At 39.7% G+C, this 230431-nt stretch overlaps 1 protein-coding gene across 4 annotated transcripts; it reads left to right on the plus strand.

Annotated features, from left to right (window-relative positions):
• Positions 1–9294: 9294 nt before the first annotated feature.
• Positions 9295–202067, plus strand: GRM1 (glutamate metabotropic receptor 1). Of its 4 annotated transcripts, none has more exons than XM_048297640.1 (10): positions 9295–9717; positions 11236–12133; positions 47281–47530; positions 130759–130994; positions 156523–156769; positions 162642–162810; positions 164695–164821; positions 169813–170743; positions 187793–187873; positions 198466–198554. In XM_048297640.1, exons 2-9 carry the CDS (start codon positions 11371–11373, stop codon positions 187851–187853), a joined length of 2784 nt encoding a protein of 927 aa, XP_048153597.1. In that variant the 5' UTR covers positions 9295–9717; positions 11236–11370; the 3' UTR covers positions 187854–187873; positions 198466–198554. The 4 variants fall into 4 exon arrangements, with proteins under 4 accessions (XP_048153597.1, XP_048153596.1, XP_048153595.1 ...); XM_048297639.1 differs by having other exon boundaries at positions 9296–9717; positions 198431–198519; XM_048297638.1 differs by lacking the exon at positions 187793–187873 and having other exon boundaries at positions 9297–9717; positions 198466–198668.
• The last annotated feature ends 28364 nt before the right edge of the window (positions 202068–230431 follow it).

Consider the following 230431-nt stretch of genomic DNA (forward strand, 5'->3'; position numbering starts at 1 on the left):
AAAAATTATAATAGTGGTTAAGGAACATATGCAGGAGAGCAAACATCCAAGTATGATGTTTGGAGCTCTGTGATCTAATCCATGAACCAAACATGAGCAATTAATCATAAATGGACTGGAGATATAAATGAAATATTGCCTACTTAGAGAAAGGATGACAAAAGGCAACTAGCTGATCAAAATTCAAGATAAAAAGCATTTGAATATACTTACTGAGGACAGGCATTTACAGTCAATGAATTCAAGCTGCTGGATCAGCTGGACCTCAGCCATTTTATCACCCCTGGTCGTGTTACACTTGACGTTTGTTTTCCTGCCTTATAAAGGCAATTTTTGTGATAAATCCAATATTAAGTCAAATAGAGTTGCATTGGTGGACAAGACCGAGAATGTGTGATTCTGGAGGAAGTGGGATGCTGGGATTTGAAACACCCCAAGGATCAAGCAGTTAGAGCAACTAGCTGAGGAGTCAGGCAACCCAGTGAGGATCAAGGTCTTGACATCTCTGCAATGGCAGGTGGCCAGTGAGACAGTGCAGCCACTTCACCAGAAGGAAATCACAGAGAAAAAGCAATTAATGTGTCATCAAAGCCACAACACCATACTTTCAGGGAAATGAGAGGAAAGAGATCTACAACAATGATTCTAATAGATCCTGAAGTAATGAAATGCTTCCAGAAGTGCATTGCTTGGATAGAAAGTCAAAATGATAAAGTTTGTGCCATTTCTGTTATCAAGACAACTCCTTATGATGACTATAAATAAGTATTTAAAGAAACATATGTCATCTGATACTGTTCTTTTTGTTGTTATAGCACAGAAGATGTCAGAAGATGTGTAAGCACTTAGTGAGATCTATTTTTTGTAATGCTGTGGACTATCCTTCTCATTTTGTAAGATTGGTGCTTTTCTGCATCATCTTTTTGAACAAATACATCAAGTAATTTGCAAATAGCTGGAGGAGCATAGTTTGTACTACCATATCTGTTGGGGTTCCACCCCCCTGGCATGCGGTTCAAGGGGAGGGGATCCTGGAGTAGAGGCACGGGGTTTCCCTACTCCCTGGTCAACCTCGTTCCCCATTGGTTGTTTTGTGTTCCCCTGCGCGGGAAAGGACCCTGCTGGTCCTGTGATTGCTCAGTTCTTTGGCAGATCCCGGCCATGCGGCTGGAGAATAAAGATCTCTAAAACATCTATCAAGAATCAGTCCCTAATTTTTTCCACAGGCCTTGCTGTCCTTTACATGCTGCAGAAATCCCTGCTGCAACAAATGGTGTTGAATGCAGGCATAATGATTCCCTGGAGTCAGTGACTGTGAAACAATCAAGATTTTGAAGATCCCCAAAAATTCGTGAGTAAAGAAACTTTCTGGATCTCTCTTCTTGCTTTTGTTTTGCTGCTCCATAAACTACGGAGGAACCGTGGACAAACTTGTGGCTTTCCGAGTCACATTGGGACATTTATCTTAAACTTGAAAATATTCTTGAACAACGATATGTAAATTTTAGCTTAATTCAAGCTCAAAAAGAACTGCGACACTTCCTGGCATGGTTGTTTAAAAACTTTTTCTATGTTTCTTGGGACTTGATTCTTACTAAAGACTTTTGGAATACCGTTTGAACACAGTTAATTTCTGAGTCAAAATACATGCCGATGGAAGAATATTTCCGTGAATATTATTTAATTACCGAGACTGTTGAGCAATGTCAGCTGTGTCCTGGCGAAGGGAAGCCTGGCGCAGGGACCGTGCGGCCCAGGCCACGTGCACCGAGCGCTCTGCGAGCAGCAGCGAGGCAGTTCCCGCGCGCGGGCGGAGCCACGCGAGCCGCAGTGTCGGTGGTGGAGCGAGGCGCGGCGGGAGCGGCGGGACCCGGCGGTGCCCACCCGGCCCCGTGCAGCGCGTGGTGGAGCGAGCCCCGGGAACGCCTGACGAGAGGGGCGGCACGCGGGCAGCGGCTGGCGGCGGTGGCGGTGGAGCGGAGCCACACGAAGCCCAGGCACGTGCCAGGACAGAGCCGTTTGCAGGGCGCGGGGGGGCCGCCGCGTGGGGCCCCGGCCGAGATGTGGGCGCGATGCCAGGCAGCGGCAGCGCAGCTGAGAGCAGAGGCGGCAGCAGCGGCAGCGTGCAAGGAGCTGAGCAGCGCGGCCCGGCCCAGCCATGGAGCCCCGAATGCGACCCCGGGAAGCTGAAACCCCACGGCAAGAGCACACAGGCACGAGCAGCCCCGACGGCCCCGGCAGCACTGGCAGCACCCGCAGTTCCAACACAGGAGCAAGGAAAACAGAAGTGAAACCAGGAACACAGCAAGACAGAAAACAGCAGCGACATGGTAAAAAGAAAAAACCATCGTAGCTAAAGTTTTAGGAATAGTAAAATGGTATAATGTCAAACAAAATTATGGTTTTATAACGAGATGTGACAACAAGGAAGACATATTCGTTCACTGTACTGCCATTATGAAGAATAACCCCAAAAAATACATCCCAAGCTTAGGAGATGGAGAAGTGGTAGAGTTTAAGATTGTCCAAGGAAGGAAAGGCCTGCAACCAGCGAATGTTACCAGGCCTGGTGGTGTTTCTGTAAAAGGTAGTATATATGCTACAAATCATAGTCATGTCAGACAATATCCCCATTATAAGCAGCCCATACAGTCTCCCTTTCCTAATCCCACTTTTCCCTTTTACCCTCTGTCCTATTACCCCCAGTGTATTCCCAATCCATTTTTCCACCCATGGTTTCCCTCACAAAACCATGCCTTTACCAATTGTTTCCCCAAAAATCCCTTTCCAAGGTCGAGTGGGGGATGACAAAGGGGGGAAAAAATTAACTATTGTTGTTTAGAGTTCCAACAGGTACAAATGGAAGAAACCCTCTCCTGCCTCAGTTTCCCCACAAAGCATGCTCAGAGTGTCCAGTCTCCCTTCTGCTAGCCCTAAGATGTTCCAGAGAAAAAATCTGTTTGGACATTTAGAGACTCAGGAGGGTGCCTTGTTTTCTTTTGAAATTGTTCCTGTTATCTTATGTTTATCCAGTTGTTTCCAATGTTAAGTTTTAAATCTCTTTCAGTTAAAACAAAAGGGTGAAATGTTGGGGTTCCTCCCCCCTGGCGTGGGGTCCGGGGGCAGGGGCCCCAGGGTAGAGGCACAGCCTATGGGATTTCCCTACTCCCTGGTCAACCTCGTTCCCCATTGGTTGTTTTGTGTTCCCCTGCACAGGGAAGGACCCTGGTTGTCCTGTGATTGCTCAGTTCTTCAGCAGGACACCGGCCATGTGGCTGGAGAATAAAGATCTCTAAAACTTCTGTCAAGAATCAGTCCCTAATTTTTTCCACAGGCCTCTCTGTCCTATACACGTTGCAGAAATCCCTGCTGCAACACATATCCTCATTCTATTTCTGGGTATCAGATTCTTGTTGTGTATGTCTTGCTTTAAGTAATAACTATATATTACAAATAAATATGGTATTATTGGTATTTTATGAGAAAATTCATGGGTTAAGATGAAGATAATTTATTAGGGAAGGTAAAAGCCATGCACGGAAGCAAAGCAAAATAAGGAATTCATTCCCTGCTTCCCATGGGCAGATGGGTGTCCAGCCACCCCTGGGAAAGCAGGGCTCCATCACGTATAATGGTCACTTGGGAAGAAAAACAACATTGCTCCAAATGTCCCCTCCTTTCTCCTTCTTGCCCCAGCTCTATATGCTGAGCATGATGCTGTATGGTTTGGAATATCCCTGTGGTCAGTTGGTGTCAGCTGTCCCAGCTGTGTCCCCTCCAAAATCCTTGTGCACCCCCAGTCTCCTCACTGGTGGGCAGGGATGAGAGGCAGAAAAGGCTTTGGCTCTGTGTAAGCCCTGATCAGCAGTAACGAAGACATCTCTTGTGTTATCAGCATTTTTTCCAGCACAAATCCAAACCACAGCTCTGCACCAGCTACTGTGAAGGAAATTAACTCTATTCCAGCCCAAACCAGCACAAATTTACATTATTTTATTGAGTAACTACACAATGATGTGCTGTTCTGTCCCATTACCTACATTTAGAAAAAATAATGAAAATAATGGTTGCAAAACTAGAACAATAGGCTTGAAGTTCCCCTTATTGACAGCACTTCAGTTCATTTACAGCCAGGTGTAGCAAGAAAAAAGTGAATAAAAGCTGACCAGTCTGCTGGCAGTGATTTTAAGGCATCCTTTCCATCCATCCTGAACAATTGCATAAAGAAGGTGCAGCGTAGAAAATGAGATCATTTCAGCTAAAGGTCACCACAAAATCCTACTAGTGTTTAAGGTATTCCATTCCTCCTTTTTTTTATTTGCTATTGAAGACTTCAAAAATAGGTATTTAGGGAAGCTGATAAAGTATCCTGTATACAGTGTTACATAAAAAATACTAGACTTCAAATGGGAAAATTAACATTCAGAGGTATCCAGCATGTTCATTTGGGATTTTTTCTATTTCTTTTTTTTTTTTTCTTTTTTTTGAGCACTGGAAGGGTTCTTTAAAGTATGTCAGATGTTTGTCACACATTGTTTGATTGCTAAGCTCGTATTTGTAAGACTTCCTTTGATTCTTTAGTCATGTGTAAAAGCTTCTCATTTTGAAAAGACTGCTAGCCTTTTCCATCTCTGATATTTGTGATTTTTAATAATTTTTTTTCTGCTTTTTGTTTTACAAAATGTCTGTAAGGGCTCTATGTGGAGAAATGAAGGACACAAATAACAGCCAGTAAACTCAGAGCTGTTTTCTTCAGCGCTGACTGTAGTCATGGGGAAAATTTCAGAAATTACTAGCTGCGTGCAGGTTCTCTCAGAGCAGTGCAGAGATGTGTTGTTACATTGTACAGTTTGAGTAAACTTTTGATCTTCACAAGTTCCTTTCGTAACTGCAATCTGCAGCATGAGGTCTTTCTCACCCACGGCTGCAGCCTGAAAGCTGAGATGGCAGGAGAGAGCAGGAACACCTTTCCCTCATCTACACAGCAAGGACTTCCTTTCCATATGTAGGTGTTTCCAGTTTTCTGTGGTACCAGACTGGATTCCTGCAGATGGCTTTACACAGAGCCATCCTTGAAAATCACTAGAAAATTTGGCTAGCAGATGCTTCAGCTGCCATATTTCCCACAGAGTACCAAATCTGTCTCCATAAGGTATGGTGACTTCTTGTTAAATTCCTTGTCCTGTTAGTTACAATCTAATTAAGTAGACCTGTCTCATTAATCTGTATTAAATCCCATATATTCCAGGTACTATCTCTCCTTTCACACTTATATAAGTCCCTGTCTGGTGAGTTCAGCCAGAATGATTCAGACTGACATTTCCAAATTAAATTAGAAGTCTGTGGATTTTAAATGGAGGGTCTGAAGCTGGGGAACTGCGGACCTTTGACTTTGCAATGCACTTTTCTTTTTGGCCTGATGTAGTATAAGCTTGTTGGTATGCAAGTCCCAGCACAGATTTATCTATTTAGTCATGTTGTTTCTCAGGGGATAATTTCAGGGAAACCAGGGGATTTCAGGGCAAGGGAGTTTTACCAAAATTAATTGAACTGGATAGAATTGGTGTAAGCAGATGTTGTAAACATTGTGTAGTATCTTGGCCTAGGGGGCACCCTAAGTACATTTTTGAGGTTAAGAAATAAATACAGGAATGATTTTAAACATTATCCAGGACTGAACAGTCATCTTGTTTAGCAAAGAAGACATTCAGCTGACATCTCATTCACTCTTTGGGAGCATCCCCATTGCCATCAGACCACCAAAATTTGTCACTGGGTTTCACAAGAGCAGGTGCCCAGGAAACCTTCAAGATTTGAGACATGTGCCCTCTCTGTAGGGAATGGAAACCAGTTGCCTTTGACTATTGCATGCCATTACTTGGAGGGCACAGGCTTGTGGCAAGGAAACCATTTGTGAGATGAGTTTCCCCTGAGGAGAGACCAGGATCATTGTTTTCTGGACCATGTTCTTCCAGTCTCTCTCCTTAGCAGTTGGCACAAAGCACTTCTGCTGAAAGTTTTTTTAATACTGAATTATAAAATCAATCAGTTACTTGTTTTTAAATGTAGAAAGAATTACTCTTAGCTTATTAACAGTTTTGCTAGCCAGAGATGAAAACTGCTGAATGTCTGAATAAATCTGCTCTATTCATCAATTCATGGAGTCTATAATCCTCAGAGAGTGTAAAACATTTACAAGACATCCCTCAATACTGAATTTTGCATTGACTTGGATCTCACATTTGTTTGAAAGACATCCGAAATCATAACCAGGCAGACACTTTCCTCCTGAGAAAGCCTCGGAGGAGGAACTTTTTTTAAAAGGATGTAAAATCACCTAAATCTGTAAAATATGCTGATGATACTGTGACTGGAGACAGTGGACAAGAGGGTGTTGGATGACTACCAATGCTAGCTTTCAAATTTCTGGGAATCCTTGGGTTTGAGGAGTGTCTATTCCTGTCCAAAAAAAAAAAAAAAAAAAAAAGCAGAGAGGAAGTAACCCCATATAGTCATTGGTTTGTGTAGAAGCTATTGCAAGTTTCTAAGTATCTCAGAAGTGAGTCCTAAATTTCATGAGTTAATCCTATTTAATTTTAATGGCTCTACTAGTACAAGGAAGAGCTGAGCAATCAGACCTTTACAAAGCTCCATATATACAGACATCGATCCATTTATGTTCATTTCTTAGCAGTTGCAGCAAATAAGTGTAAGCAATCAAAACTTAAAAATGCTGTTGCTTTGTTTCTTACAGATAGGGCAACTTGAAAGCTTAAATACAAGAAAGGAGGTTAAAACAACGCTGTAGCTGGCACGTTTTAAACAAAAACCTATGAGAAATGTTTACTTTGCTAAAAGCACAGGAGAAAATATGTTGAATATATTAGTAAGATTAAATCCCTGTTTTATCTGAACAAGCCTGATAGATGATGATGATGATTCTAAATCTTTGTTCACAAGCAAACTGTTCACTGTCTATAACTGTGGGCTACCTATGCATGTTTTGCATGCACACTGTTTATAGCAGGTGGCTTTTGTAAATCATGAAAGGAAAGCAGCTGAGTGAGCAGAATAAAAAGGACTGGAGACAATTTATCAAATAGCTGCTATGTGTTTCAACTTACTTCAGACAGGAACACATGAGCTTTCTATTTGTTTCCAAGGCAGAATAAAATTGTATAATTTTGGCAGCATTGATCCTTGCAGAATAGCTTTATATCTCCCCAGTAATTTAGCTGGAGAGTCTGCACAACTAGACAGTCAATCTGACCTGTCTCTCTTGGCAGGAAGCAGATGAGGGAGTAGCCGTGTTAGGGAAACCAAAAGTGGAATTTCAACAAACCAGGTTTACAGGCTTCAACCATTGCTAATCCAAAAAAAACCCATTTCAAACCATTTTCTACAATATACTGGCCTTTTTTATAAGAACTGAACAGAACTTTTCCAGTAGAAAATCTTCTACTGGAAAGAGGTAATTCTGATGAAATAGGAGTAGAAAAAAAGAATTTTATTTTTAGAAATACTGGAACATCCATTTTATCTTAATGATTGATTTTATCTGAAGTAAATACTGTTTGGCATTGTATAAAATGTTTAAAAAGAAAACAGAACACAACACTTTGGATGCCATCAAAACAGAATATTTCAATCAACCTCCAAGTGATTTTTAAACTGTGTAACATGGGAATATGAAAATTATTCACTTGTCCTTCATTTCAGAAAGAAAAATTATTCAACAGCAGGCAATTTCCCTTAGAAAGCAACCACTGCTTACAAGACAGCTCCAGCCCTGCTCTGCTTTTGCCCTGATTCCCTGCTTGATGGCAGCTCATATCTCTGCAAAAAATGCAGTCCCATGGAGTGCCTCAAGGATGGTTACCAGATGATAAAGGTACCATATGGTAAGAAATTTGTGAAGGTGGTAGGACTGGGGAGGTGGGCTGTTTCTGAGAGAATAAATATTAGATCTGTGAGCCACAGCAGGATCAGGATGTGTAGGAGTCAGGGACAAAAGGCAGTGGGATGACTCTGGCCTCTTTGGTGAGACAAAGACAGCAGTGCTAGCGGTGCTATTTCCCAGTGGGGAAACCCTTTTCTTCCCCCATGATGGTCAGGGAAGATACAAGCCACTGCAGCCCCAGTGCTGTCTTTCCCTAGCCTTTCCTAAAGCCTCTTGATCTCCCAGGTGTCTTCATATGAGCCCCAGATTTTGTCCATTTCCACCTGCTCCCACCTGCTGCTGCAGGGGTTGGAGAGGCAGCATTTGCAGCCATGGCTGGGCATCAGGACCCAGTGACCTGCTTTCCCATCTCAGCAAAACTCAGACCATCACAGAGGGAGAACAGCTCTGTGTGACAGCTCTGCATGAGCCTCAGCATAAAGACCAGCTGTCTTTGTGTGTGCCAGGTTAGAGGGGATGAAGGCTATGGGGTGCTATATGTTGGGAAGAACCAATTTGCAAATGCTTTCCCTGCCAAAGCCAGAGAAGCAACCCCAAACTTAACCATTGGAGTAATTTGCTGTCGTGCTGCAGGTTCATTGTGTCAAGGGCAGAAACTGAAGTTTAATCATTAAAACGTGGGTGAAGAGGAATTTGTTCCCCCTTTTTGTGCACATCTGAATGTCTCTCCACATCTGGCCCTGGCAGAACTGCCCTAGGCTGGCCTTGGGGAAGCTTCATGACCACAGGCAGAGGACAGGCAGCCCATCTGACCCTGGTTCCCTCCTTGGGAAACATTACCTGCAGGGAAAGGGGGCACCAGCAACCCCCTGGGCTGGGTCCTCCATAATAAACCCAGTTCATGGATAAACACAGTGCAGACAAATAACTAGGTGTGTGACAGTGAAAACAGCTCAGATATTGGCACAAGGAGAAGACACCCCTGAGGCAGCACTCACTGCAAACCCATCTCTGAATGAGCAATAGTTAAATGTTTGTCCTTGCCTCTTTCTTTCAAAAGTAGGGCAAATATCTATAGAGTTCCCAGCGGGGAGGTAATCTAACTTTAACTTTCATACAGTCAAGTAAAACACCCGAGACCTGTGTTAGGGATGCAAGCAGGTCGTCTGAATTATGATTATTCAATCTGGTATTATTTTAATCTGGCATGCCTCTCATGTGCTTCATTTAGGTTCATCTTGACCTGAAAACTGCAATCTCAATGCCTTTTATGCCTTTATCCTTAGAGGTGTTTTATCTTATTGCAGTGTATTTTTTTCTTTTTTGTTTTTTTTTTTTCTCCAAATATAAATATTTATTTCGGTAGTGAAGCCCTGCCCATGAGGCAGACCGGCACATTTCATTGTCTCGGGTCTTCCGAGGTTGGTCTGGGTCCCCTTCTATCAGCAGCCTCTTGCTTTAACTCTCCCTCTTGCTAATTGAGGCAGGAAGAATATGAAGTAAGAGCCACGGGATGTGAGAGCAAACACCTCCCCTGCAGTCGCACCGTGCTCCGGGTGATGTTTCCTTACTAGTTTACAAGACAATAGCCGAAAAAATTAAGGAGGGGGAGAAAATGACTGATCCTTCTGTATGAGATAATGGATGAGCCCGGGATGACCTGTTTTTTTCCTTGCGGTGGAGCGGTGCTGAAGACAGAGGGCACCCGCGCCCAGCCCACAGCCGTCGCCCCGCCGCCAGCGCGCCAGCTCGGGGCGGCCGGAGAGCCGCCAATGCCCGCTCCCAGCAGGCAGGGAGCCACTGCCTCACCCGGCCAGGTACGTCTCCGGGGTGACCCTCCGAGCGGACCGCGGGGTTCAGTCGTGGGACTGCCGGCGGGGCGGGCAGGGCAGGCAGATGGCACTGGGGAGACGGGTTGCGGGGCTGCCCGCGGCAGCCTGCTTCGGGCGGCTCTGCCTGCCTGCGGGTGCGGACGCGCAGCCAGGACAGCGGCTCCCCTCGGAGCGTCGCCTTCCTCGGGACCGTCTCCAGCGCCCCGCGCCGCTCGGCGGACACGCAGCCCCGCCGGCCCCGGCACCTCTGCCCGCCGGCAGGGAGGGACGGAAGCGGCGGCCAGCCCGGGGCGGTGCGTGCCGCGGCGGTCTGCGAGCCCCGGGAGGGGCGTGCGTGTGTGTGAGTGTGTGTGTGCGAGCAGTATGTGTGTGTGAGAGAGAGAGCCACGGTGCTTGTGCGTGCGGGGACACCGCGGCAGCAGCGCCTGGAGGGGGGCAGAAGTTTTGGGGAAGCGCCCCGCAGTGCTGGCGGGCGGCCGAACCGGCGGTGGCGGGGCCGGGACAGCAGGACACTGGAGCACCGAGGCAGCGGGGTGCCGGGACAGCGCGACAGGAGGCTGCAGGCAGGGGCAACGGGACAGGGAGATAGCGGCCGGGGGGGCAGCGGGGCTGGGGCCCGCGGTCCGTCACTGCCTCGGCTGCCGGGCGCTGTCTCGGGTGCTGACGGCTCCTCGTGCAACAGGGACGCAGCCCGACCGCGCTCCCGGGCGGCGGCGGCCGCATCTCCCCTCCCAGCGCGGCGTTTCAAGCCGACAAGCCCTGTCGCCGGGCTCGCCGCCGCTCCCCGCCCGAAGCCTGTCTGCACGGCAGGCGTGCCGGTAAGGCACATCGGGGCTTTTGCCCGCGGTTGCCTTAGTAACTAATATGTATTTTCCCCTGATTTCATGTGTGTGTACCTGACTGTACAGTTTTGCCCCCTACACACGGAAAAGTTAATCTAAACTGTAGAGTGCTTCCTTTCTTCGTCCGTTCGCTGACCTTTAAATGACATTTTCCGTGGCTGGCAGGGCAGACTGCTCGCTTTCTCTTTTTACTCACATTATGGATGGAGAAAGGAAATGTCTAAACGGAGAAAGATGCCTTCAGGTAATCAGAACGCAAAGGAAGAAGCTCTTGTCACCTGCTTTCAGGGCTGGGGCCGCTGGGGCCGGGCTAGGGCTCTTCTCCAACGAGCTACCTACCTCCTGAAACTTTTAAAACTTCCCGGGGGCAGAGGGGGTGTGTGTGCTGGCTGGAGGTGCGGGAAGTAGCCGCCTTGGCTTGAAAAGCAGACGCAAAAAGGATTGTAGAAACTCAGCATATGTGAGTATGCCTGATCGTATATCAAGGCAAATAAATACATGTTTTAATCCCTCTTGAAACTTCTTGTTGAGAGGTTTATCGAAGCAAATTGCCCTGGGCATTTGCGAAGCAGCCATCTCTGTGCGGGATTGCTTTATCGAGCTCAGGTTTGACATCTATTTCCCGGTTAGCCCGTTTTATCCCCTATTTCTATGCCACCAGGTTAAAAGTCACTAGGATGATGGCTGTCTTGGCATCTTCAAGAGTGATGCTGTGAGGCTTCGCTGTGATGGTACTTGAAGCAACTTGGCCGTCGTCAGGGAGAAGCAGATGCCATTTCCTACATGTCCTTAAACCATGTGCAGGCAAGGGGAGCCCATGAAATTCGTAACCTGGGTCTGGATGACATCGTGCAACAAAATGATTGGTGTGCTGCTGGTCTTTTTCCCTGCTCTGCTCCTGGAGATGGACGTGCTGCCCAGGAGTGGTGGTTGGAGGGTTCTTCTCTCTGCAGCCTCCTCACAGCGGTCGGTGGCTCGGATGGACGGGGATGTCATCATCGGGGCCCTCTTCTCTGTCCATCACCAGCCGCCGGCTGAGAAAGTGCCCGAGAGGAAGTGCGGGGAAATCCGGGAGCAATACGGCATCCAGAGAGTAGAAGCCATGTTTCACACTTTGGATAAAATTAACGCAGACCCGGTCCTGCTACCTAACATCACTCTGGGCAGCGAGATCCGAGACTCCTGCTGGCACTCCTCCGTGGCACTGGAGCAGAGCATCGAGTTCATACGGGACTCTCTCATCTCCATCAGGGACGACAGGGACGGAGGCACCCGCTGCATTTCCGACTCACAGACCCAGCCCCAGACCAGAGTGAAAAAGCCCATCGCGGGGGTCATCGGCCCCGGCTCCAGCTCAGTTGCTATCCAAGTCCAAAATCTACTCCAGCTCTTCGACATCCCCCAGATCGCTTACTCCGCCACCAGCATCGACCTGAGCGACAAAACGCTGTACAAGTACTTCCTCAGGGTGGTCCCCTCCGACACGCTGCAAGCCAGGGCCATGCTTGACATCGTCAAGCGTTACAACTGGACCTACGTCTCCGCCGTCCACACGGAAGGTGGGTATGGGGCAGCCCTCGCCTCCCCGGCCCGGCCGCGGGGCGCTGCGCCCTCCGCGGCGGCTCCGCAAGGACGCGCTTGTGCCGGGTCATCCGCCGGGACCCGGGGCCGGGGCTGCGGCTCCGCCCCGGGAAAGCGCCGGCCGCTGCCACCCGCGGAGACCGTGAAGCGAACGTGGAAAAGCGGGGGGTGAGGGGGGGGCCGTTCCGGCGGCGCGGAGGGGCCCCCGGCTGCGGGCAGCGGGAGCGGGGCTCGGCGGCGCAGCAATGCCCGCAAGAGATCGGGCGTCTCCCCGGCGGTTCCGGCCCTGTCCGCATTTGCACACAGAGTGGTTCTCGTGTTTCTAAATAAAAGTTAACAGATGTGAGCAGCTGGATCTGGGGCGGGCAGCCGCTCCCCTCCGGCTGGGCCCCGGCGGCTCCGTGGGGCCGGTCAGTCCGTGGGGCTTCATCTCGCGGGGGAGTTTGGCAAAACGGAATCAGGGGTCGGCAGGGACTCCGGGATAAGCTGCTGGCTTTGCTGCATGTGAACTGATTTTCTGGGTCTGCGAACAGAGAGGAAAGAAACCTGAAAATCCCTCCCCTGTCCAGGTAGCCCCTGCAAAACCAGGTGCTGTGGGAAAGGGCAGGCAGAGGCTCACCTGCCAGGAAGTCTGGGCAAGTGTGCTTGCATGCAGCTTGAGCAATAGTCAAAGCTATCGCTCTGCACAATCTGTTCATAGTCAACAGGTCTTCTTCATTTTAAATATCAAAAGAAAAATAGCAAGAGTAAGGTTATTTTAAAGAGGAGACATTGGTTTATGGCCAGGCTAGGTGGACCAACATAAATTGCAGCAGTAATTGCATTTGATAGAAAACAAACTCTTGTGATATATTATTGTGATATTCCTGTAGTCCAGTTGTGGTCCTCAAAATGGGATTTTTAAGTATAAAAATGCAAATCTGACCACATTATTGCTATAGCTTTGCAACTATTCTGTTTATCTGAGTGTATCTCTTGTATAGATTTGATTTATGTTTCCCTCTGCTTACTGAGCTGACTCCACACCTTGCATTCTCACAGAGATGACTAAGTAAAATGAGGTAAAAATATATATTGTGACGAAAAAATAAAAGAATCTCCAGGAAGAGTTCCATATTTACATCATTCAGAAGGGAACTGGATTGATTTGGACACTAAAACCAGAAAGTACTGCAATTTGAGGGAGCTGGGGGACAAGTGAGAGCATGAAGCAATGACCTGACATTTGCAGTTAATTTATGCCCTGTTCAGATAAGAAAATGAGCTGCTAGTAAGACTCCAACATAAGCTATTAAGATTCTCTATTGTTGAGAGATATGATTAGATCCTGTGGAAGGCCAGGATGACGAATAAACATGGAAGGGGTAAATTCTTTGTTGATTTAAATAGCCATCACTCCCTTCAAGGCACTCTGGGGAGCTCTGCTAACTCACTGTGCCTGAGGAGTTGCCTCGAGGGACTGGCTGCCTCTCTGTCCCACTCCTGTGAACATTAGTGGGCCTTACCTCTTTTGGAAAAGAGAACATCTTCTGAAGGTTCATTTTTTAAAAAAGATCAGTAAAAGTAGAAACCTCAGTCATTTCTTGTGAGCAATTTTAATTAGATACCTATTTTTATGAATGTTACTGACTGATGAAAAATAATTGTTGCAAGATTTTGAAGTGATACTTCTGAAAATAGGGATAGCCCACAAGGCAGCACTCTTCTCTTAGGAAAGGTCACAAGGATTTTGCAGATCATGCAGCTTGAGATTCAGATTTACTTTTTTTTTAAATTAATCTCTGTCTGTCATTCCCTTATTGTTAAATTCAAGCCAAAAATGTCACTGAAAATATGTAACAAGCTTAAACTTTTGCATTTCTTTCCAGAAAGACAAGTCATTGACCCCCACCCAATTGCTGTTCAGTAGATTCCAAAGATTATTTTTTCTCTTCTATTTAAAGTGAAATTAGTATTAATGAAAATCAGTGTAAATGGTTGCATTTCTGTTGTTTCAAACCCCGTGCATTCACTGTACTGTTAAAGGTGAAATCATTCTTTGCAGACAACACAAAGCCACTCCGAATAATAATCTGTGTGAGCAGAGCTGCTCCATCCACGCTATGTTTGGAAATACAGGGATAAAATGTAGTCAGAAACATTCCTCCTCCACAATTACTCATAGGCCTCTACACTGTCTTTACGGTGGGCTGCAAAATGTGCTGGGAGGAATTCTAGGGCATCACTGGTTGGAGAATCTCTTCAACAAGGACTTGTCAGGAAGGGGTATGTTTCTAGGAAATGCATAGGTTGTCACTGTGAAGAAGTTAATTCCTTCCCCTTCCTGGTGCTCCAGATCCAGTTTGGCCCCCTCTGCAGAGAGAAAAGCTGCTTAGTTCTGCCCTGACCTCTGGTTCTCATGGGGATGGACAATGCTCAGCTCTTGCAGGCGCCCAGCCACAAGGGGTTGCAGTGAGACCACTGAGCTGACTGACCGCCTGTGTCAGCGAGCCACGCTCCTCAGTCCTCACTGACCCGGCGTAGGGCTACTGAAACTGCCCAGAGAGATGAACCCTTTCCCAGCCTGAACCATCTAACTCCTCTGCTTACCATTCCTCTACTCCTGCAACCTAACTCAAGTTGGCTGAATGCCCAAATCAATACCTGGGTACACAATTACAGCTTTAATGAAAATCACAAATGAATACCACACAATTTGTTGCCCAAGTTTCTAAACATGAAGCCTACACGTGCCATAAGAATGAACACAAAGAAGTCATCCATATAGGAGGATGTCTTTGAGTAGTTTTCATTTGACATGTAAGTTTATTCTTCCTGTGTCAATATGGTAATTAATTAGTGATGACACTCAGTCTCTACACTCTGGTACATGAAGCTGCACGGAGATGTGCCAGACCTGTTGGGGTTTTTACACAGTGGTTTAAGATGTATAAACATTGCACCTGGGTAAAAACTTCTCAGCGAGTGAATAAAACCTGTTTTCAAAGGTCCTCATAGCATGGTGCTCCTTGTACATAAAAATTGACACATAAAACTCCACATTAAAGAAGAAAGAAAGGAGTTACTGTGTTTGGTTATTTTATTATGTATCTCAGGTGAGCATAGTTGCCCATTATGAGAGTCAGTGTTTTCCAGAGTGGGCAACAGTCATTAAATGCTGTAACAAATCTGTGCATCTGTCAGTGGAAGGCTGTATGACCATATAGTAGTTGCAAAGCATTTTCAAGGCTATTATTTTTTTAAGTTTTCTTCAAAGATATTTCAATGTTGGAGTTCTTGGTGTGTCTACATCTCAGGTTTTAGGCTTGAAAATCATTCTTATCTTGAAATGCACGTAAGTGGATGCTTAACTTTGAGCCAAAGCTTCCTAAGGAAATCAAAGGCATCAGAAAGCACATATCTTAAGCTGGGCACAATCCTTAGTGTGATAAGGGCAGAAGGATCTATGCTTGCTAAGGGTAACTTTCCAAGTGAGATATTCTGGCCTTTTGCAAGGTAACTTCAGAGTCAGGTATTATTCTCAAACCAGGCAGCCACTGGTGATTTGGTGAAGAATTACAGGGGACACTTTCTTCCTGGAGAAGAGCCCCCGGGCTGCCTGCGGAACAAGGCAAGAGATAGCAAGCACCACTGCTGTGCTGCTTTCATGCTGAAGGCACAGAAGTTAATGGGGTTGCCCCCAGAAAATGCAGAATGGTTATGAGATTGATGTAGGTTATGCTGACTTCCAAAACCCACAAGACACCTGCACCCTGGCTAGTGATCAGCATGAAGTCTCCACCAAATCCCTCACTTTTACCTGTTCCTCTTGTACATGGAGCAGGAGAGATGACAGTGTAAGTAGTCCTTTTATCACCTCTTCTTCTAAAGTACACCACTTCTGGATAAGCAAATAGAAATACTAGGCACCTGTACCTGGCTTTTCATTTAAATCATTACCTACCTGTTAGCCACATAAAAAGTATGTGAGATTTTTGATTCTGTGAAAACAAAATCTAAATGTACAGCACAGATTCCTTTGAATGCTGTTTGCAATGTATGGACCATGCTCACTCTTTATTGTACAAATACCCCTTTATAAACAAAATTTCCATTCCAACAGATTGACATGCAGACTTCGCAGAGGCAGCTTTGGAAATGGAATGATTAAGTTGCACCAAATTTGGACTGGTTAGAAATTAATTTTGGAGAAAAGTGAGATGTTTCTGGACTTGATTAAATTTTATCAGATTCGTATTGCCAGGCTGTTCCTTCTTCTTGAGTATAAGGCTTAAAATGAACTATGATGAAGCAGATGGCACAACTGTAAAGACTTTCACATCAAAGTAGATGCTAAGTATATTATATTCACAATGATTTTTGATAATCTGACTGCTGCATACTGTCCATTGTACAGGAAACTCATAAACATGGTTATATATGTTGGAAAGAGGGTGGAAAGGAGCGAGTCCTGCACTTTATTGCAAATCTCACGAGAAATAAATTCATTCAGTAGAACCCACTAAAGTAGCTTTAGATATGCTGGAAGATAATACTTCTTTTTAAAGGTAAGTGGGGCTATATTGATCAAATTGCTCAAAGGAATGATTTTCATAAAATTGTGTTTAATTTCTCAGAAGGTGTTTCTAACGATGTTCTATTATTAATTCTATGGTGTCACTCAGTGATTAATACTTTTTGGTAAAAATATTGTCAGGCAAGAGAGATAAGGAATTCCAGTTCAAATGCTTGAAATTTTAGAGTGTGCCAATATTTCTATAGACACCAACAATTACAAAAATGCTCTTAAAGGTTAAGTTCATGTAGTGGTATGAATTGTGCTGAGATGTGTGTTCATAGATGTATATTTCAATCTATTTTTTTCTGTGTTTAAGTTGGTTCACTAACCATCTTCAAAGGCTTTGTGACAAGAAAAAAGGGAGAGGCGTATGTCCCAAGAAAAGCAGAAATTAGTTTCAAAACAAGTCTCTATACATTGGATGCATTAATTGTATTAATTAGAAGGTGCTGGGAGAATCATTTACATAGATTAAAGTTGAAAAAATTATGGTTGGTGACAAACACTGTAGAGACCAAGAGAAATGCCTTCTTGAAGATATATTGCTTTGCATTACTCCTAAATTCACAAATAGCATAACTTTTCAACTACACAACTGGCAGCTGCATGAGTTAAATAATCTCAAAAGGTTCATCGAACTCCTGTGCCTGCCTTCTCAGCAATACTGCTAGAGTTCATATTTATCAGTCAGCACAATGGGTTCATTTGTGCTTTACTTTCATTTTTTTCTACATTATGTCATTGCTATCAGATTTCTATGTCCTATAATCCTTGTTAACTCTGGCAAGTTTCTTGTCTCACTGAAGACTTTTAAAAATCTTAAATGAACTTAGCTTTCTCAAAAAGCTATGAGAAAATGCCTCTAAAATATACTTTCAAACCTGTGGTTCATAACATGGAGGTGCTTGCACTAAGGTTTCTCAAACAGAAAACAGAAAGCTGGAGTAAAAATATAACTAGAAGCAGTGTCATCCATTGAGAAACATTCTTTAGGGGTCTGATATATCAGTGAGCTGGGAACTGTAGTGAGAGCCCAGAAGTATTGCACCTGCCACATGCAGCCCAGAAAAATGCTGATCAAAGTTGTTACTAACTGATGCTCACACAAAGCAATACAGGGATTTCAGTTTATCTTCTGGGTGGCAGGTGTGCTTGCTGCATTAGCCACTGTCACAGATGGCAGTAATTAACACCTGTGCCTGGAGTCTGAACTGGAGGGCCAGGAACTGACTGGACCTGATTGCACCTAAAGAATTGTCCTGTCACCTGTGGGTATCCAAGGGATGCTAAGGGTTATCGCCAGAGATGGTTGGAGAGAGGTGTGCAAGGGACAAATGCCATCCAGCGGGTAACCAGCTCAGGTTTGCAGTCTAGTTTTTCAATAGTGTTTCCTCAAACACTGTTATTATTATTAATGTACATCTTAACAATTTCTAAATCTGGTTTGCCATCAGAAAGTTGGCTGTTGAGAGAGAGGCTGAATATGAAAAGAAACAAGAGCAGGACAGAGCATACCTCCACAGTTCCAGTCTGTAGCAAGTTCCCAAGTCCTAGGTCTACCAGCCACCAGCAAAGATTACCTTTAGAAGTTTGTCCAATCCCATTTTGTATCATTTATAATTTGGTCTCTAGAGCATCACAGAATTACAGAATAATTAAGATTGGAAAAGACCACCGGAAGTCATCTCATCCAGCCTCCCTGCTCAAACAGGGTCCACTAAAGCGTGTTGCTCAGGATTTTGTCCATATGGTTTTTGAATATCTCCTGGAGAGGAGATTCCACAATCTCTCAGCCTGTTCCCATGCTCAGTAACACTCACAGTAAAGTTCTCCCTCAATCTTATAAATTAATAAGTATCTTGTGTGAACAGATGTTTCCTGCTATTCACTTAAAACTATTCTTTGATAACTGCATTACCTTCAGAAGTTCATACAAAACTGTTCATCATTTGTTAATCCTGATCATTATTCTGTACTTCTAATTCCAGTATGAAATGTGGGCAAGCAGAGCTATTCAGTATTCAGGATGGGGGTACACCACAGTTAAACTCCCTTGTGAGGTAACAATTTCAGTATTGCTCTCAGACCTTTCCTGATAAACTTCCAGTAGTCCACTGCTTTTTTAATTACCACCATGCACTGAATGGACGTTGTCAGAAAATATCTTAAAATTACCACAAAACCTTGTTCTTAAATGGTAAGACTTACTTCAGAGGCCATCACACAGAGGGTTATCCTCACGTGTGTTACCCTTAATTTATTAACACAAATTTTATTTCCTACACTTTGATTCCTATCTGTTAGTCAATTATTAATCCAGGACCTTCTGTTGTATCTCATATTACCTCTATTTCTGTCAGAGACTTTAATAAGAGACCTCACCAAAAGCTTTCTTAAATCCTAAGTACTCTATAGTGATTGTATTATTCACAGGGTTACCTGCTCCAAAACAGAAGTCTAATTAGCTTCTGAGGTATGTGTTTTTTTCTGAAAAGTTATGTTAATTTTTCCCTGATATGGCATATTTATTTATTTGTACCTTAATACTGTTTTGTTGTTGTTCCTGCCAATTAGCTTTGTGAAGAAATATCTAAAGTCTGCAGAAATACCATGTCTGTTGTTCACTGGATTACATGCTATGCCTCTCTACTCTCCATAAATTCAGTTAAAAATGAAAACTGATACGTGAATATATAAAATTGCTTTTTCTACTTTACTGCTTGTTTTTGTGCTAAGGCCCCTTTTACTGGTGTTAACATGCCACAGTAGAAAATTAGCTGGCATTGGAAATTTGTTGAAGTCCACCTTATGAATTTGGATTTGTTCTAAAATACATTCTATTGACACTCTGAGACAATGGTTCATTTCTATCCTACATATGGAATGACCTTTGTGTGAGGACTGTCCTATCCGCCTTTTCAGGCAGTGCAGACTGAGAGAATTAATTTAACTTTTCTGTTGTGGTTTTATCTTCCCTGAGTGCTCTCTCTATATAATTAGTTATCACTGAATATCAGGCAAGTTTCCCATTTCTTGAATATTTGAAGAATGGTGGGTTACTAAATTCTATTCCTTTATGTCTCAGTATTGTTTCATCTTGGTTTTTTGTGGTTTTATATTTCAATAGTCAAGGTATACTGTATTCTCTTTCCCTCATTAGGACACAACTTAGACTTTTCAAAGTATTTGTTTTATTTATTTTGTTTTATTTATTTTAATAGCATGATGAAATTTACTTTTCTGCTTTATCATGCCAGTTTTTTTGATCTTTTTGGAACTTTGGCTCTCAGCCTCTCATACACTCCTGACTAGTCTTCATGGGATTTGTTCATATTTCACTCTTTTGCCTACTTCTTTTAATGTCCTTGAAATTAGCTTTCTCATTCTGATATAATTTATTTTACTTTGAATTAAACATTACTTTTACTGGGGTTTTTTTATGTCACATGCAGCTTTTTTCTGTCCAGATATCACTAAAGTATAGTCAAAATCGCAGACTACTTTTTGGATAGTTAGGTCTTAACAATTTTTGTATGGCTTAAGACTAAATCAAGAGTTGCTTCTTCCTTTGTGAGTTCAATGAGCAAATGAGTAACACATGAAACACATGAAAAAGAAATCAATACACAGTATGTAAGATTTGCCTTCATTTTCCATTGTCTAACCTACAGTCTGGCAGTGCTACCTACAGAGCCAGAGTGTCTTAGTAACATTTTGTGGCATGGGTATTGTGCATCACAAGCCATCTTTTCCTCTTCTGCTGAGCCATTGCCTAGTGTCTTGTGTCTATCAAAAACCAAGGTGACAGATATTTCATTTTACTGAAAAGTCGTATTGTTATCTGTGGTGTTGCGGTCCTTTGTTCGAACAATTTTTATTCATAATCTCTCTTGAATATTTTTATAAACAAATGTATTTCTTAAAGGATATTTGAATTATGTTAACAGCCATCAATGATTTATAAGTCCCTTGGGAATTTGGCAGTAATGTTGTAAGCATGGGCATTTGGCAGTTCTTGTAGACAAAGCAGAGAAGATCATGTCCCGTGCTGGTGCAGAGAGCAAGTGTAGCTGTAAGGCTCCTGATCCAATACCCATTGAAATTAATTGGTGGCCCTCTGTTGAGTCCAATGGATCCTGAATGGGGCTCAGCACGGACATCAGATGTTGTCTTTTCAGGTTATTGAGCTGAAATTTCTCAGAAAGCCATAAAGATCCACAGGGGCTGTGAATCCCACATCTAGGTGTGCGCCATAATTAATTGAAAGTAGTGTAAAATTGTGCGAAAATAAACTGTGTTTATTGGATTTGCATAGATATTAGAGGATATTCAGATACATAATTTTTTCCTTCCAGCTAGAAGAAGGTTGAATCTAGTTCTTCCCATACAAGTTCCCCAGAAAATTTAACACTTGCTTCCCTTTGCAAAATGTTTGAGGAATAAACCTTCATTTTCTTAAATGCAGTTGTTTCACCAGCAACTTTCATCCTTATTCATCTGTGGATACAGATGGGTTTGTACAAGCTGGTAATTTCTCAAAAATTTATTCAAACAAAACTCATCCTGGAAAACAGCAATAAGAACCAGACATGAATATTGCTGAAATGACAACTATTGGAAATGTGAATAAGTGTCCATAAATACTCTCTTAAAATGTTTGGCCAGGCTCCATTGAACATTGAATATCTTTTCAGGTAGAAAAAGGTGGAGTAGAATATAAAAGATAAATTTGCAATTAATTGCCAGGAAGTGAGAAAACCTTTCAAGCTTGTTTATAAGCCTTTCTTACCCACCTGGTGTTGTGGAGTGGCTTCAGCAAATGGAAATTTGGCATGTAGAAGTTCGTGCTGGGTATTGAAATTGGTGATCCTCCTAATGAGAACATATTTCTCTGACTGCAAGCTGCGCATGAGTACATCTCAGTCTCTTGCCAGAACAGCAAATATGTGAAAATGAATATTGGTAGTACTGTTAAGAAATGCTGTATTATGAGCACTGGAAAACTGTAGGATTATTTGAGAGACTGGAAAGTAAAAATCCACTCCTATTGAACTATTCAGAAAGGGTTACAGTAGCAGGCTGACAGCATTCTTTTGGAGGATGCTCTTAGTTGTCAGGCCATATTTCCTAGGAGGATAATTCAGGATCGAATTAAAAACTCTACAGCTATCAGCTGTATGAAGCAAAGTGCTGAGCTGGGACAGTTGCTCCACTGGAACAAAAGTGTTGAAGATTTTGAGAACGAGGAATGAGCCAGACATCAGCCCTGACAGCAGCCCTGACAGACTGGGTATCACTTAGTCCTTTCTTGTTCCTTTCCACCCTCAAGGCACTACACTTGTGGCTCTTAAGTGTCACTGCATTCCCTGTTAAATAGGCTTAGCCTTCCTCTTTTGGGTGGATACCTGCACAACTCAAACCATTCTTTGTCCGCTGTCAAGTTTGCGCACCAACATCTGACAGCTCAGTCTTGGCATACTAAGTGACACGGTGCCAGTGTGTGTCACCTAGAGCCAGAATTCCTTCCCTTCCCACACAATGCCAACCTGCAAATGAGATTACAATAACAGGAAAGTTCTCCAGGAGTTCCTTATGGATTTGTCACCAAACTCAGAAAGAGGTAAACAATACTCTATTAAACATATGCCCATAACCATGGCCCAATCATGTCCTTCAATGTTGGCATCCTGAAAAAGGGTAGGAGAAGAATGTAGTAAAAATGGTGTTGAGACAGTAATGTGCAAAACTGATGCTGTGAAGTTGAGTGAGTCAACGAATATTGATTTCAATATATTACAGAACAGCCAAAAATGGACAGTGTTGAGTTATGCCAAAAATCCAAACACGAAAGATAAATGAGCTATGCCAGACAGCTCTGGCTACCAGGACAGAAATCCCCAGAAAAATAACAAGATGGTGATGCAGACTTCAGCTGACAAAAACTTGTAATTAAATTAAAACCAATCAGTGTGACACTGTGAAGAATAGCTCTTCTCAAACAAACCTGATTTTATTCCCTGATGAAAATGCAAACTTGGTAGCTACAGATTGAAAGTGCAGATGAAATATCTTAGATTTCTTTTCAGGCACTGAATCAGTATTACAGAATATTTTTATTAAAAAAGCACTGTGCAATGTCAGAAAAACAGATGTCCCATAAATTTAAACTCCACACACTGATCTCAGGAAGTAAAGGGTGATCATCAAATAAGATTATGCAGAGAGCTTGACAAAGAGTCTAATACCTCACCGTCTTCATCAATGATATACTGAGCATAATTGCTGACAAGACATACAGATTTGTGAAATGGCAATTAATGGTGAGAAAAGGGAAGATTCAAATCTCTTGGCAAGGTAGGCCCAGTCTGGGAAAATGCATTCCAATGCAGTCAAATGTCAACCATAAATACAGAATAAAGCACATGTGCAGCTTACATAGGAGAATTGTGTCCTTGAAAGAAGTCCTAAGTACACTTTATGATTATAGAGGAACTACATAAAAATTTCCCTAATTTCCCATAAAAGCTAATGCCATCCTTGAGAAAGTGGGAACCTCAATCTAAGGATAATTACTTTTAATTTTGGTATTTGTTCAGTTCTGTTGTCAACTTTTAAAAACCAATATTAAAATATTGAAAAGAGATAGGGATAAAATGGAATGATTTGAGGGCTGAAAAAAGTGCTTAGTAGTAGGAAGCTAAATCAGCTTCATCTGTCTGGTTTTTCGAAAGGAGATACAACTTGATTTATCAAAAATGCCTCATTTCCTCCAAGCAAACAAAGCCACTGGGAACTACAGGGCTCTTCATCCTAATGGCTACATGCAAAGCAAGCACCTATTGCTGGTAAGCCAACAAATTCCAATTAGAAAAAAGACCTGTGTTTTCACTCGTGCTGGTGATTAACCACTGAGATAAATGATTGAGGAAAGTTCAAACTTTTGATGTTGTCTAATCAAATTTAGCTGCAGATATTCCAGAACAGTTTTATTTGAAATGCATCTCGCTGGACACAGTGCAGTTGCATCTGGAGCGAATGTATGGGCTGGGATTTGATTGGTGGTCAGATAATAAGAGCTGACAATTCTTTTGTCATTAAATCTTGGTCATTTGTGGATAGTTTTAATTATGTAAGGAGGTGAGAAAAAATGTTTTATTTAAAGAGTAGCTTAATATTGGGCTTATTCAGCTGCCTAGGAACATCCAAAGTATCATGTGCTGTGGATACTGATTGTAGAGGAAGAGACACTCAGGACAAAATAATCCCGTAATTCAAATTCAGACCACTATTTCAGTTTACATGCAGTATTTGAAGTTAGTATTTGTCCTCTCATCAGCAGTTGGTGCCTGTAATGCATTTTGCCCTTAGACTACAGAGCCCCAGCTCCTATTGGTTTTGTTTGCTTGGGGGAAATTTCCATTTCCATGTGGAATTTATACTTCATTTATTCTCTTACTTGTGACATAGATGTTGGCCCCTGTGACTGAAGAAAACAGTAAGTTTTCTAAAAGGATGCAATGACATTTTCCAGTGGTCTCACTAATTAGAATACTGCTTTGTACCTAAAATGATTTAATTCATGTGACAGCCCATGCAAAGTAAATGAAAAAAGAAAAAAACCACTGTGAAAGAAAACAGGAAATTGATAGCTAGGTTAATTAACATTTTTACCCAGCAGTTTTTCTAGAAATTAATTCAGTGTTGAATTTCTGAATATCTGTTTTAATTTTAACAGATATAATATGAACATAAATATTTTCTGGTTGTTTCAGATCCCAACCAACATGTTATAACACAATCCCTTCATGCAATGAACATCTTAATGTCCTTTTACAAGGCAACTTAGAGTCTAGCCATGTTTGTAAAATCCTTTGTCCTTGTCACATCTACTTCTGACTTTTCTACTGAGTCCAAATATATGTGAAATAATGCATTCTACATTTATCATAGATGTGTTGTTGTCTGTGAAGTGAGAACAGAAATGTACTGGTACCACGAATATCCAAAGTCACATCACTGCTTTTTATAGTTCATATCCTGAGGACATCTGAATACTAGGAGTGTCTTCAAAGTTCTGGTAAAACATCTGTATTCAGAACTATGGTTTAGCTTTAACGAAGTCAATAGGAGCTATTGACTGAAATTTAGCTGTGATGATGCTGTGTGATGATCCTGTAAGGTGCAGAATGCTCTTGCTTGATCCCAAATGGCATGTGAATGTTATCTTAACTTTAAGCACTTGAATTATGGAGGGCAAGAATTAACCACACACACTTAGACAATACAGTTTCTGGGGGTAGCTGGCATTACAATAGTGCCCAGTGCTTTACAAGATGAGGCCTGGTGTGCTTATCTCACATTAAAGACAGGCTTTCTGCTGATAAAGCAGACATTTATAAGCCTTGTAAGGGACTCTGCAGTGGGTTAGTCTAGGGGGAAACCAAAGAGCCTTAGTACTGTGCATATCAAGGGATTATGAAAACTGATGAGTGGGCTAAATAAAGACAGGCTGCAACCCACTAGAGAAAAAGGGCAGGATTTTGGATGTGCTGTTTTGAAGTGACAGTTAGTTGCTGCTGTCTTTCTTAATTTAAAGTGGAGCGCCGAAATAACTGATTAGCTTGGCTTTCTAATTTCTAATTATTTTCTAATTTTATGAATAGAAGATCAAGGTAAGTAGGCAGCCAACTGAGTGTTGAAACTTAATTGTATTTAACCATGCAAAAAAACTACGATTTATTTTAAAGTATTTTGTTTGTTTTGCTCTAATTACTCATTTGCTATACTGGATTACACTATGGTAAATGCCACCTGGATTTTTTTCCTCTCTCTTTTATAATGAATAATTTTAGAGTGCTAATTTGTATGTGCTTAAATTTTTGACTTTAGACAGCTCTTTTATCATAATACATGCAGGAAAATAGCACACAAAGCAGAAGAAGAAAGAAACTACTTCTGTGTCTCCATCACACAAAGACTTCTGACATAAAAGGCTATTGGCTTTTTGGTGTTGCCAGGCTTCTTTTATTTGTACGAACATTGACTTCCAAGGATACTATCTTAAATTGTCTAGCCTCTAACATATATGAATTTAAAACTCAGAACACACAATGTTTTGCGAAACAGAAATTTTAAAAAATATATATAGATCATATTTAGAATAAGCACTGTGTGTGCTTCATTTCTTAGTAGGCAGGTTTCATTTTCTAGCCAGCAGTATGCAGAAGGTGACTGGGAGCTACCGTGAAAAGGCACTGGGCTGCCTTGTTTTGGGGAGAAATTTGTGGATATGATAGGATTTTTGTTGAATCATTTGGTGTTGCTGAATCAGCACCTTAGAAAAAGGAAAATATCCTATAGGCATCTTCTAACTGGCTCTAGCTCTGACTCCTGGTCTCATCATCCCATCCCATAATACTCATAGCCTGTACCTTTCTGTATATTGCCTCCTAGTCTTTCCTACAACTTCCTCTCCCAGGCCTGTGTCTCAGAATCTATACTGAAACTTAGGACAGTCTCTCAAAATCTCAGTTGACTTTTCATTGTTTTCAGAAGGTAGTGCTTCTAGAAAAGCACACAAGTACTGCAAAATCACTCATCTTCAGTGCTGTTCTTTTCATGTTTTTAACATAATCCACCAGTTTGAAAAACTAGGCATAAGCATCTCTGAACCACACAGAACCAATCCCTAAGCCAATGGCAAGTGCATTTTCTTTAGACTGAAAAAAACTAAATGCCTGAGCTGACCTGCAAGATTAGTTTCCAGACAGGCAAAGAATTTGAAAAAAGCTTTGTAGTCATTACAATTAGATCATAATTAGCTTTTTATTTCTCTGTGTTATTTTAATATAAGAATAAAGTTACCTTTCAATCTGATTTCATTGATGTCCATTGAAGATTTGCCACTGATTTCTGTAGGAAGAAGTTATGTTTTAATTATTATACAATTTCAAGGCAAATATACATGCATATAAGTGAAATGTACATGTATATGAGGAGAGAGGGTTATAAAACACAAAACCTGAGGGAAGGTCTGTGCATCTTACTAATAGAAACAGTATTACTTCAATTTGCCTTATTCTTGTGGAGAAAGTCTTCAGGGATACATCCTAAAAATGTAAATCTTTATAAAGAATTGCTCTATCGTAATGTATATTTGAATTTGAATGTCAGGGAAACTTTATGCTGCTACTAATGATCTTTGTGGTGACAAAGGCCATTGTTACTTAGAATAAAGGGAAAAGGGTGCTCTCTATACTGTACTCAGGAGCGCCAATAGGCAAAAGCATACATTTTAATAAAAAGAGGAAAGGGGTGGAGCACATGTGCAAGCACAGATGCCTTACCCTTAATTTCTGCAACTTTGATTTTATTCAGAGCATTTAAGTTCTGTCCGTAGCAAGAAGTTCTGCTTCACTGCTAATTAGGAGGAGACCCAGTAGAAAAGAGGGATCTAAATATGTGTCACAGTTACATGAAGAGAACAAAACAAAACAAGAAGTGTTTTACCTTAAGCCTAACACACCTTGAAATGGTGACTGTCTGCACCTTAGCTGTGGAGATAAATGATTCATTCATGTATTTATTGTGGAAAAGTGCTTCGGACAACTGAAATTATTTCAACATTAAGAAAATGTTTTATGCTGGGGCACTCTCAAGAGGCAAGGAAGGACACATAATAGGGGTTCTTATTATAAATGTTAACTCACATCACATTAACTGAAGAGGTTCTGGATCAACTTTACCCTGAGAAGATGAGAATACCATTTTTTGAAGCATTACTGTCAAATGTGACACTGCTGTATTTTGCAGGAACTAATTCTGTGTTTGTTATTCCAAGTGGAGGATTGACCCTGAGCAGTGGCCAACCATCCACACAGTCACTTACTCCCTCCTCCCCCTCTGTACCAAGGGGACAAGGGGAGATAATAGGTAGAACTAGAGTGAATCCAAACAGCTGCAAATCCAAAACACAGCCCATACAGGCTGCTATGAGGAAAGCAGCCAGATCCAGTAGAGTCCAGCTCAAGAAACACCTTATTCAGTGATGTATTTTTTTTACCCTCTCATGTTGAAATTGAAGCTATATTGCCCACTTCTCTGATGAGTGCTCTAAATGCTGAACTGCTTGATTTGAACTTTTATGTCTGCAGAGGCCTCATTGAGTTTGTAACATCGAACTGAAACTTTCACAACTGATACCCTAGAGATAATGGCATTAGCATTTCAAACTCTAGCCACTCAAGGACTTAGAAGTGTAAAATTATTTAATCTTGATTTACAGCCTAGAGCACTCATATGGACAATTCCTACATTGCATGCTTTGTGCTTAAGGAGCCTGGATACCTGTGTGACCAACTGTGCTGATGAGATATAGGAATATATTACTGATAAATGACATTTCATACACTTCAGTTGCAAAGTTTCTCCATTTTTTAAGATGTTCCCAAGCATTGTAGAAGTTGTGGTGTTATGAGAACTTCAACTGCTTTGAAATAGGAGACGTATTTTAGGAATGCAGAGTAGAGACAGAGGTATAGCCTTAGTGCCACTTGAGCAGAAGTTTCCCAAGACACAGTCCAACTCAAAAATCACACAGTTCTCCAAGCATCTTCTTCAAGGTTTCCTTACATTGTACAGTTGTATGTGTGCAACTTAATCCACTTTGAAATAATGCCTGGTAAGTTCCTTAATACCAATAGTTCTCTTGAAATGCAGTTCTAGAATTTAATTCCTTTTACAATTAAAAGCTGCTTAATACTTTACTTTTGAATGTTGCTATGGAGTTTGTTTGGTTTTGATCTGAGAAGGAGACTCTGCCCTTGTATAGCTCACTTAAAGTCACATCTTCCTGTCTCTCATGATCTTGATAGCTACTCTTTGAGATTTCACTATTGTTCCATTATCTTGTAATGCTGGATATCAGTGCAGAGGCAGTTGTAATACTGTGAAATAGAGTTAAGGTAGTATAGTCTCTCTGTTACTACAGTACTATATTCATTTACATAACTAAACCCCAATTCTATTGGTTTTTTAGCCACAGCATCACCTTTAGTGCTTATCTATTATAATTACCAAGCCAGTTATTGCATCCCATGATGGACTTCAAGATCCCATATGTGCAGCATTTGTAGTTCCTGAAAGTTTAAATTTATGTGTGTATTTAACTGTGCATTTCTTTGTCTACGTCCAGTTTACTGATTAACCTAGATCAGGCTGCATTGATAACTTGTCTCCCAATCTTTCTGTCATTTGAAAATGTTATTGGTAATGCTTTTGTATTTTTGTTTTTCCAGGTCACTGATTAATGTTAACCTGTAAAATCTAAGAACAGATCCTTATGGGACACAATAAAGAGACACCCACTCAATTAGTGTTCCTTTACTGCAAGTATATGTTGAAACCTACCAGCCAGACTTTAATCTGTTTTATATCTGCAGTACTGATTCTTGTCATTCCAGGTTCATAGCCAAGATGTCATGCAAAATGAAGGTAGATGTACTGTGGAAACTGAACTGTATTGCATTGCCAATATTACTTTTGATAACCAAGACTATAAATCCAGTGAGGAAAGATGATTTGAATAACTGTATTGGAAACACCTAATTTCCACATACACATAGTGATTGGCAACTCTTACATTGACCCATTGCCTTAATTTTTTTTTGTAGACAAATTCCATGTCAGCTGACAAAATAACCTGGTTTTTTGTCCAAGATGGATGTCAGGCTGACAGACCTGTAATTACTCAGGTTAGCTCACTTATCCTTTTAAATATTGCACAACACTTTTTGTTGCAGTGCTCTGGCACTTCACAACTTCCAACAGCTATTGAAAATAGTTTCTAGTAGTTCAGAGGCTCGTCAGCAACTTCTGTCAGAAGTTACCTGAACACATCCATTTAAAAATGCCTGCCTTTTGGAGCTGCCACTTGATTTCCTTCTGAGTTGGGAAGGGAAATTGCCATTCATCATCCCCATCAACACCGTCATCATCTTCTGGTATGTATACATTATCTGTCTCTTTCCCAAAGTACAGAAAAAAAAACTTATTAAATGATTCTTTCTGTTCTGCAGAATCCCTTCTAGCACTGATCCATCATCATGATCCTTTCTTTTTCTTTCTTTCTTTTCTGAAATTCCCAGCTTCTAAAGTTTCTCTGTTACCTTTTGGACTGCAATATCACCAACAAAATGGCATAATTTCATTTTTTCCATAAGAGGAAGGCCAGTTCAGATCTAAGCAAAGAAGGTGGCTGGGAGGGATTACTGGGAGACGCAGAGGAAGGCCCAGCTCTGTTGCCCAGTTTGACTATGCTTATTCTGGCAGGCAAAGCTGATTGATGTCATTAAGGGCAGGAGATGACACAAGAGGCAGTAGCTGCTGCGGTGGGAATGACAGCTCCTGAGAGTAGTGGTCAGGGCTGCTGGCATCCACATTTTAGGATCTGCCAGGGGCAATCAACCTGCTGCCCCAAAGCTTTCACCCTGCCCTGAATCCCAGGGCCCTTCCTCCCATCCACTAATGTTTTTGACTAACTTTGAGCCGGCTCCAGTTACAGAGCTCCCTGTGTAGCAGATGGCTGGTGGTGCTGTGTGTTCAGAAGATGGAAAATCTCTAATAGGGTTGCTCAGAAAGATTACCCAGTCAACATTTGGCCATTTGAGTCATTGTTGTGCCTTTAGTTGTGCCTACAGTTGGGTTTTGCATTGGAGAAGCAATGGCATTTGTTTCCCAAGGATGGTAAGCACAGCAGTTTTCTCAGGGGAAGTGTCTATTCCAAGTGTAGTGTTCTGACATAACTCTATGAGAAAAGAAAGAAAAAATGGTCTTTTGTGGTTAAAAAAACCAACTTCATAGCATCCCATCCGTAAGAGACAAAATCAGTTCATCTGTCTCTTGCTCTTTATACATACACGAACATACAGAAGTGCTCCAGATGTTTTTCATTGACATTGTGTTTTATGTTCATCAACATCTGTTAATATGAATATCCACTCAGAATAAAACATTGCTTAGGTGAGAAAGAACCCTTACTAATCCACTCAAATTAAGTTGTCAAGAAAAAAATGGTTTGCAGAGATCTTGAGAAACATTAAGGAAACCAGAAAGCTTTCTGCCCTTGCATTTTCTTCAGATTTGTTAAATCAGAGTGCAAGCATCATGTCGGATGAGCAGCAGTGCTTGTGAGAGTGCATTTATCAAGTCCTAACAAGAGGATGAAGGAAAATTGAAATGCTATTACAACCTTACGCCTGGTTAAAAGTGAACTACTAAATTTTGCACTAATTCATTTTGACAGATGATATTCTGACAGAACTGACATCTATAACAAAATGTGACTAAAGTGGATGCAATTCAGGAAGTGATGTTTCATTTTTTTTTCCTAGCACTGTGATGTCAAAGTAGTAGATAATTCAGAGTTGGATTTCTTTCGTCTTAAATCCATTTATCTTCAATCATCAATACTTTTTGTTATAGGCAGACATCTCCTTACAAAAATAGCAAAATCATTAGTTTCTTAGATTGTAAGAAAAATGAAGTAATTAGTCTGATTAATATTGCTAAGGAAAACTGTCACATCTAACCTCTATTCCTAGGCAATGTGTGTGATAACATTTTAAATTATGATATTGTTAACAGCCTTTCCTGTCTCAGGTTGGATTTTTTCATTGGAAATGCAAACATTATTTTATTATACATGCTGATGAGACTTAAGAGAAGATCGAGTGCTGTGGGGGTAACTCTTGCAAGTCACTTTTCTATAAAACTTCAGTTACAGCTCTCTTTAGGGTGTAGGGTTGAAAGCAAGGCTGGCAGTGAGTGTTCCAACAAGATACTGCAGAGGTATTTCAGATATAATTATTACTCATGATTGTTTGCTGGTCATTGAGATAAACTCTAATCTTCAGCTGAGAGATGCCAAGTGAAACTCATCACACCAGGGTTTTAGTCCAGACAAAAGCTCTGCTGTTCCTGAGCTTTTCTTTAGATGCTATGATGAGGCTTCTCTAATGCTCACTGAGTGGAAGTGGTTGCAAGGAAAGCATCACACACAACTACTTTCAGCAAGCAGTACAGGACACAAAGCTGCCAGGCCAGTGCACTAGTTCAGAGGTCGATTATTGCTTACATGAAGAGAGGTAATTCTCCCTGGGCAGGTGTACTTGGAGTGTTCCACCAAACTTGGTCCCAGTGCCGCTGAGAAAGTAGCTACTCAGTTGTCTTTCTGAGGGTGTTTGCTTTTCCTCCACAACTAAACAATGAAAAAGTCTTAGTGAACAGAGAGGACAAAAAGGATAATCAGATACAGTTCCTTTGGCTGCAAACTGCTATGCAATAGATTATTTCAGAAGGTTCCTGTATGTGAATTCAGTAAGTAAAGTTTGCCTGTTTTTCCTTTTTTAAATAACTGCAGTAAAGTGTCAGATGATGCATTGAAAGTACTATCTTTAAATATCGTCATTAAATAAGAAGTTATCTTACCCCTAGCAGAGTCTGGTGATTTAAATTTTTTATCATATCCTATTTTGTTCCCTCCCTAATCTCTTAATTTTGTTTTTAGCTTGTCTTATTAGTCTGATATGCCCTCTTTGTTAGCTGAGGAAGATGCAATAAGACAGTTTGGAAATACTGTCATTCTATATTGTAAGAATTCTCAGAGGCATTGTATAAGCCTGCAACCCTCATTTTTTTCAGCAATCATTTGCTTGAGACTCCGTTTTTGAAAAATAAAATCAATAGATATTCAGTCCAGACAATTTTAGACTTTTTTAAAAGGTGCACAATGGAAAAGTTTGTTTTCAGTTTAATAAGAGCTTGAAATTTCTCAGAAAGCACTAACCTAAGATTAGGGCAGACAAACTATTTAAGTAAAAATGGAAATCCTTATGCAAAAATGCCATGCCTGTAATCATCAGCCTTTATTATTGTTACAGAGTAAAGCTTTTTCACAGAATCACAGAATATTCTGAGTTGGAAGGCACCCACAAGGATTGCCCAACTCTTGAGTGAAAGGCCCATACACGGGTCAGAAATATTAATACATTGCTATATCTTTCACTTCAACTGACCTTTAGCAACTTCAAAAGCTTTTTGCAGGATCATTTGACTTTTCTGATTCTTTGGTAATCTTGCCTTGGCTCTTTCACTCATAAATAAGATGCATTTGATTGTTTTCCAGAGTTCAGTAACAATTTCTGGGGTTTTCTTATATTCCTCTTAGATTTTTCCACTCAGTACACTGAGGGTTCTTTTAATTAATCTCAGAAGATAATTGGTTTATCTCTTAGGTTCCCAAAAGCCTTTAAGTGGGCCTTGTCAAGTATGCCTTTGTGCTTAACGTGGCCCTGCTGTACTCTTCTATCTATCCTGGAAATACAGTCCCCTCGCATCTGTACAGACAACAGGCACCCAAGGAATATATAGAGGAATGTTGGAACCAAGAAAGGCAAAAGTGAGAAGACAAGTGTTGCTGATATTTATTAAAATCTCCAAACTTACACAACCTTCACCCTTTAGCCTTCCTTTGCATCAAATTGCAACAGCATTTGTAAAATTGTCAGAAATATAAGCCCCAACTCCCTGTTCTGTTTTTGCACTTGTATATGCATGTAACCCCAGATTCAATCAGTGAAATCTGCATCCTCAAAACAGTAGTTTTTTTGTCTTCACTCTGTCATTTAATATGCTTTCCAACATTTTATAAATAGTCATGTTATCAAAGCTGAAAATTGAGGTCTGCCTAGCGCATCTCCTTCTCATAATATCTTAATATGCATAACCATATGCTTTTCTGATTATATTAAAACCTGGACAGATGTATATGATAAGATTGTAGTTCATTTGGAAATACCATAGCAATGTAAAATATATTTTTGAGGATAAAGCTAATCTTAGACACAAAATCTCATACACATAAAATACAAAACCTAATTGTTGTTATGTAGGAGGGAGGATTATAGAAAAGTCTAACAAATGTATTTTAAGTTAATACAAATTCTGTCCATAATTTTTAGGTTCATTGTTGCCAGTGATTTTGCAGGAAAGGGCTTGCTCATGGTTGTGGCAGTAATTTCTGTCATCAGGCTGACATTTCAAGAGCAGCCTTCTGCATTTGTACCCACCCTCCCAGACGAACCAAAAACACATTCACACCCTCCCCTAAGCCCTGCCCCCGGTAAGGGGCTGCAGTGATAGTGGGAGAGAGGCCATTGCATTACCCAAATAGGCAGTCCAGACAGTCTTTGGTGGGCATCTTTCGCACTCCATATGGGAGAGCAACAGCTTGGAATGAGCTGCTTTGCACTGCTCATGGAATTAGTGCATATTGCATACAAGAGGGAGTTTCTTATCTCCTTATTCCTCTGGGTAAGCATCCTAGAGGGGTTTAAGATGAATCCATGAAGAAAATAGGCTGAAATCTGTGACAACAATTTGTGTATGGTTTTATATAAAAGACTGACAGTCTTTTCTCCCTCCCTTCCCCATTGATGTTTTATCTGTGCAATCAGGAAGTCTTGAGCTGGATCCTGATGGCACCAAAGGAAATGAACAGTGGCTGATTTCCATATTACCTTCTGAGGCTCAAACAGTCTCAAAGGAGATAGAGAAAAATTTGCATTCAGACCACATTTTAAACAAAAACACTATTCAAAACCACTATTTTTTGAACACAGGGATGGTGAAAAATATACCAGCATTTCAGAAACAGAGAAATACTGCTGATAAGGACACAGCTTAATGTGTTCTGCATCATCTAGGGGAATCCCTGTCATGTAAGTGGGATATGCCCAGTCCTTGAACATCACTGCTCTCACGTAGTGCAGACTCACAGATGCCCCGAAATTCCCTATTCCAAGCAGCTGTGAGTTTGTTTCCTTATACAACTACATACAGAAATATCACCCTTTTAATCCAATTTAATCATAGAGTCTAACAGGAGAGTGCTCTTCAAAATAGGGTAAGGGAAACGTCATTTAAAGGTGTCCTGTAAGATCACTGTATCATGATAAGCTTCTCAAAAGATAAGTGCATGCAAACCATAGAAACAAACTATTCAATTGCATGAAAAAGAAAACATTTACAATTAATAAAAAGGGCATATCAGTGCCACCCAAAGTAGTATATGACTTGTATATCTCTTAGTTACATCTTAAGAATCATTATTTTCTTTCTACAACAGCAGGTGAAGCATTGGTATTTTCTATGCTATTTTGATGAAATCTTGGTTCTGTACTAACAATCATCAAATCTAACAAATATTATGGAGGAGAGGAGATTATGTAAGACTTCTATAAAAGACTAACAGATCTTATTTTAAGTGCCAGAAATGCTTTGTTGGAGAGAGAAAGACTTTGTGTGAAACCTCAGTGGTATACAGAATTTGCAGTGGCCTTTGCACTGCTGATTTTTTCTCTAAGAAGACCCATTTTTCCTCTGCATCTATTTAACATTTTAATGAACCTTTTATGAGCTTGCTGTCATAAAGACTCTCTCTGTTTTTTTGGTTTTCTTTTCTTTTAACACTTGGCCAACTTAACACCTCTGCTTAAATTTGTGTTTCTGAAGGTTAATGGTAATTACATTAAATAAAAGAGAAAGTGAATTTTTTTTCTGGAATAAAAAAAAAGGAAAGAAAGGAACAAGAAAAGAAATTATAAAGTGTCCAATATAATAGAAACTGGAAAATTGTTTATTTTTTGATCTCACATGTGTTTTGCTATCAGCACCAATTCACTCATTTATATTTGGATTAGATACAAGAAGACGATGATATATGGCCTGAAAACATTCTATGCATCTGAAACATTCAGTATCTTCTCACTCATTGTTGCTTACATCTTGTCACAGAACATTATGTTATTTCATACCAAAGGCATGTTAGTGATGTCAGGTTATACAATGCCAAAATGGAATTGTAGTGTCTTGTGCTTTTGGATCAGAGAGAGAAAGAAACAGGAAGAAGAGAAGGAAGGTGGGGGAGAGAAAGAAAAAAGTGACAGAGAGACAGATTAAGTAGAAAGATATTCACCACCCTTGTGGATCCAGCAGTGTCCTGTTTGTCCTCTTCTTCTGGTTTTGGTGGTGGGGGTACCAAAAAAACATACAGTTCAGTGGAATAAAGTACATTCAGCTATCTGTGGGAACGTGCCAAGCACCTCCCCTGTGCTGGGGAGTTTTACACTGTCTTTTTCAACACACTCTGGATCTGTTGCAATACTTGTGGATCAGGTGGAAGGCCTTAGGAATGAGTCTGGAGGACGTTTCAGGGGTCTTTGATGGTTTATGACCCTTTTTAAAACAAGACACCTGCCTCTTATGTGAATATCCTGTGTGAATGTGACATTCCCAGGGGTTGGAGGAGTTTTACAACTGAGCCAGTTTGTGTGACGGAGGACTCTTTGTAGGGTCTGCTTCTTATCTGGCTTGTAGCCTCTGGTGATGGGTGTTCAACCCCTCTGTACCAGAAGTTTTGCCATCATACACATAAAAACTCTTCTCCTCCTCCTTGGTTGGTGGGGAGAGTGTGCAAACCTGACTTCAGCAAATGAGTCTGGCTGGGCTTGGGGCAGGCCTCCCTGCCCCAAACCCAGCCAGAGATGATTTTCAGCACAGCTGCTGGGTTTGGCTTTCCTTGTGGATACATTCTTCTCCTTCAGCCTTGTTTAGTTCTCCTTAGACCTGAGATAATTGAACAATAGTGCCACCTTTATTTTATCTCAAGATCCCATCAGGTGACTTAATTCACAGTCCAAATTCCCAAAATCCAGGAGGCATATTTGGAGTGGGATGGTGGTGACAGTGATGGTGAGAAGGTGGACTTTGATGGTAGCAGCCTCTTATTACAGTTTGCCCAAAGTCCTTTGGTCATCTTAATAGTGTTTAAGGCAATTACGGTTTTTAAGTCTTTTATATAACCATCCCATGGTGCCCAGTCAGCTTTAGGGATGAATTTTCTGACACTCCCAGTGGCAGAAGTACATCTGTTGAACTGCTCCATTCCTTCTTGTCAAAAATAGGTTTGTTGCTTATATGGAATACTATATGGAATACTTTAGCGTGCAGATCAGACCTACCACACGTTGTCATAAGATCAAGAGGCATCTATGTCAATCATTTATTGGCAGAAACATTGAACACACTGAAAATTGCTCCTAGATGAATATGTTCATCAAAACTCCTTGCACATGGCGGGCTGTGCTGTTTCCCAGTGCTGGAGCAACCACACAGACTGGCTGAGGAGTCCCCCATAATGTTTTTGCCAAGAAGATCACATCTGCACAGCTGCAGATGGATTTCTTCCTCGCTCTGAGCTGTGAGATCAGAGCCAGCCATGACAATGCTGCCCTTTTGGCCTCTGTCAAGGCCGAAAGCTTTGCTTCTTCACTGTCAGTGAAGTGCCAAAGCTGAGTCCAGCAGGCCACCGAAATCTACCTCACGCTCTGCCACCTCACAGCCCGCTTTGGCGGTAGTTAGTACAGGGCTCCTGGAGAGCTCATACGCAGCCAACTGTGCAAGCATGGCTGCCTTGCCCTCCATGGCTGCTGCTTTTGGATGTGCTCAGGGTATGCACAGCCTTGGCCTCTCTCCCTCCATGTTACACTTGCCACTCCGACATCTGTGGTCACCTGCCTCCCTTTGCTCTCCTTCTCCTTCTCATCCTGGGTTTCCCTCTCAATAATTGGGACACGGTGTGGCAGAGGAGCCTGCCCCACCATCAGCCTTCCCTGAGAGCCAGGGCCGCACAGCTGCCAGGCTGCCAGCAACCCCACCCTGGGCCAGCATGGCTGCTCTTCCAGCTCTGCCCTGTGCCCCGGGCATGGCACTGATGCCCTCTCCCCTTGGCCACTTTGCTGGTGCCCAGTTTCTCTGAGAGCTTTGGCCCTCAGAGGCGGGATTTGGAAAAAGACAATATGGTGGGAGCTGTGCCCAGCTTCCCTGGGACATGCAGGGGCCTGTGGTTATTTTGTGGGCCTTTGACAGAGAGCCACTCCTTGCCCTCAGTGCATCTTTCCAGGAACATTTATTTGAGGACAGAGCAGCTGAAGCCACAATGGAATGGCATGCTTGGGTTCAGATTGTTTTGAGCTGGGAAGAGAAGGCTGCTGGGACCTTCTGGATGAGATTACAATTTGTGAGTACCCAGAAGCCATTCCTCAGGAGGTGTCTGTAAGACCTGGCTGTAGAGGAGGCAAAACTTCAATGTCTGCACTATTTGGGAAAAAAACCCCGATATTTTTGTCTTTCTCCATGAATTGTCTTTTTTTCTATTTCTTAACCCAGCAAAGGGCCCTTCTGTTTTCCCTCCAATGAGCAATTTTACAGGCCTGCCTAGCAGCACTGCCCACATCTCCTCAAGGATGCACAATGCTTTAAGAACTGCATCAGGAGTGCTGCAAGGGCCTCCTGCCAAGTCCTAAGGCCTCCCCCATTAGGTCCAGGAGCACAGGAGGTGACCTGGGAGCATTCCTGAATGTGGACATGGGTGAGGGTTTGGGAGGGCTCAGCCTGTCTGAGGTGTCATCCCTGGGGTGAAGCCTCACAAAGCTGCACAGATTCAGACCTGTGTGCAATATCTCACTATCTCACATGTTCAGGCTTATCACTTTCTCCTACTTGAATTTGGCCATTTTTTTCTAGCTCTCAAGCCTGTCCTTCAAGAGTTTATTCTTCTGTATTACCTCTGTGGGATCCATTTAAAGTAAACTACGAATTTGTTCGTTACTTGTAGTAATTCAGCTTTTACATTAATTTCCTGTACTAGCTCTGCCTGGATTCTCAACATTAAGTCACCTTTTCATATGCAGATACTACAGTAGCCTTTGGGAAAAGGTATTTCAACTGTTTCACCATTCAGCAGCAGACATGACATTTAACATTGTGTAACTCAAACAATTATATTGTGTTAATCTTTGCAGTTATGAACTCAATTGGAAATGCTGGAATGAGCATCTCTCCTCAACTTTATTCCTGAGACAACCTTTCAAACTTAAGATTTGAATTTGGTTTTTGTTTTGAATTTATTTCAGATAATATTGTGAAATTATATTCATTTTCATCAAAACCTTTAATGGACAGGTAAGGAAGGCACCCACTGTTTTTCTTAAACATATTTAAATTAAACTACAATTATTTCTAAAATATTATAATATTATTTTGAATAATAACTCTACAGTATTCAGATTTGATAAAGCATACATCAAAAAGTTTATCTTCTGATTTGCGAAAAACTGTAGAATTTATTCCAATTAGATGGACAGTTTCTGTTGTGATGGATAAGACAGGATTAGGTGTAATTTTTTAGTAAAAGGACTAAGATTTATTACTTAGATGTTATTCAAGATGCAGTATAATTCACATCTAGAGCTGTGACTCTCACAAATGGAATGTATCAGTGTGTAACAATCGTATATAAGCTAAAACTCCCTTAAAGGTCATGAACATTTAAGTCTGGGGTTGTACTTCAGTTCAGTAGCTTTTTAGATTTTTTTTTCGATGGTGTGTGATAACAGCCAGTAAAGAATAAAATTTAATAGTTATTTTGTCTCTCTTGAAACTTAATAAACATCTGAGTGTTTAGCCTCTGAAATTGCACTTCAGTAGGAGTAGGTCCAAGCCCTAGCTCCTCTTTCATAAGAAAATGAGTACAAAATACTCCTCAGAAAGTAATCTCATTTCTAACATACTTTCCAGATACCTCCTGAAGCCATTGAGAGCGCAGGTTATTGGGAAGTGGTCATAGTATGGCTGACTCTTTATAGAGCATTTCATGATGTTTGGCTTTCTAAGTGCCAGCCCATGAAAACATACAATTTGTGATTATCTTGAGTCACTAAAATAAAATAGCCATCTTTAACTCTCAAAATTATAAGGAAAGGTCAGAAACTGATTATTGTATGTCCTCAGGTTCAGAAAGCAGATAACCAGTAGAAATATGTTTTTAAATTTTCATTAATTCCATTATGTTTAAATCCTCATGGTAGGGTACTTGTATGCATGATTTTTGATTCCTCAAGGTTTTAAATCGTGTGCTTGAATGTGAGCTAACCTAATTGGAAGACTGCCAAAGCATGAGCAGAACCAAGGATATACTTCTTTCCTTCTTGAAATGTCTGCTCATATTAAAAAAAAAAAAGCGGAATATTGTTCTCCTACTTTGATGTCACTTCTGGGTATCCTTGCTGTAACTACCTTTGCAAATGATTTTACTAACTGCAATATTCACAGAAAGCTTAAACCAAAAAGAGATTATTATGAAACTTTATTCTTACGTTTACTTTCCCCAGACTCATCACGAAGCATAAAAAAATGTGCAAGAATTTTTTCTACCTATGCCAACCAAGAGAAGCAACCAACAGTTAATGTTAGGCATTACTAGATTAATTTTAATACTTTCTGAAGAAAACTGGAAGTTCCTTGCTGATAAGTCATGATCAGAAAGATGAAGTTCAGCAAGCAAATTTGTTACAAGTACTGTGTGTCAGCTAGATTTGGAGATGAAATAGTTTCATTAGAATATAAACCTCTCAAACTCCTCATTAGATACATAATAAATAATCACTGGGTGTATGCTTTGAATATATTTAGGGAAAAAAATGGCATGATACCACATTTTGGCATTTTTCTTATTAGGGAAGTGTCGTTTAGCACTAGTAGTCTCATTACTTCAGACTGACTTCACCTGTGGCTGTATTTCTGACAAGAATATCAATGAGTTGTTCAAGATATTGCACCTGCTGCTTTCAGGATGAAGGCTTAAATACAACCACTTTACTAAGTGGCAGAATTTTACCTTTTACTGTGTCCTCTTTACCAAGGTAACACATCACTATGGTGAGCTGTTAGTAAGATGTACTTACTTTGTAGTTAATGACAAGAAGTAACCTAGCATTTAATAAAACTATGTGAGTTTTCTTGTTTGAAATATAATCTCATTTCTCTAATTGCGTTAGGCACAGTGTATTGTTTAATGGATGTAATAATCATCTAATTCAGCATTTCAGCTTTTTAAAAAATATTTTTCCTTGTACTCAATTTTGCTTAACACTAGAAAATGAACAAAAGATTAGTCTGGCCTTAACAGCTCACTTTCTGCCTTTCTAGAAGGACCTGAACAAAACAGGCTGTAAGCACAGATGGCTGAGATCTGTAGTGTACCAAAGATGATTCCTGTCATTCATCTAATATATCCTTCTGGCCTTTGTAAGGCTAGTGTGCAGTTGCTTGGAAATCACGGATGAATCCAGAAACCTTTGCTAAGCTTGAATGAAGACAGAGTGCTTACAGTGTAGATTCAATTTCTAGTAATGAGCTTCCTTCTCCACAGCTAAAGGATGGTGAGGCCTCCATCCAATACAAGATCTTTTTGACAATGTCAAAGAAAAACAGCTAGGGAAATGTAAGGGAAATGCTGACTTCATGCTGAGAGCCATGGGTTGGTCTGGAAGACAAGGGATGGTGGTAAGGAGGACTTTGATACCTGTGTGTGGTAGCAGGCTAAAAGCAGCTTTAGAACTGAGGAGCTGGGTAGCTGGACCCAGTCTAAGCAGCAAGAAGCAGTGACTAATCCAGTTGATCTTCAGGAGAGGAAGGCCTCTAGTGAGTAGTAGTAATGTTCAACCTCTATTAAAATGTCCTTAGGGGCCAATGTTTGCAGGACTCATTTCTCTCTTCAAAGCCACTGTACTTTGAGAAATTGAAATAGCCACTTGAGCATTCTTTTTAAAGCAGTTTTTGGTTTGTTTCTTCCTCTGTAAACCACTTAGAATGAAATAAGAGGTTTTCCTTTAACTTTGCAGTTTTATTGGAGTTTTAGGTCTAGTGAAGTTTGTAATTTGGATGTTTTCTCTGCTGTTTTGTCCTGACTGGTAACAGATTCGGAGCCCATGACCATGCAGAATTCTACTTATTGTAAAGTAGCTAGTACTTTAGCGTTTGTGAAGTGCTCTCATAGTCTAACTCGCCTAATTTAAAGTTGTCCCTTAAAAACACCTGAGGTGAGATTTACTAAGTGAAGGAAACTTTCTCAATGTAATTTTCTATCTGAACTCTGAAAAGAAATTTTGTGGTAAAGACCAGCAAAGTAGGTAGCAAAGTCAGCATTAAGTGTAGAGAGTTCACTGAAAAAGAAAAAACAAATCCTATTTGGTGTAACTGATAACTGGTAAAACGTAGCTTCTCCTGACATCAGTGCGACAGCCTTGAAAAAGATATTCTGGGGAAACATGGAAGTGTTGGATCCTTGCCCTTTTCCCAGCAACAAAGAAGTCTGACAGGGGCTGCATGGTGTCAGTTCAACGGCCCTGGAAGCTGTGTGCCAGCAGGGCTGCTTTCTATGAACATTTATGTTTGGGATAGACCAAAATAACATGCGTTGGCAGAACCATTTCTGCAACTATTTTTTTTTTTTTTTTTTTAGTCTTCTACCTTCAGGGAATAAATATGGACTTTGACTTTTATTTGTCAAAGGTGAGGACAAATTTTTCTCAATCAAAGGTGTGGACAAATAGGTGTAAGTGGTTGAATTATTACAGCTTAGAAAGTGACTGCTTGTCATTTCGGATACATTAGCTGATTCTGTATGTACTCCCAATTGTTGCTAACGTACTAGTTTAAATCTGATGGATGAACTTCTCTAGTTTGTAATTAACTAAGAGTATACACATGATTATTTTATATGGTTATTAAATTCATAAGAAATACACTAAAATTAGAGAACTTAATTTTTTCCCCTTGTTTACTGACTCTATTCAAAGATACTCCTGTGGTGTAGGGAAGCATACCATATTATAGGAGAGAAAACTGATGCTCTTTTTGCCTTTTTTTTCTGTTCAAGTGGTCCAAAATTTTCCCGTCTTCTCAGACTTGTATTTGACAACTGGAAAGTTACTGTCTTATTTAATATTATTACTAGTTTTTACAAATTATTTATTGCAATGTGTCAGGAACTAACTTGATAATCAGATCATGTCCTTGCTCTCCTCTTCCCAAATAATTTGCTTTTGCAGTAGCGAAGATTTTAAAGAATTATTCCTTGCTGTTATGTCATGCAGTCCTCCTGTTCTCATCTTATTTTCTCTGCCAGAAAGCAGTTAATTAGCTGAATAAAAGAGATGTCTTGCTGTGAATCAATACTGAACACTGAAACAGACTTCATACCTCCAGCAATGTGTTTAGAAGCTTTGGAGAGGTGAGCAAACAGATCATAATGTTGAGAGAGGAAAGAAGAGGACAAAAAAAATAGTTTCTCACTTGTTAATTTGAAAAGGGGAACTTTCTTGCAATATGACTTGCCTCTATAGTACCCTGAGGTGAAACTGGATTTTGTGGTTGTCTTTTTTGGTGCATTACCTTTGTTGTGACCTTGCAAGGTATATGGGATTTTTTGTGTGTTCGCTTTTGATCCAGGTTGTGGTTGCCGTGGTTTAGAGGAATAAATGCAGCAAATAAGGCCCTAGTGGTGAACAATAGGTGACCTCACCTGAAGAGATTACTAATGGCCCAGGTAGGTGTAGTAACTCTTGCTCCCTAACTTTTGTCATTTTAAGTGCATTGGAGCATTCTTCCAGGCAGAGTTCTCTGCTGTGGGTTTTGTTGGTTTTGTAGGTGTTTCTCCAAATGTGTCTTAAAAGAGTAGTTGGTATTTCCTATTGACATTGAAAGCAGAGTGAGAAAGAACAGTCTCAGTCTTTCTCTTCAGCATTATGGTCTTTAAGATGTTTTTTTTTAGACAGTTGTTAGCCTATATTTCAAGGAAATGTTCTGCCCAGCTCAAATATGAATGATTCATATTTCCTTAAGTTATTGCACAAATAAATCAATGACTGATTTAATTCAAAGATAGAAATTATGTGGGACACACACTTTTGTTTTTAAGCCCCCTGAAAACACACTGTTATGTGCCTTGGGAAGACCCACACAGACATTCTATGCATCCCTTAAGAAAACAATCTCCAGGATTCTCATAAGCACCTCATTGCTGAGCCGCTTCTGCTCCATTTCATAAATGAAAAACTCTTGATAAAGAGAATGGGGAAAAATTTGCAAAACAGCTGTAATAATAAAAAAAAAATAAATAAACCTTTTAGATGGAGCTCATGGGTTCTGCTCCCCACACTACTAGTGTGTTAATACAAGCAAGTAGTGCTAATTTCAATATAGCTGTGGCACAAATATAATACTGACTGGCTCACAGGGGCAATTTATGAGGCTGAATTTTTGTTAGTTTCTTCTTTTGTATGTCTTCTGTTGATCAAGATAACATCCTTGATTTTTACTACAGCATCTTCATGTTTTTGTTAAGATATTTAACGTATGGAATGCAGAGTGAGAATAATTGCCACTATATATAACCCTCAGCAGCATATTTAGATATGCAGATCCCTGTCAGAAATGGCCTTATCCGGAATTTTTGCAGTGGTGTAACAAAGCTTCCTTTGGAACTGAGAGAAAAGTATTATGAAAATCCTCTTGGTAAAATTGCAGTCATGATAGGTTTAGAATTTACTTTTATACTGCTGTACAGACTACGCAGATAAAAGGAAAATATCTGTTTTTTTGAATAGATAGTTGAAGAGACCTTAAAAAAAGTTAAAAAACTGCAAGGTATTGCGGGGCTCAAAGTATGTTACTGGCTCACCTACTTTTGGGTAGAGGTCAGAAAGAAAATCACAATAATAATTATTTTGCCTTTCACAGCTGATCCTGGTGGCAAAAGGCAGTTTCAGATAAGATTAGATCTTTTATTTAATGGCTCTTTCAAAGGAAGAAAAGGTCCTAGCCTGGGGCCCTGGCGTAACTCTTCACTGACTACAATCATGCAGAGATTTCTTTCATTACATGTTTCCCCTCTCAGTTGTTGTCTGTGTGTGGATTGAAATGGATGTACCCACCAAGCTGGTACAGATGGCTATGTTCTTGGCTGTTGCACAGACTTAACTGGTGTTTTCTATTCCATATATGCCCTTACATTTTACATACCCCAGTATCTGAGTGCACTGAACGATCTATGTAACATATCTCACATGTTCTTTTTCTCCCTGATCCTTTTCCCTGGAGGGGAAGGATGTGCAGCATGTAGTTGTGCTCTGGGAGCATGGCAAACAGGTATTAAGAGAACCTCCTGGGTCACCAAGTCTCATCTCTGGCTGTTGCAGAAACCTACTTTATATAATGCTCTTGTGAGCTGAGAAAGCTCCAGTCAAACTTCAGACTTCTTTGTGCTGCTACTGGAGAGCTGTTATGCTACTTTCGTATAAGGATTGGAAATCTTTCATTTTGAGCTGCAGATTTTCTGCCTTGTTTTTTGCCTATTCCATCTTGTGTCCTTGTTGATCTTGATCTTAATTAGCTTTTTTCCTTCTAGACTCTCTATCACACTTACTGAATTTATAGACACCAATCTTTCTCTTAGCATATGTTTTGGAAGGCTGTTGTACTGTTAGTACGGGTTTGACTGTGTTTGAGATAATTGTTATTTCATCAAAATTAAAGCTGAGAAAAATCATTCCAAATGGATTTAATTTTTCATTTCTTGCAACCATTTACTTGAAGTACAGCAGAATTAGTGCTGTACTGATGTATGACAAAATCCTTCCTTAAAATTTGGGTAAGAAACCCAATATGTTTTTTAATATCCATTGCCTAAATATCTAATAGGATTCAGTTTAGTCTCCTGTCCCTCCTTAGGTAAGACCTTAAGAATAATCCTACTGGTTTAAAAGAAGTCTGTGTTGAACAAAGTTCCACATGAAATTGGGAAATATATCCTTCCAAAGCATTAAGTGCTTCTAATGGCAAGTCGGTAATGAGGTTGCCCTGCCTCAGTCTGGGACCTGAGGCAAGCAATCAAAGCAGTATGGCTCAAACTGTACTGCTTTGGAATAAGGCTCTTGGTGACTGCAGGTCCTGGCCTATAAATACCTGGAAATGCCTCCATCTGTGTCATTCTCTGCATATGACAAGGCCACAGTGTTTACCCAAGTACAGGGTTGTGGGATGGGGCTGCAGTGCTGAGCCTACAGGGTGGGCTTCTTGGTGGCAAGTTCCCACCAGGCACAGATCTTCCTCTCTTCTCTCCTCCCCACAGCCATGCAGGACTGCTGCTCCAGAGTATGTCTGGCTCTCAGAAAAAAAAGCAGAATTGACCTAATTGCTGAATATGATGTTGAGTCACAGGCTAGAAAAGAGGCCATTCTGCTGCGCTTCAAATCTATGAGAAACTAGGGCAGTCCAGTGCAAAGGGCTGGGGAATTTCAGTTTTGTGTTTGACACCAGACTTGTCAGGTTTGTCTGCAACTTAGTATGACAGTGACTGTCATAGTGTGTCTGCATAGTGTTGATCTGTGGCAAATGATCCATGTTTCTGGAAAAATGCACTTCATTCTACTGGATTTGCACAGAGTGCCTAAACTGTCTCTTGCTGCATTTTCTTTCTGATGGCTAACTTTTGAGGAGTTTAAATTTTTTTTTCTGTGAAGAAATTTAGGCTGATTCAGAAGTCTTCCTCTTTGCAATTTGCTGTTTCAAACTGTTGCAGGAAACAGGGAACAGGACCTCTTCAGTCACCCCTTGCTTGAAAAGGTCTGGGTCTAGAAGTGATCAGCATATCTGATTTTAGTCCCTCATTAAATTGGGGAAACATCATTGATATGGATAGCATCAAATTAATGATTCTTGTTTTGAACCATTTCTTGCTACTGTTAATAGATACAGGTATTTTTTAATCCATCTGTTCCTCTTGTGTGATGGGTGTTCATAAGTTCTGTGCTCATGTCAGGCATAAAATATTCAAAGAAAACTTGGGGTTTCACCTGTCTCCATAGCAGAAGGCAGTTTGAGTTTTGTAAAACTGTTGTTTTGGCTTGCATAATGTATAAACAGAAGCAAATTTGAGAATCAGTTTCTATATGTAGTTTGTATATAGTTTGGACCATACAGTTCAAATATTTCTGTCTTGGAAAGGGTTACTTCTGAAGTTCTTTCAGAAAGGAAGTCTCCTATTCTAAGAGAGACATCATCAATCCTAAATTTTAGCTGTCATGAACACCGCTTGGTCAAATTAGTATAAGTGATTTTGAAAATGTTACCAGATCAGTGTGTTTTAAATTTACATCCATCTTTCATTCACTTTTGTGGACATGGGCTGCATGTGATACAGACAGCATGGAATTAAATCCCCTTTTCTCTTTCCAATGGCTGTTTTCCTAAAGTAGCTCAACTGCGGTTTTTGCCATAGAAATGTTGGTAAAACTTCATTCTTGCTGTCTGATCTGTCCCCTTTTCTTCCTATCCAACCCTTGTACAATATGCCCTTTACTATCCATTGTTAAGTCAATGTAAGAAAAGAAACTTGCAGTCTCCAGTTCTGTTAAGACCTACTGATACTTGGATATCCTTTTGCTCCACTGAACTCTGAGCATGTTCACTTTGATGGATCTCCTTTGCTCTTCCTTCTGCTAATGTGCTGATGCTACTTGACTTTGTGGGGAGAAATCTATCACTTTGCCATCACCATCCAACTGGTTAAATGCATGATACAATCTTTTTTTTTTTTTTTTTAAACAGGAAATTATGGGGAAAGTGGAATGGAAGCCTTCAAAGAGCTGGCTGCCCAAGAAGGTCTCTGCATTGCTCACTCTGACAAGATCTACAGCAATGCTGGGGAAAAGAGCTTTGATCGCCTGCTCCGCAAGCTGCGAGAAAGGTTACCCAAGGCTAGAGTGGTGGTTTGCTTCTGCGAGGGAATGACAGTGAGGGGAATCCTCATTGCCATGAGGCGCCTGGGAGTGCTTGGGGAGTTCCTGTTAATTGGAAGGTAAGGCTCTGAGTGTGATTTCTCTGCCTTTCCTCTCCCTCTCACCCTGTAGGTAGGCCTTTGATTTCAGAGCTGTGCAGTTCAGGCTACCGGTAATTTCCACAGTTACTCATCTAAGGACCGAAAAGAAGTGGCAAGATGGTAGAGCAGACTCTCAGGAAGGAGATATGAAGATGTATGCCAACTCAATCAATGGTGATAGCTTTTGCTGAAGTAAATGTTAATTACTATTTTATGAGAGTATATAACATTATTGCTGAATATGAAATATGAATATGAAATATGAATATGAAAAACAAAGTTTTTGTGCTTTTGCCCACTTTAGAGGGATGTTTCATGGGCAGATTTTTAGACTTGAGTAGGGAGTGAAGAATTCTAGTTTCAGCATGTGATCTGTGACATGTGACAAGAGTTTCATGTGTTTAACTAAAGATGGCCCCTCATAATTTGAAACCCCAAATAACCAAGTGTTTTTGATTACTGGAACTTTTTTCCAGTGTTATGATTACAACCTGGCATTCTCAGTTGTACACTGTATTTTACTGTGATCTTTGCTGTTGAAAGCTGGGGCACTGATATAATGCAAGTTGGTTTGTTTTTAAAGCATCAAACTTGCTGATGGCTAAATGAGTATGTATGTATGTTTTTGTATCACCAGAGTAACAGTGCAGATGTGTGTTGGATAGAAAAAGGCTGTTTTTATCAAAATGAGAATGGTTGTTTTGTTCTACTAGAGTTCATCTTCGTAGGTATTCACTGATATATGTTCATTTTAGTTCTACCACATGCTTTATCCACCTTTCCCTTTTTGTGATAATTCTTATTTTGAGGCTTCTTTGACTTTCACCTTGATTTCTGCAATGTCTTTGTCCATTTTTCTGTCTTTATGGACCTTGCTCAGATGATGAGGATGGATATTTTCTGTCTTCTCTGTTAGACTGATGTCTGCTTTAATCCTTCTATTTACTCCCTTTCTTATTTGTAATCTTAACATTCCCTGAAGGAATGTTTAAATTAATTCCTTCAAGGCCTTTGACAGTTGTTTCCATGCCTACTTAGCTTCTGTTGTCACCTGATCTTATCAGACTTCTTTTTGTCCCATTCTTTCCCTAAAGTCTTTGTGCCTGACATTGTTGCGACTGGGATCCTCTCCTTTTGGTCTGTGCGATGGTATTGTCTTCCCCTGACTATATTGCTCCTCAAAACCCACAGTTAGGATTTCTACAAGTCAGACAGCTAATCTGGCCTAAGGAATAGACTGAAAGCAATCAGTCACTCTCATTATTTTTTTGTTGCAGTCTTTGTTTGTAATCTATTTGAAGCTGAGGTTGTATCTCTAGAAGGTTGTGAAGATAAGACATAGCACATTTGGAGAACCATCAGCACTAAAATGAAATAAAGAGTAAGGCTGTATTGAAAATGGTATGTTCTAGATCATGCACCTTGCGGTTCACACGCATCATTTAGTTTGCATCAATTGAAATGAATAGTGGAAGGCTTCAGGAATGACATGTTTTAAGTATGGGTTTTCAGTGAGTAGAAGGAACTGAATATAATAAAATTAGTCTCAGTGACATCATCCCATGTGTTTTAGTAAAGCTTTAGGCAAAGCTATGCTTTCTTCATGTATTGTCACTGTAGCAGTGTTCCATTGTACACTGATTTTGGTGCTCCCTCTTGATGCTGTCCATACAGAGAACCAAAGAAATTAACCCTGCTACATTAAGCCACAAACCTCAGTTTCCTATTAGAACACATACTCCATCCCCTACTCCTTGGATGTGTGGAACATTTCAGCTTAAAATTGATTTCAAGCCCTTACCAAACATTACACTAGTCCATGAAGTTCACTTGTTTGTCTTAGAATTTGTCCAACAGTGTAGTTCTGAGCTTTTTGGCAGAAATGCTCACCTATTAAATGCTAATAATGGAATTTCTTTGGAAATCACTATATATTTTTCAGGCAGATTTTTACATACCCTTCCTTCATGCTGGTAATTGAGTATGGGATACTCCTTTTTAGGGCTGAGTGGGTTCTGTCAATTGTAAAACAGGCTGCTTATTGCTTTGCATAGTCTGGATTGTGCACAACAGCTGGTTGAAATAAAAAGTATTATAGGGCTTGCATATATTCTTTTATGCTTGCAGAACTAAAAGAAAAGACATTTTCTTTGAATTGTCCTAATTAAGTGATTTTAAAAAATGGCAAATTTAGCAAACTTGTGAATAAGTAAGTTGCAGTGGAACTGCAGAGCTATGAATTTGGTCATCTATCTACAAACAGGAACCAAGGCACACATTAACGTTACTTTGATGTGCTATTTAGTCTTTTTTATTCAAGTACCCAGCTAAGCAAAAAGCTAAGCCTTTTAAGAACATTCTTTTAATTGAGGGAAGTGGGAGTGAATGTGAAATCAAGATTTTTTTTTTTTTGCAATAATGAGCTAAACAAAGCCTTTAGTTTTCCCACCGATTTATTATCAGCCACATGTTATCAACCTCATTCTCTGCTCTGACTCACTGTAAAGCGGAAGCCTTTGCAAAGGAACACCTGGCTAAATAGTTCTCTTTTTGCTACATCCCCAGTATTGCTTTTATCAAATCAGACAGGAACAGCTTAGCTTAACTAAATTCATGCTATCAGAAAGAGAGCTGGAAACTAAATTTGACTTCTGTTTAATCCGAAATTCAGTCTCCTTTACTACTGGGAGACTGTTATCTTAGTGAGAAGGGAATTCCTCTTTCTGAATCTGGAGAGAAGCTGGAATTAAGACAGTACAATAGATGAGGTTACAATCCTGCCCGAGGCAGAATGGCAGATACTCTGAAATCTATAGTGTTGAAACGTAGTGGAGAATCAGTGAGAAAATTTCTTAAACTATGAAATTATGATGATAAATCTTAAAAGGGACTGATAATGAAAGGGAAAAAAGGCAAAACTTGATCACGGCTTTTTGTATAAAAAGAAATACTAGAATAGAATTGGAGTAAGCAAAGGCAAAAATTATGCTAAAACTTTAACTGTACTCTTAAGGGAGTTCAGGTGATAGCTCTTTTAGCAGATATTAGTTTCAATGTGAAAAGATTATGTAGGAAGATGCTCAACCTCATGTGTCTAATCATGTTTATGCAGGCCACTGGGTTTTATATTACTTAATAAGCATCAATTAGATTTTGTGAGAATCTTGCAAGATGGATGAATCTCTTATATATCCCCTGAGAGAATGCATCAAGAAAAGGCATGTAATTTGACTTTTCAGCATCTGTATGGGTAATGCAACACAGATTAAAAACAAATGAAATAACTGATTTTAAGAGATACTCTGAGGTCATTGGAGAAGAGAAATTTTTAGATAAATAGTTGGAAATCAAAATGCTCTTTCCCAATTTGTTCTCTTAAACTCCTACACTCAATGGTTTGTGTGAAAGTATGAGGAACTTTATGAAGCAAGGGATATACTAGGGGATGGAGCACATGCTGTTTTTCAGCACAGCCCTTTGTAACAGACTAGGTAATGCTTCACTTCTGTAGGTTTTCTGATGCTTTATAGCCTCCATTAATGCTGCTATATGGGCTGTTGTAGAACTGTAAATTTTAAGTGTCAGTACAGTGATCTCTCCTGAAAGTTTGAATGCTTGGCAGTGAAGGTATGGTCGGATTCTCTGCTGTCAACCCAGGACATTACAGAGCACAAGTCCGTTCTTTCTATGTATATAATAAAACTCCTTTAGCATAGGATGACAGAGCTTTCAGGATGTATACTGTGGTGAAATTTTTTCTGACTGCCCTCCCTCCAGAAGCCAATATTAGTAATGGTTTTTGGCATTTAAATTCACACTTTCTAAAATATTGACAAGGAGTTATCACTGTAAGCTGTTTGGTCCTGTTCTGACGTGGCTGGATAGGTGGAACGTGATTGCATCCAAGTGCAAGAGTGAACAACTTGTTGGCAAGTTGACAGAGAAATGCAACCTGGTTTGGTCAATCCCTGGGCAGCACAGTTTGTGGGAGGATTTTGGCAGGTGACTAGGGCAGTTATCACCTTCCAAAGCCTGGGATTTTATGGCGGAACAGACATGTAATCCCCTTGAATTGGTACAGCACTTGGCAGAAGAGTGCTTTGCCTACCCCAATCAGACCCATCAGTTCCTTAGCACTGAGACTACTGATCCTTTTTCAGCTCCATCACAGCAGAGGAAGGAGGGCCTCTGCACTTCAGACCGCCATGCCTAAGGCAGGGACCCAAACTATCGCTATGTCAGGCACTGCGCCTTCTGTGCCATAGTGTTGAGGTGCTGCGATCTTCCAAAAGTGTCTCCTTAGCGAAGCCACTCGGCAGGACCACCTCACGCTCACACACATGTGCACGCACAAACGCACTGATAGCTTCAGCAATATGGGTCGACAGCAAAGAAGGAGGAAGGGTCTCCATGTAGAGTTCCACGGATGAAGGTTTCTTGCAGCCGCACCATGAAGGAGTCCAGTGACAAAGACCAAAGACAATGGAGGGTCCAGGTTTAAGTACAGGAGCGGGGCAAGCATCAGAGACCAATGATCTGAGGGCATGGGGCGGTACGCAGGTGGAACTAGGGAATGGGAGCCAATGGGGAAGCTCTGGGGGAGTGGCAAGGGACAAGGGCCAATAGGGGGAACCTGGAGTGAGGAACTTTCTAGGGCATGGAACTTATAAGGTAGCAAGGGGGGAGCCCTACACTAAGGTGTAGTGGAGGGGCCACAGGCCAACCAGGAAAGCGAAACTGGGGTACATTAACATAGCAGAACAATGCATGCCAGGGAAAGCCTTTTCTGTTCACCCTAACCTGGGGAGGATCCCTGATACCAGGACCTGTCTCACCACTGGACTTTCTTTGTCCCTTGTACCACTGGCTCACCGGCCACCACACCAAATCGTACAATAAAAATTATAATTATATCCCAGTTGGCAGAAAGTAGTAGCAGAAATTGACAGGTCCATAACATCATTCAGTGAGGGAGGAAGAAGAATCTGGTCAAGGAAGCTGGTCTTTCAGCAAGGAAGCAGGAGAAGGAAGTGACAGAAGTTTCTCACTATTTGAATCTATCTTAATTGGCAATAAATTGTTTTAGTTTGCCCCAAGTTGAGTCTGTTGCCCGTAATGGTATCTGTTAAGCAACCTCCTCGTATGTTAACTCGTGAGATTTTTTTCTCCCTATTTTCTACCTTTGTCCTATTCAGAGTTGTAGCTGGCAGGTGGCTGGGTGAGCATTTGGCTGCTGACCAAGGCTACAGATGACATAGTTTACACTGCCAAAAGCATGATGTTATGTATTTCTCTTTTATTCAGCTCTGACATCACAAATGGCATAAATAAGAGTATCACAAATACCACCTCACATATGTGGCTAACAAGACTGCCTGCCTCTTGCTCCCTGATGAGTCCCTGGTGCCAGTGGCTCATGCATTTCTTACAAAATGACAGAATATTGTACTGTTGATGGGAAGTTCTTCATAAAGGAGATGACCATTAGAGGATATGGCAGTTCTTTTAAGTTTGACTAGCTGAAAGAAAGATGCTGTACTCTGCTCTCCTATGCACAATGTCTTCATTTGTCTGCCCCATATTTATATGGCTGCCCCATATTTACAAAAAAATCAATGACAAATATCCACATTCTTCCAAAAGAGCTGAAATGTATTGCAGGGCCAATGTGTTTAATTCCATTGAGAAAAAAATAGCTATTTTTAGCTACTTAAGAGATTACAAAGAAATCAGTAAGAACCAACAATATGTTGTCAATGGGGAAAAAGCACTGCCTTGTGCTAGCACAGATTATCTAGGATAGGTTTGGGCCTTATAAAACTGACAAAAACAGTAGATATGGCACAGTGTTGCTCATGATACTGTTTTATCCCAGCTTTCTATGAATGGGAATGTGTTAAGAAAACTGGTAGTAATCCAGCACTGCTAAATGTATATGATTGAACCCAAATTCATATTCCATGTGCTGTTTTTTGAGAGGGCAGTCTGAGTGGTAAAACTCAGTGGTTCAAAGGTATAAAGTAAAGATGACAACATTATTGGCATGCTGAAAATAAAAAGAAAAATAGTAATTTAAGATCCAAAAGTTTACTTTCCATGCATTTTACTGCAGAAAGAGAACCATTTTTTCTTTCTGGTACCTCCATGACCAAAGATGTTTAGAATGACTACTTTTAGTATTTCTGTTGTTTTTGACACTCCAAGTTAGTGGAAGACTGTGTTTAAATAAATGTTTAGATGTAATCAGAGGTTTAGCTGGGTTTGGATTCAAATTCCTGGATTAAAATTGAGGTAGATTCTGTGAAATGCTGAAATAATTCATTATAATTTTTCAAATGCTTTTAGAGTCTAACTGAAGCAAAGTATTGTCAATTAAGATAGTCCCACCTGCCAACATCAGACCATTTCTTGAACATTATCAAGGTGTGTAATAGGATCCACTGCTAACTTTAAAGTCTGAAACCTCAGAACCTCAGGAAATTTTATACCTTATTCATGGTTCAGTTTTTAGTTGTAGTCTATCACCTGTTTACTGTGACAGGAATTTATAATCTGTGTGGATGAAAACAGAATTATATGATGCAAGAACACTGAGCAAGCATATTTTGTTCACCTGCTAACCTACAATAACATCAATCCACGTAAAAATGTGATTGCATATTAAGTGCCAATTAAACAGCAATATATTTGAGCAGAACTGCATTTTGAGCAATGTTCACTTTTGCAGAGACGAGAAAATACAAGAAGGGTACGTATTTTTTATGTTAAATGGGGTTTATGTATTACAGTGGGCAATTTTTTAAATATGGGGGTGTTCTTTTGTCTTTTCACTTGCTGCTATGTGATACGAGTTAAACTAAGTTTTGTATGTAATCAAACCTCTTTCATATGAGCATCCAGAATTAGTTTTAAAAACATGTATTAACCCTTAGCTTTCTGTGTATGCACTCAGTGCTTTAAATGAGGATGAAATTTACAGAGGTTGTAGGTGAGATACTGGTGCTTTTGTAAATATTACTCAGTTTTTTAAAAAGCTGCCTTTTTTGGGAGGTTTGGGGGGTTTTTGGGTTTTTTGTAGCTCGAAATGAGAATTTCTGCTTAATGCAATAAAGACAGGTACAGAATAGTAAATTTCAGCCCAGGTATCTCTGTGCTATTCCTAGTTCTTCACAGAAGACTAACACGCAATTTTCAGTAGGATGCTTACTAAAGTGAATCCACTTCAGAGGGAAGAGATCACATCACCAACAAGTGTGAGACTGTTCTATCAAGTCCATGTACATTCCTGCCCACACTTCCAAGAGAGGTCCCATACTGACAGACATAAAATACTAGGTCTCCAATAGCTTGAAGACATAGGAAAAAGCCCAAACTATTCATCACCATCTTTCTGTGTTGGCTTTTCCTTATGATCTTTACAATTCTCTGTCTTCAGGTTCCAATGTATCCAAAGACTTCTTGAAAGAATGTTTGTAGGGATTTAAGGTTGTAGGCAGATGTGAAATGGTGTGTTTAAACTGTACTTGAATGCTTGCAGGCTACCTGTGGTAAGAAATAGAATATAATGTTTAGATTAAAAGCGGCTTTTGTTCTTGGACAAGGGTCGTACATCACTCTGGGGTCTATACAGAAGCTTGGAAGAAAAAGCAATATCCAGGCTATTGTTCAGAAGACTAGATGTCACGTATTACAAAAAATAAATACGACATTTTACCAAAACCGGAATACATATATGAGACTAAAGTGGAAGCAGCATTGATTATTAAAATACAGATTTATAAATTAGGATGTTTTAATAAAGTAAATGCTTACTCAATTTTTTAAAGTGATATGAAAGCTCAGTGGTTTAACAAACAGGATGTGAAAACGTTTTAAAGCAATATACACTTTTTAATGGTAGCCATTAGTGTACCTTTTTCATAAGCGAGAGGAGGTAATGGACTAGTGTTTCTGAACGTGTAGTGCAATTGATTATCAATTATCACTTGCTTAAGTCACTGGAATAGGAGAGGGAACAAATGCATACAACTAGTGTCTTAAAAGCATTACAAAATGTGATGCTTGAACTTTATGGTGGTAAAACTTGTGGGGAAAAAACCCTCACGTTTCTAGATTTCTTAAAATCTTCTGGATTCTAAGGCAGTTTATGCTCCTTACATAGCAAGGAAAGCTGAGTTCAGTTGAAATTTGAAAACACTTGGTTCAGTGTTTTCAAATTGTCTTGGCATGGGCTCTGCAGGAAGAATTATCTAAGCTAGTAATGTCCATGTGAATTCAAGGAAGGACCAACCTGGACAGAAATAATTTACCTTTAAGTTTTTTGCAAAGTTTTCCAACACTGTAAATGTGCAAAAGTTCGAGATCTGCTTGTTGTCTATGAACATTATAACATGGGTGTTAGATAATTGAGTTATTAAGTAGTGCTGTGTGTTGTTAATGGATTATTTATTAGGCAGGATATGTTTTATCATGCCCCTGTAGAAACAAGGTGCTGGATGGCTGCTGCTCGCCTGGAAGATGATGCTGTACTTTTATGTGAATGAATCATATTGAATGATGTTATTTCAAGGGTCTTTGCATAATTTATGTAGTGCCAGGTTTTTTTCAGGCGTGTCTCTGTGAGGCTGGAATTCTTTATAAAGGGTTAAGAACCAAAGCAATGTTTATGTTTGTCTCACAGCAGTTAAAATAAGACCCTAATACTCTGACCTTTCAAATTTCTGCAGTTTACTTCCGGTTCCTTTTAGTGCTCAAATAGAAATGAAACTTAAAGAAGTTCTGGTTAAAACATGAACAAAACCCTGCCTCAAAATATAAAACTCTATCATTTTTTGTCAGGTTTATTTTCTTAATTCTAAGCAGCAAATTAATAACTTTTTTTTAAAGAGAAAAAACCAGAAATTGAAGAATAATCTTTCCTGGAATAATAATAATTATTATTATTCATTATTATTTAAGAGTAATTATTTTCATGTTTCCTGCCACATCTTGATATAAAAATAGATTTTCCTCTTGCAGTATTGGAATACATATCATCAACTAACAGTTCCAGTCTTTGGATCACTAGAAAAACATTGATAATAGGGTTAAGTTATTGACTGAAGTTAATGTAATTGTCTGAGCTGTGCCCATACAAACAACACTTATTTTGACAGGGATAAGCACATCAAGGAGAAAATAATTTAAGTTGCAATTAAAGCACCTTTCTACTGCATCCTGGAAATGAGGGAATGAAAAGCTTTAGAGCTCCTGTGAATAATCAGTTGGCTGCACTTTCAGTGCAGAAACTTAGTGCTTGTTTAAACCTTTGGCTCATTGAGCAAAGAAGGTAGGATGCTGTGGAGAAAGGCCATGTATTTTCATATACTGCCTGATTTTCATTAATTTTTTTCTTTCTTTTTGCAAATGCCTTCAATCTAATGGCCTTTGCTGGAGAACCCTGGTACATTTCCAGGGCTAGAAAATGTGAAAAACTTTTAGCAGTCTGAGGAGCTGAATTCATCTGAAGGGAGGCTAGCCCTGAAGCATCTGTATGAACATGTACATGCTGTAATCTGGCAGCCAAATACATAATGTCTCAAAAGCAGAAATTAAACTGGACTAAACGCATTTGGCCCATGTTGGTAGATTATCAGTCTGTTGGTTTTCTGCTGAATTTTTCAGCCAAGAGAAATCCTTTCAATTTCTGAGGCATAGTAGTGCTTTAGGACCCAATGGTGTCAGGAACTTGTTTCACAAAGTCAAAGCTGGCTCTTTCTGTTTCACTATTGCCTCTTCAGCACCACTAGTCTGTTCTGGTGTAGGACTAAAAGACTGTGGAACTGGCAAGCTCTTGACCACATTTCACGCCAGTCATTACTTACCTGCATCTTAGTTCAGTTAGTTGTACCTCAGAGAGGGATAATCAAAAGAAGAATTTTGTTTCAAAGCCTTGCAAATTCACTGCTGCCTGATAAGTGACCTGGCACTTATTTTAACTGACTTTAAACCATATGCATTATTCACTATGAGCTATTTGTGGGTAAGCTTTGATACCTAGGGCTCACACAGTTATTTTCCATGCTGGTGATTTGGCTGTATTCATTCATTCTGTGGGGAGTCAGTTTTAAGGTTTTTTTCCTCCTGGCCCTCTTTGAGGTTATACTGGAAGGATGCAATGCAAGTCAGAGCTAGAAAGAAAAATATACTACTGGTGTTTAGCTTAATAGAAATGGAGTGAGTTATTTTTTTCTGTTTTGCAGAATAAAACTAAATTCTTTGGTTTCATTTCTAAGAAGAGGCTTAAAATCATCTCTTGCATGTCAACATGAGGATCAGGAAAACTGCATAATATGTCAGATTTAAGCAATTCTGTATGCAGAAATAAGAATGAGAATGTGACTCCAGTTGTGGTTTCTGCTTATTTCTCACAGCAGGTTGAAACATTGTGAGTTGCCATTTATAATCTATACCTTTTCTCTACTCTTCCTTTAGTGTATCTCTGAATATATACTTTTAGCTGCTTCCTTTTTGTTATATATTACTTGCATTCTTCAGTTCCTTACATACTACATTTTGTTCCTTGTATCTTCACCCATCCTATCTCGGTCTTTCTGCCCCATTTACCTGAGTCTGGGCTTTCTTGAACTCTTCAGCACTTGCTATTTTTTTGTAGTAAAAAGTCTGCAGTGCAGGTGTAATTTCCTTTCTGTTAAGTCATGAAGAGTTTTAGCATTTCCTTAATCAGAAATGGAGATAAGCAAAACTTGCTGTTGAAAGTCTTACTCATGTGAAGGAGATGCTTGAGGAACAGGTTATTTCATGACTCTTCTGCATCATCCTTTTGCTTCTTTTGTGTTAGGCAGATGAACACCTTACACCTAAAGCCATAATTAAGTAAACCTACCAATTTAGGCATGATGTATCCTCTTTTTGTTTGTGGATGTGCAACAAGCAGTCAAAGAAAAAAGGCCCTCCCCATCAAAAGTAGCTATGCAGCTGTATAATACTGGTCCTTTTGTTGTTTTCAACTGTTCTTGACTGGACTTTGCATTATTGTTGCCCTTGAAAAAATACAGGATGGAGTATTTTTTATCATATTAACCACTGTTGCCTTACAGACCTGAAATACTGTAAAGGTAATCTGGTCTCACATGCTATCCCCAGTATTTTAAAACTAAGTTCTGAGAAGAGGCAATGGTATAAGGGAGAAAAACTAGGCCAGTGTTCTGACTTGGGAGGTTGGCAGTTGAGCACTTTCAGATTTGCAAACTGAGTACCTGTGAGGACTCACTAAGAGGTAGCGTAATGTAGCAAACAAACTAAATGCCATAGTCTATTGAAAGTACCGCTGCTAAGGCCAGCGCCCAGACTGATTTCCAGTGGAACACCTAGAGTACAAAACTAGGTGTTGATCTGCATGCATCTCAAAGGAATTTGTCTCAGCAGGGTGATTACACTGTATGTTGAAAGAACCTTGAATGGCAGTCGGGAGTTTTGAAGCATTTACAACACACTCTCCACTGTCTCTAAGTTTAGTAAAAATGGAGGATGATAGAGAACAGTGTTTCTCGAGAGGTCTATGTCCAAGTATGACTGATTTCTTTTATCTGTTTGCCATTATGTTTATGGGAAAACCTCTTAGATGGGAAGACTTAAGTAATTGCACAACCAGCTATTCCAGCAGGGTAAAAATTGCAGTTGTAGAGAGATGTAGGCAGAATTAAGAAGGAGAAAAGATAAAAGGCTAAGAAAGGAGAAGAGGTAGTGCTAAAATGCAAAAAAGAAAAACATCCATTATAGGAAAGCAAATAGAATGTGGAAGTGGGAGAGGATGAGTTGTAAGAGTCTGTATGTAAGATAGAGGTGGAGAGTGCTAGAGTTTTGGTTACAGGTAATGATTATGTTTTTCAGGTCTAGACTAAGGTATGTTTTGATACATGAAAAAGCAGAACTGTGACTCCAAACTGAAAAAGTGGTGGACTGCTAGCCCATCACGCTTCCATACAAGAATGCTTTTTTTGAACTAAACCTTTCCAGTAAAATATCAAGGTCTGAATTCTGTTTTCATGCTGCTGTGAATCATGAGTGACATTCTGGACAACAGTGCTCTTAAAACAAGTGTGAAATAAGAATGTCTTTCTGATATGAAGTGCTTACCCGTAAAAAAGAGAAATAGTATGTTCTAGGATCATGTTGGTCAGTGGTGAACATCCAGTGCCTGTGATTCAAATAAAGATCTTTTACTTCCACTTCCCCCCCCCCCCCCTGTGAAACAATGTATCTCCTAGAATGCTGTCTGGCTATTTTGTTTTCAAGCAAGATGATTGACATTTCCTGTAATTTTCATGCTTGGTATAGAAATTCCATATGTTGTGCTTGTTTAGAGCTTCCTAAGCTTTTTACTTTGAGAAAAACTAAGTGGTGTCTGTGAGTTCCCAACACTAGTCTGAATATAAGAGAATGTCTTTGTACTTTACATTTGCTGGCTTTTAATTGAATCAAGTCTTTCTAATGGAACGGGGAATATGAGTCTACCTGGATTCATTTTCATCATTTATGTTAAACATAGCATCATGTTTGTCCTCATGTCATTTTCTAACTAAGTGCACTGTTTTTAAGGTTCTGCATGCTATAAATGCTTTGGGGAAGGGACAGTATTTTAGGTCCGTGAAGTGCCATATGAAGAAGGGTAACCTTGGTTCATAACTGAGTTTTCTGATCACTACTGAAACTCATGCAAAAAGTAACAATATTTAAAACTGAATAAAAATGTTTTAGGAAAGAATGTATAGGAAAGGCCAAACACCAAGCGGAAGAGAGAGATATTTGTATGTACTTATGAAATGTTATTTTGATGTTGCATGAGTGTCATGGCCCCACTGCTTAAGTGGAAGTGTTCAGCATCAGCATGAGCAGCTGTGCCATGTGTCCTGATAACCATGGAAAGAGGTTGATAGGGAGCCTGGAGAAGAAAGTGTTTTTTAACTGTATAGGCACACTGATAAAAGCTTCAGTTTCTCTGACAAAGATCCAGAAACAGAGTCTGCAAGGCGATGGAGACCTACCTAAAGTCATACTCCTCCTTTTCCTGGCTTGAGGCAATGAAAGTTGTAGTACCAAATCTAGTTCTTCATCTTTTAAAGGTCGAAGCTTTCCTTAAGCCAAAGTCCTTGGATTAGAGAAAACTGGATTTGTGAACCCCTTGTAATATTCAGAGTTCCTTGATTGAGATTGTAGTTTCCACTGAAGAACGTGGCTGTTTCACTGACAGGTGTTTTACCAGATTAAAGTTTTCTTTTCCAGTTAACCTCAAATCACTTTGAATCCCCAAACAAACAGACCTTCATATAGCTACTCCTTACCTACCCAAATTCTCCAGCTCTCTGCTCCTGGCAGCCTCTAAAATGAACTTCATACATTGTTAATGCCTAAATCTGCAACACAGTGAAAGCTGAAATAGTGGAGACACTGAAAGAATAAATTGAATTTAACATGAAAATAAGACATCAACTGTTGTATTGGTTGTGTTGTTACATGTTGTATGTAACTTAATATGAAGCTCTGGGATCCATTTAAATGAAACTGCCAGAAATTTTCAGACTGAGAAGCAGAAGGAGCCTTGCTGTGTACTTAAGTATCCCCTTGAGGTAGGGAGTGATTTGCATACCTCTTGAAGGAGTCAGGTCTACTGATCCTTATGGAGTATATGGAGAGCTAAATGATAGGGGCAGATGTACAGGCAGAGAAACAGATGTACAGTGCTCCAAATGATATGTATCTGTTTTCTTGGGTTTATAACATAGGAAGTCAATTTATGCTGCAGTGGCAGGTAGCCAAGGAAAAACAAACCTCTGGTCCTTGGTCTTTGAAAGGTATGAATCTCCAGTTGCTTTTCACCCTGCTGTTTTTTCAAAGATCTGTACAAATGATCCATTTTATCATCTTTTTGAAAGTTAAGTGGCTGAACTAAACATTTGGGAGGCAATGCTTATAACAACCTGAAACAACTTTTAATGACTTTAATAGTTTGTTTTCTTTTCTCAGCAGGAAAGCATTGTCTTTGCCAACACAAACATTTTTGTTAAATGTAGAGCAATTTTGTGTCAATTTCAAAACAAATATGCTATTTCAAAATAGAAAGTCAGAATGCTCCTATTTTGAAAATGTTGAAACTATTTCTTCTAGAAAATGTCAAAATAAATTATCATAACATTTAACCCTCCATCATTTCCAAATTGGTGAATAATTTTGATCTCCCCACAAATGTAATTTCTAGCAGCTGTATTATTCATCCATTTTTTAAAGTTTTACTAATGCTTTTGAAATCCCAGCTGATAGCTACTCCACAAATCAAAATCTACTGCTCTTTTCACTAGTCTGAGACTTCATTCTGCTCTTATGGATAATGATAATAATACGAGCCTCCTTTTTTTTTTTTCTCTGTGAACTGCACAAACGCAATGTAAGCTATGTAGACTCAAGTCCTTAGGAGCATGGGCCAGTGCTACATGCCTTCTCAGAATCATGCAATACCCTGTTCCTGATAACCATCATTGTTTTTTTGGCTCCCCATAGAATGGCTTGGCTTCAAAATCCTTGTGTAATGCCAGCTTTCCTTTCATCCTTAAGGAAAGTGTGGATATTTGAAAAAGCTATTTAGAAGATGTCTTTGGCCAAAATGCCAAAAGGGAGTGTTCTGTAATAGCATGAAGCAGTGCTGTGAAAATACAAAACTTCTGTCTGAGACTGACCTTAGGAGATAGAGTGTAAGGTATGCAGCTTAGCTGCTGGTTTCTCTTATCAATACTCATAAAAATATATGCATGAGAACGCAGAAAGAACACTCTCTAAACTGCTCCCTAGAAAATAGCTGCAAACATGCACTGCAACAGAGAAGCTCCATGATGCATGCAATGCTCTATCAGCAAAAGGAGGAGAGACCCAAAGAGGAGTCCAGCTTCACAGTCCTCTTTTTAAAGGTTAGGATCTTCCTGCAGTATCAGAGCAAGGAGAGCAGTCATTCTGAGCTGTCTACACATGGCCAAGTTGACTTCTAAAGGCACCTCTCTGTCTGTCCATCCCCCTGTCTCCCTCCTCCCCTATTTCATTGGCTACAGGGATAAGATAAATGCAAAGTCATGCAAGGGAAATCCAGGAATTCCAGCATCAGGTAAGGAGGTGAGGAAGCATGTATACAGAAAGAAACAAAGGGTTTTTTTGTGAAACACTTCTGCCTTTCAGGACAGAAAATGATCCTGTGCTGGCACCATCCCTTCTGTTGTGGAGAAAGGAGGGAATTTTGTCAGTAAAGAGACAATAATCTCATTTCTGTTACCCCTGGTTAATATAGAGGTCCCTGTGAAAGTCAATGAGAGCTGTAGGTCACCTTTTGGTCTAGGGTTTTTTATATCTTAGATTACTTTGGTCCTCTGGGATATGAGGTTGTTCTTCCCATGTAGGCTTCCCACTTTAGTCCTCATGTTTCTTAGTGAGGTTGTATGGGCAAGGGCAGGGACAATGTTTTGTTCTGCATAGATTTGCTTAAAAAAGGCAGTAAACATGAATTAGGCTCTGGCTTTAAATTATTATTCCAACAGTATGTGCTTATAATTTAACATTTTATTCTGGACTACTAAATAGCTATTTACTAGTATAAAATGTAAGCAGTAAGATTCTATTGCAGCTTAAGAAGTGACACAGAATAACATTTAATAGCAAAGAACGAGCATAGTTATTGTCAATATATCTTTAGCTTGACTCTAATCATGCTAATTAAAATGGCTACAACACAGAAGAGGATTCAGAAACAAGATGAGATTTGCAGTCATGTAAGTCAGAAAAGCAACTTGACTAAAAAGCCAATAGATGTATTTATAAGCATTGTATAGAATAAAATGATGTTAGATGCAGTCATGGAGGAGAGTGACATAATTTTATAGCAGTGATAAAGTGTTAAAGACACTGAAAACCAGCATTCTTTGTGCTTTTGTTACCTGCATTTGTGCCTTGTTCCTTGTCTGGGAGTGCAGTAAGATTTTATTTGTAATTTTGTTTCTGAATTCAGTGTAATTGAGATAACAGTTCTTTCTAATAAATAGGCCATCTATTTGTGATTTTCAAGACAGAATATGTTCTTGCTCTAATCTTTATCTTATATTGTCTGTATAACCACTGACATACGTGATTTCCTTGTTGTAAGAGTCTGTTGTATCTTACTGTTATTTATTTACTCACTCTATGCTATATTTGATGTTTTCTTTAATTTTTTTTTTTTTGTCTCATGCTCTAAGAACTAATCTTTAATTGAACCATCACAGTCTCTCTGGAGCATATCTGGTAGCCAAAAAAAGCTCTTGATGTTTTGAGAGGACAAAGGCATGTATAGACACCAAAATATTTCTTAACCAGCAGATAAATTTGTGTCAATAGAATACCCAGCCAAACATTCAGAAGTGAGAAAGGGCCATTTAGTAGGTGCTTCCTTGCCACTTCTCGAGTCATATACTTCCTATTGTCTAGATTTTCATGCCCTTTCACAAAATAAGTTAAAGGTTGGAGAATACATGCTTATACAATTTACATGCATTTCTTTGTTAGAAGTAGCATCCATACTCTTTGCTCATACATAAAAAGAAGGTACATTTGTGGTGTTGAGGCATTTTTGTTCTGGGTAACTTTCCATTTAGTTGTGAGATGGGACTAGAGTCTCATGGACGTGGACCTGTACTTGACAATTCCTGAAAAACTAGTTGAAGATGGGGCTCTTCAACTAAGAACTTGAAGAGTCTTCGTGGTTTCCCTTTTTAGGGAGAGAAAGGCCTGAAGTTGTCTCCAGTCTTTTTGGTACTGTTGGGGTGGGGACTACTTGACCTCAGGGTGGTGATTCAGAAAGCTATGGTTCATAGCTAGGGCCAGCAGTGCTGGAGGCTCTTTTGTTCTCACAGAACCTCAAGAAGGGGAATCTCTTGGGAGCGTGGTCTGTCTCTGGGTCCTTGGTCAACTGCTTTGATACATCTGGACTCCTTTTTGGTTTGTGGTTTCTGTTAAGTGGCACAAAACATCAGATTTCTCTTATGTTGAAAACTAGATTTCTCTTGAAGCTTTACAGCCTGTAGAGATAGAACCTGTCACTTATGTAGTGCATTGAACTTTTCCTCAATTAAAAATGTTATACTTTTAAGTGTTAGGCACTTTATACTGGCTTCTAAAAATTAGTATTTAGAGTTTCTCAAAGGGAATGAATGTCAGAGGGTATTTTTTGGTTATTTTAGAGAGAAAACAGGACCTAGATTTATGATTGGGTTTTTATCTATATTGAAGTTCCGGACTGTATCATATTTGTGATAATAGAATAGCAATTTGGCTTTACATCCACAATCAGTTTGGTATAAATACAAACTGCAAATTAAGCAGAACAGAGTCCTAACTTTTCAGCTTAAAATAAGACTAATTTCCCAAATCTATTGTTTGTATTGCAAAGTTAGATTATGTACTTTTCATTTACACCAGCCCTCAGACTAGGCATACATAATGCAATTGATACAGCTGGATGAAAGGGGGATAAATTTTAAAACAGAGATGTGAATTGGTGATTCTCTTTCACAGAAATATGTAATTAAGTAATCTGCTCTGACCTACGAGAGAAATGGAGCCTTGGCTGCAACATGTAAATAGCAGCCCTGTGTTTTGTGGAACAAAGGGTGATATGTACAAAAAAGGCAGCATGCTATCAGTGTCATCATCTCTCTGTAGTTAACAACACCTGCTTCTGAAGGGTCCCTCAATGTTACAAATTTTACCATTTAAGATCTGTAGAACACTGAACATTTGCTTTTGTTTTCCTTTTTTTAATAGAAAAATTCTCTCAATGGTCAGTTGTGTATTCTAGGCTGCCATCTGCATTAAATCTGCTGATGCCATTTTAAGTATCAGAGGTTGAGGTGTCAGGTAGAGCCTTTCCAGGTCCCACATCTCACAAGCGAGGTCTCCTGTCTCTGTTTTGGGTTTCTCTGCAGGACTAATGCACAGTCCTTTTTTCACTGCTAGAGCCAAAAGATATATTTGGGGGGTACCTATGGCTGGCTCACAAATACTTCTGAATAATCCTCTTCTACCCTGAGAAGGGAAGCCAGCACTATTTCTTCTTTTTCCATTTAATCAGTGTCACACTAGGTTGTACTAGTCTGGATTTTAGTGGTGCAGGAGAGCTTTCTGAACTGCTCAACATTCCTAGAGACAGGATTTTTTCTCCGTGTTCTCAGCTCAAGACTTCTCTATCTACTAAATTTCTTTTCTTCCATCTTCTTCCTTCTTGATCTCTCATCAGACAGCTCCTGTCTTTGTTGGAATTCAGTGCAAGTAAGAAAATCTTGCTGAGCACTTTCTTACCAGCTGCCATGCTCCACAGCTGTATCAAGATGAATAACCCTGTTCATCAACATATTACAATTGATATTTGATACAAGATTCTTATTGGTTGGTTATTTAGTATAGCTACAAGGCTAGGATTAGGTTTATGTACTATGAGGTTACTCAACCCAAAAATATTCAAACAATGCCTCCCCCGTTGGGTACATGTTAATTTATAAGGTGAATTAACACTTATTTTCGTGTTCTTTTCCCTATGTGCCGAGAAAAGGAGCAGAGAGAACATACGCTAATTAACATGTTCTAATAACAGAGTGAGCCTGTCGGAGTCTCAGGCACCGAGGTTTACATAACTATTGGTTTCTTTTGCAGTTGCAATTATTCTGCATCAGTTGTTCCCTACCTTTCCCTTTTCACCAGACCATTAGGTAGAAGCAGGACCTGATGCAAGGCTTGCTGAGCCCAGAGAATCTGTTTGGTGTCTCAGTGTATGTGGTGAGGGAGGGGTTGCAATGCTGTGCTGGAGATACAGACACAGACTTGTCACAGTAGGTTATGGTGAAGTTGATGCCTTTTCCTGGTCTTAAAATCAAGAGGCATACACAGTTAGAAGGGGAAAAGGGATTTTACCTTGGTATTTATTCTTAAGGATCCTTAGGTGTACATGTCCAGGTCATATGCATCAAGATGTACCCCACCGAGTCTTTCCCTGTGTCTCTGTGTCTCTCTTCTTCCGTGTGTGCCCCCCAACATTGGGTATAACATTATAGGCTTTACTAATTAGCATATCTATCAAAGATTCCCCAATGAGAGGTTTAAGTGAGCCCCCCCTCCCCAAGGAGCCTTCCCCTGGATGGTTCTCTCTTAGTTTACAGAATGTGTTCTGGAGAGGACCTTGGGGTCTGGGACACACTGATCCCTAGCTACGAAGCTTCTAAAATGTTTAGTCTCTTAGCTTAACAAACAAGTCCAAGAATGTAGGCAAAAAGCACTAGGAATACAGAAGCTGTAAAAAGGTATAACAGGTATAACAGGGGTAAAAAAGAAAAAGCAAAAATCTTCATGGCATCAAAGTAATGGCTACTTACCATGCTTTGCTGACCAAATTTCAGGAACAACTACTGCAATGATCAGGCCTTGCTAAATGCATGTTAGATTCATAAAGAAAGTATATTTATGCCTTGCAGTCCGGGAAGTGTTTTGTTTATGGCAGGGTGGAGCACTTAGGTAGTGGACAACACATGCAATCAAATGACTTTTTTTGGCCTTCTAATGTGTCAGGATGCACATTCTTTAGAGACTGTTTTTTGGGTTATGTTCACACACTGTGCCTTGTACTTGCTTAAAAGGTTAAGTCTTTGGCAACTGTGATTTCTGTTACTTCAGATCAGACTGAGAACTGAGACAAACTATATGAATCCTGAATTTTGTGGTTTTGGTCAGCTGCTGCTGAATTAGTACTGAATGTTTTTGAATCACTGCTTGACCTTTCTAATACAGCTGATTTTTGGAAGATTTAGAGTAAATTAAGATTGGTCACCAAAAATCATGAAGTAGGAGTTACTAAGAGAACAGAAACAAGTGTTGTATTTCATCCTTATTCCCATCAACACAAACATCTGTTCTTTGTTTTTTCCAGCATGCTTTGAAATAATAAGGTTCAATGACTCTTGTTATATCAAGCCATGGGCTACATTATTGGCCTGTTTTTAACTCAGAGTTGTAAGGATTGTACTGCTGCTTCTCGTTGACTAATTTTTCTGAGAGTAAACAGAGGAGTATTTGTTGTTTTCAGCTTAAAGAAGGGAAATTGTAATCTTTATCTAAAGCTTGATAGCAAGAAAATGCTGATTTATCACTATTATTTATGCTTTGTTACCCTGAACAGATGACCCCTGCAAACATCTGGTCTTTTTGTACTCTGTGAAATGAACATTGTAATGCTTTCTTGTCTTTGTTTCTCTGCAGGAGGGTTTTGAAAATTAACGTGTTGATGCTTTGCTGTTGTTTTATAGTTTAGAAGATCTGTGTATCCAGGTGTTATCTAGGAATACTGATTTTGAATGTATATTTCCCTCAGTTGTCCCGAGGTAAAAACATGCTAGAAGTCAAATGGTACTGTGGTTATATAAGGAAGATAACAAGGAACAAATGTGTACCATCTAACTGGAATATATTATTAATTTTTAAAATTATTTTGGGGCAAAAAGGGGAAGTTAGTTTTTGTATAGCATATTAGAGGGAAAATGGCAGAAATATACCTCCTTTACAGGCTGAACAGATCTAGTGCAACACCCAAAAATATAATGCTCCAAATGAAAGAGGACAACTGTCTTTGTCTCCTGAATAGTGATACCAAGCGATATGTCAGCTACATTTGTGTTCTGATGTGACTGCTTTTTCTCATGAGAAACTGGATTCTCATCAGTAAATGGTCAATAACAGATGCTCACTGGTATGGTGATCTCAGTAATTCTTTATTTTCAGTTTTATGGCTGGACCTAAATACTGATAGAAGTCTTCACGTCTCATTACCTGTTCTATAAACTATCCAGTTCTTATAGATATTGATTTTTAAAAAAATAAATTATTTGAAAGCACTGAGATGACTGTCTTTAACATAAACATGTAAGTGTTTGTCAGCTGTTATGTGGGTTTTTTGTTTGTTTGTTTTAATTTAAAAATCCCTCTCATCAAAGGAAAAAAGTGTGGAACTGAAGAAAAAAGTATAGATATACAAGTTGGTTCTGAATTTGAAGTATCTGCTATTGGCAAGAAATGTACCATCAGTCAGTAATAAGAAATATAATGTAAAAAAATTCTAATAAAGGCTACAGTTCTGGATAATGGTGAGAGATGCAGAAAGAAAAGAGGTCTATCATCCAGTTGTCTTTAAAATATTACTACTAATAATAATATTAATAGGAGTTGGCTGTGTCCTGGGGAAGCTTAAGAATCTGGGACATTTCATTTGCAAGAATGATTACATTTCTAAGCTTGCTGAAGTTCTTATTTCACAGTCTTGCTGGAATGCTTTTAAACTTAACATACAGTTTGCTTTCACAAGGGAAAAAAAATAAGGGGGAAAAATAGGAAAAAACTTCTGAGCGCACTCTTTAATAATGTAGTATAACTTTCTACTGGCAAGGCTAAATCTGGAAGAGCTGAACATCTGAATTCTTAGTTATTAAAATTTTAGTGTTGAAAATGAATATGAAAGGGAATGAATCTGGTCAAAATTCACTTTCCCTTGCCCTAGCCTCTACAGAAAAAAAAAAGTGTAAAAAAGATTAAGTATTAAGACTCTTGGCCAATTTCAAATAGATTTGGCAGACAAGTAAAGTTCTTCAGAATTAAAGTTTCTATCAGTCTTACCACAACTGACATGTGTGCAGAGGGGAAACCCCAAAGCAGTGTTCTTTAGATCCACAAGAGCTAAAGTGACCTCTTCTGCTTCCTGCAGTCAGCATGGACGGGGCCAGAGGGACTCCTGCTGAGTCTGAGGTCAAAGAAAGGAAGTGCCAAGTTGAGGGTCTGTGGTTATTCACTGGGGGTCTGTGTAGAAATGCAGAAACCAACTAGGTAGTGAATCAGTGCTTTCTTAGTTGTGGTACTTCTGGAATTCATTTGTTACTGAAACAAATTGGTATAAATGACTTAGTGCTGAATATCCATTAGAAAAGAATTCATTACAGCGAAATGAAAAATGCTGAGTTCTGGTGTAAGGAGGACGTAAGAAAACATATAAGTGATACTGTTCTTTAATATAAGACAATTAGCATTGCACATGGAGTTTACTATTCCTTCAGCTTTCCAGCATTGTATTTGCACTCAAACAAGTAAACACTGTTGAAAACACTTTTAACTCTTACAAAAAGTTAGATATTTCTTTCTTTTTACAGTTAGTATTTAAAGTCCTTAGTAAGACCTCTGAAATCTGAACAAGATTGGTTTCTGGACATAAGGACTGATACAAAGTGAAGTCAAATACAGTAACAGCCTTGGCCAAAGTAAAATAAAATTATTACTTTTGCCAAAACAAATGAGATTTGTTGGCTGCTCAGAAATTGTATCCACATGCTGTGGCATAATAAAATTAAAACATGATTTAATAAAGAAGGAGGTCTTGTATCAGAGAATTTTAGTTAAGCTTTTGCCTGAATTTCAGAGTGTAGTGCCAAGTGAATATACCAGAAAGCTGGTGGAACATACACTTGCATGCACACATTTGGCATATACTAAGGCTGTACAGGAATTGAAATTAAATTCCTTTGAGCTAATGAATTCTGAAAGTGATGAAAAGGCTGTTGTTTTGTTTGTTTTCTCTGAAGATGCATTGCCTTCACACACTGTGTTATCTTGCCAAGTACCACAAATTACATCTTTTGCCAGTTTTCTTGGTGTGTTTCCATTAGTAGAGTAACCTACCAAGCAAATTCACATTGACTGTTTGATTTAATATGCTTTAGTAACTTATCTGTGAAGACATCTTCACATTGCACAAATACAAGCTGGAGAGGGCATAGTGTGATTAGCATGAGGTTACCTTTTATGGCACTAATAATACAGATGTAAAAAGTAAAAGTAGCTTCCAGTAAAAAAACAATGCATGGGTGTTTAGTTGCTTCAACAAAGAGTGTAGTTGACAATTTTGGGATTCTTTTTACCAGCATACAAGGACATGATAGATGCATCTAACAGATTTAAATGTCTGGCCATTTTATCAGCAGAGCTCAGATGTTGTATTTGGTATTTTGTCTCCAGCTGCTCTCATGTATCAACAAGAAAAGATAGTGACCCGTGTAGCACCAGCCTTTTGGAAAATTTTTAAAAATGGGACAGTATAGTTCCAGCCAAGCAGGGTGATGGATGTCCTCTGCTCAGGACTGATGGGTGCTGTGGGCTAAGATCAACATGTGGAGTGCATCACAGATATGCCTTTTAATTTTGTAGGGTCAAAATGAGCCAAACTTCCTAGCATCTGTCAGTATGTGCTCTTGGTACAGCTACAAGCAACAAAATACTCAATGTTCTTCAATGTCAGAGGCCCAAATGATGCCTTGATGACATTTTTGACAAATTGTTGTTCAGTATGTTTAAGGCAGAATGAGTAAGATAGATAGATGAATGGAGCCTGGAGATGACTGCCCTATGTATCATTTATCTCAGAACATCTAGATGAGCCTCTTGCTTTATTATATAAAAAGGATTTTGCATGCCAGGCTATAACAGATACTATTTTGAGGTAAGGGGTGGTTTTCACTAATACAATTCTTATTTGATACTTGAAATTATATATTTGCATATATTTAATTTCAATAATAATATATATTACAAGGTATCAGTGTTTTTGTTGTACCTGATACATTGTTACTTTAATGTCAGAATCCCCCACAGTGAAATTTCAGAAACTGTGTCAGACAGAGAAGCAAAACAGTATATAAATTCTGTTCACAAACATGAGTAACTTAAATGATGTGGGACTGATCAGAAAACTACCTCTTTTCTTACTGCTTTTGAGGGAGTGGTAATTATTTATAATAATTTTTGTAAGAATTTTATCAGATCTGTTTGACTTGGAAAACATATACCAAAGAGCATCCGCCTTTAAAACTAATCAAATAACAGAGCTTCAAAATGTATTTTTGAATGTGAATACACAATATATCTCACACTATCAATTCTGTCTTTGAACTATGAATGTCTTTTGTTGCCATACCAACAGTTTGGCTGGAAGCTGAAATCTGCTAGACATGTCTGTCTTGGGTGTGAAGGACTTTTCCTTTCAATAATTTTGGCTTCCTTTTCACTTTTTATAGGATAAAACTCTTGTGAAATTCTGTATTATGAAGGGCAATATAATAATGTGAAAATAAACTGATTCTTTCATGTGGTATGAATAAAGGAAGGAACAAATTTGAATAAAGTAAGGAACAATTTGATATAATAATGAGTTGGGGGGGTTGCAATGAACAATTTTATTTTTTTTTACCCAGACCTCCCCTGCATTCAAACTGAAAGCTTTCGTGAAACTTACTTTACGTTATTCTTACCTGATGACCTGTGGGTTTCCTTTCTATAAGGATTGCATTTTCCCTAAATCTCCTGCAGTCATCCAGTCTGTAAAGGAAAAGATGCTTCTTTGCTTAGCAACCTGGTGGATATACTAATCACAGCTTCCTTTTTTGGTTTCCATGATACCTATGCAACATCCATAAATATTTTAATCCCAGTCCTAGCACAGTGTGGGCTTGTTTTAAAATTTTATAAGTAAACAATGAAAATAGATATGGATGTAGATGGATGGTAGTTAAAACAGCAGGAAAGAAGTACTCATATGGAAGAAATCACATGATGGTGTCAATGTGTAGCAATCAAGATAAGAAAAGCTTTGCATGAAAAATTGTAGATTTTGCCTGTCACACTGCAGAATCACAAAATCACAGTCAGCTGAGTTGGGAGGGACCCACAAGGATGACTGAGTCCAACTTCTGGCCCTGCACAGCACCATCCCAATGAAAAGTCATGTGTCATTCAAGTGGCATCTTGCTGTGAAATGAACTGGTCTGTAAGGGACCAAATAGAAGATTAAAAGAGTTTGAGACTTCTGAAGCCAGGGTTCAAAATTCTTTTTTAGGTTTTTCTTTTGGGATTTGGTCTGTTGGATTTTTAATCTGAGCAGATGGATCAAAAGGGTTAGGGAAAGACTGGCATGTGCTTGAAAATATTATACATGTGCATCTTGTTACTCTGAAGTATAATATAGTCAACTGGACATACAAATACATCCTTGTGTATATCAGTTTGTAGGTGACTTACCTAATTTCCCGGATCTTGCATGGATGCGTAATTCAACCACAATAGACTTAACTTCAAGCATGTTACCCTCAGCTTTATCTCACATATGGTGTTCAGAGGTAGATTGCAGATGCACTTTTGCTGTAGAAATCTGTCACTGATTTTTTTTCTGTCCTAGAAACCACCAGCTAAGTTTATTTTTGTCTCTTCAAACGACATATGTAACCTTGTAGTCCAGTGAATTTGGGGACAGTTTTGCTTGTAATAGGCCACAGATCTTCCCCTAGGCTCCATCTTGGCCTTCCTGGAGATTTAAGTTGCAGCACTACTTACCTAATGGCCAGGTGACTATCACCTACTTTTTTTGGTGTTTGTTTGACTCTCTATGATTGTGTGGTTGTGATGATTATTGCTTTTTCTGCAACTAGTACACAATAAATAGTGTTAATTGTGTGTGGAATTAATTCCCTGTAAGGCTACAATGAGCTGCAGCACAGAGAAGTAAAGGCATGGGGTGACAGACACAGGTCTTAAAAACACAGGCATAGATTTATTCTGGAGACTCTGGGCTGTTAAGTGGCTCTCCAGTCACCAGCAAAGGAATGAAACCTTGGCAAGTTTGTTATATCATGGCAAGTTTGTTATATCAGAAACAGATTTACCAAAAGCAGTTAAAAAAAAGAAAACAAAACAACCCAGAGAATTGACTTGCTCTGTGGTTGTCGCGATAGAGGGAAAACCCGGACGCTCAATATGAGTGATCAACAGGAATCCGATTTATTGATTGTACCAAAGCTCCTTATATACTAACAATAATAGGCTTCATGCATTTTCCTAAAGGCGCATTCTAAGTGGTTCACGTCTACTAAGCTGATCCTAAACCCCTCCTTAGTTCCCCTTTTGTGGTCAGCAGTTCTGCTTTTTTCCCTGGCCTTCTAACCACAGATGTCTATTGTTTATAATGCCAAAACCTAACCTTGCTGGCTCTGCAAATAAACCCATAGCTCAGCAGTAAGACTCAATGGTGGTTCAGTTATTGAGCAAGATACATGTAATATTCTGTAACTTCAGTTGTTACACAGGACGTGTGGTGTATTGTCTTATGAGACCTTGCTCAGCTAGCTGCAAGGGTCTATGTGCCGTTCTCACGTAGCCAGCTTCTCAGATCAGTAAGCTGCAAAGAATCTATATGTCCCTTTTCACGTAACCAATCCCTCACATGTGGTCTTGCTGAACAATGAAGAAAAACAAGGTGTGTAGAACATGTTATCAAACCTTAAAATTACTCTAAGTGAGGACGATAGCAGTCCACACTGCTATCCTCCTGGAAAAATTCTCTTCATACAGCAGACTCCCCTTCTTTCCTCCTCTCCTCTGTGTCCCTTCATTTCCCCCCCTCTGCACCCCACCAAGTGTTTGACCTTAAGAAGGTCAATAAAACATCAAAAACATGAAGGTTTGGATATATATAATTTGAATTGTGTATAATATACGTATGTAATACATCGTACTACATTTTATACCATATTATGTATGTAATAAAATTTTATTTGCAAGTAGGTTAAAAATAATGGATCAGATTGCTAAGACTAACTAAGCTGCCAATAAATTCTTGGGTTTGCATATGAGGTGTGTTCCTTTTGCCCTTAACAAAATTCTTTGTGTAACTGATGAGAATTAACAAATACTTACCTTCCAAACCACAAATGGGCACACACATCTAGAGAACATGCTATAACTGGTGGCATCCTCTCTGCACTGGAACCTTCTTTTAACCCTTTATAAAAGGGAAAATCTAAGTGCTGTGACTAAGGCCATGGCTCGAAGGCTGATTGCATTTCGTTGGGATCTGAATCACTTCGGTTGAGTTCTCTATGGGCACAGGTGATCTCATGCACAATTCACTGCTAGTTCAGTTAAATAACTTCTGTTATAAATAAATTACCTGCACAATCCCATATAAATAAAAGATTTCAGCATTAAATAAATAATGTGAGCAAATAAAAAGGAATGACTGAGATTTAGATGGTTTTAATTAAACTGGAGAGGAAATATGTTTTGCAAAAGGTTTTTAGAGGAGAATGAATTATTTTTCACTGTGTCCTGCTAAGTCATTCAGTGCCATTAATTTTGAGAGATAGCATTGCTTAAATGCCATAGTAAATACATGGTTGCACAGAGATGGTACCACTGCAATTACGTGTGAGTTGGAATTTTCTCTAAATCCTTCTTCGGTAGTCATTTAGGATTTCCAAAAATATTTTCATTTGACAAAATTTATCACTTTTGGTGTCTAACCAAAACTGCTTATATTGTTAATTTTCATCATAGGAGAGTATACTAGACTATTAGCCAACAGATTTTACTTGTATTGATGTAAAAAAGAAAGGAAAATTAAATTACACAGTCTGTCTCTTACTCATCTAGCTGAACACTTCATTGCTGAAGTTGGCAGGATGATTTCAGTGGAAACATTCATGTAACTGTTCACCAGTGCAAAAACACATCACCAATAAAATATAGGATATTATTATTTGCATTTATTTGAATAAAAGCTCACATATACTCCTTAACAAGGGAAATAATTACCTGATTCACTTTGCAGAATGGCTTAAGTCTTAATAATTTATTACAGACTAGTATACATGCATGCAAATCATACAATAATATATTTTTTGTTTAAAAATACTGATAAGTCTCTTTCTAGTAACTCAGTGGTTAAAAAAATGTAATGCTGCTTGCTCACTCTCAAAGTGGAGTAGTTCAACCTGGTACTACAATAGGAAATGTAGCCTTTCAACACTGCTGAGATAAAAAAAGATAGTGCAGATGTGCTAGGTTTGTTGTTGTGTGCAATTAATGAATGTTTCCTGTGGGTTTTGGATACATTTCTGATAAAAAGAGATAAAAACAGAGATAAAAAGCAGTGTCTGCTTTGGAGCTGTGTTTCTTCCTTAAAAAAGAAAAATGCACTTGGAAAAATCTGTTTAATTTTTGTTCTAGGAAAAAGTACATTTGAATATTGTTATGGTAAAGTTTAAAATGCATTGTGCTTTTTTTTCCCCACTGTTGCTCCTTTTTAAACTGAATTAAGCTATGGACATACATGAAATTTAACAAGGGCAAGGGCCTGATTCTGTACCTGGGATGGAGCAACACTGGTTGTGTGTACAGACTGGGGAATGAGATGCTGGGGAGCAGCACTGTGGAAAGGGACGTGGGGGTCCTGGTTATGGCAAGTTGAACCTGAGTCAGCTCTGCCCTGGCAGCCTGAAGGGCCAACTTGTCCCAGGGGGCATCAGGCACAGCATCACCAGCCGGGCAAGGGAGGGGATTGTCCCGCTCTGCTCTGCACTGGGGCAGCCTCACCTCGAGTGCTGGGGGCAGTTGTGGGTGCCACAACACATAAAAGATATTAAGCTATTGGGGAGCATCCAGAAAGGGCCATGAGGATGGTGAAGGGTTGGAGGTGAAGCTATATGAGGAGTGGCTGAGGTCTCTTGGTCTGTTCAGCCTGGAGGAGACTGATGGGAGACTTCATTCAGCCTGCAACTTCCTCATGAGGGGAAGTGGAGGGGCAGGCACTGATCTGTTCGCTCTGGTGATCAATGACAGCATGCAAGAAAATGGGATGAAGCTGTCAGGGGAAGTTTAGGCTGGATATCAGGAAAAGGCTTTTAACTGAGAGGGCTGTTGTGCACTGGAACAGGTTCCTCAGGGAAGTGGTCACAGCACCAAGCCTGAGAGAGTTCAAGGAGCATTTGGACAGCATTCTCGGGCACATGGTGTGATTCTCAGGGTGTTCTGTATGGGCCAGGAGTTGGACTTGATGATCCTGATGGATCCCTTCTAACTGACCATGTTCTATGTTCCTGTGTTTCTATGAATATGCCTGAGGTTGAGCTAAGCTGGTCTGTGCTATTAGAGAAGGGTGTAAGGACAGGAAGTCTCTCCAATAGATGATTTATTGCATGACAAATATTTCTTTAATAGCAGAGTTGATTTGGATATTTTGCCAAGTAAATCCACCCCTGAGATAAGGTTCATTCCTTTGTAGGAGACCACACCAAGACCCTTTTACCTACTTTTCTGTATGAGCCTGGAGTTTCATATACTCAAAGCCAAGTTTTGGACTTCCAGATGAAAACATGCTGCCTTACTATGGAAGAGAAGAATAGTACCCAAACACAGCACTTGTCTTTGCTCCTACTGCCCTTACAACTGCCCCCTTTATTATGTTATTCTAATGTGTAATTATTATACTCTACTTTTCAGATACATGGTTGAGATTTATCTACAAATTAAGACATCTTAAGTGAAGTGTCTCAGTTTAGGTGTCTTAAGTGTGTTATATGACTGAGATCTCACTACAGTTACAGAGCAAGTCAAGACAATCTCTAAACCAGTCCAGTCCCCTGAAACAGACTCATGCTGCCTCAAACACCATCTAGTCTCTGTTGCCTACATTTGATTATGTTTTCTTTGTAATTGCAACTTTGGCTCCTAACTCATAGGCATGTAAGTAAACATGCCTCCATGTATGCAAAGAAATTAAGGTTTCATGCTCTGAGTCTGAATCGTAACTGGTTTATCAGTTTTAAGATCATGTAGCATCTTGTGCAATGTGTGGCATTTATTTTGCATTGATTTTAATAGAAGTATTTTTGAAAGATTTTTTTGACACTGACAGTGGTGAAGTGACACTTTTCAGACCTTCTATGAAAGCATGGAGTCTTAGTTTCTCTTTCCAAAATAATCTTTAAATAACTGTTTCATACGAAATACCAAACCAAAAACCACACAAATGATTTTTACAGGATTGTTTTCATTGAAAGAGAACTTTTGTGTTTCTAAATTGCAAATCTACATAAGTCAAAACCAAATTCTGAAATCTGTGTGATTGTCTTCTTTCACAACTGTGATGAAAATTTCTGCACCAAAACATGCAAACATAAAGTGTGATTTCATTTATGAACATACTTTAGAAGGGGTAAACCCTGGTCTTGTAGTATCTTTATTGTGTCTTCCCTCCTGAACTGCAAATACCAAACATTGCACACTCAGAATATGTGGCGTGCTTAAGGAGTATAACCCCAGAGAATATGCAATGTGAGTTTTACAGAAATGCAGGGTCTAGTGCAGACTCAAATCCACAAAGATCTCTTAAGTATTTTCACTTTCATGTGAGATTTAAACAGGAGTCTATCTGCCTTGAATGCTTGCTTGGGGTTTTATAAGGAATTGGAAAGTATGCATGCAGCTGACAGCATCTAAATGTAAATGTGATGGAGAGGTATAAATACCACAACCCGGACTTGCTACTACAAGCCAGTGTGAGGATACTCAGATGTACTCAGTTCACTTCATAGTAAGTCCTTCCCTAGCTGGCATCATGATCTGTTTAATATGGGTTGAACTGCAGAAAAAACTATCATTTAGTAATGACCTTATTAAATCTACTCTTTTTAGGATATAGATGAACTTTGATACTTCTGTTCTCCATCAGGTACAAGATTATAAGGTCTTACCCTTTGGCTGACAAGTCATGTATCAAAACCAGAAACAAGCAAATATCTGCAGCTTTTCTGTTGCCTGGCCTGTAAAAAGCCCAGTTGTGTTTCTATAGCAACTGCAATGGGACAGTAATGATGTCATCACCCAACAACCAGCTAAAATGCATATCATCTTACTGCAAACACTGGATAAACATTGAGTCATCTAATTGCTAGTATGGATAATTTTGCTACCTTCTTTAACAATTTGCTAACAAAGAAGAAAATAACTCATACCTGACTGGTCAAAATAGGAACCACACAGAATAATTTGAAAGAGGGGGAAGGAATAAAGAAAAGAGTCTTTGTTGCCAAACTCTGTTCTTTTCAAGCATGTACAATGCAGAAAATTACTGATAATATTTCTTTGTGTTTGTAGTAAACTTGAAAAACAGTTATAAATTTTGGGAGATACTTATACATCTTTGTCAAACTGAGTCATTGGCATACCTGTACCTGGCTGACACTGTAGAGTGGAGCTCTCTGCATGATGTACAAGCCAAAACCAGGATACAATAGTTGCTGCTTGATATTCTTCTCTGCTGGCTAGGCTTGAAAGAAAGGACTTGGTGCACCTCCAAATTTTGGAAGGAACTATCATTTTCCTTTAATTATTCTCCAAAAGTCAATGGACAAGTAAAAAAATCAGTCAAAATTCAAGCAGTGTTTATCATGCTTTATTAATTTATCATCAAGTTGATTGAATATTTTTCTGTTGAATTTGTATAGAAGAGGTGAATAACACTTTTGGTAGAAATTCTACCTTCTCTCCCCAAGTCATAGGTTTCACTGTTAGTTATATCTTGCTGCCTGATAAGGCTTCCACTGGACTGGATATCTGCAGGCCTCCATTTTCAAGCAACCAGGGCAGAAAAGAAATGTTGAAATACTAAATATCTTATGTTCTCACAATCTAAATTATAGCATTGCTTCAGTTCTCAAAGTCCCAAGAACTGCTGCTTACAGCATGTCCCTGACCAAATCACAGAATAAAATGTAATCGTAGAATCATAGCATGGTTTGGGCTGAAAGGGAACCGTAAATATTATCTCATCCAATCTCTCCTGCTACCTCCTCCCAACAACTTCTAGATCAGCCTGCTCAAATGCCATTAGTATTTCACCCCTTACAGTACATCTCACATCTTCTATTTTCTTCCATATAGTTTTTATTCGAAAATGGGTGTTTTCCCTAGACATAATCCAATGCAGTTGCTCTTACCTTAAGAAGAAAATAGGTAAGAGGCATATTATTCCTAGTACTGATATTTTAATTTGGTCCTCATAATTGCTTCAGCAAGCTAAACAAACGTTCCTCTGCCTACGTGTCAGAGCCAGCTTTAGGAGAACTGTGAATTTGAGGATAAAGCTGAACATGTCTTCAGTATTAGATAGCCAAAGCTTGAATTGACTGTATAATTTTTACTGTTTCAGCTAAAAATATTGTCAGATGCTTTGTGCATTTATCTCTATGAGATACAAAGGGAGACACTGACATATATTTTCCCTCGCTGTGGATATCTATGCTTGAGATCCTGAACCTTTATCTTCCTTCAAGTGGCATGTTATACTAGAAATCCCAGTTCAAAGGTTTTATGGATCAGAGCACAAATTCAAATTATATAAGTTTTGTGTACTTGGAAATTTTCACATGAATATCTCACAAGTCCACCCTGCTGTGAAGAAAAATAGATCATCTAGAGATTGGGCTTGCTGACCTGTGCCAGAATTTTCTCTGTGTAGTCAGATACATCAGTGTTGTTCTAACTTGGAGCAGAGTTAACCCAGTTGGTAAATTGAGAATGATTCTACCAATGTTAATTGCTTTAGCTAATGAATGTTTCAGTATTTTGAGTCAAAACACTTACAGGAATACTGATATGATATTTTATTGTTATGGTCTGTATTGCATGAAGATTTTGTTTTTTCAGGTAAACTTTCTTATTCTGCTCCCGTAAGAATCTAAAGAAATGAAAAGCCATGCACATCAAATGTCCATAATATATGACATTTCCCATAAGTTCTTAAATGAAAAAAAGCTGAAAATTATGTGCCCGGTAACTCATAACCAGCAGCAAGATCCTGTAATTCCTTCTTTTTCCAGAAATTCTCTTGACTTAAGATATTTAACGATACAAAGTGAAAGCTTGCTGCTTACAACATCCAGAGCAATTTATAGTGGAAACACAATTTTGATCAAAAATTATAGAGAAAGGATGAAGAAGTAATATGCATCTACATTGTTTGCAACTGGACAAAAGAAGTAAGGATGAAGGATATTTCGAAAAACCCAAACCCAGTTGTGGATTTTCCTCCACCCCTCCAATTCTCCCCATTGTTCTCCAGTTCTGCAGTCTTTCAAGGGGTTTTCAAGACAACTCTTAACGGTGTGTCCATCCATTTCTTAGTACTAAAGTGTAATTTCATCACACCTGGTAAAAGGGATACCCATAGTTTATCTTACAAGTCCAAAAGTTTCTCTCCTTTTCTTTTTTCCTTTTGTTAGAAAATTGTGGTCAGCACTGATTTATCCTTTACTGAAGGCAGAGGCCAGAAAAGTATTAGATGCCACATCATTTATTTGTTCTCTTTTGCTGTTTAAATAATGGTCTTAATCTTCCTTCAAATGGGCCTGTATAACCTTTATGTTTCTTTATCCTTTTTTTTTTAAATTTTCATTTTTATCCCTTCATATCTGTACTCCTCATTATATTTCCATATTTGATACCTGCCATTTATCTGGTTTTTCCCAGTTTCCACAGCACCAGAAGGTTTTGCCATTTTGTGTTTGATGCTGTCTCTCTCAGCAAATGGCACTTTTCCCACACATCTGTGCATTACATCCCCTTGCTGATACACCTCCCTGTTCCCTGAATTGACTGGGGGTCATTCGATGAGAGAGGCAGCTCTCGTTCCTTCTTTGTGTTGTTAGAGTGCTCTGTATCAGTTCATGAATGCTTGGTCCCAAGTTTATATCCCTGCATTCTCAAAAAATTCTTCATTTTTAGATGGAAACAACTTTAAAATGTCATTTGCTGAGTGACTTCATCCACTTTCCCAGGGAAAGAATACTACTGATACCTTTGCCTTCACCCTCAAAGAGTGTCTCAGCCACTATATTTTGTTCAAATGGTTTGTGGTTGTTAGGCTGTATCTGTATTGTTCCAGATCCTTTTATATCTATGCAAAATATTGGACAGTTCTTTCTCTCAGTGCATTTTGAATTTTACATACCGTTCTCAGCCTGGCCAGAAATAGGAATTGTTTGTTGCAGTGAGATTTGCAGATCATTCCTGTAGCAGGTTTTGAGTTTCAGCCATGCTACATCTTGACTATAAGTAGTTAAAAAAAAAAAAGGGATTTTTATTAGCTCTTGAGCCGTTATTTTTTACTCACATTATAATGTCCATATGCATGAGTGTATTTGTTTACACAATGAAATAACACAGAATGGGAAATAACTCCCTCATTACTGGAATACATTTTTCAGCTTAATCTCAAACCTGTCTCCATTAGAAATGTGAGATGTGGCAAAACTGATCAGGTATCACCTGTTTCAGTAGTTTAAATAAATTGTAGTTTCCCTTTCCCTACACAAAAAGCTCCAACCAAACTCCCTAATTTTGAACAGACTATCTTTAATTAGTTTTCAGTAAATATTCAAACTTAATAATGCAGAAGTTTTAGTAAGCATGCTATGTTCCTGTATGCCAGTGACATTTATTCTAACCTAACATAATTTGATAGTTTTATAAGCTTCAATACAGTGTCAGTCAGTGCCTGTTCTGTATTCTCATGTAAATGTTCCTGTCAACAGGAGAAATCCTTGAAAAGAGAAACAGAAGTAAGATGTTTTCTAATGGCTCATCTTGCAAAGGCAAAAAATACAGTAAAGAAAAACCTGTATGGTCCTTTTGCTGTATCATCTAACAGTGTTTCAAGCAATTAACTTTACAGGGGGGGCTGAAACAGGAGAAATTCTGTTTCTCGAAGCACTTCAGCAACCTTTTCCAGGCAAGGATAGAAAAATGGCATTAACTGTTTTCTGTGAAAGATGCATCAGGCTGGTCAAAGGCTAGTACTTTGCCAAGTTTTTAATTTTGCTTTAAATGTCTTTAAAGAAACTTTCCAAATCTAGGTGCTATTAATCAATCATGCTGTTGTCCACTTTACTATAGGAAGGCTGGAGAGGGTTCACACAGCTTATTTCATGTTAGAAAACTGGTACAAGTTTCTGATGTAGAAAGGAGGACTACAGAAAAGAAAAAACGTCCATGAAAGAGATAGCAAGAAGGAAGATTTCCTCTAGGGGTGTTTCCCAGTCTGGTCCAGCACTTAGAAGTCCTATCTGTTGTGGAGGCAGTGTTGCTATGCCAGTATCCTGCTGTTGTCTGATGAAATACTAACCTTGGAGGCTGGAAACAGCTTTTTTTTGGCTTATATTTTATAGACAAACACAAGAGAGCTGGCCCATTTCAATGGGTCAGATCAGCTCAGGCCTCTCCCTCCCCACTGCTTTACTCATTCATCATGTTGACTCAAGCATCTTTTTTCAGCACATGTAATTTTCATTATCAACAGATAATGCTAATTCCAACCTTTTAGTTTATACTGAACTATAAATCTGTGTTCAGTAGAGGCTGTTACTGGAATGATAAATTTAACTGCCAGCTTACAGTCAAGGATGGCACTTCACTAAAAAATCTCTAATAAAAAGTCGGAATGTTATCCAAATATCAAAAGAGTATCAAAACACAAGTTCTTTATTTAAAACTCAGATGGAATTGCTGAGGTAGTGCAGAATGTGTTTGCTAATAGATGGGCCTCAGATTGTAAGAAGACTAAGTTAACTAATAGTAATTAATAATTTTATATGAACGTTAATGTTTTGACATGTAGTACATATTGAGGTCTTATAATGTCAAAAATGGTCTTTTGTAATTTTACTGCTACAATTTAGCTGCAATCTTTAGAACTAGGGAAGCCCCAAATGTTGATTGGTGATGCAGTTTGAGGGGTAATTGCAGATTTTTAAGCAGACAAAAAACGCTCCCTCAGTGAGAATGCAAAAAACCCCAAACCAGAGTTCACACCTGTTATGGAAAACCAAGTGACTACCATTCTGTAATTTTTCTCTGTTAAAGTTCTGACAAAAAAAGAATCTTACATCCAGATATATTTTCTACCTCCTAAAAAGGTGTCCCATGGTATGGAGAGTTCCATAATTTTTCTGATTTTCTTGTTCCACTTTAGTGAATATGCAATTGGAATGTACCATGCTGAATGGTTCTAATTAAGAATTTCCTGGCTTGTTTAATTTTTTGTTTGGAAAAAAAACCAGAAAACGAAAGAAAAAAGATTCTTGCAAAATGTGTAAACAATCCAGGAAACAGTGAGTGAAAGCTACAAATTTTGCCCCTGACCTTGTAGCCTACTTCCAGGCTACGGAAATGAACTCCTCTGCATGCTTTGCTTTTCAGCTTCTTTTCCACACTTTAGCCTGTCTGGGGCTACAAAAATTGAGACTGCCCTTTAAATTCACCAATGCCTTGAGACACCTGAGAAGGAATATGGGCCTTTCAAATTGCTTAAACAAAGAATGTAAACCCAAGTTTCTGGCTGTGGGAACAGCTTTACCAGTAAGTTAATGTGCAAAGTGAGCAATGCCCCTGCTTAATCAGGTGCTGCCATCCAAGTGCCTGCTGCCTGCCTTGAGAGGCCCAAAGTAGGTGCCCTCTGAGAAGACCAGATTGTCCGTTCCTGATCTAATGGCTAAGCACCTTCAACCGCCCAATAGGGATGGTTACACCACAGCTGATAATGTTCAGATACTAACTTTAGAAGTCAAAATCAGTCTGTTGATGGTTTTCACACCTTTTATCTTCTCTTCTGCAGTACAGAATTTGAATGACCACTATCATTGCTCTGAATCTGGCACTTACTATGTTGCACATGTGCTATAAAGGGCTGAGCAGTCTGAAGAGATGCATATTTACTCTAATTCCAGCTCTGGGAAAAATCTTTAAATTGTTCAAGCTGATTCTGGCAATAATTGCAGTCTGAAATAAGTCAATAGATTGCTTTCTGAAAAAGTAACCACTGCACATATTACATGCTTCCTAATGGTATTGACAGTTTTAGGGGGAAAATGCATGTCTGGGGACTAAGGTGCCTGATACACAATTGGCTGACTCTAGGACCACATTGTGGGCTTTATTGGACTCAATTATGACTTCTACGGAAGCAATACCAGCTCATTACTTCTCACCATATTCCCTTGTATATTGTTTTAGATTAAAAGAAAATTGAATTGAGACATGGTTGCAACTTTTCCATTGCTGTGTTGAGAGGTCTGGCAGTGCCCAGCTCCTCAGTTGCCCGTCTAATGTGTATCTGCCACCCCATTTTCTTAATGTCTCCTACAATCATTAAGGTCTTGCAAAACACCCCAACAAATTAAAAGTTGGCTGAGATGATTACACATTCTGTGCTGTTAACAGTGTCCATGAAAAGTTTTTTCTAGTGCCACTACCACTGGTTCCACTGCTGGGGTTATGACAAAACTGTATAGGATCACAGCTGTAGAACGCCATGCATTTAGCTTTGTTGCTCTCTCTTGTAGTCACGAGACACTTGTCTGTACAGTGAGTTACAGAAAGTGATTTCTGAATGACAAGCAAAGGAAAAAATAATTTCCGCCCTTTTGGAATAAAATTGCATGTTTTACATGTGCTTCTTTTTGCTAGTGCTGTTAGGCATTCCTTTTATTTTTTCAAACAAAATGTAGAGACAGACCCCTAGGGCCATTCATTTAAGAACTGTTTTTAATGTATATAAGAAAAGATGTTTCTTCTTTTAGAGTTGGAACCACACCAGGAAAGGCATTTCACATAATCCATTTTCTGAGGTGAATATATCTTAGTTCCCCTCTTCAGAAGCAAATTTTATCCTAAAATGTCATCTCAAAATGAGAATATAAGATACTGAAATCAGGCTCTGTTTTGGCGGCCATCAAAGAAACTGCAAAATGCTTAAGCAATTATAGCTAGAACTGCTATTTTTTTTACTGAACTTTTCCACAGGAAAATTACTTAAAAAAAAGATAAGAAAAATTCAATCCACATGCAGTCGAAGTGTCTTGTGCTGCTGTAGCTCGGGCTTGGACTTGAAAGAGATATAGATCCATCACTTGAACACAAATTTTTTCTGGTGCAACACAATTGGTATACTTAAGGATGCAAACTATTCAGACCTAACTGATGAGGTTTGGCCTCTTTGTTGACTTATACATATGTCTTCATTTTTTTTTCTTTTTGTTTTTGCCAGCTAGCAGATATTAAAATTCACTGTGTACAAAGCTTTCCAGGACGATTAAATGAAACCTGCTAACTCTAGCCATACAGTGGTTTCAAGAGACTTAATCGTTCAGAAGATTAGTTGTTTTGTTTTGGCTTGGGAATCTTCACCATCTGCAAGGTATTCTTGACAGAAACCAGATTATTATTAACTTCTGTTCATCTGTCAGTATCAGAAGAATATTAAACCACTGCATTGTCCATCTTCTTGCTAGTATATTTGATCCGTGGCCTGCAGTTTTAAAGTTCGCTACTGTATTTACTCAGATTAATTTTTATTACCAAGTTTTCTCCTTTCTATTTGTTCTGCAGAGACATTCATGTAGTTGACTCTTACCTCTGAGATAGTTGACTTACTTGCTTAGAGTAGACAAAATGTATATACATATGTATCTTTGAGCTGAAGGCCAGTTGAGGACATACATGTACCTTAAGTGCTTTCTTTTGAAATGTTTAGCCTCTGTAGTCTGAATTGGATCGCTGCCCTGCATAAATTTTCCTCCAAGAGAAGTAAGTATGCTTGTTTTATAAACCACACATTCTGTCATGCCAAGTTGCAACCCAAACTGCACATACCAAATAAATTTTAATCACTTTATGGATTTTTCAGTGTGCCTGGATTTTGTAATCTATCTGTCTTTTTGCAGCTAAGTAATAGCTGATATTAATGATGCAACATAATACTCATTGTCTTCACAAAACCAAAACATGCAAAATTCAGCAAAAGCAGTTTTAAGATTTTGAATACTTGATAAGGAAGAAAAGGGAGGCAGGTGCAAGTGGTGGAATCTATGGACCCACTGTATTTTTGTCTTGAGCAGTCATTGCTAGCTTGTTTTTCTGGACTTCAATTCTTGAAAAGGTGTGAAAGCTTTCCAGATGGGGGATGTCCTCCTTGGGGAGCCCAGTGGTCCTGTCTCTTACAGCTCGGTCTCCCAAATTCTGCTCTGTGAGCTCTGTGGGCTTGGTGTTGCTGAGACTCTGCCCCTTCACAGCCTCTTCTAAACAGAGGATTAAGCAGCTGGGTTGGGGGGATATGCAGACAGGTTGTTACAGTTTTTCCCCAAGAGGCTGCTAGCAAACACTTCTAAAAAAGAAAATTTTGAGCTGTTTTGACCTTGGTCTCTAACAGCTTTTTTCCCCTGTGAGATGCATTGTCTTGCATGTAATTTATTTTTCTGAGTTGGTATGAGATGTCAGTTCCATTTGGCTGTACTTCTTGTAGAAAACCACTTCTTTGCTACAGGTTCTCTGTTGGAAATCATATGGTGGGGACGAGGAGACCTTGCATATCACCACTGTATGCATATAAAGGAGCCATTTACATTAATAGATGGTGTAGTAATTACCTTTTTTCTTTCTCTTTTTTTTTTGTTCCATTTTTTCTTCTTTTATGTTTTTGCTTTAAAAGGCAAGAAATAACAGCTTGTCTCTTTGAGAGCAAATAGGACTCTTTAAAAGCAGTTGCCAAGCAACCTACATTTAGTTTTACACTAAACTCTGAACAGCAAAGAACCCTCCCTATCCAGCCCCCAAAATAAAATAAAATTGAAATGACAGGCATACAGAAGACCTCCTATTCTAGTGCTCAACAGGTTTTTGGTACCACAAAGTGTCTTTTTTGTAGTGATATTCAGAGTGGAGTAACCTGCTAGTGTTTTGGAACAACACATTCAGGTCAATGAAGGAGGATTATTTTTTATTCCCAAATGCAATTGTTTACCACAAGTTTGAGAGGGAATGCAGAAAAACTGTTGATAATTTTCCAATCAAACACTCAGAAGGAAATTTCACACCAATCCCCAAGGAATGCTGTGGATCACGACTGTTTCAGTAAGGTATAGGTGCACACATTTTTCCCCGAGAGCCAATCTAAGCACCTTGCATGTTCTAGGGTGCTACAAGGGAGATGGCTGGAAGTCACCTGTGGTAGGGAACTGCTTCTCCCACTGTTTCACTTGGTTTTTTGGCATGTGAAATTTTTTAGTGAAGTTTTAGATGGAAATACAAACAGATATGTGAATAATGTGAGAGAAGTGTCAGGCTGAGGAAGTGCCAATGAACCCATGTACCCTAACACAAAAATTGTCAAGATGGAGGTGCATGTACACACAAAATTCCTGTATCCAGTCTTTTAATTCTAGTGATTCAAATCTGTACATCACTGAGACATCACAATATGAGCAACAGATGTTAGTGTGTGGGATTTTGCTTTTCCAAGAGCCAGATCAGAAGGACTAAGAAGAGTTGTTAAGGTCAATTCTAGGCATTATCCCCACTGCAGAGTCAGCCACAAGGAGAACATTTACCTGAGCCCTGGAATTTGAAGACATTTCAGGACCTTGGAGTTCAGGTAGGGCTTTAAGTCTCATAGATTTATGACCTGATCTACCATTTCTCTGTTATTCCACGCAGAGTGGAATAAGCCTGTACAGAGCACAGAGCTCAAACTCTTCTTTGAACCTCTGTGTGAATCACAACATTTTGTGTAACTATAATACGCCTTTGGAATTTTGTCATTAATTGTAATTTTCCTTCTTAGTTTTCTCTTTTAAACTGCTGTATAATGCTTCTGTGTACAAAACTGTCTGTTGCATTCTAGAGGTACATTTCAGTTGGGAGGGAGTTTATTACAGCTCCTGACAAGTTCTTAGCTATTCTGGGCTGAGTGAGAAGTGAGCTCTCCAAAGATAATGGTTTTGAATGCCTTGAGTCTTCATACTGCCAGGAAAAAGACAATTAAATAAAAATATTGTAGGGGACTTTGACGGCTGAGTGCCAATTTCTTAATTTCATTTTACTATTAATTCTCTTTGCTTCCTCTTTACTTCCTTTCCCACAAGAGAAAGGCACACAGAACTGCACAGATTTTAGTGCTCTGTTGGATCACTTTTGCCTTGTGGCTCAGCATTGAAGCTAAGGCTCATGGCCTCCATTTGGCATATTTTAAGATTAATAATACCTTGGGCCAGAGGGACCAGATGGACATAGTTCACGGAACTCTTCTTTTTTGAGACAGTTTTTTGTCTTTAAAATACAAGAAGCAAAAGCACATTTCTGTATTGGTGTCTCCTTTTGTTTCTGTCAGGGACCAGGAAGATTTTTGTTTTCTCAGTCACTTCAAGTTGAACTGCATTTTGCACAAAGCTTTCAAGCCTGTCACTGATGCCTTCTCCAAATGACTTCTCCTATGCATGGCAAATAACAACGGGATGGATCAAGACATGGGCCTGATAAAATATTTGAGCTTACCTGGCAATCTGTCAGTGAGCTCCCTTCAAGCACACAGAAGAGCTGTGCTCGCTTGCCTCTTGGTGTCAGCACCACAAAAGCCATTTAAGAGTTTGAGTGTCCCACATTCTTCATAGTATCTGTAGACTTAGGTAGCCTCTTGCTCAGGGGAAGAAGGAGGACATAAAATAGTAACCAAAGAGTGAATTTGTATTGTATGGCTAGGATTTTGTCCAAGAACTTTACAGGAAAGTTTAGTGGAATATTCAAAGTTAAAGAAGATAAGAAGAAAAACAATAAATTCAGAGTTAGCACAGAATCACAGAATGCCTGAGGTTGGAAGTGACCTCTGGAGGTCATTTGGTCCAGATCCCTTACTCAAGCAGGGCCACTTAAGGTTGGTTGCCCAGGAACATCCAGATGGCTTTTGAGTATCTGCAATGATGGAGACTCCAGAGCATCCCCAGGCAACCTGTGTAAGTGCTGGTTGAATCTTTTGTAGCACAACTCAGTGGTGAAGAGGACAACTCAGTGATTAAAAACTGTTGAATGGCACCTTTAACAACTATACAGCCTTGCTAATGCAAAGGCTTGGATTAAGGACAGCCTCTCAGAATTTCCTCTATCAAATGTTTAGTTTCTTCCTATATGTTCTAATAATACTTATTAAAAAAAAAAAAAAAGGATCTTCTGAGAAGTTATGTGACATAGTTAAGACAAATAAATTAGTATTAATTTTATAAAAACATTTCTTATGTGCCTATAACATTAATTTTTCTATAATGATACATTTACAGAAAGTTCAGAATAAATTTAAACAGTGTTTTAGTTTGGTGGTTTTTTAAAGGCTTCCAGTGTTGCCAGTTCTATGTTAAAAATAATTTGAGGATATGGAGCTTTGACTGTCTTTTTCAGAATTAAACCAAATGTTATTATCAAATTTTCAACAGCTGAACTGTGTTTTATTTTGGCTAGGTTTTCTACAATTCTGGTAAGGCTGCCATAAGCACTGGTGTATTCCTCTTACCCTCGGTGGAGCTCATAATCACCTGGCTACTGCTTTGGAGAACAGAGCCTGAACCTCAAACTGCTTTTGCTATTAATGTTGGTTAAAGTAAACCAAGGTTTTCCCCTCTGCTGTGAGTATAATATTGGCTAGAATATCAGATTTCTTCATGACTTTTCAACTCTACCTGCAGACTGCAAAGCCGATTATTAGCTCCACTGAAGCTTGCAGGGGTAAGAGGCTAATCACAGGGATTGTATCCTTCGCAGTCTGCATAATGCTTCTTGTTCTGAAAACACAGTGCAAAGTGTGCTGCCCTTATGTATAAATACAATCTACTAACCTAAAAGAAAAATGGAAAAGGTTTTTGCTAACATCACAATATTCTGTAAATATTTCACCCAAAGTTACCCTTCTGTTCTGTGGAAGGTGAAACAGCAGTTGCTGATACCCTCAGAGCAACATACGAGTTGCTGGTGGGGTTTCCTTCTGTCTTCTGGTAAGTGCCTTCAGTGTGGACCCTGTGTGTCTCACTCAGATGTGACTGTCACACCAGTTTGTTACACCACTAGCAGTAGACACAAGAATATGACAACCTTCAACCTGCTTTAACTAGTTATGGGCCTTAGTTATTTCAAAATGTTTTTCTTTTCCTAGCTATTTCAGCTGTCCCAGGTATTTATACGGTGTCATAAGAGTATCAGACAACTTGTAGTTCTGTGTGTAATTTGCTACTGCAAATACTACTGCAGCTGACATACTACCAAAACACAATCTGAACACTAACAATTCTAAATGTACAGAGTTAAAAAGAGGCATTGAAATGCCTAATTGGATTTTAGGAATGACAACCCTTTCACTGGAAAGGATTTAGAGCAAAGAGAGATAAAACTGGCCTTTGGTTTGGGCTATGACTGACACAACTAATTTTTCTAGAGGCTTCAGCTATCAGATTGCATACAAGATGATAACTATTTTTGACATTTATTATGCACAAAGGATGGTTATTTTACTTTGTTCTACAGTTGGTTTTGATTTATAACAGAATTATATTATCTTTCATTTTTTGTGATTTGTGGATTATTTGTCTTGAAAATTTTGCAGTATGTTATGTATCTTCCAGTTCCCTTACAAAGAGAAATAATGCTCTCTTCTTTCAACATCTAGATTTGGAGGCACAAATCTTATTTGAAAGACAATTTGTGGGTAAAGTTTTACCTAGCAGTCTGTTCAAAAGGAGTCATGTGAAAAATTAAAATGAAATATTTCACCTTTTTTTAATTCAGTAACTATCAAGACATAGGAAACACTTTCAGGCTAACAATCCTAACTGTACTCTATTTACAGGTCCAGGTATTCTGCAGTTCTCAGAACAATTACTCTAGTTTAAAGCTAGTGTAAGTCACTATTAAATCAGCTTAAAACATCCTGATTTTTATTAATTTTTAATTATTTCCATGTAGTGCTAGGTTACAATGTAAGATGTAATCAAAAGTATGTATTCTATTATCTTCACAAGCTGTTAAAGCAGGTGGGGCAGTGTTCCTACCATGACTCGTCCCTGATAACTCCCTCCGTGTGCTATCTCTATTAATGGGCAATCAAGGACCAAGTGCATGACTCATAGAATTACATCATCCCATTGTGAAATGCTCTGCCCAGGGGGAGAAGCCAAGCATTCCCATCTGGATATCATCTGGGGTTTGGAACAGCACAAGCAACCTTATCTACTGGGTTCCCAGAGGACAAGAGCTACCACTGGACCTTCAGGTGAAGGCCAGACCCTTTTCTACAGTATCACTGCTTCAACAGAACCACTTCATCTGGACTGCTACCACCACCCTGACAGGGTGTCAGGTTGTGTCCTGTCTCTGTCAGTGTTCTTGTACTATTGCACTTATTTTAATTTTCCTATTAAATCATAATTCTGATTTGCAACCTCCCACTGATTTGTTTCCAAACTAGTACACATGTACATTTGTCTCAAAAATTTTTGAGAGCTGGTGTTTGTTTTGAAGTGGGCAGTGAAAATAGGTGGGTCTTTCCATCTGTTTCTATCAAATTTGTCCAACACAGCAATGCAATAATAAACTTTATCATACTTGAGTCCTCTGAAAAATATCACAGAAATGCTGTATAAGACTTATGGTTCCAGCAAACTTTTTCAAAGGTAAAAATATAAATGTGTTAGGTCAAATGTAATTTGCCAATTTTTTAACCATATCCAACAATTTAATAGTAGTGCGAGTCACAATAAATATTCCATATTCCTCGCTAGAGAAATGAGGTGTATATGGGCTGGCATACCTAGCCAGTGTCCCAGTTGAAATATCTACTCATAGTCAGTAAAATATTTAAGTCATATTGATTCTGCAGGGGTTTGAGTACATGCCTATAGTTGAGTACTCTGCTGAGTAAGTATGGATTTAAGTGTGCTCTTAAATATTCTGCTGAGCACAGACATGAACTTGTAATGCAGTAGTGATCTATTGAACAGGTCGCAGAGAAACCACTGAAATCAGCGAGACTCTGAAGTGCCATAAAAGTCTGTCTTTGTGGAGGTTATTTGCGGGATTAGACCAATAACAAGTATTCAGCCTCAAATTAAATTCAAAGATGTTTTAATACTCATAATACTCATAATTTGAAATATGTTTAAAATTTCCTGTAATAATAAAAAGCTATACTTGGAGAGAATTCTGCAACTGGACTCCTTAGAAATATACACGTGTTCTAATTTTTTCTAACTCTTAAATTTGTTGATGTAAGATGGGATTCCAGTTGCAGCTGTGGCACATCATTCAGCCAGTCTCTTTTTGGTTTTAGTATTCAGCTTCTATTTTTGCATTCAACAGTTGTTAAAAGATGGAATGTGATATAAATGCGTCTATCTTTTAGCTACAGTTTTTGGTAGATGATGATATTTTTACCCTAATTTACAACTTTCCTTGGTTTTGTTTCCTTTTACTTCATTCCATGTGCTTTACCAGTGGCTATGTAATCTGAATATAGCTTTCCATTCATTAGTTCTAGGTTGCTTCTCAGGTTGATCCAAACCTCTCTCAAGTGAATAAAAAAAGTCATGTGAATTTTGAATCTGATCCAACATCTTCATGCTCTTTAAAGTTTGCTCCTGATTAGAAGCTACTGTCCAATTAAGATTTCCTGTACTGCAGGTTATTGCTAATCAATTTTTAAAAAATCATGACTTGTATAAAGTAGGGAAGAACATCTGTCCAAAAGAGATATCTAATTTTCTCTCAGTGAAAGTTGTCTAGAAAATGGCTATTTAAGTCAAATATTTCATAAATTCTAGCATTTCTATGATGAATGTTTTAAAACAGCTAATAGATGATGTTCCTTGTGCTGCCGGTAGTTGGGCATAATTATGCTCTGTTATATAATTGAGAATTATATAATAATTCTCAGGACTTCACTCAGATGAATTATTTATTTTTTTGGCATATGACGTTTTCAAACCTGTGTATGGTGTATTTTGTATGTGCTCTAGAGTGTAATTATTGTTCACTGTTGTTTATTCCTTGTGCATTATAGTGTTTGCCAGCATATACAGTGAGAGCATTCCAAGGGAGGAGCAATCTCCCTACAATTGTAGGACCATATCAGTTTTCAAGATGTCCAAATTCAAGCAGAAGCAGATGATTCAGGCTTCTCTCTCCTTCACAAAAAGAAGTGATCCCCAGTTTTTCATGTAACACTAGATTGCAAGGCTAAGTCCTCCTGGAAATCACTCTGTAAGTGTTCCTGGGACTTTAGTCTTTTCCCAGATAAAGAGAAGAATAGCTAGCAATAAATTTCTCTGTGCTGGTATTATCCAGAAATCATTTTCATCTGCTAGACAATTCTGTACATTTATCCCATTTGATAAATTGATTCTGGCTCACAAAGACCACTGCAGGGACTATAACAGTGTTATGTGATTCAGTCATTTGATTGCTGAGCAGCAAGGGCGGGTCATAGAGGAAAGAGTTCCTATACTGGAGGTCATCCCAAGAACTAATTTTGTGGGATGGCCATTGCACTGGGTTAACTCTAATTTTGCCCATTCTAATTTAGTGTTGTAAGAATTCATGCTGTATAAATAACCTTGAAATCCAGATCCTTTGCCAGATACCAGTGCTGCCCAGTCAATTGATGCTCATCCCAACATTTTTAAAGCTGTGCCCAAGGTATTAGCTCCTTGACTCCTTCTGATTTTAACTGAAGTACAATTGCTCAATTTCTCTTTACTTTCTATGTGTTTTTTTGAAAATCCATCCCTGTAGACTGAATGGTAAATATAAGACAAACCCTATTTGCTAGAAAATAGGCTGTTCAAATTACTGGACATTGTTACTCTTGTTAGCAGGAGTGGGTTTGTGGTCATTACCATATGAAAAAGAAAAGATCAGTGTGAAGGGGAAAAAAACCGTAAACTCTGTTCTGAGTGGAACATAAGCATTTTAGCCTGATATCTTTCCCTGACTTTTATCCACTTCAAGTGTTTCCTAAACATATATAAAAAATATATTAATATTGTCAGTGTTAGGTATGGAATGTACTGTTGGATAGTGTCAATATTTTTGCTTAGGAAAAAAGTTTGAAGCTGAATATCACGTCTGGAAACTGATGTAGTTACCATTTAACTTGCAGAAAGTGTTTGGATTTTTTTTTTGGCTGAGAACAAACAGAAAAAAAAGTATTAAATTCTCTGGGTTTTAATGATTTCACTCACACATCTCACCTGAGAATCTGTTTCTTTATCATAACCATAAGCAAGTCCAAGGTGTGTATTTATCAGTTGTAATTTCCTGTTAAATCCCTTCCCTAAATATCCCCCTATTGAGGAAAGCAGCTGTGGAATTTGATATTCTTTTCACAATATTACTGAGTCAAGCCCAGCAGCTTTAAAATTATGCTGAGGAGGTGGAAGTACATAGCAACAGTGTCATGCAAACAGCCTGTAGCAGTCAATATAAGAAACAGAACATTCTTTCTGGACATTGCTAATTATTAATTATTTGGTATGAGTTTTATAAATTATCATACAAATTTTTCAGCCTAGGCATGGTATCAATTTTGCAGTCATTTACTAAAGCAAATATTTTACTCATTTATAGACAAAATTACTCATTAAGAACAAACAAAACAGCAGAAAATAGGGGTAGAGTATCAGCAGATGCTGTAGAGAAAAATCTGAAAGCAAACTTCTTAATCCCATGGTCTATTCCAATAGGTAAGTTCTATTAAAAAAGAGAATCTGTTCGCTAGCATCTGCAGCAGTCAGATTTCATCTGAATGAGATAGGTCCCAACTGCACTGCCAACCCTAAGGTGATTTAAAAAACCCTGTAAGCTACATAAAGGATTGAAATAGTGTTTCCTTTTTTCTCCCTTACTGCACTTTCAATAAAAAGTTTGCTTATGTTTTTAAATGATAATCAAATTTCAACAATGAAAAGGAAGTCAAAAGAAGAAAATAAAACCCAACACAATTCTTTTTGTAATTGCTCTACCCTAAGCAATACTTTCTTTACAATGTATTTCTCACATGGATAATAAGAACCAACATTTTCTTAAACTGGGTAGATTTTCAGGAAAAAAAAAGCTTCCTTGAGAATTTCATATCTAGCTCAGAACATGAAACTAAATCTCCTGAGCTTAAGACCTGCATTTTGGTTTTGCACAGCACTGTTTTCCCATTTCATTTCACTTATATCTTTCAAGCTTATTCTTTCTTGTCATCTGTGGCAGTCAGCACTGAACTTTTCTTCCACACTGTAGTGTTGAAAGCTTTGAAAGTGTCTCACGTGTTAGCAAAGACTTAAAAAATGCCTTTCAGTGAGGTGAAGCAATGAAGAGGGCACTAAGAGAACCTGCATTTACATAGGACCTGTCTTCCTGTAGGGACCTGTAGGCAGGCTGTGTATTCAAGGCTGGAAAGAACCCTGATGAGGCAATACATGACAACATTTTACACAAGACCAAATTAATGCACTTATCTACAAGAATACTTGGTCAGTCATGCTAGAATGGAACGCTGTCTGCTCAATAAATACCAAAATAAAGTGAAACCAAACCCAAGACCACTTGCTGGCCAGTGGGCAGATGCTATCTGTCAAGGGTAGGGATTAGCTACCCCCTACACCTTTCCCCAAGCATATCAGTACCTGTTGGCACTTCAGGAGGCATTTCATTCATGCAAAAACTTGAGAAAAGAACAGATATCATCATTATTCTATCCTGATAGACATTTTAATTGTACATGGACTTTCCATTTTAATTTTCTGAACTGCCAAACTCATCTTTTTCACCAAATTATTATATGTACAGATCAAATGCATTCCCCATGAAATATGGGACAAAATCTACATATTCAATGTTGTATACTTATTTATGCTGGCCTGCATATACTTGGCCTAATTTCTTGTTATGAGGACCTTTACTTTTTGGTGTAAAAATGATAGCATGAAAAGGATCTGGAACATAACCGTGTTAGGAAAAGAAAGATGCATGAATCGTCAAACTTGTGTTCAGATCCTTAATTTATTTTTTGCCTGATATAATTTCACAAGAGGAGATAACATACAGCTTATATTCTGTTGCAAGAGGTTGCTAGGAAAATAAGTTCTTAAAAAGAGAGGAAATAGTTGGAAGAAGAGGACATTTGTGATGCGCACATGCATACACACACAGAGACAACTACTTCTTGACATTATTCCTAAAGTTATGAATAAATCACTTGGCATTTAAGAATGCAATGAAGCACTCCTTAATTAATTAACTGCAAGGTTCCTTCTTCATAAGACACTGCTTTATTCAGCACATGCTGCAGACCTCCTCTGGGTACAGGCAAGGCTGTGTCAGAAGGCAACTGTTGCTTGGAATAACTCTGCCTCAGGGAATACTGAAATATCACACATGCAGTAAACAAATCAGAGGGCAAGAGGACAAGAAGGACCAAGCTGGAGGATCATGACTGTAAGAATGATCAACTCCCAGTTGAACCTGAATTTGTTTGAGATCTACTGCTCCATGTGGATCCCTACAAAGTTATGGGGCCTGATAAGATTCATCAGAGAATCCTCTAGTGCCTAGGTAATGCCATCGCAAGCCTCTCTCAATGATTTTTGAGTGGTCTTGGGAACCCAGAGAGGTTCCAGTAGGCTGGAAGCTGGTGAATGTTGTCCCAGTTTTCAAGAAGGGCAAGAAGGAGGACCTCAGAAACTACAGGCCTGTCAGTCTCACATCAGTGGCTGTTAAAATCATGGAAAGGATTACTGCGGGAAGTACTGGAAACACCTGAAGGACAACTCAGTCAAGGGTCACAACAAGCATGCCTGCATTTGGGGAAAGTCCTGCTTGTTTAACCTGATTTCCTTCTATAACAGGGTAACTGTTCCGGTTTGGCCAAATTTAGAAATATATCCTCTGAGAGAAGGCAGGTCACAACCAGCCCTCCCCCATCAGGTTCGGGAAAAATAAATTTTCCTCAAAGGAAAGTGAAGGAGATAAAAACTATTTCTTTAACAAACACACGGGAAAAGGATAATAATGCCAAATAATAAAATCCCTCGCTGTGGAGAAAAAACCTGGGAAAGTGTCAGAGTCCTCCCTTTGGTCTCCTCGGAGCTGGGGCTTGGCCCAGGGCCAGGCCCTCTGTGCCCGGTGGAAAGTCCTCCCGATGTGCTCTGATATTGAAGTAGTCCAGCAGAAAAGGGAAAAAATCTGAAATTCCAGGGAAGGAGAAAAAGTTCAAGTCTCAGTCTCTCTCTGGAGAAAAAGAAACTGAACAACTGGCCAAAAACTGACTGGAAAGCAGCAAGCTGGGTGCTTCCTCACTCCCCTGCCGCAGCTGAAAAAAAGTCGCTATCTCTGTGTGGCCTTGAACAAGCTGCAAACTGTTTTGAAGAAGTTTTGCTTAGGGTTTCCTCCCCCCTCTCAGGCTCAGTTTAAAGGCATAGAAAGACACAAAATTAATTCCTGGGCATAGGGCAGCAATATGGGATACACATCATAAAGTAACCCCAAGACAGTAACCCACCTAGTTGATCAAGGGAAGCCATTTGATATAATCTATTTGGACTTCAGTAAAGTTTTTGACACAATCTCTCACAGGATCCTTCTGGACAAAACATCCAGCACACAGCTGGATTAACCAGGTTACACAGTGGGTGAACAGCTGGATCATGTGTGAGGTGCAAAGGGTTACTGTGAATGGGGTGACATCAGACTGGCGACCCGTCACTAGTGGGGTTCCACAGGGCTCCATCCTTGCTCCTGTGTGCTTCAAAAAGGTTCAGTTCTTTTCATTAATGACTTGGATGAAGGACTTGAAGGAAAACTAGGTAAGTTTGCTGATGACACTAAACTGGGAGTTTTTTTAATGCCTTGAGGGCAGAGAGACCTCAAAAAATTAGAGGGCTGGGCAATCATCAACCATATGTAATTTAACAAGGGTGTGTGTCGGATTCTGTACCTGGGATGGAACAACCCCGGTTGTGTGTACAGACTGGGGAATGAGATGCTGGGGAGCAGCACTGTGGAAAGGGACGTGGGGGTCCTGGTTATGGCAAGTTGAACCTGAGTCAGCTCTGCCCTGGCAGCCTGAAGGGCCAACTTGTCCCAGGGGGCATCAGGCACAGCATCACCAGCCGGGCAAGGGAGGGGATTGTCCCGCTCTGCTCTGCACTGGGGCAGCCTCACCTCGAGTGCTGGGGGCAGTTGTGGGTGCCACAACATATAAAAGATATTAAGCTATTGGGGAGCATCCAGAAAGGGCCATGAGGATGGTGAAGGGTTGGAGGTGAAGCCATATGAGGAGTGGCTGAGGTCACTTGGTCTGTTCAGCCTGGAGGAGACTGATGGGAGACTTCATTGCAGTCTGCAATGTCCTCATGAGGGGAAGAGGAGGGGCAGGCACTGATCTCTTCTCTATGGTGACCTGTGACAGGACCCAAGGGAATGGCATGAAGCTGAGTCAGGGAAGGAAGTATAGCTTGGATATCAGGAAAAGGCTTTTAAACCAGAGGATGTTTGGGCACTGGAACAGGCTCCCCAGGGAAGTGGTCACAGCACCAGCCTGTCCTGCGTTCTTGAACCTGAGTTCAGTATGTGTTTGGACAGTGGTCTCAGACACATGGTATGAGTCTTGAGGATGGTGCTGTATGGGGCCAGGAGTTGGACTTGATGATCCTGATGGGCCCCTTCCTAAGGAGAATGTGTCTATTATTAAAACAGTTCAATATCACCATTTATGATAAATTAAAAAAAAATTGTGGTGATGTTGTCTCTGCCACAACACCACGCTTACATCACATTCTGTGTGATGCTGACAAAGTCATTTAGCGTAAGGTTTTAGCAGGTGGCCAAGCTTTGAAGCCTTGAAGTATGATTTGCAAAACTGCTAAGTGTACTAATCTGTCATAAAAATTAATGTAAAATACATACAGAATCAATTAAATAAAATATTTCTAGGTAGTCTGAAAGACTGGGTCCTAGGTGTCCTCACTGGACTTTCAAATTAGTTTGTACTTACTGGTTTTCTCTCATGTCTCATTTCAGCTTCTATGAAGAAGAAATAACTAACCCTCTTCCCCCATCTTGCAAGTGTGTTCTGAAGTTAAATTCATTGTTAAGAAATTCATATTCTGAAGCTATGCAAGAAAAATGCCTGTGTGGTGGCGAAAAGGTTTTTTCTAATTTTTAATACCTTAGCTGGCATATTGAAGGAACCAAAAATATATAGAAATTTGTGAGAGTGAACACTATTAGATAGTGTTTGTTTTGAAGACATAAAAGTATTTTTTGACTTTTCTAGCTGAAATATTTTCTCTAAAATACTGAATTATTAAAATTCAGATTCTTGTAAATGAAAATTCTATCTTTTGTACCTGAGAGGAATTTGCATTTAAAAAATGAACCATGTTAGAAAGGAAAAAGAATGAAAATGTTAACCTAACAGTGAAACAAATTATTTGAATTTGAACAGCATTTTAAGTTGACCTCACATAAGACTTTTGATCTTTTTGGTAGCCTAAAAAATCTGAGATCTGAGAGAGGAGAATGATATAGTTTTAAGGTTTAGACACAACTGAAAAATTAATATTGTTGCTAGTGCCTAACCATTGGAAAAGTCACCATTCTGTCTTTAGACGCCTTGATTTTGCTGTTCTTGTCATAATTATTTTCCTGGGAAAAGGAAGTGTAGGTCTTAGGAATCTATACCAGCAATCTCTAGAAGCAGCAATACTGTCTAGGTAAATAATAGTGGCACTTTTGGGGCTAACTGTTTGGGCCAAAGAGATTTTCAAGCTGCCACAGGAGTCTCCTGTTTGATCTTGCTCTGACCCTGATTCCAACACTTTTTACCATGGAGCTCAGCCTGGTCTGACCTCAGAGCTGATCCTCTTTTGAGCAGGAGGTTGGGCAAGAGCCCTTCCCTGGGCCCTGAACACTTAAAAGATGGGATGAGCATTGACTAAATATGTATTTTCAAAAGACAGTCTAATAAAAATTCTGTATGCCCTCACAAATTTCAGGATGGAGTTTGCAAGAACTTTTCAAAAGAAGGTCACAAGAGATTCTTTACAAAGGCAAAACAGTCTTTTGCTGCAGCTATGATAGTAGAAATTACAAAATTGTTCTAGATATTTTAAAAAGACATCAATAAAAAAGATCCTGAGGTAAACAGTAGGCAAAGAGACAGGTATTTTTCCAAGTTACAAATTACTGTAAACAAAATCTTACCCTAGGAAGTCAAAGACAATTTTAGTAATAAACAGCAACATCCACCCAAGTTTTAGTAAATGTTTGGGATGTGCCAGCTAGGCAAAAATGTTAATTGGAGGCTGTTACCAGTGGGTTTCAAAAGTCTGAGATAATTCAAACAATCTGTATTCTTCAGTGGTGACCAATTCAGTAGGGTTTTCTTATGTTAAGCTTAGTCTCTTATATTTGGTTTATTTACTCATTTTTATTCAGTGTATTATCTGTACAATTTGCCATATTTTTCATTTAAGCCTGGTCAAAATGAGACCTTGATGACTGGGGAGATTACCAATGACTCAGAGAGAAAATGAACTTGGTGTTCAGGAGAGAAGTGTCAGAAATGAGAGTCTGAATAAAAAGCAAAGGGTTAAGTAAACTGTGGTTCCTAATACTAATACACTTAGGATCTGGTGAATTTTTAGGAGGTGCTGTCAGGAAGCCATTTGAAATGTGTAACCACAGGAACTTTGCTGTCATTACAGCTTGATAAATTCAGTAAATACTTTTATAAATGTTCTTATATAATGTTCCACTCATTAGTTATCTTCATAAATAATGGCTACTGCGTATCTATGCACGCACCACAGCACATGAAATCCCCAGGCAAGCATGGTGAACAGGGAAGACTTTTTTTCATAAACCCTTATTGAAATGACCATCAAAGACAAAAAAAACAAAGCATCAAAGTACAAAGGATGTTTGTTATTTTTCTGTAAATTGAAAATACATTTTTATGGTCTAGAAAGGACAATATGGTTTTTCTTTGGGTTCTTTTTTCCCTTAATACTTAATGTGATGGAAAATTACTTAAATTACTTGTTTTCCACTGTTCATAGCTCATATCTTTTTGATATGTCTACAGACCATTATTTTTAGAATCCACTATTATTATTGTTTATTTGCATCCTTTGTGTTTCATGTACTTGAAATAGGTTGGATAAGTCTCAGATTCTGAGATCCCTGTTCTATTTTGCATCTTGCCAAGAACACTATATTTTGGTATGGCCCTCTCCTTTGCTTCGTGATGATGCTATCAGGTTCAGCTATGCAGCATTAAAAATAACAGTAATGTCACAATTTCTCTAAATCTGTCACATCATGCATTTATTATGATGGATTTGGACGGCAAGCTTTCATTGTGTTAAGCTGTGGATGTCCCATAGTTTTATAATATTAAAACAGAAATAACATTGCTAATCTTTAAATATATGTGAGGCTTTTCCTCCAGCATCTCTCTCTATGCATGATTTCCTGTTTACGTGTTATTAATCTAATTATATTTGGTAACCTTGGGTCTACCAGTCCTGTTTTACTAACCTCTGTGATATGTAGGGTTGCAAAGCAAGATTCCTGGTGGTTAAAAATGACACTGTGAGTCAGTTAACACCACTGTTTTTTAAAGGAAAGATCCAGGAAATTTTGTCTTTATATGTCTTTGTGATTATCTTGTTAATGAAACCCTGTTTATAAAAAATGGCAATATCTGAAAAATGTCAGTGACACTTGACTGTCTCAACACATTAGCACCATTTAAAAATCTTTACCTTGGCTTGATATGAACCTCATATTGACCTTAAAAACTTACAGATACTAGAAACAGGCCTTGTGTAGTTGTTCTCCAAATGGCTGACTGGCCTTCATTACCTTAGACTTGTGTAAGTTTTCTCTATGTTTTTTGGGTTTTTTTTTCAGAAATTACAGTTTTTCAGGCATGCTGTATTATCATCTTAGATACAGAGAGGGGTTTTTTCCTACAAAAGAAGTTCAAAGATGCGTTTGTAGTTGATTTTTGAGTAGTGGCTGGTAAAGTAGTTCAGTTTAAATAAACTGTTATGCATTTTCATCATTCTCAGATTGGAAGTGGTTATTAAGTTTAACTGATGAATTATTTGCATGTTTCTGCAAATCTGCTTATAATATGAACATGTCAGAAAAGAGCACTCATTTTGCTATATTTGCAATCAAACATATGAATAGATTCTGGAAAGTTCCTTTTCCTTCAGTAGGGCTTTGATACCCAGATTATAATATATACATTATTTTGGTAGACTTTAATCCAAGGAAGTACTGTATAACTGTACCCTCAAACTCTGCTGCTAGCATTTTTCAAAAATTTGGTCTTATTTTTTTTCATACAGCTAACAGAGATTTTAGTGAACTGCCATGTATATCAGCTATTTTCTGCTTGATCCTTGATGTGTCAGACAGGGATTTATCCTTGACTGTAAATTAGTGCAGTCTTGAAACTCACAGTGGTTCCCTGCACCATTCAGCAAAGTGATTACTACGGCTTTTCAGAAGAGTGTTCAGCGTGAGATTGTATCTGGGAATAAATGAAGGAAGGGGATAGAAGGAACACTAAAGCTCTCTCTAGCAAGATATCACACTTTTGCTTTCTGGGAAGTTAGTTCCGTTTAAAGATGAGTAAATGAATAATCATGTGGTGCCCCAGCATCTTGGATAAACTTGTGTGGGTGATCTATGTGTTTTAAATTCATTTCACTAAGCATATGTAACTGGTAACATGCACACATTCCGTATTTACTCCAGACTGTTTTAATGTTTCTTTCAGGAATCTCTTCCTCTCAAGCATGCTTTCTATTTGATTTCACATTTCAGTGACTAGATTTAAGTACCAATGCAGTACCTTATAACATAATGTAATGTTTCTTAGGTCTGGGCAGGGCACAGTAGATCCTTATATATTGCAATTTTTTCTCTTCTCAGAGGGTGTATTTTATCTTCCTGTCCCTAGAATTCCCACTGAGAAAAGTTAAATAAACCAAGGTTTAAATTACCTAATTCTGGATTTAGTCTTTGTTGTTCTTCAGATTAAAAGCACAAGGCTTTGCTTCCTTAACACAATAATTAGAAGTTTGGTTAGTCTTTTCAAACTCCTAACAGCCTCCATGAAAAAATTTTGGTTTTCTGATAGGACCACAGACACCTCTGAGACAGTGAATTCAGCACTGTCCCCTGAAAAGCAGCAGAAGTAAATTAGGCAGGCTCTTTCATGTACAAATAAGCTTTGAAAGATCCAGCTGAAAGAGAGAATGCAAATGATTAGGTTGGCTCACTCTAGAGGAATATAAAAACCTAGGATTAGAAGAAATATGCACATCTTTGAAAGATCTGGAAGTACAGCTATGGAGTAGCTCAAATGATGAATTCATGAAATTAAGTTAATTTGGTTTTGATCCACTACCTCACTTGTCTTTTTTTTTAGTTTGCTTCCTTTCATATGCTGTTACAACCTTCACTGGATGTCTCTAAGTGTCACAAACTGTCTTTGAATTTTATTTCATAAGGGAACAAAAATGCTGGAAGAGAGTTACTTTCTCCTAATTTGCTGTATATGTCATATATCTTTAGCATCACTTTATGGATATTCTACCTGTTACTGCTGTCCTTTCACATCTAAAGCTTTTAAAATGCATTATGGCTTATTCTGTGAGTTTCCTCAGTCATGTATTTTAAGGTTATTAGTCCAGTACATACTCACTTATAGCTACATGCTGTCTTTCTAATCTTCAGTTACCTATGCTAAGATTTTAGTAACTCATCCTACAGGTCACATTCATAAAAGTGGGACACTTATTCCTGTAAGGTTATTCTGCTATTTTCAACCTTAGGGGATGGTATTTTTATCGCTGATCTTTTATGAAGACTGGGTGTTTTTTTGACATTTAATCATCCTGACACTACCCAATAAACCTTTATTCCTCTCTTTCCTTTTTTGTGTGTCTGGTTGCTATTTTTCATGATGCTACAAGTAACACTGACCTGGATTCTTCTCTTGGCTTTTTAAGACAACACATTATTCTAACTTCAGACTTCATGCTGGTTTTATAACCTCAGTTTTATTCTTTTTTTACTTCAAGAACTGATGTAGTTCTTCAGGATGGCGATAGACATTTTCTCAAGATAATATCATTGTATCTCTCCTCTTCTACACATATTTGCCTCAGCACAGTATCCCCTAGGTAACCTAAGCATATATTCTCCACAAAGGAAATTTTATGCACATGGGGAAGAAAGGAGTTTTGAATGCTTGATCGGGCCCAAACAGCAGACTATCAGTAGCCATCGTAATCCAGCCCTGTGTCTCTTTAGTGTCTTCGAATACCAATTTCCTGCATTGTGCTACCCCTTGGCTCTGGGTTGTCCTGAGCAGAGACAGACTAGACAGCAGGTTAATGCTGAGTGCAGATGTATGCTGGGAGCTAATACCATCCTGGTGTATTGTTTCACCTCCATGTCAAGAAGCTTTTGGAACTCTAAAGTTAAAACAAATCCAATTTTGTATTTAGATATAAGTCCTGATACAAGTTCTTCTGGTACATGGTACTATAACTCTATTAGTTTCAGCTGCTTCTCATTGACTCTACTCTCAGCAAGGTGAGAAATCAGCTCACATGTTGGATACAAAGTTAAAATGGTTGCACACATCATGGGAATTTTTCATCTCCCAGTATTTTTCAATGAGAACTGACTGTGTAATTATTGCAAGTTGTTTGAATCCAACTGGATTCACATTTCCACAGCTGCCTGATCCCTGTTGACTACATCACATCCATGAAGCTTGGTCAATGTACCCAATGGAGCTCTGTTGTACGTGGATGCTGGGGAGATTGCTGATGTGGTGGCAATTGTTTTACCTGCTGGGGATAAGGCATCTACTTGCAACCAAGGTCCAAGTGTCTCTGCAGCTATAGCTGTACACAAAATTATATGCTTATATTACATATTCAGCCCACGCTGGCAAGCCTCTTCCCTCCTGGTGTTTGGACATTATAAGGACATTAGATAAGTATATTACTTAGCAGGCAAGCAGAGACATCACTGGGAAGCAGCAGAAACAGGTTCTTAAACCATCCCTCCCATTTTCATTGTTGCCTTAACACATCTTCTTCTTCCCAAAGAATGGGAGCTGTTTACGCTTTCTCTTTGTGCTGGACTAGGGAAGAAATCAGGCTCAGCTGGCAGTTGGCAACTAAAAGCCAGAAGATAATTGATGAAACTTTTCTTTGTCACCTCTTCTCTACCAGAGCTACTCTTTCCTATGAAATGTCACTGTATAAAGAGTATAAAGAGAGGGGGATCCAGATTTGCTCTTTTCTGACACTAACATGCTCAGAACTCATGGTTTCAATTTAATGGTTTTAGACCATACACTTTGTTATTTTATTCTCAAAGGGCCAGTACATAAATTCCTTGGTTTTCCTTTTCTTTTAGAAACCGAAGTTGATCTCACCCTAAATATTCTTTTACAGGGGTCATAAAAACCCCATTAAACCATTTTAGTAGTGCTCTACATATTCTCATTGGTCTTCTAAGAGCACTTCAGAATTTGTGCATTTTTCACCATTCTGCAATCCTCTAGTTCTTTATACAATTCTGCTTCCAGTTTGCTTTCAGGGTAAAGGAGTTTCTCTCTCCTTTTCTCCCCTATCACTAATACATAGTCACAGAATATGCTGAGTTGGAAGGGACCCACAAGGCTCATCAAAGTCCAACTTCTGGCCCTGCACAGGACCATCCCCAAGAGTCACACCGTGCACCTGAGAGCATTGTCTGAACACTTCTTGAACTCTGTCAGGCTTGGAGCAGTGACCACTTCCCTGTGGAGTTTGTTCCAGTCCCCAAACACCCTCTAGGTGAAGAATCTTTTTCTAATATCCAACCTAAACCTCCCCTGACACAACTTCAGGCCATTCTCTCATGTCCTGTCACTGGTCACCAGAGTGAAGAGATCAGTGTCTGCCCCTCCTCTTCTCCTCATGAGGAAGTTGTAATTGCAATAAGGTCTCCCCTCAGTCTCCTTTTCTCCAGGCTGAACAGACCAAGTGACCTCAGCCACTTCTCATACAGCTTCACCTCCAAACCCTTCATCATCCTTGTGGCCCTCCTTTGGACACTCTCTAATAGCTCTACGTCTTTCTTATATTGTGGTGCCAAAGGTGCCCCCAGGACTCGAGGTGAGGCCACACAAATCCAGAGTAGAGTGGGACAATCACCTTCCTTGCCTGGCTGGCCTGATGCTTTTTTTTAATCAGAAAATCATTGTAATGGCTTCAAGCTTCCCATAAAATATGTTTCCAAGTTAATATAAGATGAACAAAGCACTGTTTCACAAGTCACTGTCCTCTTGCATCCACTAAATGCCATTATGCATACAGTCTGTACCTCCAGGCTTCCAAAACTTTAATATTCTAGAACTCCTGTCATACTATCATTGTATCATTTTATATTCAGAAACAGTTTTTTCTTTGATTTTCCTCCTAGTTGAGGAGGTCTGATCTTGACTTTTGAGTTAAACTGAATTTCAGCTACTGGTAGACAATTCTAGAGATAGTGCTCACACATTCATCAGAAGTAAGAATACATCTCTTCTAGACTTGCCTGTGAATAACCTTTTATCTGTTTTAATGGCATTTTCCACCAGCCCATTCAGTTAAGGATGTCTGGAACTTGGCAGGTTAGGTGTTGAAATCCATAATCCAGTTCTGCCTATCAGGTGGTAGACCAGGATAAGATCTAACAATTTCTAGGATATATCAGGCAAATGCAGATTTAATTCTTCCCATGAAAAAAATGGAAACAAATTTCTCCATGTAGCCTTATAGTAACACAAATAATAGTCCAACAATATAGTTTCTGAGATTATTTTGTTACTGTTCCCATGTGCAATAACACACCTTTATTTCTGAGAATTCATCTTGTCTCTATCAGTATGTTTCCAGGTTCATGCTGTATTTTAAAATGGTATAATTGCAATTGGTAAAACCCTATTTTATTTTGCAGTTACACTTAACCAGTGACACCTTTGCTGTGAGCACAAATGTTATGTGATTATGTCTTGCTATTGCCAGCTTTCTGTAAGTGAATATGTAAAACTTCTTTCACCTACCCTCTTCCTCTGCTAAAGCATAGGGACATTCTGATTTCATAAGTGCTCTGTATTCAGCCTATTCTGTAAGCATCCTATCCTTCAGCAATTTTTCAAAGCACCTGAAAATGCCTAGGTCTCTGCACTGTTATCAAAATACTTAATAGGAACTTTATTAACCCTGTAAGCTTTGAAAGTCTCTGTCCAAGCTTGAATACCATTGTGCACTCTTCTTTCTAAGTGCTTGACAGCTACTAATAAAGACTGTCAAGCTTGGCATGAATTTTCCCACAGATTTTACCATCCCTCCCACTTTGCACACTCATTTGTCTTTTCATCTTTGAAGTCTAGAATAGCTAGGAATTGACTGCCTTCTTTAGGCCTTTTTTCAAACATTTCTGGAGCCTGAAGCTTTAAATTTGTTGTATAATTTGGGTCCTATTTCATAGTCCTGTCGAATGCACTTTTTAGTCTTTCATGATGTTCTGTTGCTGTACTCTCAAAAGTCAGAACATCATCTCTGTGCATTTCAATAGATTCAGCTCCTTCAAGAAATATGTAGCACTTAGTGAAAAATCTCAGGAATATATTTTAAGCCAAAGGACGCCTGTGAAACTACTACCTCCTGTACAGTGCATTGGAAGTGGCTTGCCTTGAATTCCTCTTATCTGGGGAGATTTGTAAAAGCAAAGCAGATATAAATTTAAGTTAGTGAAAGATTAATGCATCACTTCATGGAACTTTTTTTCAATCTATTTAGTTCTCTTAGATCTAAACACAAACAGTAATGCAGATTTTCTTTCAATGTTAGTGGTACATATTGAGAGGCCATTTCTAATACCTCTCATCACTTGTTAACTAAATGGTTCAGTTTCTGTTTCAAGTTTAGAGATCTGTAAATGATCAGGATCTATGGCCTGTGTACACATACCATTAAGGACAGCTGGTCTCCTACATAACCCTTTCTGGATTCTTTTGTGACATACAGCCTCTGCATCTCATGCTGGCTGCAGCACATTTTAAATTGAGTTTGGGCCAAAATATTTGTTCCCACTGATTTTAATTGAATTGTTTTAATTTTTGTTTTCAATTGAAATCTTCTACTTTAGCTTCCCATTATAAGGTCTCAATTGTGCTGAACTTTCCACTATGTATTTTTGTTTCTGATTCAGCTGTTTGGAGTGCCCCTTATATTCTGCTCTTACAAACTGACCCAAAGATTCTGTCCCATTACAAAGTCCATAAAGCACCTTCAAGATTACCTACCCAGACCTTGGGAACAAGTGCAAATTTAGAAAGCAGCAGGAAAAGCCATATCAGATAACCAGCACATGTTCCAAAAGACACACTGACAAGGCACTGTAGATTAGGCCTATAATGTATTGGAGTTCCACTGATTCAGCCTCCTGCTACACACACATCTGCCTAGCAGCCAACCCTGCAGAACTGGAGATGCCAGTGGTCAGTCATAGGAGGTCAGTGTAACCAGTGCCCTATATTTAGTGCTGCAATAACATCTTGGTAGCTATCACACCTGGCTGCTGCTTACTTGGTCACCTTGCCTGCCTCACAACAGAAGCCAGAACAGCCAGATGTACTCTGGTTTTGTTGTCATTCATAAAGGGACTGTGTTGTCCATAGGCAGGCATGCATGAGGGCACAAACTCTTAGCTAGAGATAAGGTAAACAAGAATGGACTTTATCTGGGTAATCACTTTGCCCAAGATTGTCTCCCTTTGCACTACCTTCTGACCTTCTCTCAATTTCTCCTAATCTCTGAGTTGCACTGCCTAAATGCTGTGAAAAGGCCAAGTAGGTGACAACCCCACAAAACCCCGCACCTTGCTTTCCGTCTCTCTCAGGAAAGAGAAATGGACTGTGAGTGAGAAGGTCTGGGCTTCCTCCTGAGCCCAGCACTACCCTAATGGGTTCTTTTCATCTCTGTGATCAAAGTTCTGAAGCGGAAATATTCAAAATCATTTTTTGAGGCCATTAACTCTAGCAATGACCTGGATCCACAAACCCCGTTTAAGGTAGTGATCTCCCAGTTCCCATGTGCAATACGTCTTCAACCAGGTATGCCAAAGTTCTAAGATACAAAAGTTCAGATCTTTTTCATCTTCCCCTACCCATTCCCCTATGAACCCAGACCTTTCTGTATTCATGGTGAGAGTTTAATGTATATTTTGAATTGACAGAGATGGGAACTGGGCTGGGTTGAAGTCTACAGCTTTGGCTGTCGCATGTTGTGTGTTGGAAATGCACTGCCAGAAATAATGTCCTGTAGTTCCTCTTTCCACCTCCCATATGAGAGCAAATCCATTTGAACACAGGAGAGGCATGGCAGCATGTGTGCTGGCACTCCTTCAGACATGGTGACTTTTCCTGCCAAGTCCAAGACAGGTACTGGGAAAGCTAACAGGAGCAGAGCTGAGTTGAGTGGTGAGGTCTCTGTGCAGCTGGGAAACACAGGGTCTGTAAGGAAAGAAATTACTACGGTAAATAGGTAACCAGTTTTTTATGTTTTTCATTAAGTACAGGTGCATAGGAATATGTATTCAAACATATATAACCATATAGAGAAATAGCAATATGAAAATTGTTAGGTTCTCTAAAGGCTGAAATGGATTTACAAAATTGTTTACTGAAAGCAAGCAATGCTTCTACAACTGTTGCATGCTCAGGATTCTCATCCCCTCAAACAGTAAGTAATATATGTATGCCTGAAGATCAAATCAGGTAAGTATTAGAAGCCCTGCTTCTGATTTGCATTACTTCAAATTATATACTGAAATTCCAAAGATAGGTCTTTTTTTCTTTTTCTTCTAGGAACTCGCAGTATAAATTACAACTTTTTCAAAATTTATATAAGTAATGCATATCAATAAGGTGCTGTGCATAAAGAAGAGTATGATTTTTTTCAGCCTGGCTATTTGAGCATTCCTGTTTTCTGCCAAGTGGAAGGATATAACAGTAAGCCAAACAAGAACAATGGTGAAGAAAAGAAATTACAACATATATAAAAGGAGATAGCTGGTTTATTAAGAGAAATCAGAGAGGCTTATACAATTACCATGAGAAAAAAAAAATAGCAGGAAGGAAGTAAACTCATGAATAAAGATAGGAAATAATGAGTTTAAAATTACTAAACTAGATGCTGCTTAACTCTTTTTCAAGACAAATGAAGATGAGGCACACAGGCATCTAAAAAGTGTTGAACAACATTGCAAATACAGCTGCTGATATAAGAGAAAGAAAGCAAATATAGAAATGAACAAAGAACAAATAATGCCAAGGATGTAAACAGGCAGAAGAAAGATTCAAATTTATGTTTTGCATGTAAAGAAATTAGTCTAAAAGCATACTGAAGAAGATTGTTATATGTATAAAATTCTGGAAAGTGCGTGTAAAAGGGGGGGGATGAAAAGAATTCTGGGTGTACTTCTATGTAGATGGGAAGTTTGAAACTAGAAGTAAATTTTCAGCATAAACTTTCCATCATGCAGCATTAAGCAAGTCCCAGTAGCCTGAAGTGTAAATCCAATCACTAGTAATATTTCCATCTCCTTTTATTTTCTTCTGTCTTATTTTAGATATCAGATCTCAGATGTACTCTTGGTCCCAAAGACTTTTTGAATCAAGACAAAATAAATCCTTTGGTTTTTTTCAACTTCCGAAAAGAAATAATTTTACTCTTTATTATTTTTTTAACTCTATCCCAGACATTCTTGGGATGTTGGAAGCTGTTTTCTTTCTGCAATACCAGGATAGCAGTGGCTGTTTCAGATGCATTCCCCAAAGGAGTAGACATTAAAGTGTTGAATAATTAGAGATTTAGTATCTCACTAAGGAGTAGCTAGTGTCCTTTCTGGGCTACAAAACTCTCATGAGACTGTAGGACCAGTCTAAGAACTCAAGGAGCTTTGTACTATAAAGATGTAAAGTTAAGATGGATTTTGAATGCTGTGATATTGCCAGTGCAGTACTGTGTAGCAGGTATATCTTGCATGAATATTTTCCAGTATTTTCCAGTATTTGTGAATAGATTTTCTGAGAAATTAACTTGAACAAACTGTAGAATGAAACACGGTGTTTTCTCCTAGCCCTAGTGTCATGTGTGAACTTAGCTTACTAAATATGCTTCTCTGTCCTTGGAGGGGTGGGAAAGAGCAGCCTTTTTTTTTTAATTTAATTTTTTTTCATTTTTGAATTCTTTTGTATTACTATTCAATTTTAGTTAGTGAAGGCATGCATCAACACAAAATCTTCATTTTCATTTAATATAAAGCAATTGCTTAACTCCTACAATTTCAAAGAAAGCCTCAATAAATGAAATATGTAAGCAATGAAGGCTCTAAAAAGTCTCTCAAAATACTGTGTATTGTAATATGTCTTAATTTTTACACATCTTACAATTTTATAGCTTGTGATCATCAGTTATTTGGTTTATTGGTAATGTAACAATCACAGGGACAACCTACTTGAAGAAGATGTGAACAGTCAACAATAAATGCTTTAACACTGCAACACTTCTGAGGATGAAGTATCTTGGTTTTGGGTACTGTGCTTTAGTTGGGGGACAGAAGAAATTACTGTTGTACGATAGGCAGTTTTCCTCACCTCTTTTTCTGAGGCAGTAAAAAGAGCTAATTTTTCTTGGTATTATTTCTTCTCTTTATAAATGAGAAAACAGAAAGTTCTTTGCAAAGCAGCTAATGACCGATGTTAGTTGGTTTATGGTGATGAGTTGGTATGTGGTAAAGATGGTGTCAGAAAGGAGAATGGAGCAGCAGTATCTATTTCCATTATTGTTGAATGGGCTCATTGGCTTTAAATGAGCTTCTGTTTCAATATAACAGAAAACTCCAGGCCTGGTTAATTAGACTTGTGTTTTCATGAAAAAAAAAAAGAGGAAATTGAATCTGTCCCTATTGAGCTTCATGAGTTTTATTTTTATTTTCTTTTAAGAGAAAAAAGCTTTTTACAGAGAAGGTTGTCAAATGAATACTGGTATAAGCTTCTTTAAGGATTTCCTGAATATAGCATTTTAAAAGGTTGTCTTGTTAAACCAATTCCCATCACACACTTCTCTGTCAAACCTGTCCTGAAAAATAATCCTTGCTATTTCTGGACATTGATTAGACAGGCACATAACAAAGTCATTCCTCTGCTTTCTTTGGATATTAGACAACACAGTCCTAAGCTAGAATTCATTGATGTCCACAGCTTTTGAGTCCTAATGCAAATACATCCCTGCCAAGGTAGTAAAAACTGACTGAATAGATATTACTTTCATTGTCTATTAGTTCAGTTATCTTTTCCCCCATAATTCTTTGTTGCCTTCCTGTTTTCTTGGCTGGCAGAATTAAATGGCACACATATATACCATATATAACAATTATATATATACATGACTAGAATATGACAGAATGTTATCTTTTTTTGGGAGTGATACTTCTATCATCAAGACATAGTTTCTGTTTCCCTTCTATTTTCTGTGCAAAAATATAGGTTGCAAGTCATAACTGAATTCACAGTAAGAGTGTTACTGTGTTCTACCACTTACATTTTAGTTCAAGCATCTCTGTGACAAATCCTGGGTTGAGTTCTAATTTTGCTAAACAGATGTATTTAATTTTTAAAAATTGTTTTTCAGAACACAGACGTGCATTTATATCTTATCGGTGTTTATGTGTGTTATAGTACAATTAAACCTGATGCTGATGGAAATAAGTAACATTGTTGCAGTCATTTCATTTTTTGTACTGGGTCAAACTTCCAGGGATAGTTCTGTTCTTCCTCTGCCAAAACTATGTAGTTCCCACTAATACAATGCCAATCTTTCACAGCTAATTATTTTTAACTGATGCAGCATTCTTCTACTTAGTAGTATTTCGGTAGGGATTAAAATGTAGTTTTCAGTGTGCAGTCGCTGACTGTGCATGCAGAGATACTCTCATGAACAAAATAGTGGCTGAGAAGTTTTATGTTCCTGTGTCACTTAGAGCAGTATCTAGAGGCTTTCATGGAATGAAGTCCCAGTATCTAGACAGTGTGAAAGGGTGAAGGCTGTGTAGTGTAGAAAGGAAGAATAACTGGGGAGATAACAGACAAGCAGATGGGAAAGAGAAAAGGATGGGGTGGCAAAGGATTGCTTGGCCATAGTGGGGGTCACTGCCCAGGACAGAGTGCATGGCCCTATATCACAACAAGGAAGACTTAGAGGGCAGGTATGACAAAGTGAAAATTGATTGGCAAATAGAGTTAATTCCCATTCATGTAAATTCCCTTTTAGCTTTTATCTGTGGTTGCTACATAGATGATACATAGGTTTCACATCTGCACAGCTCTCTCACCTCCTTCTTCTTCCCCCAAAACTGCAGAGGGAAGTTAACTGCAAATTTTTAAAAATATATGACTCTAGTTAATTAGTAAACAATTTTTGATTTTAAATAATGTTTAATTTGGTGAATACTTATATTTTTACTCCATTTAAAATAAAAACATAACACTATTTCATAAAGATCCTGTATCAATTTTTTTTCTGTTCTTTCCATCAGCATTGTTTCCTAAATATTGTCAAATGGACCATTAGGTTAAATATTTTTCCTTTCTTACAACTGGAAATAGGATTAATATGTATTGGATAGATTATGAACTGTTTATATATGAAATGACATTGACTGTCCTGTAGGAATTTACTACGTCTGCATTCTTTCCCAACAGTTGTGTCCTCTGCCTGCTATGGACTTTCTGAAAAGCACCATGATGGAAGTGACCTTGATACTATCCTCATATTCCTTCATTTCTCTAACTTACCAATGTTTACTAATCTTGAGCAATCTCATTTACTTCCTTTTGTATCCCTCAGATAAGTGGGTGTTACCAGACCATTGTTAGAGGATCCAGAATCAACTCCACGGTATTCATGAGGGATAAGTAATTTGCTCCATGTAGAATTGCTGGTCCCTCAAGGCTCAGGCTTCTATAGGACTGTCCTTTGTGTCCACTTCTCTTGACTGGGCACATTAAAATTCCCCATGCTTTAGTTCTCACTGGGATGGGAAAGAAGGAGTTCTAATGCATCAGAAATCGGGTAGAGAGGAAAGTATAGGACTAAGCACAGGTGGCCACCAGTAGAAGGTTAAAGGAAACTTGGAAAACTCAAACATTTGTCCTTTCTAAGATGGCGGGAAGCAGCTGAAAGCAGTCTGCCTGTTTGGCTTTTAATCACATCCCAGGTTTCTCCCAAGGTAGTACCAGCTGTGCAATCTTCCTTTACTTACAGCTCACAGGACATAATACAGTGTCTCGGTTTTGGAGACAAAACTTCAGGAGGAAAAGGCCTCCCCTTTTCCTCCACCAATGAGACAAGTGGGTCACAGCAAGTGAGAGTGGAAAAAAACAAACAGTTTATTAACACACAAACAAAACAGGGTAGAACGGGGGAAAAAAACCTCAAAATAAAACAAATTCCCAGAGAGGGAACAGACACCCGGGCTCAGACCAGCTGGGACCACCCGGCGGGCTCCCCAGACCAGCAAGGAGGGAAGGGAGGCAGTGAGGCAAGGGGAAGGAAAGGGAACAAAGAACAAGAAAAAACCCCAACAGAACCTTTTCCCAGCTAGCTGGAACCCAAAGGAAACCAAAAAGCAGCACAGCGCTCCCGGCGAGCTCCCTCCCTCCCGAGCCCTGCCCGGAGCCTGAAGCCCTTGGGCTGAACCGTTCAACCGCCCCCTCGGGCCCTGGCTCCGGCCCCGCCCCCGGGTCCATCCTAAAGGCACAGCATCCTTGGCCAATGAGCGGTGGGTAAGGAATAAAGCGGCTTCATTACATCAGCCCAGGACATACAGAAAATCTAGAGTGCTTTATCTGGCTCTCTCCACCTCCAACAATTTGTCTTCTTTTATCCTTTCTACTTTTTTGTGAGGAACAGTCCTGGTATTCAAAATTTCAAACTACTGTTCTTACATTTATCCCACAAGATTACTTTTATTGAAAAGGCTATTTTCCTTTTTCTCCCCACATTTTTCTGTTTGGGGTTTTGTTATTCTTGTTGTCGTTGTTGTTCTCTTTGGGTTTTTTCTTTTTTTTTTTCCTTTTCTTTTCTTTTCTTTTCTTTTCTTTTCTTTTCTTTTCTTTTCTTTTCTTTTCTTTTCTTTTCTTTTCTTTTCTTTTTTCTTTTCTTTTCTTTTCTTTCTTTTTTCTTTTCTCTTGCATGTGACTTACCTTAAATTCTGTAGGTTTTGTTAGTATTTCAATGGATAAGAAAGCATTTTTTATTTTGAATGCTTCCCCAGAAGTAACTGTTTTTTCTCTGATTTTCACATATAAACATGGATTTAAAACCCAGCTTTCAGAGCTTGTTGACAGAGGTAGAGTAGATTTTTGTGAGTGGTTTCTTTGAGATTTGCATATAATCCAGCCATAGAGTAAAAGGAAATAACATTACTGTGTACTTGTCACCTTCTCAATGGTTTTGAATTTCCTTTTCTTTCTTACCTTCAGGAAATGGCAATGGTCCAGTTTGTTGTCACAAGGGTCGTTGTCTCTTCTGTCTGCACATGTTGCAAATTTGTGATGACTATAGCAGTTGTATTTGTGGGACAGAAACATTAAGAAGGCAGTGTTTCCTGTTGTAATGCTAGATTTAGTTTAACAAGCTGCAGCTTTCCCTGAGAGCTCAGCGGAGCTGCTTAGGGCAGTGCGACCATTTTGCCGTCTCGTAGTCCATTTTGGATGGCTCCTCAGTTTTGCTCCGGCAGCTATCAGCTCTACAACACAGTGATGACAAAAGAGGCAGAGAAGGGTCCCTCATTAGGCTTCCGAAGATCTTTAATCTTTAATCTTGTCCCAGCGATCCCCAGAGGCAGAGACGCCTCGTGATCCGGGCACAGGGGGTCTTGTCAGGGGCTCAGGGGCGGTACATGGGTGGAGTTGGGGTACTGGAACCAATAGGGAGAGCCCAAGGGAGTGGCCAGGGCTAGGGATAAGGAAAAGCGGCGGGGAACAATATGGGATCAGAAAAGCAGTGGGTAAACAGATAACCACATCTCCCTCTTTCATATTAAATTGAAAAGGGAAGGGCATAATTTTTATACAACATAAAAAATGGTAAACCAATGCAAAACAGTTAAATTTAAAATGATGAGGCGGCTGGTTGGTGTTGACTTTGGAGATCGGTACTGGTTGAGTTCTCATACAGTAGCTGCTTTTGTAGCTTACCGCGTTCTTTCTTGTGCTCAGTCTGCTAGGATGGCATCTTTTTGGTTTGCTGTTTGTTTCACTTCTGGTCCATGCAGTGTGGCAAATGGGGGAGGCTATGCCGCTGTTTCTATGCCGTGCAGCACACAGAGCTGCCGATACCCTCAGCAGGCCGGGGCTTTTCCCTGGTGCAGCCGCCAGTCCCGTGCCGATACTACTTGGGGCCGGGCTGGCCCCATGCCGTTTTCAGAGATTTTAAATCTATTTCACAGATTTTAAAAATCATCCAAAAAACTGAAAAGAGAAGGGATGCTTCTGTTGTGGCATCAATCAGCTCTTCTACTGACACTCAGCCCACTGACCTAAACCCTTGGCTGAACTTGGCCATGGCACTTGGGTGTCCCTGGCTCACCTGGCCTGGGCACACTGGACTGAGCCCTGTCTGGCAAGGCCCTGTCCTGCCCTGCCCAGGGTTTCCCCTCAGTTCCTGGCTCCCCGGCCCTCAAGGAGTAGCTGGCCCATGCAGCATCCTGACAGAAGGCTTTAGTTGATTCCATTTGGCTTTTACTCTTCCACCTTTCCGTGTCCATAAAGGCAGCATTTTTACTCAAGACAAGTTTCTGCACATTGCTTTTCAGATTTTCTTTGCATATCCCAATACTGCATGAAGCAATTGACAGCATGTGTTTTCTGTTGGTCCATGCACATTCTTCTTCTCTGGCTAGATTCATGAAAGGAAAAGGAAAGAATTCTGTCTCACTGTATCATGTAGGAGGAAAGTCAAGTTAGCGTTTCACAGTTGTGCCTTTGTTTAAAAGCCAGACAAAATCAGGTTCTATTTTTAAAAAGCTTGCTTCAGTTTTCCATTAGTAAGTTGTAATATCATCACTAATTAATAGAATTTGATCCTAGGAACACTTTGATTGCTCTGAGGTCAATAGATTAATGAAATATAAAAGAAGTTTTGCCTTCCTAAATAAAAGTGTAAAACTTAATTTATAGTAGCAGATGTGTTGTCTCCCGAGTTACATGACTCGTACTTTCTCTAACGATCCCGAGAAAATGACAGGAATGAGACAAATCACTTAAAGGGAGATTGCATGGACCATATATCTTGCTAAACTGTAAGATCTCCAGGGATCTCTTCCAACTTGAATTTTTCCGTGACTGCATCAGAAGCAGAGGCTCCATATTTTTTTGGAACAGATGATCATTAAGACAAATTTCCATCCGGAAAATATCTGATATCAGATAAGATATTCATACATATTGCCTGGAAGAAATCTTCCAATTCACGTACAACTTGGGGCTTAGTAGGAAAAAAGATGCTTTCTCAATTTCCAGTACAGAACTAGCTAGGATAAATATTTGTTTTGTCCATTTTGAAATTAATCTGATTATATTGTGCATTAATTTGGTGATTTGGTAAATTAGACATTTTGAAGAATGGAGGCCTTCTGAGTTGTGACTTTGATGCATTTTGGTATTTTATTTAGTCTAATGAAATGTCAGTAGTTTACTCAATGTCCATTTACTTAATTTCAGCTTGGCTTGTCCCTGTAAAAAGTACGTGGAGCTATTTTACTCCTGCAATTTTAAGCATGTTTCAAGTATCTATAAGAATACATGTAGTGTGAGCAAGATTTTGGCAAATCATTCTACTCTTTCTAAATGTACATCTGTGCACAGTTTTTATTAATGTTTATAACCAATAAGTGAGTTTTATCTCTTTCTGTTCATAAAATCTTCAATATATGTTTCTGATTAGCATAACTCAGTATGAAGCCTATCTCTTTTAGTAAATCCTCACTTATGTTTACACTTGGAAAAGTCTGCATATTAATCATTTTTTAAAAAGAAAAAGGCTTCAATAGCTGCTTTTTCCTATCCCTAGATAGTCAGGAGGGTAGGCAGGTATTGCTGCATACAAATTCAGTATTTAAGTATGCATCTCACTATGGCTATTCCATGCCCCACATGCTACAAAATTAGGTTACTGTGGGATGCAATATTGTAACATTGTTCTGCATGCTAGCAGCAGCCTGTGTGAACCTTTCCTTATGTCAGCAAGTACCTGCCATCCTAGCTTTCTCAGTGATGCAAGCATGACACCCGCAAGGAATAAATAACACTTGAACAATCTGAACGATAAACTCATGATCTAATCTTTAAATAAGTACATTTAAACAAGATGGCACATTTCAGTGAGCAAGATATCTGATAATTTCCAGTTATATTCAGGACCTATTTGGTTTTAATATGGACTAGATACCTGAGACCTAAATGCCAAAAAGGCTGCTACTGTCCTACTCTAGTTCTGTTTGCTACAGCAGAAACTCTTAAGGTGTAGATGTTAGCCAGGTGGTGTTGAACTAAATTTGGTTTAGACAAGAATAGGACTGTACTTAAATTTCTCATTTAATAAGTGTATAGCTATAGGGATAAACATGACTTTAAGACATCAGTAATTGCAGAAGGGTAAATCAGTAATACCTTTATATATTTTTAAATGCTCTCTAGCATTTTGCTTCAGGTCAAGTATAACAGAATTGTCTGAACAAAGTGGTTTATAAAAAAAAATTCAAGATATTACACCTGTGTAATGTTCAGCAATTGTTCATTAAAAGATTGGCTAATTTTCAGGTGAATTTGTTATTGGAATTATTCACTGGTTTCTTGGTTTCCTAGCAGTTCATGAGCTTTTCTTTACTGACACAATACAATGCTGTGCTAGTAGGTTACTGAAATTTAACAATTTTATTTATTCTGTGAAAGCCTTCAAGTATTACTTGATTCTCTCCCTGGAATAGTTTAGGTGCTTAGGAGACTCATTAGCATAATATGAATTTGATATTTCCTATATCAATATGTTATTTCAAATGAATGACTCATAAATATTTGAGAGGAAATTATATTATTCATAAACATTCATAGTAATCTGAATGTTCAATTATCCACAGAAAGTGAAAAAGAGAATGGCAAATAAGGACAAATTTAAAATTGTTTTGGTGGAAGCAGTTGTTTAGGGAAATATTCTTCTAATATATGATAACTTTGATTAATATCTCAATGATTTTTATGATTTTATCATGGGTTCAATCATACTTCATTTTTGTTCTTCATTTTATTCAATCTGATTTTCAAAGCCAATGTTAGTGTGCATTGGTATGGAATGGATAATGCACTCTTACCTGCAGCTGCCACTTCCTCTGCAGACACAGCTTCATTAAAGGGCTAGCAAAGCAAAAAGCAGTTCCTAAACAAATATGTGTGTAAAGGTTCAGTTTTCAAGCATGAGTGTGGAAAAGGCATTCCAGAAACCTTGTGCGGGTATGAAAAATAGTCTATATGCAAACCACGAATGGCAAGCTAATGCAAGATGTGGGATGTCCTCTTTAGGTCTTCATATTTGAAATTTGATTTATATTGAGAAAAGGCCTATAAATGCTGTGCATTTCTCTTAACTCGTGTAATATGAGATGGTTACAGTAAGGGATGGCTTGAGGGAATCACCTAAAAATATAAACCCTAAAGGGAAATTTTGGATTATCCTGTGAAAATAAGGAAATATCTTGGAGAAATCTAAAGGCTGCAATTCATGCTGGTTTTGAAAGCACAGTTTGTATGGAAATGGAAACGGGATTCTAAGATGTTTTTCTGTTTTCCTGTTCCTCAGCAGGACCTCAACAAACAATGCAAGGAGGGAAGAAAGGAACTACGCTTCCACTTTTTCTGCTTGTGGCTAGGGAAGACATCTAGAAATTAATCTTTTCATAAGTGCAAAAAATTCATATCCAAGCATCCAGCAAGATCTGCTGGAGTGGCATGGAGCAAAGAGGAATGTGTGTTTACCTCATCTCTCTCCTGTATTTATATATATATATATACCTTTCCATGTATTTCCATACTGTTTCCCCTCCATATATTATCTGTCTTTCCAGTCCTTCAGGTCTGACTCGAAGACTGTAGTTGGCCAGAGCAGAGGTAGGAAGGATTCTATTCCCCTTCATGCCTTTACATGCTTGCACAGAAAAGACCTCAGTCTCTAGCTTTCAGACAGGTTGGAAGTCTTAGCAGGAATATTCCTTCCTAATTATCCCTTCTGAAAAGGGATTACAGTTGGGCTCTTCATAGCAGGAATGACCATATCCTTTCTATCCATACTCATTCTTCAATGAAGTCTTCTTGCACATATTTCAAAGCAAAGCAGCAGCAAGGGGATGCAAAAAATCCCCTGGAACTGGTACAGAGATGCAAGGCCAAACCTTTCTATTTTCAAATTTATGTGTATTAATAAGATGTTAAAAATCTTGGATTTGACTCCATGTGACTGAAGTTGTGTCAGGGGAGGTTTAGGTTGGATATCAGAAAAAGATTCTTCACCCAGAGGGTTGTTGAGCACTGGAACAGGCTCCCCAGGGAACTGGTCACAGCACCAAGCCTGACAGAGTTAAAAAAGCATTTGGACAATGCTCTCAGGCATACGGTGTGACTCTTGGGGTGTCCTGTGCAGGGCCAGGAGTTGGACTTTGACGATCCTTGTGGGTCCCTTCCAATTCATCTGATTCTGTGATTCTGTATTTCCATGATATTGGAGCTCAGAAGCACCTTACATGAGGCACAATGCTAAGATTAAAATTTCCTATTTGTGTGTGTTTGTTCAAAATTAGATACTCTTCTCTACACACATGCTTCCATTTGGAAAAGATACTGTGCTTTCATCATGATGCCTTGTGTTATGAATTTCAAACATGCAGTGCAAGGATTTAATCCACTTGTCAGTCTGTGGTGAAAGCATGTGTGTATCCCTTTTGAAAAATCAGCCATTGCTTTAGAGAATATGTGTATGGTTGCTGATTTTCCAAGATATGCAGCATTGTACACCCTTGAGAATGGTAAAAACTTTCCTGCATAAAAGCAGGAACTACATTTAAAAATGCCAAACGTATCAAGAATTTTGACAGTAAAGACTCTCCAAGATACTGCCTGCATGATAAATTACATTATGCAAATTGCATGCAAATATATGCACCACATATGATAATTAAAACCTTTGTAAATACATATTTGCAAAATACAATCCATCATGGTCCACAAGGTTATAATCTACATTTTTAAATGAACAGTGCAAAAACTTTGAACATTCACACAGAAGTGAATGATAATAATTTGAAACATAGTGAACTATCATTTATCAACTTTAGGTTCTTTACAGAGTGTCATTCATTCAAAAAAAATCCCTGATTGACTAAATAAAAATTTCAAGCCCTTACCAACATTTTTTGTTTGTGTGAAATATGGTAACTAATGTGCTACTGTGACTGAGAGTTTTCAGTAATCATGAATGGGAAGCGAAAGATGTTGTATGCAATGTCATGAAGAAGAACCTGACAAGAACAGAAATTTTACCAAGAAATGTGACAAATCACTTGCAGGAAGTGGCCTTGGGAATTATTTTTAAACATCATATGTCAATTTCTCTCAGGAAATAGCACCTCCTGTAGGACATTAGAGTTGAAACCATAATGGGTACAGAGCTGTCTCAAATGGAGCAGGGTTAACTGGTAAATCATACCAGTCTCTTCCTCAGTCACACTGATCCTCGCGAGAGATAACCATCCCCAGGTTTGACAAGCTCTGCAGTCTATAGTCCATGGGCGGTTTACAGCCCACAGTGCCATAGTAGCGCTGTGTGAGTTCTCAGTCTAAAATCTGCACAGTCTGGCACCAAATGCTCCTCTTGTACCTTCTCTTGCGTGTGTGTGAGATCGTCAGAGCAGCAGTCTTCTTTTTAATTTCTAAAGCTTTCCCAGAAGGACCTTCAGTTGTTTTCTCTCATGCTTCCAGTGTCCAGAACTGATATTCCCATGCTTTCAGCTCATTTTAGTCAAGACTGACCTATGGAGGTGAGCAAACTGGAGAAATCTAAAGGCTGGAATTTGGGGTACATTTGATCCCAGCACAGTTTGTGGGAAAAGGAAACAGATAGGAATCCCACAGTACCTTGTGATGCTGGTTGAAAAAGACCGGGAGCTCGGGAAGGTGATAACTCCTGCCTACCTCCATCCATACATGTAGGAGCCAAACTACTGGCCTCAACTGAGGCCTGTATTGAAGGAGGCGATTTTTCAACTCTATTCGCTTTTGTGAGACCCCACCTGGAGTACTGAGTCCAGCTCCGGGTACCCAACATAAGAAGGGCTTGGACCTGTTGGAGCAAGTTCAGAAGAGGCCACCAAGATGATCAGAGGGATGGAGAACCTCTCCTGTGAAGACAGGCTGAGAGAGTTGGGGTTATTAAACCTGGAGAAGTGAAGACTTCAGAGGCTACAGCACCTTTCAGTACCTAAAGGGGGCCTACAAGACAATGTAGAGGAAATTTTTACAAGGGCATGCAGTGATAGGACAGGGAGAAATGGTTTTAAACTTAAAAAGGTTAGGTTTAGATTAGATATTAGGAAGAAATTATTTTTTGTGAAAGTGGTGAGACACTGAAGCAGGTTTCCCAGAGACCCTGGGGATGCCCCCTCCCTGGAAGTGTTCCAGGCCAGGGTGGGTGGGGCTTTGAGCAACCTAGTCTAGCAAAGGGAATTGCAACTAATTGACTTCTAAGGTCCCTTTCAACCCAAGCCATTCTATGATTGTATGTTATCACCTATTCGTTTTCCTTTCAGCTGAGAAAATTTAGTGAACTTGATTCTTCTGGTTTTGAGGAGGTCAGTCAGTTCTCAGCAGGCCTCAGGTTACAGAATGACAGACAGTACACAGCCGTTCAGCCTGCTCCTGCCCGCAGTGACATACAGGCTTATCTGTAGCTGTGGGATTATTCTCCTAATATTGCTAGGACTTATAACACAGGTAAAAGTAAAACTACCCTTTTTAAAAATTCCTTGTTGGCAACTGAGGAAAGCTCTCCCACCCTTCAATGCAAGTGTGTAATACTAATGAATTAGCTAAATGAGTAAGTGCAAAAATGGCCCTTTGTTTATCATGTTTGCAACAATACTCACTAGGAATAATGATCAGCACTCTTTAGCTGACATTGCTGACTGCTGGGATTGACTGAAAATGCATATACCTAAGGAGGAAAGTCACTTCATGAGTTGCTGACTTATGAGTGTTGGACAGTCTCAATTTTCTTTACGTGGCATCTTCTGTTTAAGGCATGTATTACACAGACACTGAATATTTTTGGTAGTGTTCCTTATTGCCAGAGAACAGGCCCATCCTCCTTCACAATAAGGTAATCGTATTTTTTCTTCACATCAGGCGCGTGAAATAAAGAATTTTTTTAAAAATCTACTCCCAGAAGAAGGCAACTGAGCAGTCAGCTACGGAGCTGGTCATGAGTAACTCTGGGCCTGATTCTGCCACCTGTGATCATAGCATGTGGCAACACTGATTTTTTTTCTCTTTTTTTGGCCTATGAAATTATTCCACTTGCCACAGTGGCACTTTTTGGGTTAGTCTTATGCTGAGCTCTGAGTTTCCATCCATTCTGCCAGAAGAAAAGCGCAGCTGTATGACTCTTGCATGCAGACAGGAGAATCTGTGCTGGCTTTTCCAGTGGGGTGCTGTCAGAAAAAACTTCTATAAAATGAGAAAGTGAAATTTGCAGGCTTCCATGTCTGACCAGCTCTGGAAATCCAGAGCACTGGCATTTTCCAGAATCAAATAACAAATTATTTAAATGCCACTTACCACTATTTTGGATTTTGTAGCATTTTGAAATGCCTCTATATAAGCAGTGTCTGAGCCTCTAAAAAATCAGTGTCTGACTACCACACAGAAAGTCAGTTTTGCAAAAAGTACCTTCCAATTACATAGTCCAGCCTTTAAAAAAATATATGTATATAATCCTTATATAATAATTGTCTTTAAAAATACAGATATTGACACATAAAAATGTCATGGCACTTTACTGAATGTTGAATTCTCTGAGTGGTGCTGTCCTCATACGTAAATGCATTAGAAGTTTGACACAACAGCAGGCCAGCTGGGAGCCTTGGGAGCGTGGCAAGAAGGAATTCAGCAGTGGGGTCTGCAGGGATGAATATCAACATGACAGGGAAGGTGTACTGACATGGACTTTAGTTTTGTGGAAAGGAGACAAGGCAAGAAGGTTGATTCTGAGCCTTTTGTGTGACAATTATGGTCACCTAGTTCCCTGCTACCCTGTTTGAATAGGATATCTGCAGGGAGCCTCTGTGAAGGTTTAACACTGGAAACTAAAGAGATGGAAATCATGTTAGTATGACTGATTTATTTGGTTTTATAATGACAAGAATATCTGCTGTAGGCAGAAGGATTATTGCAGAAATAATTAATTTAGCATTTTAAAAGGGCTTCTTGCTCTTAATTTCTTTTATTTTTATAACTTGTCCAAAGAAAAAGAAAATATCTTATCATGAATGAAAACTTCTTAAGAAAACATTACCTCAGCTAATGCAAAGGGAGTTGCAGCTCTCCAGTCAGAGGAGTCAAAATCAACTGCCCTCTACAGCTTTGGTCAGTCAGATCAAACTGTTCAAGGGTGCAGGGATCAAATTGCCAGTCAGTATCCATGACTAACAAATGTGTTTCGTTTTCTTTACCTGTGAAAGTGTGCTAACTCCCACAATAGTCATAGGGCAAGCAATCCTCATAAGCATGTTTACTTTTGTGGGTTTGCCTGTTTGGAAAAAGCATCTGGACCAGTAACTCTCTGAGGGCTGTGCTGAGAAGCAGAGCAGAGCTGCTGCTGCATCATTTAAGAGTTAAGCCCTGAAGAGATGAAAATAGAAAGGCTGATTGCTGGTTGTCTCATCAGCCCTTGTGAAAAGCAGCTGACATTATTCATGTTTGGAAGAGGAGAGGAAATTGGAAATCCATTCCATTTCTCCCAGTGTTTCAGTCACAAGAATATATGTGACTGTGGTTCAGAAAATATAGGGAGACTAAGACGCTTGAACCACAATTCATTGATGTCCGTTGTCACAGATGAACAGAACAGTAAATTGACTGAAAAAAAAAAAAGCGTCTGTGATAATGAGAAATAGGACTTGCAGTGCTCTGGGGTAGCTTTGGGCTTTTTCCCTTTCCTCCAATTTTTGTTTGTGAATGAATATTGAAATTTGGATTTGCTATCATTAATGTCAGCCACCAGACTGGGACTTGGACCAAGAGCAGCTTGCAGAGTATCACTGACCATTTTGATTGTGATAAACACCACAAAACCATAACAAAAGCTGTTCTTTCTCTCCTAAGAGCAAAAAGAGTGGTTGCTAGTTTGACACCCACATGCTTTTCCCTCCCTCACTGTTTCTGTCATCACATTTTAAGCCCCCTCACAGAGCTTCAGATCAACAGTTGCACAAGACACCCAGCACATTTCAAGGCTGGAAAGTCACTCGCATGGACACTTACCAGGGATGACCGTTCGGGTAATGGATATTGGGCCACCTCCTGAAATCTGTATTAAAGGCCCACAGAGAGATGGGCTAGCAAAAAGTGCTATGTGTAGTGCTGCTTGCTATTCAGAAGAATGAAAGAAGGATAGTAGGTGGAATGTACTTGTTCTGACAACAAAAGAATAGTATGTGCTTCCTTTTTAAAAAGAAATTTCATTTTTATGTTGACTCAGCTATTGGTCATGTGATTCTGTCACTGACATTCTCACTGTCATCTGGACATCAGTATCGTGCTGTTGCCCAGCAAAACACCATCATTTTTTTCCCCACCATCTTCTGGACCACTATCCATTTATTCATATGACACCAAGGGTGCAATTCTTCCAGCCAATCTTTTTTTAACATGTATATAAACAGCTAAAAGGAATACAAAAAGGTATTATAACAGGATCTTAGGTTTCTAGTAATCTTCCCACAGCTGGTGGTAGGGCTGCACATCCCCCTAGGGCACATTTCAGCTCAGTCACCCTGTAGCTGCCAGGATGGCACAGATCCCCTAAGAAACCAGAGGACTCCTCTTTGCTTCCTTGACTTTACTGAAAATAGAGTAAAGCTCCCATGTGAGCTCCAATACATAGGAACTTTTTTTTCTCTGATTCCAGTGCTTTTTATTCCCATTTTGCTGAAGATAAAACTTATCAGACATATTTAACAATTTAGAATAAAAAATATTTGGGGCCAGAAAGAGACAAACATTAGGTGAAAATCTGTGTTCCAGTTTAGGGGGACTCTTCAATGAGCTGCCCTCAGAGGACTCAAAGTACACTTTCTTTTGTCTTTGCAGATTTGCTCTGTTTTGCCTTCAGAGTGTATGTGGCAATTTTCCAAGCTAAACATCTTGGGGAAGGGGGGAGGAAAAATAAATAATTATTCTTTGGCTGGTAGGAATCCAAGCAGTAGTGAAACTACCTCATTTCAAGAAGTTCTTGTAAAAAATGGCTCAATTTACTTAATCTTTTTGACTTCCTAATGTTTCTGCTTGAGTCTATAGTTTGAAAGCCAAAAACATTGTGACACATTATGAGGTAATTATGCAATTAGGACTCAATTACTCATTCTGTAAGACTGATCTCTTTCCTACATTTCCTCCACATAAGAAAAAATAAGTATTGTGTCTTTTTGTCCTCTCTAGTGAAAATTTCCATCTTGAATTATGTTAGAAAGTTAGTTTTCATGGTTTTACCTTTGTAAGGTTATCTAGACCAGGATTATCTAGACTGTGGTCTGTCATGAAGTGGTCAGGGGTGCATGGTACATTTTATTATTTGTCCTCAGCATACGGACAAGTGAAGAGTCAGCGGATGCAGAGATGTTGAACTGCGGTTTCTTTCCCTCTCCAGAATTTCAGGCAGTCTGCTGGGGCAGGGAGCAGGGATGGACTGTAAAATTGTAGGTTTTTGACTCTGTGCACCCCTGTAGCAATTCAAGTGCAGCTGTCAGGCCAAGGCTGAACCAGGTGGGTATCACTTGGGCTGTATTAGTACAAAATACTATGTAACCTGCACCCCAGGCTGTTGGAAGAAATGACCAGCAGCTTCTGTTCACCTTGACAGAGAGAGTCCCTTTGGGATACTTCCAAAATCACTGTCTCCCTCCTGTGACCTACACCCTGCATCTCCCCCAGCTCTCCGCTTTTATACACGAAATACAACATGCACATACTTGTATCTCATGCTGCATGAAGATATTGGTCAACAGTTTGTAAACTCGGAAATTCTGGGCAGTTTTACTGCAAGGCCTTGGCAAAGGGGGAAACAGAGAGGAAATCCTGCCTTGAAGGTGCCATGTTAAAGTACAGATTTGTGAGTTCCTGAGACTAGGTTGAAAGGAATGTGTTGATCACTCTGCACTGCCATATGTCCATGGCTTAAATAACTTCCATAATAGAGGTTGGCATTTTGTTTGCCATGTGGAAAGAATTTAGTACATGGTGTAGTGGTTTGGTTCAAAATATCTATCCATTACTTATTTTCCTTCTGTGAGATAAGAATTAGGAGAAAGCATTAAGAAACCTTAAACAGTTGCAGTACAAAGAAAGAGTTTTATTACTAATAGAATTAAAAGTAAAGAGAAATAACAAGAAATTAAAGCAAACCCCCTCCCCCTTTCCAGCACTTTCCTCCTTTTACCCAACTCACACAAAGGGTAACAGAACATGGGATTTTAGTCAGTGTTGCAGTTCTTGATAAGTCTCTTTCATATGCTTAAGGAAAAAAGGGTTTTCTTCAGCTGCACATGGCTCCCAAACTGCAGACCCGCCCGCAAAGAAACAATCTGCTGTGGTGTAAAACATCTCTTCCATGAAAATCTCACAGTTCCTTCACACTGACACACATGGGCCATCGCATGGGGTTATTAATCTTGTTAAGGATGAATTACTTTGGCCTGAACACAAAGGCTTTTTTTCGCCATAAGTCTCTAAAAAGCCTCTCAATAATTCTATATAGCCTGGCGTAGGCACTCTTCACAATTTTCACAGGCCCCACGTGAACTTTTCATCCCTCCATGTACTCCAAATGGATTAAAGAGACAGTTTGTGATATTACAGTTTCTTACCACAGCATGCAAGAAGTTTTTTAAGCTGCGCGCCAGAATCGCGGCACCGCCCTCTTTTCTCCTGTCGCCATGCTCAGCTCCGTCCCACGTGACTCACTTCTCTTTCTCTCTGACTCTGAAGCCGCCATGTTGAAGAGTGTTCTTGTTCGGGCTTTACGGTGGGGAAAGCCTCGCTCCCTCTGTGCTGCTGGCTGCATGGTGTCCTCTTCAGTTCAGCACGAAGTGTGCTGGCTGCAGACAGGAGGCTCCGCCAGCTCCCGTTGGCTCCACTGGCTCCGCATGGAGAGGAGAGGGATCCGCTGGTCCCAGGAAGCCATGCCAGATGGGTTTAGCTGTGAGCAGTCCATGGCTGGTTTTAGCTGCCTGCGGCTCTGGGACGGTTCCCCCCCAGTGACCCAGGGTCCGTGCTGCGGTGTTGGGAAAGGGGGGGAGCAGGGGCCCTGGCCCGGCCCGGTGGGGCCCGGAGGCTCAGAGGCCCCTCCACCTTCCGGCAGACCAGCTTGAACGAAAGACAATTCCTGTCTTTCCATGTGGTTTAAATATGTAAATTGTGAGAAGCGTCATTAGTCTAAAAGCCTGTCCATCAGCTCAGGTTCAACCCACTACACATGGGTTTTCCTGTATTTTCATGGAGAAATGCCATTTTCTTTCCAGGTGCTTAGAGCACAGACAGATACAGCAGTTAGTATGAAAGCCAACTAAACCATGCAGCTATTTAGTCTTGTGGCTGAGGACCAGAGGCTCACACATGCCCAGTGCATAGTCACCTTACAGCTGTTTGACTAGGACTGTGCCAGAGCTTGCTACTTCAAATCATGTCTATTTTCCTTTGTGGATTCCCAGGCACCTGTATGCTGAGCGTCTCATAAATGCCTTCAGCTGGTAATGGTCTGCACCACAACACTCTTCTCAAGGCTGTGTGTAAGAGGCTTCTAACAAGGACATTGTTTCAGTCTGTTTGTAATTCAGGATGCAATCTTCTTTTGGGTGACTCTGAGACTTATCTCAGTGGTCAATTGCATTTTTCCTCTTGAGCTCTTTGCTGCTGGAAGTGCTTCATCTGTCTGGTATTCGCAGAAGCAGTGCAGCTGATTTGATTCTGAGTGCAATATTCCTAGACCTGAGGTGCCAGAATAATCTATTTCTCTCATTACATGCCCAGCATTTTAAGATTAAGCAATGGCTGACTTTTATTTGCACTTAAATTAGACTGTAAAAGCACTGTTCTTAGGGGACCCTAATAAGAACTGGAGAATGACACTAAATCAATGGACTCCTAAAGAAGGAGAAAAAGAACTAAGAACTAAACTAAAGCTCAGATGCTAAGCCCAATGGACTTTGTTCAAACCTGTTAAGATAGACTTTCCATGAAATAATGTTGTCAAGAGTTTTAACTTCCGATTTGCAAAAGTATCTCATATATGAACAGAGAAGTAGAAAGCTGTTGTTTGTTAATTAAACCAAAAAGAAAAGAAAGAAGAAGAAGGAGGAGAGGGAAAAAAGCATGTTGTAACAAATCCCATGCAGTGTGAGAATAGCATGTTGTTTTCTTTTTAGTTTGGTCGAGTAGTCTTACTCAATTCTCTTCCAACAGAATGCATTTCTCACTTCATGTTTGATTTGAATTGCTCTTCCAGCTGTATAATCCATGCACGCTGAGGTCTATTTTGAAAAACATCCAGGCTCCTGGCTCGTTTTCCTTTTCATCAACATTAATTTTCTCAGTTTCCACCTCTTACAGAACAGCAGAAATTAGGCAGAATCTCTTCAGTCACAGAGACATCACAGCACAAGCTATGCCAAAATAACCTTTCCAGAAGGACAAGGATAAATCCTCATTATTCTGGATGAGTTAATGAGGACTCTGCACGAAATCAGTCAGACTGCTCATTACAAGTTGCTATCGCTCTGCTTTCTCTGCCTGAATTTTACATCTTTAGATTCCCCATTAAACACTTTCTTCCAAGGGTGCCAGCCTGCCTTTGGCTGGTCACTTTTTCAAAACAAGCTTTCTGTCTTTGTGTAATAAGGGTATTTTTGCCTCTTTTCAGTGACGGTTGGGCAGACAGAGATGAAGTCATTGAAGGTTATGAACCCGAAGCAAATGGAGGCATTACTATCAAACTGCAGTCTCCTGAGGTGCTGGCGTTTGATGACTACTACCTGAAGCTGCGTCTGGACACCAACACGCGCAACCCCTGGTTCCCTGAGTTCTGGCAGCACAGATTTCAGTGCCGCATTCCAGGGCACCCTCAAGAGAATCCTAACTTCCAGAAGAATTGCACTGGTAACCTGTCAAATATTTTAAATTTTTTTTCCAGTTTTTGAATCTGTGCCCTGGCAAAAAATTGTCCTTGGTTCTGGTTTGGGTTTTTCTTGTGATTGTTTTGTTGGCTTTTTGTTTGGTTTTTTTTGTTTTGCTTGTTTGTTTTTAATTAAATGCTTGTTGTTGTTTATTTTTGTTTTTTATGCAAAGAAAGATGATGACCTCAAATTGTACAGATAATAATCCCAGCCCTAGTGGGAGTATGTCTAGTGTTGGTTGCACAGCCTCCTCTCAATTTAGTTCTGCTCTGTTATAGAGTGACTTACCCCCTTTTCTTGGTTTAGGGCTATGCTAAGGCTGACAGGAGTGCCTAAGTTTGTAGTATGGCCTGTAAAAAATAAAGAACCATGAAATTTTAACAAAAATAAGAACAAATTTATGCTTTTTTTCCTCAAAGTCAGCTTTTCTGATCAACTAATCAGGAGTAATCAGGAATTTCACAGACAATATTACAGCAGAAAACCAATTTTAAGGAAAATTCATGAGTCTTAAACTTGGCCAGTAATCTGCTTTATCTTTTTTTTCTTAACCCAGTAAAACATACACAGTTTGCTTCTACTATGTAGCATTCACATAAAAAACACATCGTACACATGGAAGTAACTCTTACCTCATAGCAAGGGAAGTGTACCTGTGCATAGACAGGTTTTCTCTTTCATTCAAAATCCAAGAAAATAAACTGAAATGTTTCAGTAAGATTAAATTTATTAGTAAATTGAGTGATGATTACATTTCTATTAAATCCTTGCTGAATGATTTTTGCATATATTTTGGTTGTAGTTTGTAAATGCTTAATTTCTAGTCAAAAGGGTATACTTGATATTAAGGAAGTTATTTCATTAGAAACAAAACTAATGAAGCCTTGCTTCCTGTCTATTTCAGTCATATTCTTTACATTTTGACCTCTTCTATCCCCTAGCAGTAATCTCAGTTGGTCTTCACATGCTTCCTGAGCTGCATTCCCACAGTTTCTAGTTCTTTCCTTCTCCATCAGTAATACTTCCTAATAAAAACTTCCACAGTACCTTTTGTTTCTCCCCAGTTCCCTTATTCACCGTTGAGGCACATTATCAAATACTGTCACTGACTTAAAACTGGGTTGATGTGCTGACCAGCAGGCAGGCTGGCCAGTCTGGGTGCTGCGGGACTAATGGCAAGCCAGACAGGCTAAATCCGTGTTGATAATTTTTCCTGAAAGGAGTTACTAACTTTGGACTTTACCAAAATGTTGATTTTTGGTGTAAATATTTAATCGGCTTTAGGCATGCTTCAACTCAGACAAAGGAGTTAATATAGGCCAACAAGGGCAAAAATTGCTAAGGAGAGTTGAGTGATTGATGCACAGTGCAAATACACAACCTTCTTTTGTGAGAAAAGAATCTTAAAATTGCACTGTTCCGTTCATTCCATTTACACAAATAAATTTCATGCTGATGAGAAAAGGCTTAATTTTCAGGCATCTCAGCAGCTGTAATAAACATGGGTAGTTTTTTATCCAGCCTCTCTTTGGTTATGAAACTAAAAACTTGAGTCTGAACCGGCATAGTCACCCTTCATCTGGTGGATCAAAGGCAAGAGAACTCACCACATGGTGAGTTCAAAATGGCCAACATGGGGCACTTCTGCATAGAATGTGTAGGTGAGTTTTCAGACAGCAATCGCTGTAGATTCTAAAATTGTACTTAAGCAAAAAAAAAAAAAAAAATTCACAGAAGAAAACAAATGGGAGCTGCTTTATTAAAAAATATCCCACCCCAAACTTTTCAGGATGTCCCAGGTTTGAAGTCACTGGACATTGCAGAGGGTCTGAAGAGATATCATTACATGCCTGCCTAGTGTTCTGGGCTTCTCAAGGTGTCAGGCACCACTACATTCTGATAATACTAGTGAAACACAAAATCATTTGTCTACATTGGTAGACTCTAACAGTTATCAGTGTCAAGTCAGGCATTCAGACATCTTTCCCTCCTCTAGAAAGCTGTAAATTTTTGCATGAAACCTCAAAATATGTGGTACTTCTTAGTCTTTGCTGGAAAGCAATCAGGTCTTAAATTTGGTGGTGTACCACTGATAACCCTCAGACTTACCACACACAACTAAAAAGTTCGTAAATGTCTCAAATCACCAAAGGGAAGCATCACAAGGTATCTTTCCCAATAATGACATACCTACAGAATCAAGAGATCTACATGTCCCCAGCAAATCTGGGGGCAATACAATATTTATTTTTCTTTAACTACACAGATCTGACGGCTGACTTTCTGTGACCTCCAGAGCTTTCTGTGCATGTCTTTATCTGACATTTCTGGAAGGTTAAGAATGTCACTTTAAATACTAGCAGCTTCAAAGCTGTTTGGTGGAGACTTTCTCTCCAAGGAAGTCTAGTATGAAAGTGCCAAGAAACCACATTCTTTACTTCTTACAGATTTGGAGGCAGGCCTTTTCACAAACTCTCTGTTAATAAAATGAGTCTGGATTGCCTCTTTCCTCCTTCACAAAGTATCTCCATACACAAATTTGAAGGAGAAAATGCATGCTGCTCAATAAATAATAAGCACTAATATTTGAAACCCATTAAAAGTGCCAATGGATGATGTTCTTACTTTTTGTGGTACTACAGATTTAAGTACTGCTGCCACACCTATATCACCCTAGGAAAATAATCAGTATCCAGTATTGATATCAATTCCAGTATATCTAAGAGCTTTTACTCCTACCTCAAGTATACCCTCAATATTCCTGTGAAAAGGCACACAAGGCCCTGCACCATGGAAAAAGCCGAGTCCCCTGTGGTCCCAGGAGTCCTTGCATATTATTAGCATGTGTTGTGACTGTCTCTGGGTCATGATCTCTTTTGTATTACAGAAGTGCACTGCTAGTCCTTACTGAGAACAAAGCACACCCATACTTTAGCATAGACAGCACTTATCAAAGGCCATACTGCTCAAGTTCATTTTCCATGTCTGGAGAGTTAACTTCTCGGGAAACTGTATAATGAAAAAGAAAACCATGTACAAAAGTTCTTGTGATAGGCAAGCATAGTGTAATTGTATTTACCCATCAAGAGGCTGCTAGGAGCAGCCAGAAACAACAAAAAAAAACCCCACAAGACAGCATTGTTCTTTGAATACCTTATTAAAAAATATTCACAATATTTGAACCCATCTGTTTTAAAAAGGAGATTAATAGCAAAGTTTGTATTTATTGAGAATCTTCAGTTACTGCCTGCCCATTATAATTTACTCATATACAATCTAATCAGTTTACTGAGTGATTTATTTAGAATTGCCACTGGCATGTGAAGTTCAATTTTTATCATTCATGGATAGGCAAGGACTTCTCCTCAAGTAATTACAGCTGCTGCATTTGCAATTTCTCACACCCTGTTACTGTTGACTCAGCACTACCTTGGGATTGCATACTCTCTACCAAGCAAGAGAAAGCTAGTTCCTAGAAATCTCCGTTCTCTGAGATGAGAGGAATTACTGCTTGAATTCCCTCATTCAGTCTCTGAGAAGACTGGTGGTGTCCTTCAGAAACTCTCATGTTACACTGAGCTCTGAATGTACATGCATGTTTTGGGGAAAAAAGGTCTATCTGGTCTAAGCATTATTGGAAGGAAGAAAGTCCAAGTGTGTTTTATTCTGTGTAGGCTGTAGGATGCCTAACAGTTTGCCACATTTTCAAAATAGCTCGTCTGGATTACTAGAACTATGTTGTAGTAGCAACAAATTCTTGGGAAGAGAAGAAATCCATCAAGACTGTTGCAATTACTGCTCTTTTGGATCATCCCTTCTTGCAAAAATTAAACAACTTACTTTTCCCACTTGAGTGGCAGCCAAATGAGTGGGAGCTATTTTTGACTCATTCTTTGCAATGTTTAAGCCAAGTGGCTCTTGTAAGGGAATGACTTTTCCTATCCCTCTCTCTTTCCTTCCCTCTTTCTCCAGCTGCTATAGGAGATGTTCTTCCTCAGTAGGGTTCAAGTATAGAAACTTTCTTATATGTAGATGCATTGGACCTGGCTGAGATGGGGTTAACTTTCCCCACAGCAGCCCTCATAGTGCTGTACTTTGTATTGGTAGCTAGAAAATGGTTGGTAACACACCAGTTTTTTAGGGCACTGCTGAGCCGCTTTCATGCTGCATTGAAGCTCTCTCCCACCCCATATCCCCACCCTCAAAGGCTGGTAGGCTGGGAGCGAACAAGAGGTCAGGAGGGGACATAACTGGGACAGTTGACCCAAACTGACAAAAGGTTCCACACTATATGGTGTCATGGTCAGCAATAAAAGATGAGAGAAAGGATGAGAAGGTGGGAGAGCATTTGTTATTAAGGCATGTGTCTTGCAAGCAATATACTGAGGCTCTATTTCCCAGGAAGCAACTGGACATCATCTGCTGACAGAGTTAGAGAATACATTCTCCTTTTCTTCTATACATGGTCATTGTTTTTTTAATCAAGCTGCCTTTAACCTGACCTAAGGGTTTTAAAATTTTTTTATATATTTTTCTCCCATGTCCTGCTGAGGAGGAGGAGTGAGAGAGTGGCTTGGTGGGCACCTGCCAGCCAGTTGAAGTCAACTTACCACAGTAGAAAACACATATTTGTATATGGATATTTTCCTAGAGTTTCCCGGATATCTAGCAGGCCAAAACCACTTCCAGTACAGAGTTGTTCTTAAATTGCCTGTGCCACTAAGGTACTTTTAATGTATCCCATGTAGCTGCTACAGTCTGTAGGAAACAAAGCATGTCCTACAGCTCTGCATGGACCCCTTATTCATAGTGGAATTCAGAAGTTCACATCATTCCTCATGCCCTTCAGACGAAAAGTCAGAACAGAACAAAGTGTTTTAACAGGAACAAAAAAGGCTGTTTCTGAATTTGAGGTACTGAGACACTATCTGACTCAGGACTGACCTGACAGAAGGTTCCCTTAGCACACAGCCTCAGGCACTGCCCCAAGGAACAGTCACTACTTGTCTCAGTTCATTAGAAAACTCAGCCCTTTCCACATTTTGCAGATTGTACACTGACAGCAAGGTTAGATGATAGACTGTCTATGTGAGGTAATAGAGTTCAAATATTTTTCTAATAAATTTGTAGGACGTTTTCTCCCTGATGGGATAGCTCAAATGTAAGGGAAGTGTTTTTTTCACACAAAATTTCACTGGCAAATCTTTCTGTTGTACATGGTGAGCCCACATTGACCAAAATTAAATGCAAGTCATACTCACACAGAAATGGTGTAAAACTCAGTGCAGTGCAAACACTTGTAGGGATGTCTAACTGCTTTTTTACAGAATGCCTTATTTTCCTCCTGGCAGATAATACAATGGCTGGAGTTTATGTAAACCAGGTGGGATGAGTCCTCCTCTGCACCACAAGAGACAGTTATGAAATTGGTAATGGAACTGATGAAAATAACAGATTATGCTCACAGCAGTTCATCTGCTGGGACAACAAAATACATTGGCAGGCAATGAGCACAAACATTTTTCAATAGAGCAAAGTGGAACAAAGTGGGCAATTCATGATTCATTCATTGATTCAGTTGATCTTTGTGAAGAAGGGTTATTTGTCAGTGAATGTATTTGTTGCAGACAAGAACAAGAAATGTAGATATTTTTTGTTCCAAAGGAGGTCATAGTCCAAGTTCCCTTTAGGATGCTTACTCATACTTTGGTCATGCCATAAGGATTGCTTTATCTGCTAATTCCTGTCTTGGTCCAAGAGAACTGCAAGCAATCAGTCTGAGTGCATCCAGAGTCACAAGGATCACAGGATCACTGTCTAGAAGGTAGCTCTGGAAGACTGTAGTCCAACTCCCTGTCAAAGCAGTGTAAGTTATCAGTTCAGACCAGGTTGATCAGGCCTTGTAAACCTCCAGGGCTGCACAGCATGTCTGGGAGGTTGCACAGTGTGTCTGGGCAACCTGTTCCACTGCTTGAATGTGAAAAAGTCTGGCCTCATATCCGGTCTAAACTTCTCTTGTTTCAAGATGCGCCCATCATCTCTTATTCTTCCACCAGGCTTCACTATTAAAAACCTGTCCCTCTCTTCTTCATAACCACCCCATAGGTATGAGGGGCTGTTGTAAGGTTCCCCTGCAGGCTGAACAAGCTCAGGTCCTTCAGTCTGTCCTCAAAGGCAAGGAATGCAGCTCCAGATCATCTTGATGGCCCTCTGCTGCATGCACTCCAGGTTATCAGTGTCTTTTTTTATTAGGGATTCACAAACCATGTGCAGTGTTCTAGATGCAGCCTGATGCATGCCAAGTAAAGGATGGTGGTAGTGGTTAGGTAACCACATGCCTCAGTCACTGGTTGTGCTGTTGTTACCATCCTGCTTACAGGATGCTGCTTGCCATCATTCCTACCAAGGATCTGTACGTCCACCCTATTCTTGTGTCAAATTTGGTCCTAGGAAGATGTATCTTTTCCCATCTCCTTTCTGCAGCAGACATAAATTTTCATCACACCTAACCAGTTCTGGATGACCACCATAAATCCTCCTAACATATCAAATCATGGGCAGAACATAATGATAGCAGAGGAATCTTGGGAAGAAGGCTAAATATTCCAGAAGAGGCATTTATGCTTTGGTATAAATAATGCAGACTCATACTTCTTGAGATGAAAATGTCAGGGAATATACATTATTTTGTCACTGGACTACATTTGGTATAGCCATACTCTGAAAGAGATGTGGAGCCCTGTGCAAAGGTGGTTTAAATATTAGAGACCCATACAGCAATACAAAAATCTGTGCAGTGTTACATGAAAATATCAGTTCAAGTACAGGAATAGTGTATTTATGTCTGTGGAATATTATACCCAAACTTTGAAATCGACTCATTTCAACAAGTGGTTCTGATGTCAGGTGGAGTTGTTTGCCTCTAGTTAAGATTTCTCTGAAAAGCATCCCTAAGTGTTTGCCACCATAATCACCCACTCATTAAAAAGTGACTGGTTTTATCCCATCCAGACATGCAGTTCGTATAGTTTTAGTGAAAGGTTTGGGGTTTTCTGACATAGGATATCTGTGGTTTAGAAATGGTACTCCCCAATTCAGTGCCTCAACCAAGACTCTCCCAAACCTGATGCGACTCACTCACTCACCCACTTTCCCCCCCACCCCTTCCCAGTCCAGGAATGGAGTAGAGAATTAGAGGCACAGAAGGTGAAAGGGGGTTAAGATAAGAAAAATTTACTGGAAATAAAAATTAAATAAGAAAGTGAACAATAGCAGAACAACAAGAATGAAAAGTATAAGACAAAGAAACAAAGAGATGGTTTACATGGAAAACTGCAACAAATACCAACCAACTCTTCCCCACCACACCACCTTTTCTCCCACGGGAGGGGAATGTAAGAAAAAGGCCCTTTCCCTCACCTTGGCAATGATGTAAGATGGTATCAAATAACATTACAATCTTGGCTACAGCCCATTCCACTGATTTTGGCTGAAACAAGGGCAAGGATAATAACATCTTTTTAGGAGATCTACAGGGCCTCTGCTCATGCCTGTCATGATTGTTTTTCTGTTTTTGTTTGTGAAGTTCTCCTTGAATGCACTTACTGCACCAGATGGGAAGATAGAAGACTGATGGCTGCCTATTCCCATCCTGAGACACAGCTATACTTGGCCAATGCATCTTTCAGATTACATCCAGGCCACCAGTAATGTAGTTCAGAGGTTCTCTGAACATCTTCTCAAGACCCACCCAATTTTGATGAATCTATATGAGATGACATGGGGTTTTCCTTTTCTCATCTCAGTGGACAATGCACTCCAGGATGTCTGCTTGATTTTTCTACACTTTTCTGAAGGAGTGAATGCATTTCCAGTGAGAGTTGATCTGAGTTTTCAGAGTCGGATAAATTAGACCCAGCAGACATTATTAGGGCTCATCCTGCTGTGTCAAACAAGCATGTAGGTGTTTCTCTGAGAACATTTTTTTAATCTCAACATCTGCTGGGCTCCCCCATGAAGCACCTGTCCCATGAGACTTTTTATCAGCAGAAGCACCTACAGTAGGAAGCACTGCCACTGCAATAATTCAGAAAAAGTAATTATAAGGCAACAGCCTGGTGTGCACTCTGCCAAGTCAGCCACTGCTTGTCAATCACCTTTGTGATATATAGGAGACATATTTTTAAGCTTTTGAAGAAGGAATTAAGCTACTGACATGCCATAATTTCTTTAAAATATGTATTTACAGTAAGTATCCTGCGACTTGTCCTTGCTCTCCTCTGCTTTGCATTCTCATTACATACTTAGGTGCTGTATCACACTCTTTTTCCTCAGCATTAGGCAGAAGATCCTAGTGATCACAGCAGTGCTCAAAACTGATCTCAATTTAATGGGCACCTAGAATGAAGCCCACGGAGGACAACTTGTCTGAAAATATTCTAGTTGCTACCTTTCTTAGTCAAGGCTTTTTTACAGCAGATAAGATGGGAGAGCTGTAGTCTCATTTTATTTCCCAGGCAATGCTACAGGAAGCTTTTAAGGCTTGAAGATGAGGAGGATTAATAATGTGTTTATCTGTGATAAATCATATTAATTATTTGGAGAAGACATTATGGCCAGGTTTTTGTTCATTTAGTTCTAGCTTTTTGTTTCCATGTTTGGAAAAAAGCAGCTATATTAAGCTTACATTTTTTATTTCCAAAAATACTTTTAAACCAGGCTGTCTATCAATATACAATAAAAAAAATATCTTTCTTCTTTGGGGATCCATAACAAAAAATGAGATCATCATGAAATAAAGGAGAGGAGCAATATACATGTGCCTTTGTAAACAGCATAGAAGACAATTTGCAGAACCATGCATATTACAGCAGCATATGACGAAAGTTTTCTGAATCTATGCCTGCATTTTCCATTTTGGATTTTAACAGTAGAAGTTTACACTTCTGGTATTAAAAAATCCTCAGGTAGGTTTGTGACATTCACCCTTCTCCATTACAGGGATAAACTGATGGTGCTGCTAAGGAAGAGGACACCTGAATCATGCTCCCTTGTGCCTCCTTAGGGCTCCTGTCTCCTGTGCCTAGAGAGAGACAGGGCACTCCTGACTGTTCAGATTGCCATAGATGATTTTAACTTTTATCAGGAGCATGGTGAGGACAAAAGCACACAATTAAAATAAATTGTCTTGTTCCTAGAAATCAATTGTGCAGGTTGTGCATCAAAACAATTAGCAGAGAGATAACATTTAACCAAACCAGTAAGTCAGTCAGATGAAATAACACAAGTACCTGATCTGAACACAAGGCAAACTGCCTTCTGTCAGCACCCCATGTCTTTTATTAGATGATATCTTCCCTCTCCTCATTTACCTGTAGGTGGAAAGTTTTAAGTCAGCTTGCAATTTTACAGATTGTCATTACTGGCAGCATTACCCCATAAATACAGGTGCAAAGGAGATGCAGTGGAGGCTAACACATGTAGGCACAGACCCACACACTCACACATGTCTAGCTGCAGCCCAGAGATGCTCTTTGTACACAAGGATATTTTCTGAAAAATAGCCAGCAGAGTTCTTAAAATAAATGGGTTCCTCTTAAAAGACTGTGGGCAAGCAGTGGCATAAAGAACAATAAATTATGAGCCTGAGTGGTAAAACCTAAACCATGAAAGCCACAGAATTTCCTAGTCAGAATATGCTGTATTGGTATACACAGGGAAAATAATCTGATGGAAGGTGTGTGCTCTGAAGAGTAGTGCTGCTAGAATAAATCTCTGTTTTCCCGCTCATACTGGGGTGTCTGGGGAAGCGCAGAAGTCTGCTTGTGTAGAGAGAGCTAGGGAAAAATGGTGAGATACTGAGGAGGTATCTTTTCAGCTTTTTTACTGGCTAGCACTTGTAGTTCAATGCCTTAGAAAGCCTCGAGCAGCCTAGAGAGGTAGCACGGGCAATCTAGCATTTTAGTAGCTCTAAAATCGGTAACTGTATCAGCTGCAAAGCTAATACCACCAGCAGAAGCAAAGAGGGAGAAATATAGCTCGCGATTCGCCTAAGTTAGAATAGATAAGCCGCAGTTAGCAGCTTTCAAAAAGAAACAGACAACAAGAGATGCTCGCAGAAAGAGTTGCAAAGCCAGAGAGGCGGGGCCTCCCTTGATCTTCTCTTTTATTTGGAGAAGGGGAAGGGGGAGGACTGGGGGCGTACCCAGGGTGACCGGCCAATGAGACACTGCTAAAGAGCTTGAGTTACATTTGGTTTTGCCCGCGCTTAGAACAAAGGGGTTCAGAGCACATGGCAGAGGCAAGTGTCTTGGGGAGGGGGAGGGGAAGCTCAGAACAGGTAGCAACAAGATACTGCAGCTAAACTGGGTTGCTGGCTGAGCCAGAAATCCATTGTAGCACAGCAAAATACTAGACCAGATGATTTCAAAAGGTTTCCTTCAGAGATTTTTGAGTTTCATACAGTAGAAGGTAGCTTTGGAGGAACCTGCAAGTTCAAAGCTTCAATTTAGCTCTGCACTGAGGCTCAGCTCTACAGGAATGAAAAAGCAGGGCTGTTCTCTTTAAAGCAGTAGGACTGTACACATCATGCTATTCAGTGAACTGTCTACTTTCTGCAAAGGCCAGCTTACTCTGCTCCTTTTTCTAGGCTTATTTTGTCTAAAAATTCACATCATGAAGGCCCATTTTCTTGAGCGATCTCAAGTACTTCAGTGTTTTCTGCATTGTCACGTTTGGCTATGCCCAGGAAAAAAAGAGGTGGGCTAAAATGAATGCTTTTAAAATTCTTTCAGATCAGAAAGAATTCTGCTTCTGTTTTTCTGTTGAATTTAACATGTGAATACAGATTAGGACCACTTACTTTATCTTCTGATTTGCTTAGCTCTAGTTTGCTGCTAATCAGTGATGCATTGTCCTCGTGGAGACATTGTTCAGAAACTCCTAATCTTAGCTTAGCTTTAAGAAGGATAATTTCTGTGATACTGAACACAGCTCTGGACAGATGTCCAGTTAAGGGGAAAATAAAGTAGGTCTTTGTGATCTGCATATTTGTGATTAAATTACTGCATATCGCAAGGGTTACAGGGAGTATTTGGATCGTCCTAACAATCATTTGAAAATTATGCTTAATTTCACCAAAAACTGTGAGTGTACTCTGTTAAATTATAACATGGCCCAGCTTGTTAGGGTGGCCAAGATCACTTAGCTCCTCAGCTCCAGAGCAGCTGCAGCATCTGGCTTTGGTCCTGGGAAGCCAGGAGTTTTTCTGGAAGCAACTGCATGGCTGCAGGGCTGCTGTGTAGCCTGGGCCTTGCACATGGGATATCTATCCCATCAGCTGCAGACATGTGGCTCCAGGAAGCCAGTCCTTCAGACAGAGGCTGTCTTGTGTGAGGATACAAACTATTAAAAACAAAACAAAATCCAAAAACCAACAGCAAACTTGGCAAAGGAGAAATTTGGAGTAAGTTATATTTCTGCAGAAGTAAGGCACATTGGTGTTCCTATGGATTTGTATTCTGACAGCTAATACTGGTGGTTTTAATACCACCTTAGCATTAAGAACAGAAGTGAGGAAGAAGTGGTTTGTTCTCTTAGAATAATAAAAAAGAAAAAAAGAAAAGAAAGAGAAAGAGAAAAGCAGTAGTACTGGCTGATGGGTGGTACACTGTCAGGCAAGAATTCTGAAGCCCCTCTGAAAGCAATAGTGATTTAAAGCGCAATAAATATTAGATATCTTTCATGGCTGTTTTTCATACTCATGTAGAACCACTGGAATTTAAGATAGGCAAAGACCAGTTATGCCAGCTAGTCTATGTCCTACCATGAGGGGAGTATGTGGTCTGTTAATATGAGATTTTGACTCATACCTTTGATGTCCTCAGAATCTCATGCCTGTACACTGACAACCACTGCCGCTACTTAGTCGTTTACAAATCTAGATCAATAGAGGGAAGAGAGTTTGTCATTTGTTCCATTTTCTGTCTCCATGCCAGACAGGAGCACAGATGAATATGTGTCTTTTATTACCATCATCATATTTTTCCACGTGGACTTTTTGTTTTGGGTGTTGCGCTGCTGTCAAATATTTAACATACACTGAGAATGGATTTCTTGTTAATTCCTTTGCCCTATTTGGTGATAATACATTCTGTGGTCAATATGAAATTGCTTATTTTCAACTCTGAACCAGTATTTTCTGATGAAAATGCTCAAAATTAGGCTCCTCCAGTGCATGCTCTGAGACCTAGATAAATTGGCCTGATTTTTAAGGGTACTGATATCCCATAATTTCCATGAAAGTCAACAGCAGCTAGAGAAGTTCAGGCATTAATCAAGTCAATTAATTAGGTGCCTGAATATGTATTCAGGTTACTAATTTAAGTACTCTAAGGTGGTTAATGTTCTGAAACCTGCAGCACAATTACTGAGTTCCATCTCTTTCTTTCAGATAAGGTCTCAGGCTTCATATGAAAAGCGTGACACCTGAAATATAATCAGTCCTATTTCCTGAACTTTCCATTTTTCTACCATAGTGTGTTACAATAGGACATCTACAAGGGTATCTGGCCTGACTTTTTTTCTTTTTATTAAGAGTGAAAAGCTTCATTAAAACTAGCCAAATAGCATAAAATCTGCATACATGTCCTTACATTTGTAAAGGAATTTGATTTTAAGTGTGTTCATTCCTGTCTCATGTAAGAGTAGCAGCAACTTATTATCTGCTAGACTTGTTCCAAATAACTGATCTGTTAAGAATAGTAGTTCTAAATATGTCTTTAATTGAGTGTACGAGTAAGGCTGCAAGATTAAATTGCTACCTGAGGGCGAGGGGAAAGCTGAAGGTTGGGGTTTCTTTCTTTTTAATTGTTTCTCCCCAGGAGTTCAGGTCATGTAGAAAATTGTCTCTGTGGAATCCGGTCCTTAGAGAATCTTGGTGAGGATCCACATGGCACTGGGAGAAGGCTGTAAAGAAAGCAAGAGACAAAGGCAGATCCAAAGTCTCTGCAATAATAACCACATTAAATAATAATCAGATTAAAATGGTTCCATGAAGCCTTGGGAGTATGGACACTTGTTGGACCCTGTGTCTGATAGAGGCTTAGAGACAGTTTATTGTTGAGCTCTAACTGACAGAAGAAGCTATGTGAGACACAGTAACAGCAACAAATTAAATTCCCTGCTGTCATATTCCCAAGAAAGGGGACAGAAGAAGAGAAAATAATAAATAACAACAACAACAATAATAATAATAATAATACCACCACTCCCCAAAAATAACCCCCCAACAAAACCCATCCTAAGCCCCAAAAAGAAATTCCAAAGAATCAGTCAAAGAATAAATTGGGACTGGGGTAACATGATGCCAGATGAGAATATGGCCTCTTACCAGGCTGAGACAGATCAAAAGCCATTCCATTCCACTCCATTCCACTCCATTCCATTCCATTCCATTCCATTCCATTCCATTCCCCTGTTTGTGAATCTTCCATTAAAATAACTGTGCTGCTGACTGAGACTGAGATAATTGCACAAAGACTGAGCCTGACCGTTCAAATGCCTTTGTTGGCATTAAATCTTAGTTAGCTAATGAAATAATAAGATGGATTTCAAATGGTATATTAGGATTTGAAATCAGTGTCTTTGCTGATTACATATACAAACTATTCAATCACAGAAAAAAATCATCTGGCATATTTTATTCCTGATTATAGGATGCAATACTAATTTCTAAATAAAATAGGATCTGGGAGATAATATGTTGCTACAGAAGGTAAATAATAATTTCAAATAAGTAAAAGAACATGTTGTGGTCATTTTGCAGGCAGACTGCACACAGTCCAGCATTTAAGGAAAAAAAATTAATCACAGTAATTATTTGTCAAGCTCTCATAATAATTACTCTCTGTTTCAAAAAAAGATGCTAGAATCACCTCACATTGTCTTCTACGTTGTTTGTTTCTAGAATGAACACATAATTTAATGTTACGTCCTAACTCTCTGAATTAGCGTAAAATTCTTTTAAGCCTAAACTGTTTCTGACTTGATAGATTCCCAAGTTCAGAATCACTACCAAAGTTTTATTGATTCCCAGTCTAAAGCCTTGCATATCATGTTTGAGTATTTGACCATAATAAGCCACTCTATTTCCATGTGATTTCCTAGTCAGTTCCATTAGCCTTCCAATACATGATCACAGTATTTTAATCAGGGATGAACTTCCATAAGCTAGAATGGCCAAATATTGATTATTTTTATGATCAGAAAGTAGATGAAATATCTTTACAGCTTGCATGCTTCACAATGGAGTTAATTCCAAACATTTTTGTTAGAGCGTGCATAAAAATGAACGTTCATCATTTTATTGCATTATGGCATTTTTAAGTATACTTCTGTTTTGGCACATGACTGCAGCCATAAAAATAAATACAAAGTCATGTTTCTTTTCAAACCATTTGAACTGATGCTTACTTGAGAGTACAAGATCCAGAAAGTAATTTGTTTCAAATAGGGGCAGTTATTTTCTTCTGTTGTTTTCCAGTCTGTTAATTCCAAAGAACAGGAATTAAGATAATAGCCAAAATGAGGCAATCAATAACCTTAAAACTTAGAATTTTTGGCCGTTTTTTTTGTTATGTTGCTTCATTGTTGAATGTTCTGTGAATTGTACTTCTCAAGCTGATTTCATTGAAGTACACATACAAATATCACGGGTACAAATCTTTCTTTTTTATGCTTTGAAGTGGGTTGAGTTTTTTCACCTTGCACTGAGCTATACATTGTAGATCCTTCCATTTCTTTTTCATTAAAAACCAGGCTTCACTGCAGAGCTATTTCATCAAGATCATTCCACTAAAAGCTAGGAACAAGGGGATGCAATACTAAAATTTCCTGCCAAGCCTTTAACAGTTCATAGCAGTGGATGTGTACAGAAGAGGTTTCAAATGCTGGCTTGCAGGCTTGTTTAGAAGGGAAAGAATCTCAGCATGTCATCCTCATAGGGCCATAAATCCTAGGATTTTTTGTAAAAAAAATTTCTTATGAGGAATTTTAGCCTAGTGGGAAGAAACACAGAGGCTTCAGGCTGTAATGTCATCCCCTACAGAAGCTTTATTAGGTTGATGAGCTTCTGTCAAGCCATCTGCTCTAAATAGATTTCTCCAGACCTGCATTTAACAGCATGTCCCCCTGTAGATGAACTTCTTGTGGAATCTCTCAGCTTGTTATCCAGTTTCTTGCTCCTTTTCCTGTTGCTATACGTAGTTTTGTGGACATATATTGCAACTTTTCAACTCTGTGATCAGTTTCTTTCAGCTCTCAGTGACAGGAGTTATAAATACATGGGAACAATCTGTGTAGATCGCAAAACCTCTGTTGGTGGAGAGCTACGCCTTGCCAGGGGCAGCCTAATGAAGGTTCCTGGGGTTCCTCTCCTGGGGTTCCTGGCATACAGACAGCTGTGCTGTTAGCATGGCCCTTAGGTGATGCATTATATTCCCTTCAAGTCCTTTCTTTTGCTGCTAAACAACTCAAGAGACAGAGCAGGCAATGCAGATTTATGGAGAAGGGGAAAAGGAACTTTTTCTCCAACACAGGCCTGTTTTTCCCTCACCTGCCTCCCACTCCAATGATGCAATTCTGGCAAAGCCATGCTGGCAATTGCTGCAAAGGCCTCCAGCCTTCCTCCAGCCTCTTCTGAAGGCAGACGGGGGTTGCAGCACTGCACATCAGCTGGGAGGGCTGCTGAATGTGTGTAGTGGTTTGGTCTAAAATACTCATTACTGTTTATCTGCTGTGAGATAAGAATTAGGAGAAATGCAAAGCAGGTACCAAACTTGAAAGAATATAAAGAAGTTTATTAACAGACCTAAAAGAAGGAAAAAAAAATTATACCACCTTCAGAACTCTCCTCCTCCCCCCACCTTCCTCCCTTCTCCCACTGACAAGGTAAAAAGACAACCCTTAAGATGTTCAGTCTGTTACCACTTCCATAATAACCTTGTTCAGTCCATTTAGAAAGAGAAGTCTCTTCTTGCTCGTGCTATGAAAACATTATCACAACGAGACAGCCGCCCACTTCCAAATACGTTCAGTCCATTTAGGAGGAGGAGTCTCTCTGCCTGCGTGTGAGTCCTTTCCCCCGACTTGCAGCTTTTCCCGCAACTGCTTTCGAGAGTCCACTCTTGAAGTTTTTTGGGGTACAATTTTAAGGTTGAGCCGTTCAGAAACAAAAACAGAGGCCCTTCTCCTTCCCTGGGAGCAAAGGGTCTTCATCATCTTCATCTTTAGGACTATCTCTGGGAGCATCTCTAGGAACTGAGGTTTCTCCTTTCCCGTTTGGAGCAAAAGTCCTCATCACTTCCATCTCTCCCTGTCCAAACTTCTCATGAAATTACAGCTGCATCAGCATCTGCCTATCTCAGTGCAGGTGCTTTTGCTTACGAGTTGAACGCTCCACCCCCCATATCTTCATGGAATTACAACAGGATACTCTGATATATCATAGCTTCACAACAGAATTTCAGCTTTAAGCATCTCCTCTCTCTCTTCCCTCAGGTTTTCAGCTCTTCACAGCAATAAAAGGGTTAATCTCATCTCGGCCTTGCAGCTTTGCAGCTGGAATGTTGAATTTTTCTTATCGAAGTGGAGAGAGGGGAGAGCCGAGCCGCTCCGGCTGCCCACGGCAAGGCAGTGGGGGGGGTTCCACGGCTGGAACAGGTCCATCGGCTCCAGGATGGCCGTGGCCCGGCCCGGCCTGGCCCAAGCAGGGCCTGGCCGGGCCCGCTGGCCCCCACACGGGGCCCGTAGCCACCTGTCCCAGCGCCGGAAATGAGAGAGAGCTTGGAGGGGAGTTTGCCTATTCTTAAATGTGGATCACAGAGGTGGTCACAACTTTAAGTGGCTTAGAGACTTGTCCATATTCAAACTGGCCAGCTGATAGGTTCTATCGGGTCCCAGAGGAAACTGTAAGCACCCCTTAGCAAGGACATCCCTTCCGGGACTGTGCTTGCTAACCTATGACAGTGTGCCATATCTCACCCAGATGTGCCCTGCCTGCTCCCCCCTGCATTATTGTGTGGCATCAGGCACACAATCTTCACAATCACTTAAGGTTGCAGCCAGCCCTAGGAAAATTGACAGTCTTCTCATCCCCTGCTTAGCTTCTCTGGGTCACAGAAAGGAGATGCAAGAGGAAATCTTTCTCTGCTCTCTTGGACAAAGACACATTCGAACACGTCTTTATCATCCCCCATAGTGTAAGCATGAGTTATGTGCATTGTCACTTGTTGCCCCTCCTGGAGTCATATAGTTATGTGAGAGTCTGGAATGTCCATGGGAAGAGGCAGAGAGGGTAGAGGGGGGAGCAAGCTTCAGACTTTTGTATCTGTTTAGCAAAGTCTGCAGACTGGGAAATGAAGGAGGAGTTAGGTCAGTTTCCTTTTGCTTTGCTCCCAAGTTGTGTGGTGTATGAGTTGTACCCATGAGTTCAGACTTGGCATAGGGCTGGCAGCACTGCTGAGTCCACTTTCTCCTGCCCTGTACTTAGAGACTTTGACACTCCCTCTACATTAATGAGTGAGTCATCAACTTGTACAGTCATTTCTCCTCATAATGTTTCAGCTTCACTGTGGCACTCTTGTATTTGTGTATGCCAGACTTATTCCAGAGTCTTTGATACTAAGCTCTTAAAGCCCTAATGTGCTTACATAACATGATGTGGAGAACCAAGAAAGTAAATTTAATTAAAATCTTTCCTCACTGCTTCTGACACATAGGGAGAGACAAAAGAAAGACACTTCTTTTTGAACACTGGGGAATAATGTGGCATACTCACAAAAGCAGACAAGGAAACCGAAGACACTGGTGGTGTGTGTATAGTATATATAAAATGGGAACTAATCTTCCAAGGTTTAGGTGTTAGATATCTGAAATGAGGGAGAACCTGTACTTTGATGGCTGAATTCACACTTTCTGGTTTCTTTTAGCCATGGAGTTGGCATCTATAAAATATATGGTGGTAAAAATAAGTTAAAAAACCCAAATCCTTTTAAATTCAATATAAACTTTATTCCAAGAGAAGAAATTTCATCAGTGATTTGACTAAATTTGCTAGTGATAAAAAATAACCCCTTGTATACAAACATTGCTGCAATCAATGTCTGTCATCCTGTTAATGCCTTAGAGAATTCTAGTGCAAATTTTTGAAGAGCTTTTGCTGAACATCCAGCTTTCAAATGGGTGTTTCTCTTCTCTCTAGTTTCATACAAGGATAGAAGTACACTAATCCCAGTTAAAAACAACATTCACCAGATGTAACAAAGCAGGAGTATCTGAGAGTCTTTCAGATTTTACCATGCTCAGAAAGAAAATAGCAGGGTATCTCACTGGTAACTGTAATTGTATCCTAGCTTTTCAGGGAAAAATACATCAAATGTAATTGCATGAATTGAATCTCTTTGCTTGGGGAAATAAAAACCATTTGAAGAATGGAAGCAAAACCTTTCTGATTTAATGACATCCTGAAAACAAAGTCTGAAACCCTGTGAACTCCGTTTATTGCTTCATGAGTACTGTAAGATGTCAAATGTTTATCAGCATGTTTTGAAATCTGGTGTAGAACCCACATATTATAAGCTATTCCTTCCTTTTTGCTGCTCCTGTGAAAGCTCTGCTTCTTCTCTTCTTGTCAAAAAGTGGAGAAACTTGCAGTTCTAGATAGAGAAATGCATTATTTCCTATAGAGTGGTGAAATGATGCTCAGGGGGAAGTTAAGGAAATATCTCTTTTCTTATATAAAAATAATACATCCTTCCTCAGCCTTACCTTACAAATAAAGGAGCTCTGTCCAACAAATAGTCAAACAAAAAGTTCACATACAGTGGGAATTTAGTTAGCTGTTTGATCTTGTGCCTTTTTGACAGCTCTATCCTCCATATATGTGACCCCTGTAAGGGATCTCTCCTCTCTTTCACTGTATTTAGCTGCCTCTTGGACTTGCCTCCCTGCTGCAAAGATACAGACATCAAAGTAGGAAGTGAATTGCACGTATCCTGTTCTGGTTGAAAACAGTCTAGTAACTGGTTTCCTGGGAGCAGAAGCCATAAAAGAAACAGTAATTTACCATGATGGGATCATTTGTTGTAGGTTGAATGAAACATTTATTATGGTCTGTGAGAAATTTTTAAGCCTATCAATTCTCTCTCACAAAAATTGTAAATGTTTTTTTAATTGAGAATGAAGCAAAGCCTTGTTTTTTCTGATCATCTTTTGGCTTGGAAAATATGCTTCGCCCCCAGATAATTTTTCACAGATTGTTGGTGGTCACATTAGCATGCACATAGAGACAGCAAAGTCATTGAGACAGCCCACGACAAGCGGAACCTGTGGCCCTCATCCACAACTGCTTGTTTTGGTCACCAAATAATATCTCCTGGCCTTTGCCTCATAGGAAGACAGCTACAGCTTGAATTGCCTTTGAAAACAGGCAGTTACATAAGAAAATAAAACTTCAGAATTTCTTATTACTGTATATTTGATTGTGGGCTGGAAGAGGTTTTTGGATGTTTTCATATAGAATAAATTACTTTTTGCCTGTGACTTATTTTTGGACATAATGAGTACAGTAGCATGAACAAAAGTTCACTTTTTACCCCCAAGATGTGCACATTTCATTCAGCCATACAATATTAATTATCAGAATGTTTTTGTTAACAAACAAGTGACATGGAGAGAAAAAACCAAAAGATGCACAGGTTTTAAACACACCATCGTTGTACTTATCACACTTAGAGACATTATAATCTCTGTTACTCATTTTTCAGTGCCTTGAAGTGAAATTTGTTAAATAATTTTATTGTAATCTTTGAAGTTAGATAATGTAAAAAGATGCTATAAATAGAATATAAGAGGGAGTGAACTGGCAATATTTCTAAAACATCTGAATCAATAATGCCAAATGAGTTAAAACAAATGAACCTCTTTGCAAAAATTATTTTATACAATCATAGTTTGGCATGGTTCTCAGAGGATTAACCATCATTGAATGTTCCCATGTGCGGAGAGATAAGCCAGGGAAGAAGACTGACCTGTCTGAACAGAGATCTTTGGCTGGAACCCAGGTCAAAACCGGAGAGTTTATGGTGTTTGAGTGAAGGGGCAAGCAACTCAAAAGGACTACAAGGATTTCATGAGGTTATGCAGGGAGAAAATTAGAAGCGCCAAAGCCCAACTAGAACCCAATCTAGCTATCATAAAAGATATTAAAGGGTTTAGTGGTGGACTTGGCAGTGTCAGGTTAATGGTTGGGCTCAATGATCTTAAAATTCTTTTTAAACCTAAATTATTCTATAGTTCTAAATAAAATTAAAAATTAAAATTTTTCAAGGGATTGGTGACAACACAGAAATGTAGAATTGGTTACATTTTCTCTCCTATGTATACAAAAATAAAACCATAACTAAATACTTAACTGTCTAACTAAAACTGCTCCAATTTTTCTAATAGCCATATATCCTAAAAGTTTACAAAAATCACCATTAACTAAGTTTGTTCATCACCATTAATGTGTCATTTAGTTTCCAGAATAATCTTTATTTCTTACCTTTAGGGTCCCAGATTTAAAATGACTGATCAGTTCAAAAATGCTGACATCCTGCCCTGCTTCTTGCAAGATCCTATGACACAAATTTGCTGTGGTTGAAGTTTGCAGGTCTTCTCTAGCATGAGACACTGTAAGATATGTGACTTCCATTGTTTTGCAAGGACATGCTATGACACCAGCACATTTCAACACAAACCTGCACAGAGGAAGATGTGGAAATTTTCTCAGAGCTGCTGGGGATTCTTTTGTTTCATTGGAGTTTTCTTAATTCAGTTTCGTTGGGCCTGAACCAGAGTTAAAGCAGGTTGTTAAGGGCTTTGTCCAAATGGTTCCAACTGCTGACAGGCTTGAAACATTGACCAGCTCTCTAGGCAGCCTCTTCCAGTGTTTGGCCACCCTGTGGTATAGGCAGTGTATGTTGGGACTAAAGGGGAGCATAAGAAACCTGCCTCCACAATTTGTCCAACACATATGGACATTTGCTATGAGCCTGGGTACTGCTCTACCAGTTCTTACATGGCATTTTTTGGGGGGAGCCCTATTTACTCCTTGGCATATGCAACCCAAGTAAGGGAGATTAATTTTATTTCATTTCATTTTCCCAACGAAATTTTGCCCCAATTGTCCTTCCAGAATTTTTTTTTTTTGCATAAGTTACCAACCATCACCATTGAATGCAATCATCACCCATGTTGTAACTTGCAACAAAGATAAAATCTCATTTGGCCTACCCATGAAGCATGGCAATTCTGGAAAGGACCACTACAAATAAAGAAGGCAATATATACAAATTTTAATACCTTCATACCTCTGTCAGGACCACCTGAAAAGAAGATAGTTTTCATACAGTTGCTAACTTTTTATGTGACCCTAAATATTCAGCAGGTGACCGTAGGAAATCATAAAACTGTCTGCCTATTCCACATGAAATATTACCCTTTATAACAATATTGCTGAAGAGATTTTGGCTTTTTAAGCTAATCAAGAGTCATCTGTGAACAGACTGTGTTCTTTATCAAATGTCTGTGTTTGCTCAAAATTTGCCAACTGGCTAGGTATTCATCAGATTCCCCAACGAAAATGTTTTTACATTTCTTTCCATCACAAATTCTCTCCTGGCCTAACCTTTCTAAGGACTGCAAACAAGTAATCCTCGGTGCTGAGTTTTCTACTGAATATGAAGAGACATCTCCTAACTTTACTTTTACAGGAAAGGTAACTCATGTCTTGCCGTAATTCCAATAGCATATTTTTTCTTTATTTCAGTTTGTCAAGTGGGATTTGCAAAATATGCTCTCTGCTCTCAAGAGCTGACTTCACAGCAAAAGCACTAAACTAAAGTCATGGCTGCTTCACACTCAGATCCTTCTAAGGACTTAGCTGAAGCTAGTATTAGTTAGCTGTGAGGTGCATAATAGTAAATGGAAAGATTAACAGTGAGTTTCGTGAAAATTGGACTGTTTTCTCTTCCTTCCTTCCCCCTGTACTGTGGTATCACTTTTAGCACTATTGGGAGCATTTTTCAGTCGTGTGCAGCCAGGATGTGATGTCTGATTTTTTGTTGGGTTTTGTTTGTTGTTTTTTTCTTCTTTTCCTTTCCAATTTGTAGTGTATGTGTGTATATGCCCTCATCCTCCAAGATGTACTGACAGGAACAAAGGCTAAAATCAAAACTGTGATAAAAAAAAATGACCCAGACTACTGAGAAGCTGTTAAACTTGAATTATTAAAGGAAGATCTGCATTACACCCAATACAAAATTAAGTAAGTTTGATATTTAGGACACCTGAATTCTTCAAGGTCATCCACAAATTAATGTTCTAATTTGAGTCACTCATATGACTTAAGGCTTACAATTTTTCTTTGCTTAGTAAAAGCTAAGGTCTCAAAAAAAATTTTAAAAAATAAAAAAAAAAAAAGGAAGAAGGAAGAAAGCTAACAAAATATTTTTCTATTAGTCTTTGTAGATCAATGATATTTCCTTCCAAGGGCTGAGAGACAAAGAAAAAATAAAAGCTTCACTGTTCCGAGTTCTGCTTTGCTCTTTATTACATTTCAAAGACTTACTGAGGCAAAATACAACTTATAGAGAAGCCCCATGACAAATATAGTAAAATTCTTGCATTTATCGAAAACTTGCCTTATTGAAACCTAAGTGAACATTGTTTTGTCTGTGGCTGAATGCAATTACGTGGTTTCTTTTGTTTTAAAAACATACACATTTCTTACTGATTGTCTTGAGTGAATTTTACAAATTCAAATGTATAATGTATTGATGACATAACAATGAAAATGAAATAAGTGGATTCTGACTCTAGGAAGTCATGTTTAGGGAAAGAATGACTTCTCATTCTGGATTTACCGGAAAATATCTTATTTACATATAGGGATTTTTATATTGCTGATTGGGAGACAATTCATTCAGACAATTCTCATGTTGCTATCCACTACAATACAATTATTTCTAGAGGTGACATTAAGGCAGTCACCTCTGCAGTGTGGAACTATATGCTTGCAACCTTAACTTAGGTGTTCATACCAAAATAGTCAAAGGCAAATCCTTCCACCATCAAATACTTATTCTCTTTGGAAGTATGCATATTATATTGAAATATGATAATCCAAAGCATGTTCTGCTGAGTGAATACATACTTAAGGGAAATGGCCTCTTTTTAAACATTGGCAAGCGCTGTTACATTTCATTTTCTACCTCCAGCAGCCACATGAAGGCTTGCCTCAGGAAACACACAGATGCTCCTTTTCTCCTGCAAGCCTTACTGATGTTTATGCTCCTTTTTTTTTAACTAATTAAAAAGGAAGACCTGAGATAAACTTTCAGGTTCAAAAGAGTAGACTGTGAGTGCTGTGCACTATCTGTTTTTGTGATCTCTTCCGCAACCCACTGCCCAGAAGCTTCTCAAGAGAGGACTGCTGTGCCAAGCCCAGGTTCTTTCTGTCTTTCATTCACTTAGGGACCGAGAACAATTTCATTTTCTAGCTACAAGAAAGCAGAATCAGTGATAAATTCACAGTGTGCTAATCCTATGGGACAAATCAGCTGATAAAACACACCAACAGATACTTTGAGGCTATATATTAACATATACAGGCATACAGATGTCTAGGCTATGCTGTACACAAGTGAGGGTACACATGCACAGGCACACTTTCTGCTTCCCTGGGTAAATGTTCTGTCATCTTGCATATAAGGTTTTTATTCTTTCTGTGTTTCTCAGCATGAATCTGAAAGGTGTTGGTTTCATGATTGGTGGTTGGTGATTTGAATGGGAGCTGTGAACCTTCTCTCACAAAGAAAGAGGCAGATACCTTGCCTCTGGAAAGAATTTCTTCAGCTGCTCCTTGCTTGGTGGTGCTGGTGGTGAATATATAGCAGTGAGAAGCACATGAACTCATTCAGTCAGATTATGCTATATTCACAAAGCATTTTAAATTCACCAACACATCTGTTTGCTATGTTCAGCTCATCTGCAAAATAGTTACTGAGGCAAAATTTTCTTGCCCAGCTGCAATGCAACCCAGAGAAAGCAAGACAGACATCCCTGCATTTGGGATCTCTGCTGTCAGAGAATTCAGTGAATTCCCAGCTGAAATTTCTGAGTTTTAGGGCGAAGAAACTGAGAAGACCTACCAAATTAGAGCCTTTTCCAATGATAAATGTAAGGACAGTCTTCATGGTTTGGTTTGAAAGCCATATCATATCTACATTAGGGTAAGGAACTATTTCTTAACTTGAAAGTTTTGGTGAACTTGTAGATTTTTACCTCCTTTCATCATATTAAAATAACAAATATCTTCTTCAACCTGGATTCAAGGAGTGTCAGTTAACACCTAGTCTCTCACACATCCTACTTTCCTGGTATACACAAGGTGTTACTGAGACAAAATAACAGAGACTGGATTGCAATTGCCTGCTAAACATCGAGTAACGTGGGAGGCCTCCAGATAAAAGCGACTTGCAGTTTGGAGTACATTGTGACTGAATGACTAGGGGAAAGACAGAAAATAAGGAGGTTCCTTACCTCCAGCTGCCTCAGGACTACGCAGCACAGGTCTGCAGTGCCTTGGGGACGGCGCTGGCAGTGTTCTGCAGCAGTTTGGCTGGCAGATGGCAAGCAGGGCGCAGCCCAGGACCCAGCGGGGTCTGATGGGAAGTGCAGACGAAAAACAGCGCCCATGACATTGCCAGCCCACCTGCAGGTCAGAGGGAAAACCTACGTGTAGAGAAAACCTTCACTGCCACATTGTTTCTGATCAAAGGAGGACACTTCAATGTCCGCTCAGGCTGCAGTTACACAAAAACTCAGTACAACAAACTTGGGCTTTCTGTAGCAGTTGCGTATCTACTACTACCTACTACTACTTTTAACTAAAATGACTCTTTCTGATAACTCGAGAAGTGATGCTGATTTACATTGTTTACTTGTTAACACTGAAAGGGACATTGCTATCTTGATCCTCAAAAACATGAGATTTTAAAAAAAAAAACTTCAAATGTAAAAAAAGTCAAATTTGCAAGGAAATCACTTTTATAAATACTTCCAGCTGAAATCTATCTTGATTAACCTTCCCTAAAATAAAGAATATTGTGGAATGACAAGCAAAAAATCAAAAAATAACAAACAAACGATGACAACGTGATTAAATGGGTGCTTTCTCATGGAGCATTTAACTTTCAATGAATTCAAGATTTCTGGGGTAGTGGTGGGGAAGTGTTTTATTTATTTATTTATTTATTTATTTATTTTAAATCCCTGACTGGAACCTTGCTTATGCCTCTAAAGCTTTATCAGAGAAATAAGGAAATCTCTTTTTATGTGTCATTGCTTTTTCATATTTTCATGTCATTTCATCTTTGTTTCTAACAGCACTTTTTTTCTTACTGTTGTAGGCAATGAGAGCCTAGAAGAAAATTATGTGCAGGACAGTAAAATGGGATTTGTCATCAATGCTATATACGCTATGGCTTACGGGCTACAAAATATGCATCATTCCCTTTGCCCTGGACACGTTGGACTGTGTGATGCTATGAAGCCAATTGATGGCAGCAAGCTCTTGGAGTTCCTCCTCAAATCCTCATTCATTGGTGTTTCTGGAGAAGAAGTTTGGTTTGATGAAAAGGGAGATGCTCCTGGAAGGTAAAGAGGTTTCATCTCTACTAATTAAACCAGAGGGTGGGAAGTGGGAATGTTACTGCATTTGGTGATGTAGATTTCTTTGGCTGTTTTGCTGAAACATAAAGCATGAACCAGTCTTTCCCACAGCCAGAAATAACACTGGTAACACGTGGTATCTTATATTGGGACAGGAACTACAGTATAGCCTATAAATTTCTAGTGTTTTAGGAGATGACAAACCTTGTAACTCACAGACTTCTGGTGTGCAAGGTACTACTGGGGCTCAGCACCAGGGTTTTAGTATGTATAAAGCCTAATACAAATTATTGGAATTTAATGAAACATTTACCTGCCATGGTTTTAAAGGGAGGAGCACATCCTTTTCCAATTGGAGCTCTGCTGAAACCTTGCCAGAGACTATTTAGTGTTGATTGGTAAGCTCCTGTATGATCTCCTTAACTTGTTGCACTCCAAATACAATCAGACCAGTCCCAGAATTTAAAGATAGGTCTGTGTAGAGCAGGACAAATGATGGGGGGGGGGGTTGGTAGAAGTTTCTGTGTTTCACTCATCTGGGGTCTGGTCCCAGCTGTGGCAGCTGCTGTTGTCTAGCCCCTCCAGCAGACTCAGGATGTACCCAAGCAGTAGGTAAGGCAGCACCTTTGTGGACTTGGATGTCACCTTTGTTTCTCTTATGGGAGCAAACTGACAGAGAGCTGTCCTTTCATTTAGTTTTGTGGGTTCTGTTAAACTATTTTAACACGTGGATTTTTTTGTTTGTTTGTTTGTTTTCTGTTTTATAAATACATTTAATTCAGCTGCCAAAGTACAAAATTCATTATGAATTGAAACCTACTCAAGGATTGCTTCACTGAAGTTTGTTTTCCTACTGAGTTATTAGAGTGTTATAAAAGACTCTCTCACTCCATCTTTGGGCTTATTGCATAAGTGCATCTGAGTGCCAACACCACACAAAGGGAGGGCTCTGGACCAAACAGGAGTTTTCATGTCTTTTCATGCCTCCAAAGAGTATTCATAAGACACGGGGGTCTTAAAGCAACTCTTATCTCTATTACTAGGCTTTATTAGCAAAAGCGGCCAATGTTTTACCATTTTCTATAGTGTTATATTTTTCCTATTGTCGTATTTTAACAGTATATACATTTAAACAGTTCATTACATTTAATTAGTAATAAAAAGCTAGTCAGTGTTGATTCTTTTAGTCAAAGATACAGATCAGTTAGGTCAGCCTTTGAAAGCAGAAGCAAGCAATTCGCTTACATTCGAACACATACTTATCGACACAAATGCATAAATCAAGTCTTTGCACATATAATTTAGATAATACAGAGAAATTACTGCTTAGTGTAGCTTTATGCTTTTTGCACACTATTTGTGTCCATAAAAGCATTACTCCAACTTTGCATATCTGCATTTTCTGTCTGTTAGCTATTTGGTTTGATATTTAGATGTAATTTTCTAATTTTAGCCGATTTCTTAGTTATTATTTTGTCACCCAAGAGCATTTTCACAACTCTCATCAGTACCAAGCATAGAATTAGATTGAACAGCTGCTGAATTCAAAACATATGAGAGTTTATATCAGGATATTTCTCTGAGTATGCCAGAATGATAGAATTTATTCCGTCCATCATTTTGGTCTACAGCAAGGTTCATTTTTCTTGATTCCCTGGCCTACCTAGAATTTGATAGGTTATTTTAGGTAGGGGGTTTTTTTGGTTGTTGTTCCTCATTTATATTTTCACAGCTGGAGCTAGCAAGTTTGGGCAAGGAAATTCAATTAACCTTTTTGTTATTCATTCTGTAATCGTTGGATCAATCTGTGGCATTTATGACATGGGCAATATCATATCAGAGAATGGTTATGTGTACATGAAATTTGATCTGCAGTCTGCCAGATCATTGTATGCCAGCAGTGGTTTAACAGAATTGTCTGTAGCTTCAGATTGGCTGTAGTGTTTCCACAGCTTCTTGTGGAAAGTCTCTTTGTGGATCAATGAACAGTCCATAGCACTGTGTCAATGCTCAAAAGAGTTTTTGAATCTCAGCAAAATGGAAAGATAAACACCACAGAAACACCTAAATATACCAAGGTCAGCCTGCTATGAAATTTCCTAGTTTTTGGCTTTTCTATGCCAGCGCAAGAATGTCACACATATGTGTAAAAAGTTTTTAGATATCCTGCCCTCGAATCATGTGAACAAAGCAACTTCAAAAGGTGGGATAATATTCCTTCTTAGAAGACAGCAACCTTTCTCATAATTTTCAAGATCTGTGAGGTTCTTCAAGCAACTGACTCTCACGAACTCCTAATTGCAATCATGGGTGGAGCAGATAGAGTTACCTGTAGTTATGTTTGTCTGGCACTCCCATAATCTCCTGTTTTGAAACCCTTGCAGCTTCAGGAAACCTTAACCATTTGTTTAGATACAACTCTTTTTCTCTCTCAGGCTCAATTAATGGTTTCAAGGTTTTATCAAAATGAGATTAGAAGACACAAAGCATGTTGTCAAAGGTGTATTTCTTCTGTGAAGAAACTTTTCTTTGAAGATCTCTTATGCAGAAATATGAAGCAAACTTTTATTGGATGCAGTCATTTAGCTGACTGTGCTGCCTCTGGGAAAAAATGACGTGGATGTAACTCTGGAAACACAACTGTATGTGCTTGCTATACTGTCATTAAGAACATGCTAGTAAATTTGCTGCACCTTTTACTTTCATTGAGTAGCTCCCATTTCCTTTCTCTGTAGCAATCATATCACTCAAATTTCCAGAAATGGCTGGAGAAGGTGTGAAGGATGCAATAGTCAACACAACATCCTTCTCTGGGATACAGAGATACCTTTTTAGCTCTGGTCTATTCTAGATAATTGCCTCCTTTTACCTTGTGGCTGGTATGAAGACCCTTACCTCTCTAGAACAACGATTTGCATACACCTCTGACCATAAAATGCTTTTTGACAATACGCAGGAGAAATTTCAGTCCCTACAATGGACCTTTGATATGTGGAGAAATGCTGAAGTTCACAAACTAAGAGGAATATTTCACCTAACTAACATTTTGTCTTAACTAGACTTGCGCTTAGAACCATGTAAGTTTATTTAGTTCAAAATTTCCAATAACTGTTCTGGCTTCAGTCATGACAATGCTACCAACTCCAATGCTTTGAGTAAGTAATCAAATTTTGCCTTATGCAAAGCCTTCAAACTTGAACGTAAATGATTTCTTTTTTTTTCAATATGCATTTCTGTTTTGGAGTTTGAATTCATGGGTGTTTTTTTCTTTCATTTACATCCCAGCATTGCTCAGCGTTGCTCTTTTACATCCTGACTTCCAGGATAGCAAACATCAGTACCAGTCTGGTATTATGGCTTTGGAAAAAGGTAACTTCAGCCATCTCAGATTAACTAGAGTAAGAGTGTGCCTGTGACCAGCTGACTAATATTCTGGCTTGCCTTACAAGTAACTTGTTCATATGACACTACCTATTGGGTCACATCATTTCCCAATACACCAGAGAGCTTGCTTTTCTATTAAAAGGATTAATTTTCTTACCTGCAGAATATTTTAATGGCTTCTTTAAATTCTGCCATGTGTGTGTCAAATACAACTGCCTCCAAGAAGTCTCACTCTCTGAGAGCTTCACAACTCTCATCAAACCCACTTCTTTTGGGATCATAATTTTTAGCATGGACACAGCTCAAAATTATTAAAGTTGTACATATGTGAGCAAGGGGATGGGAAGAGGTATTCCAGCACTGAACTTTTCCTTGCTCTAAGCACAGATTTTTCATTAAGAAGGAAAGGATAAAGAACTTAAGCACATCTCCATATACCAAGTGTATTTGATAGACCACATTTTTCCACTTAAAATTCAAGCTGCATATCAAAGCTGCAAATATTGTACTACAACTTGTCATAATGCAAGACTGTGTAAGAGCTTTTAATCTACCTACTTTATTCTTTGACAGGTAACCTATAGGAAGGAGAATAGTGTTACAAGAACACAGAAGAAACTCTTAATTGATATTGCATTAATGTCACTCTGTGCCTCATAATGTATTTTTGTAAAAATGAAAACAATGTGTGCAGGCTCAAAAATTCCATTAAGGGAATATGAGGTTTTAGTAATCTTCTATTCCCCTTCCTGAATTAATTTTGCAGCCCAGAGTAACTGATTTTGTATCAGTCTAATATATGGTCAAACTAAAATCCAAGTACATTTTTCTTGCTAGGAAGAGGCATGTACATTTCTGCTGAGTTTTACTCCTGTCTGTTGAGTATCCATTATGAAATGCCTGACTCTCACTGCTTCTTGCTATCTCAATTCTTCACAAGCCTGGAAACAGAATTTCTTTTTTTAGGCACTTCCTTTAGAAGAACTGGGATATGAGAAGTAATTGTTCACTAATGAATTTGAAATTTGCCCTTTTCCTAAGCAATGCCTTGATTAGTGGCCAATTGCCAACCAATGGAGCTGCCTCCTGCTTGGAGCTCCATTGAACTCAGTGGCAGGGATCCGTTTTCACATGTGAACCAGTGGAGCTCTGCAGTGGCACTGGCATTAACTGAGCATGCATATTTGCAAAACTGAGGTCTAATTACAGCTGTAAATATGCATTTCTGTAAATCATCTTTAACTAGAGAAACCCAAAGACTTAGTTAAGAAAATTACTCTGCTCTACCCTAGAGAATAATTCTGGCACCTCTTCCCTCTGTGAAGTGCAGAAAGAGTTGAAATTTTGCATGTTTGAACCTCAAAATGGAAAAGAAAGAAATAGATGTCTCTCTTTGCTCACAACCAAACATCCCAATTTTATTTATGGCTCATAATTTGCTTACCTTACCTTTCATTCTTAAAGCATTCTTAATGCACAGATTAGCAACACCCATTATAAACAAAAGATTTTTATCTCCAGAGACTGAGGCAATCCATTACAGAAGAGCAAGGCAGTAAATCCCAGGCTTGGAAAATAGAAGATGCTTTGTTATTTTCAGTTCCAATGCTGATTCCTTGTTCTCCATGCTCTTTCTCTTGTCATTTATTAAACAAAGTCCTCCCCCTTCTCATCTTAAGAGACCAGGCTGTAGGTTTAGCCTCATTTTTTGTTCTTCCTCTCTGTGCTCCAACATTCATTCTTTCATTCTTGCTTATTTCATACTAAGAAACAAGCCACATTCTGTGGAGTAAAAGAATGAATAGAATAATTATCAATAAGGGGTGTGCATGCACCAGGTCCAACACACTGAAGGCAATGGTAGAGGCTGGATGTTTATTGTAGCAGTTCTTTATGCTTCCCTTACCTTAGCCTTGGGAAGTGCTCTCCTGCTTGCCTAGGTGAGGAAGTTACTGTAGTGACTGAGGTGCTAATTTTTCCTGACAGAATCACTGGGCTACATAATATGAATGGTTGAACTTAGAGGTTACAGTTAACTTATGGCAAACCACTTCAGTTGGTTTGAGCATTTCTACTTAAGAGCATCCAGCAAGGGCTATACTACAACCAGCCTGCGTGGAGACACCAAGTGAAGGTTAAAGACCTATTGACAAATTTTTTGAAAACACGGCATCCAGATATTGCCTACATGTGCATCTTTAGCAGAGTTTACTGTCTTTGGTGTGCAGTTCTTCCTGGACACACAAAATTTTTCCCACAGTTTTATGCAAGGCAGGAAATCAGCAGTTGTGTGTCAATCAGAGCTGACATTTCCTGTGATTCTGCTGCAAATCCTACAGGATCTGGGGTTTTTGTGAAAACCAAGTCCCTGGTATTAAGAGATAACATGAATATTTAGAGCAGAAGGAGAAGAGTGAGTTAAATTTTTGTCCTTTATGTTGCAGGAGAGTGACTCACTCTTTTTTCCTTGCAGGTATGACATCATGAACCTGCAGTACATAGAGCCCAACCGCTACGACTACGTCCTCATTGGGACCTGGCACGAGGGCGTGCTCAACATTGACGACTACAGAATTCAGATGAATAAGAGTGGAATGGTCCGATCGGTGTGCAGCGAGCCTTGCCTGAAGGGCCAGATTAAGGTGTGCCTCAGACAATTACTTTCTGCTATAGAAATATGAATATCTAGTCAGTGTTTTTCCCTAAACCCAAGCAAGCTTCTTTCAAGCCAATTGGTAGGACTTCCTTTCGTTCAGGAAAGCCAAAACTATAGAAAGACTCCTAAATTAACATCTTTCTTTAATGATACCATATCCAGGCCCATGTTTTCTAAAATTACCCTTTGTAGGGATGCAGAATCTTCTAATGTGACAGAATTTGAATTTCACCTTATGTGAGAAAGATTTTCACTTAGTCATTGCCTACAACATTCAGTAGCTGTGATTCACTTGGGGGCTGATCTTGAAAATATCATGACCCACGGGAATCCAGTATTTTGTTCCAGCAATAACACCTGCAAGAAAAAGTTGAAAAAAAAATAAAACCCCCCCATGCCTGTTTGTATCTCATGTTCACAACAGGAGGAATGGAAACACAAATGAAATCACTCTATGTTCACCAAAGAGTAGCACTTGCATCAGGCTATGAATAATTTGCTACCAGTCATGTCTGGATGACATGTAGACATGTTTCACTACTATCAAAATGGTATGGATGCATTAAGTTTAAAATGGCAAGAAGCCCACTCAGCAAAATCTCATTAGAGCAGACCTCTTTTCTGTTTACATTTAATAAGCACATTTGCAGCTTTTTATTTCTATTTTGCTACTCTAAGCAATAAGCGATTGATGATTTGGCAAAGGCACAGTGACATACTCAACAAACTTGGAGGAGAAACATTATTGGTATTTACTACCCTCCCAAACATCTTTTCCCTGTTTTTGAGATTGTGCAGTTTGTGTATATGTGTATATGTAAACACCATGCATACAAAATGCCAGCTTCAGCTCTCTTTGAAGTCTATTGGACTCTCTCCACAGACTGCAGGAGGAAATGTTAACAAAAAAAAGCCCACAAAGCCAGTATTCAATAAAACAAACATTTGCATTTCACTACTGTACTTCTCTCTGCATATAGATGGATAGGAAGATCTGGAAGAGAAGGCTGGATTCCTCCTTCCTGGCAAACAAGGCCAGAGTCTTTGTCAGAGCCTTAGAAACTGGAGATATCCTTAATCTTCCTTTCAGCCTCAGGGTAATGAAACTAGGAATCAAGACAAGGAAATAATCTTCTCAGCATTGGATCATTACATTTAGCAGCCCTCACAGCAAAGAAAGAACATTTTCAGGGACATTTGTCCTTAAAAAAGCTGTTGTGAAGCATGAGGTTGGTCACTGCTTAATGTTTTTTTTCTGCTAGAACCCAATACTTTCGTTTAGCAGGATGCTTTGTAATCTGCTCTTGTCTGAATTTCTATTTACGCTTGTGTAAAGAGCCCCAAAGAGACTTCAACATAAATTGGAATTTATGTGTATGTGATTGTGCTTGTGTGTACACGTGTATATATATATATGTATTTATATGCATGAATTACTCTTTGTTCTAAACTTTGACTTTGTTTACTGCTTTTTACTATGCAATATATATTAAGCATGGGCTGAGCTACTTGTCCTGACCTCTGCCATCTCACAGAGAAAACCTGACGTTTGATTGAAAATATGACATTCACCCTGCCTCTGTACCAGAGGGAAAATGGTTTTGTACTTTCAACTCAGAACTGCTTTCCCCAAAACAAAATAAAATCATCCCCAGAGGTTATCCTTGAACTCCTAAGCACAAATTTTAACATGCAGGAATAGATACAAAATCATTATTCATGTTTTCTAGCTGTTTGAAATGTGCCATACACAGGAATCCTGTCATATTTTAAACAGTTGTATGTGTTATGTGTTTGCTGGGGGGTGGTGGTGTGTGCTTCTTTGTTGTCTGATAGAGGATCAGAACTGAGGATGTATTTTGGATTGCAGGTGATCAGGAAAGGAGAAGTGAGCTGCTGCTGGATTTGCACTGCTTGCAAGGAGAATGAATTTGTTCAGGATGAATTCACGTGTAAAGCCTGTGAGCTTGGCTGGTGGCCGAATGCTGACCTGACAGGTAGGGATGTGTCCCTCCAAACACATTCCCTTTCTACAGGGCACAAGGAGAACGCCGTGTGCAGGACAGTAAGATGGCAGCGTGCAGACATATTAAAGGTACATACTTGGACAAATGTTCCAGTGCAGTTTAGGGTGTCTTTCGGATTAGTGCAACAGCAGAGACAATACATACAGCAAAATTTCTGCCAAGAAGAAATGTTATAGTCTGTCTGTTCCTTTCCTTCATTTAGCACAAGTATTAATAAAGCTGCTAAGACTGCTAATGAACTCAGCAGCATTTGCTGCAATTTAGCAGTGACTATCAAGTGTTCAGTTCATTCTTGTCATATTGATTTGGTATGCTTTTCTGATCATTTTACCATGCAGTTAGTAGCACTTTACCTGGGATTTCAGGACCTTCAGTAACCGATTACTGGACTCTTGTTTGGTGTAAAGACCATTCTCACTGCACCTATCAGCAAGAGGAATTTCAACAAAATCCTGAGAAAAGTTGCCTAGAAAGGATTAGAATTGGTCTCCCTTGTGTATATGCTTTGGATGAGTTGCACGCTGTGGCATCCTTCTGTTTATTTTTTACTTGTGAAGGTCAACTTCCACACCTGCTCTGGGCTTCGAAGCAACCATTACCCCCAAAAAATAGCTACAACACATTGAGAAGCATCACCCTGACCTTAGCATTTGCTTTGTATCACTGTGAATGACTAGAGGCACCTCTGCCCCATGTCACCTCTGCAAATCTTGGATGCCAGCAATCAGAGAAACAACCTGATCACCCTAGCCAAAGATCAAATATGCAACTTATCACATCTTTGTCATTTACCATGACTGGCTGGCAGCTAGATGTTGCTGCAACATTTAGCACGTAGACAAAATCCTCAAAGTTTGATTAAATTGTTCTATGAGATACTTCAAGCTAGTCACTGAAGCCAAATGAGCTCTCAGAGGATGCATTTTGAGAGTGAAAGCTAGCCACTTCTCTGGGTAAAAATATTCTCTTAATCACAGGAGACTGGGAAACATGACCCATTGTCTGTCTTGCTTTTCTATGGAAAATAAGTTATGGTCATGGCCCAAAATGTATGTGTAAATGTCTATATCCCGTACCTCCCACTCCCACCACCCTGCCCTGACCCTGCTCTGGTGTGCAGCTGAACCTACAAACAGACTTGCCAGGATACAGAAATCTCAGTAATCATTCAGACCCTTCAAGTTTCATGTCAGTGGGTTGTAGGGAGAGGAGTTAATGAAAAATACATTCTGTAAGGGCCCAAATTACAGAAAAACATCTGGTAATAATAGAAACCAAAAAATCCACAGAACCCTTCATAAGTGTCCTGACCATTGGAAAAGCTCATATTTAATTCCTGCCCCTAGGACACCAGTGTCTGCTAATTTTAAAGCAGATATCCATAGACAACCAGCTTTTGCTGATCTTGGAGGTTCACAGAATTGTTCATATCTTCTCTTCAGGGAAGAAAAGAGAACTTAGCGATTAAAAAGAAGCCAGAACAAGAACCTGGTGAGATATCAATATGCACTTGAGGTAATATGGTTCAGTGCTACCAGCTGCACAAAGTGGCTCAAAAGGGGTCATGTCGAAATGACAGGCACTGCTGAAAAGAGTTGCGGAAAGAATCAGTGCTGGAAAAAATCTCCGGGGCATGTTGCAATCTATTAACTTTTAATGAAATCAGTAGATGACCTGCTGATTTGTGTTTCTTCTCAGCAAGGAGACTGGACTGCTGCTGTTCTAAAATCACAGTAACGTCAGCCAAATGACAGCATAGCCATCAACTTATTTCCTAGAGAACATTGAAATGGCAGTCTGCTCCTGCACAGCTTCTTCAGTCTGTCTTATTGAAGAAAAAACCTTCTTTTTTTAACCCCTAAAATTGATTTACTTGAACTATACTACAAAGTCCAAAGCTGTGAAGGGAAGCTGATGCCATCCTAATCTTTAGAAGAGGGTGATTTATCTAGATAAACTCTGTCTCTTGAACTTTTTGGGAGTCACCATTGGTATGATTTAATTTGGAATTCTCTCTTCTTGCCAGGACTCCTATCAAACATGTTTTTATAGCTTATTTTATGTGTTGTATTCATACCCTGACAGTCACCATAGCATCTAGACACAGACGGTAACATCTCACAGTGCAGATTGTTTTTCCCTTTGCCTTAAATCTTAAATGCTAAACATGTATGTGGTTTTAGACTCATTTTCCATTACAGATGGAGGCTCTAAAATCCTTAATCCCTTCAAGAAACGTGAAACACATACTAAACTATTTTGTAAGACATGCACTTCAAGGTGCTCATTTTCTCCATTTGAAAACAGTCTCTGTTGCTCAGCAATCACTTCTTGACATTTTAATTTTATTTTTGAATGTACACAATTTTTTTTAGTTGGCTTCCCCTAAATATGAATTCAGTGAAGTGGACTCAGCAGACACAAAGGATTTCTCATCACAGATGATGAAAATCTTACCTGAGAAATAGTCACTCAAGCCAGTACCTTAGACCTTGTGCCAAGAGAAATTTTTTATAGTACCAGAATATAATGTAAAAAGGATGAATGTCAAGCTAGTAAACTCAATTTACAAAAAACACCTTAAATAAGCAATAATACAAGATAGGATAAGAAGTTTTACAGACTTATGAAAATAATCATAAGGTTTTGGGGCCGTCAGTTACCTGGGATGTGCTAATGACCCCAGAAAACATAACAGATTCTCTTATTAGCTTTGCACTATGAATATAAAAATAAAAAAAATTATTAGCCTTTTGATCTTGGGAATTATTCATCATTAAATGCAGGGAAAATAGTGCATGAAAACTACCAGACATATTTTTACCAGAAAATTTAGCTGTGAAGCTTTTGCTCTGATTTTTTTGAGGTTTGGGTTAGTTGCTGTGGGGGCTTTTTTTTTTTTTTTCTCTTTGTTTTGTTTTGTTTTGTTTTGTTTTGTTTTGTTTTTTAATGTGTGCACAATTTCCTGGGTATCCTCCTTCAGTCTCAATGTGGTTCCAGAGGCCACTTTATAATTTATAATTTTCTTAATTTATAATTTTCTTTATAAAGTTTTCTTTGTATTTTATTATATTTTCTTTATAAAATAAGACCTCTGGTGCTACGGCTACAATTTCTACTGTTTTTGATGTTACAAGCATGTGTAACAACACCACCTGTACTTAAGTCAGCTTGGCATTCTTTGAGACAAAGTGTACAGAATCATAAGACCTTCTTTCAGTTCATATGACATTGGCAGATATTAAAAGTTCAAGCAGAAATTTTCCATGTCAGGACTTTGCCTTGGGCTGATTTTTTTTTTTTTTAATTTCAACAAAAACCATTTTTTCTCCTTCTGTTTCTCAAAATGAGGTTACAGTAAAACTGTTCAACCCCGATCCATACCTTGGCTTACTTCTCTATTATTTGGAAGGAAGGACTTTACATTACAGTACAGGTACCTACATTACAGCAGAGGTATCTGTTGGTAGTTTTGTGTCACCCCATGGAAGATGCATATAAATTAGGGAAAACGATGGGACTCAGAAGCTTTTAGTTCATAGGTGGTTTCTGCAGATATACTCCACACTGAGGAGGAAGGGACTGAGCATGACTTTAGCCCATCACAACATCAGGGCCCTTGTTAAGATTTAGCAGCAAAACTGAGAGGAAAAAATGCCTCTCTCACAAGCTTGCTGACATTACCATCTCCTCCCTGTTCTTTTCAGGCATGTCCAACAACTCAGATAGGCAGAGTTTATGAGCAGCCAGGCCAGGATGAGAAAATCTGGACCAGCGGTTTTGATGAAGACATCTGGGTGGAGAGGTGGCTAGAAAAAACTGAACTGTAAGGGGAACTGAGGCAGTGATGATGAGGGACTGGCAGGAAAGATACTTGAGAGGTGGGGGAAAGGCAGAAAAGGTGAGCTGTGTCCTAGGGAAACTGGAGGAGGACAGAAACAAGAAGTAGAAGAGGCCATGGATACTTCCCTTGGGATAAAGAAACATTTTAAAAGCATTTTGGAACTACTAAGTGAAGAACAGAAATTAGAAAATGCCAGAATGAAGGTTTTCCATAACAGCTTCACAACCATAACATCTTATTAACACAAATGATTTTATTTTCTCTGTAATGTTTATTGCTGGTATTACTTCTTCAGCACAGTGAGGAAGATACCCAGAGATTCCTTAAACTTGAGCGTGGGAGAGAGCAGTTAAGCACCATCTTAACAGATACCTATGTTTGCACATCTGTACTAGTCAGAAAGGAGAGTCTTTCCAGTTTTTATTTGAAGGCATGCATATTCTGTGGGTTTGGCTTTTCCAAGGGAATTAAATTATATTTTTTAGTGGAAAAACAAAGAGCAGAGAGGGTTTGACAAAATAAGAATAAGGTAATGTGAAGAGAAAAAAGGAAATGTACTAAGAAGGTATGGTATCTATGATACAGTTCCACTAAAATTTTGGATTTATTACCATTTTTCTGTCCGTAGACCTCTGATTAATTTATATTATTTATAAAATCACTCTCAAAAGAATGTAGTAGATCCAACGATAATGATTGTGGTAATGATCAAATAAGTTAATCTGAGGAGGTAAAAAACCTACCCATTCTGATTTGCAACAATGCTTTCACTGCTGAAATGAAGAGATGATGCTGAGTTTGTCTGTGTTCTGTTCCCAGCTGTGCCTTTGATATGCTGGGCTTGTAATCAGGTATCTCCAAAAGCAGGTATTTCCAAATCTAATTTCCTCTTGTAGGATCATGAAAAAATGTTTGGGACACACAAAATGGATGGCTGATTTTTGAACATATTTCGTGTGAAATTTTCCATGCTGCAGATCATTTCTTTGTAAAATGTTTTTAATAATCCATGTTACATAGCCATATGCTAATGTTTGTATTATATTGAGATACAGGAAAAGAGGGTTCTTCCAGGAGCTGCCTTTCTAACTCTCTGTTTCTCTTCTGTACACTGCAGGCTGCGAACGCATCCCTGTAAAGTACCTCCAGTGGAGCAATATAGAGTCTATTGTGGCTGTGGTCTTTTCCTGCCTGGGAATCCTGGTCACCATGTTTGTCACCCTTATCTTTGTGCTCTACAGAGACACCCCTGTTGTCAAGTCCTCCAGCCGCGAGCTCTGCTATATTATCCTGGCTGGCATCTTTCTGGGTTACGTCTGCCCTTTCACCCTCATAGCTAAACCCACCACGACATCCTGCTACCTCCAGCGCCTTCTGGTGGGCCTCTCCTCCGCCATGTGCTATTCCGCCCTCGTGACCAAAACCAACCGCATCGCGCGCATCCTGGCGGGCAGCAAGAAGAAGATCTGTACCCGCAAGCCCCGCTTCATGAGCGCCTGGGCCCAGGTGGTCATCGCCTCCATTCTGATCAGCGTGCAGCTGACACTGGTGATCACACTGATCATCCTGGAGCCCCCCATGCCTATCCTCTCCTACCCCAGCATTAAGGAAGTTTACCTTATCTGCAACACCAGCAACCTGGGCGTCGTGGCTCCCGTGGGCTACAATGGACTCCTCATCATGAGCTGCACATACTATGCCTTCAAGACTCGCAATGTGCCCGCCAACTTCAATGAGGCCAAGTACATTGCATTCACTATGTACACCACTTGTATCATCTGGCTGGCCTTCGTGCCCATCTATTTTGGGAGCAACTACAAGATCATCACCACCTGTTTCGCAGTGAGTCTGAGCGTGACAGTGGCTCTGGGGTGCATGTTCACTCCTAAGATGTACATCATTATAGCCAAGCCTGAAAGGAACGTCCGCAGTGCCTTCACCACCTCGGATGTGGTGCGTATGCATGTTGGGGATGGCAAGGCACCTTGCAAGTCCAACACTTTCCTCAACATATTCCGGAGAAAGAAGCCAGGGGCTGGAAATCCAAAGTAAGTGGATTGACTGCAGGTACACATCTATCTGTGTATGTTCCTCTCTTTGCCATTCTCTCTTGGTTGACTAGTCTGCTGAATAGTAAGGTATGTAACAGTTTTTCATCTCATGTGTAGCAGAGAAGGTGGAAACGACCCTTTAGTTCCAAGCCTCAGGTGGATATTGACATGTTCCTTATTATCTTCTCTTCTACTCTGAAGTCAGCCCTTTGCACAGCTCCCTGTACCACTGGGGCAAGTCAGGCAGTGGCAGAGTAACCAACTCCATCTGCAGCTTCTTGCATCTCCGTCACATGTGCCTATGACAGGGATCTCGTGCCCTGATGTGCAGTTGCTCTGCATTATGTTCAAACTGAGGTGCTACTGTAGCCTTTTAGAAAAGAAATCTCTGTCTGAGTGATTGTAAATCACACGTACTTGCCTAAGGCCACTGGAATGTGTGTGAAAGCTGGGGACTGAACATTAGTTTTTAAGGAGTGTATTGTGACAGCCCTCATGATTGTGATTCAAAAGCACTCTCCATGCTATCCCTATGCTCTATTTAATACTCAGCATTATGAGCAATACTCTTACTCATCATTCGTGTCAATCTCTCCATGTTCCCAAACTCAGCGTTGGTGTGAAAGTTGCAGAAGTCAACTGATGGTGAAAATGAACTTGCATTCACATCTATTGAACCTGTTATTTTCCTTGCTAATAATTAAAAGCAACCCAGATGCAGCAGAGCGGGAGAGAGAACTGTTACTTCAAACAGCAACTCCCTGTGAGAAGCTGTCTGAAAATTTGCATTCTTTATTATCTTATTGCTTTTTAATCTTTAAAGAAGCACCACAGGGCTAGATATGAGCTTAGATGATTTTTGTCCCAATTAAAAAAAAAATAAATAAAGCACCAGTGAAACCTACATTTCTGAGCTTCCCAATGGAATTGAAACTAAGTTAATTTCCAGTTTTTTGGGATCTGTAGGTTTCTGTGAGTCATTCAAGTTGGTTTTGATTCAGTTTGCATAAGAACCATTTTCATCTGTCCTGGTGATGGAGGTAATACTGTAGAAAACCCATGCTGTGATTAATTTTGTCTTTATGCTACTTCAACACATTTTATTTTTTTGCTTGACGGGGGGTCAGAAGGGAAGGGAATGGAGACCAAAGTGACCCAAATACACGGCTCAGTGTGCCACAGAGGCCACATCAAGGCTGCCAGCTCCTGGGCTAGACGGAGAAGGAGCAGGGAGTGGCAAGCAGTCCTAGCAGCCACCACCTCCAGGGAGATGGCCAAAAATCTCCGTAGCCCAAGAGCTTGAGTTCCATGCAAATAGAAAGATGGAGACTTCCTCTGACTCTGTGGTAGTTGGATGGAGACTCAGGCATCTGTAAGAAACTAGTGTGGTGTCCCTGCAGCGTGGTCTCAGGCTAACGCTGTTGGTTTCTTTAAGATGTTGTCGGTCAAAAAAAGAGGACTTTTAAGTATTTTAGGTCATGAGAAACTTAATAACTAATTCTTTGTTCTGCTTGTTCTTCTTCTACTTTTATTTTAAAAAAAGTAATATTAAAATATCAAAAATTATTATTAAAATTATTATTAAAAAATATTAAAATATTAAAATACACTTAGATATACTTAGATATGCAATATACTTAGAACGCAGTTCTTAATATGAGAGAATATTTCATCCCATTCAAAAGTTGAGCTTCCCCCTCATCACTGTCACCTTTAAAACACAATAAGGCTTACCTGAGCTTTTTAGCAATTTGTTTGTTACACAATTTTAGTAAGATTTTCTTGACCTCCCTGTTAAGCCTGTGTGAGTGTTATGAAGCAAAAAAGCTCTACAGAGTTTTAAGTTGCTTTTCTAAACTAAAAGCTCAATACCTAGTTAATATGCCTTTTTTCCTCAAGTTAAGCATCCCTGCCTTTTATACAGCCAAATTCCCACCCCTGGCCTAAACCTCTTGTACAGTTACTGCATGTTCTTCACCCAAACCAGCACAGGTGCAGAGGCATACTGGGATTGCTGATGGAAAAGGACAGCCCATCTCTCTGTTCATAGGCATGAAGAACTGAAAGAAGTTTAATACAGAAACATGAAGCCTTGGAAATAAAGTCACAAGGCAAAACAAAAAGTAATTTCAGGGCTTTGGAGGGTTTCCTTAGCTCCTAGCTGAGTCCATTGCAAAATTTCTGAGGACATTGTGACAACACAGATAGAAAAGTGAGTCACTGGGGAAATCAAGAAAGAAAAAGTAGAATTTGCTGCAGCTTTTGAAGCACCTAGATAACTCAAATGTGTAGTCAGGTCCTTCCTGAAACAGGACTTAAAGCTACTGGTACGTGCTCAGTGCCCACAGGAATGACTTCCAGACTGATTTTCTATGGGTTTTTTTGTGGGGGCTTTGTTTTGTTTTATTTTTTGGTTTTGGTTTTGGGTGGATTTTTTAAAGTTTGATTTGGTTGGTTTTTTTGTTTTAATTCCCTATCAAAACCTGGGATTTATTTGCCACGTTTTCAGTAATTCTAATCCCTGTAAGTATGTTGCTCTGTTTTAGAGTCTTCAATAGTCTCTCCCCATGGCCACGTTTTTCTGTCTATAGGTGGCCAGCAGTTCTGAACTCAAAAGATTTCTCTTCTAGGTGTGTTCATCTATTTTCTTGTTATACCTTCTCTCTCTTCCTAGTTTGCTTTTGTTTTTCTGCTTTTCAATTTTCATCTCTTTTGCTCTCTGTATCAAATCTCTTCTCTGCTTAATCCATTGAATTCCAGTTTCTAAACAGAAAAGTGGCATCCATCTAAATTAAATTGGTGGGGAGATATAGGGTTAAATTGAATTAGTTTTAAAAATGGAAATTTTTTTACATTTACAAGGGCAAATCAAACTTATACAAGCCTTCATAAAGCATTTTCATGCAATGTTGTGCTGTTAGTTTAACTAGTATAGCTTGGGGATTAGAGCAAGCCAAGGCACTCTTCCTTTCTCCTTCCTCAAGTAAAGCAAAATAATTAACCAGAGAAGTCTATTAACACAGGATTTATTAATCAATTCAAAACCTTCAGCTACCTCTGGTGCTGATCTAGAGGTCAGAAACATCATCTTGAAAAATGTCTGTCCCAGTTGCATTGCCACAGGTTTTCAGTGAAAATAAATTGCTTAGTAACACTGGTCTTCACTTAAAAAATAAAGCACACTGCTTTTACTGATCTGTTGCACTCTGAAGATGGTACGTGCAGCCTTGAGGATTTGAACTCTCTCTTACTTTGGCTGAGTTAAACTATGAGCAATTACAGCCAGAATTATTTTCCATAGAGCTGGTTGGGAATTTTCCTGTGGAATATATGTGTTTCCAGAAAATTCTGGCCTCTCAAAATGTTTCATCAAATCGGGCTTTGCTGGTAAGGATTTTCCCTGGTCCAGAGGGACTTCCTTTTTTCCCATGGAGAGAAGACATTGGAAAATCATGAGGGAATCTTACCCCAAAAGTTAAAGCACTCACTTAGGCTAAGAGCATCTCCTTTATTTCCCAGGTGGATGCTCTATAACTGGATTATGCACTGTCCCAGGGCAAGCCTCCTTTCTCTATGTCCTTGTCCGTCCAGTAGCATTTTGGAACAGAGAAAAAACATTGTAATGCATACACTAGGGAAATACTTTGTATTATTCTGTGAGAGAGCTTGAATCTGGGTCTGAAAGATCCCTCATGAATGTCTTCAGTACCAAGCAACTGTCAGTCTTACCGTCTTGTCAAATGAATACTTAAATATGTATAAAAAATGGAGCAACTCCATCAGGAGAGATGAAGAGAGACTGTTATCTGCTGCTTGTATTGAAGCTTTGTGGGGACATTTATTATTAGTTTGCTACTTGATGGTATTACAAGATCCTGGCTGTTATAGGATGATGGCATAGCAGCTTTTATTAGGAGAGCCTTTTGCATCTATTTTTTATTTTTTCCAGATGCGAGATGAAAACTTTTGTGTATGGATCTTGCTGTGATCTTTAGCCTTGTTCTTGGCCACAGATGTTACTTTAGTCTATGAGGGTCAATAAGAAGGACGTGTGTACAGTGCCTGTATGATCCCTTCCCTGGAGAAGAAATGTTCCCTTCTGTACTACATGCAGAAAAAATAGCCAGTGACACTTCAGATACTGATTCTGATGAGGTTTCAGGAAGTACCTTCTCCAGCCACTGCTTCAAAAGGACCCTACTCAGTGTGCAGGAGACTGAAGTCAGGCCTGCAGTCTGCAGGTCTGTTGTGTTGCTTTTCTGTGGTACACACACAATTCAAATAGAGTTGAGCCACACAGCAAGGCTCACCTCTTCTATCATGCTTCTTGTGGGTTGCAGTAGCCTGGAAGGGATCAGTGCTGCAGGAGTGACTGCAGGGAGAAAGTTCATTTTTTATCATTGGGTAATTAGCTCCAGGTTTAGCAGTGATGCTTATGTGCTCCCTCAGTCTCCACGTATAAATTATTTTAAATTTATGGTTGAGAACCCAGGTCTGGACACCATTTTATTGCAGTAAGTAAGGATTCATTTGTCAATATACACTGTGTAGCAAAATCTGAGTTAATAGGAAGCCAACTAGCAAGACTCAGTGAATGGCCAAGACTCCACATTAATGCATAGGCCACCTGCTTTCCCTTTGTAATTTTAGTATATTTACATCCAATTATTTTTCATCCAGCTGTCTGCCCTTAGAAATGAATAGCTGATTTAAAGTACTTCCAAACATGTAATTTATCTTTTTAACACATTTCGGCAGTCCATGCCTCTAAACTGCTGTCACAGGCATCCACTCTAAGCAGTGTCCAGGCAGTCACCTGGCCCATGGATCTCTAAAATTTGGTTTCTTTTATTCCAATAAAAATTTCCAGACAACCCAACATCCCTTAGTAACTTCTTCCTGCTTCTCTTTGTCCTTTCTCCCTCTGTTCTGGATCCCTACTTACAGTTTTTTAACTGGGAATCAGGGTTCTCCGTAACCTCTAGTACCATGTCTGTTCCCTTAGCATGGCTTAGGGAACTACCTGCCTTTTTGTCTTGCCAGTTATAAAATTATCTCCAGTTATTCTTAAGTTAGTGTTTCTCTTTGAACTGACTTGCTGAGTTGGCATTTCATCTTGAGCAAGCTGTTCTGACAAGTCGTGCTTTTCTGGACTCATTTCCCTTGGCCACTCACAGTCCACAAAGGCTTTTGGGCTCTTCGCCTCTTTTTCCAAGCCTCCCACAGACACACAGTGAGGGGAATCTTAGCACAAGTATGTCCAGAAGATTTTGTTTCACTGGTTTTCGTGGTGGTGGGAGGAGGCAAATGCACAGTGCAGCATGGCAAGACTTGGAGCTTCCAGAAACAGAGAGTAAATGTTCAGCCTGCTCAGTTGCAGTTGTTCAAATGTAGATCTGTTACAGCCTGTCACTTGATCCAACCTGACTGCCCTGTCATAGGAATAGGTGCTCAGGAGTACTCCATGTACTAATAACATAACTCCAGTTATGTTATTACTTTGTGGAGTCAATATTCTATCTTTAAACAGGGGTTATGGAGGCAAGAGGGAGGGAGAAAAGTTTGAACAAAAGATGTGAAAGCACTTTTGATGTAAAACAATGCCTTTTGTCCTGATCTCTGCAGGCTAAAGTAGGTGAAATTGAACCAAACCAATCCATCTCAACCTGGCACAGCCACACAGGGAATATTTCCCTCTGTCTGACTGAAATGCATCAAAACACCTGAAACAAGTCAATTTAGTGGAAAATGCAAGGAGGATTAAAAAAAACTGGTCACCATTGTACCTTCTCCTGTAAAAGAAATATATTAAATCCTGTGCTTCAGGACACAACACCAACGTGAGAAGTATTTTCTTTGGTCTAAAGTGTGTCATCTAGCCTGCAGCACACAAGAATTATCTTTAAATGCTTCTTATATAGATTAACATCTGGTGTAGTTTTACCTTCATATAGCAGTGCCAAACCAGTATAGAGATGATTGCTGAATCCAACAGGAAATTATAGACTACCTTGCTTTGCAATTTAGAAAACTGATGCAGTGGGTAAACTTCTCATGTCCTGCAGTAGTATTGCAGACACAATAAGAAAGACCTTCATTTTTACCATTACAGACCTTGGAAAATACCACATTCCAAGGTATTTTCAAGAACACCCTTACACCTGCTTCACCTGCACAGCCATCCTACTGAAGCTTACCCCGGGGGAAATGGCATATTATGAAAGACAATTTTGGAACAGCAGAAAGGATGTGAGCTTCTGCCAGTGGGAAAAATTATACAGAGATTGAAAAGAAAAAAAAATTGGCAAAATTGTACAGGACAGATTCAGTTGTTTATTTAAACAATTTGTTGCTGTATATCTGATCTTTTCATTAACCTCCAATAAAATGCTGACACCCACACTCTGGTTTTGGGGCTGACTCTCTAGGGCAGTGGCACCGTGGGGCACAAGGTGGTGCGCTGGTCCGTGGCTTTGAGGCTCCCAGATCCCCATCAGGGCATGAGGCTCCAAAACCACTGGATATTTGGTTCACCCTTACATCACACCCAGGGCATATCATGGAGGAGTCTGCTTCCTTCACAGGTTGATGCAGATAAGGCACCTCTAGAAAGGCTCCTGGTGACACAGCTGTCACAGGGAAGGCAGGTAGCACCCTGGTCTGGCCTGATTCATCTTTGTATTGCAGCCCTCCCTGACATTTACCCAGCTTCTGTATTCAGTGTAGTCTTTCACCCTTTTCTGAGATTGCAGTGCCTTTTTGGGAAAGCCTCTTGCATGCTCACAAAGGACAGCTGAAGGTGTTAATGCCAAACATCTCTCTCTCAGGTATGTTTGCTGGCTTTGCTGGGCTGTTTACTGGTCTTAAACCATGAATGATTTTGCAGACACATAGCGCTGTGACATGTTGCAGCTCTTACCCTGTTCTCTTGTGGATGTGATGTGAATTTCATGTAAGAAAATACAACAAACCCAGTCAAGCTGTTCAGTCCATGTCAGTATATTGATTTAAGTGAATATTTGAAACTCTCAGAAGAGAGTTACATGGTTCCAAAGAGACTCTTAGAACCAATGTTAAAGAACTGGGAAGAAACACAAAATAACAGGGGAGTGTGAAACTGAACAATCCAATGGTAATCTCTTCTAGCTCTGCTGCAGGGTTGTCGATTAAATTTGATCTATGTAATTATATCTAATATTGTCTTCCATAGCCTTGAATTTGCATTCGCTTGTGATGCACATATATTGTAGTTCTGGCCCATAGACCAAAAACTAAATACAAAATAGGAGATAAAAGATTTTCAGATATCGCTTCCACACCTACATTTCTTCTCAATTAAATAACTACTAAAACCCATATTTATTTAAAAATCAGGCATGGCATATGCATATATCAAATTATATACCAAATTGTCTATCTGTGTGTATATGTGCAAAATAACCAGTCTGGTGATAGTGGATTTTTTCATCCTTCTAATGAGAAATAAGGGGCATAGCTGCATAAGGCAACATAAGTTTTCCTTGCAAATTATACCAACTAAAGGGAGTCCCAGCTTATGCATAACTGATCACATGCCATTCCTAAGGCAAGATGAGGAGGAGTGGGGACAGATACACACCATGATTGGGATGTTTGTGATCAAGCACGAACCAAAAGGCCTGGCTCAGTCAGTTTAAGCTCAGTCCTCTGGGTTTGCTTCCATGGCCAAACAGAGGCTGCCTGAGATTACATTTGGGAGAAATAACTTAGAAAAGCTATGAGGTTCTGCAGTGGCCTCTCAGTAAGAGTAGTGATGATAAACCACCCCCCTCCCAGGCAAAACCCAGGTTATATTGAGTAAGTTTACAGGATACATTGCCTGCACCCTGCCCTCCCATCCAGACTTCTGCTTCTTTATCACCAGTCAGAGCCACGTTTTATGTACATGGTCCCTTTAGATGAGAGGGCTGTTGTGTAAGGTTTTGTGCAATTTCCTCTCTTTCTCAGAAGTTTCCAGTCCATGGCAGTTTTGCCATTTTCCTTTCATGGGCACTCACAACTTCGTTCTCCCAGGAGACTTTGACAGGATATAAATCTAAAGCATGGTCTCTGAGTCCAGCCTGGTTCTTGCCCAAGGACTGCTGGAGAACCTCACCTTACTACTGCTTTTCTTGTTTTGCAGCTCTCAGGATGCTGAATCAAAAAATGTTTTTCTGCTTGGGGGCACTGCTGTAGCTTTGTTAATGACTCTCAGTACTTAAGCACAATGACAAATAGATACACAGTCACATTAGAGGGGAGCTTTACAGTTATGTACCATAACCTCTGCTTCCTGACTGAGGGGAAGTAAAGGCAGCACTACAGAAATCCTGGGGAAAGCTAGTATCTTTCTTGGCATAAACCACAGGAATGAGGACACCACTTGTAATTTAATTTCTTGCTTGACTGGATCACTTATTACATTTCCTTGTATTTTGGTATTTATATACATTATTCACATCCAGTTAGGACGCTGCAAAAGTGCACCAACTCAATAGTGAGTGATACAAACAACTGCGTTCACATGTAGGGATAAGCAAGTGTTGTTTATCTGCTTAGCACCATACTCTCACATTGGTTTGGTTACAATTGTCTCTGTGAGAAAAATAAGGAAGAAAACATCACCTTTTAAGAGTGTCGGGTACATAAGTAGGTGTTGAAGGTGGTTACATCCAGTTAAGCACCTAAACCCCTGGATGTTTCTGACCATTACATGTAGAAATCAGATTCCAACTCTCATAAGCACATTCTCAGGAAACAAAACAATCCCCAAACCTACGTTCTCTGTGTAGTGCTCTGAAATAGAAAATGGAAATGGAATAAAGAACTAAAATACAAGTCTTCTAGAGGTCACTAACATTTTTAAAGTCAAGAATGCAATTTACCTCCCTTCTTTTCTCAAAGTGTGATGTTTCAGCCATGCCACTGTTGTTCACCTCACCTCAGCAGAAACAAAGAGAGCTGTGACATTTCAAAAACATATGTTAATTCATGTACAAATACTTGCTAGAATAAACATGCAGGGTGTTCTTTCTGCAAGCATTTATTCTGCAGGGGTCTCTGAGCCACCTTTTGATTTCATACATCTTTGAGCTAATTTGGAGGTGAAAAAATTTGGGTACTGAAGGATATCATGTGGATCTCTAATATTCTTTATGGAAGATCAAGGCTATAAAACAGCAAAAGTAGTATTCACATCTGTATACAGTTAATACCGGCGTTTGTTTTTTCCCTCAAATGAAGACATCTGAAAAATACTTTTGATTCATACCAACAATTTAATGCAAAGTTACTAATGTGAAATGAAGAACTACTGCTTATTTATTCAATCCTTTTCCTTGCTTAGGGACACATAAGAGGCACATAAGAGCCTAAGAAGGGGACAAATCTCTTTCACTGATGTGAAAAGCATTTTGCATTCTGGCTTGTTCACAAGCTTATCCCTACTTGTGATGAGCACTCCCCTTTGCTCAGGGGTGCCTCACTGTCCCGGTTTGAGACAAGTTCGGAGGAACGTCCAAAATGGATGTCCTCTGATAGAAGGCAGGTTACAGCCACCCCTCCCCCACCAGGTTCGGGAAAAATTTTCCTCGGAGGGAAGTGAAAGGAAACAAACCTATTTATTTAACAAACACAATGCACTCAGGCACGGGGAAAGAATAATGCTAAATAATAAGACCTCTCGCTGTGGAGAGAACCTGGTAAATTTCAGTCCTTTCTTTGGGTATGGTCTCTCTCACTCCTCTCCGGAGCTGGGGTTGGGCGTGGGCCCCTCCGGGCCTCCCAGATGATGTTCTGGTTTTGCTGAACAGTCCAGAAGAGTAGAAGAAGAAACTGAAGTTCCAGGGAAAAGACAGTATGCCTCTGCTAGCAGGTTGTCTCTCTCCTGAGAAAAGGAGCCGAGGGCAGGCTAAAAGCAGGAAGGGTGCTTCCTCCCTCTTGCTACCACAGCAGAACGCAGGGGAGCGTGTATCTGTGTCCTTGACCAAAAAACCGCTTTGAAAAGTTGGCCTGGCTTTTTTTCCTTTCTCTCGGACCCAGTTTTAAAAGCGCAGGAAAGCACAGGATTAATGTCTTGGCACAGAGCAGGTGATAGGGGATGCACATCATTAAGTCACCCCAAGACACTCACAAAACAAAACACCACAAGACAAACTGCAGATGCTATGATCACATGCTGACAAAGCATCTGATTTTTAGCCAGACTCTGTAATTCACAAATGAATCCTACCCCCCGAGAGAGAAGATGGTCCATCTCTGCTAAGGGAATGTAGGTGGGTGTGGTTCTCCACCCTCTTAGAAATTAAATCTGCAGAATCAAGACATGTTCATTTACAAATACCTGTATAAGGATATGATGGATATGGCAAAGCAGAGGCTAACTTCTGCTGCACTACTGAGTCCAAAATCTGGATGTAGTTTTTGCTAAATGTCCATCCCTCAGATGTGTGTAACAGAGCAATTTGCTTTCTTATATTTTTGTTCTTGGTTATTTAAGAGTTTGTAAGAGTAAGGAATTTAAAAATCTCTTTCTTGGCTTTCTACTTGAATTAGATTTTTTTTTTTCGTTAGTATAGTGTGATGCTTTTTGCACTTGTCTTCTGATTCTGTTTTTCATCTGTCCCAAACACACTGAAAACTATTCCCATCCGGAGCAGAGGTGTGACAACATTCCTCTCTGTTCTCCCTGTTCTTAGCTCTGTACCCCAAAGACTCTGAATGGGCAAATTTGTCATTGTCAGATCTTTTTTTAGGGTTTTCAGACCAAGGTGCATCTGTAGAACAGACTCCACACACAGAAGACATACACCGTCAAAGACTCACTAATAAACATGGCCAGCATGAGAAATTGGGTTCTCTGCTGTGCCAAAGGAACTCTAAGAAACCACTTTAAGCGTGGGTTGAAAGTATATTGTATCAATAAAACATCTGCCTCCACATTAAAGTTGTTAGAGACTATTTAATTTTGAAATAACAAGTCAACTAATTCTTCAGAGTGTATATGTGCTCTGGCATTCAGCCTCCCACACCTGACAAGCATAGGTTAAAAGTCATTATCACTGAAAACTGCAAACAATTGTGCAGGCTGAAAGTAATCACACAATTTGTTACTTTAAAGCCCACTTGAAAACTAAAAACTCCAGGTTTTTTGTTAGTGCATTATAGACAATTTACCATTTCTAGTTTACTGCTTCAGTTTATCTCTTCTTAAGCTGTTTCCCCTTCTCTGCTCTCTGGGTTTGTTTTTTTTTTTTTTTTGTGGTGTGCAAGATGTGGCTTTCTTCCACCCTATAAAATTAACCTTAAAAAGAGAAAAAAAGAAAAGAAAATGAATTACTGTCTTCTGGATTCCTTGAGCCAGATTTCAAGGTCAGATGAACACTAATGTCAGCACAAGACAAACTGTCCCTAATGTCCATGGTTTGGGGAACAGGGGTGAGAGTTGTCCCTTTCAGCAGAAAATTATTAGTTTAGCACAGCTGTGCTGCAGCACCACAGCCAGAGATGTCAAAGCTTATCATAAACTCTATCAAAACAAGGGCCCCTTGATCTGATTATAGCAACCCCTCACTAGTAGATTATTTGCTGGTGTTTGCAATTTCAGTCTGATCAGCCCCAGAGAATCACAGGTTCAGTTTAAATAACCATCTACAAGCCACCTTCTCTTTAGTATATCTTCCTTCCCTTTACCCAACACTATTAATCTTTCCTCATTCTTGGTGTATTAAAGCCAAGAATGTTCACGCTTTCTTACTTAGAGTTCTTGTTGGTCTTCCCCTCTACTTGAATGATTTTTTTTTTTTTAATGTTATTTTCTGGTCATTTCTTTTCCTGGCACAACCTAAATCTTCAGATAGTTCCATTCAGCCTATTTTGGCTGGCTTGCAAGCCTTGCATTCCCGGAGAAAAGATTGTCTGGAAATTGGGACTTATTCCACATTACTAATTTTTTGCATCTCAAACCCCCCAAACAAGTTAACTAACCAGATAGCCAACATACCCAGGAAACAACCAATCAAACCAAAAAAAGCAAATCCCGTAGTCTGTGGAAACCCCCCCCCCACCCCGAGGGATTATCTACCTTGAGCAGACTGACAAGGACTGATAGGGAGCTATGCCTGAAAGCGCAGCCACAGCAGCGCAGCCAGCCGCAGCAAGTGCCCAGAGAGCAGACGAGGCGTGGGGGTGGCATCAGCCCCGCTGAGCCGCGGCTCTTGTGCCCAGCTGGCAGGTTCATTCGTGGGCTCACGGGGTGGAGCGCGGGATTGCGTGGGTGTGCAGTCGGAGCTTGGGTGCCTGGGCAGTACAGGCTCTGGGGGTCACAAAGTGTGGCCCCAGGCATCTCTGTGCTCCCCAGTCAGTGAGCAGTCCTTCCTCCTTTACTTTCCCATATCCTCTGAAACATAAGGCTATAAACATTTCTTAATCCTTAGTGTTATGTAAGTTATCTCAAAAATCTCTCCGGCCACCATCCCAGACAGCCAGGAGATTTTCCTGCAGCTACTTTGGGCTATCATAGCCTGTCAATCCACAAATGCTTTAAGCTGCCCTAAGCCAGAAGTGACACTCAAAGCCTTCCTTTACCCCATGCCATCACTTCGTGTACGCAGGGACAAGAATCTGCTGTGAACTCAAATTGGGAAACAAAAGGGGCTTTTTTCCCTTTCTTTTTCTGGCATAGTTGTGACCCAGATTAGTTGTCCCTGTCATTCCCTGCCAGATGATTGAATAATTGCACCAAGGGTTGTGCTGACACAGAGGGGAAGGTGGAGCAGCAGAAGGGAGCAACTGGGGAGTGCCAGGGCGCTCCCCCAGCACACATCTGGCTCCTGCTGCTCTGGGGTGACCTGAAGTACACACAGCCTTTGCTCCATATTCACTCTCCAGCTCAGTGCAAGGTCTTTCTGGGCATCCTTCTGGGATTATGTTCTCTTTGGTGACCTTGACCCTTCTGTCCTCTTCAGCAGATGCTCACACCTTGACAGAAATCACTCCTGCTTCTCAGTCCTCTGTGGGTGATAATTATCCAAATGCCTCACTCTGCTGGGCAAGGGTGAATAACCCTATAGACTCCTTTCTACTTGTACTGCTCTTTGCACCACGGCTCTTAATTTCTCTCCAAAACCTGTCGCTGTGCTGTTGATTAGCATAATTAATTTAAAGCCCAGAGCAATTATTTCCAGACATCACTTAGACAGGATTTCAGTACTTGTGTTTTAAAAACTAATTTGTACCAAGAATCTGTCCATCTTCCCAACTTCATCTATTGGCTTAGAAATCTTCTATCAGGTCCTAGCTCATATGAAAGGCATTGAAAATTCAGCTCCCCATCCTACAGGAAAACGACATGCCCTTGCTTCTTTTTGTGTAGATATCTTTTGATGCAGCCATGACAACCATACATAAAACCTGACCTTTCAAGGACACAAACATCTGAAGAGGAACATGCTTCTTCCTAGGAAGATGCTAGAACTGGAGAGGCAAGAGGATTTGGGGTGAGAGTTGAGTTGAACACTTTACTGGTCTGGTTCTGCACATGAGGGGTGCTTACCTTCCCAGTCACCTTGCAGACTGCTAGAGCACTGAGGAGGTGAAAAGTAGGCCAGAAAGTTTGTGGTGTTGCTGAGCTATTCCTTGGGAGTGCAGAGGCAGCCAGTCTGAGTGTTGGAGCAGGAACTGCTCTTGAATGTGAGGCAGTGTGCCAAGGGCACATGGTACAAGACTTCTGCTTTCCTGTATTAAATAAGTTCTTTAAAATGAGAAGCTGATTCAGGGCTATCACTTAACTTTCCTTGAATATCCTCCCCATTTTACTTTATTCCTAATGTTATTGATGGTCAGTTGTTTCAAATGAGATTGTACAAATTCTGGTGATGTGCTATTCTGTACTTTTTTCACATGGGGAATGTGAAAGATTTTTTTACAGCTTGGACTACATCTAGTGAGGAGGATCTCTGACCATGACTTCAAATGATAAGTAGCACAGTGTATTGCACCTCAGTTTTCTTGGGCACCAGACAGATTCATTCAGTATGCATCTGTCTGGGGAGTCTGATTGAGCAGAGAGAATAATTCCAGAGCAGAAGGTGAATGTTTCTAGTTTCACAGCTGTTCAGATATAAAACATTGCAGATAGCAATTTACACTTCCTATAATCCTGACACAGCTGTTTGCCTCATGGGATGATTCATTTACACTTAAGAGAAAAAATGGTAGCAAGAGTGACACTTCCCTTGTATCCTCATATTCCTCACTGCAAATTTCAACAGGCTTGTTACCTACCCTGTTCTGAATGACTAGCCAGAAGCATTTTTCTGCTTCAAAGAACTTAAAGTAAAGCAATTAATCCACTTCTTTCAGGAACTCTCTGCACTGCCTCCCTGCTTCCTCTGCCAGACTCCCTGTTATTGCACCCAGGGGTTGGTTATAAAGCAACTCAGACACTTTCATGATGGTATGCCAGCTCCTTGTTCAAATGCACAGAAGATCCATCGTGCCTCTGGGCTCAGGATACAAATAACCACTCAGCAGGAATTACCCTTGAGAAGACTGCCCCCAAAATGACTCATTAATCCTCATATTGTAAAGATGGGCAGAGTATCTAATGTTTTATAACCAGAGAAATGTATGTGAAGTGCCATTACTGCCTGCAAGGCTGGGAGAAAGAAGTGGGGATACACTGTCATCATTAAAAATAAAAGAAAAAAAAGAAGGGTATAGAGATCTGGGCATTAACTCTGAATCACAGCTCTGCAGTATTAGCACACACTACTAGGAAGATAAAAGAAAGCCTGCAAGGATACTTAATATTCAATGCAAAAGTGTTTATTATTATTTATGCAGTTAACATTGATTTCATAATTTCAAAATTGGAAAATATTTCACTGAAATACAGTCAACACATGCACTACATTTCCTGTAACTATAAATCTAGATTTCACTATAAATTCAAATTCTACTGAAGCATGAACCTTGAGATTTAGGTGATTTCTGTAGAGTACAAGCTGTGCATCGCCATGTGGGGATCACCCTTGACCTTGACCAAAAGGCGGACAACTGCTTTAATGGAGCTTAGCATCACTTTAACAACAACCTCCTCCAGAACAGAAACCTGGCCAGGCATTTGGGGGTTGCATATGCTATTAGATTAATATCTATTGGCTGAGGAGCACAACTGTGGTCACAGTAAGAGAGGAGTTTGCTGTATTTTGAACATGTTTTGAGGCCTTTTGAACTGCTTGAGGAAGCAGGCTTCTTTCTTTTTTTCTTTCACTTAGGAAGATTTCATAACAAGACCTACAAATGCTCAAAGCCTGGAGAGCAAAATGCTCTGAACTCACTACAGAGACATGTATGAATAAGAAGAAATACAGAGAGGGTGCTGCTAAGCAAGCCATAAGTGACAGCAAACTGCAGCAGCCGAGGAATGATGGCTGGCAAAGCCTGTTGACTCAGAAAGATCCAAGTTCCAAGCAGTGCTCTGAAAGAAAAGTCTTTCACTTTTTCCACAGTCCCTAAGCAGGGCTGTCTGTGGCTGTGTGCCCTCAGTTGAGTGTACAGAACTACATGTGTGTGAAATACATTTAGCTCTGGATTTTTATCTCATGTAATCAACGGCATATTGCTACTTGTTTTGTAAAATTAGCTCCTGTGACTGAACAAAAAGTACAGGAAGTAGAAAGCTCTTATTCTCTCAATTGATTAAGAAAACTGGAAGACTGTAGAAATGCTGAATATTCTGTCTAATCAGAAGCCTAATAATCCCTGTAATTTTAATAGGGTGGAGGAGAGAGCATGGTAGCTTAGTTCCTAGTCATGATCACTTTTAAATTTTCAAATCTCACCAATCTCATTACACCTGGTAAGGAATTTAATTTTTCTAGAGGCTTCAAGGTGATCAGGTTGGCAAAATTGCTCAGCAGAATGTCTTATTTGTGTTTTATTCATAATAGTTCAGAAGTCATCTCAAGGCATTTACTGCTCCAAAATGGGTATGCATGTTTTCCATGTATGTCATGCTTTAGTATGTGGTGAGAGGAATGGCTTGTTTGGCTCATGTACTGAGTATGTAGTACATGCACACACCATCCATGAATCTGTTGTTTTGAGGTACACAGAAGTCTGGCAAGCATGCACTATGACTGTTCGATGGGGGAAAATGCTGAATTTTGATTTGCATTTTATTTGCAATACAATGATGATTTTTTTTTTTTTTTGCAGAAATTCAGTGATACATTCCATGTCCAAAAATACCTGAGATTTTTGTCAAAGCACGCGCGTGTGTGTATATTATTTTTATTGATAATAGGGAAGACAAATGAGAATTTGCATCTGCTTGATAGGGCAAGGAAGAAAAGAAAAATGAAGTGGAAATCGCCCTGTGTTAATGACCCAAACTGCAATTTGCAATTCCGTATTGAATTACCATTGCAGATAGAGCGCTTAAGAGACTATTCATTTTGTGTCTATCTCAATAAGCCCAATGCTTCCCTTAAAAGAAAAGAAGCACAGTAGTGAAATCACATATAATGAAAGATAGTGACTATTCAGCCAGAGCTCCAAAAGTAAAAGAAACATTTAGAAAAACAGATTAGGGGAAGAGAGACAAAGGGAAAAGCAGAAGCTGAGTATATATTAAAAACTCCACCAGCAAAAACTTTTGGTGATGCTTTTGTAAATAAGATATGAAAGGCAGATGCTCCTTTTTTCATCATTTCATCTTGTGTTGAGAATACCAGGGGCAAAGTTCCTCTGACAGCTAGATGCACAGCAGCCCTTGCCATCTGGTATGTAAAGTGCATCAAGGCTCAGCACAGGAAGCAGAATGAACATCATGAAAACCTATTTTAAACAGTATTGTGCTGGAGCCAAAGAGAAATCTATGTGGAAGTTAAGGTGACAAGAGGAGAAAAGATGGGAAAGCCCACAGACATAGGTCAGGGACAGGCACCTATTGAGTGGTATAGCCACCATGTGTGCACATGTGTATAACCACTCACTGGGTGTGTTTTTCTTTTCAATCTTCAGGAAGAGGCAGCCAGAGTTCTCGCCCACCAGCCAGTGTCCGTCGGCACACGTGCAGCTTTGAAAAATCCCTGCAGTGAATGTGTAAGAGAAGCTGCATGACAAAGAGTGGTTTTACCCCTTGCTTTCTCTTTCTCATTGGTTTATCATGTCTAATGATGGGACAAATGTGATGCATGCCATTAAAGATGGGAAATTTGCTTATGTCCCCTTGTTTCACACAATACTTTAAACATTGTCCAGATGTGATGAAGAGGACACTGAATAATTTTTTTGCAGCTTTTACTTTTTTATTTCTAAATGTCTACAACTTTGCAAATATGTCCTCTTTTTGGTACTAATTTTACCTTCTTTTTCCATTCAGCCAACATTTTTTCTCTTTTTTATAGTTTTTCATAGAGATGACATTTTCCTGTGTGCTTTACATGGCGAGACACCTTTGCTGTGCACAGCTCTTGCTACCTGTGTTTGTTAGCGAACTGTGGCTGCAGACCCAGTAGAGGGAACACAGAAAACACTTGTTTGGTGGGATTTACAGAAAACAGGGAAATCACAGGAAGGCACGTGTAAATAAAACCAGCAGGATTTGGCGTAGGAACAAACAGCATCTCAATAGCAGTGAATTATTTTTCTGTTATAATTTCTGAAAGACATTCAGATTCTGCATAATTCTGCATTCAACAAACAATAGCGAAGTTCAGCTATTCAGATGCAAGAAGTGCAAATACTGCCCTCTCTGAGCAAACACAAACACGGTGGAGAAAACACGCAAGCTGTTGCAAAACCAGAAAGGCTTCACCTCCTTTCTTCCAGATCCAGATCATTTCCATCTGATAAGCAGCAGATGTGAAACAGTCCCATTCCCTGCCCGAGGGAAGATTGTAGAGTGACTTGGTGGAAAGATGCTTGTGGTCCACTGACACAGCATTTTGAGCAGTGCTGCTTGCTGCAACCAGAGATGCTGTTGCACTGCTCCAAGCAGTGCAAAGCATTCTAGCTCTGTGTATGACTCTGAGAGTCTATGCAATTTGTGGCCATGTAGCAATTATGTTAATTCAATCCAACCTGCCCCTCTTATTTGCAGATCAGAAGAAATCCCCAAAATGCATCATATATGCATTTGGAGCAGTAGCAATGGCTTTACAGGGCTTGTGCAGCAACCAGATTTGGCACCCTGAAAGGCAAACTGTGCACAGGCAGTGTAAGGAGCAGATCAAACATATTGTTACTATCTTCTAATCAGAACAATATGCCCCTCTTTTCTGAACTGGAACAAGTGCTGCAGATTCTCAGGGTACAGATCACCAATTGTCTGTCTGGAAATTCAAACGGGAGTCTAACACAGGCATACTATTAGAAGGCAAAAGCAAATGCAACAATGGATTCTATTAAAAAAAGCATGGGCACAGGCTGTGAAACTCCTGACCACAGGGAAGGCTGAAGCTCCTGCTTTTTGCATGACAATGCTTGGGATTTTTTTTTCAATTTGGAAAAAAAAGAATCCTTATCCACATGAGCTCCTGAGAAACACTTCTGGTGGGGCTCCAACCTGTCAGCGGGTCTCCAAAGGCTTGTGGCAGCTGCCCAGATAAGAAAGGCTTTAAGAAACAGTGGAGTTTTTCAGACCTGCTGAGCATGAAGCTTGCTATTTTGGCTTCTCTGCCCATCCCTTCCCCTCAGGCTTCCCTCTCCCTCCAGCCAGGGCTGATGTGTTCAGAGGCCTGGCAGTGTTGCACTGTGACCCAGGGAAGGGCATGTCCTCCATCAGCAACTGACTGCCTGAGCTCCCTGTGGCCACAAAGCCTAGTCTGAGCAGTAGATAAGTGTCTATCATATCATCAGCTGTCCATCAGCACCACCTTGTCTCAAGCCTCAGTCTCACTCACCAGAACTGCAGCAGTTTGCAAGTCCAGATTTTCCTTAGGAGGCCCTGCTTCACCACCCCAACATGCTAGAAACCACCATGCATGCTATGGTTTCCCTCAGCTCCCAGTTACAAGCAAGTAGATGTAGAGTCTTGAAACTGTCTTGTGTTTTGATGCATATAATACTTAGCAGCGTGTTTTTCACTAATGTTCGTCTCCATTTTCTGTACAATCCTGGAGATGGTTAGAAATTCAGAATCATCAAAATATAGAATCATAAAATTTTATTATCATGTAAAAAAAACCCCAGAAGCATCAGCTCTGAGTTTCAGGGCTCTTTTCTTCTGAAGCTGCACATTCGTTACCATGGAAACTTTTGGATACACCCAAAAAACCCACAGGCTTTATAGGCTGCTCTGTGTGCTGCAGCATATTAGGGAGAGCCATACATTACAGACAAGAGGCCTCATGACCAAACTTCCTGTTGAAACTTGGTTAAGTTTGCCACAGGGTGGAGCACTCAAAATGTTGGCATGCTAAGGCAAGTCTGATGGCTCTTTAAGCCCTGTTTAAACCATTGGGAGTTTATTTTATTCTCAAGCATACCAGAGAATCTGACAAGTTATAGTGGGAGAAGGACCTCATTGACTGCTACCCCTGCAAGGGTTCCACACTTTTTGGCAGAAAATATCCAGGGCAACAGGCTTTTCTGTTCATTAGGAATTTATTCCTGCTCTGATACAGCTACTGACTAGGAAATATTCTGGGTGTGCAGTATAACTTGGCCCTTTCATAGCTTCATTTAGGGGTCTCAGGTGGGCATCTCTATGCCATGTGAAATACCTTTTAGTCTTGGTGCTAATGCCTTTGAGATGCTTGAAAAAAACCCGAATATATTCAGATATTTTAGTTTTATCTCATGCTCTCTATTCTATGTCCCCAGTGCTTTTTTATTGCTGCTCACTATACAGCTTTCAGTTTGTCAATATATTTTTTGGCAAAAAACATGGTGGCCCAAATAATTTTTCATCAGAACCACACAGGATTACAGAAAGCAAGGAAAAACCTCCAACTGTCTTAATTACTACCAAACTGCATTCATAGGAAAGACCTACTTGCACCATGGTGTGGTGCTTTTGAGTGGGGAACACAGAACTCATGGGCAATTTTTGTGGTTTTATTATATTCAAAGTTCATTAATGAGTGTTTCTTATTCAACAGCAACTCCATGGCATTTCTTTTGATGCAATGGTTTTTGAAGGTTGTTGATCTTCACAGCCTCTCAATCCTACAGACTATTTTGCCTTCGTTGCAACCACCTCCATTTTTTTGTACATGAATTTAATTCTAGCATTTTCTTCCTATGTTCCTAAGCTTTCCAGGTTCCTTTGCTCAAAACATTGTACTTTGTACTTTGCTCAAAACCTTGTACTTTTCAGTTTTCAGGTTCTATCAACTGTGCTCCCTTCTGAGCCTGTCAGAATAAATGCTTCAGGTCAGGCATTGGCACTGGCTGCACTGTCATATACCTTTATCTGAATGTGTAGCATGAGATACACCTTCAGATAACACAAATGTGCCTCTGCATTGATTACAGAGAGTCTATGATGATTTACACCGCGCTTTTCCCATGCATTATCTTTATTGTCCTTAAAATAATTACAAAAGTGATTCAGTAGGATGAAGTCATTCTGAATATTTGGTGGGGTTTACTTATTAATAAGAACAAAATAAACAGATTCAAAAGCTTAAAAGCACTTTTTAATTTCACTTTGATTTGCAGGTTTCTCATCTTCATTTCTTGAACACTGGATGAATTTTATTGCTGTTTCTGACAAATTGTTTATTATCCTGAACTTCGTATTATTTATTAGATTGTTTTCTCAAAGCAACACTTTCATAGTTATTTGATAACTTTTTCAAAATACCTAATGAACACACAGGTGAACCAAATCCTTTCACTAATAATTAGATGACTGAAATGTGACTCAGCTTCTGTATTTCAGAGACTACAGATTTCTGGTAGTAATTATAATTAGTGGTCAGACCTTCATACACATTATCAGTGTAATATCCTGCCACCTCTGTTGAGCTAGGTAGGTTAGATCTGTGGTACATGCTGAAGCTGTGGGACTTCAACGACACTGAAGCAATGCACCGACCATTTCTCTCACCACCCCCTAGTGGCCCCAAATTCACAGCCGTATAAAAGCGCTTATGTACATAAAAGTGTATGTAGAATAAATCTACTGATTTGGGGATATTTGGCTATATCTGAGCTGTTGGATTTGGAAATAATTCCCTGCCCCTACGGCCAGGTATGAGCTTAGCAGCAACCCTGTTCCATGGTTGCACAAACGTAAAGTGAGTGACCCCAGTCGTGGTTCCAGCTTTCCCCATCTGGGTGACCACAGCAGAGACGTGAGGGGGGTTGCCAACCTCTGATCCTGCCCAAGGGTCTGACCCCAACCTGGAGACCCCGTGGATGGAAACCAGGATCTCATCACTAGGGTACTCAGTCTAGACATAGCTACTGCATCCACATTACAGACTGTATAATACTAAGATTTCAATTAAAAAAAAGAGAAAAATACCCCAATTATCAATAGGGTCAATATACATTAGAAAGCTTATGTGTAACTCAGATAGATACTTAACTTCTGCATTAGAGTAACTTATGAAGGAAATGAGTATGTTACATTTATTTAACATAAACCAGTGGCAAGACAGAGAGTTGGAAAGGCAGCTCTGGACTTGAGCTCACTCACAATACCCCTAAGTATTATCAGGTTTTGCCCTGGCAAGACAGTGTAACAGCATTATGTTTTCCTGTATTTTGTGTAAGCAGTTTTCATCATACATTTAAAGTAGTGCTCTAATTCACATAGAGTAATGCACCCAATGCCCAAGGCAATTTTGTCAAAAAAAAAAAAAAAAAAAAAAGGGAGGGGAGCAACAAGGAAAAGTTAGTTAAGTAATTTAAATTTCCAGAAACACAAGTGGGAGGTTAAACTTTGCTCTAATTATACAGCACTAACAAAAGTATTGGAGCCATGCTGTGAGAACTGTTTCTTATCACCAAGATAGAGATTATAGTGTAAACAAATTAAGGCTGAAATTGGTTTGTGATTCTGTTTTTCATTTAGGTGATTATGTCAGGCAAAAATCCTCAGCATACACCAGATAGGGACTGTGGTTGATGATGGCTCCCTCACTCGTGAGAGAGTGCAGAGGAGTTTTACCAATCCAGGTTTAAGAGATGAGTCCCTAGAACCAGTGTTCAGAAGCTAGGCTTGCAGAAACACGCAGACCAGCATGGCTTGCTTTGCTAATGAGCATCAGGGCTGGCTGTTGAAGCTCTGAGAGGACAGACTGCTCAGTGCAGGGAGCTATCAGTACCCTGGATTAAAATCTGCTCACTCCCTTAATTAAATTTCATGCCCCGGTGGCCTTACTGAAATGGAAACAATAATGGAAGAGACCTTGGGGATACCAACAAAGCACCTGCAGTGTGCTGCAGTGCAGGTATTAGCCTTAAATTTTAGGCTTGTTAGCTTGGTCTCTGGGAACAGTGAGGCGCAGTGGGACAGAGTTTTACTCAGGCTCATTACCACTTACGTGACTGCAGGGCTGGAGAAAGCTTGTAGTTGACTGACTGCCTCTCTGTGGGCAGGGCAGGAATTCCTCCACTGGCTTCCCTAGGATGGCATCCATCAGCAAATGCTGTGTGGGGATGAGAAAGGTTTTGTCCAACGCACAGCTGTTGAACAGGACATTTCCTTTTGCCCTGTGTCCCACTGCCTCCAAAGGCTGGTCACCTCTGTGTCAGTGCTCAGGGACAGCCCCACATGTGCTGTGCTCTGGAGCCAGCTGTTGGGTGGCTGTAAATGTGCCCTGCTCTTTGAAGGCAGGAGCAGCATTGGATGACTGGGCAGTACCTGACACTGACCTCCTCTGGTTGCTAGTAAGATAGTTCAAGGTTTGTTTCAGAGTTAATTTTTGCTGACAAAGTTGATAAGCCTCTCAGTTTGCATTTTATGTTCATTCCTAAGATTTTATTGTCATAGAAGGGACTGCCAGGTTATCCCAGTGCTTTCTACTGGCTGTGGCATTTCAGTTACTGTAGTGACTACAAGGAGGTAGGTTGGGCCAAATCATTGGTCTGGCAACGAAAGACAGGTAACATTTATTATTTCTCCTATAACTTTTCATCTGGTTAATTGCCATTGTTGCTTTTAAAAAAACAGCCTTATACATTAAATCTGTACTCTGTGTCTTGTCTAACACCACCAAGCTGGCTCAAATGACTGTATCACTCATCTCAGCAAGCTTAAGATTCTCCCTCAGCTCATGGCCACTTGGAGAAGACCACCACTCTGGCATCCTAAAAGGATGAAACAGGGGATGAACTCTTAATAGATCAAGGAATGTCCCTTCCTGTTTTAACAGGAAGGGCTCTTTCTCAAGCGCTTTGCCGGACTGCGTCTGAAGCCATTTTCCAATTTCTGGGTTCCTGGAGTTAACCTCATCAGAACACATATCAGTCTGCTTAACAATTTCATATGCTATCAATTAGGGATTGTTACACATAAAATATTCAAGGCAAAAAAAAAAAGGCAAAGTTGCAAGCACACAGGACTCAAAGGTGATTTAATTCTCTGTGCTCTGGATCTCAGGTTAAAACTTCCCTGGTGAAAGGATCAGAGAGTTGCACAGACTAACTTACCTTAGACCAATGGGACAATAATTTTTCACTTCAGAAGCATTCAGCCCCTAAAATGTAAAGGAACCTTTTCTATCCAATGTCTAAAGTAAGGCATCTTCACACTCCTGCAATGTGAAGAGGAACCAACTGTTGTGGGGTACTCAGACATGACACTGCTCCAAGGAAACCAGCAAGGTCAGATCCTGCAGGAACTGGCAAGAGCAGGCCTCTGTTCTTGGTCTGAAACTGGACTTGAGTCTGGGGAACTCCTGGTGACAAGGAGGAGCCAGATTCTGAGCATCTGGAGATACTTAACAATGAACAGTGAGCCATCTGACAGGTTATAGGCATGTCCTACTGGTGGGCAGGCATATTTTGAACCACAGTCTCAGAATTATGTGCATCAGTTCTTTTAAAGGTTTTCAGCAAGTAACTATTATGATCTGAAGTTGTTTTCCATTTTGTTTAGTGTCTATAATAAACGGCTGAAAGTGCCTCAAAATGACTGCCCCAGAGTCATGCAGAGAGTATGTTATAAAGATCAATGCATGAATTAAAAGCAAAATTTTGAATTACCAAAAATAGCAACAGCTCTGCTCATGAAACTAATAAAAACTCACACAAAAAATATACTTCTATTTTCCCCAAAATACAAAGCCCATAGATAAAGCTGTGGTGAAAGTTGAGAAAAAACATCTAAATTCAATGTATGCTCTTGCTTATAAGCAAAAGCAAACCCATCCTATGTGCTGATAGGATATCCAGGAATCTGTCTGAACATGCGGACTAGATGGGAGGATTTGAAGAAATAGTACTTGGAGTGTTACACTGGGTATGCTCAAGTACAAACCTTAAGATCTCTTGAGACTCCAAGAAGTTCACTTCTATGCAGAAATTGTGAAGACTAAATCCTATGAGAAATTAACAGGAGAAAGGACAGAGATAGGAAAGACAAATAAATACCTGGTGGACATGAACTGGATAATCATCCTATTGATAAAATGAAGAAACCACCACTTGGTGCCATCTCGTTGCTGTGCAATTGAACATCAGGTTTTCAATACCCCAACTGTGATCCAGCTTGGTGCCCTCTCTTGCCTTTGTGTGGAAAACCATCCCTTCTCCCATTATGCCAGGCAGATTATTTTGATCTTGACCTTCTCCAAGGGATGCTTCCTTCAAAAGAGGGGATGACAATCACTTAGCGAAGGGCCACCACATAGTCAGGATTGTCATCGTTGCTTTGCACAAGTGAGACAACTCCTTCTCTCACTGAGATTCAGTTCAGGTCTGAGCTTTTGGAGACCCCTCTTTGCTTTTTGTCTAAATGTCAATTAATGATATTCAAGATGGCTGCTCTTCATTCCAGCATAACAAGTGCTTTTCTTGCATGTTAATTATGAATTCTGCCTGAATGTGTCAATCTCGGTGTGACTCCCTGCCAGCCATCCAGCAAGACAGAGCTCAGGTATTTCTGTGGCAGTCTTGAGACTCCATCTCAAAATGTGACTCATTAACAGGCTAGCAGTGCTTGGACATAGCAAACAGAGAAAGTAGAGGCAAAGAGCTGAAACAATAGTCTGAGGTGAATAATCAGTGGATGTCATCAAATGGATCCCACAGAGAGCCACTGCAGCCCTAAAACTCTTTGTCATGAGGCCGTTGGAGCCATGAGCATTAAGGTCTGGCAAGCAAGAGGCAAGGTCTGTCAGCAGCAGCAGCTCTCCCTGAAGAGTAAGTTGGTACCAGACATATCCTGATGAAATGGTTTGCTCATATTTGGATATTGCAGTCCTAGCACAGCTTAAGCATGGCCATTGACTTGGGACTATGGAGAGTGCTACAGAAGAAAGAAGTGAGAGGAGCAGAATTTGAGAGTGAGGGAGAGGGAAATGAACTAAAGAGGAGCAAGACTTGAAGACAGAGGTAGTGAGTTCCTTAAAATAGCTGTGCTTGCCTTTGATGTAAAATACAAAATCTTGGAAATAAAATGAGATAGAGACTAAACAGATGGTGTGAGGAGGGAATCAAAAGTGAGACGATGCACCAGAACTAGATATGAAGAAACAAATGATGCAGAAGTGGACTTAGCATAAAAGGCAGCAGATAATCATCATATTTTTTTAGAAAAGCCCTTTGCAGTATTTATAAGCTATAGCATCAGCAAAATACAATATGAGAGCACTTGACTTATTTTTCTCTCTACAAGAAGAGACTTGTTTTGAAGTTAAAGTAGACCAAATGTGTTTCTGTGTGAAGAGTTTGCAGTTCTTGGCATGTTAAAACATTACTTCAAAAATCTTTCACACTCCAGAGTTATATTCATTTGCTTATCTCTATAGCACTTAAAAAAAAAAGCCATCCACAGTTCATTTTAACCAAAACAGGAATGCTTCTAAACCTTCATTCTTATCTTTTCATTGATCACTATAATATAGAGGTTTGTTTCTTCAGCTGGGAACTTGGCTTTTTTATTCTCTAGGTTAAAACTCTAAATCCAAACAGCTCCAGGTCATACCAACTACCTGCTTTGGGGAGTTATGAATTTTTTAGATTGGCCCTTTCATGTGCCCCAGTTCCCACAGAGGTGGTGAGTCACAGGTCCAGCATTTGGAGTCTGGAGTTGGAGATGAGTTTCCCAGCTTGGATCCACCTAAATTCTTTTTTTTTTTTTCTCCAGGAGTACTTACTGCTCAGCAGAAAAGTGACACATTGTCATGTACATTTCTTTTCTGTTTTGACAGATTTACAACACTATCTGTGTTGTACCAGTCTCTTCCAGCTATGAAAAAGTCAGTCAATATGGGGTTTTTTTATAAAATTCAAGTGGCAATTATTTACTCCTTAAAAAGGAGAACCATGAGTCTGAGCAAGGAAAGCGAAATGCTTAGAAAAATACTGCAATACTGTAAGGGAAGGGATCTCCCCTGGTGTGTGCAGTAGCAGGAGGTGAGGCTGCTGTGCCAGCCTCCTACTCACTTTGTCTCCCATCTGCACCGCAATCACACAGTCTGAAATTTTAATTCTTTGTTTGCCTCTGGTCCCTGAGGGATGAAAGCCTGAGACAAGGCTGCTTCGAATAAATCATCTCAGAATTTCTCTCCGTCTCTGGTTTCCACCCAGGTGATGTATTTTATGATTTGTGAACTGTCTGTACTGCCTGACCTGCAATTAAACAGTTTATTGGTCCTCTAAAGCACTGCTCAGCTCCCTGTCCCACCAGCTGCTAACAAGCTGCCACTCAGCTTTGAGTGCTGCTCCTTTCAAGGGTACAGGGAAATGCAAAAACCTACAGTTCCTCAGTGTCAGACCTGACCCTCAGATCCTCACTCAGCCAAACTGCCCAGCGTTTCGATGGGACCTAGCCCGTACGAGGAGTCAGAAGGTTTGACTCACCATGGTCATGCTGCTGCTTGTTCCGCCTCCCACACAAACCACCTGTTTTCGTCCCAGCATTTTAGCCTGGTTCGTAAATAACAGTCACCCGGGAAGAAGTGCATTTGCCTCCTACCTCATAGAAGCCCTGGGAGCCCTTCATTTCTCTGATAGCTAATCTGTTTCTAAGTGCAAAAAGGGGGAGAGGGAATAAGAGGGAAAGGAGGGGTTAGCAACAATTTCTCTCTCTACCCAGTTTGCCAAAGGCTATGACTGTGGGTTGTTTTTCTTCCAACAGCTTGAAAATATTTCCTATAAGCTGCAAATCAGGCTTAATTAAAGCTTTCCTGTGACTTTTTTCCTGTTTTTTTTCTTCCCCCTGCAAAATGGTGAGCAAACCTAGATACCAAATGACAGCTCAAGTCCTCAAACCACAGATGGCTCTCCCGGAGCCCTTCCCGCAGGCTAGCCTTTCCAGGTTGGCTGTAGGATGGATAACCAACAGGAAGTAATCACTTTTGGATGAAAATCACAGTGTTGTTTTCTCATGTAGTATTTCTGGGAGGACATGAAAAACTGGAGGGGGGAGGCTTACTGATGAGGCAAAGCAATCAGTATTTTTGTAGGCTTGTTTGTTATACTGCCTGTGTCTTTGTAATGTAAATGCAAATAAACCCATCTTTATTTTATTCATAGTTCTAATGGAAAGTCTGTGTCATGGTCTGAACCAGGTGGAAGACAAGATCCAAAGGGGGAACATACGTGGCACAGACTCTCAGTGCATGTGAAGAACCAGGAGACAGGGTGCAATCAGACAGCGGTGATCAAACCCCTCACTAAAGACTACCACGGCCAAAGTCTGACTTTTACCGACATCAGCAGTAAGACTCTGTACAATGTGGTGGAGGAAGAAGATAGAGAGCCCGTTCGCCTCAACCAGTCCAGCAGCCCTTCCATGGTGGTGCACAGGCGGGTCGCAATGACCCCCCCGCTGCAGGCCACAGCAGAGGAAACCCAACTCTTCTTGCCTGAGCAGTCCCCCAAGACCCTGCCCCTGCAGCCACAGTCTCTCATGGACCAGCTGCAAGGAGTGGTCAACAAATTTGCCCCCAGCATCCCTGACTTCAACGCTGCCCTCCCCCCTCCTGGCTCAGGGAATGGTGTGCGGACCCCCTACCCGCCCCCGCCACCGCAGCAGCCGGCCCTGCAGCCTTTCCAGGTGGCTGCCTTCAATGAGGAGCCCCTGTCTCCCCCGGCTGAGGAAGCAGAGAGCGAGAAGGTGAAGCTCATTCAGGGATATGTTTATGAAAAGAACACAGAGGAGGAGGACGAGGAGCCGGCAACCAGCAAAATGACTCTAGAAGACTCTCCGGCACTGACACCCCCGTCCCCTTTCCGGGATTCAGTGGCTTCAGGCAGCTCCGTGCCCAGCTCCCCTGTGTCGGAGTCAGTGCTCTGCACACCCCCAGATGTGACCTATGCCTCTGTCATCCTGAGGGATTATAAGCAAAGCTCGTCCACCCTGTAGATGCTGCAAGAGACAAGATGGGAAGGACTTTGGCAGCTGCCCACTGGGAGGACTTGCAGAGACAAGTCTCCCAGCACTGTGGGGAGAGAGAGCAGAGAACAAAGTGGCAAATGACAGGGCAAAAATTTCATCCTGCACTTAAATAACTAAAATGAAACAGAAAGAAAATAAAAAATCCATTCTGAGGGCTCAAGATTGTCTATCTGTTCAAAATAAAAATATTGTACTTTGGGAAAATGTTAGGAAACCATAACAAAGCACAAACAAAAGGGACAACTTCTATAGCAAAAAAAAAAAGAATAAACGCGCAGGAAAAAAAAAATATAATCACACTTAGTCACACCCTCTCTTGGCAATGCTTGAAAAGGACTCTGGGAAGTGTGACCTGGAGATGTCATTAGCACACCTCATGACTGCTGTCTGTCTGCTACGGGAGTAACACACCCAGGAGATGGAAGGGCAGAGTGTGGTGAAGGGGAACAAAGATACTTGTATATGAGACATATATGCATAAATATTTTTTTCCTGGTTTCCACAGGTGGCAAAACTGTGGAATGTTGTTTGGGGGTGAGGAGATGAGATAATGTGAAAGCACATGGCTCTTACTGACTCCTATCTGAATGACTTGTTCTTCATCCTGGGCTACTTTTGGGGGGATTTGGGCTTCTTTTAATGCTGATTGTGAACAGAGTGAGAAATATGATCAAGTTAAGACTAAAGAGGCTTCTGAAGAAAGCCTTGCCGTAGTACTTGTAATGAAATAAGGACTTAGAAAAACTGCCCTTTTGTATAAGGTTGCAAACCATGTGGCTAAACTGTACACAACATTTCCTGTAGCAGAACAATATTTATTGACTATCTTTTCAAAAAACAACATATTTTGCCATGCCATTGAATCATTCCTTTGTGTTACTTTGGAATCAAATGCATTGAGAAACAGCTGTTTACCTAGAGCAACAACTGTTAATCTGGAAGAAAGGCAATTCCACACTGGGGGCTACGGAGCCCCCAGGCAAGAGAGGGAGCGTACGTTTGTGTATCTGTATGCGTGGGTACGGTATGTGTGAAGAGTAATGTCCAATAACTACCACTGGAAGATTGTCTTATATACTATGAATATTTTTATGTTTAAATCATGTTTTATATGGCATTGTTACGAATATTCAATAGATCTTTGAAGGTTTGTATGCTGTGCTAACACATCCTTTTTTCATATACAAGCTGAGACAGTCGTTACCCTTAGAATAGGGTTTTGTTTTGTTTTGCAGATATTTTATGAAGTACACATATGGTGTTAATAACCAGTGCATTGAGAACTTGCTATTTTACATGTTTTGAGCAAGTGTGGCTAACAAAAAAAAAAAAAAAAAAAAAAAAAAAAAAAAAAAAGACAAAACAAAAAGAAAAGGGTCTATTTTAGAAATCTTGCAGGTGAGAGACAGGAAAAGTAATTCAGCTATTTCATTGCTTCAGATAATTTAAAATGAAATCACATCAGGACAGGAAATTTCATCAGTGCTTAATGTGTGCCTAAATTCCCAGGTTTTGCTATTAACAGTTCTTTTAAACACTTTATCATCTTTAGTTGCATGTTCTTTCCCTATGCTTTCACTTCTTGTATTTAATATACAATATAGCATCTTAAAGGTCGCTTCTAGGTGGTTGTAGTTCTGTCATTTATTCCTCCTCCTCCTCCTCTATCTTTCATGTGTTTCCTAGAGATGGGCCTAATCCAAAGCTCCCTAATGACTGGCATGGTCAAAGTCCAGGTCCAATTGCTGTGGCCTGAACTTAACTGTAATGATCATGACCCTATTTATAAATGTGCTTATTATACATACACAGGTCAGGATTTTAGCTGCTATGATCTTTGGGCTGCTGAATTCAGCTGAGGATGAGGACCTGTCCCACAGTTCTACACTTCATTTAGAAAAATATTTTATAGGAATTTCTTCCTGTTAGTATAGTTACAAACCCTGATTTTAACCATGCTTCTTTTGAATATTCTATCAGAGTTTTTCTGAATTATCATAATTCTATTCTTTTTCTTTGTTTTCACTTCAATTTTAAGAAGTCCTGCTCATTTATCAATCCTTCTCTGAAGATCCAAATCCCATAGTTTTTCCCTTAATTATGCAGCATTGGTATTGGAAGGTTTGGCTTATGCTCAAAACCAGATAGAGTCTTTTTTCCTCATTTTCTTTTCACAATCTTTGCTCCTTTCAATATTACTCGTGGCCAATGCTATCATCATGCTGATGTGCAAAGCATGAAACAACTTTGCCCAAAGACACATTTTTGTTAGCATATTGATGTCTCTATGATGAATTGAAGACACCTGAGGGTTAGTTGGTTGATTTTTTTTTCCACTTGGGGCCTTTAGGGGGATATTTTTTGTTGCTGTTTCTTTTATTTAAAATGCTGATTACTCATTAAAGCAGTGAGGAAAATGCTGTATCTTCTTTGCTGATCACTGCACTGGCAATGAATTCTATCTTCTAATAATTGTAGTATAAGATCTGCTGTGCTGTTTCCAAAAACATACGTTGTCAGTAGCACAGAGCTGATACTAAAAAGCCAGTCTTTGAAGACCTGAGATAAGAAAAAGAAATAGAACAGATTTGCATAGGAAAGGAGATGGCTATGTGGCAAGGTACTATACTGTTTTCATATCTGTCTGTTTTGAACATATTAAGCACTGATTTTATTACTGCAATGTAATTATATCATGAGTAGGAGTTTTCTTGAAATTCAGTATATTAGCTTTTAGTTCGTAACTGTTAAAACGGGAAACATACACATACGTAAATATATCTAAAGAGCAAGAACTCACCTTGTGTATGCAGCTGTATGAGCTACGAAGCTTTCTGTAGAAGTTTTTTTTTTTGATCTGTCAAATGCTTGATGAAAACTGCCTTTTTGTCAAAATGATCTTGAAAATGATGTAAAATAAATATTTTCTATTTATTATTTAAAAATGGAATGCCAAAATTTTAAAATTTTTGTTTCTTGAGTAGAAAATAGTCATGTTCATTGTTCCAGGGCTTTTCAGCATCATGAATAAGAGATGGTGGGATATTTAAATGGAGGTAGGTATCAATTGAATTGTGTCACAGAGGTGAGATGGTGGAGGGGTGGAGGGTTTGTGCTTGGATAAAAACCCTCAGCTTTTTGGCTTCCTAATAAAATTCAGAAGAACTGTAACGATGCATTCAGGCAGACAAGTTGTAGAAGGGAATTCAATGGGAAATGACAGGAAATTTTGCTTCCCAAGGACATGGGAAAACACCAGCCCTTCTCTGAAAATAGTCTTTGAGATGTCTGCTTCTCCCATCCGGGAAACTGAAATATGCTTTCTTGACAGCTATAAATGATAGGCATTGATCCATCCCAGCATTTTGTGTCCTACCTTTACTGCTTCTGTATAGAGCAAACTACAGGGACTCATGACTCTTCTCTGCAGCTCACAAACACTGTGGCTTTTTGGTGACTCCTGAACTGCTCTGTGCCCCAGCAAGATGTTTTTTGGAGTGCTGCATTTCAGACATGAGTGGCACTAAACATAGAAAATCTAGATATTTTTGTCTTTACACTTGTGAATAGGTTTGTGGCTCCTTTGCTTGGATCTGGCCTTGCAAGAGCCCATGCCTGAGGAGTCAGTCCACCTCCAACTACTGCAATGCAGGAGTACAGACAATGGCATTGCATTCAGTGGTAAGTGTCAAAAGTTTGGTCTCTTGGTTCATAGAGGTTTTTTTTTCTTATCCCCTTATATTTTTGTTTTCAAAACCTTTTCCATCTCTGTCTTAGTAAAGGTTCTGCCGAACAATTCAATTACAAAAACATCCTCATAGAAACATAGCACTTAACTCCCCTCCAGAGTACCCAGTGCAATGTTGCACAAGCTGCTGAAAAAAACATCTAAAGCAACTTTTCAGTGGGTAAATGGATGACTGGACCAGAACCATAGAGCAGCAAAGCATACTTGAGATTTAGTCTTCAGCTTCCTGCCAAGGACAGAGTGTTGGCAGCTCCACCAGCTCAGTCCATGACTGTCCACCCAAGCTCTGCTCAATAGCTTGGGTCTCCAGACTGGTGTCATGTATGCTTTGCATGGAGTAAATGGCTACCAAAAGAAAAAGGCAATGGAAATTTGGAGTTCTCTCCATCACTCTTTAGAGCAAAACAGAGGAGCAGGTTGCTAATATCTGTTCTACACAAGGTCTGAGTAACTGTTAAAAATGCTTCTTATATGGGAGTGGGAAAATGTGGGTTTGCAGATTGCATTGTTGTGGTCGTTTTTTTTCCCAAATAAATGAGTCACTAGACACTTGGCAAGTATCTGTCTGCAAATCATTGGGAAGGAGAAGCAGACACTGTAGGCTATTTTTATCTGTGTAAGATTCCCAACAGGGATATTAGCAAAAAAGAAGATAACAAGTGCCATGCAGCCAAGTGCGTAGTACTACCACAGGCCCCATATCTGGACCTGGACTCACATTTCGGCAAACCCTGCCAGCTCCCAAGCAGAGATAGTAGAAGAGAGCAGAAGTGACTTGATGCATTTCCAGTGCTACAGGTAAAATGTATCCAACTGAGAAACAAGCAAGCTATTCTTTGCCTTTGCTAATTCAACTTCCAGGTCTCAGTAAATCACACAAAAGGGGACTGCTCCCCACCTGAGAGAGCAGGTGACTCTTTGGTATCAAGTAAGAGCACTTGTTTTCCACTTGGTTTCAAGGTGGGTGTAAGCAATGTATCTCTACAGAAGTGAAATATCGTTGTGAGTTGTGGGTTTCCATAACCAAAAGGCCTCTAGGTAGGTGGAGAAGCAGCTGGCACAGATACCAGTGCAGACAGATAAGAGTTTAGGAGTGGTATGTATCTATGACATTTAATCCACCCACTTTATTTATTGCACACCGTGCAATGTGTAGGTGCCATGAGATCCATTCCCCCACCCACTCCACGGTATGGTGTGTGGGACTCCTACCTCCCCGTGCTGCTCTGAGGCTGAACCAGGAACAGATCTGCAAGACAGATCCTGGAAAGATGGTGTACCTGGAGGACTGGCTCAGGGAGGGTGAGTCTTTGGTCAGCCCCCTCTAACTCCCTGTTTTCCTAACACAGGGTGTCTTTGCAATGCACTGAGAATGTATTTTCCTTGCAAGCATCACCTACAGATGAGGGATTTCAGTGCTGTGTAGTGCCTCGAAATAAGTCAACAGTTGAAAAGGAGCTGTTTCCCCAGCTTCCCTCCAACAGCCCATGGTGAGGCATTCCCCACTACAGCTGAACAGACCTGTCAGTCCTACAGGCATAATCCAGGGGATGATGAGCTGTTGCTTTATGGAATGCCCAGCAGCCCATGCTGCCAAATGCCAACAGTGCACGTACAGCCCTGAGCACGTGCTTGCTGAAAACTTCACACTGTTGCTCCCTGAGCTGCTGGTGCTCAGAGGTCTGAGGCACTGAGGGCTCGCTGTGGTCTTCGCTGTTCTTAATGGCACAGAGAAAGAGGAAGAGCAAAAGGAAGACAACAACTTGCCTTTATCTCTCTTGCAAGAAAGGCAGGCAGGATTGTGCTGTGGAGCCAGCAGTGTATCCCTTATGGCTTCTGACAAAGTCCTGACAGCTGCTCTGATTTGTATTTCCACAGACACAAAGAGTTGGCCCTTCATTCTTTAGCTACTCTTGTTAGGTAACACTAAAATAGGCAAACTGCAAAATTATCAAGGCAAAATGCTTAAGTACCACCACTGGGAGTGATGTGTCTCATGGAAGCTTGAATCTGAGCAATGTTTTCAAAACTGTATGGTACAGGAGTTTTTTAATATGTCTTTTGGACTTAAAAATGCACTGACAAATGGATGTCTTTTTATTTGGGGAAGGAAGCAAGAATGAGTGTGTTTTCCTGGGAGGTGTTATACGTTTTGTTTGAACACTTACACAGAACAATTACACTGTATTTTAATTTGGCAGGTACCTTGGTAATTATTCAGGTTTTTTTGCTGTTTGGGGGTGGTTGGGTTGATTTTTTTTCTTTTCTGCTTAAAAATAATGCCTATAATACTTAGCAAGATTATTAACTGTGCCAGGATTTTCATGTGCATCTGCGTGATGCTAATTTAGAAACTGAAGCCTCTAAGTGCCGAGATCCTCAATGTGTGTGAATCAGTGTTAAGTCCTGAATTATGTCATTTTCCTTGAGAAGCTGGCTGAGTACCTATGCTATTAACTTTTGACTTTCCTAAAGATTCATTTCCCACCCCAAGCTCCATTTCACAGTTGTGAGGATCCTGTTCTTATCTCTCTTTCTGAGGGTGCTGTTGCTCATTGTTCTTACGATTTGATGTGATGCCTTTGCACCAGCCTTGGCACAATTGCAGGGGGAAGTGCCTGTCTGGCTGCAGTTCCCCAATAGTGCCAAGAGATTTTCCTTCTGAGCTCCATTTCCCTTTTTGAGAAGTGGTTATGCTGCATGGCCTGCTCTCCAACGTGCTGCTTGTGCTTGGGTAATATGGTTGTTCACTTTAAAAACAACAAAATGATAAAGTTTTGCCCTCCTGTTGTCCCTGACATCAGCATTTTCCCAGGTGTGTGTATCCAGCGCTCCTACAGGGCAGTGTGGCACAAGTCACACTGTTGGGCATGAACTTGGTGCATCATAGCCCAGCCCTCACCTGAGTCCCCAGTTCAGCTCTTGATCCTTTTAGTGACTTCAGGACATTCATCTACCCAGGGGTGTTTCAAACCCATATAACGGAGCTGGGTGACAATTTACGATGGACACAAGCGAAAACTGGGCTTAGAAATCCTTTAGATACCTTTAAAAACTCAGCCGGTCTTTCCTTCCAACTCAGGTCTGGACACAAGAGAGGGGTGTATAAATAAAGGAAGATTTTCACAGCCCTTTTATTCTCTTTCTCACCTTGATCTCAATGCCAGTTCACTCCTGCTCATTCTTACCCAGCCTCTTTTTATTGAATATATCGCATAGCTGTGGAAGTGGCACCATCCAGTGCAATAATTTAGTCTTGGATCCCTCATTTTCCTTATTTCCAGTAACCTCATGATCAGTGTTAAAGGAATATTTGGGATGTCTGTCAACGCTTGTGGAATAAAAAGATCACACAATGAGAAGGCACAACAGTCACATCAGCTGGGACAAGCTCAGGTGCTGCAGCCATATAAATCATCAAATAAGACCACAGTCCACAGCACAGTTAACCCTGAGGAGGACAGAAAAGCCAGCAGGTCTAAGGAGAACTAATTTTCCCAGCAAGGTCCAGGCTTTGAGCCTCAGCTTCAGAACAATGATGTTTGCCAGATTGCAATACCATCATTTGCAAAACACTCAGACCCTTCTTCTACTTATTGCTGGGTTGTTTATTTAAGATAGCTATCATCATCTTTACTGGACAGATGTTTCCCCATCACTTACAAAACATTCCAAGCCTTTCTCTCCTTAATGCTGTTTTTTAAGATAGGTGTCATCAACTTCAATGCGAGGCATACCCTGCCCACAGCAGACTAGGCATGGGGCAGTGCTGGAGCAGGATCAGGACCTGGGTAGCAAAAGCTTTCTTGCACAGTGCACTGCTTTTAGACATTTGTGTATTACTGTATCCCACAGCCGTAGGGAGGAGAGGAGAGAAGATCCAGCAGGCAGGATTTGTGTGGCAAGATTGATTTATTTAATTATTTTACAAACTCTTTTATAGACTTTTTTCTTCATAGTCTAATTGAACAAAGGATCAGAAACCCCTTGGGGTGATTGGCTAGAAATCCTAAACATCCATTGTCAAAATATTTTTCTACTGTACTATAAACAAGGCTTTGCAAGGTCGCAGGGGTTCACAATTCATAGAACTCTGCTACTATCTTCCATGAGAGAGAAAAATATCCCACGGCTTAGAAAGAAGCAGGAAAATTCCTTGCTAACAGCATTTTTGTATCCACATTTGTGTTGTGCTTTCCTTCTCCATTTAGAGCTCTGTGAGGCTCAGCACCTCTGTTCATAGCAGCATGAACAACACACAGCTGGCAAAAACACCACAGCAAGCAGTATTTACTTTTTGACCTCAGTTCCACAGCTCAGTTGCTAGGACTTTCCCTTACCTATGTGCCCCATCTTCCTGTCACAAACAGCTTGTCACCTGTGACACAAAGGAGCAAGCCTGAATAAAGAAACAGGGGAGACAGACACTTTTCTGTGCAAAGACCTCTTGGTACTAAACACAGGTAGCCCTGGGAACGCTGATTTACAGAGGCCAGGCGCATCCCACAGCAGAGTCCCCTATGTGCACAGGAGACAAGGTGCCCACACTGCCACACTGGCTGAGGATGTCAGGTAGGGCAGATGGAGCCCTCTCAGGTTCTTTGAGACCACAGGGAATTTCACAGGTGCTGTTCACCAATGCAATCAAGATGTATACGTGACCAGTTTGGGACAAAGAGCTTTGAAAAGGGCAAGGATGGGAAGTTCCCCCTTGACATTCTCCTCCGAGGGACTCAGGTCATAGTGTCTGTGTGAGTGTAGGACTTGCTGCTCACTCACATAGACACTTGTGTCTGGGACAGCCTACAGCCCACCAAGCCTCAGCATCCCTTCACCTTCAGACCCTCCTGAGCTCCAGCCCTGGCTCTGCACAGAGGTTTCTCTCCTTCCCCAGGGGAAGATGCCTGCAGGGGGTTGCAAGATTCTGGCTGCTTTTTTTGCTTGCTCCAGAGGTCTCTGCTGATGCATTTTCATCTGGCTTCTAAGCAAAATGCAAGCTGAAATGGGAGCCACTGTTTGTTCCTGCAGGCACAGGAGCCAGTGGGTGGTCTGCTGTCCCTGTCCTGGCTGGGAAGGGAGAACAATGGTGCCAATACCCAACCATCTGGGTACCGCACACACAGCACACAGTGATAGAAACAAAGGGAGACAAGCTGCATGAAAGGCCTCTGTGAGTTGTTTCACTCTGATGTCTATGAAATCCTGTCTAAGTCATGAAAATCCAGAGTTCTGACTGGGCTGGATGAGAGAAGTGGTGCATGCTGTCCATTAGACCTTTATGTGTTTTTCCTTATGGACCAAGCTCAGACATCCCTGTCAGCTGTGAATTCTCTCTGAGTCTCTACTTACTGTCCCAGTGGATCACACTGGCAAAGACAACAGAAGGAAAACACAGAAGAGAAGGAGCCCCATTAGGCAACGAGTGCATGTCTCAGCAAGAAGAGCTAATTCTTGAAAGAGCTACTGACTTAATAGCTGAGATGTTACAAGTTATTTCAGGATTCTTCTACTAATGTGTTAGGCTCAGTCCAGCCAAAGGCTAGGAGTAATGCTTAGCAGAGTATCAAGAAATGAGAAGAGTCATAGTTCTGTTGTAGTAACACCATGACAAGGATTTCTCCATCTTCTGCTTTTCCAAGAAAATCTGAACCTTTTAAAAAAATTTTTAAGTGGTACTCTAACACCCAAGTTTCACAAGGATGGCTAATGTCAAGTGACCAGGACAGAGGAATAAGGATCCAGCCTCTAATATAAGAGTTACAGAATACAGTGGTAAAATGTCTTTTTCTTCTTTAATCCATATTTGAAAGTATAACTGCATCTGTGTAATAATTAAAAGGAAACTTGTATAATTTCCTACCAGGAAAGGTTCACTCAAGCAGTGAAATATTAATGTTATTATTTAGTTTACCATATTGTAAAAAATAAGCCTCCTGCAAACCATTGGGTCTACATAGAAATTGTATCACAGCTCTCACATCAGCCAGGGGGCAAGTTAAGTCCTACCTTACTGAAAGAAGGAAAGGGAGAGGATTCTCCAATTACAAGGATTTTTCCTGAGGCACTTGGTCATGTTTTCTTCTCTAAAAAAACAACTACATATAAAGATTCAGTATGCAGGCCTTCCATGTTGCCTAACACATGATGTGTTCAGCTAAAGCCTGATGCTAGTCATCCAGGCAGGCCAGTTGTGCTGACTTTTCCAAAAGCTCTCTCTCTTGCAGGGAACTCATACCTGCCATGAGTGGCTAACATGTAGTTACCAAGGTTAAGAAAAAGAGTCCTTAACAGAAGGCTGGGTTTCATTTACTTCCTTTATTTTGAGAGGAAAGCCCTGCATAAAACCATAAAGAAATTACACTTTGCACCATATCTTTCTCTAGAAAGACATAATTAGGTGTTTTTCAACAAAAGATTGAACTACACTTGTCTTCATCATTGACAATCACATCAAACCATGATGAAAAGGTACTCACTGATTTAAATCTAATAATTAAGAGACATGACTCCCCCTTTGAATTGTCAATAAACAGCACTTTAATTGAAAAACAGACAGTAAACAAATTTACCTTCTCATGCCTACTGAAACACTGAAGTTAGTCAAGAGAGATTTAAGCCTCATGAACATCTGCATTCTCTGTCACAAGTACCTCTAAGATTTTTTAAACAGATGTCATGGCATCTTGCAGAATATGTGTTTGAGCAGCTTGAGCAGCTTAGCCCCAAGTCCTTTCCGCCTCTGATATTCATGTCATTATTCATCCCAGTACAAGACACTCCAGGTCTTCAAAGACTTCTGGAAGGCTATGAGCACTCCTTTCCTAGAGCTTTACAGAGCATAAAATAGTTACAGATTCAGTCTCTCTGTAATGTAGCATGTTTGGGTGGGAAGTAGCACTGTCCTCCCCATTTGGCAGGTGAGGAGGCTGACACATCGTATACTAACACCAACATTTGCAAATATTTTCCTAAAGCTAAGCACTAAGTTCTTACTTTGACATTTAAAGAAAAAAAAAAATAGCCTGTTTCAGTTCTCGTCTTCTCCTGAAGTTAATGGCAGCTACAGATATTAAGCACATATATATAAAATGTGAGCTGTTGTGCTCACTTCTAATGGTTTTAGGTATTCTTCTGGAAAAATGTTTCAAACTATTGCTCCAAGGCAAGGATTCTCTAGCACAAATGAGAACTCATGGCAGTGAGCAGAAAGAGAAGAGATTCTTCTCTTTCTACCCTACAATTATTTATCAATACTCATATTGAACATGAAAGCCTGCACTAATGTCCCTTGGTATGATCTAGCCCCAGACCCGGCATTCTGGAATAGGGCATGCCCAAAGCAAGACTGATTATTCATCTGTAGTTCAGATTTCTTTTTTGACATTCCTTAGGTCAAAGTCTTCAATTATGTCACCACATGACCATCTTCCATTTACAGGAGCTCTTCCTCTCTTGCAGTGCTGAGATAGGGAATGTGCTGAGAGAGTGAGTAGCTTCCCAATGCTTTACTGGTTTCCACTGATGAGAAGGCAAGCAAGCTTTCTTTATTCAAATTTTTTCAAATTAATCACACTAATTTTATGTTATAATTCTCCTGTGAGACAAGGGGCTTATTCACAAAAAGATGTATATAAAACTGAGACAGGGAGAGAAGGGTTACACTGTTAACTGTGGGTCCTCATTTTGACCAAGCTACTACAATTTACATAAAATTATAATATTATATATAAGTCATCCATAAGATCACAGCTTTGCTACTTTGGCACCACATATAACTGCCCAGAGCTGGAAATAAAGCCTAATGTTTTAACTCGATGAAAGACAGTTGTCCGATGTCTTTCAATCCCCCTCTTCATTTATTACATGATTTTCATTTACCACATACTTTTCATTTACTACATAAACCTCATTAATTCCTAAAACAAGTTAATCCCATTATTGAATAGGAAAATAGCCCATAGAAGAATGGTGTTTGCTCCTGTCTTTAAAAGCTCTCTTCACTTCTCTATACAAAAGGAACAAAACAAGGTTATGGTTTTTAAACATGTTAATATGTTCATATGGGGAATATTGACCATCTTTTTCAAGCTGTATCACGGCCTGGGTTTGCACTCAGCAGCAGAGCAGCAGCACCCTCATGGCTGCTGCTCACGGTTTGGGCTGTGTCGATTCATTGCTCAGTCCTTGCAGTGCCTGAGTGGCAACAAGGGATCCTCACCCCCACCACAGCCCACTGCTACAGGATGGTGGGGTGCTTTTGCCAGAGAGTTTACAGCATGTGCTGGGATCTCTGGCTCACTCTGGGAGAAGTGATCTTTGTGTCAGATGTGTCTGCTTCTCCACTGTTCTCCTAGAACTTCTCTGCTCCAGGGAGAGGGTCCCAGTCTCTGTGCCCAGTACCTCATACCCCTTTGGCAGACACAGTATAGGCCCACTCCCCACAGTAAATTCAGACTGAATTTCAGTGCTTGTTAAAGAAAATGTTGGATGTCTTTTCTTTTAAGTGACAAAAGGAAGTCTTTTATTTGAACTCTTAAAATATGAGATTGGTTGAACTATTGGAAAATCACAGCCCAAATAATTTAACGATGTTTCAAACAGCTTCAAGCAAAATCTTACAGCAGGAGATGATCTAAAGCTTTAAGGCAATGCCAAGCAGCATTCTTCAGCAACACATGTTGGAGCAGACCATCAGCCAAATTCAGAAGTAAAGGAAAGCACCTTTGCTGCTCTAATTCCTGTTCAATGGCATATTTTTTGCAGTCCCAAACTACCATCAAGCAGTCTTTCTGGTTGAAAATCTAGATGCATTCATTATCCCCTGACGTTTATTGTGACAGTGTGCTATTAAGATGAAAGAAAAGTTATTCATCTGGGAATCACTTGACAAGATAAATGGTGCTATTTTGAGCTTTTGTTGCCACTACAATTAATCAAGTGAGAAGCAGTCAGTTTGGTGGTTTGTTTTCTTTTTTTGCCTATGTTACAGTTCATTTAAGAAATCTGGCAACTTCCTTTGCTAAGTAGTGCTAGTTTTGATATTCCGTCCCATTATAAGGCCAGTTTTTATCAGTTTAGCAAGAAGGATTCTATTTGTTCAATAGTGTCACACACTCAGAGTTAATGGGCAAGACAAAAAATGAAGGATGTAAAAAATGCAGCAAAGACCGATAAAGCTCCTTTTTTCCCATAGCTAGTTACACGTACAGACACTGGCAGCCATGGACACCCAGTCTGTTCCACCTGACAGCATTCCCATCCATTTCCCTTTGGTCTAGTTATGTGTATGTGCAGTGGGGCCCTGGTGTTTCATCAGATCCTTTCAGTGGAAGGGAGCATGAGCTGCTGGGGAATGATGTAAGAAGCCACAGAGGAGCCATCAGGTCTCTGGTGTCTCTGTTTCAGTGAAATAAATGGCAGATTTATGAGAACACCAGGAAGTGCTAATATATTACTTCATAATACACACTATTTGTGAGAATGCTAGTTACCTAGTGCAGATAGATGTAACATGATATAACAGCCTCTAATGGATAATTTACAAGTGACAAATAATTGGCACTGCCAACTTCTTCTTTTCTAGAAATAAAAGTCAGTGAACTTCTCCACGGCAAGGAAAAACTGTAATCTAAACTGAACTAAACTGTAGTTTAGTTTAGATTACTAACTGTAATCTAAAAAGAACTAAAAATCAAATAGTATTATGGTTCAAAAATGGGACAAAAGATATCCCATGTTCATTAAGACAGACAAGCATCTCAGTGAAGAAAAACAGGGAGAGAAAAAAGAGAAAATGCTGTAAATTTTGGTTACTTAGGCAATTTCCTTATAGCTTTAGCAACATATCAGAAGTAAGGGACAAAAAGCTCAGAATTTTTAATATTTTACTTAAACCTTTCATCAGCTTCAAAAGATTCCATCTCTTCCCCCCTTCACTCACCTGAACTTAAAAGAAATGTATATATCAACCAATAGGAAAATAAGAAATAAATAAATAGATAAATAAATAAAATGGCATTTTATGTAATTTGCAAGTACACAGCAAGTGGCACTGGGTGTAACCAGGAAGAAACAGTAGATGTGGTTTTATCTTTTTGCTTGGATGCTCCTTCCCGTCTTCTTTTATTTTATAATTCTCTCTGAATTGCAAATTTTATTCTATAGATGGAGAACCTGGCACATTTTTGGACTCCATTAATGCAGAGCTCATTATTCCTGAATAAATAAGTAAGGTTTCTGTTATTGGAAGGTAGAAAAGCAGAGCTTTTTGCACTAATCCATTTTGACTGCTTTATCCAACCTACAGGGTCAGTGGGATACCAGTCATACAGGTAAATCATTGATATTCAGTGGAATTCCTAAAAAGGTCATTGATCAGAGACTGTGGTCTCATAACATCACTAAGAAGGTAGTCTTTTATTATTCCACAGTGATGCATTGAGACTCCAGACATCCACAGGGAGTCCTTGCGCACATTCTCTCTGCAGGACACCAATGTACACATACAGTTGAATTCCAGACCTCCTTTCATCTGGGGTTATTCACAAAGCGTGGCTGGTGATACATAATGTGAGGCTGACAAAGCTGGCAGTATCCTCTTAAAAAAAAAGTAGTCTGAGGTGAAAAAAAATGAAGCATTTTCACGGTTCAAAATAGAAAAACTTCAAAAAGATTTCAGAAAGTATTATCTTGGCTGCACTCCCAAGCACTTGAGAGCTGACTGCCAAAGTATTAAGTCTCCAATAAGATAAAAATATCTGTTCGTACACACACACACACACACATTCAATATACATCTAAACACCTATTCAAATAATATTAAATGATTCAAACTGGCACAAGCATGAAGCCTGCAGAGAATATGGCAATCCCCTGTCCACAGAAACTTTGCCAGAGTGAGATTCTATAAAAAGCCAAGCTCCAAGCACATCTCCTGCCTTACTGCCACAGCACAGGAGGCATGTCTTCCAAAAAGACTTACAGCTTCTTTCAAAATTTAGGGCACCATGTACCCTGCAACACATTATCTCCCACACTAACAGGGAGACTACAAACACAGGTGAACATATTTTTCAGCTAATGGCTTTTAATAATTCTGGAAACTTGCTGTGAGTTCATTTATTAATTAATATTTATTTGCTAAGTTTGTTCTGAAGGCAACTGTTGCTTTTACCACTTTCCTGGCAAAGGAACACTATCTAAAGGCACAGTTCTAAAGTTATAAGGTTCTAATGTTTCTTCTCTTGGTAAACAAGAAGCTAAATAGCAAGTGTGACTGTAAATGTGGAAACTAATAAAATCAGTCTTTGACCACAACATGCAATGAGCCCAGAAGCTTTGCAAGTGGTCACGTGGTCATGACCATAAACTTCACACCTCCTTAGTGTTTATTAAATGTCTTTCTTCTGAACCTAGGAGAGAGAACAGGGGTTTAATGAAGACAGGTGGGACCTGGAACTGACAAAGCAATATCTTTTCCTCCTGAATAAGTACTTCATTAAAAGCTCCATGCCAGTCAGCCACTTGTAAGTCAGGATGAGATAGGGAGGAAATATCTATTAAGTAGTTAAGTGTCTTTCATGTCTTTAATGTCTTACATTACTACCTTTTTATACCACAGGACATATCGTAACTTAAGGATAAGTAAACAAGAGAATTCTCCGTGCCTCCAGGCCAAGTAGTGCACCAGCTGCTCCATTAAAATGTCCAGGTAAAACTGCTCAGAACTGTGCATCTTGCTTAATTTGAGGAAGATGAACATTCAGCACATTTAAAACAGTTCATATGGAATATTCCTCAGTACTGAGGAGCTATCATCATTTTGCATGAAGAAACTACAAGAGTGTTTTGTTTAGAGTGGTTTGGCTGCTAATCTGCATCTGCCTGTGCCTGATGAAAGCTATAGTTTGAAAGCTTTGAGTTTTATTTATCATCAGTAGGCAAAGCCTTGTACCAAGCCCTGTATCTTTCCATTATTCCATGGCTTCCTTTCTCCACATTTTCCATCAGAGGAAAGGCAGCATCTGATGCACATCTCTCACCATCTGCAGCAGCAGCTTCCTATTTATACGTTTACGATTGCACTGCTGGTGCTGAGGTCAGGGTGGTTGTATGGATTTTGTAAAGGAAACATTCTGAAAAAAACTATGAGACATAAGAAACTGTAAGATGTTTATAATCTTTGTGTAAACATTTGGAAATTGGGATTTATAATAACACAGTTGACCGGGTATTAGCCAAAACACCTATTGAGAACAAGACAAATGACCAGTCTAGACTAAAGAGGAGGGTATTGCAAAAATGAGGGTTGATGTTACTGCTTTTGGAGATTAGCTTAGAACTGCTGAAACACCCAGCTACTGTTCATTGTATATCCAAATTGCTATGTGAACCTGATGGTGGGATACTGAGTCTACAGATTGCATAATTGTAGAAAGAAATACATTCTTCATTCTCTTTTAAGTGGAAAAAGTGAACTTTAAAATTATTGCTATCATTTGGACAAAATAATTCAAAAACTCTTTCGGTAAAAAAAAGAAGTTATTATTACCACTACATATTTTAATGCTAGAATAAGTGAAGGCAAGTGTGCTTTAATTATGTGCTGTAATTTGAACCACAATTCAATCACTCAGTTTTTAATTCAGACACTCCACTATTTTGGTGTTTAGATGAAAACAAACAACCAAAAAACCCCAACAAATCAAACAAAAAACCACAAAACAAAACAAACAAAAAATAAGTCAGAAATGAGCTTCTGTTAGATAGACAATATTTCACAGAAAGATTGACAAAGGCAAAGATGTCACTGGGTTATTTATAAAGCACAATATCATTTGAATCTAAGCTGAGCAAAATCAGCTGTCAAAAGCTTTTGTCCTCCCGATGTCAATTCAACAGACTGCAATATTAAAATGCAAAGGTCACAGATCAAAGTATACAATTAACAGTGACATTTGAACTGCCATTTTTATTAATGGCATCAGTATTCTTTGAAAAGCAATTCCAAACATAGGCACAGGAATAATTTAAGATGTGATTTAAAAAGCACAGGGTGGTAAATCACAATTTTTTTTATTAATAGAAAGAAGGCCATTAGCTTTTGCACACAATCTGCTTTCTTAAGAGTATTTGGAGGAATCCCCAGTCTGACTTTGTCCATGCTAATATTCTTAATGATGTTTCTTCCATCTATATTACCCCAAAGGACAATTTCTTCTTGAGTTTGGAAGCTGGCTTTTCAAAATCACACCAACATTCCAGTAAGGATAAAGGCTTTTGCAGGTGAGAAGGCAGCTTGGCATTACAGAGCTCTCCTTGCAGACCAGCCTCTCTGATGGGAGGTTGAGACATTGCTGTGGGTTTGGTCTTGCTTCCTCCCAAGTGCACAAAGTTTACCAATACCAGGGAATTTGCTTTCTGGGTGCCTGGTACTGTATGACCTTTCAAATTCACTCCACGTGGAGCAGGTCAGAGGTGTTCTGAGTACAGAGGCTGCAATTAGGCTGTTTGTAGAACACAGCAAATGTGACAAGGACAATTGTCGGGTTCGAGTATCAGGCGGCAGCAGGAAGGGGCAAGGCTTCTTCAACTCCACCTCAACGTGTGCTGCTGTATGCAGGAGCCCCAGTGGCTACAGGAATGCTAAAGAGAATAAATCAGATCTAGTATCTGGCCCTGAATCATACTGGAACAGCACAGTTTGAATATCAGCAGTTAAAATTCCTTATTCTTCAACATAGGCTTGTCATACTTGGATTACGTTTGGGGATGGCTCCTGTCCCATGCTGGTGTTTGACCAACACGGAGGAACTGCTTGGGGAACTCCTCACAGGCATGTACCGAAAACCAAGATGGCATCTTCCTTAGTTTTTCTTTCATAAGAAAAAATACAAACAGCTCAGCTCATGGAGTCCCTTAGTCCTTGGAACTGGTTGGCTTAAGATCGACAAACTTAAGAAATGAAAAAATTTATATGTTAGAGGAACACAGAACTGCACTTGAGTGGTGGTGGGAGCATGATTCTCTTGAATTTGCTGTGTATTTTAGTGCCATGCACAAAACCAAAATTTAATTTTGTTCAGTCACTGGCATTTTTTAGAGGATACATGACAATAGGTATCAGCTGCAGCGAAAAATTCAATGAAAGCTTGCTGGAAGCCACAGCAGATAGAAACACCAATTCATAGATTAGCATTTCAGTGTTATTATTCTTCAGGCTGTGCAGATGGTGGTTTGCCTAGTGCCTGCTCTTTTCAGGCACTGGCCCTGGTTTCAGGCACTATCCATGCTTCATCTCATTTGCATCATTTTAATTTAAAACAATAGTCTTTAAATTTCACATTTTCAAGTCAAAGGTACCAGAATGACCTGGATAGTGGTAGACATCTGGAGAAAAATATGGACAAAATCTGGCAGTGCTATAGATTATGCTTACTCAAGCTCCAAGATTTCCAGTTGTCTTTGGTTTAAAACTTTCTTCTCTCCCCAGAGGAGGTATATACTTCAGTGCACTTCCATGCTTCTGAAACCACTGATGCCAAGAGCAACGCTGATTACTTTATCAGTCAGGAGGAACTGGGTTACTGATCTCAGTACTGAATGGCTGCTGTGACCTGCACTACATAGGACCAGTCTTGTTGATCAGACCACTCTTCTACCCTAAAAGTATGAAAATATTTTAATTTATGGAGACTACTATGTTGATTTATTTTTTGTTGACACTACAGGATTTCAAAGTCTGCCAAGAGGCTGAAGTCCTGGAAATTGTGGCCAGCTTGATACAAAGCTCCTGGACTCAAGAGACAGTGGAGATTAAAGAGGGAGGCAGGTGCAGGAAACAAAGCTTGGCATGACAGATTATTCATCACATGTGGCAGGGACAGGAGATGGCACCGCCAAGAGAGCAGCAGCACCCAGCAGCTGCGGATGGACTATGCACAGGCCAGTCTGCATCAACCTGCTGTTGAGGAAAAACAGCTCTCAGAAACTCCTGATTTTCCTTGTGCTTGGATGAAATGCTCACCACGGCCCTCCTTGGGGTTAGTGCAGAAAACAATTCTCTGTCTGTTTCTCACCTGCCCTTTAACTCACCAGGATTCTTATCAGCATGATGTAGTTTTCAGTCCGAACATGAAATCACAGCCAGCTTCTGTGCCAGGTGTGATGGTGAGACTTTAAGCCCATGCCCGAGATTGCACTTGGAGGCAGCATTACCTGTAAGTGGCCAGACTGGAATGTGTTTCGCCCTCCTGGGGAGCACAGCCATCCACAATTAGTATTACTGTAATATTATACTGATTATGAACAGAAAAACCACTGTAGGTGCAACTACTTGCTCATGAAAGTTTCATCAGAACAGAAATACTGACTTCTTAGAGTTTTAAACAATTAGTTTCCAACCAAAGCTAATTTCTTAAATACCTTCTCAGTCATTCCTATCTAAAAATTAATATTATCAAGTTCCAGGTAATGCATGTATAAGCCTTAAAATTTGCAGGAAAACCAGGGCTGTAAGACAGCCTTGGACCCCAGGGTCAGCGTAGCACATTTAGCTACTAGCTCTGAAGTTTACATCCTCTTAACAAATAAGCATACCTTATCTTCAAAAATATTTGATTGGAGTACATATCTATGTTATAAACACATAGAGGTTAAACCATTTTGCTATTTGTTCCAACAGAAAAAGCAAGCAGAAATACTTAGGGAGAAAAAACCCAAACAAACCCAATCCCAAAGCATTTAAAACAATCTTTTTCAAGAAACTCCTAATTCTGTAAGTGCTAGTACTTTTCTTAACATTCTCATAATTATATGGTTTGAATTTCTGATGCAAAGGTCTTTTACCTAAATTTCCTTCTACTTAATTTTCTAAGCACTGAGAATACTCAAAATGGGATTTTAAAAATCTTTTTTATGTTATTATTTTTCTGTAAAACATTTTTCAATTTATCTAACCAGAAATGAATTGAAAATCCACTTTAGTACTGTTTGCTCTGTTGATAACTGACTTTGTGCAAGTAACATCACCCGGCATTCAGTTTATCATCTATCAGATGAGAACAATAATCCTTCATAATCCTGTCTCTGTCTCTTGGGTGGAGAGATTCCACTGTGCTCAGGGATCCCAAGGAATTCCTGTCCTCCAAGTGCTGTTGGACTTAATATAATAATAAATTTAATATCACTGAAGTGGAACCAAACAGTCTTTCTCTTGCCTAATATTTACATGCATGATCGAGTATTTTCAGAGAGTTTCTCAGTATACGTAAAACTGAGTAAAGCTTTCATTTTGCTCTTATGTTAGCCATTCCAGTTTAGAACTACTTTATTTTGACCTTATTTTCATAATTACATTAAGGTTTTGTTATAGTCACTTTCATTAAACTGAATTAAGTCTTCACTTTATTAAACTGTGATTCCCTTAGGTTAGGAGAGAGGAATTACAACAGCATGTGAATATTTCCACATTAAACTGACTTCTTTTTGCTCAGAGCTTTATTATTTAATAATTTTAAGATTCTTTCCAGTGATAAAAAAAAATCCAGTTTCTTAGTATCATTCATGCCTACAAGATTTAACAGTAAGCTTCTTAAAAATAAAAGCAGCAACACTACAAAAGCACCAGAGTGCATTTATACATGGTACTCACCTAGAGATACATGAGTGATGCCTAGCCTTGAATATCGTGATCATCCCGTGGCTACAACACAGGGCTGTGTCCTGCTTCTAAATTTTCTTCAGACCTGCTCTGCAAACTTTGTTACATCACTGTAGCTTTTTGAAAACTCATCTATTCATATGTGAAAAGATCAGACTGGTAACATCTCAGCTGTGCTTGTCGACTGTTCCTGAGTTCCAGCTCTTCAAGGTGTCCATTGCAATTTCCTGATCACTTTTAGACTAAAATGTATTTTTTGAGTTTTCAGTAAGATATGCACAGTATGTTGCAAAATAAACTCCAAAAATGGAAAGGATGTTGCTGGGTCACCTTAATCACTAAGTGGATCAAAATGCCTGTGTAAAAACTTTTGATGAGGGTTACTTGGTACACAATTTGTCTATTTGGTCACGATCCAAAACTTATTTAGCTCAGTGCTCAGTGCAAAGACTGCCTTCATAGGATTTAGATTATAGTCTGCATCTCCATTAAATCCTTTCAGCCCCTCCCCTCTTTCAGACAATCTCAGCTTCATTTATCTGATACTTATTTCATGTCATGTCTTAGCTCCCCTTTTGCAGTGAAGTGCCTGTGGGACATTGTGTCCTTATCCTCTTAAAATATTCTTGTTATGTTTTCTGAGTCCAGGAGATATTGAAAAATAAAAAAAGGTTCAAATATTTATTCTCACTGTAAGTGGCATGCCATTTTATTCAAAAAGTTTAAGTAAAATAGAGTCAAAACCAAAAGCAATGAATGACCTTATACAGATCTCTGACTCTCATCTTTGTGTGGTGCAGCCCCACTGAGGAAATGCCTTCCAGAGGTTCAGAGTTCTTCGCTGCACTGACTCCAGCTCCTGCCTCATTCCCACAGGGGCTGCAGCTTCGGCTCCTCGGAGTTCCCCTCCAGATGTGTGGGGCAGAGGCAGCTGAGCAGGTCTTGCACACCCCTTACCTTATCACTTGGGAGTGGTGTGGCAAAGACGTCATGCTTGCAGTACAGAGACTACTGTTGTAACTAATTTACCTTGTAGATGTCAGCAGGCTAGGGAGAAGTGGGGTAATATTATAAATAAGAATGATCACAATGCTTTGCTCTGAATTGATAAAAGAGGTGGAAAAAAGCTTATCAGAGCAGATGGCTTGATGAATACAAAAAATACTTTGTGAATACGTGATTAGACATGACAGTCCTTATTGTTTCACACACCCAGATTTTGATGGCAGAAGCGATACCAAAATTTTTGAATTGTGAACAAGGCTTTTTCTGCAAAGCTCCTGAGTGGAAACTTAGCATATATGAACAACTTCCCTGCGGGTTTGGTAGCGTCAGCCACACAGATAACATAATTGGAGCTGACAAAAGTTGTTTTTCTTCTATACAGTTACATCTGCCAAGGGGGCCTGGTGGCACGATGTCACCCAGTAAGGTGACACAACTCTGCAGCACCAGCTGACTCTGTTAGACTGCACAGCTCATGCCAGACCGACCCCCCAAAGAAGCAGCGTTCAGTCTGGACACACATACTCAAGATTCAGATCCATCTTTAACCTTAGTAGAGCACTGTAAAAGTTAACTCAGCCTGTAAAAACAGCAAACATAGTTGATCAGTCATTTTCAGAAAAATTGTGAAGTATTTGTCCTAACTGCTACCTTATCCCTTAAAAAGTCAAATGATTTGTTCAAATGCTCTGTTCAGGCACTTCTACCTGAGAGCTGTTTAGCCCAGCAATGGCTGACCTTGCATCAACAGAAGATCCTTGTCCCATTTTAGTCAATGACAAGAATGTCAGGGAGGCACGATAATAGGAAGATCTCCATTAATCAAACAGAAGTGTTGGCATCTTCCCTTTCTCAGAAAAACTGCTGTGCAGATAGAGTGAAAATAGTGATAGTAAGAAAACAAAGGACAAGGAACACTCTTTGTCTGACACATACAATAGGAAGTTATAAATGCGTTGTTTTTGCTAATGATTTGGTTTTGCTACAGTTGATCATAAAAGCAGAATCTTCCTCCTCTCTGGAGATCTTGTGTCTTTTTTAATGCAGGTGGGGATATCTCTTTGTCTACATTGTCAAAAAGTAGGAAAAAGAATCTGAACTCTGTACTCAAAATATATCAAAATTGTCTAAAAAAGATAACAGCTGTCATGATACTTTCAGGAGAAAAGATGGCAAAGATGGGAGAAAACTGGAGTGTGGTTACAATTGCTTTTTGCATGAACATCATTTTGCTCTTGATGGAAAAAATCACAAAAATTAGAGGTTTATAAAATACTGTCTAACTTCCTGTATTTCATAATGCTTAGGGACAAGTTTGCTTTCACCTCTTTCAGAATTTTGAAAAATTATCACTGTCTGAGACTTCTAACATTAGAACTAATTAGCAATACTAGGGCTCTCCTTGTCTGAGTCTTGACTACAGTTCAACAGGTGGACATGTGCACAAACTTTGAACACAAGTAATGAAGTGGCAATGTGCTACAATAACACAATAATTAGATAGGTCACTGGTGCTTCAGTCTTCTGTAAGTCAGGTCATAATGAGAAGATGTCAGGTTACTGGAAAGAAATGTGACATTGTGAATGAAAAATTTTCATAACCCAGCCTTATGTTAACTTCAAAAAAGGGTGAAAAAAACCCTGTGAGAACAGGGGACTTGAGCCATAAAAGTAATGATTTATGCCTCTGCAATTAGACATGGTACCCTTATGTTTGGTGAAAACTGTACCATAAGCAGTTTTAAATTGAGAACAAGTACTATCACTCTTTGGATTTAAGGGAGTAATTGATTCAGTCAAATAACTACACATTCTAACAAGTTAAATAGGGAAATGTGATTAGTTTACAGAGAAGAACTGTAACTGTGAGAAAAATTTACATTTCTATGTACTTCTTCTGCCTTATAAGACTAATCTTATTGGGATCATTATTGAATGTAAGTAGGTCCCTGCAGGCCTGTTTTTAATTTAAGGGTGCCAAAGCTTAGAAACATGATGTACAAGCAAAAGCTTGCAAAGTAGAAATGAATGATTACATAATGAAACCAGATCTGCTGGTGTGAAGTTTCTCATCTGCACAGTCTGCTCATTACATTTCACAGCAACCCTACAATTCAAGAAACTCATTGTCAAGCAACTAAGAATACATTAAGCAATGTTTGCAGCTCAACCAAAGAAGTAATTCCTAGTCATGCTTGTCCTTCCTAGCAAAAAGGGGAGCAAAAAAGAAAGGATGGCAATGTCCTGTTCATAATCTGTAGAATGGATTTGTTTCACTGCAAACAGGGAGAGCTGTCCTAGAACAACCTAGGAGCATGTCATGCTGTGTGGAAATGTTTTCAAATGCTTCCATGCCTATTGCATGATCTTTCCTGAAACAATACGCACCTTAAATTATTTGGGAACATTTTCTCTTTTCCCTTGTTAATATTACATCCAGGAGTCCAATTCACTCAAGGGAGTGAGGTTTTATTCATTCGTGATATAAAAAACAAAGCAAATAGACAATGTACTTCAGGTTAGAATAATTTTATAATTCTGCTCAACTTGGCCATTAGCCTTGTTTAGGTTGTGAAGTTCATAACGTAGGAGAATTTCCTTCCTTGGTGTCTTCTCTATGTGCAATTGTTGCTGCCTGTTTTGAGCTTCCCCTCCCCCCTCCCAAAGACATGTGCTCTGAGCTCCTTTGTTCCAAGCGCGGGCAAAGCCAAATGTAACTCAGACTCTTCAGCAGTGTCTGATTGGCCGCTCACTCCGGGTCCGCCCCCAGTCCTCCCCTTTCCCCTTCTCCTAATAAAGATGGTCGAGGGGAGGCAAACGCCCTCTCTCAGCTCAGCTACCTTCCTGTGAACATCTCTGGTTGTCTGTCTCATTTGAAAGCTTCTAACTGCAGGGAATTGAGCGAGCAGGGAGCTATATTTCTCCCTCTTTGCTTCTGCTGATGGTATTTGCTCTGCAGCTGATTCAGGTACCGATTTTAGAGCTACTAAAGTGCTAGATTGCCCGTGCTACCTCTCAAGGCTGCTCGAGGCTTTCTAAGGCATTGAAATACAAGCGCTAGCCGGTATAAAGCTGAAAAGATACCTTCCACATGCAAGTAGGCTGCAAGTTCTTGGGGTTTACAATGACAGTAATTTCCCTTTGTAACGGCAAATATTTCCACTGCTGTGAGTTGCTTCTCTACTCTTTGAGCTCTGTGGGTGTCATTACAGAGGTTTAATTATATGCCACACATATGCTACCATCTCTGCACTCAGATTTTATACATGGGCTGCATGAACTTAAAACCCAACAATTTAGGTATTTAATTTTGGGACTGTTTAAAATACTGTACCGGTTACCAGAAACTCCTAGATAACAGTTCTCACAGCTGTTCAGAGTTCTCATGGAGTGAGGATGCAAAATGGAAAACCCTGGTGTAATACAGTGATAGCTTAGGGAAGGCAGAAAAGGTGAGTTGTCATCCAAACTTTGAGCAGTCTCTAATGGCACAAGAAACACCCAATTCTCTTGATAATTTGGTGGCGTGTTTTGATCATCGTGAACTATTTGAAGTGAGCATAGCTTGAGACAGACAGCAAATGCACATGCTCATCAATAGTGAAGTGGGAGAAGGTCCCCCAGGCTTCACTGCATTTGTTTCACAAAGACTTGTTCTGGTATTTCCCAACCTCCACTAAAGGCCAGAGTTTCTTTGCCTGCAACCATGTTACCCAAAACGCCCACGGATCAAAGCACGTATGATCTAGTTTTAAATCTCATCTGAACATATACCCCATCAAGCCAAATTAACTGCTTTCAAAAAGATCAAGGTTTGGCTAATTATCTATAAATGTCCATTCTAGACAAGCCCAGGAAATGGGTCTGTTTTCTGAAATTCTTTTGAAAAATATGCACTCCAAAACATTCTGAGGAAGGCATTTTAGCAAAAAAATGGACAATCACCATGCATTTATCATACAGCAATTATCATGGGACATACTGCCTTTGTTCTTTAACAAGTTTAACTGAACTAAATTGTAGTAACCAAGAGGCATATTTTGTCAGAAATATAAGGAAATTACACGATCCCAGGCACTGGTAAGAAAGTGCAGAGCTTTCAGTTTCTAGATTTTTCAAACCAATTTATGTACCTTTTTTGTGTCTGAAATACATTAGCACTCTATTGTCTAGTTTAAGAACATGACAGTTGAAAGAAAAGTATTTCCATTTACCTATTCAAACATTTTCTACTGCTATTATCCCTGCAAATATCTGAGCAGCCTTCATCTAAAAGAAGCTGAAAGAGCAAAACCTCGTATATATCTGTAGGTATTTTGCCTTCTCAGAACTAGAAATACTTCTCTTGTTGAACATTGTTTTCTTCTTCTGTAGAAAATAGAAATTGCTCATGGTTTGCCAAGGAAAGATAGTCTGTGTTTAAAAGGACTGCATGTTCATTTGCCCATCCATCCTTCAAATACCAGGTGCTGAACAAGCTCATTCATTTCAGTCATATGTAGGAGGCTTCCAGCCTTAATTAAGTCCTAATAACTTTCAGAGAAGTAAGGAACTGGATTTATGCTACGTGCCCAAATCCCACCACAGGAGAGCAGATGAAACAGCCCATCCCACATTCAATTGGGAAGCAGTGTTCCAGTTCCTGAGTGGTCACACTAGTTCTGGCCTGACAGTCACCCCAAGTGTAGCTCTGTGCCATCCCTAGCACGAGTGGTGTCTTCCCCAGTGGGTACACTGAGGAAGTGACATGGAAGAAATGTGGGTTTTGAAGTGAGAAGGAGGAAGCATTAGGACAACGAAAATATGCAATTTCATTCAGTTTCATCATTCCATTGAAAAGCTTGTTTAAATGAGGCATTTGCTTTTGTTGCTCCAGGCGTAGAACCGCTGCATGTATTTGGGCTTTTATCTTCTGGTTGAGCTTTTTAAGATTATCAGCACTGCGATGGTGAACAGGCACGATGAATGCTCAAAACTGCAAAGTCAATGAGAGCCAAGGCTGCTCAGCACTTCCTGGAGGAAAATAGTTTCATCCAGGAGAATGTGCACTGGGTTGGGCCCCAAATTCCACTTCTGCCATTGGCTCCTTGCATGGCCTCCAGAGAGGATTTTATTCCACTTTTGTGGACATCAAATGGAGATAATGACGCATTTAATCTCATAGCAGCCATACGATCATTAAAGTTCATGATTCATTTGGACACCTTTGCGCTCTAGTGTGCTCTGGAAAGTATCATGGTGAAAGAAATAATTCTGCACTCATTCCATGCTCTAGCCACCAGTTAAGCAACAAGGATAAAAACAGTGAAAATAGATGTTGGATTCTCTAGGCATACTGCATTACAATGAATGGAGCTGGGAACAAGGGAAGAATATAGTTGTGCCATTAAGGACTGGCACAAATATGGTGCCAAATTAAGGTTGGATGGACAGCCGCATTTCTGGCATTTCATAATTTTGAGTGCTTGGCTTTTCAAGTAGAACATTATTTCCTAACGAAGCAAAAAGGCCGTTTCAGTCACCTGTACTGAGCGAAAAAGTCCACTGAAAAATACCCACCAAAGTGACAGCACATGGTTAGAATTCACGCTTTCTAGAATGGGCAGCAGTTGCTGGCATATTAAACAAAGAGGTTAAGAGACCACTGGCTGGTATGTTCTTCAATTCAGCAAAGGAGGGGCATGGAAGAAGCTCCCACTGCTGGATGTGGCAAATCTGTGTAGGTAACCTGTAGACTTTGTTGTCTCAGCAGTCATTTGAGGGAGCACGGGAACATGTTAGCTTTGAGGCATAAATCTCAGCTTTCCTACACCAACTCATATGTTTGACACTAAACATAACTTAAGTACTGTGTTGGATTGAGTCTGTTTTTTGTCAGCCTTGTAGTTTTCCAAAACGACTACATTTTCTCCAGGCCTTACCCCATACCTTCTTCCTTACTCCATACTGTAGCTGAGAGATATAAACTAAAAAAACATTGAAAATAAAATCAGGACTCTTGAAATACATTATTGATTTTTTAAAAAATCAAATTTGCTGTTAGGTCACACTCCTCAAATTTCAAACATCTTGACTAATTTTCTGAGAAGAAGCAGAATAGGAGGTCATCTGGGGGAAAAAAAAGGACTTGAGAACTTGAGACTTCTTTGAAGTAGTTTATAGGAGGCTGCCAGAAGAAATTTTTTTCATTTAAGAGAAAAAGAACAAAAAGAAAAAAAAAACTTGGTTGGTATCCATATATGTCGTGTGACAAGCTGCTTTTTGAAAAGACTGTTTATAGTTGTTAAGCTTTATACGCATTTCAGAACCAATTTTGATTAAAAAGCTCTCTGATCTCTAGCACACACGCAGTCACATGTAAGACAGAAAGCGTTTGCTACGTCCAGCAGAAGGAAGTAATGTCAGCTGTAGCTTTGGGACATTTTAAATAAACACCTTCAGTTCTAAATTGAACTTCTATATATGCAATCTGTAACTCTCTGTTCTGTAAGTGATTTTCCTTCTGCCAAGAACTGGATTCTTTGGTGTTTTGCATCTATGACAGCAAGAAACTGCAAAAGTAGCTGAGAAGAGATGAGACCTGAGCTCTATGACCAGCCAGCTTGTTGTTAGGAAGAAAAAGTCCTTCATCTCAGAGTTAGGTGTGAAGAACTTAGTATATCTGTCACAGAGACAAATCACTGACTCAGAGCTGCAACAGCTTGGAAAAGGAGTGGCTTTGCATTTTGTGGTCCACAATACTTTATCCCACTGAATTTGCTGTGTGGATGTTTGAGACAGGGTTAATGCTTGAGAACTATCTCTAAGACGAAAGCAAATAGACACCCTTAAAATTGTTGAGCTCAGTACCATTAGTTACAGGATTTGATTAAACAAACAAGGCAACAAACTGCAGACTACATAATTTCTGAAGTAATCAGGTACTTTTTTTCTATAAATTAAATGACAGACTAACAAATAGTGTCTGGTTTGTACCCTTAACAGAATATCTTAATAAGATATTTAGAGAAGTTAAATCTCTTTAGTAAAATGTCTTACCAGGAGAAAATAATAAAAAGAGACATTGAAGAAACAAAAATAGGTACTGATAGAAAATCAGCACTTCCTTTTAGGCTACAACAATTTTCATCATGACTGGACTGTGAGATGTCTGTGCTGAATTAGCTGCTTGTGAATGATATAAAGTGTACAGCCTGAAAATATTATCTCTGACATAAACAGACTGTTCACAAAATGAGGTACTTGGAAGTAGAAAGCTTTGGTACATAACTCACGTTACCATGGTGAGATGGAAAGTGAGATAAAGATTGTAACTGCACTCCAAGTACTCCAGCTGGAAGAACAATACTGAACCTAAATATGTAACCCAGTGGCAGTTTTATGTACTCTCTTGGCAGTACTTTGAAAACTACCAAATAATAATCTTGATAGCAGACATTAAACCAGATACCCCTTTCCTTGCTCATTGCTGCTCATGGAATTAGCAACATATACATTCTAATTTTCAGCTTGATTGTTATTCAGCTTGCAAAAAATTTCCATATATATATCTGATATGGGTATGGCTCATTATTTTCTTTAATTAGTTCACCTCTCTAACTAGCTATGGAGCCTAATGGACTAAAATAAATCCACCAAGCAAAAACTAGTGAACCGGGGCTTTTGAAATATTACGTATGGACAATTGCAAAATTATTTACTGACAAAACCACCTGCAGCTACCTTTTAGAAGGGTATTTCAAAAGCGTTAAATGCAGACATTCAGTCACTGGGATTTATGCCTAGAGTGAGGTCTTTATTTCCTTTTATGTTCAGACAGTTTAGAGATGTGTAGGCAATGAGGTCTCCACAGAATAGAGGCTGATGCACTAAAGCTGCAGCTTAACCAGATCCAACTGACAGCAGCTTATGACTGTTGCTAACAGTGCAGAGAACAGGCAGCAGTGGTTTAGATGGTCACCACAAATTAAAGTAAAATCATGCAAAAATGATACATAACTACAGCAAAAAGAAGCTGTGTGTATGCAGAACAGCAGTAGAGTGATGAAAACTGGCACTGGGCCAAGAGTCATGCCAGTCTGAAGGACAAGAATGTCTTGGGAGCTGACCAGAGCAAGCATAGATAAACTATTGTCTTTGTCCCTCAGCTGATCAGCCAGCTGGCAAAAGTGCTCAGACCCCATTCCCTGGCTGCCAGCTCTCTGTGGACTGAGTGGTGCTGCTCCTCAGGAAGGATCTGGCAAAAAAGGCACATACAGGCAGGGGCAGGTCGAGAACTGGAACACCGTGGTGGAATACGCACTCAAGAAAGAAAATGGCTTCAAGGGCACTCTAATCCTGCTAAAACCAATTAAAAAAAAAAAAAAAAGGAAAAAAAAAGAAGTGTTTCTCTCAGTGAATGATGAATCTAAAGACTCTTTTTTCTGCAAATACAGGTAAAATGATTGGGCATTAAACCCAGCTTCATTCTCACACAGCTATACACGTACTCATAGAAGTCACACACTGTCTTCCAAATATGTTATTTCCATACTTCTCCTTAAAAAAAGATGACGAAAAAACCCACTGTTTTGTTTAGCAATATACATCTTGATGTATTATTTATCAAATACAATTTTATATAGATTGAGTCTAGCAGACAGGGTTTTGTTTTTTGTTTATCGGTTTGTTTTGTTTGTTGGGTTTTTTTTAATGGTTGAGAGCAGAGCCATACCTATAAAACCACAGTCCAAATACCTACAGAACAGAGGAACAATGAGGATAAGATGATACAGTATTGCAGCAGGAGCTACTAGCTTTCCCAGTAATGAAGACCGGGAATCTCCATTACTGTTCTCCATTATTTAGCCTGCTTGAAACTTAAGCAAACCTTATCCATGCCAGCTATCTGCCTCAGGCTGAAAAGCTCTAAAACCTGTCAACAAGACCTGTTCAACCATTTCTCAATAACAAACTAGTGGGGGGGGGGGGGGGGGGGGGTACGGGGGAAATGATTGTCCCAAGTCAAAGATCAAAAACCTTTAGACTGGAAAGGTTTGAACTCCTGTGCTTGGCAGCAGGATCTTGAAAACTGACATGGGGAAGCACACATCAAACTTCATGTATCCATAAAAAAACTCTTCAAACTGGTCAAGTTTTGGACACCTCAGTTCAAACATTAATTTTAGCAACTCACAGTTAAGACAAGTTTTAAGAAAGACATGCAGTTGCAACATAAATTCCAACACAACTTCCACATAAATAAGATTGAAACTATTATTTTTTTTTTTTATCATAATATGGCTTGCTTCATTATGTGGCCTCATGGTCTGTTTAAGCCACACAGCAGCACGGAGGTCAACAAAACATAAGTAAATATGGTTACTAACCATAATGTGTTAAAGCTTGCCCTTTTGAATGTGAAGAGAGAGGAAAAGGCATATCCATGTCTTCTGTCATTGCTGTGAAATTGTGCAGCAAAGAATGCAGTGGAAAGCATCTATATTTTCAGGTGAACCTGTAAGGAGTGAATAAGTATGATGTATATTTATGTCTACGTGCATATTAGCTGTATTTCCAGTTCTGCTGTAATAGTTATCTTTTCCATTCTGTGTCCCACCACAAAAAATAAGAAGCTGGCTGCATGTGGTGAAGTTCATGCACAGGAATGAACTCTAGAAAGTGCAGAGGATGGAATGAGTGATAACTGAACTTCTCTTGCTTAAGTGTGTGAGCAGAATGGGG

The sequence above is a fragment of the Corvus hawaiiensis genome, chromosome 3, assembly GCF_020740725.1.
Source record: "Corvus hawaiiensis isolate bCorHaw1 chromosome 3, bCorHaw1.pri.cur, whole genome shotgun sequence".
In the NCBI taxonomy this organism is placed as follows: domain Eukaryota; kingdom Metazoa; phylum Chordata; class Aves; order Passeriformes; family Corvidae; genus Corvus; species Corvus hawaiiensis.

Coding starts and splice junctions, on each gene's coding strand:
- GRM1 (XM_048297637.1), top strand. CDS start 11,371: ATGTGCAGGCAAGGGGAGCCCATGAAATTCGTAACCTGGGTCTGGATG. Junction 12,134..47,280: donor CTCCGCCGTCCACACGGAAG/GTGGGTATGGGG, acceptor TTTTTTAAACAG/GAAATTATGGGGAAAGTGGA. Junction 130,995..156,522: donor CTTCCAGAAGAATTGCACTG/GTAACCTGTCAA, acceptor TTACTGTTGTAG/GCAATGAGAGCCTAGAAGAA.